Source organism: Sus scrofa, chromosome 6 (genome assembly GCF_000003025.6).
Source record: "Sus scrofa isolate TJ Tabasco breed Duroc chromosome 6, Sscrofa11.1, whole genome shotgun sequence".
Lineage (NCBI taxonomy): Eukaryota > Metazoa > Chordata > Mammalia > Artiodactyla > Suidae > Sus > Sus scrofa.
Genome location: NC_010448.4, coordinates 43,351,259 through 43,638,246, shown reverse-complemented (window position 1 = coordinate 43,638,246; position 286,988 = coordinate 43,351,259). Strand labels below are relative to the sequence as shown.

The window sequence follows — 286,988 nt, the reverse complement described above, 5'->3', positions numbered from 1 at the left end:
GGTCCACTCGGGAAGAAACAGGGTGCAACAGGTAATTTTGATGGAGACATTCTTTTGTAACAGAGGAACCCCCCCCCCCACTTCTTGGAATTGAGACTTCAGATGTATAGTGTGTCTTTTTAAAAAATCAAAAATTTAAATAATAGTTTGGCTTGGACGTGATCACAGAAGGAGTAGTGCCTTTAAGCACCACATTTGCCCCCTGTTCCAACGGGTAAAGCATTTCGGAAATTAGTTTCAGTAGCCTTCTCTCCAACTGCTTGGCGAAAATGAAGCATTACGGTTAAACAAGAACAGGAAAAGGCAGTGAACTCTCATTGGTTGAAAGTAGGTGGTAAAAGTGTAGCTTTCCCATTAAAAAAAAAAAAAAAAAAAAAAAGACAGAGGGATAGGTCTCATCTGCACCAAGTCTGGGCGTTTTTGCTGAGAAGCCTGTTCAGTAACCCCATTATCATCCTGTGTGGTTAATTAATATCTTAAATAGGTTAACTTTTCTGCTCATCCATAGCATTTGCAGTCATTGTACAGGCTCACTGGCAGAGATTTTGGCAAAAGACTTGCAAATATTTCTTTAGAATAAGGAAAGACTTTTATACCGACTCTTCCTGGGAAAGGAACTCTTCTAGGTGCTATTTTCACCATTCTCAACATCCGATTGTGTGCCCACAAGCATGCATTGAGCACCTGCTGCATGCAAGACACTGCCCCAGCTCTGAGGGAAACCCCAGGACACGGAGGTCATCCATGTCTTCGGGACCCACGTGCAGATAAAGGAACCCAAGAGGAAGCAAATCTTTGCCACTGAGTGGTGGGTGCTGGGGAGCTTGCCCGGGGGAGGGCAGATAGGACTGAGGTCGCAGAGGGAGGGACATCTCTGAGGGCTGCTGGGACCTGACAGAGCTGGCCAGGCAGAGGAGGACTTGCAGGCAGGGAGCACAATACGTGCAAAGGTGAGGAAATGCCTGGCCTGTTGCAGGGGTGAGAGTGGCAGGAAGGCTAAAGGGTGAGTGTGTCAGGAAGGCTAGACGGTGAGTGAATTGGAGGAGAGGGGGCTTCAGGGGAGAAAGGCACCAGTCAAGTTCCCAAGGTCAACATTCCACCCTGGATGTCACCTCAGGTACCTGTGCAGCATTGCTGCTGGCACTGCTATAGCCTCAGCCTGGGTTGAGGTAGGGGGCAGAGGGGTCAGTGTGTGGCCACCCCAGGCCTGGCTTCAGGCTCAGCAGGAGCCCCCATGCAGAGCTGTAGGACTTCATAGGAGGATGAAGAAATGTGCCTGGCCTCTTCAGCACATCTGCCCTTCAAACAGCTCCAGCCCTGGGTGCAGAGCCTATTGGATGTAGAGAGTAGAAGGGGTGGTGGGAGTGGGTACTAACCTGCCAGGAATCTCTGTTTCTGCACCTGTTTGACCTTGAGAATTTTACTAAGGATCCAGGTTGCATGGGCCCTCAAGCAGCACTTCCCAAACACCTAGTTCAGTTCCTCAAGTGGGATTTGAGCACTTGCCCTTTGCTGGGCTTAGTGCAAAAAGCGAGGAATACAAAAATGAAAAAGACACCATCTCCTGCCTTTAAGAGGCTACCCAGGGGGAGGAGGGAGGGAGTGGGAGGGACTGGGAGTTTGGGGTTAGTAGATACAAACTATTACATTTAGAATGAATAAACAACGAGGTCCTACTGTATGGCACAGGGAACTATATCCAGTCTTCTGGGATAGACCATGACGGAAAAGAATACATATATTATATATATATATATATATCACTTTGTTGTACAGCAGAAATTGGCACAACATTGTAAATCGATGTTTTTATGCTTTAATAAAAATAAGTAAATTAGAGGAGTTCCCACTGTGGTGCAGTGGGTTAAAGATCTGGAATTACCACAGCTGTGACATAAGTTGCAGCTACGGCTCAGATTTGATCCCTGGACCGGGAACTTCCATGTGCCATGGGTGTGACCCAAACAAACAAACAAACCAAGTAAATAAGGGGGAAAAAGAAGTAGCTCACAAGAGAGGCAGAAGTGATGTATGTTTGCAGAGATGCGGAGAATGCACTGTTATGTATCAAGCAGCAGCCTGGAGAGGGAGACATCACAGGGGAAGAGACACTGGCACTGAGTTTTATAGCATGAATAGGATTTATTAGACTGGAGTGATGGGAAAGGGTTTTCTAAACAAGAGGTGGTAAGTGCAGAGCAAGGAGATGTGAACATGCACGGTAGGTTCAGTAACTACAAGGATTCATTCAGGTTCTGACTCAGGAAATGAGTCTGGAGGGTTTGCAGTAGGGTCCCAGGGGGACAAGGATTGGAGGCTTTGGGGCAGAGTGGAAACAGGATCAGATTTAAACGTAGAAGAGAGGCTTTTGCCAGCTTCTCCCCCACCGAGCTGTATGACACCAGGGCACTTTCTCTGATGTTCTCTAAGCTGTCATGCAATACCATGGAAAGGGCTCTTTTCCCATCCAGGAAAGAGCTAACATGGACAGGAGGAGATCCTGAGATGGAACAATTAGGGCTTTGGGGATGAGAAGGCAAAGCCATCCAGAAGGAGGCTTCCAGCTTTGGGGACTGAGCATCAGAGTGAATTAATAGCCTTCTATTTGTAGAGTCTAGCAGTTGCATCTTTTCTCCATGTGAGACTTCCTGCTTCACAGCTTACTGGTTTACAGCCATGGAAATGGAAAATCCAGCCACATTTGCGCCCACCTTCCAAGTGGTGTTGGATCTGATGATGAATTCATTTCTTCCAGGACACACCACTGCTTCTAAATTGGTTGTAAGATACTGGGAAAAAAAAGAAGTAAAACTGTCACTGTTTGCAGATGACATGATGCTATACATAGAATATCCTAAAAATGCTGCTAGAAAACTATTAGAGCTCATCAATGAATTCAGTAAAGTTGCAGAATACAAAATTAATACACAGAAATCTCTTGCATTCCTGTACATGAACAATGAAATATCAGAAAGAGAAGTTAAGGAAACAATTGCATTTACCGTCACATCAAAAAGAATTAAAATACCTAGGAATAAACCTACCTAAAGAGGCAAAAGACCTGTACTCTGAAAACTGTAAGACACTCATGAAAGAAATCAAAGATGACACAAACAGATGAAAAGATATACCATGCTTTTATGTTGGAAGAATCAATATTTCAAAATGACTATACTACCCAAGGCAAACTACAGATTCAGTGCAATCCCTATCAAATTACCAATGACATTCTTCACAGAACTGGAACAAAAATTTTTAAATTTGTATGGAAACACAGAAGACCCTGACTAGTGAAAGCAATCTTGAGAAAGAAAAATGGAACTGGAAGAATCAGGCTCCCTGGCTTCAGACTATACTACAAAGCTATAGTCATCAAAAGTGTATGACACTGGCACAAAACACAGATCAATGGAGCAGGATAGAAAGCCAGAGGTAAACTCACCAATATATGGTCAACTAATCTACAACAAAGGAGGCAAGAATATACAATGGAGAAAGATAGTCTTTTCAATAAGTGGTGCTGGGAAAACTGGACAGTACATGTAAAAGAATGAAATTAGAACATTCTCTAACTCCATACACAAAAATAAACTCAAAATGTGTTAAAGACCTAAACGTAATGCCAGAGACTATGAAACTCCTAGAGGAAAACACAGGCAGAATATTCTTGGACATAAATCGTAGCAGTATCTTTTTGGATCCACCTCCTAGAGTAATAAAAATAAAAACAAAAATAAACAAATGGGAGCTAATTAAACTTAAAAGCTTTTTCATAGCAGAGGAAACCATAAAAAAAGAAAGACAATCCACGGAATGGGAGAAAATCTTTGCAAACAAAGCAACCAGCAAGGGATTAATCTCCAAATATATGAATGTCTCATGCAGCTTTATATTAAAAAATACTCCAAATAACCCAATAAAAATAGGCAGAAGATCTAAATAGACATTTCTCCAAAGAAGAAAGATGGCCAAAAAACACATGAGAAGAACATCGCTAGTTATTAGAGAAATGCAGATCAAAACTGTAATGAGCTATCACCTCACACCAGTCAAATGGCTATCATCAAAAAATCTATAAACAATAAATGCTGGAGAGGGTGTGGAGAAGAGGGAACCCTCCTGTGATGTTGGGAATGTAATTTGGTGCAACCTATAGAAAACAGTCCCTTAAAAACTAAAAATAGAACTACCATATGATCACATAGCTGGAGGAAAACCACAATTCTAAAAGATACATGCAGTCCAGTGTTCACTGCAGCATTATTTAGCCAAGACATGGAAACAGCCTAAATGTCCATAGACCGAGGAACTTATGGATAAAGAAGACATAATACATATATACAATAGAATATTACTCAGCCATGAAAAAGAATGACAATGCCATTTGCAGCAACATGGATGGACCTAGAGAATATCATACTAAGTGAAGTAAGTTAGACAGAGAAAGACAGATATCATATGATATCACTTAAATGTGGAATCTAATAAAAATGATACAAAAGAACTTACTTATAAAACAAATAATCTCTCAGATTTTGAAATCAAACTTATGGTTACCATAGGGGAAACCATGGGGGGGGGGTGGAGGGATAAATTAGGAGGATGAGAATAACATATACACAGTACTGTATTTAAAATAGGTAGTTAATAAGGATCTACTGTATAGTACAGGGAAATGTGTTCAATACTCTGTAATAACCTATAAGGGAAAAAAGAATGATATATGTATATGTATAATTGATTCACTTTGCTGTACATTTGAAACTAAAACAACATTAGAAATTAAATATACCTCAATTTTTGAAAAAGTAATTTAGGGAGTTCCCATAATAGTTCAGCGGTTAACAAGCTGGACTAGCATCCATGAGGACACGAGTTTGATTCCTGGCCTTGCACAGTGGGTTAAGGATCCAGTGTTGCTGTGACCTGTGGTATAGGTTACAGACAGGGCTCGGATTCTGTGTTGGTATGACTGTAGCATAGGCTGGCAGCTACAGCTTTCATTCGACCCCTAGCCTGGGAACTTTCATATGCTGAGAGTATGGCCCTAAAAAGACAAAAAAAAAAAAAAAAAAAAAGTAATTTAGGCATGATTCTTTCCTCAAAAGAAAAAAAAAGATGTATAACGGCTGCCCTCAGTAGTATTGATAAACTGGGCTACAGGGCCATGCAGGTGTCCCAGTTACAGAAAAGTAGGCTGATCTGCTGAGCGCTCACAGCAAACCATGCACAATTGGCGACTGGTGAATCTGCACATAAAATGCAGGCAGCATCTGTTTTTTCCTGTTGGTCCTTTGTTTGACTAAAATGATCTTTTTTTTTTTTTTTTTTTTTTTTTTTTTTTAAGTTTTACCTTTTTAGGGCCATACTCTCAGCATATGGAGGTTCCCAGGCTAGGAATCGAATCAGAGCTGCAGCTGCTGGCCTACACCACAGCCACAGCAGTGCAGGATCTGAGCCTTGTCTCTGGCCTGCACCACAGCTCACGGCAATGCTGGACCCTTAACCCACTGAACGAGGCCAGGGATCAGACCTGTGTCCTCATGGATACTAGTTGGGTTCGTTACTGCTGAGCCACGAAGGGAACTCCAAAACAATCTTGAAGTCTAAATTGAAGGGCTCATTTTGAAACAACTTTTAAGCCATGTTTATGTTTCCAACTTTGGTGATTTTTGTGACTCTGCTCTGAAAACAAAGTGTTCGATGCCTTCTTAAGGGTGAGGATGTAGTCATGATTCTGTAATTATCTGTTGAGCACTCACTCCCTCCTTGCCAGGTTCTCTAACAGACACGGGAGGATTTGATTTCACCTTTGAGGTGCTCACTTTCTGGTGGGAGACGGAGACCCTTGGGCAGGCGCCACCCCTGCAGGGAGATGTGAGCTGGGACAGGATTCTGTCCACCAGAAGGCGATCAGGGGTTAATCAGACAAGGAACATGTTGGGGCGGGGCAGGGTGGTCAGGGAGTGTTTCCAGCAAAGGGTCGGGAAGATCAAGTGATGCTGGGGCTGGAAGGGATCAGGCGATGCCCCAGGCTGGAAGGAAGCTCGTGTTGCAGCTGCTGGACGGAGATTGAAAGAAAGCCGCTTGCAGACTGCTTTGGGTGGCCTGATATATGTTACATTTTCTTTTTAAATTAGCTGCCAACGTTTATTTTTAGCTGTGTCTGTGGCATGTGGAAGTTCCCAGGCCAGGGGTGGAACCTGAGCTGCTGCAGTGACAACGCTGGGTCCTTAACCACTGCACCACAGGGGAACTCCAGCTGCCAACATTTAAATAGTGAGAGGCTTCACATTGAAAACCAAACTAAGCCAGGAGTTCCCTGGTGGCTCAGCAGGTTGGGAAAAAGGTGTTGTCTCTGCTGTGGCTCTAGTTACTGCGCTGATATGGGTTCTGTCTCTTAACAGAGAGCTTCTACATGCTGCAGGTGTGGCCAAAAACCAACCAAACAAAAAAAACCAAGCCAAGTCTGGATTGGGGGGTTTCCTTAAAAATATGGCATCTGCATTCCCACCTGACAGAGGTTCTGGCCCCCACCCAAGGCATCTGAGTCTGGGACAGTGCAGAGGGGTGGGGCCTTGGCTAGGTGGTGGGCACCGTGTCCCACGGGCAGCAGAAAGCTCTCCAAGGGCTATGAGCTGGGAGCTACCTAAGCAGGTTTGTCTTTTGGAAAAGTGTCTCTGGTTATAGCCTGGAGAATGGATTTGATGGGGCCAGACAAGTGTCCTTCATAACACTTCATGGGATGGGTGATGGGGAGACTTGCGGTAGATGAATAGTGGCCCCCCAAAGACATCAGATGCTAATTCCTGGAACCTGTGAACATTCCCTTTTAGAGAAGAAGAAGAAACGACTTTACAGGCATGAGCGAATGACGCTTTGGGGATTGGGAGATTATCCTGGATTATCCAGGTGGGCCTCAAATGCCTGTCACATGTCTCCTTCGAAGAGGGAGGCAGGGGGAGATTTGATACAGATAGAAAAGGACGCAGTGGGACCATAGAAGCAAAGGCAGGAGGGATGCGGCCACAAGCTAAGGATGGAGGGGCTCAGAACAGATTCTTTCCTGGAGCCTTGGGAAGGAGTGTCGGCCTGCTAACGCCTTGGCTTCCACCCAGGGATACTGATTTCTAACTTCCACTCCAAAACACTCAGAGAATCCATTTCTGTCCTTTTAACCTCCCCCCACCCGCACTGGGGAGGGCAATCTTCTTGACACAGTCTACCGATTCAAGTGTTAACTCCATCCAGAAATACCCTCACGGACCCACCCAGGATAATGTTCAGCCAAATAGCTGGGCACTCCACAGCCCAATCAAGCTGACACATAGAATTACCCATCACATTGGTCCTGGGGTATTACCCCTCCACCTCCTGCTGAGTAGCCTCTCCTGTGGCCTTCAGAAAGTCTGATGGGTCCTGGGGGTGCCTTCGAGGTGGGACCCAGGCTGTGTGCCTGGGAGCATTCACAACTGCTGTGTGGACATCAGGTGTGCCCGGGGATGGGGGTGGGTATGGCTAGGGCATGTCAAGCATCTGCCCCAAGGCTCCTGAGTTTATTCCTTGGGTGAGTGGGGAAGCCCAGTAAGAGGAGCAAGGGTCTCGGGTGATGCAGCGTTTAGTCAGCGTCAGGTTGGGTTTGCACATGCAGGGACAGGCAGGCAGGGTGAGCTGGGGCATGGCTTCGGCCCTGGAGCCCTGGAGTGGGAGACCAGCTGCAGAGGAGCAAAGGGACTCAGTCTAACCACAGTGGTGGGGTGGGGTCGGGGAAGGGGATTGAGGAGTCGAGGACACTCTCTTCAAGGAGAACCATAAGAGGCTGAGGGAGAGTCAGAGGAAAAGGAGCACTTAAAAAAAGATTATTCCGTCAGTCAGTCAACAAGCATTATTGAGTGCCTAAATCTATGATAGTCCCTGGGGATACAACCGTTATCAACACACACTAAGCTTCTGTCTTCCGAGAGGAAACGTAATAAGAAACATCATCATTTCAGACACTGTAAACATGTAACAAAAATAAAACAGTTTCAGGTACTGATAAGAAGCATGAAGAAATAAATCTGGGCCATGTGAGAGTGAGTGACAGGGCTATTTCAGCTGGACTAGTTAGGGAAGGTCTCTCCGAGGAGGTGAAAACTTCTGTGACCATCGGGGGGTGAGAAGGACCCCTCTGGGCAGAGAATTGGGGGAGGGTGTGACTGTGCCAAGGCCCTGGGGTGGATTTCGAGGGAGAGGGGGAAACCGTGTGCCTGCAGCAATGAGAGAGTGGGTGAGTAACAGGGTCGAGGCCGGAGGGCATGGTAAGCCGTCAGTGGGGGGTGGGGGTGGGGAGTTGGAGGGGTTAGGGGGATGGGGGGTGGGAGGGGGTCTTGAGGTGAGTCTAGTTGCCTTCTGAAGCTCTTGGAGCTACTCAAGCAGGGAATGGCACGATCTGATTTACATATTTAAAAGGTTCCTCTGGCTTTTGTGGGGAGAATGAACTTGAAGAGGGCAGAGCGAAGGCAAGGAGGCTAGTGAAGAGGCCCTGTGGTCCTTCAGGCTGGGGGTGGTAGGGGAGATCTGGGCAGAGATGGGCATTGCAGAGACGGGCCTGTCTGGAGGTTTGAGGATCACAATGATTCTCAGAAGGACGGCATTACCATTTCTAGGTCATGGTGCCACAGCAGTGATGTAATGTGTATTAAATAGAGAAGAAACTTGATAATTGCCTGGCATCAGTTCACAGGTAGTGTATTCTATGAAGTATGTGTTGTTAGCAGGTATTAGACTTGTTTAGGAGGACTCCATCACTTAATGAGCTGTTGTGATTGGCTTGTGAAAAGTGTACCTTTTTTAAAAAAATCGAAGTACTGTTGCTGTACAAATAATATGAATATAATATAATACAATACAAGTTACAGGTGTACACTATGGTGATTCGCAATTTTTTTTTTTTTTTTTTTTTTTTTTTTGTCTTTTTAGGGCCGCACCTGTGGCATGTGGAAGTTCCCTGGCTGGGGGTCAAACCGGAGCTATAGCCACTGGCCTATGCCACAGCCACAGCAACGCCAGATCCGAGCTGTGTCTGCAACCTACACCACAGCTCATGGCAATGCTAGATCCTTAACCTGCTGAGCGAGGCCAGGGATTGAACCTGTGTCCTCATGGATGCTAGTCAGATTTGTTTCTTCTGAGCCACGACAGGAACTCCACATTTTTTAAAGGTCATAATCCATTTATAGTTTATTATAAAATAATGGTTATATTCCCCATTTGTACAATATATCTTTATAGCTTATTTTACTTATTTATTTATATTTTTATTTTTTTCTTTTTACGGCTGCACCGGCAGCAAATAGAAGTCCCCAGGCTAGAGGTCGAAGCGAAGCTGCAGCTGCTGGCCTACACCACAGCCACGGCAACAGCCACATCAACACTAGATCCAAGCCGCCTCTTCAACCTATGCCAAACCTTGTGGTGACGCTGGATCCTTAACCCATTGAGCAGGGCCAGGGATAGAACCTGCATCCTCACGGATACTACATCAGGTTCTTAACCCACTGAGCCACAGCGGAAACTCCAAGTAGCTTATTTTATACCTAATAGTTTGTACCTCTTACTCTTCTACCTCTATATTGCCCCTCCCCCACCCTCTCCCCACTGGTAACCATTAGTCTGTTCCCTGTATCCATGAGTCTGCTTTTTTTTTTTGTTATATTCACTAGTTTCTTGTGTTTTTAAGATTCCACATATGTATGATCATCATGCAGGATTTGTCGTTCTCTGTCTATTTCACTTAGCATAATGAACCTCCAAGTCCATTCATGTTGCTGCAAATGCAAAATTTCATTCTTTTTTTTGGAGTTCCTGTCATGGCGGAGCCAAAACCAATCCCACTAGGAACCAAGAGATTGCAGGTTCGATCCCTGGCCTCGCTTGGTGAGTTATGGATCCGGCATTGCCGTGAGCTGTGGTGTAGGTTGCAGACATGGCTTGATTCCGAGTTGCTGTGGCTCTGGTATAGACCAGCAGCAACAGCTCCAATTCGACCCCTAGCCTGGGAACCTCCATATGCCACAGGTGCAGCCCAACAAAGACAAAAAATAAAATTCATTCTTTTTTAATGGGTGAGTAATATTCTACTGTATATATGGACCACATCTTCTTTTGCCATTCATCTGCATGGATGGGCACTTAGGTTGCTTCCATATCTTGGCTACTGTAAATAGTGCTGCTATGATGTATCTTTTCAAATTATCATTTTTGTGTTTTTTGGATATATACGCAGGAGAGGAATTGCTGGGTCACATGGTAGCTCTCTTTTTAGTTTTTTGAGAGGCATCCATAGTGGAAAAGTACCTTTAAGAGAGGTAGACTTTCCCAATCCACCCGCAACTGAAATGGAGCTTTCAGAGAGTGAGTGCTTTTCAACAACCAAAGGCCTGGGTTGGGAGAAGGCCTGTTCCTGGGGACACTTAGACCTGCTGCTCTGGCCCTTGCCACATCCCTCTTGAGGACGGATTTGGAGGGAGAATGTAAGATGGCTCTTGATGGGGCTGCACCCAGGCTCTTCCCTTGGCCTGGAGATGCTGTGGGGGAGGCAGCAGTGGGGAGAGCCATGGGCCAGCTGTGGGCAGAGGCGTCTGCTCACCCTATGTCAGTGGGTGGGGAGGAAAGCTGGAGGACCAGGGTCCAGAGCTGTGCTATAGGAAGAGTCTGGCTGGGCACCCACTGCCCAGAAAGGGTGGATTCTTGTGCCAGACCCTGGTGACCTCAAGAAAGCTTTTAGGGGGAAATGTATCTTATTTGCTGGCTTTGGTGGGGAGACGTGCTGACTTAAGTTCAGCATAGGTGAGCAACGTGAAGAGGCCAGATCACCACCACTCCCTGCCTCCTTGCCTGACTCTGGACCACTGATGGCAGGTGTCCCACTGCCTACAGCCAGTGAGGGACTTAAGCAAACCAAGGAAAAGTCCTTGCTCTACCCTTGTGAGCTTCAGTCTTCTTCAGCTGTGAAATGGGAACAACCCCGCCTGTCCTGAGTTCAATGAAAACTAAATGGAGGTAATGGCAGAGTGGGTGTGACAGTTTGGATAAAACTTGAAGATGTCATGCTAAGTGAAAGAAGCCAGACATTAAAGGACAAACTGTTGTATGATTCCATTTATATGAGGTGCCCAGAAGCGGCAAATCCATAGAGACAGAAAGTAGAATAGAGGTTCCCAGGGGCCAGGGGGCAGGGGTGGGTGAGTGGAGGGAGGAGTGGAATGTTATTGTTTAATGGGTACAGTTTCTGTTTAGGATGATAAAATAGTTCTGGAAATAGCAGTAATGGTTGCACAATGTGAATGTACCTAATGCTGCTGAATTGTACACTTAGAAATGGTTAAAATGGTACCTTTTATACTATATATATTCAACCATTAAAAAAAAAAAAAAAAAGGAAAGACAAGCACCTTCTGAAGAACCCAAATTGGTCTTCCTGGGGCTGTTGTGGACCTGGCTAGATCCTAGCCCAGACCTGGACCCCAGCTGTCAGGGATATGACACCTAAATAGAGACAATTTTGCAAAGAACTAAAGTAGGTGAAAGCAGAACCTCATCACTGGTAACCCTCGTGGTTATCTATACATTTTTCTTGCTTTCTTTTTGTCTTTTTAGGGCCACACTCACGGCATATGAAGTTCCCAGGCTAGGGGTTGAGTTGGAGCTACAGCTGCCAGCCTTCACCACAGCCACAGCAATGCCAGATCTGAGCCACATCTGCGACCTACACCACAGCTCACGGAAGTGCCGGATCCTTTAACTCACTGAGTGAGCCCAGGGATTGAACCCGTGTCCTCATGGATACTAGTCGGGTTCTTTACCTCTGAGCCACGATGGGAACTCCTATACATTAAGGTTTTCTGTATTTTTATACCTGGGTTTTTATTGTTGTGGTGTTTAGCATTATTTCATAATAAGCATTTCCCCATATCACAAGAAACTCTCTGTAAAGCATTCTAGCGGCCACATGCAATCGCCATAATTCCCTTGATGAATCACAAATGTTGCTTATTTAAGGTCTCACAATTTTGCACGCTATGTACAACCCTTTGATCCACATCTTTGTGCATAAATCTCTACCTACTCCCTGAATCTCTATTTCCCTAGGATGAGTTTTTTTAGAAGTAGAATTACTTGGGCATAAGATTGAGCCCTTACAGAAGTTCCTGTCGTGGCTCAGTGGTTAACAAATCTGACTAGGAACCATGGGGTTGTGGGTTCGATCCCTGGCCTTGCTCAGTGGGTTAAGGATCCGGCATTGCTGTGAGCTGTGGTGTAGGTTGCAGACGAGGCTCAGATCCTGCGTTGCTGTGGCTCTGGTGTAGGCCAGTGGCTACAGCTCAGATTAGACCCCTAGCCTGGGAACCTCCATATGCTGCGGGAGCGGCTCAAGAAAAGGCAGAAAGATAAAAAAATAAGATTAAGCCCTTACAGTGGTTTGTCCCACAGTGGCAGGTCTATTTCAGGAGGGAGGTACCTTTGGCATTTTCATCTGGGGGATGGGTACCCTCTCCTCAGAGCCCAGCCCACCACCTGTGTCCCAGCACTGTTGATTCCACGTGGAGAAAAGGGCATCTGGGTTTAACATGCATCACTCCTGAGAGAGGCCCTGCCCATCCCACTGGTGGCCACATGGAGCTCCTGTGCCTACTGACCTTAGAAGATGGAATTGACGAGAGGGAGCAGGTGTTAGAGGCCATCCCCAAGCAGAACCGAGCTCTCCAGACTGTGCTGCAGCCTTGCTTCTCATAAGGTAGACTTAGCTCAGAAGACAGAAGGCTTTCCAGCCCCATTTGCTGTCCAGCCAGTATGGTTTTTGCCTAGTGCCTGGTAGTGTTCTCAGGTGGCTGTCAGGTGAGAATGCTGAATTCTAACCACTTGATGTAGGTCCCCAGAACTCTGTCCCTTTGGAGAAAGAATTCGACCGAGACTGAGAGTATTGAGGCAAATAAGTTTTCATTTAAAGAGAGACTGAGAGGAGTTCCTGTTGTGGCTCAGCAGAAACGAATCTGACTAGTGTCCACGGATGCAGGTTCGATCCCTGGCCTCTCTCAGCTAGTTAAGGATCCAGCATTGCCGTGAGCTGTGGTGTAGGTCGCAGATTTGGCTCAGATATGGCATTGGTGTAGTCCAGCAGCTGCAGCTCCGATTAGATCCCTAGCCTGGGAACTGCCATATGCGGCCAAAAAAAAAAAAAAAAAGAGAGCGAGGGCGTGAGCAGAAAAAAAGAGAGAATAGGAATGGGAAAACTACAGGCACAGGCAGCGGGTTGGGGGCGGAGCAGACTGTATAAAGGGAGAGAGAGACAGACAGAGAGGAAGAGAGAAACCCTTGCTTTGAAGGTCCTTTAAATCACTCCTAAGAGGGCGGTCCTTCCAGACTTCCTCTGCCCAGTTGTTTTTCTTCATCTGGCTTTGGCCTGACTCAGGCCCTGCCCTCAGGATGGATTTTAGCACAGGGGTATCTGGGAAGTTGAGAGGAAGTGCTGTGGTCGGGCGCCCCTTCTTTCTCTGACCCCAAGGAATCTTTGTGTGAGTGTGTGGTTCCAAGGTCTCCTTCCAGAAAGGGAAAGTGATGATCTCTTTTATCCAAACAGGATGCAGCTTTTATCTTGAAGTCATCTGTCCTCAGAGAACAGATTATAGTTGCTCAGCCCGGGACCCATCCATCTCCTGCTTCAGGCTCCTAGAGAAGCAGAGGGAGAGAGAGATTCAGGGTGTGGAAGAGAGGCGGAGGCACATTTGGAGAGTGAGTGCTACCAGCCTCCACCCTCAGATCTTACAGAGGTGCCGGTGCTTGGCTGGAACAGGCCGAGGCCCCCAGACATCCTGGCCTCCACTTCTGGCTGACTCTGGACCCTGCTCTGCCACTTCCCTCCTCGTGACCTTGGCCACGTTTCCGAACGTCACTGTGCCTCCACTTCCCTGTCTGTGACAGCGGCTAATAATTCTTATTTCCCAGGGGTTGTGGTGAGGGTCAAGGTTATGGGTGTCAAAGCACCAGGCCCAGACCTGTGTGACCAAGCAGCACAGACTCTGCCAGCCACTCACCCTCCACTGCCGCTCACAGGACAAGCAGACCTTCCTCCTCCACATGGCTTTCTCCCCAGTCATCAGCAGGGTGGGCATGGAGCTGGGGTGTGCAATGCCCAGCACCTGGGGCGGGGGGTCATCTCAGACGTGAGAGCCGATGCTGGTCTCCCACTTCCCAGTCTCTCAGCGAGAGGCTCCTCCTTTGCACACAAGGCTCCTGAACCCACCCAGGGCCCCTTATGCCAGCTCTCCAGGGTCCGCACTGCTGTTTGAGGTCTTTGCTTTCTTGGTGATCATTTTTAGCAAGTAGACCCTCATCTTAATGTATTCAGCAGACATCTGACAATTGTGATAACCCTGACGGGTGGTGAGCAGGGCAAATTAGCTAAAAGATGATTGATTTTTTTTATGCGCAATTTTATCTTCAACCTTTCCCAGCAACGTGCTCTACCAGAGTAATAATTTCTTCTCCCAGGTATTTGCCAGTATCGAGATTGCACATCTATTTACGGTTGCCTGGAAGCCCCATAATTACAATACAGTCCAAGTGCCCATTTTCTTTCCTTGACTACAAATAGGGATCAATCGAATTTTAAATGACCGCTCCAGGCTGGCTCCCGATCGTGACCTTTGTAAATGATTAGAGCTCACCACTGTTGCTGTCTGCCCAGAAAGAGTGAGCGGGCAGAGCTTTCTAACTGGCATTTAATCTGGACGCAGGCCAAAGATATTCCAGTGGAAACCGGCCAGGAGCTGCCGGTGGAGAAAGGGCTTGTGGACTTTCTGTCTGCCCCAAGGACACTTCCAAGGCATCCCTCTCACCCCCTTTCCTTTATCCAGGTCCTGGGTTCTAAGGCTGTCTGTGGATGGAGCTGCACTCAGCACCCTTGTGGGCTGAATTCAGAACATCCTTGCAAGTTTTAAACCTGCAGATAAATATCATTTTTTGCCAGAAAGAAGTTTCTCTCTTCTGTATCTTCTTTAAAAAAAAAAAAAAAAAAAAAAAAAAAAAAAAAGCAGTGAGTTTGATCTCAATGGTCAGCTTTAAGTCGTGAAGCCTGAGAAGGTGTCAGGGTAAACAATTCTTACTGAAGAAGCTGGGTCCAGGCCTTGCCTTGAACTTCCATTTAACGCCCAAGCTGTCTTCAGGGCCAGGGTTCTGATTCAGGCTGGAGCCAGCAGCAGTGTGTTTGAGTAGCCTTGAGGTCCCTGATGGGCTGCCTGAAGGTACACGGCTGAAGCCCAGCTGCAGAGCCTGGAACGTGGGCCTTCTGCCTTTCAGGGGTGGGAGGTGGGGACGGCTGCTTCCCACCCACCTCCTTTGATGGCAATGAAGGGGCCACAGGGAGGTGAGAGAGCCTCAGTGTGGCTGCCAGCCCCACTTCAGTTTCTTGAACAGCAGCTGTTAGGAATGATTTGCTACCTTTGTGGGTGGTCAGGCTGTGTCACTGAAATACACTCTTGTTGGCCTTGACTTTCCAGAGTCTTATTCTAGGCAATAGCAACATGTTTCCTTCTGGGCATTGGTTCTCTGGCTGTCTGCTACTAGCGCTGTCTGCTACTAGCACTTTCTTGGGTTTCTCTGAGAATCCCTTGGCTCAGCCTTGGTGCCCACTAGCTCTCTCGACACCCTCTGTCCCTCTGCAGCCAGGCCAGCCTCCCTGGGACTGACCCTCTCCAGCACCTGCTTATCAGCTGCTACCCACACAATGCCCCAGAGCACCCTCACCATCACCCCCACACCCCCCTAGTCCACCTGCATCCAGACCCCCTGAGCGCTCCAGGCAGCAGGGCTGGCTCCTGCCCAGGACACAGACTGGTTCCCCCAGTCCCCGCCTAAGCACCAGAGTCTATTGTTACAGACCCTGCAGCTTCTTGTCGCACCAGTCCTCAGGGAATCTTGTTTCCCCTACCAGCCCACACAAGACCTCTTTGGCTCTGGGACACCTGAGGAAACCTGGGGGCTGGATAAGCTGAGATGTGTCAGCAAACAAAGCTTGATCCCGTGGTCAACCTCCTAGCATCTCTGCAGTGCAACTGCTAATGGAAATTCTTATTAAAGCACCAGTGTTCCCAGAAGTGAAAGCCATCATTAAGAATTACAATCTAAAGTCATATGAAGGAATTCCCATTCTGGCTCAGGGGAAAGAACTCAACTAGTATCCGTGAGGATGGGGGTTTGATCCCTGGCCTTGCTCAGTGGGTTAAGGATCTGGCGTTGCCGTGAGCTGTGGTATAGGTTGCAGATGCGGCTCGTATCTGGTCTTGCTGTGGCTGTGGAGTAGGCCAGCAGCTGTAGCTCTTATTCGACCCCTAGCTTGGGAACTTCCATATGCCACAAGTGCGTCCCTAAAAAGCAAATAAAATAAACTAAAATCACATGAAAAGTCTCAAACCAACCACTGTGTTATTCTGCTGCAGAAGTCTGTGGAAGGTGACTGCTGAGGCTGTGTTCCCCCATGGGTCGCAAGCATGCCTGTATTCTTAAAAACTTAGAATTTGGGAGTTCCTGCCATGGCTCAGCGGCTAGCATCCATGAGGACATGGGTTTGATCCCTGGCCTCGCTCAGTGGGTTAAGGATCCGGCATTGTCGTGAGTTGGTGTAGGTCGCAGATGTGGCTCGGATCCTGCGTTGCTGTGGCTGTGGTGTATGCTGGTGGCTACAGTTCCGATTCAACCCCTAGCCTGGGAACCTCCATATGCCCTAAAAAGACAAAAAAAGAAAAGAAAAAAGAAAGAAAGAAAAGAAAACTTAGAATTTGGAGGACAAATTTCTCCCTTTGCCACAGATGTGAAAGTGAGCTGGCTTAGCTGAACAAAGGCAAAGAGCCGCATAGCATCAGTAGACTCCAGCCCTTGAAAGGCAACAAGGTGAACTCACCTGAGCTCTTTCTCCAGGTGGGAGGTGAGCACTAGCTTCTCTGTCTCATGCCTACAGGTTTCCTTCCATTTGATCCTTGAAATGCATCAAACCCCAGCACCCTGTGTCTCCTTGGTCCCGCCCCTTTATTTATAGAGCAAGAGCGTGTAATCTTACGGGTTGGGGTTGAAGTCAGAGGGCTTTTCCAGGTGTCGTCACTGGGTTTTAATGTATACGTTCTAGCAGGCCCCAGGAATGTGAACGCAGTGTATTTCACGATATTGCTGTTATGGTACATTCAAGGATTACAGTTTGAAGCAATTGATTTAATTCTCCAGTACCGTGGCAGTCTGGAAGCGTGAGATGTGTTTTGTGTGCCATCAGGATGGGCTCTAAAACGTGTCCTTGGGCTCAGCAGCACATCTGAGCCTGGAGCCAGAAGCTGTGGAACTGCCATCCCGAAGCCCTTGACATCATCAGGCATTAGTCCCAGGTGTGGCTGGGGACGGTGGAGCGTCTTGACTGTGGAAAATGCCTCTACCTCTTTTTTTTTTTTTTTTTTTTTTTTGTGCTTACCTTTTGTTCCCTCCCTAAAGAGCGGCGACTTTGCTGATTTCAGTTTAGTTTATTTTCCCACTATTAACATGTGTACATGTAAGTGTTTTCAAAGATGCTTACATTAGTGTCATGTTTTGCAGATAATGTGTAACAGTAGGATTTAGGTGAGAATCTTTAGTGCAGACTCTATTGCTCCTGGTAACGAAGGAAGTGCATGGCAGTGAGGTATGATAATGGATCTTGCCACAGGCAAATTGTACCTCTTGAATTTCACCTTGGTCTTGGCACATATACCGTTAGGAATTATTCTGATTAGAATAATGGCCTGCATTTTAAAAGTGTCTAATTTGCACTTAAAGTCACGGTCGAACCTTTGTGGGGATGTTACTTTTGCAGTGTTCGGCAGATCCTGCAGACAACCCAAAGGCCAGAGCGAAGGGACAGGAGTCGGCTCTTGGCAGGGACGTTGATCAGTGTCTGTAGATGATGAATGTTTGATTGTGGTGGGGGGTGTGGGGGGGTCGGGGTTGGGTAGTGTTCTAAATTCTTTTCTGAATCCTTATGTTAGGAAATTCAGAAGAGGCAGTACCTAAGTGCCCCCAAGATCCTGGAATAATCTACTTGTGTAGCCAAGTAAATATAGCATAACCTCAAACCCAGACCCATTGGCAGGGGCAACACCAGCAAAGAAAATGGCTTTCGTGAATGAAAATTTAGCTGAAACGGGCAAGGTCAACAGCCGTGGTTTTTTTTTTTTTTAGGACCGCACCCACAGCATGTGGAGATTCCCAGGCGAGGGGTGGAATCAGAGCTACAGCTGCCAGCCTACACCAGAGCCACAGCAACACAGGATCCGAGCCGTGTCTGTGACCTACACCACAGCTCCTGGCAATGCTGGATCCTTAACCCACTGAGTGAGGCTAGGGATCAAAACCCACGTCCTCATGGATACTAGTCAGATTCGTTTCCACTGAGCCACAACAGGAACTCCCTAAACAGCCGTATTTTTCATCCTGTGTTCCAGGAAACACTCATGCTTCAGGAACTGGTGAAAAAGGGCTACAGGATAAAAATGTTTCATCATCGAGGCAGTTTGGGAAGTATTAGGTCAAACCATGTGAGACAGGTTTCTTTCTCTTTTTTTGGCCATGCCCGTGGTATACAGAAGTTCTCAGGCCAGGGATCAAACTCATGCCATAGCGACCTGAGCCACAGCACTAACAGCAACACAGCCAGATCCTCAACCCTCTGTGCCACCAGGGAACTCCCCAGACAAGTTTCTTTACCAGCTTGCACCATGTACCTCCCGCTGCCCCTGTGATCCTGGCTCAAGCCTCCATCCCCACTCACCTGGACAAATGCGGCAGTTTCCACCTGGTACCCTGGCATATTTTTGTCCTCCAGAACCCATTTTCCACACACAGCCAGAGGGGACTTTTTAAAGGGTGATTTGGCATGTCCCCCACCCCTACCTAAAACCTTCTAATGGTTTCCCACCTCACGCAGAATAGACCTCAGCTGTGATGGTGGCCTGAGGCCCGCCCGCCCTTGTCCTGCCTCTCCTCTCCTCTTCTCCACCTCTCCAGTTCCACTCTCCTCCCCAAAGGCTGCAGCCACTCTGGTCTCTTCAGTCCTTGGAACAGCTCAAGTCCTTTTCTGCCTCAGGGCCTTTGCAAGTGCTATTTCTCGGCCTGGAAGATCTTCCCTCTGATCTTCTCCGTTAGCTGGTTAGCTTCTCCCTGTCATTCAGGTCACAGCTCCAAACCACCTTGGGAGAGGTGCTTTTCCCATCACCAGCTCTGTCCCAATGTACTGTTCACATGTGTTATTTTCTTTAGAGCACTCATTGCTCTCTGAAGTTATCTTGGTTATTTACTGTTTTATTATTTCTCCCTGCCTGAAAGTGAATCTCATGAGGATAGATCCGTGTCTTGGTCTGCCCCATTCACACTGACCCCGGGCATCTCGAACCATGCCTGCAGCTTGAAAGTCCTTCCATGAATACCTGCTGAGTCGCAGAATGAACTGTGAGCACGTGTTTGTTAGAACGTGGAAGTAATGGGTGCCGGCCTCAGGCATGCGTTGATATGTGGTGTGAACTTAAACCACATGCAGCTCCTGGCCTGGGTGAAAACCTCACCATTTGAATGTGTTCTGTGTTTGGAAAATTGATTCGAACCCGAGGGCTCAAAGCTGGTTCTGAAAGTCTCGCCTCACATCCCCAAGTCTGGGTATCTCAGGGGTGGGTGTGCGTGTCAGGTACCCTCACCCCGTCCCCAGTCACCTGGTCCTGATTACAGATGCCCTGTGATGCTGTTTTGCTACAGGCACAGTCCTTTTCAGGTGACTCTGTGACCCCACCTCAGTTCCTATCCGTGGGATTTTTCTCCCCCTCCTTCTTCTGTCCCCACTCCTTTAGATGGGAGCTCTCTTTCCACCTAAACAGCCCAAGAGGTATAAGCATCCTTGAGAGGGAGTGCTGGTTGAGCAGGCTGCCTGGCTAGGTACCAGTTTCCACAAGCTGCTGTATCACTGTGCCTGGAAATGTCTTCCAGTTCAAGGCATCCCCCTCATCTGATACACTGTGTCAGCAGGGTTGATGTGGATGACAACAGCAGTATCGGAGCCCGAGGGTTCCCCACCTCGGAGGGGGCCAAAATGACAGCAACCTTCTGGCCAGAGCCTGGACCCCGCTTGTCCGATAATGTGACCTCAGAGGGTTGGCCTCCCACCTCATCCTGGGGACTCCAGCCTGCCTCCTGGGCTCCCACCCTGACGCTGCACACCTGCCCAGGATCTCCTTCCCATCTCTGCCCTCCCCTCCTCAGTCTTGCTGCTCTGGCCTCTCTGGAACCTTCCTCTTTCAGAATTCAGTAGTCATCCTTCCCTAATCAAGGATGGCTGGTCTTGTTCATTCTCCTTGTTTCTTGTTGCCTGTGCCAAGTTCCAGGGCTCCTGGTGGTCCTTCCCACATCCGTCTCCCTGTCATCTGTCTCTTCAGTCTTGCTTGGCTGACTCCCCCACGGCAGCCAGAGAGAGTGTGCTGCATGACGGCTGAAGCCAGACTATTCTGTGAGTCTCTGGAAGGGAAGATAAATCAGCATAGTAAAGAGATTCCCTTCTAGTCACATGCCCTAGGAGCACAATTTTCTAATTGTTTACAACTTCCAGACTATAAAACAGGAACATGGACAGTGCCAGCAAAATCCATGAGGCGGAGTTCCTGTTGTGGCTCAGCAGGTTAAGGACCCAACATAGTGTTTGTGAGGATGCCGGTTCGATCGCTGTCCTGGCTCAGTGGGTTAGGATCTGGCGTTGCTGTGAGCTGCAGGTTGCAGATGCGGCTTGGATCTGGTGTTGTCGTGACTGTGGAGTAGGCAGGCAGCTGCAGCTCTGATTTGACCCCTGGCCCGGGAACTTCCATCCACTGCAGGTGCGGCTGTAAAAACAAACAAACAAAATCCATGAAGCAACCCGTGTTTGACCCTATGGTGTGAAAGTCCTTTTGCTTTTGAGGAATGTGATGGATGAAAGTGTTGATTGGCCAAAAGCCCCTCAGAAGGCTGAAGCAGAGGAAGCAGAAGATAGGAAATGCGAATGTCCTTATTCACCTAAAGGAGCATCTTCAGGGCAGGCCCCAGTGCCCAATGCAGGGGAGATGACTTCAAAAATGCATGTGGTCACGTGTGGGTGGGGCTTTCTGCGACGCGTGCATCTGTAATGATCTCTTTACTGGACCCTGAGAGTGGCCCTGGTCAGAAATAAGAGCAGGGCTTCAGGGTCTTGGGTGGGAGTGTCACACCACTTCCACTTATGTTGCTTTCGCAACTCAAAGCACATGGGACTTCCAGACAAAGGAACCCCTGCTGAAGATGAGTTCACAATCATAAATTACAAACCACCACAAGGGAGAGTCCAACAAACGGAGGGATTGGCATTCTAAGACCTAGAAATAATAGAACCTGAGAGAGATGCTAAAATATGCTTAGAATATTTAGAGATTGTTGAATATGGATCGCTTTACTTTCCTGTAGGTTTGAAGCCAATTATAATTTAAAAGGAGAATCAAGGAGAGCAGTCAACAGTTTAAGTCAAAAAGTAACAAGAATTTTATTTTGAAGTTAGAACCACCACCAGTGTCCCCCTTCCTTCTGTTAAGCCATGCTCTAGAAAGCCAGGTTGCAATCCAGGTCAGCAACCAGAATGGTACATTATAATCTTTATTCCAAACTCCTGAAAACAATAGGGCATATGTCTCAAACAAAAATATGAGAGTTTATTTTTCATGAATAGATAGAACAGGTATGAATTTTCTTTTGCTTAATCAGAGGAAAATGAAGGGACACATATGACTTCACATGCACTTCCATTCTATAGCAGCCAGACACTTAAATTTCCCTGGGATGATGTCCATACACAGAAGTTGCTTGTTGCCATGGATTTCTGCTCTCAATTTTTTTTTCCCCCTTGCCTTTTCCAAGACTTGAGCAAAGCCAGGCTAACTAAGAAATAAGTGAATTATTTTTTGTTTTTTTTTCATGAATTCTTTCCTTCCTGTGGCCCAAGGCCCACTGAACCATCAAAGGGATTTCAATACTAAGGTTAGTAAAGGAGACGGCTCTTTGCTGGACCACGTCTCTCCACGCTTGCCCCCTCACCAGCTAGAACCCTGAGAGCAAGAAGCCCTTGCTGTCATGTATTGGAGCTTTGCAAGGGAACACATTACTTTTCAGACGTCTCCAAGGTACTTCGGACTTAGCATATTTCAACAGAGACCTCAGAAATCTCCTCCTTGGAGAGGGTCCCCTGAGCCAGAAGCCCTGCAGGTCTCCCTGACTCCTCTTCCCATTCATCCTTCCCCCTATCATTCACTCACTCACCCTTTCTTTATATTTTTTGTCTTTTTAGGGCTGCACCCACGGCACATGGAGGTTCCCAGGCTAGGGGTTGAATCGGAACTGTAGCCGCCAGCATACACCACAGCCACAGCAACGCCAGATCTGAGCCACATCTGCGACCTACACCACAGCTCAGGACAATGCCCGATCGTTAACCCACTGAGCAAGGCCAGGGATCGAACCCGTGTCCTCACTCGAACCCGTGTCCTCACAGATGCTAGTCGGGTTCGTTAACTGCTGAGCCACAATGGGAATTCCTCACTTGCCCTTTCAATTGTACTTCTTAGTATATTCCAAGTGGAGGGTGTATTTTTCCCCTGAATAGGTTCAGGGCTGCCTTGGAGGTCGGAAGACCCAGCCCCAGTCCTGGGATTCTTTGCTCAAACCGTACATACATAAAAGGAAAACATTCCTTGCAAAGCTCCAGACTCCCCTGCCAGCTTCGGCAAGCATCCCTTTCCTGGTCCCACCTCCAAGCAAAGCAGTCTGGCAGGGGTACAAAAGTGTGATCTCTCCAGGGACCCTCCTTGGAGTCCCTCCTTTTCTTGGAATCAGATGCAGAGAAACAACAGTGCAGTGGGAAAAAAAAAAAAAAGCCAAAAAATGAGTAATAATTCCAAAGACTTGTTCACTCCTTCTTTTCCCTCAGCTCCCCCTAATCTGAGCAGTCGGATGGATTTCCCTTCTCTTCTCCTACCCCTTTCTTTTGGTGTGGGAATGACACTGCGGATGGGGATAGAAGTGATTCTCAACTCACAAGCAGGAATATTTCTGTCCCCGCCTCTCTCCTGAGAAGATGAACTCCCCTCATGGCTGAAAAGGAGTCAGGAAACAGGAAGGAGAAGCAGCATATCCTTAGGGGAGAAATCACTGGCATCTCTGAAAGAAGAACTTGCATCTTTCTGGGAGGATTAGATCTTGTCTGCCACACTTGCCGTGCTCATTTTCAACTGCAACCCAGTTGAAATTATTATAGTAATAATTATTATTTTCACTTGAGGTGTCCCAAGTGTTGATAATTTGGTTCCACCTCCTTGGGATTTGCAATTAAAAATAGGTCTTCATAGACCTAAATGTAAAATATACAACTATAGAATTCTTGGAAGATAACCTAGGAAAAAATTTTGGTGCCCTCTGGGTTTGATGATGACTTTTTTTTTTTTGTCTTTTTGCCATTTCTAGGGCCGCTCCCGCCGCATGTGGAGATTCCTAGGCTAGGGGTCAAATCAGAGCTGTAGCCGCCAGCCTACGCCAGAGCCACAGCAACGTGGGATCCCAGCCGTGTCTGCGACCTACACCACAGCTCACAGCAATGCCGGATCTTTAACCCACTGAGCAAGCTCAGGGATCCAACCCTCAACCTAATGGTTCCTAGTCGGATTCATTTCCGCTGCACCACAATGGGAACTCCTTGGTGCTATATCTTAAAAAGTCATCATCGGAGTTCCTATTGTGGCTCAGTGGTTAACGAATCCGACTAGGAACCATGAGGTTTCAGGTTCAATCCCTGGCCTCGCTCAGTGGGTTAAGGATCTAGCATTGCCACAAGCTGTGCTGTAGGTTGCAAATGCAGCTTGGATCTGGCATTGCTGTGGCTGTGGCAGAGGCCGGCAGCTGTAGCTCTGATTAGACCCCTAGCCTGGAGAACCTCCGTATGCAGGGAGTTTGGCCCTAAAAAAAAAAAAAAAAAAAAAGATATAGCACCAAAAGCACGACCCATGAAAGAAAGAATTGATAAGTTGGAAATCATTAAAATTAAAACCTTCTCTGTTCTGTGAAAGACATTGTTAGGAGAATGATAAAACAAAAACAAACCACAGACTAGAAAATCTTTGCAAAACACGTAAAATATACAAGCAACTCTTTAAAATCAACAATAAAGAAATAGGAATTCCTGTTGTGGACTAGTATTCATGAGGATTCAGGTTTGATCCCTGGCCTTTCTCAGTGGGTTAAGGATCCAGAGTTGCCACAAACTGCGCCGTCTTCGTAGGCTGGCAACTGCAGCTCTGATTAGACTCCTAGCCTGGGAACTTCCATATGCCCCAGATGAATCCCCCCCCAAAAAAACCCCAAAAAACGAACAAGATAAAATAGGGAAATAAACAACCCAATTTAAAAATGGACATAAGTTCCCAGGTGGCACAGTGGGTTAAGGATCCAGCGTTGTCACTGCTGTGGTTTGGGTTGCTGCTGTGGCATGAGTTCAATCCCTGGCCTCAGAACTTCTGCATACCATGGGTGTGACCAAAAACAGAAGCAAAAAAACAGTCAAAAGATCTTACCAGACACCTCACCAAAAAATAGCAAAAGAATATCTGAAAATATGTTCACCAGGGAATTGCAAACGAAACCACTACATCTACTAAATATCTACTGTGTAGACACCACTCTACACCTATTAGAATGGCTAGGATCTAAAATGCTGACAATGCCAGATGCTGGTGAGGGTGTGGAGCAACGGGAACTCTCCTCCACTGCTGGCGGGAATGCAAAATGTACGTACAGCTTCTTACAAAACTAAACATACTCTTACATAGGATTCAGCAGTTATTCTGCTTGGTATTTATTCAAATGAATTGAAAATTTATGTCCACCCACGAATGTTTACAGCAGCTTTATTCATAATTGCCAAAACTTGGAACCAACCAAGATACTCTTCAATGGGTGGCTGGATAAACAAACTGTGGAGCATCCATGCCATGGAATTTGCACAGCTCTACAAAGAAATAAGCCAGGGAGCTGTGAAAAGACATGGAAGAAACTTAAATATCTATTTCTAAGGGAAAGACGATAATCTAAAAAGGTTACTTTATAATTCCAACGCTATGATGTTTTGGAAAAGACAAAACTAGGAAAAAGGAAAAAGACTGGTGATTTTCGGGGTTCAGGGGAAGAACAGGTGGGGAAGGAATGATTGGTTTAGAGTACAGGGGTTTTGTAGGGCAGTGGAACTGTTCTATATGATACTATAATGGTGGAGACGTGTGACAACCTGTAGAAGGAGCGAAACTTAAAGTACACGACAAGACTATTACTAGTTAATAATAACGTGGCAATCTTGGCTTCTCCGTTATAATAAATGCACCACACAAATGCCATGTGAATAGGAGAAACTTCGTGGGAGAGAGGGCATGTAACGAGAGCTCTCTATACTTTCTACTCACGTTTCCTTAAAAAAATTTTTTTTATTAAAATACAATTGATTTATAACATTGTGCTCATTTCTGCTGTATAGCAAAGTGACTCGGTCGTACATCTATATACATTCTTTTTAACATACGCTTTTCCATCATGGTCTGTGCCAGGAGATTGGATATGGTTTCCTGTGCTGTACAGTAGGACCTGGTTGTTTCTCCTTTTTAAATGTAATAGTTTATATCTATTAACCCCAAACTTCCAGTCCATCCCACTCCCTCCCCCTCCCCCTTGGCAACTGTAGATCTGTGGTTTTCTTTTTTTTTTTTTTTTTTTTTTTTGTCTTTTTGTCTTTTTGTTGTTGTTGTTGTTGTTGTTGCTATTTCTTGGGCCGCTCCCTCGGCATATGGAGGTTCCCAGGCTAGGGGTTGAATCGGAGCTGTAGCCACCGGCCTACGCCAGAGCCACAGCAACGCGGGATCCGAGCCGCGTCTGCAACCTACACCACAGCTCACGGCAACGCCGGATCGTTAACCCGCCGAGCAAGGGCAGGGACCCACCGAGCAAGGGCAGGGACCGGATCGTTAACCCACCGAGCAAGGGCAGGGACCGAACCCGCAACCTCATGGTTCCTAGTCGGATTCGTTAACCACTGCGCCACGACGGGAACTCCCAGGCTGCAAATTGAACCTACACTTCCATAGTGATCTGAGCTGCTGCAGTCGGATTCTTAACCCTCTGCACCAGTGTAAACTCCTAAATAAAAAAAAAATTTCTCTAGGTTAGTATATTATATTTCTTGTATAATCACATTATAACAAGTTGGTCTTGTTATAAAAATGGCCCTTTGATTTTTACAGCAAATGGATTACATTTCATAAATGAGTATTAGTAATTGCATAGCGATTAGTCTCACTTACCGTCTTTAAAACTGGGAGCTCAGCAATTCCTTCCTGGTACTATAAACAAATGACAAAAGGTTGGCCACTTACTCCATTTTATTTTAATTTTTTTTAGTTCAGAGATTATTTTATTACTTTGAAAGCCAACAACATTGATCCATTGTCACATTTCTGTTCTTTTATTATTTTTTTCTTTTTTCTTTTTGGCTGTGCCCACCGCATAAAGGAGTTCCCAGACTAGGGATTGAACCCATGCCACAGCTGTAACCAGAGCCATAGCAGTGACAACACTGGACTCCTTGCTTGATGAGCCACCAGCCACATTTCTTTTTTCTTTCTTTCTTTCTTTTCCTCTTTTTTTTTTTTTTTTTTTTTTTTTAGGGCCATGCCCGAGGCATGTAGAAGTTCCCAGGCTAGGGGTCCAATTGGAGCTGCAGCCACCAGCCTGTGCCACAGCCACAGCAACGCCGGATCCTTAACCCACTGAGCGAGGCCAGGGATCGAATCCATAGCCTCATGGATGCTAGACGGGTTTGTTAACCGCTGAGCCATGACGGGAACTCCCACTGCCACATTTCTTGAACCAAGTTTAAAGAACAGCCTTTTCAGAGATGATTATGTGAAGCAGCAAGTAAGTGCAAAAGTCTTGGGGAAAATATGTAAGGGGGACATCAACCTTAAAGTCTCCTTCTGAAGCATTCAGAAAGCATGTTTCCAGGCAATGCCCAGGTCTTGAGGGATTGCTTCAGGGAAACTCACCCATATTTTTGCATGGCCAATTCCTTTTTGTTTCTAAGCAGTATCCAATTGAATGGATTTACCATCGTTTATCCTTTCACTTATTGAAGAACATCTTGGTTGCTTCCAGTTTGGAGTAATTACGAATAAATTTACTATAAATATCATGGACAGGCTTTTGTATGAACATAGTTTTCAAATCAGTTGGATAAATATCTAGGAGTCTAACTGGGTCATATGGTAAGACTATATTACACTTTGTAAGGAACTTCTGGAGTTCCCGTCGTGGCTCATCAGATAAGGACTTGATGTTGTCTCTGTGAGGATACAAGTTCTATCCCTGGCCTCCATTAGTGGGTGTAGGTCACTGGTATGGCTTGGATCCGTATGGTATTTGGTGTGGCTGTGGCATAGGCTGCAGCTGCAGCTCCAATTCAACTCCTGCCCTGGGAACTTCTATATGTTGCTGGTATGACCATAAGAAAAAGAAAGAGAAAGAGAGAGAGAGAGAGAGAGAGAGAGAGAAAGAAAAAGAGAAAGAAAGAAAGGAAGAAGGAAGGAAAGAAGGAAGGAAGGAAAGAAGGAAAGAGTTCTCTTTGTGGCTCAGCGGAATTGAATCTGAGTAGCATCCATGAGGACTCAGGTTTGATCTCTGGCCTCGCTCAGTGGGTTAAGGATTTGGCATTGTCCTGAGCTGTGGTGTAGGTCACAGACATGGCTTGAATCTGGTGTTGCTGTGGCTGTGGTGTAGGCCAGTGGCTACAGCTCTGATTTGACCCCTAGCCTGGGAACCTCCATATGGTGTGGGTGCAGCCCTAAAAAGACAAAAAAGAAAAAAAAAAAGAAAGAAAAAAAGACAAAAGAAAGAAGGAAAGAAACTGCCAAACTATATCCCAAAGTGGCTGCACCATTTTGCATTCCCACCAGCAATGTAAGTTCCTGTTGCTTCACATTTTCTCACCAGAAATTGGTACTGTCAGTTTTTTGGATTTTAGCCACTCTAATATGTGTAGCGATATTGCATTGCTATTTTAATTTGCATTTCCCTAATGACAAATGATGTTAAATATCTTTTCATATGCTTATCTGCCATCTATATATCTTCTATAGATAATCCTTTTTTTTTTTTGTCTTTTGTCTTTTAAGGGCTGCACCCACAGCATATGGAGGTTCCCAGGCTAGGGTCTAATCGGAACTATAGCCACAGCAATGCGGAATGTGAGCCGCGTCTGCGACCTTTACCACAGCTCACGGCAATGCCAGATCCTTAACCCACTGAGCGAGGCCAGGAATCCAACCCTCAACCTCATGGTTACTAGTAGGGTTTGTTAACCACTGAGCCATGATGGTTACTCCAGAACTTCCCCATTCTTAAACAGTAGGAGAGTAAGTTGCTGGCTTGATGCCTTGTCACCCCCCTAAACCTAAAAACGTGTATTTCCTACAAAAACATAACTAAAATTTTGGGAAACTAACATCGATACATTACTGGGAGTTCCTGTTATGACGCAGTGGAAACGAATCTGACTAGCATCCATGAGGATGCAGGTTCGATCCCTGGCCTTGCTCAGTGGGTTAAGGATCCGGCATTGTCGTGAGCTGTGGTGTAGGTCGCAGACATGGCTTGAATCTGGTATTGCTGTGGCTCTGGCGTAGGCCGGCAGCTACGGCTCCAATTGGACCCCTAGCCTGGGAACTTCCGTGTGCCACAAGTACAGCCCTAAAAAGCAAAAAAAAAAAAAAAAAAAAAAAAAAAGAGAGAGAGAAAGAGAGAGATACATGACTAACATCTACTTCTCAGACTTCATTCGAGTTTCACCAGTTGTTTCAGTGCCATCCTTAATAGCAGAAGGAATGGGGCTAGAATCACATGATGCATTTAATTGTCACACCTGTGTGATTTCTCCTTCAATCTGGAACTGTTACTCAGTCTTTCCTTGACTTTCATGACCTTGATAGCTTTGAAGGTTCCAGGCCAGTTAGTTTGTAACTATCCCTCAGTTTGTTTTGACTGATAGCCCCTCATGTTTAGATTCAGGTTGTGTGTTTTGGGGCAGGAAGATCACAGGGGCTGCTCTTCTAGGTGCATCTTATCAGGTGGCCCTTGATTTCAGTTTGTCCTCTTATGGATAATGCTAACTTGATTAAGGTGTCTGTATCTGCCATGCCTCTTTACTACAAAATAACTCTTTATACCTTTGTAATTAATAAACATTTCGTGGGAGAGGCGCTTTGAAACCAAGTATCTTGTTCCTCATCAAACCTCCTCCTAGTAATTCTAGCATCTATTGATGATTCTTGGGTGAATTATTCTGCCGGTTGTGCAGTGACGCTTTTCTCACCCCATAGTTCCTTATACTGTTGGGATTCTGCCATAGAGAAGCAGTCTACCACTCTCCCCGTGTATTCGTGTATATCAGCATGGACTCATGGAGTTCTCTTTTATTTATTGAATCATAATTGCCCCAGATTTGGCCAGTAGAGTCTCCTTCTGTGTCTGTTTGATGTGTCCATATCACTCTTTGGGAACTTCCTTATTTTCTGGCCCAATAAGATGTCCTAGGCTCGTCTTATACTTTCCAGGCTCTGCCCTTTTAGTGAAGAGTGATATTTAGAAAGCAAGGTCTGGCCACTAGGGGAACTCATGGCTTTGGGGATGTCATTGCTCCCAAGGACACTCAGTGAACAGAGATATACATGCAAACATACACATGTGTATGTAATACACATACATTTACATCTGCATTTATTTATTTATTTATTTTGCTTTTTAGGGCCGCACCCATGGGATATTTCCCAGGCTAGGAGTCAGACCGGAGCTGTAGCTGCCAGCCTACACCACAGCCACAGTAACACAGGATCTGAGCCGAGTCTTTGACCTAAACACAGCTTACGGCAACATTGGATCCTCAGCCCACTGAGCGAGGGCAGGGATTGAACCTGCATCCTCATGGATGCAAGTCAGATTTGTTAACTACTGAGCCACGACGGGGACTCCTGCCTTTATTTTTATATCTATTATGTATATTGAAAACCATGTACACCATGAATTTGCACTGATAACTCCAGTTTTCAGCTACTCCTAAGGGGTCCTATGTTTGCTAGGGTTACCTTAGCAAAATACAACAGACTGGGTGGCTTAAACAATAGATATCTAATTTCTCACCGTTATGGAGGCATGAAGATGTACCAGTATCCTCATCGTAACATGCTTAGGTGTTTACTGTACAATTCTTTGACATTTTTTACAAATAGAATGTTGGTAAGGGAGGAAAGAGTAGGAATCACTGTGAATAATAGAAAAAGTGTTAGGTAGCATTTATCATGTATTCAACATGCTGGGCCCTGTGCCAAGGACTTTTATAATCACCTCACTTGATTTTCTCAACATATTGTTATTTTTCTGGTGCTATTATTTTCTCCTTTTTTTTTTTTTTTTTTTTTTGCCTTTTTCTTAGGACCGCACCTGTGGCATATGGAGGTTCCCAGGCTAGGAGTCAAATCAGAGCTGCAGTTGCCAGCCTACACCACAGCCACAGTAACATGGGATATGAGCCACATCTGCGACCTACACCACAGCTCAGAGCAACGCCAGATCCTTAACCCACTGAGCAAGGCCAGGGACTGAACCTGCATCCTCATGGTTATTAGATGGGTTCATTTCCGCTGAGCCACAACAGGAACTCCTATTTTCTCCACCTTACAGATAAGAAATCCAAGGCTCTGAAAGGCCTAGTCACTTATCTAAGGTAACAGCACTTGTAAATAGAGGCAGGACTCCAATTCAGGTATATGTCATTCCATAATTGATGCTCTTACCTCTCTCAGATCTAGAGCACCAGGATTCCTGTCCAATCTCCATCCATTTCTTTGATAAAAACAGAAACTTAAGACCCAATAAATGACTTCTAACGACTCTTTGATTTTTACACTTCTCTAGTATGGGACTGCATTATTATTTTTTTTGTTTGTTTTTTTAGGCCTATACCCACGGTATATGGAAGTTCCCAGCCTAGGGGTTGAATTGGAGCTGCAGCTGCTGGCCCAAGACACAGCAATGCCAGATCCGAGCTGTGTCTGCCACCTACACCACAGCTCACAGCAACACCGGATTCTTAACCCACTGAGTGAGATCAGGGATCAAACCTACAACCTCATGGATACTAATGGGGTTCGTTTCTCCTGAGCCACAACCAGAACTCCATGGGATTGCATTTTTTTATAGAAGGAAAAAATAAAGTTCCTGTATAAATTCTCTTCCTTCAGGGTTGGGATTGTCTCCCTCCCAGCAATCTTGGCGGTTGTACATTCTTTTCCAGGAGCTAAGAAAACTGGTGGCAGTTGTCATGTTTACTGTCTTCACTTGGTCTTGCTGTGCTCTGAAGGTAGGGCAGGCTCTTTTCATGCACGGGAACACTGTGAGGCTCAGAGACTTTAAATAAATTCCGGGACAAGGACAGATCTGGCGCTCAGGTCTGATGCTTCCTGTTGTGAGTCTGAGACTTTGGACTTGCTTTTTTCTTAACTTGGTCTCCAAACTGGTTACTGTCTAAGTTGAACCTGGAAATTTTTTTAAATGAAATTTATTTATTTTTGTTTGTTTTTCATTTGTAATGATTTTTATTTTTTCCATTATAGCTGATTTACAGTGTTCTGTCAATATTCTACTGTACAGAGGTGACCCAGTCACACATACATATATAAATTATTTTTCTCACATTATCATGCTCCATCATAAGTGACTAGACATAGTTCCCAGTGCTATTCAGCAGGATCTCATTGCTTATCCATTCCAAAGACAATAGTTTGCATCTACTAACCCCAAATGCCCAGTTCATCCCACTCCTTCCCCCTCCCCCTTGGCAACCACAAGTCTGTTCTCCAAGTCCCTGCATTTCTTTCCTGTGGAAAGGTTCATTTGTGCCTTATATTAGATTCCAGATATAAGTGATATCATATGGTATTTGTTTTTCTGACTTACTTCACTTAGTATGAGAGTCTCTAGTTCCATCCATGTTGCTGCACATGGCATTATTTTGTTCTTTTTATGGCTGAGTAGTATTCCATTGTGTATATATATACCACATCTTCTTAATCCATTCATCTGTCAAAGGACATTTGGGTTGCTTCCATGTCTTGGCTATTGTGAATAGTGCTGCCATGAACGTGCGGGTGAATGTGTCTTTTTCCAGGAAAGTTTTGTCTGGATATATGCCCAAGAGTGGGATCGCTGGGTCATATGGTAGTTCTATGTTTAGTTTTCTGAGTTACCTCCATACTGTTTTCCATAGTGATTGTACCAATTTACATTCCTACCAACAGTGCAGGAGGGTTCCGTTTTCTCCACACCCTCTCTAGCATTTGTTATCGGTGGACTCAAACCTGGAAATTAAGCACCACTTGCTCTCTGAGGCCTTTGGTTACATTTTCCCCATTTGCGCTTCTCGCCTAGCATAAATTTCCAAAGAGCTTTTGATCAGCGAGCAGATTTGAGCCAGTTGTGGAGTTGGGTTCTTCGTCACCGGTGCACCTTCCCAGAAAGGGCGCTTTTCTGGCTGGGTTTACGCAGAGGGCCTGTAAAACGTCTGGATGCTCCCATCCTGTGTTTCGTTGCGGCACTAGGGGTGCCCAGCAGGAAGGGGCCCATGTTCTGCACAGATGAAGTAGGCAGTGCTTGGTCTGCGCTCAGCAGGACTGCAGACTGGGCAGGGCCGGCCTCTTCTTGCCCTGACTCCACCAAGGACTGACCCGATGATCTGAGCCGCTAACCCCGGAGACCCCCGCGGGTTCCGGCAGCCTTCAGACCCGCCCTTTCTCAGCCGGGCCCTCCTTTTGGGCCTCGGGAAAAGCCTGGGTTCCTCCCTCCACACAGCTCAGCAAGAGCGCCCTATTTGGAGGCCGAGGCCCAAGGAGGTGGAGTGACTGGGCCAGCGCGCCACTCAATCCCCAGCCCTACCCGGGGATCAGAAGCACGGTGCTGGCGGCCCATGCTGGGCGGGCGGGGCTGGGGTCGTCGAGGGGCGTGCCCGCGGGCTTTCGCCGGCACAGCCGCCATCCGAAGTCGCTGTCTCCGCCTGGGGTCGTCTGAGCACTGCGGCTTAGAAGGCTGCTCTGCACAACGTGGGGGAAGGGGCAGAGGCCGCTGCGCCGCGGCTCCCCGCATCGCAGTCGGTCTCCCCTCCCCCCCATTGAAGCTCCGTCGAGTCCGAGCCCGCGGGCGGGAGGCAGAGGCCAGGTATGGCCTGGGGGTTGCGACCGGCGTGGGAGGGGATGACCCCGGGGCTGCCCAGCTGCGAGCCAGCGTTTCCTCGAATCCGGCAGGGCTGCGCGGGGGTCGGGAGACCCGGAGGGCCTGCGAGGGAGGAGGGGGGTCAAGTCTGTTTCCGTCCGGCCTCAGCCTGCTCCGGCTGAAACGAGTCTTTCCGGTGGGGCTGCCCAGCCTCCCGGAACCCGCCCAGAGACGTGCAGGACCCGCCCGGGCCGAGGGCGAGAGCAGGCTGGAGGGTGGAACCGCTGAAGAGGCGGAGAGCAGGGTCCTGAGTTCCAGCCCTGCCTGCGAGCTCCCGGGCCCCCTCTTTCCGATCCAGTGGGTCTTCAGGGGCACCCTGACCGAGGGTTTTGGAAAAGCTTCCCGGGTGATTCTGCGAATTAAGGCTCCGATCTAACCTTACTACTTTACAGCTGGGGAAACCGAGGCACAGACTGTACCAAGGCGCACCAGGTGTTAGCACACTACGAAGAAGCCAAGTGAAAGCCTATGAGGAGCGACCCGTCCGAGGCCAGGATTTTCCCCAGGGCCTGGGTCCTGGGGATCGGGGTTAGATGAAAGGGTCCTGGGATTCCGGAAGGCCTGAGCGCCCGCTGCCCCGACAGCTTCGCGGGGTGGATTCAGCTGGATCACCGCGAGGGTCCCCGATCTCACGAAATTAATCGAGGAGTAAAGATTACATTTAACCTCTGCAGACAGCAAGACAGGGACCACTCTCCCTCCCAGCCTGGCGCCAGCTTGAACCCGAGGGCATGTCAACAGGAGCCAGGAACTGGAGGCGAAGCATCTTTCATTTCCTCTGCGGCGGTGGAACAAGTGAGGTCTCTGATTGCTAGGGTCTGGTTTTTCAAAATCACAGCTTGTGGAGACCCAAAGGGGTTGGGGGGTACCCTGGAATATTCTTTTATCTGCTCAACCTTGAGTCAGACTTGCAATCAGCATTTGATCAGGAAACTTGGTCAGTTTCTCAAAATGCAAAATCAATCACAGATTTTACTTTTTTCCTTGGCATTTCCTTGGGATAGTCTCTGTTCTGGGAGTGAACGATTATAAACTATTGTCTTAAATTCTGTCCTGATTAGCATCTTTCCTCAATTCAGGATTTCCCTGGAGCCAGATCTTTGCAGCTTCAGGATTATGACTTTTTTAAAAATATAAGTTTGATGAATTTTTATCTGTTCCCTAAATTAGAAACTCCCTTAATTACAGGAGAAAACATTTTCAAAGAAAAAGGGTAGACCTTTAGAGCAAGCCCTGGAGCAATGCTTCTAAAGAAAATCTCAGGGCAGATAGGTCCTCAGAACCAAATGAGATCGTCTTTTCTGCAGCCCACCGTCTTTCAGTTAATTCTTGAAAGAATAAAAGAAAGTTGTTCATCCTCCTGCAGAGGATTCTGACTTGACAGAAAGCATGGTCTTGGTTAAATTGTTTTAAAATTGGGCTTGGGCGACCAGATGGTAGATGAGGGGAAATTTCTCTATAAAAGTATTTCCAGCTAATAAATGAAGAAAGAATGATAGCACATCACCATTTTGCATCCCTAATGAATTAATGGATCTAGGCATGATCAGGTATGGTTACTAACACCATGGAAAAAGAGAACACACGTGATGTGCTAATGGAAAAAAAAAACTCCACACCAACTTTGAAGTTGTCTTGACACTCCTTGCAGCCCAGCCTGCCCCCCTAAATCAAGCCTGCATCGGGTCAAGCCTCATCTGGATCAACACTACCATGAGAAACTATCCACATCTCATGAAACTGCAAATAACCCAGTTCTTCAAATGAATTGCAAGGAAAATCATTGCATTTAGATTCTAAATCAAATAAAATCTAAGAAAAAGAATGACATTCATAGGACACTTACGAATTTGAACACTGATGATGGAGTTCATTGGGAATTGCAGTGGTTCTGCAGTGGTTCTGGTCTCTGGCCTGGGAACTTCCACATACCACAGGCGTGGCCAAAAAAAAAAAAAATAGCACTGAAGGGGTATTTGATTTTTAAAAACTTTTATTACAGGAGTTCCCATTGTAGCTCAGCAGTTACTAGCTAAGAACCTGACTAGTATCCATGAGGACACAGGTTCGATCCCTGGCCTTGCTTAGTGAGTTAAGGATCTGCCATTGTTGCAGTGTGTGCAGTGTGTGGCATAGGTCCCAGATGCAGATTGAATCCAGCGTTGCTGTGACTGTGGCATAGACCCCTAGCTTGGGAACTTCCATGTGCCACAGATGCAGCCCTAAAAAGACAATAAAATAAAATAAAAGCTGTATTTCCTTTATAAAAAAAGTATTACAGTATTTTAGAGCGGTAATATTATGCTTACATTTTTCAGTATTTAGAAATATTTAATATATTTTTTTCCTGTATTTGAAAATAAGTGCTAAAACATACAGATGAAATGATGGGAGTTCCTGTGATGGTGCAGCAGAAACAAATCCGACTAGGAACCATGAGGTTGCAGGTTCGATCCCTGGCCTTGCTCCATGGGTTGCCGTGCACTGTGGTGTAGGTCACAAACACGGCTTGGATCTGGCATTGCTGTGGCTGTGGTGTAGGCCAGCAGCTATAGCTCTGATTAGACCCCTAGCCTGGGAACCTCCATTATGTCGTGAGTTCGGCCCTAAAAACAAAAACAAAAACAAAAAAATTATACAGATGAAATGATATCTGGAATTTATTCTAAATAGTTTTATGTTGCAATAAGGAAAGTAGAGGAAGGTATAGATGGAAACAAAGTTGGACATTAGTAATAAGTATATGGTTCATTTTATTATTCTATTATGTCTGGGGTTTTTTTGTTTTTTGTTTTTTTTCTTTCAGTCCACACCTGCAGCATATTGAAGTCCCCCAGCCAGGAACTGATTCTGAACTGCAGCTTCAGTCTATGCCACAGCTGAGGCAATGCCGGATCCTTAACCCACTGTGCCACAGCAGGAACTCCTGGATTTTTTTTTATCTTTTACTTTTTGAAGGATATTCTCAAACTTGGGGAACTGGCATTGGAACCTGACCAAATTCTATGGAGTGGAGCTCAGGATGACTAGTCCATGTCTTGCTCTGTGATTTTGCGCATGTCACTTGTCACTTGTCCATTCAAGAAACACTGTGGAGGACATTCTGTCTTCTTGAGCTTCTGAAATTATGGAGCTAACACTTTAGATTAGGAAATGACAAAGAAGGAAGCCACCAATGGAAGCATGGAAGACCTTGTAGAGGAATTGATGTTTGCTATGGATCCTGAAAAATGAAAAGGAGTTCCCTAGGTGTGTCAGTTCATCTTCTGTAAGATAAGATATTCCAAGGAGGACTTATTTAGTCCTAATAGAGTCTGTGATTATAACCTGCCCATAACCAACCTTGTCTTCCGTGTGCCCCTCCAGGGAGTTGAGAGGTACCCCCCTCCCCATGGAGCTCTGTCACCATCCTTTATTTTGGTAGCTGAAGCAATCCAACTTAAGCTCTTGGTCTTGAGTCTCTCAGTTGTGTTTGGAGGCCAAAGCATTATCATATTAGCCAGTCTATAACCTCCTTAGGGAATTGTTTCTTGTCGGGCTCACAGATTTATTCCCATCCATCTAGTTCCTAAGTCATTTCACTTAGTGACTTCAGCTATACATTTGACGGTAGTTTTGCCCAGCCTTGAGAATAAAGCCCATTTGCTCATCAAAACATGAGTGCCTATAGTCGATACTCTTAGCCTTCCCAGCTGTTCTTATCTTCCCTCTCTTCCTGTAGGACATGTGGTTCAGTATACAGCATGCAGCCTGGCCTTTGGGTTAACTAGTTTATCCCATTCTCTGCCAAAACAGGATGAACTTTGTGCTTTGATGGCCTTTTCACCCATGTGTCATGAACCATCTGTTGGGGCAAAGCTTAAAACAGCAGTTGTCCCTTGACAAGTAGTTGCAGTATCACATCTCTATTCTGTTATGGAAAATTATTTTCTATTTTCATCTTCTCAGTTTTTTTGGTCTCTATTCCTTTTCTAGGGTCGCTCCCATGGCATATGGAGGTTCCCAGGCTAGGGGTCTAGTTGGAGCTACAGCTGCCGGCCTATACCACAACTACAGCCACGCCAGATTCAAGCCACATCTGAGACCTACATCACAGCTCGTGGCAATGCCAAATCCTTAGCCCACTGAGCGAGGCCAGGGATCGAACCCGCAACCTCATGGTTCCTAGTTGGATTCGTTAACTACTGAGCCACGATGGGAACTCTTCATCTTCTCAGTTTTTGTGGATGTTTGTACTTTGAAAGAATAATTTCTGAAAATTTTGGAGACATAAGATAAGGCTCTTTAAATTTGGTTGCTGTATGTTTGTTGAATGAGTTTGCCTGGACTGTGATACTGAATCAAATATGTTGTCTTCTTAGGGACCTGGCAGCATCTAGCGGCGTGATCCAGAGCCTGGTGGAGAGCTGGGAAGCTTGCAGCTCCTCTAATTCTTACTGCTATAAACCAAAGGTATACGTCACTGTGGGAAAAATATTAGGAAATTAGCTGTGATGTATGTTTTCAGTGACTGCTCAAAAGCTTCTTATACTAATTTAATTAGAATAATTTATCTTAATAGAAAGCTGTAATTTTCTACTTTTTCCAATCAGTTGAACCAATCTGCACTTTTTAAAACCCACCCATATGGAATTTATTACACCAAAACCAATACTCTAAACCTTTATTTTTGTGCTAACCATCATTATAACCGAGGAATTATGCTATAGCAATAGTTGAGACCTCTACTTCTGACTCTGGAACACCAACCTGGATCAAACCAAGCCTCCAACCTCAAACAAGTAGAACAGCTGGATAATTTAAAAAATCTGTCTAACTTGAGAGAACTTGAGAGGGCAAGATCCTGGAGAGAACAGAAACAGAAAGGTGAATCTGACATTTGACACTTTTGTTCTGGAGGCTGGAAGTCCAAAACCAGGGTGTCAGCAGATTCGGTTCTTGATGAGGACTGGCTGGCCGATTGCCACCTTCTCTCTGTGTCCTCACAAGGCAAAGAGAGGAAGCTCTGATGTCTCTTTCTGATCTTATAAGAGCACTAATCAAATCACAGAAGCTCCACCCTTATGACCTCAACTAAACCTAATTACCTTCCCAAGGCTTCACTTCCTTATACCATCACACTGGGGGCTAAGGCTTCAATATATGAATTGGGGGGGAGCACAGATATTTAGTATATAACAGCACTATTATTCTTCTCAAGGCATTTATCTCTAAGAGCAGTGACTTCAGTGCTAAGAAGCTGAGCAAAGCTTTGGCAGTCTCAGAGAGGCCCTGGTAATAGCCTAGCCTTTTTGTTAGGACCTCAGAAAGTTTATACCAGTAGTATGGGCAAATCAAAAAAGGACCAACTTTCAAAAAGGTTTTACTCAAAGCAAACTAAGGATATGCCCCTATACCAACTGTATGACAAGAGCAAAAGAAAATCTCTGGAGAAAGATAGCCTCATCCACAGTATCACCTTAGTTCTATAATTTTTCATATACAGTATGTAGCAGTTGATCCAAATTTACTAGGCATACCAGGAGACAAAACTAAATCACCCTAAACCAAGAGAGGAAAGATAATAGAAACTGATTGACAGAGTTCCCCTTGTGGCTCAGCGGAAATGAACCCGACTAGTATCCATGAAGATGTGGGTTCAGTCCCCGGCCTTGCTCAGTGGGTTAAGGATCCAGTGTAGCTGTGAGCTGTGGTGTAGGTCGCAGATGTGGGCTCGGATCCCATGTCGCTGTGGCTGTGGCATAGCCTGGCAGCTACAGCTCTGATTCAGCCCCTATCTTGGGAAATTCCATGTGCTGTTGGTGCAGCCCCCTGAAAAAAAAAAAAAACAAGAAGAAACTGATTCACAGGGAACCAAGTTATTGGAGTTATTAGATATAGATAAAATACCCTCTGATCAATACATTCAAGGAAATGAGAGACAGAACGGATTTTTTTTTTTTTGTCTTTTTAAGGCTGCACCTGTGGCATATGGAGGTTCCCAGGCTAGGGGTTGAATCTGTGCTGTAGCCACTGGTCTATGCCACAGCCACAGCAATGTGGGATCAGAGATGCATCTGTGACCTACAAAATAATGGAAATATAACTGAAAAAGTGTAATTAAAAATAACATATTAGATGAGTTCCAAGTAGATGAGACACAAATTAGGAGAGGAATAGTGAATTGGAAGATATATCAGAAAAAAATGTCTGCAGTGAAGCACAAAAAGACAAAATGATGGAAAATACAGAATGAGTATGTCATATTTTGGACATAATGAAAAGCTTTTACCGTAATTGTAACTGAGGTCCCAGAGGAAAACAGGAAGAGGGAGAATTGAACAGAAGCAATATTTGAATAGATAATGACCAAGAATTTTCCGATGTTGGTGAAATACATAAATCCACAGAGTCAAGAAGCCCTAAGTAAATAAATACATGTAGAAAAAAATTTAACCCGTGTATATATATAAGAATTAAAATAGGGAGTTCCCATCGTGGCAAAGCAGAAACAAATCCAACCAGGAACCATGAGGTTGTGAGTTCCATCCCTGGCCTCACTCAGTGGGTTGAGGACCCGGCGTTGCCTTGAGCTGTGGTGTAGGTCGAAGATGCAGCTCGGATCTGGCGTTGCTGTGGCTGTGGTGTAGGCCGGCAGCTGTAGCTCCGATTAGACCCCTAGCCTGGGAACCTCCATATGCTGGGGATGCAGCCCTCAAAAGACAGAAGACAAAAAAAAAATATTTTCTCACAGTTCTGAAGGCTGGAAGTCAGAGATCAGGGTGCCAGCATGGTCAGATTCTAGTGAAGGCTGTCTTCCTGGCTTTTAGCTTTTTTTAGGATCGTACAGGTGGCATACGAAAGTTCCCGGGCTAGGGGTCCAATCGGAGCTGTAGCTGCTGGCCTGCATCACAGCCACAGCAACTCTGGATCTGAGCCTTGTCTGCAACCCACACCAGAGCTCACAGCAACACCATATCCTTAACCCACTGAGCAAGCCAGGGATTGAACCCGCATCCTCATGGGTACTAGTTGGGTTCATTAACTGCTGAGCCATGACAGGATCTCCCTCTTTTACCGTAATTGTAACTGAGATGGCCCTCTTCTTTCTGTATCCTCAGATGTCAGAAAGAGCAGATTCTCTGGTGTCCCTTCTTGTAAGAACCTCAGTTCTATCAGATCAGACCTTTATGACCTCACTTAACCTTAAAGGACCCGTCTTCAAATCCAGCCACATTGGGGGTTGAAGCTTCAACATATCAATTTGGTGGGGGCGGGGACACAGTTCAATTCATAACATAATTTCTTGCTATAACCTCTAAAGGAATGGTTAAAAAAAGTGTAACTCACAAGCAAATACTAGAGGGAGAAATGATATGAAAATAGTTAATCTGAAGAAAGAAAACAAAGAAGGTGATAATAGAAGAAGACATAGAAACATTGTAGATTTAAACCTAAATGGGCAACAATTAAATTACATGTGAACGAACTAAACACTGCCATCAAACTTCAAAAGTTGACTGACAGGATAAATAAATAACGGACAGCCAACTACATTCTGAGACATACCTTAGGCATGAGGATAAGAAAGGCAGAAAGTGCAAAGATGGGGAAAAATAGACCATCAAAGCAAAGATTAAAAAGATTGTTGGGAGGCAGTCAGAAAAACATTTCTAATGTGATGACACAAATTTGCCAGTTTCAATAGGAGTTAATAGAAAATGTATTTTTCTGAATTTTATTGAATCAGATGGATTGTTCTCACCTGTTTTTTTTGACACTAGCCCTTTTCTTTTCTTTTTCTTTTTCTTTTTCTTCTTTTTTAGCTTTTATTAAATCCTTACAAGACAGAATACAAAATCCCGGCATTGAAAGTTGGTGTCAAGGAAAACTTCTGAGCTGTATCAGTTCACATGGCACAGTGGAATTAAAGTGCTTGGATGTTTTTTCCCCCACTTTAAAAAAACTTTGAGTTTTTTTTTTTTTTTTTTTTTTTTTGTCTTTTTTATGCAACTTAACATTGAAACTCTGCTGTTCTCCCTTCCCCCAGTGCTAGAGAGCCTGGGACCAGGTTGCTCACTCACAGTAATTGTTCTGACCCGTCCTCTGAGCCGCGCTGTCGATATAACCGGGGGAGGAAGTGACACTAGCCGTTTTCTTAAAGCAGGATCGCACTCTGTCTTACCTACTATCCCATCTATATTCAACAAATCAGGTGCCGAGAGCCTCCTGACAGCCTGAAAGCCATGCTGTTGAGTCTGGCCAGCTGTGTATATGTGGTGCGTAGGCACTTAAAGCTTTCTTTCTGTTCATCCCAAGTTTGCAGAGCTTTGGCAAAAGTCACTTCACAGTTGGGCAGTGCATCTCCTGGAGGAGCTCACAACTCCAGAGAGAGATAGGCAAGCGTAGAGAGGACCCCCAAATCTCTGAATATGCACCGTAGCAAAGGCACCGGAGCCTGATCAGAGAGGGTCTCATTCTTCCTGGATTATTGAGCACCTACTATGTGCCAGGCTTCTCAACATGGTTTTTTTTCTCTGACCTAAGAACCGTATTTTTTCCAAAAAATTATGACATCTTAAAAAAAGTGAAGAGTTTCCTGGTGGCTCAGCATGTTGATGATCTGATGTTGTCACTGCTATGGCTCTGGTTACTGCTGTGGTGCAGGTTCGATTCCTGGCCCTGGAACTTCTGCATGGCATGGGTGTGGCAAGAAAAAGAGAGAGAAAAGTGGGGAAGATTTTTTTTCTTCCCAGTCAGTGAGTTTTGTGAAATACCTGTGAAATTAAGAGCAAATGGACACATAGAGAGGCTGAGGGAGGAAAAAAGGGTAGGGAAACCAACCTGTGTAGAGCTGCCATTGTGTGTTATCTCACTGATCACAATAACCTAATGGGGGAGGTCCGGATGCACTTTACAGATCAGAAATCGAGGTCCAAAGAGGTCAAGTCACTTTTCCTGAGTCTCCAGCCTGCAAGGTGAGGAGCCGATCTATAGACGCCACGTCTTTTGACTCTTGGTCCAGGGTCCTTGCATCAGGCAACTGCGTAGTAGGTGTCCTTGAGACCTCCTACGTTCATGGAGGCCCCGGGCTTGGAGGTGGCACTTGGGAAGCAATGGGAGGAGACGGGGGGAATTGAAATGCCTGAATGTCCCAGGTGGGATTGGAGGCCGAAGCCTCCTCCACCCACCCCTCACCCCTGAGCCTCCTATCTTTGGGACTCTGTCCCCGTCTCTTAACTGCTGGCAGGTAATGAGATAGGTCATTAGAAGATGGGCAGAAGCCTTTGTCCTTTTGGGTGAAGGGGACCTCTCATCATCAGGGTCCTAGCATTTTCTCAACAGTTTCCCACAGGTTTCACACTCGTTAAGAACTGGTATCTGTGTAGTGGTGTCTCTGGAGCAAGGTGTTCACTTAGTGCTTTGGGCCAACATGGTAGCTTCAGAACCAGACAGGAGAAAAGGGAAGAGAAGACTATTATTCATGGGTGTCTTAGTCTGCTTTAACAAACTACCGTAAGTCAGAGAGCTTAAACAACCGAAATTTATTTTCTACAAGTTCTGGAGTGTAGAAGTCTGAGGTTAAGATGCCAGGATGGTCAAGCTCTGGTGAAACTCTTTTCCTGGCTTGCAGAAGACAGCCTTCTCCCTGTGTCCTCACATGGCAGAGAGATGACAACAGGCTAATAAGGCCACTAATCCCATTGTGGGGGCACCACCCTCATGATCTCATCTAACCTAATTACCTTCAAAGGCTCCATCTCCAAACACCATCATGTTTGAGGGTAGGGCTTCAACATAGAAATTTGAGGTGGGGGGACACAATTCAGTCCATAACCATTGTTTTGGGTTTGTTTGTTTGTTTTGTTTTTTTGTTTCTTTGGGGTTTTTTTGTTTTGGTTTTTTTGTTTTGTTTTGTTTTGTTTTTTGCCTTGTAGCAAATCTCTTCATCTCTTACCGGTGTCATGGACATATTATGATTCCAAAGGGGTAGAAAGTAAGAGTCCCTGCTCTGCTGTCTGTTCTTTTCCCTTTGTCCCTTCAGGGGTCCTTTGGCAGATTTGCAGCCAGGAATCAGGAAGGACCAACCTTCTTACTGATTTAAAAAAAAAAAAAAAAAAAAAGGCCTCAAGCAGGTTACATGCCGTTTCTCCAAGTGAGTTGGGGCAGGTGGGGGTGGGTCTACCAGATGTCCTAGGTGATGTCGGGTGTATGTCTAGACACCTGGAAACCTAAGGAAGGTGGCTGCTGTCTGAAGGTCAAGTCATTAAGTGGCCTTTGTATCTTTTGTAGCTTTCCCAATTAGCTTGTTTTTAAACCTCCCAACTTGAACTTCGCAGGTTCAGCCGCTGAAAATGAAGATGCTGTATAGGTTGTCGCCCCATTTTCCCTTAGATGAACTTACTCAGTCTCCCTGCTAGCCCCACACCCTCCTGTCCTCAGGAGAACACCGCTGCTGACTGGATCTTTCTTTCTGGGACCCAGTCACCTAGTCTCTGGTAGGATCTCTCCCTGTGTCCTCCAGGGGTCCAAGTGGAGGCTCAGATGCCCAGCCTAGCCCTGCCTAGGTCTGCACCATGGGTCTGGGTTGGGGTGGGGGTGTCCAAGCCTCTGTGCTTTTAACTTAATAATTCCTGCTGCTGCAAGTGTGACAGTGTCTGACCAGCCTGGACTTAGACTTCTCCCTTGACTGAACCCTGGTCCTGGTTTCTAACTGGTGAATTCCATCTCCTGGCGCCCCGAACCATGCCAATCTTCATGCCTTCCCTAGCTACACCTCTGCACACACACCCCTCTCCCCAGGATGTGAGCAACTGTCTCCCTGGGACCTGCTCCCTCCCTCCCTGCCCTGCAGGGGTGCCCCTGTGACCACACCTGCCAGGTGGCTTGTGAGGAGGCCGGCGATGCCTCCAGGGAGAGCAGCCTGGGTGCAGCACTTCACTACAGCTTGGGTGTGGACTGCTCTGTGGTGGCCTAGAAACAAGCGTTTACACAATCGCCCTGTAATGCATGCTCTCCCAGTTCCTGAAGCTTGGTGGTAGGAGGATGGATTTGCACCCAGCTTAGTAAAGAAAACTAGCACTTCCCCCTTTGACTGCTCTCAGTTTTGACAAAGTAGCACCAAAACAGCTGGATCAAACTGGCCCGTGTGAGGAGGGCAAAACCAAAGATTACACGTGTGCTCTCTTATTAGCTCTCACAACCACCCTGGGGGTCCACAGAGTACTGTCTCTCTGAAAACCGAAGTTCAGAGAGCTTAGGTACCTTGGCCATGGTCACACAGCACATCCATGACAGGGTATGATTTAAAACCAGACCCACTAAGGCCAAAGTTCACAGGGCACAGGCTGGCACGTGCCCTTTTTGTTGCTCCATGCAGGGCAGGCTTGGGATAGGGGTGGGGAATTGACATTGGCAAAGGTATCTAGTCTTTTCTTCTTTGGAAAGATATATCACTCTGCAACGCTTCATTACGACTATATTTCACAACTTGGTAGACCTTAAAAAAATGCAGAATGTGCAGGACAAAGGGCAGCGCACAGCAGGAGTGCCCTGGCAGGGTCATCAACCAGTGAGGTTGGGAGGTGGAATTCTCACCCTGCCTCCAACCCCCATCCCAGATGCCAGGACTCCGCTTTGATGCCCACGAGTGCTGTGCCCACAGGCGCCCCTGAGTAGCTGGCAAGTAAATCTTCATCAAAGTGACCCTGTACCCCAAGGGATATTTGCTCTTAACAGCATCTTCTGAGACCCGGGGCCTTTTCCTGAAGGACTGACACCCAGTTTCAGAGAATCTAGAGGAGGGCCTCCTGGGCAGACCCCTTCTGGGACAGAGCAGAAATCTCTACTCTACAGCCCCTGGACCCAACTCACCCCTCCCTCCCTCAGCTGCCCAAATGCCCCCCCCCCCTTTTTGGAGAAAGGGCCCCACATCCCAAGCCCTCTAACAACTGGCAGCCACATTGAACCAGCCACCACTCCCAGCTTCCTGGTCACCCCTGTGTTGGGCGCTGGGCTGGGCTCTCAGACAGCAGCCAGCCTGATGCGGAGGTGGCCAGGGGGGTGGCGGCCGAGGCTGATTGAAGTCCCCATTTCCCTTGTACAAGGGCAGCATAATTAATCAGGCAATAATGAATTCAGGTACCACGGGCTCGTCACCTTGAGAGATAGGCCATCTGAAAGGGCTGGAATTCAAAAGAGGCCGGCAGGTCACCATTAGGATTTTTCAGTATAAAATGTTAACATTAAGGGGGAGATTTATTGGAATTTGAGCAAAATTTGGTCTGCTGCCTTCAGAAACCCTTGCCCCTCCCTTCCTCTCCCTCCCTCTCCCTCCTTCTCTCTCTCTGCTCCAGCTCTCTCTCCCTCCCTCTGGCTTTCAGAGCAGGCTCCCGGGGTGGGTGGGCCTCTGGCTGACTCTGGTCCTCTCTCCCAGGCTTTCTTAGCTCAGGGATGACTCTCCCCTTGTGTACCTGTTACTCAGCATCCTGTGAAGTGGAGCCATGAACATTCCCCTCACCAAGAATTTGGGCTCCCCAGCGCTCAGGCGATGGACCAGGATGTATGCACTGTGGGGTGGGCACGGGTGTGGGGAGGGGTGCTGCATGCTGTGCCTGGGCCCTGATGGTCCTGGTTTTGCACGCTCTTCAGCTTCCAGGAGTAGCCAGAACAGGAGTGCAGCAGGGGCCATCAGCAAAGCAGAGTTGCTGATCCAGGCTCAAATCCCAGTCTTCCCAGGGCCCCACTGGGAGGTTTGGAGCAAGTTGTAGAACTTGGCCTTGGCATCTGCCAATGCAATGGGATAAAACAAAGTGGTCGTAGGCCACTTTGCTTATGTTTTGCACACAGTAGGTTCTTAGCTGTGGAAGGCTTCTGCAATTGAGATCAGGCCTGGGACTAGCCCACTGGAGGCTGCACAGCTCCGGTGGAAGCCCTAGCTGACTGACGGTGGGGCCTGAGGTGCAGTGTGCACCAGGATCCCCTGACTTTAAAGGGGGACTTTAGTGCCAGCACATGTCGCTGGCAGCTTCAGGATCAGTGATACCCCCCATGCCATGGGAATGCTGAGAAAGCTTCCCAGAAGAGGTGCTGTTGGATCCCTTTTAAAGAATATGTCAGGGAGTTTCCTGATTGCCTAGCGGTTCCGGATTTGACATTGCCACTGCTGTGGCTTGAGTTTCTCAGGCCAGGAACTTATGTATGCCATGGGCAAAGTCAATACATATATAAATTAAATATGTAATAATATTATTATACATATATATGTATATTCATATATATTAAATATATATAATATATATCATACATATATAAATTTAAAAAATAAAGGAATATGTCAGAGCCACAGGGTAGCTCAAAGCAGCTGTGTCCCTGTACAGAGTGGATTAGGGGCCTGAGACCCCATGTGTCCCAGGCACCTGCTGTGTGCACAGGCAGGAGAGCAAGTGATAAGGTGAAAAGACAAACTGCCCATTTTTTCTCTAGTGGGCAAAGAAGACAAGTAGGCAATTTGCAGAAGAGGCATGGAAAATGGTTTGTAAGTTGATTAAAAAAAAAAAAAGTGCTCAATCCTGCCAGGTCTTAAGGAAAAGGCAAGTTAAGTGAGGTAGCATTTGTTACTCATCAAACGGACAAAAATTTCTTTTTTTTTTTTTTTTTTTTTGTCTTTTTGCTATTTCTTCGGGCCGCTCCTGCGGCATATGGAGGTTCCCAGGCTAGGGGTTGAATCGGAGCTGTAGCCACTGGCCTACACCAGAGCCATAGCAACGCAGAATCCGAGCCGTGTCTGCGACCTACACCGCAGCTCACGGCAACGCCGGATCATTAACCCACTGAGCAAGGGCAGGGACCGAACCCGCAACCTCATGGTTCCTAGTCGGATTCGTTAACCACTGCGCCACGATGGGAACTCCAAACAGACAAAAATTTCTAAGTCTGAGAGTATTGGGTACTAGTGAGGATGTCAGGATGCTGCTCTCAGACACTACCTATTGGTGCAGCTTCTTCAGAGGCTTAGCAGTTTCCTTTATATATTTATTTATTTATTTATTTATTTTTATTTATTTATTTATTTATTTATTTATTTTTGCTTTTTTAGGGCACACTTGTGGCATATGGAGGTTCCCAGGCTAGGGTCAAATTGGAGCTACACCTGCCAGCCTACACCACAGCCACAGCAACGTGGGATCCAAGTCGAGTCTGAGACCTACACCACAGTACATGGCAACAGCAGATCCTTAACCCATTGAGCAAGGCCAGGGATTGAACCTGCATCCTCTTGGATCCTAGTCAGGTTTGTTAACCACTGAGCCATGAAGGCAGCTCCTATTTTTATTTTTTATTTTTCTTTTTACAGCTGCATCTGCAGTATATGGAAGTTCCAAGGCTAGGTGTTGAATCAGAACTGCTGCCGGCCTATGCCACAGCCTCAGCAACACCAGATTTAAGCCGTATCTGCGACCTTTGCCACAGCTCTTGGCAATGCCAGATTCTTACCCCACTGAGTGAGGTCTGGGATTGAACCGTAGTTCTTCTGGACCTTAGCTGGGTTGTAAACCCGCCGAGCCACAGCAGGAATGCCACATCCTGGGTTTCTTAATGTTGGAGTTTCACTGTTTCAGACATCTTTATGAAGGGATGAGGCTTTAGAAGAAAGATTCCAGTGAGCCTGGATTGAGAAGGGCCAGTAAAGAAATTGCTTCCAGCTGTCCACGGAAGGGGTGTTGGGAGAAGTGGCCACTATACTGCCATGTAGGTTGGTCCACGTGGGACCCCACCCAGACAGTGGAGCATCCATCATTCCCCAGAGCAAGGCAGGACTAGGTGAGTGAGGCACTTGTCTGGGGACAAAATTTAAGGAGGTGCCAAAAAACTCAGTAATCAAGATAAATAATATTTTAATGCAATGTATTTTAAATAAGAATGAATGCAAAAAAATCTATGACAAACAAAATGTCACCACTTTACACTCTGGCTTCCAGCCCTATCTCACTGACCCCGGCAGCAGCTGTCAGGCTCTAACAGCCTCCTTTCTGGGCTCCTGGGCACTCCCAGGTCTGGGAGAGGGAGCTGGGAAGTAGGCTCTTTGCTTTCCATCAGTATGGAGAGGAGGTAGGAAACCTTTCTGAACAATTACCTTTTGAGTGTGTGTGTGTATGATTTAAAAAAAATTTTTTTTGGTAACCCTTTTGAGGGAATGAAAGATTTAAACAAATCAAAACATGATGGAATTCCTGTCATGGCTGAGAGGTAACTAACCTGACTAGTATTGGTGAGGATGGGGGTTCGATCCCTGGCCTTGCTCAGTGGGTTAAGGATCTGGCGTTGCTGTGAGCTGTGTTGTAGGTTGTGGACTCGGCTTGGATCCTGCACTGCTGTGGCTATTGCACTGGCTGGCAGCTACAGCTCCGACTCCACTCCTAGCCTGGGAACTTCCATATGCCTCCAGTGTGGCCTTAAAAAGACAAAAAACAAAACAAAAAACAGAAACAAAAAAAACCCATGGAAACATAGAGTAGGAACATGAGAGTTTACAGTTGAAAAAGCAGATTTGAAAATGGTTCTCAGGAGAAATATCACATGCTGTCACTCTTATGTGGAATCTAAAGTACAACCCAAGTGAACATATCTATGAAATGGACTCACAGACACAGAGAGCAGACTTGTGGTTGCCGGGGGGTGGGGAGGGTGGGAGAGGAAGGAACTGGGAGTTTGGGATTAGCAGATGCAAACTCGTATAGACAGTATAGACAGTATAGCATATAGTAGACATGGTCCTGCTATAAACAACAAGGTCCTACTATGTAGCACAGGGAACTATATTCAATATCTTGTGATAAAACATAATGGAAAAGAATGTGAAAAAGGATATATAGGTTTATAACAGAGCCACTTTGTGGTACAGTAGAACTTAACATTGTAAATCAACTATACTTCGATAAAATTTTTTTAAAAAGAAAGAGGAAAAGAAAACTGTTGTAGGAAGGCTTCTACTGTCTGTTTTCTGATCTTTTAGAAAGTAGTCAAGGGTTTGCAAAACAAAGAACAATTTTTCAGTTTTACGTGCCTTCGATTTCCCTCCACAATGCTGCTGCAGTAGCTACAAGTTCAAGTGTATATCCTGCCTGCCCCTCTAGGATCTGAGCGTTCTGTACACCCTGCTTGTAAGCTCAGCAGATTCATCCTTAGACACCACCCACCTCAATCATAGGCACACACATCCCTCCATCCCTGGCTGATGGGGCTGGATGCCCAGCCAGTGAGGATATCCCCACCTCCACCCCCAACGAAGAGACAGGAAACAGCTACAGTCTAGAAGATGCTGGTTTGATGAGACAATCCATTAGGTAGCTGAGCCCCCTCCCCAAAGAAATGGGATTGGCAGTGGGGGGGACCTTTTTCTGCAAGTTGGAAGTCATGTGACAAACCATTTTTGTTGGAAGTCAGGTGACAAACCATTTAAATATAATATTTAAATCAAACCATGAAGAATAATGTAATCATATGCATTTATTCTGCCATTCTTCTACACATTAAAAAAAAAAACACTAATTTGAGACTATTTAGAAATAAGGTTGGCTGTTTGAGCCCAGTTATTTGTGCTATGTGTGTCTAAACTCGCTGCTGACAGGGCTGGGGTTCTATCGAGGAGGCCGTTGGGAGGCAGGGTTGAGGGGGTGAACTGGAGGAAATCTAGTGGGGAGAAGGACCCCTCTTTCTAAAAGAAATGGTGATGGAGGTGGGCAGGTGGGTTTTGTTTTCAAGTTTTCAGAAACACTGCTTTAAAAAAAAAACATTCTATAATTTGTTAATGATATCCTTTAAATTATTACTAAAAATGCCATCCAAGGGAAGGGGAAGGTAGAATCCGTTTTGTCCTTCCCTTTATCTGTGGACCTCATTTTAAAATCACTTTATTTTCAGCACATTGGTTTTGTTGTTTTTGCCAGAAAGTAACTTTTCTGTTCTACAGTATATTAATGCAGAATAGAAATAAAGATGCTTTAAAAAAATTCTTTCAAGCACAAAAGGAGATGGTTTTCAACAGATAATTTTACATATTTACATATTTTACCTTAAGCATTTTGTAGTCTCTGCCTACTGGTGAATGGATCAGATTTTTACACTCTTTCAAAATGAACCAGTTTGGCTTCTAAGCCATTGCAAAGGACGGAAATGAATTCTAACTTTTTTTTTTTCCACTTCATTTTCGCATCTTCACATTTCCTTATTTTACATGGTTTAAAATAAAATGCCTCCAGCATTATTTTTCCTTTCTCAAGAGCAAAGTGAATGTGACTTTTCGGAGGGGTCACAGGATGCCCTGCGGGCCTGTGGGTGTTGTTGGACCGCTGCCTGCTTTCAGCTTGACTGAAGGGCTTGTCAGAGTTTTCATCTCCTAAGAAACGAGCCGCCGGCGCTGGCCAGAAGCAGGGGAAGGCAGCAGTATGAGTCCCACGCTGGTTCTTTCCCACTGACATCAAATCCTGAGGTTTTAAAATTAATCCCACACAAAGACAGCCCTTCATTGTGGAGCCTGTTTGAAATTAGACTAGCAATAATGACCTTTCTAAGATGTCTCTTTGTTAAGATAACCCCCTGGTGAAACTGAAAGGCTGCAGAGCCCCCTCCACCCCCCCACCCCCGCCAAAGTGGGGGAGATGCCCCAGCAGTGGGGTCAAGGTGACCGCTTGGCCTGGCCAGGGGGTGCTGCCGGGTGGCAGGAAGTGGCTGCTAGCCCAGATGGCCAGGCTGCCTCAGGCCCCTATGACCTGGAGCCGCTGTTGCTTCCCAGGTCTGAGCTGCTGCTGACTGTCCCCAACTGAGAACAGCTCTCACCTCCAGGTCAGACAGATTCCTGGAGTTCTAACCACTATTTTTGTTCAGGGAACTGGAGACATAAAGGGATGCAACCCGAACATTAGCAAAGAGGAGGAGAAGCCCCCAAGGGGCACAGAGTGGGGACCAGGTAGGCTTCTGCAGAATCCCTGCCAAACCCCCCTGGTCTTACTCCTTTTGCACCCATGAGTGTTCTTCCCTATAGCACGTGGCTTCCAGCAAACTGCCTTGCCTGAGACCTGGCTGGAGTCAGAGGCAGCCGCGTGGACCAGCCTGGGTCCCAGCGGCGGACTGTTTCCTCTGAATCCGGGGCAGTGCAGCCACCGCTCCATCCACCAGCTCTGCGGTACCTACCAGCTCTTCCCACGGTGGTGACGGCAAAGAAAACATTTCTCAGGGAGAACAGACTTGAATGGCAGTGTCCCCGCACACAGAGGAGTATTTAGAGCTTACGTGGTTTGAATGTGACCTTCTTACCAGACTAGACCGGAATAACAATTTAGTTATTTTCGACAACTGCTAGGCTTCTAAATAATTAGATATTGTAATCATTTCCATCAGGGACTCCATTCAGAACCCTGTTTCAGTTAACATGGTCATTGTGGCACCGTGGCCTGTATGCAGGTCTTGGTCTTTAGAAATAGAAAGTGCACGTTAAGCATCCTGCTATTTGTGCTGCCCACCACAAGCTCTGCTCTCCTTTTCCTGGTGTTCCTATTTGGAGACGGATTCTGTGGTATTGAATTTTGAGATTTCTAGTGTCCTCTGCAAAGGTTTTACCTCATTTGAGTTGCTTCTTTTAACCCTTGGCAGTGGTTTTGAACAGCAGAGGCACATGAAAACAGTCTGAGTGTCTTGTAAACAACCAAGGCTGATTTATCAAACGAACACTCTTTCTAACATCCTGGTCTCTGTCGAACTTCTTTCTTTATTCAGAGGGCTGGAGAATGTGCTGGGTCGGGTCTTTGCATTCGGAAAGTTAGAATGACGCCTCCTTCTCTGTTTTAATCTATTTCACCTCTCGGAGGCAGACGGATCAGAAGCTCACAAGGAAAACCGATGCCCTTTCCCGCAGCGAAATTAACCAGAATCACGTGGAAAACAATCCAAGCCTTGTAGGAAAGGGGAGCCATTAAAATGTGCCCTGAGCGATGGGCTGCACCCAATCTTGCAGCCTGGTTCACTCGGCGGCAACAGACAGGAGGCTGCTCCCTGGGATGGAGGGAGCCTTGTTGTAGTGCCACAATTAAAATCAGCTCCTCTGCCAAAAAATAAAAGGGAGGCGGGAAGAAGGAGAACATCAAAGACAGATTGAAATGTGTAGTTAGTAATAAGAGTGGTCTCCTCTTGAACCAAAGCCTGCAGCGATTCACGGCCCCCTTGTTAATGAGAAATTTTGACCTCTGGTTTGTAAGTTAAACTTGTAATCCCAGCTAATGAAGTAAATCACTTCCAACTTGAGTCTGTTGTTCGCCGTCTGCTTTGCACACTGGGTCTGAGAGAGAGGATCCAGGTCCACACACACACACAGATTGAGGGGAAATGTAATTATTCGGTGACCGCAGAGTTTCTTGCGTGTTGAGGACGTGCTTGAGGTCATGCTGCTGGCAGGGATGGGGGGGGCCTATCCGTTCCTTCATTGTAACCTGTGCATTGATAAGGGAGAGAGCCTATTAGATTCTGGGTTGAACAGCAGGATTGAATGACACTGCGGGGAGGTGAGCCGGGGCCCCTACCCATCCACCGAATTTCTTCATTTCTTTAGCAAATGGAAATGCATCTTAGGTCTAACGACCCGAGCCACAGTCCGATGCTCTGCATATGGTGCAAGTCGATGCATATTTGCTGAAGACATGCTGCTGAGCCAAGGGAAGACTATTTGGGCGATGTGGAGCTTGGAGGGAGGAAAGCACTGCTCAGGAATGTGAGTCCAAGAAAGGCAGGGCTGAGGGGGCTGTGAGCCGCCTGACTTCCGGCCGTGCTGAGACTTGGTGGGGAGGAGAAGAGCCATTGTGTGAAACTGGATACAGCTGGGGCGCTGAGGGGCTTTCTTCTTAGAGTGACAGATTGTAGCTGAGAGACACGGGCTAAAAAATTACCTTATTTTAATTGTGTGAGGGTAAAAGTAGGTATTAGGCAATTATTTCATCTAAAAGGGATTTCAGTCAGAGAGCTCTTGATACTCGGTTGGAGGGCCCTGTTCTTATTCGATTCCATGACTGATCAGGTTCTGTTGCTCCCGGCTAGCCTAAATTCTCAAAAAATTTCCAGATTAGGTTACAAATTACTACGCTTCTGATTGGGCAAAAATATCGTTAATTTTTATTTATTTATTTATTTATTTATTTATTTATTTATTTATTTTTGCCAGGAGATAACTCTGTCTGGTGCCCTCCTTGGCTATGACCCTGAGGCATGAGCTGTCAGAGGTGAATCTTCTGGTCTCTGGGGAATGGTATTCCTCCCCCCAAGTAGAGGACGTTCAGGCCTGCACCCCCCCAACCCAGGCTGACTAACTGGTGGTGGGGAGGTGGCAGCCCCCGGGGACCTGCTGGGACCACGAGGAATCAGTGGGAGCCCCCATGGGGCAGGGGTGGCCCTGCCCGCCCTCTGTGCAGGCAGGATCTCTGTGACAAAATCCCACAGGGGGTGAAAAAAAAAAGGCTCTTGTTCAAAAAATTCAAGGAAGCTGGCCCTTCTTTCCTTCTCTCTCGTGTTGGACATCCTTGTCCATCTCCCATCCCTTGGCAGGTATTGGCCTAAAAGGTCTCTGAAAACTTGAAGCTCTCGTAGGCATGAGGAGGGGTGCGGGAGGGGGGATGTTTTTAAACCACTGACTCTTGTTGTTTCTGTTGAAGGGCACTCAGACCTCGTCTCTGTGTGTCTCTCTGGTTTTTCATTTGACAAAGCAAAGCATTGGGGCATTTGTCCTGTTTGTGTGACTCCACAGAGAGCTCCAGGGTGAGTCCCCAGGCAGGAAAAGTCACTGACCGGTGTCTGAAATCTGAGGACGTCTGGGGCCCGAGGCTGGGCGTTTAGAGCTACTACAAACAACAGCGCGTTCTTCGTAAAGTGATTTGAATAATCTCATTTTTTTCCTCTAAATCCAAGCCTGTATGAAATATTAATTTCGTCAACAAGTGGAGAAAATGCCACCGTGGATCTGTTCTCCGATGGTGTACCTGGTATGAAGAGAGAAGCCTGTCGAGAGGGGCCATGAACATCAGCCTGGTTTATTAGCTGCACAGGCTTTTTTCCTTTGTTTCTTTTCATTTAATTCAAAGTGAAACAACTCAGCATGCAAAACTAAAATTAGCTGGGAAAAAAGGTGTAAGTGAATAAACAGGCAGATCCATTAGACTCGATGGGTTATCGGATCCCTTGCCACTCCTCAGACAGCGGCCTATTAAAAGTGGTAATGTTCGCTGCCGGCGGCGCCCCTGGCAAAGAAAGAAGGCCAAGGCAGGCCTATTTCACATGCATCAGACACAAGAATTAAATAGACCAATGTTCCCTAAAAGACTGAAGTACATCTCTTTCTGACGTTCATCTCAGGCAAAAATTCATTGATCTCAGTATGTCCCTTGGCAATTATAAAATATTAAATCCAAGTCACACTTTTCTAGTTGGCTTAATTTTTTCTCTTTTCACAGCTTTCTATTTGATCAATTTTAACAAGTTAGGAATAGCATCTAATAATAAAAAGTGCAGAGTTTAAAAGTTTGTTCTTTCGACCTTCTTGCCTTTTTAAAAATTTTGTTTGGGGTTTGCCTTAACTTTGCGCTATATAAAATGACTCGAATGCTCTCTTAACAAACAAAAGAACATGAGGGAGCCAGAAGGTTCTTTATGGAGAATGATGTTCATTAGTAAGCATCCAATGATAAGGAAAGACAGCCTGATTTAAAGTTTCGTTGTTTTGGGGTTTTTTTTAAGCACATGCCCAAATAACCTTCTTATTGTTTTGTAGTCATGAATGCTGCTCCCCCCGTCCCAAAACTACCATGTGGTTTCAGCTGGGAGTATCTGGTAGGGCTAGAGGTTTGGCTGTTCCATGGAGATTTACAAAAGATGCAAATTCCTTTCCCCATTTTTATGCATATGTAATTTTTTAGCGTTTGATGTTTGTTATTTCAGAATATAACATAAATGCTAGCATAGACACACGATAAAAATGCAGAATTTGGGGAGCCCATTTTCATTAGACTATCGGTATGGGAATTATTGGGAGGAAAAAATTGCATAATAGTAACTTTATTCTCCAATTCTCCTTTGCCATAAACTATGAGAACATTCCCCTCCAATTTATAATGTATCATATATATAATCATTTTATGTGAAATAATAAATTCTCTGAAATAAAATCTACGATGATCTCCCTGCATTTAAGTTTTTCACATGGGAAGAGTTGTTTATCGGTCATCCCCCTATACCGATTCCTTTATTAAAAGCTTATTTATATTATGTCATTTAATTCTTAAACCCATAGGTCCTTGTATTGTTTCCACTTTTCAGATGAGAAGTGCAAGGGGTCCATGATTAGCCAACAACTTCCCTCTCTGGCCAGCCAGGCCAGACCCTCTGGGGTTTTTACCCCCTGATCAGAAAGAAAGGGAGAAAGAAGGTCAGGGTAGAGAGGGAGAAGCCTGGGGGATAGTGCTGAGAAGGGTTGAAAAGAGGGAGCCACTGCTTCACGCCAGGGAGGAAGCAGGTTCAGGGGCAGTGCTGCGATCTGCGAATCTCCAGACTATTTGAAAAAGGTCAGGATGGAACTTGGCTTACTTTGCAATTACATTTAGGTTGGTGGATTGTGTTTCTTTGTCTGAGACTCTGCCCTGAGACTGGACCACATGGGTGATGGCTTTATAATTACTAAGGTGGTTTCAAAAGGCCGATTACAAACACGGTTTCAAAGAGAATTCAAAATAGAGTTGGAGCACGGGGATGAGGATGCTCTAAGCCTGGTGGCTTCTGGGCTCCTAATAGGTGTTGCCTGGGTCTCTAAAGGGGTACCAGATGCAAAATTTTCAGCACAGTCTCTGCAGCTGCCATTGTCATTCTCCTCCTATGCCTGTTTTTCCTTCATGCCCCCTCCTCTCTCTGAGATGGCAGGAAGAGACTCTTCTTCTTTTTTTGTCTTGTCTTTTTTTTTTTTTTTTCTTTTTTGGCTGTTCCTGTGGCATGCAGAAGTTCTCAGGCCAGGGGATCAAACCCATGCCACAGCAGTAATCAGAGCCACAGCGGTGGCAATGGCAGATCCCCAACCTGCTGTGCCACCAGGGAACTCCAAAAAGAGACTTCTTGAGGAGATGATTAGTGCCCTAGGGGCCCAAACTGTGCCATGAGCCATCTTTTATAGTGGTCCAAGCAGTGGCCTGCTGTGGGACCCTGAACCCTGGGCCAGCAGAGTATACGATCATGATGGGCTCACCTACTTCTGTGTCTCCTACAGTGGTGCTCCCTTTCTGGGTCACTAGTCCCCTTTCAGGTCTGCTTCCTCATCTGCATGCTGAGACCATTTTTTATCACTCTAGCACCTGGAACATGACTTGACCCAGAGCAGGTGTCCAGGAAGGATGGATGGACAGGTGGGTGGATGGATGGATGGACAGAATAGCAGATGACTGCGACTGTCTCATAAAATCATGTCAGGGAGAGTTCCCATTGTGGCTCAGTGCTTAACGAACCCAACAAACATCCATGAGGATGCGGGTTCGATCCCTGACCTCACTCAGTGGGTTAAGGATCCGGCATTGCCATGGGCTCTGGTATAGGTTGCAGACATGGCTTGGATCTGGTGGTGCTGTGGCTGTGGTATAGACCAGCAGCTACAGCTCTGATTGGCCCCCTAGCCTGGGAACCTCCATATGCTGTGGGTGCAGCCCTAAAAAGACAAAACAACACCAACAACAAAGTGATGTCAGGAATTGAATAGGCTATCCAAGGAGTATCAGTGGTTTTTGAAAGAACTAGTGTTGACAAAAGTAATCAATGGGCAATCCATAACAGGAATAGAAAAAAGTTTTATTTGAGCCAAACTGTGGACTGTAGCCTAGATAATTCTGAGATCACTGTTCCAGAGGGGCAGGGTTTTCAGCACAGGTTTATATCTTGTCAGAACAAAGAACTATAAACAAGTCAGGGATACATTCCTTCAAGGTTTAAAAAAGAACCACAGGGAGTTTCTGTTGTGCCTCGGGGTAATGAACCCAACTAGTATTCATGAGCTTTCGGGTTCAATCCCTGGTCCTGCTCAGTGGGCTAAGGATCTGGTGTTGCTATGGCTGTGGCGTAGGCCAGCAGCTGCAGCTCCTATTCGATCCCTAGCCTGGGAACCTCTATATGCCACATACGTGGCCCTAAAGATTAAAAAATAAATAAAAAATAAAAAATTAAATTAAATTTAACCCCCCCCCAACAGATCAGCATTTATAAGCCGTCAGTATGGCCTTGGCACCTGGGAGGGGAGTCTTGTCATGGAAGGAATCCCAGCATCAGTGTCCCAGGAAGGGAGGCATTTAAGCTTTACTTTTTAACATGGACGTTATTTCTGGTTCCTGCGCCTTTTTCTTAATAATCAAAGCAGATGGACAGTGTATGTTTGATAGGCCACAAGCGGGCTGTTTTAGTTAGCATCAAATTCAATTTAACCTGGGTATGAGCCAGAAGGACTTCCCTATACCTCAATATGTGACGATGCCTTTTATCACCAGGAAGGATGCTACACGCGCAATGTTACCCCAAATTGGGGTCCTCCAAGAGGTGCTCCTCTGACCACCTGTTATGCGACTTCCCCAAGCGGCCTGTTCACTGGGTCCCTGGGCCCCACTCAAGACCTACTTAATTAGAAACGGGTCTCTTCGGTAGATGCCCCAGAGGGTTCTTGTGCACTCCAGTGTTTGAGAACCTCTGCTTCTCTAAAGATAGGATGTCAGGAGTCAGAATACTGATCTGCTGGAGGTGGAGTGGAAACTCCCACCTGGTCTCAGCAGATAAAACCTCCCTTCTGCACCACCTACTATGAGCTGGGCCAGGCAGCCCGAGGATCCGGCCCAGCCTCCGGGACACGAGGTGCCCTTCCTTCCACAAGGATGGCCGTAGCCCCCCATCCCATCTCTTAGCAGCACACTTCCTCCTCATGCCCTGGCATCAGGGTGGACCTTTGCAGTTTTGCCCTGCTCCCATGCTGCCCACATTAAGCCCCTTGGGTCCCAGGGACCTGCCCTCTAGGTCAGAGTTTGCTATAAGCTTCTCCAATTCCCCCAAAGGAGGGAGCCTAGACCTTCCTTCTGGGATTCTGGAAGGAGTTTCTAGAATATAGCAGCTGTCAGTGTGGGCTAACAAATCTGATTTTTCTCTTCTTTTTGAGGTTATCTTTTTTACTTAAAAAATTTATATTTAGTTTAAAAAATGTATTTAAATATATATATATATATATTTGTGTGTGTGTGTGTCTTTTTAGAAGCCGTACTTGTGGCATATGGATGTTCCCAGGCTAGGGGTTGAATCAGAGCTGCAGCTGCTGGCCTACATCGCAGCTCATGGCAACGCTGGATCCTTAACCCACTGAGTGAGGCCAGCGATCGAACCCACATCCTCATGGATACTTGTCAGGTTTGTGAACCACAATGGGAACTCCAAAATAATTTTTTTTTGCAGGTATAGTTGATTTACAATGTGGTGTTAACTTCAGGTGTGCAGCAAAGTGATTCAGTTATACACATACATATAAACCTGTTTTTCTCAGATTCTTTCCCTTCTAGATTATTACAAAGGATTAAGAAAGCTTTTTCTTCTGCGATGGCGCCTCAGTTGTCTCATCTATAAACGGGGGGTAAAAACAACAACCTCCTTGCCTCCCTCCCTGGGCCGCTTGGTTGCTTCAGGCATCTCATGAATGTGAGCAGCCTTTGCACGTCTTAAAATGCACAAGCAAAGCCTCTGTGCCTATGTGGCCATTTTAACACTGAATCCTGAAGCCTATTTGAGGCGATTTCCTTCCTGTATTGGGGGAGCTGCGGGGAGGGTCTTCTCCCCAGATCTGAAACTCTGTACCTCTCGAAGGTCTGTGTGCAGTGAAACTTTGCACAGGCATTGAGAGTGGCAGCAGCTCCTCAAAATCCCCTTTTCCAGTTCAAAGATTTGTTATATTAGGAATTTGATCTGGTTTGTGATCATTGGCACCTGAGTATCTATAAAACACAGCAGCGGCCGGTGTCTATGAATTGGCAGTTTGGGGTGTGCGTGCATGCCACCGTGTGTGTGTATGTGTGTGTGTGTCTGTGTGTGTGTGATGTATATCTGAGTCAGGCAGAACCGTTTACATATTCCCAACCCATGTTAACAGAATGTTCTTCCCTGAACATCACGTTTCTGAAAATTCCCAAATCTTTCCCTCTGAAAGGCAACAGTATTGTTATTAAAATGGTTCTGTTTAAAGAACACTTTGGTCAACTTTATTTCCTTTTAACGACATGCTCATTTTAAAGGTCACGGTGTTGAGTGGCGAGAGCAGTGACCTAAGAATAACCTTTCCCTGCTACCTGCGTTTCTGATCCGTGGCGTTAGCATTCGGAAATGCTCTTTCCTTTCGAGTTTCAGCAGCTAAATAAGTTGCAGCCCCTTCAGCTATACTCATAAAAATTTGCTTCCAGACAACATGGTCTGTTTATTGTGTAATAATCGAAATGGCACTAAATTGCCGTGATTGCCGAACACTTAGGAATTGTGTTAACCTCTTAAGTGCTAAGCGGTTTTCTGCCGTCTCCCCACTCAGAGGTGCAGCCCCAACGTGTTCGGTCCCTGGGCTCCCCTCGGTCAGTGTCATGGGGGGAAGCAAAGCCCTCAAGGCCAAGTCCTGCCCTGGGAGCAGGCTGGACCCTGCCCGCGCCTCATTAACCGAAAGAGAGTCCTGCCTGGCCTGTGGCAGAGACACGAAGCTGTCCCTGCCTGGGATCCAAGAGGCTGGTTTGCCCAGTCTTGGTCCTCACACGGTCCCGCTTCTGTCCCCTGACTTCAACTGTGTTGTGTGTTTCCTGACAGTTGGTTTTATAGCTCAGTTTGAGAATCGATTCTCCAAAGAGCAAAGAAAAGGAAGAACGGGCTTTTCTGCTGGGGCCGCCCCCTTTGAGAAGCTGCTGCTCGTCAGCTGGGTCCCTGCTGCCCTGCAGGAAGCCAGGTGGCTGTGGCCTTGGCGTCCCTGGGCCCTGGTCGCCGCCGCCGCCAGCTCTGTCCGCACTGCTCCTCCTGCAAGCGGCAGGCCCGGGAAGGAAGAGTTAACCAGAAATGGAGCGGCGCTGCTCCGGGGCAGGCAGCCTCGCCGCAGAACAGAGCAGCGTTCGTGCAAAGGCAAGTCATTTCCCGAAACACTGCAGACACACGGCCTCAGGCAGCCTAAAACCTTTGGAGACCAAAATGGCTCGCAGGGGTTGGAAGTAATAAGGTGTTTTTCCCTTCTTTCTCCTTCACTGAAATTCTGCGAGGTTGCTCTGCATGGCTGGGGAACAATGGTGCTGTTTTTGTGTTTTCTGTGGGTATTAAGATCCATTACGCGGTGACATTTTTAAGATTGGTTAGCCTGTAGTTTGGTGTTAAATTGAAGTTGTTTGTTTTGAATTTAATTCTTTCATTTTTCAAATGGAAGAAGGCAACTCTGCGGTGCAGTGAGGCTGGCTCACTGAAGTGTGCCCGGACTCGTTCTGGGGCAGATCTTTGCCACCCCCGGACCTCGGCGGCATCCGCCACGAAAGAAGATGACCTATTTCTCTCTTGGAAGGTCTGTAAGAATCCCTGGAGACGACTTTGAAAACTAGGAACTAGGGGTCGTCTCCATTGTGTCTCGAGAGAAACACGATCTGAGCTGGTTTTTAAGAGAATGTTATACATCCAATCTGTTATGCCTAATGCAGCCTGCATATAATTATTACTATTCCCTGTTTACGACAGCAGCAAAATCAGCTTCCATCCACCAAATGACCCAGCAGCAGTGGGCCAGCCGCCTCTGAAATGACATCTGTTAACTCTTTGTCAAATGCCCTCTCGTTGTCCCTTTCTCCCAAACAGCTCTGTGGTTAATTATGACCTGAGCATATGACACAGTCTTTTGAGTGGAGAGAACTGCTTAGGGGCAAGAAGAAATCTAGCTCCAAGAAATTCCCTTCTCTCTCCCTTGGAGAAAAAAAAAAAAAAAAAAAAAAAAAACCCAAAAAAACCCATAGCAAATTGTTTTAAAATAAACATTTATTTAGAGCACCAGAAAAGGTTGTTGGACTAGGTTTTGATCAAGCCCCAAGATTATAGGGTTACTGTACAGCATTGTGTCGAGACGTCCAGCCCTCCATGGAAAAGAGAATCACATCAAATTCTTGTCAAACCATGAAAAGTTTCCATCAGAGGAACATGGGGGGCCCTGAAACGTGTGAGCGGGGAGCCGGCACCTATTTGTGATCAACTTTGTTAATGGTGAAAGGCAGGTTCTTCTCAGTTGGTGAATGGAACTTGGAAAGACTAATTCGATAAACCAAAATATAGGCTTTGCCCCCTGCTGAGGAAGCAAAGTGAGGTCCAGCTGCCCAGGGTTGCTGTGAGCAGCATTTTCTCCCTGGAGCCCATGCAGAGTGGCTGGATTACAGTACTGGATCTGGTGTTGCATCCGGGGTCCTCCTTGCCTTCATCTCCCGTGAGATGAGCTCGAGGCTGGGAGTCCTAGGCCTTCACGTTGGATCCGTGCGACAGCACAGGGCTAACCGTGGGCCCGTCTAGCTTCCTGGGTCTCTCTGCCTGCTCACAGCCCTGGCTTCTTGCTAAGTGTGTCCCACTGTGGTAGCCTGCTAGCTCCTTTGCATGGAGTTCACCCCAGGATTGGCCAGATATTGGGCTCAGCCACCCCATCTCCCCCGCCAGGGCCAGAACAGCAAGCACAAGCCTGCCCTGGACCTGAGTTGTGGAGAAATCCAGAATGGTGTCCCCAACCCTGCCCATTTTGGGATGGGTACTTGGGGGTCCCACTATGCCTCAGGAAGGTCCCTTAGGCCCTTCCTGCCTAAAGGAAGCTCCCGATAGCTGCCTCCAAGCTGCACAGTTGGACTCCTGCCTTGAGATGGAGGGGTGTCGTTGGTAGCCTGGGAGATTCCAAAGCTGTCAATGTAAGACCCCGGGGGAGCCCTGCCCTGTGTTTGGCAGATGAGACCCTGATGAGACTGATGACAGATGTGAGCAAGGACTGTCCAGCCTCACAGGCGAACAGGGACCGTTCTCCAATCTGTGGACAGTGAATGGGAACCCATCCCATGCTGACCTCCTGAGATAAGATTTTCATTTCCTTTGTCGCTTCTGATGGAAACACATTGGAGTAAATTCGAAAACCCCAAATCTGGAGTTCCCGTCATGGCTCAGTGGTAATGAACCCAGCCAGTATCCATGAGGAAGCGGGTTCGATCCCTGGCCTCGCTCAGTGGGTTAAGGATCCGGTGTTGCCATGAGCTGTGGTGTAGTCTGCAGATGCGGCTCGGATCTGGCGTTGCTGGGGCTCTGGTGTAGGCTGGCAGCTACAGCTCCGCATTGACGTCTAGCCTGGGAATTTCCACATGCCTCAGGTGTGACCCTAAAAAGACAAAAAAAACAACAAACAAACAAACAAAAAAAAACTGCCCAAATCCCTTCTTTCCAGCAATGTCCTTTGAGTTGCCACCCACCTGGGCTCTGAGGGCTGCTCCTGGCCCTTTCCAGCTAAAAAAAGGGTCTGTGGGCTCAACTCTGGGAAGTCACAGTGGGGTCATGGGGGGACCTGAAGTTCCCAGGTGTAAGTTTGTGTGAACATTCTAGTGCTGCCCCAGACATCAGTTTATTCACACGAAGGTGCTTAAAAGGGCCTTCACGTAGAAATCAAGGCCAGGGAGTTCCCCTTGTGCCTCGGGGGTTATGAACCAGACTAGTATCCATGAGGACACGGGTTCAATCCCTGGCCCCACTCAGTGGGTTAAGGATCCAGCATTGCTGTGAGCTGTGGTATAAGTCGCAGACAAGGCTCAGATCCAGTGCTGCTGTGTTTGTGGTGTAGGCCAGCAGCTGCAGCTCCGATTTGACCCCTAGCCTGGGAACTTCCATATGCCATGGAAGTTCCTAAAAAGCAGAAAAAAAAGAAACCAAAGCCAAAGCCAGGCCGAGTGAACAGCGAGCTTTGGAGAAGAGGGGGCAACTCTGGAGGAGCCGCCTTTCTGCACAGATTCATTCAGCAGGATCCCCACGTGGGAGCCACCCAAAGATCCTAGACCTTGAATCAAAGTCAGATATTTCGGCTCTATCCTTCCATGCTGTGTGTCCAGTCCTAGTTGGGAATAAACATCTGTGCGAGGAGAGGTCCTATTTCCTAATTTGTGGCAACTGCTTCCTCTAAATGATGTAATTAGATTCAAAATAAGTTCTGTGATGGGAGCAGGATTTGAAGGGAGTCTTGAAATGAGTGCTCTGGCTTTGTTCCCTGCTTGGCTTCCTGCCAGCGAGGTGGGGCTGCCAGACAAGTTTCTAAAACCACGCCCCTGTGACCCGCAGCCAGATGTTGGGAGGCAATCTCATATGTGGTCTGTTTTAAAAACTTTTTTTTAATTGAAATATAGTTGATTTACCATGTTGTGTTAGTTTCAGGTGTACAGCAAAGTGAGGCAGTTATACATACGTATGCATACATATATTTAAATCTTCAATTTTTTTTTTAATTTTTTTATTTTGGCTCTACCCGCAGCATGTGGAAGTTCCTGGACCAGGGATCGAACCCGAGCCACAGCAGATCCATTGCCAGATCACAGCCATTGCCAGATCCTTAACCCACTGCACCACCAGGGAGCTCCTATACATATATATTTTAGATTCTTTTCCACTATAGGTTATTGTAAAGACATTGAGTATAGTTCCCTATGCTATACCGTAGGTCCTTGTTGGTCCTATATTTTATATGTAGTAGTATGTGTATTTTAATTCCTAATTTATCCCTCCCCGATTCTTTCCCATAAGTTTGTTTTCTACATCTGTGAATTTGTTTTGTAAGTTCATTTGTATCTTTTTTTTTTTTTTTTTTTTTTTTTGACTCCACACTTATCTCGTATGGTCCTGTGCCACACTGCAGAGCCCTGGCCCTGCATGATCCCTGTGCCATCGAGCAGACAGCATCTCCCTGAGGTGATTGGATCAACTGCTTCGTGTCAGTGTCACCCATGCTTGCTTCGGAGTTTCAAGGCCTTGATCCTGGGAAAGGAAGTCGAGAAGGTGATGAGGAGTCCAACCGCTCATACCTGGACTCTGGGCCCATCCCATGCTACCTTGTGCATCTCCTTTGCCAAGATGCCCCTCTGCTGCCTGCCCAGGACACAAGTGGGTTACAGACTGACTTCAAGGTGGGTCCAGGTCAGGCCTCAGGCTCCAACCCTTCCCTGCCACATCCACAGGGCTGAGGCTCTGGGCCTGGGACTCAGGACCTACAGTTTCCTTTTTGACTCTGTCCCGGGGATGCACATGTGGATTAAATTAGAGCAATATGTTTTTCTAACAGCATCTTGGCTAAAAACCCAAGCAGATAAATGGAAACAAACCCAGCTTTATGTGAATGAAAAGGGGCTGAGGGGGGAGCCACTTCTGCCTGAAGCATCGCAGCCACACAGCCGGCAGGGCTGCCCCCCCGCCCCCCTCCTCCCCCGGCCCCCGTCCAGCCTTGACCCCGGAAGCCCTCACCACGGGGCACCTTCTGCCGCCCAGCCCCCTCACCAGGCCCCTGCTCTGGCTGAACCGGCTTCCTGGCTTCCTGGCCCTCTCCAAACCCGCTCTGTGCCTCCCCAGCCCTTGGTGGTGGCTGTGCCCTCTGTGCAGGATCCTCTCTCAAGTCCGCCTGGCGCTGTGGTGAAGGGTACACATTCCAGAGTCACGTGGGCAGGTGGCTTACCTGGCTTATGGTCAGTTTCCTCACCTGTGAGTGGGGATGTTCACCCCCCCCCAACCCCACAGAGCTCAGGGAAGACTGAGGAAATGATGCTCTTAGCACGGCACCTGGGACACAGCTAACATTTGCTGTGTGTCATTGTCATTATCATCATCTTATTATTGTTATTCTTCTTATTGCTACCACCTCTCCAATTCACCTGGCCTCTGTCTTTGCCCCACTGATCACCTCCTTTAGAGGGGTCCTTTCCTCCCTACAGAATTCCTTCTGCACCTCCCACTGATGGTTTCTAGAAGGCAGGGGGCCCTCAGGGCAGGGGCCTCATCAGGGTAGCAGCAGAGGTGAAGAGGGCGGGTATTTGGGTAACATTTGTTGGTAGATGGGTTTGTGATCATGGGCTTTGTTGTTGGTTTTAATGAGAGGGCAGAGTTGGCCAAGCTCTCCCACAAAGTCTGCCTGTAGCCATCACTCCTAGGCCTGCTTATAGGTCTTTCCTGGGGAGCTGGTCCCAGGGGCTCCCTGGGGAAACAGGTGGTAACTTCACACTACCTCAGGGACGGATTAGTCCCCGGATGATGCATGAGTCCAGGAGTAGTGTTTCGTATTATTTGAAGCCACTCTGTTTTGCAGATGCTTTCAGGGCCTTTCACTGAAGGAGCCCCTCTGAGCATGAGAGCATTACTAAAATCCTTGCTCCTCCACGGCCTTCTCCCCCACCCCCACTGGCTGCTTCCCCACCAGAAAGCCCCACTCACTTGGCATCCCCCAACTGAGGTCTTTAAGAGGGAAGGGAAGGGGGCACACCTGGTCCCAATGCTGAGGCACTTAGATGAGTTCCAGGTGAGGCAAGGGTTCGGTAACTCTCAAGTGCCTGATGTTACCTACAAAAGCCAACCCCTCCTCTCCTCCTGGCTCAGCGCTCTGCCTCTGCACTTCTCTTGCGGACACGCCATGCTCTCCTGGAAGGCAGAGGCTGCATCCAACTCCCCATTATCATCCTCCCAAGACCTAGAACACGGTAGGTGCTGCGTACATAGATGCTGTGAATGAATGAGAAGGAGACAGGGAGTGTGAAGTAATAGGAAATTCACACTGGTGTCTGCCTTTGGTTCCTGGTGGGGGCTCCTGAAAAATCCTGGTCATTTCCTGGATAATAAGAGGGCCTTTTGTTTGGAGTTTCTTGGTGGCTCAGTGGGTTGGGGATCCAGCATGCGTGGTCGCTGCTCTGGCTCAGGTTCGATCCCTAGCTGGGGAAATTCTGTGTGCCGCGGGTATAGCCGGGGGGGAAAAAAAAAAAGTGTCTTGTTGGAATGAGGTGACTCTGGGGGGCTCCAGGATGGTGCTGGTCCCTGGAAGGACCAAGCCATGTTTAGAAGCTTGGAATTTTCAACCCTGCTTGTGATTCTCTTGAAAAGGAAGAAGGGCTGAAAATGGAGTTAATGATCATGCCAATGTGATGACGCCTCCTTAAAAATCCCAAAAGTGCAGGGTTCAGAGACCTTTCAGGTTGGTGAACATATCCCCATACTGGGAGGGTGAACCAACCTAACTCCATGGGGACAAAAGCTCCTGAGCCTCCCAGAGCCCTACATATGCCTGTTGATCTATATCATGTCCTTTTATAACCTGGTAGATGGAGGGACCTGTTTTCCTGAGTTCTGTGAGCTGCACTAGCAAATTAATCAAACTCAAGGAGGGGCTCCTGGGCACCTCTGGTTTATCGCTGATGGGTCGGACGCGCAGGTGGCAACCAGGTCTTGTAACTAGCATCTGAAGTGGGGTGGAGGGCGAAGCCACTGGGATCTGCTGGTAGCTTCAGGTGGATGGGGCAGAACTGAGGTAAACTGTAGGCCGTCCAGCTGGTGTTGCAGAACTGCTCGGTGTGGGAACTCTTCCCCCCCATCTGGTGCCCAGAAGTGTTAGAAGTGGGGTGTGCTGTGTGAAAGGAAAGGAAAAAGACAGAAGAAGAGGAAGGAGCGAATTTTCTTCCTGATACGCACACAGAGGAGGAGGGCTAAGAAAATGGCCATGCAGAGTTCCTGTCATGGCTCAGTGGTTAACGAACCCCGCTAGTATCTCTGAGGACGCGGGTTCGATCCCTGGCCTTGCTCGGTGGGTTAAGGATCCGCTGTTGCTGTGAGCAGCTGTGGTGTAGGTTGCAGATGCGGCTCGTATCTGGCGTTGCTGGGGCTGTGGTGTAGGCGAGCAGCTGCAGCTCTGATTGGGCCCCTAGTCTGGGAACCTCCATATGCCGTGGGTGCGACCCAAAAAAGAAAGAAAGAAAATGGCAATGCAGGTTTTTTCACCTTTAGGATGTGTCACAGGAAGCTGGTTGAGTGAAAGAAAACGAGGGCCCTTGATACCCCTCTGGGCAGTGATCTTCACCAAGGGTGGCCCATAGGGAATAAACACCTTCTCTCACTCCAGTCTTGAGCTGGAGAAACCCCTGGGGGCTGGACCCGACTAGAAGCCAGAGACAAAGGAGCCCATTGATGTGGTCCTCACGGGCCAGCCTTGAGGGCAGAGAGGCAGGTGAAGAAGCATCTGGAAGGGCAGAAGGAGTGTGCGAGGCTCTCCTGGGAAGCAGGGATGTGGCCGCCGTGCCTCAGCACTGTTCTCTGATGGGGACAAAAAGGGCTTTTCCTCAGCTTTGCGCATCCTCTCCAGCTCAGATTCCCACGCTTTTTCAATTCCCCACAGAAGACGGTGCTCGAAGGTAAACCTCTGACCTCCCACCTTCCCACACCCCAGTCTGAAACAGGGGATCAGAAGTCACAAGCTTAAAATCACAGCCGGGCTTTCTCCCCAAGCTGGTTTGGGATTATCGAGGTCAGAGTGCATGGGAAGGAAAAAAAGCAGATTCCTCCCTTTTAGGAAAATAGTTTACAGTCGAAGCTACTCTTATCTGCATGCTCTTTTTGGTGACAAAGGGCGGATGGAAAATCAGGGAGTCGTTTTCTTTCTTTTCTTTTACATTTTTTTTTTCTTCTGATTTGATGCTGGTGTCTTAAGACTCTGAGTTTATATTAAACATGTGAAAGTGCCAAACCTCAAAGCGAATCCGTGGAGCCAAAGTAAGTGGAATGGTAGCGGAGAAGAAAAACGAAGGCGAGGTTGTGATGTGGCGGCGCAGGAGGCCCTGTGGGCCCGCTCATCTCAAATTCTGCAGTGCGGGCTGTGCGGGATCACAGCGCATCCCAGCACCGGCTCCGATCTTGTTGCCACGGGTGAGACGGGCCGGGCGGCAGCATCCCACACATTCAAAAGACTTGAGTGGCTGGTGGGGGGCTTGGATTGCCTTCCACCAGCCACACACGAAGTCTAGAGTCTGGGAGATGTCTTCTCCCCCAGCACGGTCTCCTTCTAGCGCCATAAAGTGGGGAGCCCCTCTGTAGCTTTCTTTTCCACTATGCCGTCTCTCTATAGAAACATAGCTAGATAGATGGATAGATGGATAAAAACTTGTCATGTTGATGTGTATAGATCCAGGTTATTCATTTTAATTACTAAATATATTTCATTATGTGACTATACTCCATTTTATTTATTCATGGCTAAATGAATGGAAATTTAGGATCGTCCCACTTAGGGGCTAATAAACAATGCTGACTCAACACGTTTTAATGGCTCCTTGTGCGCCCCCACCCCAGGACTCTGGGGTATGTAGCTCAATGAGGAACTGTCAGGTGATGGGTGCATCTTGAACTTCTCAAGCTCTTGCCAAATTCACCTCCCACTGGGAACACAAAACTGGTCCCATTTCCCGCATCCTTGCCAATGGTTGATGTTCTCAGATGATCATATTGTGCCATTCTTAATTTATATTTCCCTATTTAATAGTGAGCTTGAGGAGTTTCCAGGTGGCACATCGGATTAAGGATCCATAGTTGCTACTGCTATGGCACGGTTTGATCACTGGCCCCAGGATGTCCACGTGTCCAGGCAAAAGAAGCCCATGATTCTTCAAGGCCAAAAAAAAGAGCCCGAATATCTTTTCACATGTTTATGGACTATCTTGTTTTTTTTCACCTATGATTTGCCTGATGGTATCCTGACATTTTTCTGTTAGATTACTTATATTTTCTTACTGATTTGTAACAGTTTGTGAAATGTTCTGGCTATGACTTTTTTTCAGTTATTTGGGTTGTAATCTCCTCTCCAGTCTATGGACTGTTTTTTTTGTTTGTTTGGTTGGTTGGTTTTGTTTTTTGTCTTTTTAGAGCCGCACATGGGGCATATGGAGGTTCCCAGGTTAGGGGTAGAATCAGAGCTATTTGCTACAGCAAAGCCATATCTGAGCCAGATCTGCAACCTACACCACAGCTCATGGCAATGACAGATCCTCACCTACTGAGTGAGGCTGGGGATTGAACCTGGGTCCTCATGGATGCTAGTCAGATTCATTTCCACTGAGCCACACTGGGACTCCTGTGTGGTTTTTTTGTTTTGTTTTGTTTTTTTAGCATTGCTGGTGGTTTCTTTTGATGCACAGAATTTTTGAATTTTAATGTAGTAGAAGTCTTCTTTTGTGGCTTGTAATTTTTCTTTTCTCAAAAGTCCTTCTCTAATCTCTATGACATAAAAATATTTTCCCCATGTTTTTCTTCAAATTGGTTGAAGCATAAGGTACACACAGTAAAATGCACCCATTTGAAGTGCAGAATCTGATGCATGTTGAGAAATGTATACAATCATGTAACCATGACCCCAAAGAAGATAAAGAATGTTCCCTCACACTTGCCCAGACCAGCTGCCTTCCCACCCAGCCCCTGGCCCCAGGCAATGACTGATCTGCTTTTTGCCCCTACAAATCAGCTTTACCTTTTCCAAATTTTAAATAAATAAAATACATGGCATTTTGACTTGTGGCTTTTGCCCGGCATAATGCTTTTGAGGTTCATCCATGCCGTCACAGGTCATGGAGTGCTTCCTCTTTATTGCTGCATAGTATTCCATTGTATGGATATAACACAATTTGTTTTTCCAGTGAGTCTGTTAAATGTTTGAGTCATTTCCAGTTTATTATGAATAAAGCTGCTATGAATATTTGTGTACAAGTCTTGGTTGTCTTCAAACTTTTGCTTTTTCTTGGGTAAATATCTAGGTGTGGAATCTCTGGTTCATATGGAGAGTTCATTATGAAAGTTGTTGAGCTATTTACAAAGAAGTTAAAGCATTTCATTCTTCTGAAATGTCAGAGTATGGTTGCTTTGGTTACTCCACCAAAACTTGGTATTGTAAGTCTTGTTAATTTTAGCCCATTTTAGTGGGTATCTTATTGTGGTTTGAATTTCTCTTTCCCTAATGACTAATAATGTTGAGCAGCTGTTCATGTACATCTTAATCTGTGAAATGTCTGTTCAGATCTTTTCCCATCTTAAAATTGGGTTGTTTGTCTTATTGAGTCCTTTGTAAATATACAAGTCATTTGTAAGATAATGTGTTAAGAATATTTTTTGTTTTTGACTTGAATTTTTGTTTTGACAGGGTCTTTGAGAGAGCAGGTTTTTTCATTTTGATAAAGTCCAGTTCATCAGATTTTTCTTTTATGAATAAAAATAAGTGTCTTATCTAACACGTCTTTGCCTACCCCAAGTTCACAAAGATTTTCTCATATATTTACTACTAAAATTTTTATAATTTCATGGGTCTCTTTCAGGTTAATTTTTGTGTAAATTGTAAGAGTTGAGCTCATTTTTTAAAATGGATGTCCAGTTGTTCTGGCACCATTTGCTATAAAGACTATCATTTTCTCAAACATTTAAGTATTGGGTCTATTTTTAGATCTCTATTCTGATCTGTTTTCTTTTTCTTAATGGCTGCACTGTGGCATATGCAAGTTCCTGGGCTAGAAGTCGAATCAGAGCTGCACCTGCAGACCTACACCACAGCAACAGTGGATCTGAGCTGCAGCTTGTGGCAACACTGGACCCTTTACCTCCTGAGCAAGGACAGGGATTGAACCTGCATCCTCACAGACACTATGTCTAGTCCTTAACCCACTGAGACACAATGGGAACTCAACCTATTTCTTAGAATCTATATCTAGTCTCTATGCTGACACCAATACTACACTGTCTTGATGACTCTAGTTTTATTGAAAGTCTTGTTGTCAGTTAGTATGAGTCTTCCAACTTTTCTCTTTTCAAAATTGTTTTGGGTATCTTAGGCCTTTACATTTCCATATAAATTTTAGAGTAAGCTTGTCAATTTCAACCCAAACAAAAAAGCCTACTGACATTTTTGATTTGGATTGTTTTGAATCTATAGATCCACTTGGAAAGAATTGACGTTTTAGTAATAATGAGTCTTCAATCCATGAACACGGAATATTTCTCCACTTATTAAGGTCTTTAATTTGTTTCAACAATGCTTTGTAGTTTTAAGTTCAAAACCTTTTGTAGTTTTTAAGTACAAAAATCTTGAAAATCTTTTGTGAAATTTAGTCCTGTAAAATTTCATGGTTTTAGATGCTATCGTAAATTTTTAAAAATTTCACTTTCAATTTTTTGTTGAACAGAGGAAAAACATGGTTTTTTTTTTTTCCAATATTGATCTTGAACTCTGAGGCTTTAGTAAATTTATTTCTTATTTCTAGTAGGCTTTTGGATATTCCTTAGGATTTTTGTGTGTGATATCATGTCATCTTTGAAGAAAAAAATTCCCCTTCCTACACAAGCTGTATATTTAAAGAATTTCATTCTCTTGTCTTATTGCATTGACTAGGATATTCAGTACAATGCTGAACAGATGTGGTAAGAGTGGAAATCTTGTTATTCCTGGTCTCAGGATGAAAACATCTAATCTTTCATGATTAAGTGTGATGCGAAGTGTAGCCTCTTCAGAGATGCCCTTTGCTGGGTTGCAGAAGTTCCTTTCTAGTCCTTCTTTGCTGAGCGTTTTCTTTTTCATGAACGAATGATGAATTGTATCAAGTTTCTTTTTGCATTTATTGAGATAATCATATGGAGTTTTCACCTTTCTTCTGTAATATAGGGAATTACATTGTTTGATTTTTGAAATGTTAAACCAATCTTACGTTCCTCAGGTAAACCTCATCTATTTGTTTGAATTAATTTGCAAATATTGTGTTGAATATTTATATACTAATGTTAATGAGGTATATCAACCTGGAGAGTTCTTTTCTTGTACATGTATTTGGTTTCATTATCTGGTTAATATTGGCCTCATAAAATGAGTTGGGAAGTGTTCCTTCTCTCTGTATTTTCTGAAAGAATTTATGTATGCTTATGAATGATTTCTTCTTAAGCCACTGTTTTTATTTTATTTTTAGTCATGCTCTAGGGTTTATTTTGTGCATCTTTAACTTATTACAGTCTGCCTCCAAGTATATTACACTACTTCATGTATAATGTAAGAACTATCTATCCAGCATTACATTTACTTCCTCGTGTGCTTTGTACAATTGTTAGAGTATAGTTTACCTCTGTATATGATCTAAACCTCAAATGCATTTTTACTGTTTTGCTTTAAAAAATCAAATGTCTTTAAAGAATTCAAAACAAAACAAAACAAGGAGTTCCCATCATGGCGCAGCGGAAACGAATCTGACTAGGAGCCATGAGGTTGCGGGTTCGATCCCTGGCCTTGCTCAGTGGGTTAAGGATCCGGCGTTGCTGTGAGCTGTGGTGTAAGTCTCAGATTTGGCTCAGATCCCGAGTTGCTGTGGCTCTGGCATAGGCCGCCAATTGGACCCCTAGCCTGGGAACCTCCGTGAGTTCGGCCTTAAAAAGCAAAAAAATAAACAAGAACAGAGGGCTCATCTTTATCAACCTATTTACCATTTCTACCTCTCTTCCTTCGTGTTGAATTTCCATTTTGTGTCATATTCCTTCAGCCTGAGGAACGTCCTTTGACCGTTCTTGACATGCAGCTTTACTGGTGACATATTCTCTGAAATACTGAGAGATAAAAGGTCAACCCTGTAATTCTATATCCTGCAAAGTTATCCTTCAAAATTAAAGTAAAATAAGGACACTTTCAGACAAATATTTTTGAAGGTTGTCTTTGCTTACATTTGCTAGAATTACAAATTGATATTTCTTTCTTTTTTGGGGGGGGGGTTTGTCTTTTTGCCATTTCTTGGGCCGCTCCCGCGGCATATGGAGGTTCCCCGGCTAGGGGTCTAATCGAAGCTGTAGCCACTGGCCTACGCCAGAGCCACAGCAACGCGGGATCCGAGCCACATTTGCGACCTACGCCACAGCTCACGGCAACGCTGGATCCTTAACCCACTGAGCAGGGGCAGGGATCGAACCCGCAACCTCATGGTTCCTAGTCGGATTCGTTAACCACTGCGCCACGACAGGAACTCCTGATATTTCTTTCTTTCAGCACTTAAAGCTGTTATTCTATTTTCTGCTTCTGCTGCTTCTTTTTAAGTACTTTATGAATTTTATTACATTTATAGGTGTACTTATTTTTTTGTTTTTTTGTTTTGGTCTTTTCAGGGCCATGCCTGTGGCATATGGAAATTCCCAGGCTAGGGGTTGAATTGGAGCTGTAGCCACTGGCCTAAGCCACAGCCACAGCAATGCCAGATCCAAGTTGCATCTATAACCTACACCACAGCTTGCAGCGATGCTGGCCTTAACCCACTGAGCGAGGCCAGGGTTAGAGCCTGCATCCTCATGGATACTGCCAGTCTGGTTCTTAACCCACTGAGCCACAATGGGAATTCCTCTATTTTCTTTTTGATCGCAATGTTTCTGACAAGACGTCAGCATTAACGTTATTATCTTTGTAATCCCTATATATAATGTTGTAATGTGCCTTTAAATATATATATAGTTGTTTCATCACCTGTTTTCAACTGATTAAGTATGATTTCTTTGTGCTTATACTATGTGGGGTTTTTGGGATTCTTCTATCTATAAGTGGACATTTCTCACCAAATCTGGGAGTATTGGATCATTATTCCTTGAAAAAATTTGCCGCCAACATTCTTTGTTTTCTTTTATGAGTGCGTTACACTGCTGGATATTGTCCCATGTATCACCAGGATTCTGTTCATTTTTTAAAGTCTTTTTTTTCTTTCTGCTTCAAGTCTATCCTAAGTCTTCATGTTTGTTTATCTTCTTTGAGTGTCTATTCTGATATTAAACCCATCCAGTAAAATTTTCATTTCAAGTGTAAATTTTTCATCTCTAAAAGTTCTCTTTGGCTCTCCTCTCTCTCTCTCTCTCTTTTTAGGGCCGCACCAACAACATATAGAAATTCCCAGGCTAGAGGTCAAATCAGAGCTATAGCTGCTGGCTTACACCACAGCCACAGCAATGCCAGATCCGAGCTGCGTCTGCGACCTACATCACAGCTCATGGCAACGCCAGATCCTTAACCCACTGAGCGAGGCCAGGGGTTGAACCTGCGACCTCATGGATACTAGTCAGATTCATTTCCGCTGAGCCACGACAGGAACTCCTGGCTCTTCTCTTTATGTATTCCATTAGTCTCATTTTGTTCCCTTTATATCCTTAAAAAAAAGAAGCTATTTCAGTTTTTTGTCTGATAATTTTATCATCCCTGTTGTTTCTGATATATTGCCTCATTTTTCTCATGGTTACAGATCATATTTTCATATATTTAATAATATTTTACCGAATACAAGACATTGTTTAGTGTCTGGATTTTGTTGTCTTCCTTTAAAGAGAGTTAAGTTTTATTTTGGCAGCTTGGTTTTCTGTGACACATTTGAGGCTATATATATATATATGTCTTCTTAGGGCCATACCCATGACATATGGAGGTTCAGGCTAGGGGTTGAATCAGAGCTACAATTGCTGGCCTATGCCACAGCCACAGCCACGCTGGATCCTTAACCCACTGAGCAAGGTCAGGATAGAACCCTTGTCTTCATGGATATTAGTCAAGTTCATTAACTGCTGAGCCACAACAGGAACTCCTTGAGGCATTTTTTTTTTTTTTTTAACACTTGTTAGGGTGGGTCTAGAATAGTTTTTATGCTAGAGCTAGTTTAGCTCTAATACTACACTATGCTCCTTCTGGGGTATCTACTGAATGACCTCTGTGTTCAGTGAATTCTCTCTACTCTGCCTATTAGAATTCTAACATTGTCCAGCTCCCTGTGAGTTCTGGGAATTGTTCCACTGATTGCTTCTTTATAATTGTTCTTTTCCTGGTAGTTGCTCCTTATCTAGCCTCTTTGAGTCTGGCTCTATATATGCACAGCTTCGTTGCAACTAAAGACTCAAGGGAATGCCTTTGTATATTTCTGGAGATCATTCTGTACCTAAACTCTTTCTTCTCTACTATGTCCTGCGAATTCCAGACCCCTTAGCCTCTCCGAACTCTGCCTTCTCAGTTGAATAGGAGTGCCATGCTCTGTTTGAATCTTCTCCTTGTGGCACAATCCAGAAGATGCCTCCAAGGAGAAAGCTAAAGTGATTGTAAGAGTCCATTTCATTTATTTCCTTTCTCTCAGACATCACAGTTCTGCCCTGCTTGTTGTTTTTTCTGTTAGGAAATAGTTGATTTTCTACTTTGTTGAGTGTTCTAATTGTTTAAGTTGCGTATGATGGCCAGAAGCAGAAATTCACCTATATTTCTTAAAGTTTTCACATTTTGCTTTTCACACTTAGAATTTCAATTCTTTTTAAATGTATTTTTGCATATAATGTGAAATGGTGGGGGGAGGGGATTTTATATTTTTCTGTATGTGTAGCCAGTAGCCCCAACAATATTTATTGAATAGTTCCTTTTGTCCACTCATTTTAAAGTCACCTCAGGAGTTTCCATTGTGGCTCAGCGGGTTAATGACCTGAATTGTCTCTGTGAGGATGTGGGTTCCATCCCTGGCCTTGCTCAGTGGGTTAAGGACTCAGTGTTTCTGTGAACTATGGTGTAGGTTGCAGATGCAGCTCAGATCCTGAGTTGCTATGGCTGGCTGCTATGGTTCTGACTTGACCCCTAGCTGGGGAACTTCCATATGCTGCAGGTGTGGCTGTTAATTAAAAAAAAAAAGGTAAAGTCACTTCTCTCATATGCCAAACTTCTATATTTGCATTCATCTGTTCATTCTATTTTTTCCTTTGGGTTCTCACTGTATACTTTTTCAAATTGTTTTAGCCAAGATAGGATGTATGTCCTCCCATAAAAATTTTAGAATAAGTTTTATAAATTTTATTTTATTTTATTTATTTTATTTTATTTTTTTGTCTTTTTGCCATTTCTTTCGCCGCTCCCGCGGCATATGGAGGTTCCCAGGCTAGGGGTCGAATCGGAGCTGCAGCCACTGGCCTATGCCAGAGCCACAGCAACACGGGATCCGAGCCGCGTCTGCAACCTACACCACAGCTCACGGCAACACCGGATCGTTAACCCACTGAGCAAGGGCAGGGACCGAACCCGCAACCTCATGGTTCCTAGTCGGATTCGTTAACCACTGAGCCACGATGGGAACTCCAAGTTTTATAAATTTTAGAATAACTTTTTTCTACAAAAAAAATCTTACTGAGAGTTTGATAGGAATTGCATTAAACCTATAGATCATTTTAGGGAGACTTGTTATCTTTACTATGTTGAGTCTTCCCATCAATGAATATAGTATGTCTCTCCAAGTATTTTGGCCTTTGATTTCTTTCATCAGTATTTTGTAATTTTCATCATACAGAACTTTTATATATTTTGTTAGATTTATACCTAAGTATTAAATTTTCTTTGGAGCAATTTTAAATGGTATTGTATTTTTATTTTAGTTTCTACTTGTTCATTGTGAGTATATAGAAATATTCTGTTTTTTTTTTTTTTTTTTTTTTTTTTTTTTTTTTTTTCCTGTCTTTTGAGGGCCGCACCTGAGGCATATGGAGATTCCCAGGCTAGGGGTCTAATCAGAGCTGTTGCTGACGGCCTACACCACAGCCACAGCAACACTGGATCCTTAACCCACTGAGGGAGGCCAGGGATCGAACCCACAACTTCATGGTTCCTAGTTGGATTTGTTTCTACTGAGCCACAACAGGAACCCTGCAATTGGTTTTTGTATGTTGATTGGTTTTTGGTGAATTTCTTGGGATTTTACTCATCAACGACACATCATTTGCAATTAGAGAACATTTTATTTTTTTGGTTCCAATTTGTATGCTTTTAAGTTCATTTTCCAGGTCCTTGAGATGGAGATTAGATGATTGATTTTAGAGTTTTCCTTTTTTCTTTCTTTCTTTCTTTCCTTTTTTTTTTTTTTTTTTTTGCTTTTTTTGCTTTTTAGGGCTGCACCCATGGCATATGGAGATTCCCAGGCTAGAGGTTGAATCAGAACTACAGTCACTGGCCTACACCACAGCCACAGCAATGCCAGATCCGAGCCGCATCTTCAACTCACGCCACAGCTCATGGCAATGCCGGATCCTTAACCCACTGAGCAAGGCCAGGGATAGAATCACAACTTCATGGTTCCTAGTTGGATTCATTTCTGCTGCACCATGGTGGGATCTCCATCCTTTTTATCTAATGTAAGCATTTACTGCTATAAATTTCCCTCTTATCACTTCTTTAGCTGCATCTCACAAATTTTGACATGTTGTGTTTTCATTTTAACCCGGTGATTTATTTTTAAATTTTCTTTTGAGGCTTCTTTGATCCATGGATTATTTAGAAGTAGGTTGTTTAATTTCAAAAGTTTTCTGAGGTTTTCTTGTTTTCTTTCTGTTATTGATTTCTAGTTTGATTCCCTATGGTTAGAGAGCACATTCTATATGATTTCAATTCTTTTAAGTTTGTTAAGGTTTATTTTATACCCAGGATATGGTCTCTCTTGGTTAATGTTTCCTGGGTACTTGCAAATAATGTGTTCTGCTGTTGTTGGGTGAAATACTCTATAAATGTCAATTAGATTCTGCTGGTTCCTAGTGTTATTCAGTTCTATTCCTTTGCCATTCTTCTGCCTAATGTGTCAATAGCCGAGATTGAGATGTTAAAATCCCCAGCCTTAATTGTGAGTTTGCCTATATCCTTTCAGCTCTTATCACTTTTTGTGTCATATTTTTTATTTTTTTGTCTTTTTGCTATTTCTTGGGCCGCTTCCACGGCATATGGAGGTTCCCAGGCTAGGGGTCCAGTCGGAGCTGTAGCCACCGGCCTACGCCAGAGCCACAGCAACGCGGGATCCGAGCCGCGTCTGTGACCTACACCACACCTCACGGCAACGCCGGATCGTTAACCCACTGAGCAAGGGCAGGGATCGAACCTGCAACCTCATGGTTCCTAGTCGGATTCGTTAACCACTGCGCCACAACGGGAACTCCTGTGTCATATATTTTTGAAGCTCTGTTGTTTGGTACTCATATTAAGGGTAATGACTCATATTAAGGGTAATGAGAGCTTGGCGGATTGATCCTTTCATCATTAAGTAATATCCCTCTTTGTGCCTAATAATTTTCTTTGCTCTGACATCTACTTTATCTGATATTAACATAGTCAATCCTGTTGTCTTAAAATTAAAGCTTGCATGATGTATCTCTTCCATCCCTTTTTGTTGAGATACAATTGACATTTAACATTATATTAGTTTCAGTTGTACAATGTAACTGATAGTATTTGTATATATGGCAAAATGATCACTGTAGTAAGTCTAGTTAACATTTATCACCACAATAGTTACATAATTTCTTTTCCTGTGATGAAAACTTTCAAGATTTACTCTTTTAGCAATTTTCAAAAGTATAATACAATATTATTAATTATAATCACCACACTGTACAGTACATCTCCCAGGACTTATTTATAACTAGGAGTTTCTACCTTTTGACTGCCTCCACTCATCTTCCCACGCCCCCACCTCCTGTCTCTAGTAACCACCAATCTATTCTCTATATCTTTGAGTTTGGTGTGCTATTGTTTGGTTATTTCATTTTTGTTTTGTTTTTTAGATTCCGTGTATGAGTGAGATCATACAGTATTTCTTTCTGTCAGACTTATTTCACTTAGCAAAATGCCCCCAAGTTTCTTCCATATTGTTGCTAATGGCAAGATTTCTTGTTTGGTTTTTTTTTTGTTTTGTTTTGTTTTTCTTTTTTTTTCTTTTTAGGTTGGCACCTGTGGCATATGGACGTTCTCAGGCTAGGACAAATTGGAGCTACAGCTGCTGGCCTATACCACAGCCACAGCAATGTGGGATTCGAGCTGCATCTGTGACCTACACCACAGCTCGCAGGAACACTGGATCCTCAACCCAACGAGTAAGGCCAGGGATCGAACCCACATCCTTATGGATACTAGTCAGATTCATTTCCACTGAACCACAACAGGATCTCCAGATATCATTCTTTTATGGCCGAATAATATTCCATTGTATAAATATACCACATATTCTGTATCCATTCATTCATCAATGAACACTTAGGTTGTTTCCATGTCTTGGCTAGTGTACAGCTGCAATGAACATTGGGGATCATAAATGTTTTTGAGTTAGTGTTTTCACTTTACTCAGGTAAGCATCCAGAAATGGAATTGCTAGATCATATAGAAGTTCTATCTTTACCTTTTTAGGAGCCTCCGTACTGTTTTCCATAGTGGCTGCATCACTCTACATTCTACCAACCAGGGTTCCCTTTTTCCACATTCTCACCAACACTTATTATCTCTAGACTTTTTGATAATAGCTGGTCTAACAGGTAACGAGGTGATATTTCATTGTAGTTTTGATTTCCATTTCCCTGATGATTAGTGATGTGCAGCACCTTTTTGCATACCTGTTGGCCATCTGTAGGTCTTCTTTGGAAAAATGATTATTCAGATCCTCTGCCTTTTTTTTTTTTTTTTTCTGGCTGTGCCTGTAGTATATAGAAATTTCTAGGCCAGGAATTGAACCCACATCACAGCAGTGACCCAAGCTGCTGCAGTGACAATGCTAGATCCTTAATCTGCTGTGTGTCACAGGAGAACTCCTTTCTGTCATTTAAAAAATCAGATTGTTTTTCTGCTATTATATGAGTTCTTTATATATTTGGGGTATTAACCCCTTATCAGATATACGATTTGCAAGTATTTTCTTCCATTTTTGTAGGTTGTCTTTCCGTTTTGTTGATGTTTTCATTTGCTGTGCAGAAGCTTTTTAGTTTGATGTAGTCCTACGTGTTTATTTTTGCTTTTGTTGCCTTTGCTTTGGTGTCAAATCTAAAAAATCTTTGCCAATTTAAAAAAAAATTAATGTTTGCATGATATGTCTTTTCCTTCCTTTTATTTTTAACCTCCCTATGATGCTATGTTTGAAGTGACTTTCTTGTAGGCAGCATATCCTTGGGTTGTGTTTTTTACACACTCTGTCAATCTCTGTCTTTTAATTTGTGAATTTAGAGCATTTATTTTTAAAGTACTTATGGATGTGTTAGAGTTTAAGCCTGTCACTTTATTATTTGTTTTCTGTTTGTTGCCTCTGATTCTCATCGCTCTGTTGCTTTTTTCTTGCCTACCTGTGGGCTATTTGAGCATTTTTAGAGCTTCATTTTGAACTCCTTATGATGTGTTTGAGTACATTGCTTTGTATAGTTTTCTTGATGGTTGCTCTAGGTATTACAATTTACATACATAATTTATCGTCGTCTATTGGTGTCCACGTTTGACCACTTCAAGTGAAGGGTAGAAACCAAACTCCCATTCAGATCCTCTTACCATCCCCACATGTTAGACATTACAGTCTTAAGTGTTTCCTCTGTATACATCAGGTGGTGTGATAACTTTTGCTTCAACCACAAAATACGATTAAAGAAACTCATGAGGTGAAGGATAGTCTATTGTATTTCCATCTATTTTTACCCATTCCCCTGTTTTTCTTTCTTTTCTGAATGATCCAGTCTTCTGCTATTGTCATCGTCTTTCTGTTCGAAAAGCTTTATCTAAGTCTAGATGTGCAAGCCACAAATTCTCTTAGCGTTCCTTTACCTAAGAATGACTTTCTTTTCTCTTTATTCCTGAAAAACAGTCTCACTGGATAGAGGATTTGTAGTTAATTGTTCTTTGCTTAACACGTGAAAAATGTGCTATTCTCTTCTGACCGCTGGGGTTTCATAGGAGAAATTCATTGTCATTCAAATTGATGCTTCTTTACAGTAAGGGACTATTTCTCTCTGACTGTTTTTTAAGGTTTTCAAAAGTTGCATTTGATTTTCAGAGGTTTGATGATGATATATGTTGGTGTGGATTTCTCTTAGTATTTCTTTTCCTACCCTTCAGTCCCACCCTCTTTCTCCTCTCCTTCTAGGACTCTTGATAATATGACTGTTGCATCTTTTGTTATTGTCCCATAGAATTCTGAGGCTCTGTCATGTTTTTAAAGTCTGTTTTCTGTCTGCTACATAGCAGGACCTGCTATATAGCATAGGGAACTCTACTCCATATTCCAGAAGAACGTATATGGGGAAAGAATCTGAAAAATGGGAGTTCTCTTGTGTCACAGTAGGTTAAGGATCTAGCCTTGTCCCTGCAGAAGCTTGGGTCTGCTGTGGCACAGGTTTGATCCTTGGCCTGGGAACTTCCATATATTTCAGATGCAGCAAAAAAAAAAAAAAAAGAGAGAGAGACACACACACACACACACACCCATACATCTGAAACTAACACAGTATTGTAAAACAAGTATACTCCAAAAATTAAAAAAAACTAGAGGAATTCACTATGTTGTGGTTCCTCAAGTCCTGAAACCCCTAACTAGTCCACCTTTGGCTTTCTGGCTTTAAGAGTCTTTTAATCATTGTCTGTTAAGTAATTTCCAAAATATTGAATCATTGTCTATTAAGTAATTTCTAAAATATTTAGTTATGATTAGATGGCAGTGTTTTAATCACCTCTTCTTTACCCCATTGGTGAGGGAGGTCTTCCTGCCTTAGATTTGTGGGGATGGTTGAATACGCAGTTGCTGAGACTGTGCCCATGAGGTCACTAGCATTTTAGTAGTCAGGTATAGTTATAGCCTGACTCCTGCCATGCAGAATCACAGGATGGGTTGCACTTGGGAACAGAGTGAACAAACAGGGGCTGTAGGAGGCAGGCTACATGGTATCAAGAGGGTGGGGTGCCTCTTGGTTCCCCAAGAGAATATGATTAGCTTGTTTGAATAATTCCATGGGCTGGCCAATAATTCCATTACACCCGATACCTAAGGATAACTAGGAACTGTGCCTGGTCCCTTTGATAAGGAGGCTATTGGGCTAGGAGACCATCTGTGGGAGCAGAGGGAGGAAGGAACTTGCAGGTATGCTATTTGAGGTCCTCTGGGTTTGACCAGATTTCGAGGCAGCGCACACTGTTAAGTCTTGCAACACAGGGAGAAACAGGGAAAAGTATCATCTTTCTCTAGAACTAGAACTCAAGTTTTATTTTAAACATTCATGAGAACGTTGTATTCTGATCCAGGTTTGATGTGATATAAAACTGCTGTTCTCCAGACCTTCTATTAAAAATTGTGGGTATCTTCTTGGACCATCAGCATGAGTCCTGAGCACATTGCATGATGCTTGGGGTGATTTAGGAAGTACTACATTTTTCATGAACTATTTTAATTGCAGAGTAATGTTAACCATATGACAAACTATTTGGGAAATATGGAAAAAGAAAAAACCTTCATCATTTTAACCTACAACCACACCAATGATAATTTTAGGATAATTTCTACAGTCTTTTTTTTTTCCCCCACACCAAATTTACAGCTGTAAATGTAGAATTTATATATTTACCTACTTTTTATGCTTGATATTTTATCAGAATTTTTCTATCTCTCTTTAACAATTCAGGCCAAAATTTAGTAATTGGGGCTGAGCAAGGGAGAAAGCGGCCACGGTTCAAAGTATAGGTTGCACCCTAATGGGTGAGTAAGAGATCCGCAGAGGAAAACAGTTCAGTGCAGAACCCATGAGGGATGAGCAGAACATCTGTACAGGGGTGACCTGGCACATGTGATGAAACCCAAGGAAGATTAGGAAGGCATCTGAGAATTTGAGGGGAGGGCAGTGACTGGATACTTAAGGCCATGGAAGCCATGTTTCTCACTGTTAGAAAAGGGAGAACACTAGACTGGAATGTGGGGTGTTAGACTGGAATTGGAATTATTGGTAAGAACTCATGATTTTCTATGTATATAGAAATAATATGGGAGTTCCTGTCATGGCGCAGTGGTTAATGAATCCGACTAGGAACCATGAGGTTGCGGGTACGATCCCTGGCCTTGCTCAGTGGGTTAGGGATCTGGTGTTGCTGTGAGCTGTGGTGTAGGTCACAGATGCAGCTCAGATCCGGTGTTGCTGTGGCTCTGGTGTAGGCCGGTGGCTACAGCTCCAATTAGACCCCTAGCCTAGGAATCTCCATATGCTGCAGGTGTGGCCCTAGAAAAGGCAAAAAGACACACATACACACAAAATGAAATAATATGCATAAAAGCATGAATATATATTTACATACACACACCCCTACACACTTATGTTCCTTGGCATTGCCCACTGAGAAAGTCTGGGAAAAGTGACACCCCAATAGCAATTAGTACACCTAGCTGTATATATTGTATCCTAAACACCATTCTCCACGAAAAGAAACCAGGGTTCCTTGCAGGAAGGGCCGACTCCAGAACTGGAACAGGAAGAATACGAGATGACCGTGTTATGCCAGGAAACAAGAAAGAGCTAAAAAATTATGGGGATATGTCAGAAGAATATGTAAGCCAGCATAAAAAGTCTCCCATTGGCCAAATGTGGGGTAATTGGAGCCCCCAAATAAATAAATAACTGTTTATGACCCAATAAAACAATATAAATGAATTAGTAGGAAGTCAATGACATAAACAAATAAATGATTGGATGGAAAATTCCATGAAGAACAGGGTATTACATAGTTTCAAAGGACTATTAATTACAAAGTGGAAAGGAGTAACTTTATGAGGGAGAAACCTAATCTACTTTCTGTCTCTATGGATTTACCTGTTCCAGATATTCATATAAATGGAATCATATAATATGTGATCTTTTGTGTCTGGCTTCTTTCACCTTATATAATGCTTTTGAAGTTTATCCATGGTGTAGCATGTATCAGTTCCTCATTCATTTTCATGGCTGAATAATATTCCATTGTATGGATTTACCACATTTTGTTTATCTCTTCATCTACTTGGGGACATTTGAGTTTTTTCCACCTATTGACTATACAAGTATTTGCTTGGTCATCTGTTTGCACTTCTTTTGAGTATATACCTAAAAGCAGAATTGCTGGGTCACATATCCTGCTCTTACAATGAGAAAATATCAGCAAGCCAAAACTGAAGGACATTCCATAAAATAACTGGCTTGTCATGATCAAAAATGTTAAGGGAGTTCCTGTTGTGGCTCAGTGGGTTAAGGACCCAACATTGCCTCTGTGGGATGTAGGTTCGATCCCTGGCCCTGCTCAATGGGTTAAGGATGTGGTGTTGCCTCAAGCTGTGGCCAAGGTTAAAGACACTGTGGAATAGGCCACAGCTGCAGCTCTTGTTCGACTCCTGGCCCTAGAACCCCCATATTCCAAGATGCGGCTGTGAAAAGGAAAAAAAAAAAGTGTTAAAGATATGAAAGTTAGAGAAAGATGGGGGACATTTCTCAGCTGGAGGAAGTAAAGAGATGTGACTGCTAAAAGCAGCATGTGATTCTGGGCTGGATGCCTTGCTATCAAGGATGCTACCAGAAGAGTTGGTGAAACTGAATGGGTCAGAGAGAGTAGATGTTGATAAGGTATCGATGTACTTTCCTGCTGTTGGAGACCATTTGGTGGTTGCCTAGGAGAAAGGCCCTGTTTGTGGAAAACACACGCTAGCATTTGGGGGTAATAGGGCATCATATCAACAATATACTGTCAGGTGATTCATCCCCCCAAAAAAGTTTTCCATGGTACTTGCAACTTCTCAGTGGGTTTGGGATTGTTTTCAAATGAAACAAAATTTTAACAAGTTGATACATTTTTTCCCTCAAAGGTCATCCATATTTGTTTCCAATTTTCTCCTGTTCTCTCTTGAATATGCTTCCTTTAGATTCTTGCCTCCTCATCCCACTGCACAGAGCTCGTGTTAAAGTCACTGTGAGCTCCATGCTGCCAAATCCATCCGTCGAGCCCCAGACTGGGTCTAACTTACCTCATCATCAGTATCTGGCAGGTTGATTTTTCCCACCTTGCTGGCTGCTCCTTCTCAGACTGTTCTGCTAATCTCTTCGTCTTCGTTTTTTAGGGCCACACCTGCAGCATGTGGAAGTTCCTAGGCCAGGGGGTCAAATCAGACCTATAGCTGCCAGCCTATGCCACAGCCACTGCAACATCATCAGATCCTGAGCCATGTCTGTGACCCACACCACAGCTCATGGCAACGCCAGATCCTTAACCCACTGAGTGAGGCCAGGGATTAAACCCACATCCTCATGGATACTTGTCGGGTTCATTACCACTCAGCCACAGAGGGAACTCCCTCTGCTAATCCCTTCTTATCTCTCCTACCTTCTAGACCTCGGGTGCCCAAGGCTCAGTCCTGGGGCCTCTTCCCTACTCTTTCTACCCTCACTCCCTTGGAGACCTCATCCAGTCTTGGCTTTACCTACTACGTATCTGCTGAAGACCCTCCAACTTCTACCTGCAGCCCCAACTTCTTCCCGAGTGCCCCCCTTGTGTGCCTGACCACCTGCCTGCTTCCCAGCCCCACTCGTATGTCTAACCGGAGTCTCAGCTCAACATGCTCAAACCTGAGCTCCCAGCCTTCTGAATTTTGCTCTCCCCACAATAGTCTTCCTCATCCCAGTAAAAGGCGACTCCATCCTTCCTTTGCTTTGAAATCACCCTAGACACCTTTCTGTCTCTCAGGTCCCATAGGTGAACAAGCAGCAAATCACACTGGCTCTTCTTTCAAAGTGTATCCAGAGTCTAACCATGGCTGACTACCTCCACTGCTTCTGCCCTGCTCGAGGCCACCTTCATCGCACCTCTGAACCCTTATGATAGCCCCACACTGGTTTCTCTCCTTCTCCCTTTGCCCCCTTCTGTCCGTATCACTCCTCTGATTGACTACTTTGTGATGGATGCTCACTTCATTCTCATAACAAGCCCAAGTCCTAATCATGGCCCACAGGATATCTTAGGTCGAGATGCTCCCGAAGCTGATGCTGAGACAAAAGCTTGAGTACAATTGGTTCATTTAGGAGGTGATTCCCAGGAGCATGGGAGTGGGAGGACAACCAGGAAGTGAGACAGGAGAAGGAAGTCAAGACAAGGTGTGTTAATAAGTGAGTTTCTGCTGTGGGCATGAGGGCTCCGTGCTTCGGGGACCCTCTGAGAGGCTGCCTCGGGCCATGCCTCGCTACTGTCAAATGCAAGAGACAAGGCACCTGGGTATTTATTTTCCAACTCCACATCGGTTGTCCCAGGACACTAACCTCCTGGCCTGCCCTGCTCTACTCTTGTGGCCAGAAAAGCCCGTCAGACAGAGAGCTGCAGGGGCAGAAGGAAACCAGAGGGTCTGCATGCCTCCAATGGCCAGCGCTGAAAAGATACAGGTAGGGCGCTGGCAGCATTTTCTTTAAAGGCCCTACCTGATCTGACTTCTGTCCTACCCCAGGTTTCCCTGTGACCTCACCTCCTGCCACTCCTCACTCCTTCATTTACTCTAGCCACGTCTGCTTCCTTCTTGCTGTTTCTCAAACACATCTCACACGCTTCTACCCCAGGGCAGCCACCTTGCCCAAAGTGCTCTTCCACCAGGGATCTGCATGTCTCTCACCTTTACCTTCTTTAGGGGCTTTACCTAAATGTTACCAGCTCAGCAAGGCCTCCCTGGGGAAACAGATGGCACCCTCCAGTTAGGACAAGCTAAAGAGAGTTGAATAAAGTATGGTTTACAAAGATTGGACAGGGTAACCAGAAGGAGTCATGAGTTACCCTGGGGCTAATAGAGGCAGCCATAGTTATCATCTCTAGGCTTGAAAGGGCAAGGAAAGGGAGGTATGCTTGGGGCCAGTGGGCTACATGCAAGACTCCTGATGGGGGGTGAGGTCTTCAAAGGAGGGATGAGGGATGCTGACCTCAGTTGCATTCCGCCCTCCAGTCTCCTGAAGGGGTTTCCCATCAGCCATGACCAAAAGGAAGCTAGAGGATAAGGGAAGCCCTGCATGCTGTACAGAAATGTCAGCCACTGGGAACAGGGCAGGGAACAAGGGACAAATGGTAGATGTCTAGCACACTGGCCAAAATCACAATGCACACTTTCTGCCTATCCCCTTCTCTGCTTCATTCCCCCCACCGAGTATCATCTAACCTATGATATATTTTGCTTATCTTGTTCATTGTCCATCAAATGCTCCTAGAACATAAACTCCACAAGGATAGGGATTTTTGTCTTCTTCCTTCCCTAGTGTATCCCAGCAGCACCTAAACTAGTGCCAGACAGGTAGTAGGTGTTCAATAAATAGTTTTGGATTGTATAAGACTGCTACCTGTGGCAGACAGAATAAAGTCCCCCCCCCCCACCCCAATGTCCGCATCCTAAAGCCAGGAATCTGCAAACATGTTAGGTTATGAGGCAAAGGGGAAGTATGGTTGCAGATGGAATGAAGGCTTATCAGTTGACCTTAAAAGAGTGAGATTATCCTGGATTATCTGAGTGTGCCCACTGTGATCAGGACTCCAGGAGAGTCAGAGTCAGAGCTATTTAAGGATGCTACACTGCTGGCTTTGAAGATGGAGGAAGGGTCCATGAGACAAGGAATGTGGGCCGCCTTTCGAAGCTGGAAAAGCAAGGGAACAGATTGTGCCCTAGAGTCACCGGAAAGGAATGTCTCTCTGCGGACACCTTGACTTCAGCCTGGTAAAGCCAGGCTAAATTTCTACTCTCTAGAGCTGCCTGATGATACATTTGTGTTGTTTTAAGCCACTGAGTTTGTGGTGCTATGTCCTGGCAGCAATATGAAATTAATACGCTAGCTGTTGTTTTTCAATGGCAGGAGCCTGGGATCTGGAGCCAGTTGGGGCTCCTCTTCTGGCCCTTGCTGGCTGTGGGAATTACACTTTTCCTTTTCTCTGTAAATAAGACTATTGATTGTTCCTTCATCCCAGGTGTGGTTCAAGGAGTTGGGGAGCTCAGAGCCTGGCCTCCAGTAACCCCTCTCCTTGACCATAGGCCCTACAAGTGCCGGGCAGACTATAGACAATACATACTGATGGAAAGGTACATATATTTCGTCAGGTGGTGGTCCCTAATAGACCCCACCTTTCCTCTGTTTTTAGGACACTGGAGTTCCCAGTGTTGTCATTTTTACTATTGTAAATAAAATTTGAGAATCTTTGTACACAGCTTTTGCTGGTGGGGCGGGGAGGGGGGATTTAACCTTCTACGTCTTTACAACAAGAGTCCTGGTGGACTTCAAGGCCAGTGCTCACCACACACAAGGCAGACTGCAGCCCTGGCAGCTAAGCACCTCCCAGAACAGTGAGCCCCCAGGTGGTCAGCCCAGCTCGGGATGGAAGGTGGGGAGAAGAGAAGGCACACTGGAGGCTGTGTCTGAAAGCATTTTGATGAATTTCTTCCTGGGCTGGGCTTCCATGGGGCTCCTCCACCAGGGCCTGGGAAGTAGGGGAGGCCGAGCAGATGGAGAAGTGAGAGCATGAGTGATGGTGCTACAGTTACCTGAGCCAAGCCAGCCTCTCTGTGATTTGTGATTCGAGAGAAGTGTCAGGGCCAGTTCAGCAGCTCTGGGTGGTGACGGCCAGAGTGAGCGCATCCATAGCACCCTCCCTCCTGGTATGTGTCCAGGAGTGCACACCCACAACCCGTGCAGGGGATTGGCGGCTTCCCCTGGTGTCTGGGGAAGTGAGAGAGCCTGAGCTCCAAGCAAGGGACAGAGGAAGGCAAGAAGCGAGCTCTAGCTTTCCACAGGGCCAGACCGCTTACTACTGGCCCACCTCTGTGCTGTTCACAGCTGGTGCCCCTCAAGCCCACAGAACCTGAGTGTGCAACTCAGAGGGGAGGAAAGGGTTGTGAAGTGAAGCCAGCAGGAGAACAAAGGAAGCTTTGCCGGAGAGGGAGGCACCTTCAGCTGAAGGCCTCTGGGGCCTGGGGAAGTGACTCACAGGGCCCCAGGGATGGTCCCACCCATGGGGCCTCTGGGACAGAGAATGCAGCCCAGCTGCCCATGGGGTGGGGAAGGGGTTGTCGGTGTCCTGCTTTAGTTGGGTTGGGCCTCCCCCGTGGTGCCCCCTACTCCCCTCCCCCTGGATCTGGTATGCATCCAGCCTGGGGGCTTTGGGAGCGGTCCTGTGCTCACTGGGAGCTGCTATGCCTGAAGCTGCCCCTACTTCCCCTTCTGCCTCGGTGGCTGCAGGCGTGGTCCCCTGCCCCTAAACTTCACCCCCACTGGCCCAGTAGGGACCTGGGCTCCCTGCTCCCCTGCCAGAGAGAAGCCGTCTGTGCTACCCAAAGGTGGCAATGTTGGTGTTTGGCTCTGTCTCAGGTTCCCTGGATGCCTGCGATGAGAATTTGGGGAGCCCTGGCATCGCACCCCCAGCTCCTAGGGCCGTTGCACAACCCTCCCCCAATTATGCTTCTTACACTGTGTGGCAACCGGACGAGAATTCCAGGACCTTGTATGTACTCGTACAAATCTGCCTTCCTGCTGTTTGGCTGCAGGGACAGGCGTGTCTCTGTGGGCCCCGGGAAATGGGGGGTGTGTTCGCGTCCAAGAGGGCGTGGCCCGCGTCCGGAGTGGGAGCTGCTGCCCCGCCCGTCAGGGTGCAGACTGTTTGCCCCAAACCGCAGCTTCCGTGGGAGCCCTGGCCCCGGTCCAGGACACAGAGGAGGAAGCTTTGGTGACATTCTAGACAAGTACTTTGAGCAGCAGGCTTGGCTCTGAGCAGCTCAAGCCCCGTGCCAGGTGGCGCATCTCCGGCCCCCACCGGGCAGGGAGGTGGGGAAGGGGCGCTTGGCTTGAGCGTCCGGGTTCCTCCCCTGCTCTTTTAAGTCTTGATCGTGGTTTGTGCTGTCTGTGTGAGGAGGTCCTGGAAGTCAGGCTGTGGGTGACCCAGCTGTTGTCACCCCAGAGCCGTGACTCCGGGTCAAGGAAGCGTATTGTCTGGCTCAGCCGCCAGGTGGAGAGATGACTGTCCCGGCTGGCTGTTCTGTGTAATGGAAATACACAGAAATCCAAATGCAACTGACCTCCAGCCCTCTCCTTTGTGTACCCCCTCGGGAGTGTGCCTGCCTCTGTCCCTAGATCTCTCATTAGAATTTCAGCGTCGCCTCATCCACTATGGATGGTGCCAGCGCTGAGGCTGGAGAGGTTGTTGGCTTTACTTGCAAATCACGGAATTTGGGGGTCATCTATGTTTGATGCTATGACAAACCTGAAAACTATAAGGTGGAACGTTCTCTTCCAGATAACTTTACAAACCTCAAGGAGACAACTCTTGTGGATAAACAAATGTCTGCTCTTAGCCTTGTGGGCTGGTCTGGTCCTCCAGGCACCTGCAGGGGCTGGCATGCCGGCTGTCAATCACTGGCACTCATGGGGGAGCCAGGAAGATAAGGATTTTTGCCAGAAGCGGGAACCCTTTTGCTGACCGAGGTCCAAAGTCTGTGCAGCCACCGAAGCTGACTCTTCAAGTCCAAGTTATATGACCCCCAAAGATCACCCCTCCACTGGGGGTAGGAAGGTGGCAATGGAAACAGGAGGCCTCTTCCCTGTGAATCAACAACCACCAACAGGCAGCCTGCATCCCTCAGAGTGGCCCCCACCCTGCCTGAGGCGCTGAGATTTGAAGAGCTCCCCATGGGTCAAGCAGGTGCCTTTTTGTCCAGCTCTGGAGCTCGAGGGAAGAGAGCTGCCATCTGTTTTTTCCAAAGAGATCAGTCAGGGGCAGTGGCTGGGGTTGGGGGGCTTCCCAGGGGCTAGGCTCCCCCTTCCACGGAAAGCTGTCAGATCGATACCCTGGACTCACCAAGGACTTGAGGGCAGGGACTGAGGCGGGGGCTGTGGGGTCCAAGGAGAGCTCCTGATTCTTTTTCTGACCCTCAAGCCCCACTGGGATTGAGTTCTATTTGGGTCCCTCTGATGCTTCTGAGAGAATGTCGTCTGCTCGTCTCTCTCCTGGCAGGAAGCTGCCCTTTGCTGCCGCCCATGTGCCTTTTTCTTTCTCTGGGTCCACAAAGGGCTACCTTGGGAGCCTCAATCTCCAGGTGGGTAAGGCTTCTCTCTACATGGAGCTGCCTCCTTTGGGTGGGGTTGGGCTGAGCAGAAAGAGGGTCAGCCACAGCCTCATCACGTTTGAGACTAGCATGATGTGGCTGTCTTAAGCTTTGGGCTGAAACACACTTGCCCAACCACTGTAAAGTCCATGGAAGTCATGGCCTTCAAACTGACATCACAGCTCTGACAACACCCCTCATCAGCCCAGATGTCAGGCTCAAGGCCAGTAGCTGTGCTCTCTGGCCAATTGCTGTCCCGCCGGCTCTGTCTAGAATTCCCCGCTGGCATGAACCAAGTGTCTCGCCTTGAACTGAAAATCCTTTGGCAGCTCCCATTTTCCTATGTCCCACCTTGGAGTTTCCTGGAGAAACGCTTCTGTGCCCTACCGTGTCCTTCAGGGCCACGGCAGCTGTCTTCCTGTCTCTGGAGAGTCGGGAGGGTGGACAGGGCGCAGGGGGATGGGGCCATCTTGGCAGCAGCATTTTCCAGAGCACGCAGGTCTGCCTCCTGGATGGGAAGGAGGGTAATTCTCAACCCCATGCTCTATCGGGCTCTGCTGGCCTCAGCCAAAGTGGTTTTCCCTTGGACAGGGGCTCAGGGGAGCCATTTCTCACATCCTTGCCCCCTTTCCAAACGCATCAGAGGTTTGACTTACATGTGCACAGGTGCAAAATGAATATAGTGCAAAAGGCCGAGGGCACCCTGAACACAGGAACCCTGGGTGGGGGGCTTGGGAGAGGCGAGAAGTCTGTGCCTACATTGCCCTCCCTCCCCAGGCCACCAGGGGGGCGGGTGCTAGGGGCCCAGGAAGACGTTACCGTGGCTTACGGCCCAACCCTCCCCAGCAATCCTCATCTAGATCAGGAAGCCTCAGTATTTGGGACTTGAGCTACTCTAGGTCCTATTCAGTAGTCAAGCTACGTCTGGAGTGTGAGGAGCAGTGACTCCAGGTCATGTAAGCAGAGCACCTTCTTGCGGTTCCTTTAGTGGATTAGAAACAAAGCGTTAGAGCTGGGTGTATCATTTATAAAATATCCTTTATTTATTCTATGGAACACAGTCAAGTGGTAGCTGTAGAAAAAAAAACCCAAAACTTTAAAAAAGATATTAGTGTTCTGATCTGGCTTTGAGCCTCAAGTGAGCAGGACAGTGGCTGCAGCCACCTGCTGTGACCTGCCAAGTTCTCTCCTGCACTGGCAAGAGGTCTGGTGGGGAAGAGCTATCTGTCCAATTGCGTATAATCAAGAATCATTTATGAAGGGCAGAAGCAACCTTTATACTGCTGGTATTTGTTCGAGACATTGCTTTCAATACAGTATATTCAGGAAGTATAAAAATGTTTGCACAGGGGAGTTCCCGCTGTGGTGCAGCAGGTTAGGGATCCAGCATTGCCACAGCTTGGATTTGATCCCTGGCCTGGGAACTTCCATTTGCTGTGGGTGTGGCCAAAAAAAGTCCCCCCCAAAACAAAACAAAACAGAAAAACCCTTCTTGTTTATGGAGACTGGCTTAGATTTTTAACATTACTTTGGGAACAGTGTTTTTCTACAAATTTAGAAATTCCCTAGTTTATGTAAAATCATACTTCCTGATTTAATTAGTAAAGAGATAAAGTGTCATTCAGTATGGTAGGGTTACTTTAAGAAAAAAACCAAAAACCTCTTTTGGTGCAGTGGTTTGATTAAAAGATAGTTGGCTTGAAAATGTTAGGGAATCTCCAACCGGCAACGATACCAGAAAAATCCATAACCGTATGCGGTATGGAGCTGTTTTCACAAGACTTCCTTTCTAATAAACTCAACACTTTCTCCTCCTCTCAGATGTGAACCTCAGATGCCGAAATGCCCATGTGCCAAGTGTAGGCGTGTCGCTGAGCAAAGAAGGCTGGCAAGTCTGTCCAGCACATTTACGGTTTGCTAGGACGGTGCCTGCTTTGTGGCCTCAGACAGCAGGTGGCTGTCCATGTCCCCCAGGCAGGTCGAGGCCGTTACTGGCATGTGAAAGGGTCCTCGTCCGTTAGAACATGAGGACTTTGAGGAAAAATACCAAAAGGCTCATTACATCTGGAGGTCGATGGGAGTACGTTCAAATCCCTTCCCTGGGAATGACACGCACTGAGGTCTGGTGCTGAGCTTGGGTGACCTGCGGTCCTCATGCCACTGGCTACATGTCCCCTGGCTGGCCTGAGCCATCGACTGCCACCTTCTCCTACTGCTCTGGGAGGCTCTAAAGAGGGCATCAACCTCAACCGCAAGCCAGAGACAGGGAAAAGTCACCAACACTTCAGACCGCATTCAAAAGCGCCCCCTGACACCTTCTGTCTGCCTTCCCCAGCTTGCATCTGGTTGGGGGCTGTGAATCAGAATTCAGAATCTGTGCTGCCCAGAGGGGACAGGCACAACAGGGAGGGAACACCCAAATGCAATAAATAACAGCGAGCTCAGGACCCCTGTCCCCGCCCCTCCCCCCATCACCCCTGCTGGTGCGTCCTCATTTGAGCCGGGGGTACCGAGGCGGGGACCCCAGCCCCAAAACCTCCCTGCACAGCACGCAACGTTGGAATCCGGCTGCCGCTTCGGCACAGGATGGAGCCTCAGTCTTTCGCTTTATAGCATCATTTATGGCATGAACTAGGAACATGATGTGTTTACACAAACACACAACAATTGTACATCGGCATCTTTACAATATTAAAGGAGTCATATACAAGTCTACAGGCATCGTACAAGGGGCGGTGCCGCTGGGATGTCCCGCCCACCCAGCGGTTCTCTGTGGGCTCCCCCTCTCCACCCTTGGGGAAGTGTGACAAGGCAGGGGCTAGCCATCTTTGGGCCTGTCGTCTGAGAGACAGCAGGTCTGTGAAGACCCCTGGGTGGGTTGGGGGGGCAGTCCTTGTTGGAATCCGGGGCCAAGGGCCCAATGTATGACTGTGTCCAGGTCTTACCCACAGGCTAGCGTTACAGTTTAATTAAAATTCAGTGTGCACGTGAGTGTGGGAAAATCAGAGCTGGGTTGGCTTCCTGAGCTGGGGACCCAGAGGATGCTGCTGACTGATGAGCCCCTTCACTGTGGGGCCCATGCCTGAGGTAAGGATGCGGTGTGGCCCCTGTGGCTGGTCCCGATGGGGAGAGCCTTCTCTGGGAATCCAGATGTGAGTACACAGATAGGAATCAAAGCCCCCGGGCATCAGCAGGTCAGGTGACTCCCAAGTATAGCCTGTGCCCCAGGGGTGCAACAAAGGTAGGGTCTCAAATGGGGTTCCAGAGCCATCCATCCCTCACACCTGTACCACCCTCTTCCCAGCAGCCCCACCCATGAAGGCCCAGTTTCAGCACCCCTGGCACTGCCATTCCTGCATCTGTCCCTAGAGCTGGGACCAGAAGTTTCCAAGCCCCACTCTGTGGGCACCTGGGCCCACGTGCCCCCCAGCTCTTCCGCCCCCCCTCCCCCCATGCAGACATGCTGCGCGGCTGATTGAGCTGAGCACCAGATAAAGAAGCATTGGTCCTTGGCGGCCTCTCTGACTTGTGCCCTTACGTTACTTCTGTCTTAAATACTGTAGAAAAATAAGCCATCTCGGACGCAAGGAGACCCACTGGAGTCTGCTGTGCGTGGAGAAGGATGGACAGCTCCCTGGAGCGGGCCGGGGAGGCCTCTGCTGACCCTGCCTCGGTGAGTGCAGAGCCTCGAGGATGCTGCACTGGGCTGGGGAGCCAGGAGGCCCAGACAGTGGGCGGCAGAGTCCCCACCTCGGCATCTTTGGGTCACATCCACAGTCCTTCAGTGGGCATGCCTCCAGCATCCCACATTCTGTTGCCATGACACCGAGAGCCCTGGGGCTCCCTGGGCAGGCTTTGGACCCTCCGGCCCCACCCTCAGTCTCATACCCACCACTAAGCAGGCAGAGGCAGAACTCCCCAGCCACTGTTTCCAGGTCCCTGGGGTGTCCTCAGGGGGGCACTGAGGGAGGGCCTAGTCCAGGGGTTCCTGCTTTATTCGGACAGCGGTGGGGGTGGGCTGCGGTCGCCGCTCCTCCCGGCAAAGCACATACTCGCTGAACTGGGAGGAGTCCACGCCACCCCCGCAGGATGCGGCCACGCTGAAACCCCTCTGGAACAGCCTCTCCAGGACCTGCCGGGGGAAGAAACAGGGGTCAGCAGTGCCCAGCTGCAAGAGTCTGCCTGGCTTGCCTGTGGGGCAGGTGGGCACTAGCCTGGACAAGCTACCGTTTCCTGTGAAGACCTGTCTGGCTCACTGACAGAGGTCCTTGCAGAACTGCCAGCTGGGCAGTCACAGAAGGGAGGGGGGCAGCCAGGCCTCAGAGCTTCTCGAGTGACCCGTTCTGGACGGGCGACCACCCTGCTGCTCTGAGGGGTCCACAGCCTTGATTTAAGGAGGCAGAAAGAGCCATGGGGCCCCTTCTTTCCTCTCTGGGTATCATCTGCCCCCCCTCCAGACACGTGGTCCTAGGCCTCCCTCCTTCACTGAGGCCCCAGCAGCAGAGACCCTGCCCCCAGCCTCTGGGCAGCCACCTGCTTCCCTGAGCTGCGAGTCCCAGATGGTTTGAGGCCTGGGGGCCCATCAGCTCCAGGGAGCTTGGGGCGGAGAGGAGTCCTCCTGGTGTTTGAGTCTCAGCAGGTCTCAGTGGCCACGTGGGTGTGTGCCTCTGGGAGGTGGGGCCTAGTCACCGTGTCTGACACCTGTGTTCTGCAACTAGCAAGTTCTGATGGACAGCCTCTGGAATTTGTGGGGCGGGTTTCCCCACAAAGTCCACTCTGCCCCAAGCCCGCTCTTGGGTCTGGAAGAGCTGGTGGAAAATAGGCCCCCCCAAATCCACCTGGGACTCCCCAACTCTTAGACCCATCTGGGGCAAGAAAACAGTCTGGGCAGCTGTTTGGGGGCCTGTGGTCAGCAACCATGAGGGAGGGGGCTCCAGGCCGCCTCCACTCTCAGCCTCCGACCTGCTGCTTCTCACTGCCTGGGTTTAATTTGAATCCAAAGTCAGACTAAGGGTGTCAAATGAAACACACTTTGCTGAAAATACTCTAGGCCATTTTTATAGAACATCCTTTTGGAAAAAAAAAAAAAAAAAAGGCACAGATCAATTTTTTTAAGTCCATCCCCCAGGCGCCATCATTTAATTATGAGCGGGACATAAATTATGCATCGACACATTGTTGCCTTTTCTGTGAGACGGCACGGAGGGCCTCGACATTTCAGGGCCCCGGCCTCCCTCCCTCTTCCCCCTGCAGCCGGGGGGCTTCGGGGGAGGTCGGGCTGAGGCGGCGCGGGGGGCCGGCCCTCACCTGCACTGAGTTGAGCCGGCAGTAGCCGTTGAGCGGGAAGCGGATGACGTGCGTGGGGTCCTGGTTCCAGCCGGCATTGACCGAGTTGCACATGACGTCGCCGGTCTCGGGGAAGACCTCCTCGATGAGCGCCTTCTCGCCGCTGAGCGCGATCCGCTCCCCCAGGTCCGGCGTGACGCGCACCACCAGGCAGTCGCAGGCCCGGCTGCGGCGCCGCTGCTCCTGCTCCTGCTGCCAGCGCTCCAGCTCGCGCACCATGGGCTGCAGCTGGTAGTACCGTGCCTCCTCGTACAGCAGGCTGAAGTCCTGCGGGGCACGCGCAGACGGGTGGGGGGTGTCGGGGGGGCTGCCCTTCCAACTCCGGGCGGCGCCCCCTCACGACGCCCCTGGGGACACAGCGGGGTCGGGGATTGTTGTTCCCACCGCAAGGACTGGAAAACGGCACGGGAGAGCTCGGGGGGGCGGGGGGGGGGGCGCCTGTCAGGCGCCTTGAGCCCTTCCATCCGGCTCCAAGTGCTGGGGGTGGCTTCCTCTCCCTGAGGCAGAGAGAAGCCTCTGGAAAGACCCGGAGGATAGATGAGAGGAGCCCGAGGCTGTGCTCATGCCTGGGGAACAGCTACCTACTCAGAGAGGCGAGGCCGGGCCGGGTACCGGGCAGCCCCGTCCTCTCCCACCCTGGAGGAGGTCACAGCCCCACTGGGAGGCCAAACAGACCTGCCTGGGTTGCACTGTCAGCAGCAGCATCTAGCAGACCTTCTCAGCCTCAGTTTCCTCATCTATAAAATGGATGCAAACACCCAGCTCAAACAGGAGGTGAGGCTTAAAGGACAAGATCTGCCCCAGACAGAGGGGTCGTCTGGGGGGGAACCTATGCTTCTCACCAGTGCCCCACTCTCAAGCTGAGGGGGGCTCACACCAACAGCCCCTCAGGCCCTGATACTGGCCCCCTGCCACCTTTAGACATGTGTCCACCCACACCTACTCCAGTCCTGATTAGCCAAGGACCCATGACCCATGCCATTCAGGTCAAGTTTGGCCGGTCAGCCTGAGGACGCCAAGAGGGAGGCAAGAAGCCCAACCCCCAAAGCAAGGGCCCACCTCATGGGCCCTAAGTTCCTTCTACCTGTGGACTGACTCCAGCCTTTGGAACCACTCCAAAGGAAGCCTCCCCAGGCCTGTCATCAGTCAAGAACCCATCCTGTCCCTACGCAGGGGTTCCTCAGGGCTCCATGCTGGGCCTCTGCTCTCATCCACTAGAGGTGTTAAATGATACCTGCAAACCAACATGCCCCAGATCTTTCCTCACAGGCTCAACCCGACGCTCCGCGGGCTCTACCACACAGGAGTAGGGTGCTACACCCCCCAGCCTGTTCTACCCTGGGCCTCCACACACCATCCCGCCCAGGACCCAAGCTGCAGGCCGGAGGCACCCTCAGAGCCCCCGACCCCCATCCTCCACACTTGTGGCTTTTGCATCTTTTTCCTAAGCATGAATCTACGCTACACTCTGCTCCACCTTCGCTGCCCCCTCCCTCCTGCTCTCCCCAGCTCCCACCCTCCCCGCATCCTTCTCCACACAGCAGATCTGACGGTGATTCTCCTACACACAGCCCTTCCACTGCATTCGGGGGGAAAATGACAAATGCAGAGCCAGCCACCAAGGTCCTGACATCAAACAGCAGCCTGCCTTCCCGCTCTTCCCCTCCCAGTTCAGACGGCCCCAGGCCGACAACCCCAGCTGGGATATCTATCAAGCTCCTTGCCAACCCCTCTCCCAGCCCCCAAGGCCTGTCTGCCCCCCACTTCCTCCATCACCACCCAGAGAAACATCCTTGCCTCCAAACCCACCCGGGCCTGGTGCCCCCGTGGTTCATTCTCACAACACTCTCTGCTCCTCTGAAGTGTTGGCCCCTGTGGGATTCAAATTTTTTTTTTCTTTCTTTTTTTTTTGGTTCAACATCTATCTTCCCACTAGACGGTAACCACTCTGGGAACAGGACCCACATCTTGCCTGGTGTTTGACTGCCTTTTTAGCTGGACCTTGGTTGTTGGCCCTCAGCAACTGAAGGATAAAACAGCCCCAGGGCCATTCTCCTGGGTGCGGGAAGGAAGGAAGGGAAGGACCTTTGCTGGTCAGAGCCGGGGTAGCCCAGCTGGGATGCCTGTGCCGTGAGGGGCCCGTGCCGAGGCAGGCCTCTTGGGAGCACAGTCAGCTGCCAGGCAGGCTCTCCCGGAGACCGGGGGGGGGGGTCACCTTTCATTTAGGTGTTTGGTTTGGATCAGGGTTGTCCCTCTGCAAAGTGCCAACAAGGAAACAGATGTGGGGAACCTCCAACTCCCATCACTCCCATACACCCCAGTCCTTCAACACGGCAAACGTGAAACGGGGGTAAGCTGCCACTGCTTAAGTGTTGTTACACCCTGATAAATAAGCTCCAAATGTGAGAACACAAAATTAGTTTAGAAAAACTGATTTAGCCCTTGGCTTCATCGTTTAAGTTTTTACGGTTGCCATGACAACCGTGGGCCCATTTATTAAGTCACAGCGTCCCCTGTGTAATGCCACCGCACAAGCAGCACCGGGGAGCCGCCGGCCGCCGACGTACCTTGAAGTCATCTGGGAGCAGCAGTTTCGACGTGCGCAGGAAGCTCAGGATGTAGCGGAAAATCTCTCCATCCCGGTCGATGAAATAATGTTGCTTCAGACTGTCCAGGACGATGGGCTCAGTGCCATTGAAGAGGCGGCTTATTCTGCGAGAGAGAGAAAGAGAGAGATGGAGAGCCAGTGTGGGACCGAAGGGCCAGTCCTCCCGCCCTGACCCCACTTCCTGGGGCCTGCCCTGCTGGAGACGGGAGGGGCCTCACATGGGTGACTCTGGGATGGTGCCAGGCCCGAAGAGGGTGTCTGCAGCCAGACCAGAGTCAGGCCGGACACCAGAGCAGCCACAGGCGCATGCACAGACCCCACCTGCCCTCACCAGCCACAGCCAGAGACACACCCAGCAGTACACACCCGCCCACGGACACAGATACAGGCCTGAAGACTCCAGGGAGACAGACACAGCTGCCTCGTCCCACACACACACACACACACACAAACCCTTGCCAGACAGACCTGCCTGGAAAACTCCCACCCACCATCGGACACCCCAGCCCCTGGCCGCACGCCCGGCGGACACGTGCAGACCAGCCATGACACCCTTGGGTCACACACATCCACTATACCCAACCCACGTGAGCAAGCATCAGACACGACACACACTGGGCAACAGGCACAGGGGCACGTGGTCCCCTCCCTCACGATACACAAATCCCAGGCAGACCCAGACACATCCAGGGGAAGGACGTACCAGGCAACCTGAATCCACACCTGAGAAACTCAAACCACACACACAGCCGTGCACTCCGGGAACGCGAGGGGAGAGCAAAGGCAGGCAGAGAGGACAGCGTGTACACTGCAGCCATAGTGTGTCTATGCGTGTGTGTACACACATACCAGTATGGATGCATGCAGAACAGATGTGCACACGTGGGAAGGGACGGAGAGGGGAGGCAGGTCCCAGCACCCCGCCCTCTGAAGGACTATGGTTCTGATGAAACACAGGACCTGCAGGAAGCTCCTGGGGAGCCCTGAGGCCCATCTCGTCCCACTCCAGGGAGGAGGAGCTGGGCTTCGGAACCAGAGCTGCGCCCCCCCCCCCCCCCCCGCCCTCCACTGCCCAGGGCAACAGGCTCTGCTTTGACTAACTTCCCCTGCAGACCCCAAGGCCCCCATCGGGAGCGTTAGGATCCCCCAACAAGGGACGATAATAGCCGAGAGCTCAACTCCAGAACAGAAGGGCAGTGGACACGGTCTCCCCAGGGACAGATATCCTGGGACAGGCAGGCAGGGCCACCCATGTGTCCCCAGCTGGACTCTGCAACAGCCTGGGAGAAGGGTGGCCTTCCAGCTCAGCCTGCACAAGCTGAGGCTTAGCCCCTTCCTCTCTACCTGCGCCTGGAAGGACCCCCCAGGAATGCTCCCCTCCCCCTCAGCGGCCCAGTCCTCTGTCCACTCTTCAGGCCCTGCCCTGCCCCCACCAACGTGTGCCAGGGGCACCAAGCTGGGCAGAAGCTGAGGGGTTACAGCACTCTCTGGGGGCGGCACCGACACTGTCCACTCTGCTGGCCTTGCACACTTCAGGCATCGGCCGTGAGCATCTGCCCAGGGGTGGAGCACACCTGTTCTGTGTAACGGGCAAGACTGCCTCGTGGATGAGTGTGGGTAGGTCAGAGCCCGCAGGAGGTGTGCAGAGGCCTAAGCCTGTGGAACCAGTGCCACGGTTGCCCAGACACAGCTCAATTCGGAGCGCCAAAGGTCATGGAGCCCTATCAACACCCCCCCAGGCCTGATGACAAAGATCCTGGGGGACACCACCCTGCTGGAGAGCTCTGTGGGCTCCACGGCTCCCCAGGACCCAACCTTAGGAGAGCTTGTGCATTCACAGAATAAGGGCCACTCAGCATCCCTGGAGACAGACGGGACGGAGCAAGGCTGCTAGGTGCCATGGGCAGTGACCAGCAGACAGCTGAGGGTCCCCCTGCCCCCGCCGCACCTGCAGGAAGAAGTAAGCGCCACATCTATGGGTAAGCCAGCAAGTCTGAGGCCTTGGCCTCCCTGCAGAATTTTCTCACCCTTCCCGGTTAAGCGCAAGCCATGTTCTAGGCCTGGCTGTGCGGCAAACCCCTCTGACATCAGGCTGTGAAGCTCCATATCATCCTGTCGCTTTAGCGGACTCCTAATCCTCCGCATTCCAGGACTGCCTGGCTTCTATGTTGGCTAATTGGTCCAAGGCTGGATGGCTCTCACTTGGCTTTATTTCAGGATTGGCAGGCTCTGGGTCCTTCCATGGTTCAGGGTCTCTTCACAGACTAAGGCCTTTCACACCCTCAGGGTCTGAAGCCATCAAGGATGTGCGCAGCCTGAGGGAAGGTTACGACAATCACTTCCAAGGGACCTCCAGGGGACAAGTGTGTGGTCTTGAGAGTCAGTCCCCACTGCAGGCTACCCTCCGAGGGAGGCTGAGGTTTGGGTACCAACTTCGCAAGTCTTCCGTGGAATAAGCTGGCCAGTTCTGACCTGGGTCGCCATTTTCTTCTTTTCTAAAGCTTTGGCTCTAGAGTTCCTATTGTGGCTCAGTGGAAACAAACCCGACTGGGATCCATGAGGATATGTGTTCGATCCCTGGCCCCAAGGATCTGGTGTTGCTATGCACAGACACGGCTTGGATTTGAGTTGCTGTGGCTTGTGGGGCTGTGGTGTAGGCTGGCAGGTGCAGCTCTGATTCGACCCCCAGCCTGGGAACTTCCATATGCCACAATTATGGCCCTTTAAAAAAAAAAAAAAAAAAAAGCAAATAAATAAATAAAGCTTTGGCTCTAATTTCCTGGATGTTTCAGTAGAAGGTTTTATTAGGTCTGAAACGCCTGGACATCTTTTTTTCTTTTTTTTTTTTCTTGTTTTTAAGGCATGTGTGGGATTGAATCGGAGCTTGGGCCACAGTCACAGCCACACGGGATCCAAGCTGCCTCTGCGATCTACACCACAGCCCATGGCAATGCCGGATCCTTAAACCACTGGGCAAGGCCAGGGATTGAACCTTTGAGTCCTCATGAGTACTAGTCGGATTCATTTCCATTGTGCCACGGTGGGAACTCCCTGAAGCTCCTGGACACCTTAATTTGTTGCTTCCTACAGCCAGGATGGACGCCAGCTAGGACGTCCAGCAAGCGGGGTGGCAGACCCAGGGAGCCCACTCCCCGCCCGCGGCAGCTGGGCTAGGCTGTTCTGGGGGAGGCCCGATGGCTAGTCCTTGGCTGGCTGTCGGAGCTCCCTGCTTTGGAGCCACCCTGACCAGCCAGGATGCTGGTCAGAACCAGAAGCCCAGGAGTAGCTCAGTGGGCACAGGGACGGGGGGCGGGAGGAGGCACAAGCCTGCTAGTCTGACAGCACTGTCCAGGGCGGGACTTCGCTGACTTCCAGAAACGGCCCCGAGGGACCTTAACCCAATGTCTCCATCTCCAGGTGACTCACACATCGGGCAACACCAGGTGAGGGATTAAATCTCTGTTTTCAGATTTAGTGAAAGTCTTTTTTTTTCTTTTTTTTTTTTTTTGGTCTTTTTAGGGCCACACCGGTGGCATATGGAAGTTCCCAGCTAGGGGTCCAATCGGAGCTGCAGCTGCCGGCCTGCACCACAGCCCCAGCAATGCGGGATCTCTGACGCCAGATCCCCGACCCACTGAGCGAGGCCAGGGATCAAGCCTGAGTCCTCATGGATACTAGTCGGGTTCATTACTGCTGAGCCACAAGAACTCCGAAAACCAGTTTTTAGATGTTAATAATTCACTCAAAGAAGGACAAGAGAGATCTGAGGGGCCCTCGCTGGCACAGCTGCCCAACCCACTGCTCAGGCCTGGCCTCACCCCATGTCCTGACTGTCCTCCAGGTCACACCACCCCCCTCCTCCCCGGCTGCTGGGCCAAAGCCTCCAAGCCTGGGGAGCAGCTCTGCCGGAGCTGGAGCCGGAAGCCATCCAGGCAGAACAAGAGATTCATCCTGAGGCCCAGCCCCGGGAAAGAATGCAAACTGCCACCCCCTCTGGGCACATCCTGCAGGCGGAGGGTCTCACGCTAGGTCACGGGGCCACAGGGGCCTCAGGTCCCCCACCCCACGGCGGAGCAGGCAATGGGCTGGGATGGGCTGCGCTGTGGGTCTGGGAGGGGTGGACCAGCCCCTGCCGGCCCCGCTCCAGGCAGCAGCCTGGAGACAGAAGGAGGCCGTTCCCCGGAGGCCTGGGCCCTGATGACTCCAGAAAGGCAAACGTCTGTCTGATTGCAGGAAACACCCTTCAGAGAGGCTCTGGACAAGGGTTTTATGAATTTCACTCGCAAACGTCGTCAACCGATTAAGGGATGATCTATATCAAACAATGCGGGAATGCCGCAGAAGGCGAAATTGAAATGAAATAAGCAGAATCCATCTCCATCCTAGACAGGGATCTGCCAGCGAGCACCCAGGCCACATGGCTGACGTGGCCTCCAGGTTGCTGCCCACTCCCCCCGAGCCCCCTCCCCACCCCCAGGCCACCAGGTCACAAGTGCCCCAGGCCTGGCTTATGTTAGGCGGAGAGACAGAAGCACCAACTGCCACCTGTACCCCCCTCCCCAAACTGTGAAGCAGACACTGCATCGGCTCCAGTGGCCTCTTCTCCAGGGAGCACTCCTGCCTCCCCAGAGGGCGCCACCCTGGCCTCTGACAGCTCCCAAAGCAGCCACCTCCACAAACGAGGAATCCTCTGTGCTCTAAGCAACCACACTGGCGATGAGGCAGCCTGATCAGAAGCTTCCCAGAAATGATCCCGCGGTGTCTGGGGGATTAATTAATTCCTATTTTTATTTTAAATGTCTAAAACAGGGGTGATGCCCTGCAGCCTTTGCCCTCCCACTGCCAGCCCTCGGCGGTGGTTGCCTCACTGTACCAGGACGAAGCAGTCACAGGCTCTGCAGGCAGCACACCGCCTCCCCTTTAGAAGATGCCCCTGAGACCGTCTCCCCCACCACTTCCAGGCAGCCCCACTGCTACCCAAGGGGAGATCAGCTGGGCCCCTAGGAGGGAAACGCCCCAGACGCAGAAGCAGGAGAGTCAGCAGTGTGGGCCACCTCCTGTGGGGGAGCCCAGGAGTTAGAAGCACCAGGGTGCTTGGCAAAGCGCCCTATACGGAGGGTCCTGGTCAGAGACACTTTGCCTGCTGAGGGGCAGGAGGGGCACAGGGATATAGCTGTGGCCGCCCCCGAGCATCCTGGAAGCCCCAGGCAGTCACTGCAACCCCCGCCCCCAACTCCAACGGAGCCTGCTGCTAGCCCTCAGGGTCCAGCAGAGGCCACCCACATAGACGATGGCAAACTGCAGCTCTCCCGTCCTTCCCTTTACGCACCTTCCCAAGGGTTTAGACTGGGAAATAGAATTAACTGTTTCTCCCCAAGAAGAACACAGCAGCTTTGTTCACCTATGGTCCCCTGCAAAGGCCAAGCCTGAGTCCCACTCAAGAGGAGCCTGAAGGTCCCTGAGATGCCCCAGCCAGAGGCGGGCCAGGGTGCAGGTGGCTCTGCAAAGTGACCTCTACCAGCAGGTCAGGAGCTCCACCTAGCACTACCAATGCCACCAGCTCAGGGTTACCAGTCTCCTTCGACAGCAGATTCGCCCTCCGAATCCTTAGTTCTCCAGATCTGGGAGCAGGGGTGCCCTGGAGAGTCCTGCCTGTTGGCTGGGAGCAGGCTGTAGGTGCAGCCTGTCACCACCACATACCCCGGTGCTCCGACAGGCTCGGCTCTTACCTGGAGTCAGGGTACTTGGTGAGCGTGGCCAGGCTGCTGGTGTACATGTGGCCCCCCACGTCGATATGCACAGGCGCATTGGACTTAGTGAGCTGGGCGGGCAGTGGGATCCCCTGGGCGGCCAGGGGAGATACAGGCGACCGGGTGAGAGACAACCGGGACATGCTTCCTCCCTCCTGGAGACGGAAACGAGGCAAAAACAAAAGGTTCCTCCGCGACCGAGCTGTGTACTCCCTTTATTGCCAATGTGATCACAGATCTAATCAGATCACTTCTGCCTGTGCCTGATCACATATTCAGCTGACAAATTATGGCCACCACTGTAATTAAGTGTATTTGCATCATTTTCTTCAAAGTACCAGAGGGGAAAAAAGAAAGATGCTTATTAGCAATAAGAAATCAAGAAAAAAAAATTTTCAAGGTGTCAGCCTCCAGGGGCATAAAACAAACTGCAAAATTCTAATTAAAGGTCGCGGGCTTATGTGTTAGATGTGAAATATCCCCTGACAAACGAATCACCAATTTGTGAATTGGGATTCAGGGGTTTTTGCAAGTTTGTCTCAGTAACGAGACACCTCTAAATTAGTGACTTCCTCAGCACCTAAGGCGTTGAGTTTCATACATGTAGTAAATTTCACATCAAATTAAGAGCAGTTTTGTTTCAAAAAATACATAATCCTACAGTCAACAGCCATCTCTTGAATGCCAGGGCTGTGGCTGCGAGGAAGGGCAGCCAATGTGCAGGTGCCTGGGAAGAAGGCAAAGTGGGGGTCCCCAGCCCACCCCGCTGGCTCTCACCGCGGTGCCGGTGCTGCCGTGGGCGTGATGCGAGGACCCGCTCGGCCGCTCCTTGCGGTGAGGCATCTAGGCTTCCATCGCTGCCCAGAGTATCTGCGAGAAGCACCAGACAAAACCAGACAGGACTTACTCCTCAGTAGCTGCGGGTGCCGTGTGTCTCCCCAAGTCAAGATGCTTATAATGGTCCTTGTGGCACATGCTTCCCGGGACCCCATGTCCTACCACACAGCCCGATCTGGATCGCATTCCCCCTGCCCCCAGCCCATAATAACGCCACTAACCTGTCCCCATGCCCCAGAGCAAGCCTCTAGGCCAGAGGAAATCTCAGTCTCTCTCTCTCTCTCTCTCTCTCTCTCTCTCTCTCACACACACACACACACACACACACACACACACACACACACACACACGTGTTTTCAGGGCAGCTCCATGTCTGCTAATTCAGCTAATGACAGTACTGAAACATATGCTCACCATTATTGCCCCAAAATGTTTCAGAACAAATCTGATTTTCCTGGTATTTTGGTTTCGAGCCACATTACCAAGCGTGTCTCCTCTTGCTTCAGCAGAGAACCCTGGGGACCACCGCTCAGAAAGGATCCCCCACCCTCCACGGGCTGGGGGGCCCCAGGACCTCTTTGAACGGGGTCTCCGCTGTGTTAGGATGTAGCTCGCCACGGGCTGGACACAGAGGGGCCTCTTCCAGCAGAAGCCAGGGAAGGGCGAAAGTCACTTAGGAAGCCACCGCTCCCCTGTGGCTCCTTAGAGAGGAAAACTCTTTGTTTGCCCAGCCTGCACCTCTGCAGTTTGTCCCCAGACCCCCAGAATGGTCTTGTCTGTGCCTAATTTATTCTAGATCCCTTCCGGATCACAGCCCCCAAGGCATTAGAGAGGAGACAGCAGCTCGGTTAATGAACCCTCTCTCCTGCCCCCTCCCCACAGTCACTCAGCTACTCTCCTCTGTGCCAAAACCACCTGAAATAAAATTGTCCCACGGTCTCTAGAAGCTGCCAGAAGACACTTTGCAGGCCCTATGCAAGAGGGCTGGATGACAGCAGATTTAAGCAGCCCCTTCCCCTGCCTTGGGGCATCTCATGGGCAGGGGGAGCTTTGCATAGTGAATATGGTGTTTCCCCCCCCCCCCCCCCCCCCGCCCCTTACTGGCCTCCACACACCTAAACCTGAACTTCTCAGAGGTTTCACCCCAGCCTCCCTCAAGGACTGCCTCTGTGCCTTGATATTCAACATTCAGTTTTAAGACATGGACCAAAGTCCAATGAGAATCAAATCCTGCAAATTCAAGTCAGGTCACTCTCCTAGGATTCGTTCTGCCCTTGGTGTCCTGGCAAGTTCTCTGACAGGAAACTGGGGTGGGAGTTGCTCTTAGCAGGCAGTGATGTTTCATTTATAGCTCCCAGGGTCTGCAGCTTTTGGCATTCCTGAGCTCCCCCTGAAAGCTTTCAAAAGAAAACCAGGTCACTTATCTCAAGGAAGTTCTGAGAAACCAAAACATATCTCAGGAATGGGTTCTCCTGCCCTGGGAGGCTCTGCTGGGGGAGGAGTCAGAAGGAAAGCCACACTGAGGATAAACTGTGCTGGAAGGAATTCGGATGGAAATTCTATCAGAGCGGACTGCCCAGTGTTCTCCCTCCTACTACCAGGACACTGCTCAGAAGTGACATTTAACACCTAGTACCCATCGCAAAAGCTGCTCCAGCCTGTTCTCACCCAGCCTCTTTCCCATCGCAAGCACAACCTGATGTTCGTGGCAAACCAGAAACTCACTCACCATTGGAAGCCCCAGGCTGTACGCCTTGACTCGAACCTCCACTGCTCCCTCCGACAAACGCATCTGTGCTGGACCACGACCCTTTCCCCGAGACCACTGCTGAGGTCAGAAGCATAAAGTGGGTACACGAAGAGACACAAGTTCATTCCTCCAGCACCAGCATCAAACCCCACGACCCAGCCCCAGCGCGCCACGGCCCTCCCGAGGATCAGCCAAACCGCCTGTTGCAGGAGCTTCGGCGGTAGAGTGCTCCACGGCCCCGCAGGTTTCCAAACTAGCTGGGTATTGACCCGCTTCTCCAAGCTGCAGCGGGAGCCCCGGGTCCCGCGCCCGCCCCACCGCCGCCGCCGAGCCCCGCCCGCCCGAGCAGAGGGAAGCGAGCAGAATGCCACGCTCATTTACACACAAAATGATTTTGTGTCCCATTGTGCTCGCAGTTGTTCAGCTCTCTGGGGGTGATTAAACTGGCTGAGCTGCGGCAGCTTGAGACGATTTCACTAAATCGCTTCTTCGTGAAGTCGCTTCTTTGCTAAGCTGTTATTTTAACCATAAAAGGTAAACAGAAGGCGCCTCGAGAGCTCCCTTCGGCTCTGCGCCCAGGGCGCCAGCCCGGGGCTAGAGGGCCAGGGGCCTGCAGAATTGCCCAGGAGGTGGGCTAGAAGGGAGGCAGGCGGGCCACCTGGCGCGCGCCAGCCCCTCCACGGAGCCCGCCGGCCGCTGTGAACTTCGGGGCGGCCGGAGCCGGCTGGGCCCAGGCCCGCGGCGCCGCGGGGCGGGGGTGGCCGCGGAACCCAGAGCGCCTGGCAGGACCGGGAGGGGTGTGCGGCAGGGGCGGGGCGGAAGACAAAGTTAAATCAAGAGGCAGACACTTAAGAGACCACAGATGGGAAGCTCGCCTAATTAAGGACGTAAAAGCGCTTTTGTTCTCAAAGTTTATTGTTGCCGGGATTAAAAAAAATTAATTGAAACTAATGCTGTTATTCACTCGTGCAGTTAAATTCCTTCATGCACATTTGAGACACCGAGTGAAAACTTGAAGCTTATCTTTCTGCAGCCGGGGGTGGGGGGCGCGGAGGACGGAAACGCGCTCCAGCTAAGGGGGAGGGGGGGCTGTTTGAGAGTGTGTGCCGGTGCGCGCGTCCAGGTCTGGGGGTACCGGCGGGGTGCAGGGCTCCGGCGGCGACGACCGCGTCTCCGCGCGGCCCGCCTGGGGTTCCAGACCCGCGCTTGGGATGACCCACCGGCGCGCCAGCCCCTTCCGCTCCGTTTGGGACTCGCGGGTGGGCGTCTGAGGACGCACATCTGTCCCGTTGGAGACTTTTTCTCTCCCTGATTTGGACACCAAGCCCGGCCCAATCAGCCCGAAGCCCCAGCTGCGTGAGCCCGGTTCTGACCCCGGAAACTCGCTGGCTCTGCAGGGCGCTCGGCCCTGCACTGAGGCCCAAGTGCCCGGACCTGAACGCCACCCTCCCCCCCACCCCGCCCCGCGCGGCAGGAAGCTCGGTGCCCGCCCGCGTGGGGAGGGTCCACCCGGGGCCAGGGCCGGCCCACGTGGGCAATCCCCCCTTCCCGCGCCAGGCCTTTGTGCTGGGTGCCCCCGCGCCGCCAGTCCCCGCCGCCTTGCACCGGGACAAAGCAGCCGCCCCCGCCCAGGTCCGAATCCCGGCCGGGCGACTTTCTGGGTATCACAGCCACTTTAGGGACAGGGGTGCGCGTCGCTGAGCGGTGGCCGCCCGCGCGGGGCTTACCTCGGAGCCGGAGCGGCGGATCCGGCTCGGGCGCAGCCCCCGCCCCCCGCAGCCGCCGGTCTCGGGCGCCGGGCACAGCCTCGCCGCCTATGCTCGCCGCGCGGGTCGCTCCGGTCTCGTCCTGGAGTTACTTTCTCTCTCGCCCCCAACCCTCCCCCACCCACCCCTCCCGCCCCGGCCCCCGCTTCGCGCGGCCCCTCGCGGCGCGGCGCGCCGGGGCCTCCCCTCCCCGCCCTCCCCTCGCCTCCTCCCCTCCTCGCGGCCGCCGCCGCCGCCTCCTCTTCGCGCCGCTCTCCGGCTGCCCTCCCGCCGCTCCCACCTCCTCTCCTCCCTCCTCTCTCTCCAGCGGCCTTCCCCGGTTGCTGGCGAGAAAACCAGCCCCCCACCTCAGCCCTCAGCCCGCGCCCCGTCGCGGCCGAGCCCGGACGCCAAGGGCAGCGATCCGGCTCCAAATTACCCAGCGCGGCGAGGCGAGCGGGAGCGCGCGGCGACTCCTGGCTCGGGGCTTGGCTGCGCCGCGGGGCAGAGGATTAGAGTCGCAATTAGCTCCGCGCGCCCGCGCCTACCGCGCTCGGCGACAAAAATGCGCCGTTTCCCTTCCTTTAGCCGGGCGAGCACCACCCGCCTCCCCCGAAGCCTGCGCCTTCCCGCCGTGGCCTCCGCCAGGACCCTCCCGGGAGCGGTGCGCCCAGGCCCCGCGCCCTCCGCCGCCCAGCCCCCGCCCCCCGCCGGCCAGCCACGCGGCGCCCGGGCCTCCTCCGGGCTCGGGAGGGGGCGGGGGAGAAGCTGATTTTAATCATTGTCATTTCATCTGATGTAATATTTCCCCGGGCGCTTTCAGCTGGGCATAAATTTTCGGCTCCCAAATAAGTAACACAGGGCACGTTTCTCACATTTCTTGACTCCTCGGTTACAAAGAGGAGAGCAGCCGCCGCCGCGGCGCCCGGGGCCAGGGGCGGGACTTGGGAAGAAACTGGGCTGCGAGTCGGCCGGGGCTGGAGCGGAGCCGGGGGCCAGAGCCGCCCCTCCCCCTCCCCGGCCTTCCTCCCCGGGTCTCTGCCCCGACCGCCCCTCTACCGGGGAGCAGCGCCGCCCGTGACGTCTGCGGACACGCGGTCGGCTACCGCGGGGGAGGGGGGCGCCCGGCCGGCCCCCCGCGGCCAGACGCGCCATTTCCTTGACTCGCGCGGCGCGATGGAGACGTCTAACGCCAAGACTCCTCGCGGCGCCGAGGCCTGCGCCCAGGGCGTCCCCCCTGGTCCCCGAGGCGGCTGCCGCTTCCTCCTCCTGTCCTACCTCCTCCTCCCCTTCCTCTTTCTCTCGCTCCCCGCCCGTCCCCCACCTCCGCCTGCTCCTGGACCACTTCCCGGCTCCTAGGAAACGGAGCACGGAGCCTCCAGTGCCGCGCGCCCGGCCTGCACTGCGCCCCCGTCCGGCTTCGGGGACGCCCTGGCTCGAGCCAGGCTCGAGCTGGAGGACGGGTGCGCTCCAGCCCAGAGCCGCGCCGGGGCCCCCACCCCGAACTCCAGCCGGACCTGGGCGCCCTCTAGCGGCCCCACTCTCAGGGGCCGCCAGGGGCCGGCCCGGAGCGGGGGCACGAGCGGGGGTGGGCGGGGGCACGAGCGGGGGTGGGCGGGGGCACCGGCGGGAGGAGAAAGAGCTGTGGGCCTTCTTCTCCTTGGCCAGGGGACCTCGCGCGTGGAAAGAGCTCCCAGACCGCGCTTCTGGAACTTCTCCACGCGGGAATAAGCAGAAACTTTCCTCCTAAGGGAAGGTTTCATTTATTTATTTATTTTAGACCTTGAACTACAGGAGAAGGGGGAAATTTTCTCATTAAAGTTACATCCCTGCAGTTAGTTCAATTACTTGATATATGCAGAAGATGTTGTAAATTTATAGATTTAAATAGCTTACAAAGATGCCGCAGGCCCCATCAGTTAATTTCCTTAATTTATGGATTTTTGGCTGCTCCTAGAACAGAAAGGGGCCCTGGAAGTAGGTCAAGGAGCTGTACAGCGGTTCTAGCACAGCCCATGGGCTGCCCACTCTGCTCCCCACGCCCTGGCACCCCCCGGGCTTCTGGCTCCCAGCTCAGGCCTGACAGCACTACTCTCTGCTCTCTATATTTTGGCCAAGCCAGGCCTGGGAGGTCTGCTTTCGTCCGTGGTGACTCCGTCTCCCCAGGGCTGCACTGCCATGCCAAGAAGAGCAAAGCCTCCATCTCCACCCGCCCCTCCCAGCACTGAGGGAATGGAGCCAGAAGCAAGGGTCCCAACTACTCTGACCTCCTGTGTCCCCCCTAAAATGGTAGCTGGGATCCCAAGTGGAGAAGGCCATGTCTGGATGCCTCAGGCTTCTTCGGGGTAAGAACCTTCCCCCTTCTCAAGCCTTTGAGCGCTGGGGGGAAGCGGTGAGCATGAGGAAGAATGCTCCAGGCTCCTGTCTGAGGAGCCCAGACCCACTGAGAACCCCAACCCTCATGGCCTCATCGCCTCTCACCCCTCTCATCCCACCGGGTAGGTGCCTGATAGAGCTTCTTTGCTTCGTGTTCAATATGGACGAATATATACATATAAATTAATACTTAGAAGATGGGTATAAACTAAACTGTTTTAGGAGGCCACATGGCGATGTGATTAGTATTGGTATTCATGATTTAACATTTCTTTTCCCACTAGATGAAGTTTCTAAGATTTGCAAGGTACATGTCAAGGACGGGTGTATAAATGGATTTTTATTTATTCACAACTCCAAGACTAATTGCTTCTCTTTGCCTCAAGGCCACGAGATGGGTTTTAATATGACACTTCAAAAGTATTCATGGAACTACAGAGATACGAAGTGTCATTGTTTAAGAGACAAATCTCGCTGTGGTACTGGTGACCCTGCAAATAGGATGTTCCATTTCATTTTCAAATCCTCGATGTTTTTCTAAGAGTTTCACTCTATACCAACTGTATTAAAAATGCACAATTTCATTGAAACAAGACCTGACCATTCTCAAAGACCTTTTATTTCCTGAATATTGCTGGAAACTTTGTTTTCCTATTCCTGAAACCTTTTATTAAAGAGCTGAACTTTATACATGTCATTAAGAAGAGTAAGTTTGGGCCATAATTTATCCTCAAGTGTTTTAAAAGTTCCCGGCTAAATGTCAACCATCTTTTACACTGAGGGACTCGGATATGAGCTGTGATAGGCATGTAATGATCGGTGGTATATATTGCAGTGCTGAGGCTTTTTGTTTTTTAATTGAAAGTGGATAATTAGGACTGAAGACATACTGAAACATCCTGTGAAAATACATCTTGTTTCATTACTATAGTCCAAGAGACGAAATTGGATGTGGGTCTAATCAGAATGGCACTTGCTTTATCAGTAGATGTGAATGGCACTGGAGCTATTCCAGTCCGCCTATCTTATTTTTTAAGTTTTATTGAGGTTTCATTGACTTACAAGGTTGTGATCATTGCTGCTGTACGACAGAGTGATTCAGTCAGAGCTGGACACATCCGTTCTCTTTCGTTCCGCACATGTTAAAAAGCAGGTTCAAACCTGAGGTGGCTTGAGGGGTGCTCTGTGTGAACGCACCTGAAGCGAGTGACGGGTCAGGCCCTGCATCCAGGTGCTGCGGGCAAGCGCTCAGTCTCTGGATGTTTCAAAGGGATTTCCAGTGCGACTTGGTACCTTGTTGTTGTGGCTGTTTGCAGACAGTATTTCAAGATGAAGACCTTAATGAGAAAAGTAAAATGAGCTCAAAAGGAGGGCCCAGAATCTGCTGAACTCAACCTTCTCAGAAAGTCTGTGACCAGAGAGCAGGTGAGGAGTTCTCGCTGTGGCTCAGTGGATGAAGAACCCGACTTGTCTTCGTGAGGACGTGGGTTGGATCCTCAGCCTTGCTCAGTGGGTTAAGGATCTGATATTGCCACAAGCTGTGGCACAGATCGCAGATGCGGCTCAGATCTTTCATCGCTGTGGCTGTGGTGTAGGCCTGCAGCTGCCGCTCTGATTCAACCCCTAGCGCCTGTGAACTTCCATATGCCGCACGTGTGGTTCTAAAAATTAAAATTAAAAATTAAAATTAAAAAAAAAATAGATAGCAGACACACAGGCTGAGAGACAGCTGCCGGCCTCTGAGAGTGGGGAGTGTGGGGGGAGGGAGGCTGGGGTGTTAAGGCAGGGCCATCTGCTCCCCGACCCCCCAGGCTCCCTGGGGTGAAAGCCAGACCCAGAGGTCTGAGCCCACCTCTAGACCCAGAGATGCCCCTGATCAGGCCAGGATGGAGCCAGCCTGGCCCAGAGATCAGTGTCTGACATCTACTTGCCCTCTGCCTCCACACCAGGAATCCCCCCCATTCTTCCCGCTAGGACCTCAGTGAACCTGGTGAAATGGGAGACTGGCAGAGCCGGCCCCTGCAAACGGGCCTCCTCTGGCCTGTCAGTCAGGTGACATGCTCCCTGGAGAGCAGAGGTCCAAACCTGAGGGATAGGAGGTGGGGCGGATCGCCCCTGCCGGTCCTTGAAGAGAATAAAATAAGACCAGCCAGCTCTCACGAGCTCTGCCCAGTCCCTAGCACTATGTTCAGTGGGCACTTCTGGATTCTTTCTCTCTTCCTTTTTTCCTTCCTTCTCTTTTTTTTTTTTTTTGCTTTTTAGGGTCACACTCATGGGATATGATGGAAGTTCCCAAGCTAGGGGTCAAATCCGAGCTACAGCTGCCAGTCTACACCACAGCCACGGTAACGCAGGATCCGAGTTGTGGCTGGGATCTACACCACAGCTCATGGCAATGCCGGATCCTGGCCAGGGATGGAACCCGCCTCCTCATGGATACTAGCCCAGTTCGTTTCTACTGCACCACAATGGGAACTCCGGCACTTCTGGTTTCTGATGGGAGAGAGAGCAGGGCCTGTCTCCGGGTGCTACCGACCACCCCCCCCTCCTCACCTTCCACCTGCAGCCCAGGGATGCTGCTCAGAACCAAACCAACCTGCCCTCCCTCCCTGGGAGCCAGCATCAGGGTGACAGCAATGAGACAAGGCTGAAATCTTCTGGCCAGGAATCCTAACATGGCGGTGGCTTGTGGGCCTCAGGGGGATCAGGAGCCCTCCTCAATTGATCAATACCCTGCATTTGAGCCTTCGTCCCAAGAGAAGTTTCAGCATTTGTGCCAGATTCTCAAGGAGTCCGTGTGAATTTGGGTGCAACAAGCACAACTGACCTCGTGATGGCTTCAGGATGAGGCAAGTGGATTCTCTCACTAAATGGCCAGTGGGAGGCAGAGCGGCCCTGGGGTCCATCCAGTGACTCGACAGGGTATTCAAGGACTCAAGCTCTCTCCACTTTCCCCTGCTGTCCACTGCATGGTCACCTGTCCTTGCGCCAGGTCCTCTCTGGTCTCAAGATGATGGAGCGCAAAGCTTCATCTCTCCCTGGACATGCTTGGGGAACAGGGAAAGGATGCAGTGGCCCTCCCAGACCTCTTTGGCACATCCCATGGGCCAGTGTGCAAGCCAGGGAAGCGTGGACTAATCAGGTTTAGCCCTGGCCTGCTTGGGGCTGGGGCTGCTGCCCTGGGCGGTGAGAAAGAAGGTGGACCCCAGGCACAGTCAGGATCTGTCTAGGGGAAGGAAGAGAAGATGGGCTTTGTGTCAAGACCCCCCAGAGATGAAAGCTGTTGACCAGAACCCTGAGCTGGAAGGAAGGTAGAAGCTAAAACAAGAAGAGGACCTAAACCCCACAGAGCACCTTCAGGAGGGTTGCAACAGAGATGATGCTCCAGATCCTTCTGGGGTCCCAGGAGGTACCTGACCTGGAAGAGCATGGCTCCCCCCAAGCAACAAACCCAGGCCACTGGCCCCAGGCGTTCTGCCCTCCTCACCTCTGGCTTCTTCTCAGGGCTCCTTCTCTCAGCTCATCGGTGAAGTCCCTCAAGATGTGAGCACGAGGAGTCCCTGTCATGGCACAGCAGAAACAGATCAGACTAGCTTCCATGAGGATGCATGTTCAATCCGTGGCCTCGCTCAGTGAGTTAAGGATTCAGTGTTGCCATGAGCTGTGGTGTAGGTCATAGACGAAGCTCAGCTCCTGCATTGCTGTGGCTGTGGTGTAGGCCGGCCGCTGTAGCTCCAATTCTGTCTCTAGCCCAGGAACTTCCATATCCCATGGGTGTAGACCTAAAAAGACAAAAAAAAAAAAAAAAAAAAAAAAAAAAAAAAAAAAGATTTGAGGATGAGGCTGGTCCCTGTCAACAGCACCTGGGGATCGACCTGTGTTGCCCTCCCCCTGCAACCTACAGATTTCTTTCCAGAAAAAAGGAGTCTATTGCAGTCACTGGAGGACCCTCTCTAGAGTCCTCCGGGTCTCTCAATCCATGTCAGGCTAGCCTGGATCCTTGGGAGAAGAGACTTAAACACCAGGTCCTGCCTCTGTATGACTTGGTGTGGCTACCCCTCTGGCTCCAGGTGACCACCAAAGTGGCCCTGGGATCACAAGACCAGGGGCCCTGCAGATGCATCAGCAGGAGCCTGAGGGGGGGAAAAATGAGTAGAGACAGGGAGGCAACCTTTGGTCAGTCGGAAACCTTGCCCAGGGCTCCTTCCTCCAGCCACCGCTCAGGACGCTGACCTCTTCCTTGTCACAGGCAGTTCATTCTCCGTGGGCCTGTCCTGCGGGAAGAGTCTGCATAGGGCAGGAACTTGAAGTCTGAGTACAGTGGGTGACCTTGGGCTTACGCTTGCAGAGTCACAGTGTCCTCCCGTGCAACGTGAGGACAGTAACAGCACAGAGCCCATGGCCTTCCAGGGAGAATTCTGTGTCAAGGGAGACGCAGAGAACTTGGCACAGCCCAGTTAAGTACCCTTGAAAGTGTGTTGGTTGCTTCTTCCTCCTACTGACCTTCCAAGAGCCTCTGGTGGGGTTGGAGTTACACACATACACCCCGAACCCTGCTCCATATGCTGCTGGCCTAGCAGCCACCCATAGGAGGCACACGGGAGCCAGGCAGGGTGAGCAAGGAGGCCCTTTGACTCCAAGATGTGGGGGTTAAAACCTCGGGATTGTGTAATTCAGATAAACATGTCTGCATTAAAGGGGAGAATGTAATAAAAGTTGCCTAACATTGAAAGATAAAACAAAACTGCAGAGAAATTTGGTGCTTGCTTTGGGCCATGCCCCCAAGCTGGGGCTAGGACGTGTCCTCAGGCTCCTCGGAGCTCAGGGTGCTTGGGGGCGGATGGAATCACAGGTTGGGACCCAGGAGGCAAAGAGGAGCCCTGGAGGGCATCAAGGGTCTGCTGATAAATTCCTTTCATTTTTTAAACTGTGAAACTCTTGACTATGTTTTTAAAAGTATGTTTAAATTTTAGGATATGCGCTGCCAAAGCGAGCACAAGTATTTTTAAATTTTAATAGAGATTTAATTTAAAAAAATAATTGTAGGAAGTTCCCATTGCGGCTCAGCAGTAATGAGCTCAACTAGTATCCATGAGGATGCGGGTTTGATCCCTGGCCTCACTCAGTGGATTAAGGATCCGGCATTGCCATGAGCTGTGGTGTGGGTTGCAGACGTGGCTCGGATCCCATGTTGCTGTGGCTGTGGTGTAGGCTGGCAGCTGCAGCTCTGATTCAACCCCTAGCCTGGGAATCTCCATATGCCTGGGTGCAGCGCTAAAAACAAAAAACAAACAAACATAAATCATTGGAAAACACACACACACATACACACACACAGTGAAATGTACAAAGGGAAATTGGTTTCTCCTTCCCAGATGAGTCAGTGATCTGGTAAGTTTATCCAGCCAGACGTCTTCCTGTTCACGTACACACACACACACACACACACACACACAGAGTTGCATAGACTCACACAGATATGAGACACAAACACAATCACAGATGGACAGTTGCACAGACACATCACATAGATATGCAGATGTCATGCTCACATGCAAATGGCAGACACAAAGGGACATGCAGCACTCACACTTGTGCACACACACTTAATGTTGTATAGACACAGACACACACACACTGAACCAAAGACACATGTGCACACATGTCCAAGCAGATACACAAGCTTGCACATATGCACATGATTTTTAAACTATGGCATCAAACTATTCCTACTAATCCACAGTCTGTCTGCCTTCAAAATATAGAAGATCATCTAACAGATTTCTAGATACCCACCACCCAGACATAACAAATATTAATAGCTGGAATATTTGCTTCAGATCCCTTCTCAAAAATCAAACGAAATGGTACAGACCAGTTTAAACCCCCCCTCTACTCCCGCATAATTGCTATCCAGAAGTTGCCACAACCCTGTGCATATTTTTATACTTTTGCAACACATGAATGTATTTATAAACAATGATGACATCTGTGTATGTTTCAAACTTACATAAATGGTATCCCATGGGTGCCTCCTGGCATTTCCTTTTGACCATTTGCTCTTCTCACATCCCTGGGCCTGGTAGGTACCCTCCCTTGTCACTCCTTTGATCCATGTGGCGGGGGGGGGGGGGGTGCCTCCTGCCCCATCCCCTGCTCCCTCTGTCCCCTCAGCCAGCATTTCTGTGCATTTTATGCCAAGAGCCCCCAAAGGCCTCTTCTGGTGGAACTGGGTCTTTGATGCCTTTGCTAAAAACAGTAGTCTCTGGCCATGGGGGTGTCAGAGGGAAGGACCAAACAGCTCCCTGCTCCCCCAACCCCCCCCCCCCCACAGTGCCAGCCAGCTGCTTAGGAAGAGGTATTTGGGTGGGTGTGGTCCACTCCTCCTCTGCTCTGCTCCCTCCTCCTTCCTGCCCTCCCTCCTCCCCTCCTCCTTCCCTGCTCCCCCTCCCCCCTCCTCTCTCTCCTTCCTTCTCCCTCCACCTCGAGGCGATGCAAGCCTCTGGCTGAAAAGCTGGAAGGTCACCCAAGGAAGCACAAGAAGAAAAGGCATCTTGATATTTTTCAAAATATTATCTCCCTACGAATTTTTACAGTTCTGTTTTGCATTTAGGTCCCTTATTCTTTCAGAATTAACTTTTGTTTGTCGTTTGAGGTCAGCGTCTAAAAAAAGAATTTGTTCTTCAAAATGGCTAGCCTGTCTTTCAGGTGCATCAACTAGGAAAAGTGTTAGGTTAGGATTTTGATTGCGACTGGGGAGAATCGAGGTCATCTTATTTTTGCTTTCTTACAGAGGAATGTGGGAATACAGGTAAATGGTAAAAAAATGAAAATATCTGTTATTTTGGTAATTTGAATTAGCTATAAATAAGCCCTCCCCCCTTCCACTCTGGCCAGCTCCTATTCCTCTTCCTAGGGAACCTCGGTTTGGTTGTGTGACAGGTTTAATTATTGATACCAATTCTTCCCTGCCCTTTGGTGGCTTTAGATATCTATGCCCATTTGCACAGCATCATGCTTGGCAGAATATACCCCTCATGCACCAATACTGGCCTTCACCAAGGCGAGGTTAGCAGATGCAGCAGAGCAGAGGCTTGAAGTATGAGCTGAGTTTGCCTCCAGAGCCTTTGCCATTGCTGTAGGAAGAAAATGCCCCAGGCGGCCGCTGACCCTCCAGGCAGAGCCTCAGAATGAGACACGAGGGGTGGGGCTGCACCAGCAACCATGGATGCAAGAGAAAGAAATGCTTACTGCTATGCACCACTGAAATTGCATTTGTTACACAGCAAAAGCTGACTAATACAAACTATATGCTTGTGTGTGTGTGTGTGTGTGTACAATCCCAATCCTATCTGAGTGAGAATGTGTATATGCTCTCTGACACATTTTACTCTATGATTTATAATCATATCTATTTATTATAGATTATGGATGATTAGATGGCATATCAAATTACATGTGTGTGTTGGTTGTGTTTGTTTATGACATAACTTGGCCCACCCCCAACATCTGCAGGGCCCAGAGCAAGACGATAAATAGAGACCCACATATCATACGTCTAACTACTTAAAAGGGATATACCAAACTCAAAACTGTTAAACCAAATACATTATCTGTTCCAACCTTGACAAATTTGCCTTTACAGTGACCTGGAAGGCAGGATTCCCTTTGGTGTAGTGAACTGGAATGTGGCGGCTGGGAAGAGATGGTCCAGGCCGACCTCCTTCTCTCACTGCACCTGCCTGCATCACACCTACTTGGCACCTCCAGGCTGTCCACATGGCTCATGGATGGCTTTCCCTTGCCCACCCCTCGGACCTTGGGGTGCACACATTGGTGAACACTGTTCACCCTCAGGACAGTGTAGCTCAGGAAGAGGCTCACTCAGCCCCTAAGAGTGGGCTGGAGGCTGTCGGGGCAGGAAATTCCAGGGGCCCAAGTGCAGTGGTACATGTAGGTCTCTATGGCCTCTTACCCTGTGGACCAACCCATCTTCCTCTTGCATAACGAATCCTTTCTTTCCTTTTTCTTTTCTTTTTTTTTTTTTTTAGGGCCACACTCACAGCACCTGGATGTTCCCAGGCTAGGGGTCGAATCAGAGCTGCAGCAGCCAGCCTACACCACAGCTTATGACCACGCTGGATCCTTAACCCACTGAACGAGGCCTCATGGATACTAGTCGGGTTCATTTCTGCTGAGCCACAGTGGGAACACTGTGAATCCTTTCAGTGGATCCTTTCTGTTGATCTTCACCCATGTGCAGCATCTCCCACTAAAAAACTAAACTTTTCATGTTCCGGCATCCTCTTCCAGCCCCGTCCCGGCCTCGTTCCACCCTCCCAGTGGACGTGATGGAAAGAATGGGCTCCTACTCACCTTCCAGTCCCTCCTTAATCAATTCCAGTCACCTTTTGGCCTTTAATTCCTTAAAGCCACCAAACAGCTCTTCCTTAGGTTACCAGAGACCCATGTCCTCGTCATTTGAAGGGCTTTTCTCAGCCACCCCTCCCCCTTCCTCACATGATGGCCATCTGTGCCGCCCAAGAGCTCCCAGCTCTCTTCCTCTGCAGGCTCCGTGGCAGCGTTGTCCCTCCCTGCCTCCTCCACAGTTAGGCAAGACCCCCTCCTCAAATGGGAGACGAGCCTGAGGGGCTGGTGTGCCAAGCCCCCCTGGCTTCCCAGCCCCGGAAGTTATGGAAGCTGGTTTCACGATGGAACGTCCACCCACCCAGTTCCCAAGTGACCCCGATGAGTCCCTGCTGACCTGCGTGGGCCTCACAGAGTGAGGGAGAAATTAACTTGAGTCTTTTTCAGCCTTGGAGATGTTAGGAGAGTTCCTGCTGTGGTGCAGCGGATTCAGGGTCTGCTGGTGTTGCCTCGGGTTGCTGCTGAAGCTCCGGTTCCATTGCTTCTCGGCCTTTTGGCTAAGATCACGTGTAGTACCTGAAGCTCTGGTTCCTTCCCTGGCCTGGGAACATGTGGATGGGAGCAGACAGACAGATACACACACACAGGAAAAAATAAAAGGAGAGAGATGTTAGAGTTTAGTAAGTTTCTGCCACATAACTGCACCTGTACTTGACACCTGCAGAACCCAACGTGCCCCTATTTCTTCTCCCTCTTGCTCAGCCCTCTGCTTCTCAATTTTGTTTGCTGGCCCATCCCCCCATCTGGCCACGCCCAGGCCTCCTCTCCTCCTCTCACACTTGCTCCCTCCACAATCTCACACAGCTCCGTGGGGTCAATGACTCACAGATGCAAAGCTCCCCTACTTGATGCTTCCCGCCCCACCTGTTACAGGTCCGGCCCACGTGATGCTTCCGCTGGGGATGTCTCTGAGCTTCCCCAGACTCAACCTATCCTGACTCAGACTCATGATCCTGCCCCCGCCCCCAAACCTGGCCTCCTCCCAGTGTTCCCATCTCGCTCTGCCACTCAGCTGTGCAAGTGAGACCCTGGCACGGCTGGGGGAACCCCTTCTCCTTGTCCCTCTTCTCCATCTCCCCTCTCCACCCTTCACCAGGGGCTGTCCAGTTACTCCTCACACCCACCCACGGGTCTCATCGGATCGCTCACCTGGCTGCTTGCGGCTCGATGCTTCCGGTCTCGTGTCAACCTCGACCTCACAATTTATTGTCCTCATGACAGCAAAAGGGATCTTTGCAAAAGAGCATAGAACTGCTTGCTTAAACCTTGCCGAGTCGTCCCTTTGCTCTAAGAGAAGGGGAAGAACACCACCCTCGCCAGCGTCTGAGCGAACATGACATGTGCGGACTGGCCCCCTCTCCTCCAACCCTATTTCCGTGCTTCCCCTCGTGCTCTGCTGCGGGGTGTGCACCTTGGGAAGTCCCCTCTAAAGTGGAGATTATTGCAGGAGGTCTGAGGCAAGCATGCTGGGCATCCAGGCCACCATATTGGCGCTTGGACGAGGGGTGCAACCTTGGACGAGGCGCCTCTCTTCCCCGAGGCATTGTCTGATGGGAGCTGATGGCTACAGGCTTTCTGCAGGCAACACTCCCAGAGGCTGGGGGAATAAGTGCTTTCTTACAGAAGGGGGATCTGGTGGTGCAGGAACTATCTGACACAACCATTCCTGCCATGACTGGGCTCCATTTTTTCATAGATGTCCAGGGAGCCATTCCTCCAGGATTCTGGCGTGCCCCTCCTGGGGGGATATAGAAGAGGAAGGCGAGTGGGATTAATTACAGCCCCCACTGCTGCAGCAGGTCTGGAGGCTACAATGGATACTTACTTGCCTTCCTTTTCTTAATTTTTTTTTTTTCTTTTTAGGACTGCACCCGTGGCATGTGGAGGTTCCCAAGCTAGGGGTCGAATCAGAGCTACAGCTGCTGGCCTGCACCACAGCAACACAGGATCTGAGCCACATCTGGGACCTACACCACAGCTCACGGCAACGCCGGATCCTTAACCCACTAAGGCCAGGGATCAAACTTCATGGTTCCCAGCCAGATTCGTTTCTGCTGCGCCATGATAGGAACTCCTGGCTTCCTTTTTTGATTCTGGATTTCCCCCACCCTCAGCTAGTGACTCTTCTGGTCTCAGGGGTTTACCTGGTAAAGTAACCAGGCCCTCATTCCTGAGGGGCCTGCAACTGGCCATCATGACCTTCTCAGAGTTCTTGCACTTGCCCGCTTACTGTCCAAGTTGGGCTGGGGAATACCAACCAGCAAATGAATTCACCAGGCACCAAATCTATTTCTCCATGCTCCCACTGTGTAACCAAAATGCTACCTCTTTCTGGTGACCAGGGTCTGTTACCCCTGCCAAGATGGGGACTCTTCTTGCTTGCTGGCCCCTCGGCTCGGGAGGCATCTCTAGCCATAATTCATGGAACCCTTGCTGTGTTCCTTGACAGAAGCCTTCTTCATGGTGCTAGGCTTTAAACCCAGGGTTGTGGGAAGCATGAATTCCCCAAGTGGGTGGCTAGGAGTGATGGTAAGCAGGACGCTCTTACTTCCACTTCTGGGCTCCCAGACTCCTCTTACCTATGACACAGTGTATCCGTTTCCAATTGCTGCTATAACAAACTACCCCAAACTTGGCAAGTTAGAACATCCTCAATTTATTACCTATTCTAGTGCAGGAGGTCAGAAGTCTGAAATGGATCTCACTGGGTTAAAAGTCCCCTTGTGGCTCAGTGGGTTACGAATGCAACTAGTATCCACAAGGATTCGGGTTCATATCCTGGCCTCACTCAGTGGGTTAAGGATCCGGTGTTGCTGTGAGCTGTGGTGTAGGGTGCAGACTTGGCTCAGATCCTGCTCTGCTGTGGCTGTGGCATAGGCTGGCAGCTGTAGCTCCAATTCGACCCCTCGCCTGGGAACTTCCATATGCTGCAGGTGCAGCCCTCAAAAGCAAAAACAAAAACAAAAATAAAAACACGCACCAGGAGTTCCCGTCGTGACTCAGTGGTTAACGAATCCATGAGATGGCAGGTTCCATCCCTGGTCTTGCTCAGTGGGTTGAGGATCGGGTGTTGCCGAGAGCTATGGTACAGGTTGCAGACGCAGCTCAGATCCCACATTGCTGTGGCTGGGGTATAGGCCAGCTGCTACAGCTCGGTTTGGACCCCTAGCCTGGGAAACCTCCATATGCTGTGGGAGCGGCCCAAGAAAAGGCAAAAAGACAAAACAAAACAAACAAACCACGAACCAAAAACCAAACACACAAACAGGGAACCCCCCAAGGCCTGCATTCCTTGTGGAGGTTCTAGGAAAGAATCCATCTCTGCCTTTTTCAGTCCCTGGAGCCTGGCTCCTTCCTAGTCTCATGGCTCCTGCCATTGCCAAGCCAGCAATGACTGGTTGAGGCTTTCTCACAAGCCATCACTCTGACACTCTCTTGCTTCCCTGTCACTAGAAAGACATTGTCCCCACCCAGATAATTGAAGATAATCTCCCCACCTCAAGACCCTGTCTTAATGACACCTGCAAAGTCCCTTTTGCCAAGGAAAAGGAACATGGTCACAGGTTCTAGAATCAGGACATGGACATCTTTGGGGGGAGGGGTTGTTATTCTGCCGACCACACAGGTAGACCCGTGTCAACCTAAGTTGATTTGAAGTGTACCCTTTGCTCTGGAGAATGGCACCCCATCTTTGCAAAATATTATCTCTGAACTGGCACTTTAGCTGTGCTTGTAACAGGCTCCTCCATTGCTTTATCAGACTGGCAGATTCAGGATGATATGGGAAGTGACATGACCACTGCATTTTTAAAACTTTATTTTTAAATTTTATTTTATTTTTTGGCTGTGCCTATGGCATGCAGAAGTTCCAAGCCCAGGAACCAGAGCCATGGCAGTGACAACGCCAGATCTCAACCTGCTAAGCCACCAGGGAACTCTGATCAGGGTATCTTATGGTCATGTGCCAACCCTCACACCTCCATTCACTGACACAAGGTTTTGTGGGACCCTGTGTGGGTGTATCAAATATTCTGGAAGCCCTTGGAGAGTTGTCTGGCTTAGCTTGTGGGCAGAAAAAGCAAATTTGTATCCAGAATATGTGTTTACTCCTCACATAATGAATCATTGCTCTTTTCTCTCCTTTTTTTTTTTTAGGGCTGCACCCATGGCATATGAAGGTTCTCAGGCTAGGGGTCGAATCGGAGCTATAGCTGCCAGCCTACACCACAGCCAACAGCAACATGGAATCCGAGCTTTATCTGCATCCTATACCACAGCTCACGGCGATGTCATATCCTTAACCCACTGAGCAAGGCCAGGGATCGAGCATACACCCTCATGGACAGTATGTCAGGTTCTTAACTTGCTGAGCCACAGTGGGAACTCCCAGTGGCCGTTTCTTTTCCCTGGCTAGGGGTCGAATCAGAGCTACACTTGCTGGCCTATACCTCAGCCATAGCAATGCTGGATCCAAGACATGTCTGCGACCTACACCACAGCTCACAGCAACACCACATCCTTAACTCACTGTACAAGGCCAGGGATTGAACCCACAACCTCGTGGATCCTAGTCGGGTTTGTTACCACTAAGCCATGATGGGAACTCCTGATCCTTTTTTCTGATAGGGATGGAAAGTAATACATTTGCCAGCTCAGTTGCCAAATACCATGTACCGAGGCCATGAAAATTTGTGCTGTAATTTTGACTACTACTGTGCTGGGTTTGCCCTATCATCCTCTAGGACCTGTCTTGTTTCTGCAGGGGCCAAAACTGGTCAGTTCAATTGAGCTATAATGAGGACTACTACCCTTAGCTTTTGTGTGTGTCTTTTTTTTTTTAGGCCACATCCACGGCATACAGAAGTTCCTAGGCTAGGGGTCAAATGGGAGCTCTAGCCTCCAGCCTACACCACAGCCACAGCAATGCCAGATCCGAACCACGTCTGCGACCTATACCACAGCTCATGGCAACGCTGGATCCTTAACCCACTGAGAGAGGCCAGGGATCGAACCTGCATCCTCATGGATACTAGTTAGATTCGCTTCCGCTGAGCCATGATGGGAACTCCCTCCTTTAGCTTTTAAAAGGTAGCTCCAGGAGTTCCTGCCACAGCACAGTGGGTTAAGGATATGGGGTTGCTGCAGCTGTGCCATAGGTTGCAGCTGTGGCTGGAATTTCAATCCTCGGCCCTGGAACACCAATACGCTGCAGGTGCGGACAATATAAATAAATACATACATACACACCAAAAGCAGCTCCAGTATCTGCTAGCACGTTACCCCTCCCCCAGTTTGGATAAGATATTGTGGGTTTTTTTGTTTGTTTTGATGTTTTTTTCAGCCAAGCCCACATGTGGGAGTTCCCAGGCCAGGAAGCACGCTGGCCACAGCAGCCACAACACTGGATCCCAAACTGCTGAGCCACCAAGGAACTCCAAGACATATATATATATATTTTTTTTAGTTTTCTGTTTTGGAAGGGGGCAGAAGGCAATTTCAGAGGCTTTCTTACCCTCCAGGCCAAGGAGTCAAAGTAGGAGTTGTGACCACGACTAAGTATCTAATTACACTTTGGGGAGGGGGAAAAGGTGGACTGGGGGAATCTATGGATCCAGTGGGTCTGATGTGAGCCAGACCTGGACCAGCCTTCAACCAGTTACCTGGCATGTCTGCCCCCCTCTAAGGGAGGGCCCCCATGGTGCACCAGAGCTCAGCCTATGGTTACCAAGTCGGACCAAATCCTCGATGGGCTTGAGCCACTCTTTCCCCAGTGTTACCTTTTGGAGAAGGGCTAGGGGACTGCTTACCAGATAGACTTGCTTTGCTGTTACAGGCTTCTCCCCGGGGGCTTGATTTCTCCCTTAGTCACTGGGTTCCTGGTCTGAAAACAGGCGCTCCTCCAGAAACCGGGCAAGGAAGCACGGCATTTTTTTTTTTGGTTGGGACGATTGCCCTCAGGCTCCCGATTATCCCTTCTTGATTTCTTTGATTGTCCAGAACATCTGTTGGATGCCCATCTCCCTTGCCCCCAGGGATTACCTTGTCCTCCAAGACGCGCTGTAGGCCAGGCCACTTGGGGCCACCCTGACCTGACCGACCGCTCATGCTAGTAATGGCATCCACCTCCCTTTGGACGTGTAACTATCACCACCTGCCCTCCATGGTTTGGGGTTCTCTTGCCCTCGCTGCTGTTAGGGACCCTGGTGCCCTGACAGACCCTCCTACCTGCAGCTGGACCCACGGGCGGTCTGTCGCCCGCCGTCTCGGCGACGCATGCGCACTCTCAGCGCTCCGTCCCTACCGGAACAGAGGCCTCCACCGGCTTCCGGTTTCCTCTGCCTGGGGGCTTTAGGACAGTCAGCCCAGCACGCCCACTTCACAGAGCCCTTTAATTCCTCTTTCCACCACCCTACTCCAAAATGCTGGCATTTCTACAAGTCTGAGCCATGACTCCTTCCGTGCTTCCAGGAGCCATCCTAGAAGCTTTTTGGCACCGTCTCCTGTGGTCCTTGCTGGGATGTTGAATCTTGCATCCAGGGAGGAACGTGCTGTCACATTAAGTTCATCAATCATTCCAACCTGATGCATCTCTCATCAGGCTCCCCCATCAGACCCCAGTCCACCTGTGCTCTCCTGACTCCTGCCAGTACCTGTGGGCTAGAGTCCCTTCCCTTCCTTATCAAGCCCAGTCCTGGTGTGACCTGACTCCTCATGATAGGTCTAGTGGCTGGAGGGGAAGGTGGGGGCAGATCCTGAGGGGCTGCATAATGTCTATGGCAGCAGAAACCTCCACATTTCTTCTAGGAATAGGGTCTTATTAGCCTTTATTAGGGAAGAATGGGCTGCTTCTGTAGGCTCAGAGGGTTCAAGGCAATCTAGGGATTTCAGCTGTGGCGTTTATCGACTCAGAGGTCCCGTCTGAAATGTCAGGACATGCTCTCCCAGAGCATGGCCTTGATCCCAAGCCACCTAGGTTGAAGGAACTTCGCTGCTCTGAGCTCCTCCACTTTGTCTGCTCTCTTTCTGCAGGACTCAGGAATCTCCTTGTGTGCCACGACAGGACCTCCAGCTTTCACACTTAGCCCTTGATTGCTCTCAGCCTTTGGTTATCTTTTTTTTCTTCTTTTTACGGCTGCACCTGCAGCATGTGGAAGTTCCCGGGCTAGGGGTCGAAACAGAGCTGCAGCTGCTGACCCAACAGCCACAGCAATGCTATATCCTTAACCCACTGAGCAGGGCCAGGGATCGAACCCTCATCGTCATGGATACTAGTCGGGTTTTTAACCTGATGAGCCACAATGGGAACTCCTGGTTATCATTTTTCAAAGTGTTAGTCAAATTTAGCAATAACCACCTAGTTTCATCCACCAATTTGGCCTTTCCCTGATCTTTCTCAGGTGTCATTGTGCTTCCTTCTACAAGTAAACCATCCCAATTCACCAAAGGTGAAAGTTTTAACAATTGCATTGTTACCTTGTAACTGGAGCACCCTACCTACCACTGTTGCCAAGCAAGTGAGGTGGGTGAATCGCCCCAAGAATCCCACCACAGCATCTGCTCTCTCAGACGACTCAGCTCTCGGTGGAGCTGTAGGTGGGATCTCTGGGAAGCAGAACTCACCAGCATGCAAGAGGTTAATTAAGGATCCTTCCTGGGATGGGATCAGCACTTGCAGGATGAAGGGGAAGAAGGTAGGATTAGATGGAGGGAGAAGCTGGGCTCCGATGCTGGGTCAGTTTCCCCTTGCTCTTTTTTTTTTTTTTCCCTTTTCTAAGGCCGCTTCCCGCAGCATATGGAGGTTCCCAGGCTAGGGGTCGAATTGGAGCTACAGCCACTGGCCTACGCCAGAGCCACAGCAACGCCAGATCCAAGTTGTGTCTGTGACCAACACCACAGCTCACGGCAGTGCCGGATCCTCAACCCACTAAGCAAGGCCAGGGATCGAACCTGCAACCTCATGGTTCCTAGTCAGATTCGTTTCCACTGTGCCACGATGGGATTTCCCAAATTTGTTATCTTTACAGTTCTGGAGTTCAGAAGTTTAAAATGGGTCCGTAGGGATAAAATGAAGAAAAGAATGTACATTTCTATGTGTATGTATATATAGCTGGGTCACTTAGCTGTACAGCAAAAATTTGACACAGAATTGTAAATCAATGATAATAAAATTTTGTTTAAAAAAAGCAAAATAAAAGTAAAAAATTAGGAGTTCCCACTGAACTTCACTCCTGAAGGGGGTCTGGGTGGCTCCACATGGCACCACCCCCAGCCCCTTGGCTCCAGCCCCAGCAATCTTCATCCATGCATCACCCGGCCACATCATCTTTCTCCCTAGGACATTTGCATGTGCTCTTTCCTTCCTCTCCCACTTGATGGTGGTTCCACCGCCACTTCCTCCAGGAAGCCTTCCCTGACTTTTTTTTTTGGTCTTTTTCAGGGCCGCTTCCCACGGCATATGGATGTTCCCAGGCTAGGGGTCCAATCGGAGCTACAGCCGCCGGCCTACACAACGCAGCCACAGCAACGCAGGATCCGAGCCATGTCTGCAGCCTACACCACAGCTCACGGCAACTCCGGATTCTTGACCCCCTGAGCAAGGCCAGGGATCGAACCCGCAACCTCATGCTTCCTAGTCAGATTCGTTAACCACTGAGCCACAACAAGAACTCTTGACTGCCCTGACTTCTCTGAGTTGTCTCCACCATAGCCCTCTGGAGGGCTACACCTGCGGCATTGCCGATTCCTCAGTCAAACTCCCCAGGCAGACCAAGCTCTGCAAGGCCAGGATGGGGTTTGTGTTCATGCACTATTGTGTCCCCTTCGCCGAGCATAGCGGGCCTCATGTAACAAGGACTCAGAAGGAATTTGTTGAATAAATAAACGCGAGGACCTGCACGTTCTTCATGAAGTGGGTACATTGTAGTTGGCAGTGCGAGTGGGCAGAATCACATCTTGTCCATCCAGTTCTCTGCTGATGACCATTTAGGCTGTTTCCAGTCCTTTGATAGTTCACATCAGGCTGCAATGGATGTTTTCCACGCGTGTCTGGAGTGTCTGCAGGACGGACTGCCAGCAATAGAACCACTGGGCCATCCGAGTGTCCCTGAGGCTGAGATTGGGAGTTAAAGGGCCAGTCCCTCCTTCCCTGGGCAGCAGGGCTGATGGCGAGTCCCCTGCCTGAGTTCCTGCTGTGGGCACAGAAAGAGCAAGGGAAGTGAGTCTGCAATGGGGCAGAGAAGCAGGAAATAGCTTAGTGCAGCACTAAGCCAGAGAGAGAGAGTTGGGGGGCCTCGGTGGCATTCAGGGTTTCAGGCCCTGGGCTCCTGCAGTCCCACTGTGTGTGTGTCCCCATCTTGCTAGACCCCTCATAAGGTCCTCCTTCACCTGAAATTGGTGCCACCAGATTTCTTATACCTGTGACCAAAAGTTCCCAGCTGATATAAATTCCAATTCTTGTCATTGTCTGAATATGCGGCTTAAAAAAAATTTTTTTTCCCCTTTTTTCTGTACTTGCAGCATGTGGAAGTTCCTGGGCCAGGGATTGAAACTGTGCCACAGCAGCGACCCAAGCGGCTGCAGGGACGCTGAATCCTTAACCCACTGTACCACAAGGAAACTCCATAAATTTTTTTTTTCTGTTTTTCTAGGCATGTGAGGTTCCCAGGCTAGGGGTCCAATCGGGGCTGTAGCCACTGGCCTACGCCACAGCCACAGCAATGCCAGATCCAGTTGTGTCTGCAAACTACACCATAGCTCACAGCAACACTGGATCATTAACTTGCTGAGCAAGGCCAGGGATCGAACCCACAACCTCATGGTTTCTAGCTGGATTTGTTTCCGCTGCACAACAGGAATTCCAAAATTTTGTATTGAAGTATAGTTGATTGAATATGTGGCTGTGACATTCCTTCCTTGGGAATTGAGTGTGTGTGTGTATCTGTGATAAACTTTTGCATATACCTCAGAGGTCTCTGAAAAGCCCACACCTTCTCTGCAGGTCACAATGTTATGTTTATGCTGACCCTGAACATATCAGCGCTTTCTCAGCTGTGGCTCTGGTCAGGGGTGGGGAGAGGGTGACAGGGATAAATCCGTGGAGCAGCTCAGACATTGGGCCAAGTGCTGTGGGCAGGGCCTGTGATGTCCGTGGACCCAGCAGGGTGGGCTGGGGGGTGCTGGGGTTTGGGGCTAAGGGTTTGTGGTGGGGGCTGTCAGCAGCCTGGTCCAGGAGACCCTTCTGTGTCCCCTGCCCCTCCCAGCGTTGGTGCAGGGGCAGCAAAAGCTCCAGTGATGCGTCTGAGTCGCCAAGGGCCATGCGGGGGATCTCCAGCCTCACCATCATCCCACATGCTGGGCCCTGGTCACAGATGGGGCACACAGTTGCCTCCACAGTGCCTGGCAAGTGAGACCACTTGGGAAACAGGGAGTTGATGCATACTGATGACTCTCACCTCACTAATTATTTTTTTGGCCACACGCACAGCATACAGAAGTTTCCGAGCAAAGGAGTGAACCTATGCCACAGCAGTGACAATGCTAGGTCCTTAACCACTAAGCCACCAGGGAACTCAGTCTTTTTTGACCTGGAAAAGCAATGATCGAGTCTCCCAGTCTCCAAGCCCTTCAGCGGCTTCCCATTGTTTCCGGCACAAAAATCCAATCTCCTCAACACGGGGGTGAGAGGTTCTGCCCTCCCCACCCCTCGCACGTGCTCTGCTCCGCCTGAGGGGTGATTGTCTCAATTCCTGTCCTTGGAGCCAGCCAGCCTTCAGGCTCCAGAGGGCCTGTGGTCACTGAGCCCCCCAGGTCAGGGCCCTCGGCCACACCCTGGGCCTCATGCATCTCAGCTCACTCGGCACCCTGGCTGCAATTCCATGGAGAGCCCAACCCCTGACAAATGATGGCACGCTTTGTCCCTGTGCCATTAATTCTCCTGTGACATGAGGCACCTCCCCCGGGGGAGGGGGGTGACGGTGAGGGGCTGGGGGACCCATCGCACCCGCTCAGCCTGCCAGGACTTTGCCTGTGGGAGGTGATGATGGCATTTCCCCAGTGAAATGCCACGCGGAGATGAATGACCCCGAGCTGTGGGCTCTGGGTGTGCAAGGCCTGGGCAGAGCTGGGCTGGGCCGAGGGGGGCCTGGACCCCCCACCTGGTCCCCCTCCCCTCTACAAGGAGCAGGGCTGCAGGCTCCTCACCTTCACCCAGGTTCCCAGGATCTCCCAGAAATGGTTGCCTCGGCTTCATGCCTGAAACCTCAAACACAAATAATTTTCAATTTGCCTGGGAGTTTCAATCGCACAATCCAATGTTAAATAATAGATTAGACGCCTCGGGGAAAGAAACAGGATTTAAGCAGAAGAAATAAATAAAAGGCAAAGTAAAATTCAGCATATCGGCTGGCAGAGTAAGAATGCTGCCTTCCCTCCTTGCCTACCTTTGCTGCCCCAGCCTGTCCCGCCCGGCCGGTCTTTGTCCCTGCATTGGCTACAAAGTCCCGCCTCACACCTGGGTCTCCCTGCAAGCAGATGGCAGGTGTCAGCCGCTCTGGGCTCAGCCCTGGCTGGTGCTGCCTCCACCCTTCCCTCCCACCTCACTCCCAGGCTTTGCACCCCAAAGAGAGGCCCGACTTGCAGCCCAGGCAACTGCCACCTCGCTCGCAGTCAGGCTGACCTGGACAGTCACAGGGCCGCAGCCAGGCAGACACAGAGTGTCCCAAGGGAAGGGCAGGTGAGCAGGCAGGTGACTTGCATGATGTAATGGGGTTGGTGCAGAGTGGGGTGTGGGGTGATGGCATCTTTGGACCCAAGAGGAGGCTGAAGAAGGGATGTCTATGAGACACGACTTATCCCAGAGAGCTGAGGTCGCCTCTGTCCAGTGACCTTTCCTTCTGCCTTCCCAGTCTGTCCTTGTCACCCCAGGAAGCCACACCAGCTCCACAGCCACAGATTCCCAACTCCCACCTTACTTCCTCCAAAGACCCTCCCGCCTTCCCTCCATCCATCAGCCCTTCCTGGCCTATGCCTCTCCTTGTCTGGCCCAGATCCCTTGGGCTACTATTCCTCTGTCCCCTCCCCTCCTTCCACCCCCATGCCTGGGAAGAGCCCAGCTCTGACCTCTGACCTTCTCTGGGCTGCATGAAAAGCAGAGAGCACACTGGGGGCAGGGGGCAAATGTCGGGGTTTGAATCTTAAAACATCCTCTTGAAACATAGCTGTGTGAGCTTGGGTGAATTACTTAACCTCTCTGTGCATGTTACCTCTTCTGTAAAATAGGGGAGGATAATGAGTGCATCTACCTTACAGGGTTGTGGTGAGGACAATATAAGCTAATGTATATGAAATGCTAAGAGCAGTCTCTGGTGTAGCAGTAAAATGAATTCTTTTTTTCTTTTTTGCTTTTTAGGGCTGCATCTGCAGCATATGGAGGTTCCCAGGCTAGGGGTCCAATCAGAGCCACGGCCACAGCAATGCAGGATCCAAGGCACGTCTGCAACCTACACCATAGCTCCTGGCAGCACAGGATCCTTAACCCACTGAGCAAGGCCAGGGATCAAACCCGCAACCTCATGGTTCCTAGTCAGATTCGTCTCTGCTGCACTGCAACAGGAACTCCTAAAACTGTAATTCTTAATATTGCTCCAGAGGTTTAGGAGGGCCAGAAAAGTGGCTTGAGTTAAGATGAAGGCAGTGGACAGGGAGAGAAGTACATGGATTCAGGATACACTTAGGGGACAGAGACAATGAGTCCAGGGCAGATCTGGGGAGGGAGGGCAGAGGTGGGAGAGAAGGGAGGCTTGGCTGGGACGTGAGATGTGAGGTGCCCTGTGAGGCGCCCACAGAGGCGTGGGGCGGGGTCTGAGGTCAGGGCTGGAGTCGTGGACCAGGGAGTCAGCAGCACAGCAGTGTGAAGCTGGCTGAGCTGGTCCAGGGGCCTTAGATGGAGAGGCGTCCGTCAGAGGGTGGGCTAGCAGGAGACAAGGAAGCAAGCCGTTTGTGGGTGGGGGGACTGGGAGGTAGATGGGTGGGTTCAAGAGTAAAAGGCTGGTGCAGGCAAGAGGCAGCGGGCCAAATTTTGCTGGGAAGGAGGGGACAGAAATGGGGCGAGGGCTGGAGCGGGTGTGGGGCTAAGGCTTTTTTGGTGTTGAAGATGAGGCACTGATGAAGCCTGATGAGCCAGCAGAGAGAGGACAATGTCTCTGAGGAAGAGACCAAGGGCCAGGATGGAAGAGGGACTGGGGGGCTGATGCTGGGAGGGCAGGAGGAGCGGAGGAACCAGGATGTGCATGGGGCGCATCCATGGGATGTGAGATAGGGAGGCCCTTTCTGTTCTCCCTTTATCCTTTCACTGGGGTGAGAAGCACTATGCACATCGGCTGTGCACATATCTCTGTGTGTCTGTGTAAGCGTGTGGCTGTGCATCTCTGTGTCTATACACACCTGAGTCTCTGTGCGTGCTTATATGTGTATATGCTGTGTGTTTGTGTGTGTGTTTGTATCTTCGTCTTTGGGTCTGGATGTGTATGTATTCCTGAGAATGGGCATGTGTGTGTCTGTGGTAGGCACGTCTACCTACGTCTGTGCCCATGTGCATGTGTGGGTATGTGTTGTGGCTGAGGTCCCAGAAGGCCTGTGTCACCCTGATGGAGCGTGGAGGACAAAGGCCGGCAGGTTGTGGGCGGCCCTGAGAGGTGTGTGAGACGTTTGTGTAAGGAAAGCTCAGTGAGTCCTCTCCTCCTGCAGCAGAGGGGTGGGTTGGAGGAGGTCGGGTTTGCCGGGGGCGGGAGACAGAAGGAGCAATGGCCAGGGTCATAAGGTGGTTCAGGATGCACCCCAAAACTAACCTTGCCAAAGAGGGGAGAGCAGTCATCAGGGGTGAAGGCAGCCAGCTCCCACCCCCAGCCCCCCGCCCAATACCTGGCTCTTCCTCACTCTGTGTCCTTTGAGCTGACCACGCGTGCTTTCCAGGGCTTCCGGGAACCATCTGGCTCCGTTAGGCCCATGAAGGGTAACAGGCACTGGGGATGTTTGGGGGTTTGGTGTTAGGGCAGGTGTATCCTCTGCAGCTGGTGGGCTTGAAACTGACCTCCAGGATCCGTCCAGAGTCAGAGCTGGAGAGGCAGGTCCCCGTAACCCCACGGCTACAAGAGACAGAGGGCCAAAGCCCGACCACCGCAGTCTCCGTGGGTCTAGTGGATGCTCCGCCCCGGATGGGCTGCACACAATCAGAGTATTGCTGCCACCTTGTGGGTCAGCCGGGGAAGCTCAGGCCGCTGCTTGGGGCGGGGACTTAGCGCCCTCTAGTGGCCAAATACTGTCTCTGCCATTGGAAACGTGCGCCTTCCCGCTCTCCCTCCTTCTCCCCCGGTCTACGGTCCTCCTGTACTGGGAGGGAGCGGGGCCGGGGTGGGGGTGGGGGCACAAAAGGGGGTCCAAGCCCGACTGCACCGATGGGATTCCAGCTCTAGGTCGTGTGGCTGTGCCTCAGTTCCTCACCTGCAAAATAGGGCGAGGCGAGGTCTGGGCTGCAGGGAGAGGCCATCAGGGCACTGGCTTATCAGAAGTGCTTGATTCATTCTGGCACATTCTAGGCCCCCCGCAGTTTGGAATTCCTCGCTTCTGATTTCTGACCTCTGACTCCTGACCCTTGCCCTAGGCTTCTAGTACTCTCTGGAGCAGTTCTCCAGCCTACTCTCTCCACCTCCCCCAGAGACAGGAGAGGGAGCAGGAATTCCCAGGTGGCCCCAGCTACCCCAGATCTTCCGCCACCCTCTGTTGCCATCTTACAGCTGAGGCTCCTGTGCCAAGGGCCCTTCTGGGCCGTGTGAGAGTCAGGGAGCAGCTCAGGCCTCACCACCAGGCCAGACCGCCCTGAGGAACCAAAGCTCAGGGCTCCCACAAGCCCTCCCCTGAGCCTGGGCCAGGGGACGGTGGAGCCCACTCCCTCCAGCCAGAGCAGCCAGGGCTAACACATTCCCCATGCCACTGGCAGCTCCCCTGGCCTCATCCAGGGTCACTGACCCCATCAGCATGGAGGCCCAGAGATGGGGTCAGGATCATTTCAGCCCTGCTCAGCCCCGGCTGCCTGCCCCCCGCTCCAAGAGCCCATCCTGGTCCATTCCTGGGCCTATGGGTCAACACTAGGCCTGTGCCCAGCTCTGGCTCCCCTGGCACTTGGGTGAGGTGGGGAGTGCCAGGAAGAAATTCTCTGGACTATCCATGGGCACCCCCAGAGTGGAGAGGGCTAAGGAGGCAAGGGGAGTGAGCAGAGACCACCTCATGGGTCAGGGTCACCTGGGGCTCCCATCCCCCACTGGGGGTTCAATCTTGAGGATGAAATTGGTAAACAGGCCCTGCCTGGGTGGAGAAGGGGGTGCTGGCAACTGTCCCTCCATCCACAGCCTGACCATCTCTGTCCTGGGCCCCTGTGTGGGTGGCCAGGCCCATGGGGACAGCAGATAGGATAGTTTGGTCATGTCTGAGGGGCCAGAGGTGCCTGAATCTCACTTTTTTTTTTTTTTTTTTTTGGCCACACCTGTGGCATATGGAAGTTCCCAGGCTAGGGGTCAAATCAGAGCTGTAGCTGCTGGCCTACACCACAGCCACAGCAACACGGGATCTGAGCCTTGTCTGTGACCTACACCACAGCTCACAGCAACATGGGATCCTTAACCTGCTGAGCGAGGCCAGGGATTGAACCTGCGCCCTCATGGACACTATGTCAGGTTCTTAACCCACTGAGCCACAACCTGGACTCTCATGTTTGACCCCCTGGCTGGACCTTACATCTCACCTCTGCAGGAGACTCTAGGGCTTTGGGGCTCACAGGCTCATGGGGACCCTAGGTTTGGGGATATCTATCCTCTTGACCACTCAGTGAGCAGGGTTCCTATCTGGAGAGGCCCAGGCCTCTCTCATGGCAAAGGCCTGGTGGGTACCTCACAGTGGGCTGCCCCAGAAAAGCCGCATTTGGAGGGCCACGCTGGCACTGGGACATTCGTTGACTATTTCCCCAAACTGATTGACCCACGTGTCCCCTGGGAGGAGCCTGTGGCCTCTTCTTGGGTTCCTAACCCAGACAACCCCCTATAGACTATATCCACAAAGTGGGGAGCAGATGAAGTGGGGCAGGGATAGAAAGTGGGGAGCAGCCCAAGATGGTTCCAGGGGGGAGGGAGGACCATCCACAGTCCACCCTCCACATGTACAAGTTCACACACCTGTACCCATCCCTCACCCCAGACACAGATGCCCATCAGACACCTGCCACACTTCTTACACACACATACACAGATACATAGACTCACATGCTCACCATCCTCCCCCCAGACACACACACACACACACACACACACACACACACACACACACACACACACATTCCTGACTCCCTTAAGCCCTGACCACAGCCTCCTCCCTGACCCTCTGGTTCTGTCCGATGGCCAAGGCCACTTTCAGCTGGAATGGGAGGGGAAGCCTCACTCCTCAGGGTTCTTGGATGCATGTGGCCCCAAGTAGGCAGGTGGCAGCCTCAATCCCCTTGTACTGCTTTTAAAAGTTTCCAGAGCCCAGAAAGAAAGATGAAGCAGCTGGGATCCAGAAACCTGTCCCACCTCGGGGACCAGCAGCGTCATCTCAGGGTCTAGCAGCCTCACCCCTAGCAAGTGGCAACAGGCTGAGAGAAAGCCTCTGGGAGAGAGCCACAGAGAGACCACAGACAGAGAGACCACAGAAAGATTCAGGAGGGCATGTAGACAGGATGACAGACAGATGAGACCCTGAAGTGGCAGACAGACAGATAGACAGGCCTCTAGAGAGAGCCAGGCAGCATTTCCCATGATGAACAAGACCCCCAAACATCCACAGTCACACCCACACTCAAAGCTCCAACAAACACTTTCTCTGAGACCTTTCAAGAATTACCCTGGGAGTTCCCTGGTGACACAGTGGGTTAAGGATCTGGCATTGTCACTGCAGTGGCTTGGGTTGCTGCTGTGGCACGGGCTCCATCTCTGGCCCAGGACTTCTGCATGCTGTGGGTGTGGCCAAAAAAAGAGGGGGGCAGAGGGATAAATTAGGGGGTTGGGATTGATATATATACACTACTGTATATGAACTAGAGAGGTGATAATGACCACTGCATAGCACAGGGAAATTTACTCAATACTGTGTAATAACCTGTGTGGGAAAATAATCTGAAAAGGAATGGATATAGGTAAATGTATAACTGACTTACTTTGCTATATTCCAATAACAATTTTTAAAAATAGGAGTTCCTGTTGTGGCTCAGTGGAAACGAACCTGACTAGCATTTGTGAGGATGCAGGTTCGATCCCTGACCTTGCTCAGTGGGTTAAGGATCCGGCATTGCTGAGAGCTGTGGTGTAGGTCACAGACCAGATCTAGTGTTGCTGTGGCTGTGGTGGAGGCCGGTGGCTACAGTTCTGAATTGACCCCTAGCCTGGGAACCTCCATATGCTGTGGGTGTGGCCCTAAAAAACAAAAATAAATAAATAAATAAATAAATAAATAAATAAATAAATAAATAAATAAAAATAAAGAATCAAGAGATGGGATTAAGATGACAGAATAGAAGGACTGGAGCTCAACTTCTCTCCAAAAAACAACAAAATTCACAACTAAAGGCTGAGCAATCTTCACCCAAAGGGACTGGAAACCTTAAAAAAGATACTCTACTCCAGAAGAAAAAGAGGAGGACACATCAAGAGGTAGGAGGGGTGATTATGTGATATAAACAACCCCATACCTCCTGGGTGGGAAGCCCCACAGACTGGAAACTAACTGGGTCACAGAGACTCACCTACAGGAGTGAGAGTTCTGAGCCCCACATCAAACTCTCACATGTGGGGATCTGGCACTGGGAGAAAGAGCCCCTGGAGCATCTGGCATTGAAGGCCAGTGGGGCTTGTGCTCAGGAGCTCCACGGGACTGGGGGAAACGGAGACCCCATTCTTAAAAGGCACACACAGACTTTCACGTACACAGGGTCCAAGGGCAAAGCAGAGTCTCCATAGGAATCTGGGTCAAACCTGACTGCAGTTCTTGGAGGACATCCTGGGAAAACAGGGGTGAATGTGGCTTGTTGTGAAGGAAGGACATTGAAAGCAAAGCTCTCGGGAATATTCAGCAGCTGCCTTTCTCTGGAGGGGGCCATTCTGGGAAAATCTGGCCCCACCCATCAGTCAGTGCTGAGAAGCTCCAGGACAAACAACAATCCAGGTCAGATCACAGCCCTGCCCCTCAGTAAACAGGCTGCCTAAAGACCCCTCAGACACACAGCACCTCTAATCCCATCCAGAGACTAAGCCCCACCCACCAGAGGGATTAGAATCAGCTCCACCTACCAGTGGGCAGGCATCAGCCCCTCCCATCAGGAAGCCTACAGCAAGCCCCCATACTGACTTCAGCCACAAGGGGGGCAGACACCAGAAGTAAAAGAGGCTACAACTCTATTATCTGTAAAAAGATCACTACACCAAAAACCTATAAAAATGAAAAGACAGAGGATATAACTCAGATGAGGGAGAAAGGAAAAACCCCAGAAAATCAGCTAAGTGATGAGGAGATTCTCAGATTGTTGATGCTGAAGATGATGCAAGACATTGGAAATAAACTGGAGGCAAAGATGGATAACTTACAGGAAACACTGAGCAAAGAGATACAAGATATAAAACTTAAACAGGAAGAGATGCAAAATACAACAACTGAAATTAAAAATTCACTAGAAGCAGCCAACAGCAGAATACAGGGGGCAGAAGAACAAATAAGCGAGGTGGAGGACAGATTAGTGGAAATTACGGATGCAGAACAGAAAAGAGAAAAAAGATTGAAAAGAAGTGAAGAGAGTCTCAGAGAATCTGGGACAACGTTAAATGCTCCAACATCTGTATTATAGGGGTGCCAGAAGGAGAAGATAGAGAGAGAAGTGGACAGAAAAAATATTCAAAGAGATAATAGCTGAAAACTTCCCTAACATGGGAAATAACCACTCACTCAAATCCAGGAAGCACAACGAGTACCATATAAAATAAACCCAAGGAGGAATACAATGAGACACATATTAATCAAACTGACCAAAATTAAAGACAAAGAAAATCTTGAAAGCGGCTAGAGAAAAGAAACAAATAACATACAAGGGAACCCTGATAAGGTTATTGGCAGATTTTTCAGCAGAAACGCTGCAGGCCAGAAGGGAGTGGCATGATATACTTAATGTGATGAAAGGAAAAAACCTCCAATCAAGATTACTTTACCCAGCAAGGCTCTCATTCAGATTTGAAGGAGAAATCAAAAGCCTTCACAGATAAGCAAAAGCTAAGAGAATTCAGCAACGCTAAACCAGCCTTACAACAAATCCTAAAGGAACTTCTCTAGGCAGGAAAGAAAAGACAGCAACAGGAAACAAAAATTCCACAAATGACAAGGCTCACCAGTATAGGTATATATACGGTAAAGATACGAAATCATCCATGCACAATTATACCATCAAAATCAGAAATCATGAGAAGAGGTGGATCCAAATGCAGGACACTGGAGATGAACTTGCAGTTAAGAGAACAACAACTTAAAACAATCTCTTATACCTATAGACTTTTATATCAAAACTTCAGAATAACTGCAAACCAAAAATCTACAATTGATACACAAAGAAAAATCAACTCAAATACAACACTAAAGATAGTCATCAAACCAGAAGAGAAGAGAACAAGAGAAGAAGGAAAGAAAAAAGAGCAACAAAAACAAATCCAAAGCAATTAATAAAATGGCAATAAGAACATACATATCAATAATTACCTTAAATGTTAATGGACTAAATGCCCTAATCAAAAGACATAGACTGGCTGAATGGATACAAAAACAAGATCCATATATATGCTGTCTTCAAGAGACCCACTTCACTTCTAGGGACACATACAAATTGAAAGTGAGAGGATGGAAGAAAATATTTCATGCAAATGGGAATCAAAAGAAAGCTTGAGTAGCAATATTTATATCAGACAAAATAGACTTTATTTATTTTTATTTTTTATTTTTTGTCTTTTTTTTTGCCATTTCTTGGGCCATTCCCATGGCATATGGAGGTTCCCAGGCTAGGGGTCAAATTGGAGCTGTAACCACTGGCGTACACCAGAGCCACAGCAATGCGGGATCTGAGCCGCATCTGTGACCTACACCACAGCTCACGGCAATGCCAGATCCTTAACCCACTGAGCAAGGCCAGGGATCGAACCTGCAACCTCATGGTTCCTAGTCGGATTCGTTAACCATTGAGCCATGATGGGAACTCCAAAATAGACTTTAAAATGAATATTTTAAGAGACAAAGAAGGTCATTACATAATGATCAAAGGATCAATCCAAGAAGAAGATATAACAATTGTAAATATCTACACACCCAACATAGGTTCACCACAATATATAAGGCAACTGCTAACAACCTTAACAGGACAAATCAACAATAACACAATAATAGTGGGGGACTTTAACATCCCACTTACAGCAATGGACAGATCAACCAGACAGAAAATCAATAAGGAAACACAGGCCCTGAATGATGCATTAAACCAGATGGACTTGATAGATATTTATAGGACATTCCATCCAAAAGCAACAGAATACACATTCTCCTTAAGTGGACATGGAACATTCTCTAAGATTGATCATATCCTGGGCTACAAATCCAACCTTGGTAACTTTAAGAAAATTGAAATCATATCAAGCATCTTTTTCGACCACAACACTATACGACTGGAAATCAACAACAAGAAAAAATCTGCAAAAAAACGCAAACACGTGGAGACCAAACAACATGCTACTAAACAACCAATGGATCATTGAAGAAATCAAAGAGGAAATTAAAAAATACCTAGAAGCAAATGACAATGAAGATATGACACTCTAAAACCTATGGGGTGCAACAAAAGCAGTTCTGAGGAAAGTTTCTAGCAATACAAGCCCAATTCAGGAAACAACAAAAAGCTCAAATAAACAAGCTAACATTACATCTAAAGCAGCTAGAGAGAGAAGAACAGACAAGACCTAAAGTTAGTAGAAGGAAAGAAATCATAAAGATCAGAGCAGAAATCAATGAAATAGAAACAAAGAGAACCATTGAAAAGATCAATGAAACGAAAAGCTGGTTCTTTGAAAAGATAAAAAAAATTGATAAACCCTTAGCCAGACTTATCAATTAAAAAAAAGAGAGAGGACTCAAATCAATAAAATTAGAAATGAAAAAGGAGAAGTACCAATGGACATCACAGAAACACAAAGGATCATAAGAGACTGCTATATGCAACTATATGCCAATAAAACAGAAAACCTAGAAGAAATGGACAAATTCTTAGAAAAGTACAATCTTCCAAGACTAAACTAAGATGAAATAGAAAAGATGAATGGACCAATCACAAGACATGAAATTGAAACTGTGATTAAAAAACTTTCAACAAACAAAAGTCCAGGACCAGATGGCTTCACAGGCAAATTCTATCAAACATTTAGAGAAGAAATAACACCTATCATTCTGAAACTATTTCAAAAAATTGCAGAGGAAGGGATACTCCCAAACTCATTCTATGAGGCCACCATCACCCTGATACCAAAACCAGACAAAGATGCCACAAAAAAAGAAAACAACAGGCCAATTTCACTGATGAACATTGATGCAAAAATCCTCAACAAAATACTAGCAAACTGCATCCAACAATACATTAAAAGGATTGTACATCATGATCAAGTGGGATTTATCCCAGGGATGCAAGGGTTCTTCAATATCCACAAATCCATCAGTGTGATACACCACATTAACAAGCTGAAGAATAAAAACCATATGATCCTCTCAATAGACTCAGAAAAAGCCTTTGACAAAATCCAACATCCATTTCTGATAAAAACCCTTCAGAAAGTGGGCATAGTGGGAACCTACCTCAACATAATAAAGGCCATTTATGACAAACCCACAGCAAACATCATTCTCAATGGTGAAAAGCTGAAAGAATTCCCATTGAGATGAGGAACAAGACAAGGATGTCCGCTCTTGCCACGACTCTTCAACATAGTTTTGGAAGTCCTAGCCACAGCAATCAGAGAAGTAAAAGAAATAAAAGGAATCCAAATTGGAAAGGAAGAAGTAAAACTATCACTATTTGCAGGTGACATGATACTCTAACTAGAGAATCCTAAAGACTCTACCAGAAAACTGTTAGAGCTCATCCATGAATTTGGCAAAGTTGCAGGATACAAAATTAATACACAGAAAGATGGCATTTCTAACATTGAAAGAACAGAAAGAGAAATTAGGGAAGCAATCCCATTTACCATCGCATCCAAAAGAATAAAATACCTAGGAGTAAATGTACCTAAAGAGACAAAAGACCTGTACTCTGAAAATTATGAGACACTGATGAAAGAAATCAAAGATGACACAAATAGATGGAAAGATATACCATGCTCATGGATTGGAAGAGTTAATATTATCAAAATGACTATACTACCTAAGGCAATATACAGATTCAATGCAATCCCTATCAAACTACCAAGGACATTTTTCACAGAACTTGAACAAAATATTTTAAAGTTTGGAAGCACAAAAGACCCCGAATAGCCAAAGATATCCTTAAAAAGAAAAATGGAGCTGGAGGAATCAGGCTCCTGGACTTCAGACTATACTACAAAGCAACAATCATCAAAACCTGGCACAAAGACAGAAATATAGATCAGTGGAACAGGATAGAAAGCCCAGAATTAAACCCACACACCTACAGCCAACTCATCTATGACAAAGGAGGCAAGAATATACAATGGAGAAAGGACAGCTTGTTCAATAAGTGGTGCTGGGAAAACTGGACAGCCACATGGAAAAGAATGAAATTAGATCACTCCCCAACACCATACACAAAAATAAACTCAAAATGGATTAAAGACTTAGATATAAGACCAGACACTATACAATTCTTAGAGGAAAACATAGGCCAAACACTCTCTGACATAAACCACATCAACATCATCTCAGATCCACCTCTGAGAGTATTGACAATAAAAACAAAAATAAACATATGGGACCTAATCAAACTTCAAAGTTTCTGCACAGCAAAGGAAACCCTAAACAAAATGAAAAGACAACCCACAGAATGGGAGAAAATCTTTGCAAGTGAATCAACTGACAAGGGATTCATCTCCAAAATTTATAAACACCTTCTGCAGCTCCATACCAAAAAAACAAACAACCCCATCAAAAAATGGGCAGAAGATCTAAACAGACAGTTCTCCAAAGAAGACATGCAGATGGCCAAAAAACACATGAAAAGATGTTCAACATTACTCATTATTAGAGAAATGCAAATCAAAAAAACTATGAGGTACCACCTTACGCCAGCCAGAATGGCCATCATCAAAACGTCTACAAACAATAAATGCTGGAGAGAGTGTGGAGAAAAAGGAACCCTATTACACTGTTGGTGGGAATGTAAATTGGTGCAACCACTGTGGAAAGCAGTATGGAGATTCCTCAGAAAACTACAAATAGCATTACCTTTTGATCCAGCAATCCCACTCCTGGGAATCCATCCAGAGAAAACCATGACATGCAAAGACACATGTACTCCGATATTCATTGCAGCACTCTTTTCAATAGCCAAGATATGGAAACAACCTAAATGTCCATCAACAGAGGAGTGGATCAAGAAGATGTGGTACAAATACACAATGGAATATTACTCAGCCATTAAAATGAACGAAATTCCAGCATTTTTAGCAACATGGATGGACCTAGAAACTATCATGCTAAGTGAAGTCAGCCATACAATGAAATACCAACATCAAATGTTTTCACTGACATGTGGAATCTGAAAAAAGACAGACTGAACTTCTTTGCAGAACAGATGCTGACTCACAGACATTGAAAAACTTATGATCTCTGGAGAGACAGTTTGGGGGGGTGGGAGGATATGCTTGGGTTATGGGATGGAAATCCTGTGAAATTGGATTGTTATGATCATTATACAACTACAGATGTGATAAATTCATTTGAATAATTTAAAAAAAGTTTTTTTTTTTCTAAAAGAATCAACCTGGCTTTTGATGATTTCAGAACCATTTCTGAGTGTGAATGAAAATATATGCTTTGGAGAAGTTTCCTCTACAGCTCACCCCACCCCCCGGCTGGTTCACATGGGGGCAGGTAATCCTGGCAACTTAGAGGTGGTTCTGTGAGGTGAACAGAATCAAGCATCAAGGCCAGGGGCAGAGGTCTGCAGGTGATTTCTCTGAGCCAAAGCCCTGCTTATCCCAAGGTTCAGAAAGCCAGGGATGGCATTATGGCCCGTCTGGAAATGCCACTCCCCCCAGACCCGTGTGCAGGGTCCCATTGACCCCAGGGGCAGCCCCAAATAGCAGCTTGCCCAGAGAGCATGTCCCTGCTCTGGCAGCCCCCAGGGGGCCCCCCACATAGTGCACTGACAGGAAGGGACCTTGATGGTCCTCCACCGAGACAGGTCTGGCTTCTCTTGGGATGAATGCGCTGGTAGTGAGGTGGGAGGGCCTGGCTGATGGAATCCTGGCCTTGGAGCCTGAGGTGAGATGCTGCTGCCGGCCCTGGATGGGAGTTGCAAACTCCTCTGGTCAGGCACAGGCTGCTCCTGCCTGGGTTTCCCTGGGTGGGGCCTGCAGGTGCCTGAAAGGAGGGAGAAAGGCCCAGAGAGCATGGAGAAGGGTCCACGTGTTCCCACACCAACACACAGTATAGACACGGCTGCTCTGGAAACCATGTGCTTTATTTGGAACCTCATTCCAAGGGAACCTCCTCCCGGGTCATAGAAAAGCTGCAAACCATGTGGTTTGGTACAAGGCAATGGCTAAGGAACTGCAGGAAGTCCCTTACCGCTGGGACCCTCATCCTCTGGGCCTCAGACTCCCCTGGTCATCCTGACTCCTGGCTGAGCTGACTATGGGCAGCTGGGACTCCGGGGGTGTCCAGCTCACCCCCAGTATCTTTCTTATTTGAGGAGTAAGGAAGTGGCTATGGGACAAGGGCCAGGGTCCCCATCCAAGGCCTGGGCCTGTGTCCCCCCCAAAGGGTCTGTGCCACCCAGCAGCCATGGCTCCTCACCTCCTCAGAGCCCTGCTGCTCTGGCTACCTCTCGGTTCCCAGGTGAGGACCCAGGGAGGGTGGGATGCACCTGCAGGACAGGTGAGTGGGTGGGACGGGACCGCCCACCGCCAGCTGGCCCCGCCCCTCAGTACAGGTCTGCAAAGGGCTTGGAGTAGTTGAACATCAGGTAGTCCATGTAGTAGAAGTCGTAGGTACGCTGCCGCTGCAGGGTGGAGAGCTGGGCGAAGTACTGGTGGGTGATGCGCGCGGTGGTCCGCGCCTCCTGCGAGTGCCGGTCCTTGAACCGGGGGAAGGTCAGATTCCTTGGCGCCTGGATGAGGCTCAGGAAGAAGTTGGCATCGTCCTCCATGCTCTCAAACTTGCCCACAAAGTCGTAGTCGATGAGGCAGGGGCTGCAGAGCCGGCTGACGTGGTCCCAGTGGATGTCCATGCCCACGGGCCGGTGCACATCCAGCAGGTACTGGACGAACTCGGGGAATCGCACGCCAGAGCCGGTCCGCAGGGCCTCCCGAGAGGCGTTGGCCCGGTACCGGGCCAGGATGGCCTTGCCGAAGACCGGGTGATAGTAGCTATTGGGGTGCTCAAACTTGTCGCGGAAGGCGGAGACCAGCCTCTCGAAGGGCTCGCGGACAAAGAGCATCTTGGTGTAGGTGCTGAGGCGGTGAAGGATGCCCTGGCGATCGAAGGTGTCCAGCCGCTTGAGGGCGCTGCCGTAGTGGACGGTGTTGTGCTGGATGTCGGTGGTGGACGAAGCCAGCCCCGCCAGCACCATGAGCACCCGCTTCCAGTTGGAACAGCCTGCCTTGGGCACCTCGCAGTACAGCACGCGGTGGCGGTCCTCCACGAAGATGCGGGACACGTGGCGGGGCGTGACCGCCCTGCGGCTGCTGCTCGCCCTGTACTTGGCGCACGCCTCCCGCATCACCCGCTTGCGCTCCTGCTGGCTCTGGTGCAGGCTGACCCAGCGGCCGTCCAGGGCCCGGTGTGCCGGCAGGACCAAAGTAGCAGCCGAGTTGTTGGCGGCGAGGGACGCCGCAGCTGGCATTTTCTTGATAAGCAGCCTTCGGCGCCGCTGCCTGGGTCGCAGACGGGCCCCCACGTTGAGGTGGGCTGGAGGCTGTTCCGGCACCTGCGGGTTCAGTCCCCTCGAGGTCTGGCTGGACCAGTCTCGGATGACCCTCTCTGTCGGTGCCTTAAGGTCACCATCCTGGGAACTGCCTGGTGGGAGGTCCTGGGGCAAGAAGGGAAGTGGTTAGCAGGATGGTCAGGACAGCTGGGCACTAAGAGTCACACAAGCCAGCCCCATGCCGTGGCCGGGCTCCCTGCCCCCCTCTGTGGACTGAGTTTCTTCCTGGGTCATGGAGAGCGGGACAAGCTGACCCTGCAGGATTCAGACCCTTTTGGTCTGAGGCCCTGTCCAGCCCCCATAAGCCTCCTCTCCCCTCAGCGGCCGTGGTGTCAGGCGCAAGTGTCATTTTGGCCACAAGGTGGCGCGGGCCTCCCAGGACCCTCCTCCAGGCGAGGAGGGGCAGCGGGAGCTGGTGGCCTGAAGGAGCCAGGCTCAGATTTAATGCTTCTATTAACACAGGCCAAAGCCACCATCCAACAGGAAAGGGAAATTCATGGGTCCAAGGTCCCAGGTTTTGTTCCTAAGGCTCCCGGGAAAGACAGGACACATTTTTCTTTCCAAGAATGGATTTAATGTGAGCTCCAAATTTTCTTTCCTGCCCTCCCCAACTTTCCCCAGACTGCCCAGGCTGAGATTTATCAGACGCTCAGAACTCACGTTGTGGGGCTGCTGTGGCCTGATGTTGAACTTTATTCCTGGAAAGCAAACAGAGAGAACAGTATTAGCACTGGAAGGACCATGTGGTCTCCAGCGACCTGCTTCCAGGCTCCTGAATGTGGGTGCTCTGGACTGGAGGGCACTTGGGGTGAGCTCCGTGAGAAGGCTGTTCAGGGGAGCGGGAAAAGAGGCATGGCTCCGTACAATACCCACTTGCCAAGTAGGGGTGCAGCAAATCCTGGGTCCCCCTGGCTCCCAGCTGATGCTCATTTCTAGGTGTCCCACCTCCTGATGTGACCTTGAGAGGCAGGAAGGCACCCTGCCCAGCTCTGCCCACATACCTGCCCAGTGAAGCAGCTGGGGACCTCATAGCCTGCCCCTACCTCACGCTGTCATTAATTCACGGGGACAGGGACCCCAGGAAGATCTGTCTGTCTCGTCTCTACGCCTGGCCCCGGCCCTCATCCCTCTGTAGTGGACTGTGACACACCTGCACCCAAACCTCGGCACACTCCAGGCCTTCGAGGGGAACACACTCCTTCCTCTTGGACTGGGGCCTCCCCACTAGTTCCAGGAAGTTCCCTTACCTTGGCATCTGCTCTGTGATTGGCCCTGTCTGCTAGTCCTGGGGCTCTGGGGTGAGCTGGTTTCATTCTGCTCACCCTGGTCTCCTCCAAAGGGCTGAGGGGAGGCCAGCACAATGACTGACTGCCTGGCGAGCCCCTACTGGAGACTGGGGGGAGGAGAGAAATCAGTGCATCACTGGCCACACTCCAGACCTTCCTCTCTGAGGCCTGCCAAGGATGTGCTTTGCCTGCGCTGGAGCCGGGGTCCCTCAGGATAAGCCTCAGGAAGGCAAACCTTTGGCCAGAGGAGAGCTTTCTGCTTTCTACTCAGTTTGATTCATTTCGGAGGAGGGCCTGGGGGGATGAGAAGATTTCCTTTGGGGGAGCCTATTCAGGACTCTCGACTTCCCTCCCTGTTCCTGGCTGGCCACTGAGGCATCAGCGCTCTTCCTGCCCCTTGTGCCATGTGAGTGGATATTTCTGCTCTGAGTCTTTGCCAAAAGCCACAGTCAGGTCAGAACCAGCCATTCTTAAACAAGTGGAGAGTTCCAGCTTCCAGCTGGCACAGTGGGCCTCTGTGTTGAGCACACCTGACCAATTCTGGCTGCTGCTGCGGGGGGCGGGCGGGGGGTGGCTCTGGAGGGCCGGCACTTCCCCTGCTGTCTCTGTGTACTCAGCAGAGGTCCAGTGGCTGGAACCCAGCTGGCAAGGGGACATCCACATCCTCTGTTCCTGACCCAGGGACTCTGCTGATTTCTCATGAGGTCCAGTTTTACAGGTTCAGCCACTGCTATGACGCTGGCCTTGTTCTGGCCAGTCTGAGAAGGTGCTCACAATTCTCCTTCATTCATCAGCAAGCAAGGATGAGGTCACCCCTGGGCTGGAAAGCTGAAGTTCCCTGAGCCTGCCAGGACCTTCCCCAAGTCCCAAGAGAGGTGGAGCTGAAGGTGCACAGCTACGGTGTGATGCACCTTTCTTCTGCTGCAATACTATTCCTTGATTTCTCTTTCTCTTGCCCTCCCTTCCCCTCTTTTTTTTTTTTTTTCCTTCTTTCCTTTTTAGGGCCTTACTTGCGGCATACGGAGGTTCCCAGACTAGGAATCCAATCAGAGCTACAGCTGCCAGCCTACACCACAGCCACAGCAACGTGGGATCCAAGCCATGTCTGCGACCTACACCACAGCTCACGGCAAGGCTGGATCCTTAACCCACTGAGCAAGGCCAGGGATTGACCCTCAACCTCATGGTTCCTAGTTGGATTTGTTTCCACTGCACCATGACAGGACCTCCCCCTTCCCTTTTTTTTTTTTATGGCTACACCCAGGCTGCATGGAAGTTCCCGGGCCAGGGATTGAATCAGAGCCACAGCTGTGACCTACACCATCCGAAACGCCAGATCCCTTAGCCCACTGTGCCGGGCCAGAGATCGAACCTGAGCCTCTGCGACGACCCGAACTGCTGCAGTTGGATTCTTAACCCACTGTGCCATGGTGGGAACTCCTATTCTTTGATCTCTTTGGACTGAGAACAGGAGCCGACCCTTCCCTGGGCAAAGGGCAGAGTGTCCACACCTTCCTGGGTCTTCCAAAGCTTCTGTACTTGTGTGTGTGTTCATATGGGGGAGCTCTGAAATAAGCCTTCCAGATGCTTCCATGGAAGCTGAGGGAAAGCTCCACATAGAAATGGCTGCACCCCTCAGGGGATGGGGGTGTGAGCAGCAGGTGCCTGACCTTGAGGCAAAAGCCTCTTAGAATGAAGACCCTCACCAGGGTCCCCCCCCTCAGCCCAGAGCCTCCTTCCTCTGCTGGCCACCCCGGCCACCGCCTGCCCCTCCTCATCTCTTCAGGCGGCCATCCCCAGCAGGAGCTTCCTGAGCTCATTGCCTTCCAGTAAGTGCCTCCTGCTGCCAATGATCACAGGTCCCTTCACCAGAGGTACCCTCCACACACTCCGTTTTCCTCCACACTGCCGGCTTTCCTTAATTATTTTCTTCTGGTGTTGGCAGCTGGCTCTGCTAAATCACTTCTCCTCCTCCGAGTCTCAGATAAGGGAATTTACCCTGCTTGTCAAGCCTGTCAACTTGTCAAGGTGCGATGGCGCTTATTTATATTCCTTTTCTGGAGCAAATGAGTCATGCCAGATTTGGCCAAGGGTTGGGGCTGAGGAGCCACTTACAAAAGGCAGGTGAATTTGGAGAAGGATGTGCTTACAGAAGTCACAGCCCCTACAGCTGTGACCTTCCGCTGGCGCCGTCCCCACAGCCTGGAAGGTGGTGAGCTGTGGGGCCTGATCATGATTTTTTTGGTTCATTTGTTTTTGTTTTTTAAGGGCCACACACACAGCACACGGAAGTTCCCAGGCTAGGGGTTGAATTGGAGCTACAGTTGCTGGTCTACACCACAGCCACAGCAACGCAGGATCCAAGCCATGTATGTGACCTAAATCACAGCTTATAGCAATGCTGGATGCCTTAACCCACTGGGGGAGGCCAGAGTTTGAACGTGCATCCCCATGCATACTAGTCGGATTTGTTTCCACTGAGCCACAATGGGAACACCCAGCCTGACTCATTTTATTTGTGCAGACTGTTAAGGAGGGCCCAAGGGGTTTCTGAGGTTGATCCACTGGAAGGCTGGCTGGGCTGGAGCTCTGAGCACGGGTTGGAGAGAAAGCCCCTGCTGGACAGAGCCAGGGCTGGGTGAATCTCCTGACCTGTTGGCCACTTTTCCCAACAAAGCCAGTCTGCAATGGTCCCCTTTGAAAAAAAGAATTATCCTCAGGAAAACCCAACAACAGATCTTATGTGGAGCCTGAAAAACCCAAAAACAGATATTATGTGGAGGCCGAGTTTGCCACAGGCTGCATGTTCCTGACCCTTAAACTTATGGCAGCTTGTTTGCAAAGACTGAACCTGTCCCACGTGGCCACGTTGGGATAAAGAAAGAAACTTAAGGGAGGAAATGCATGAGCTGGCCTGCTGGCCAGGGGCCCGGTGGCCCTACTTTTCCTGTAGAGGAAGCTGCTCTTTCAGGCACTTCTCAGAGAAAGGTTGAAGCATAGACCACCCCGCAGCGCTGAGCACATGAAAACCAAGAGCCTTGGGCATCTTGAGGCTGGAGGTCTGCGCAGTCCCCAGAGTCAGGACCTTGGACAGCTCCAGGGAGCACCCAGGGAAGGACCTTGCCTCCACAGTGCTGCAAAGTAGGTACTGCCACTAGAAGCAGAACCCGTGCCGTGGGGGACCCGGAGGGGAGCCTGGTCTCAGTATAACACATCTGCCCCCTCAAGCTCCCAAGTAGGTGTACAAGGCAGATAAAAGCCACGCCCCCAGCCCCCCTTCCCTTTAATGTCATCATGCCGCATCGTACCTCCCCTGCCTCCCCCACCCCCACCCAGCAATAAGAACCCCCAAAGCCAGTCATGTACATGTCCCACCTTCAGTGTCTGAGTCACCTGTCCTCTCCCTTCAGCCTAATATTAACAACTTGTAAGGGAGCCCTAACCCCTGTAGGGGAAGAAATAAACAACCACTTTCTCTTTCTGGACAGAGGACATTCACAGAGCGGTTGAAACACATGCTGTCCGATAAGAATGAGCAGTGGTGAGAATAAACAAGGCATGAGTTATGGGGGCTGCCAAGTGTGCTCCATGCTGTGAGCTCTTCATTGGCTGAAGGGTTTCTTTTGAGCCTTTGGCTGAAAAAGCTTCCTGGTTACCTGCCAAGGGGAGGCAGAGGCTGATGTACGGGTGTGCGAGGCCAGTCTCCTGTAATTAGGCTGTCCGCCTTGAGTCTGGGGGGCAGAGCTGGGGAGGGGGTTTCACCAGCACATAGGCTGTTGGGGAGGAGGGCCCCCTGCCCCCTCCTCTCTGAGTCACTGGGGGAGACCTGCCAGCTGATTCAATTCAAAAGCCCCAATCCTGGAATTCCCCTTGTGGCTCAGTGGCAATGAACCCAACTGGTATCCACGAGAATGCGGGTTCAACCCCTGGCCCTGCTCAGCGGGTTAAGGATCCCACATTGCTGTGAGCTGTTGTGTAGGCTGCAGACATGGGTTGGATCTGGTGTTGCTGTGGCTGTGGTGTAGGCTGGCAGCTGCAGCTCCCAATTCAGCCCCTAGCCTGGGAACTTCTGTATGCTGCAACTGTGACCCTAAAAAAAAAAAGTCCCAATCCTGGATGCCCAGGACCCATTGGGGGTGGGGGCTAAGGATCAACCTTTCAGTCAAGCTGTGTATACAGGCAACATAGACATGAGTTAAAACAGAACCCCAGTGCCTAGAAAGGGCTGTCTCATGTGCCCTTGACCCCCTAGCCCTAGGTGGGTCATGTCTAAGGAGAGTGACCAACATGTCTGCTTTAGATAACAGTCATGCCTGCTATTCTGGCTGCTCAAACCCCAGCACAGGGCCTGATGGATAGAGGGGAGGGGTCCTGCCACTCTGAACACTGCAGCCTTGGGGAAGGAATGGTCATCCCGAAGGAGTCAGACCCTCAGTGAGGGACAGAGATGGGAGACAACTGAAGGGGCCAGGAGGGCCCATGGGGATAGGAGTGTCAGTTCAAAGTCCCTGCCCTGTGCAGAGTTTCAGGCTAGGGTTCTTAATTTCCTGGAGTTTCCTGCACCTACTGTGTGTGCTGGGAGAAAGACCACATGCCCTGGGGCAGCCCTGCCTGGCTGGTCAGTGTGCAGGACCTCACATGAACGGTGTTGAGCCGTGGGTATGAAGCCGTGGGTATGAAGCAGAGATGCTGGCAGGAAAAGATGCCACCAGGGTACATGTACCGCCTGCTAGGGTCATGGGAGAAACCCTGAGGGAGCAGCCAGACTCCACTCTGCAGGAAGTCTAGAAGGTTTCTGGGTGAGAATCTTCCAGAGAAACAACCAATAAGATAGACATGTGGAAGGGGGGTTATTTTTAGGAATCAGTTCATGCATTTTGGGGGCTGGGAAAAGTCTGCAGAGCAAGCCAGCAGGCTGGAGACCCAAGGAAGAACTGATGGTGTAACTTGAGTCTGAGGGCTCTCTGGAGGCACAATTCTGTTCTTCTTTTCTCCTGAGGCCTTCAACTGATCAGATGAGGCCCACCCATATCATGGAGGGTTATCTGCTTTACTCAAAGTTTACTGATATTTCTTTTTTCTTTTTTGAAAGGCTGCACCTTTGGCATATGGAAGTTTCTGGGCTAGGGGTCGAATTGAAGCTGCAGCTGCTGGCCTATCCCACTGCCACAGCAACACCAGATCTGAGGTGCATTTGCAACTCATGCCATAGTTTGTGGCAATGCCAGATCCTTAAACCAATGAGCAAAACCAGGGATTAAACCCGCATTCTCACAGACACTATGTTGGTTGGGTTTTTTTGTTTGTTTGTTTTTGTTTTTGTTTTTTTGCTTTTTAGGGCCACACCTGCTACATATGAAGGTTTCCAGGCTAGGGGTCGAATGGGAGCTACAGCTGCTGGCCGACGCCACAGCCACAGCAACACGAGATCTGAGCCGTGTCTGCAACCTACACCTCAGTTCATGGGAACACCGGATCCTTAATCCACTCACTGATCGAGGTCAGGGATCAAACATGCAACATCATGGTTACTAGTTAGATTCATTTCCCTGCATGACAGTGGGAGCTCCATATGGCAGGTTCTCAACCCGCTGAGCTGCAATGGGAACGCCATCAAAGTCTACTGATTTAAAGGTAATCATATCGGAAAAATACCTTCACAGTAACATCTAGGCTGGTGTTTGACCAAACATTTGAGCATCATAGCCTAGTCAAGTGGATGCATCAACTTCACCATCACAGGGGTGTATCCATTTTCTAGGGCTGCTGTAACACAGGGCCACAAAACTGGCTGGGTCAAAAATAACAAAAGGTCTTGGAGGCCCGATGTCTGAAATGAAGGGGTCAGTGGGGTCACGCTCCCTCTGAAGCCTCCAGGGGAGCATCCCTCCTTGCCTCTTCCAGCTTCTGGCTGCTGTAGCTGTTCCCCGGCTGTAGCAATTTAAATCCAATCTCTGTCTCCATCTTCACAAGGCTGTCTTGTGTCCCCGTTTCTCCTCTGGTCATTTTGAATTAGGACCTACCCTAATGACCTCATCTTGATGACCTCTGCAATAGACCCTATGATATGGTCACATTCACAGATTCTAGAGGTTGAGACTTCGACCTATTTGGGAGGTGAGGGGGACACACAATCCAGCTCATACCAAGGGCAGTGTGACTTCAGGAAGCTTTAAGAGCACTGTGAACGCAGGGCAGGAACAGCCTGGAGGGGGTGAGAAAACACTTCCCCTGCTGGGTTGAGCTGTCCAATCCATAGCAAAGGATTGTGTTAGTTCTCTGTGTTCCTGGGGCAGGGACTGTGTCAGACAGAGTCTGGCACAAGGCCTGGCACACAGCAGGAGCTCAATAAATGCTTGTGGAAAATCCAAGGCTGTCTGGACTGAGAGCTGGCCCTGAAGGTAGGGGATGGATGGTTGGGCTTCTCTCCACAGCCCAGGGTTCTGGCTGGAATCCACCTACCCCCCGGCCAGGCTTCTCCAGCACAGCCTGGCAGCCTGGGAAGGGCCTGTGGGTCTGGGTGGCAGCTGCTAGCTGTGTGGCCAGTTGCAGACAGGAGCTGCCCTGAGGGTCTATCCACCACAACCAGGCTGTGTGGGGTCTGTGTTCAGAACTTGGACACACCCGGCTGGCTGCCTCGAGTTGCCATCTGCAGGGCACGGGGCCAGGGCCTGCTCTGGGGTCCTCACGGGGGCTGCACCTCTTCCTCTGGCTCTTCTCCCACCAGCTCAGGTTCTGCTCTTTGGAGGGGCAAGCCTTCTCGCCTCCACCCCACCCCACATTGGCCTCTGCCTGCCCCATTCTGAGCTGCTCCCTTCATCCGGGTAGCTTATTAATTTATGCAGATCAGAAGCAAAACTGAAGTTTAAACACACTCAGCAATTGGAGGGCAGCCTGGACTCAAGGCACAGAATTCAGATGCAAGAAGCCTCACCAAAGGGCCTTAAATTCTCACTCTGTGCACTGGAAAATTCAACTCATTCAATTCTCTGCAAGGGCCTCAGTGCACAGCCAGGCCATCTCTGCTGCCCCCAGGGCCCAGAGCCAGGAAATGGTCTCCAGGCAGCAAGGTGTCCCAGACAAAGGTACAGGCTGCTCCTGGAACCCAAAGAAGGCTCTGTGGTCATAGTGTGGACCTTAGGGAAAGGTGGGAGTCAGGCCATGCATGCTCCTGGGCAGGGCAGCAAGTAGCCCTGCAGGGCCCTGTCCTCTTGCCTCAGCCTCCAGGACAGGGTGGGTGGGTGTTTAAGTTACTCCAAGACAACCAAATTCATAGTGGGGTCACACAGTGACCCCTAACCTTTGGCCCAGACCAGAGCAAGGGCTTCCTCTCCCTTCACCTAGAGAGTCTACTCTGAGTCACAGCTTTTAACAAGCAGTGTATTTTAAAAGGAGTTCCCTGGTGACTCAGTGGGTTAAGGATCCAGGGTTGTCACTGCTTTGACTCCGGTAGCTGCTGTGGTGTGGGTTTAACCCCTGGCCTGGGGACTTCTGCCTGCCACGGGTATGGCCAAAAATAAATAAAACGATGAAAAGAAGGAAAAAAGAGAGAATACTGCTGTGTGACCTTGATCTCACTGAACTGTAGCTTCCTCATCTGGAAAATGGGTTTAATGATACCCATCTTGCAGGTCTGCAAATGTGCAAAGGAAACCATGCATGGTACTGGGCACAGGGAGAGTGCAAGGGATGGAAGCCACTGGCTCCTGGTGGTCCCCTCACCTGGATGCCTTTGCAGCAGCTGAGTGTCCCTGAGCCCTGTCTGCGGGAGAGGCGAGTGGGAATCTTCTCTTCTTGAGCTGACAGGGATCTGATGGCTCTGACTGCCACTTGTTTTGTTTAGCGATTCCACTCCCTCGCCTCCATGATTAGGATCCACGATTCAACTGGGTAGTTCCCTGTCAGCCCAGCCTTGGCTGTGAATTCCCTTGGAGCTGTCAGAGTGGCGCATCAGAGCTGCTTGTCCGTCAACCAGCCAGCCAGTTAGCCGGGTGGTAAAGCCAACAGCTGTCCTGTCACTCCATTCCCACCCACCTGCCCATCACTTGGTGTGCGGGGCAGGGGGGGTCCCCCTGAGCATCCTCTGAGTGCCCGCCTGTGCACTAAGAGGGGTCCTCAGCCCCCGCTTCAAAGCTCTCCTCTGTCAGAGCCTGGGGGTGACTCCACCATGTTTGGGGGTATGTTTGGCCATGCACTGTGCTGTGCCTCCCCATGTGTGCCTGCTGCATGGAACGGGATGTGATGGGTCTTGAGCTATGTTACACCATGTGTGCCGAGGAGATGCTCACACTACATTTCTGGGGCGCACACGTGCGTGCTTCCCGCTGTGTGTGTGCCGGGTTGGGGGGGTGGTTCATGTCCGCGTACAGTTTCTGAGAGCACACAGCACGTGGTTTAGATCAGGTCAGGCCTTTTCTTCCCTTTATGTATTCCTTCCACACACCTGGGCCTGGAAGGGGAGGCAGGGGCTATGAAGGCTGCTGCACATGAGGAAGAACAAGTTCGTGACACTCACCCACAAAGCCTCGGTGCCCCCGGGGGGCTCCCCCCGTCTCTGCTTCCCCTGCAGTATGAGATCTGGCAGCAGAACCCAGTCACCCGGGCCACCACCATCTGTCTGTTGACTCCACACTGACAGAGCCCCGCATGTGCCAGGCAGTGCCTTAGGCACCAAAGACGGTGTATTGGTCAGGAACAGTCATGGCCTCACCATCTAGCCAGGAGGGGAGGCAGTGGTCACCAGTGTGATGGCAGCAACGGGGGACGTGGCAGGTACTGTGTGGTGGGGGACATCAGCAAGCCCAGGGCATCAGGTGCGGTCTCCCTAAGCGTGTGACAACTCATTGGCACCTGATGGTAATGAGGGCATTCTTGGCAGAGGTTGGTGGCCTTGCCACCATGACAGCAGGGCTCACGGGCTGAAAAGATACCGAGACTGAAAAGTGCCAAGAAATAGCAAGATTCAAAAAAAAGAAAAAAGAAAAAAAAAAGGTGTTCCCATTGTGGTGCAGCAGAACTGAATCCGACTCGTAACCATGAGGTCGTGGGTTTGATCCCTGGCCTCGCTCAGTGAGTTAAGGATCTGGCGCTGCCATGAGCTGTGGTGTAGGTTGCAGATGTGGCTTGGATCCTGCATTGCTGTGGCTGTGGCTGTGGCTGTAGGGGAGGCCAGTGGCTGCAGCTCCAAATGGAGCCCTAGCCTGGGAACCTCCATATGTTGTGGGTGTGGCCCTAAAAAGCAAAAAAAAAAAAAAAAAAAAGGCAAGACCATGATGGCTGCAGGAGCTGCTGGCAAGCAAGGGGGCTAACGGTCCCCACAAAGACAGTAGATCCTTATCTTCTCTCTTAAGGCCCCGAGGAAGCCTAGAAAGGCCTTAAGCTAGAGCTTTTTGAGTTTAAGGGTCATTCTGAGATGAAGAGCTAAAAACAGAAGCAGGAAACCTGGTCAGTGGATGTTGCCACTGTCACGCAAGAAAACGTCTGGGGACTGGATCCTGGTGATGATGGCAGAAAGTGAAGAGAGGTGTGCAGAATATTTCAGGAAGAATGGCAGCAGGGTGGCATGCTGGTAAAACAATGGGCTCCGTGGGGGTGGAGGAGCCTAATTTGTAGTGTTGGCCGATTCCCGTGGTGTCAATACTTCTACCATGGCAGACGTTTTTTGTTTTTCTTTCTGCAGCCGCACCTGCAGCATATGGAAGTTCCCAGGCTAGGGGTTGAATTGGAGCTGCTGCTGCTGGTCTACGCTGCATCCTGTGGCAACACTGGATCCTTAACCCACTGAGCAAGGCCACAGATTGAATCTGCTCACAGACACTATGTTGGGTTCTTAACCCCATGAGCAACAGTGGGAACTCCCCGTGGCAGATTTCAAGCCACTGATGTGAACGTGGACTTGGGCCCTTATGGGCTGGTACCAGCCGGCTCCTGTGGGCCCTGCAACAGCAGGACCTGGGGACTGACTGGGAGCAGAGTCAGGGATCCTGGCTTTTAGTTTGAGTAGTGGGGTGGATGCTGGGGCCATTTCCTATGAAGAGGGACAGGTCTTTATTGAATCTGAGATGTCTGTGGGTCTCCCAAGTGTAGACAGACAGAGGGCAGCTGAAGGAGGGGGAAAGGGGGTTGACGGGGTGGAGTTGGGGGGGCATACTGCACAGCCTGTGGCTCTCTGGGGTTGGTGATGGGGTGGGGGCAGCACTTGCCAGAGGACAGAAAGCAGGGCTGAGGCAGCCAATCACCTGAAGCACTGGTAATGGGCCTGGCCTGTGAGACCTGCCTTTGTCCAGAGCCCGCGGGGTGCTGCAGCTCGGCTCTGCATGGCCGCAGTGGCCAGGTTAAATGGGGTCTCCTGTTTGGCTGTCAGGGCCCCTGGTGACTGCCCTCCAGCCAGCTCTGCAGGAAGGGGCCTAAATTGGCTTAAATATTGGTGAGTTCCTGCTGCCGGGAGTGGGGGCGGTTACCAGAAAGTAAAAAACGAGTGAGTCACACTGAAGCCTGAGTCTTGAGGTAGCCCCACTGAGGGGCTGCCTGTTTGCAGGAAAATACCAACAATGCTGACTGGCCCAGGCCTGTGACAGACGCTTCTTCCCTGGAGCTGAGTCAGGCCATCAGAGGCCGCTGATGGGGCAGCCTCATTACCGTGGTGGCCTGGCTGCAAGGTCTGTCCGGCTCTAGCCAGCTTCAGGATGTGATGGTCCCACTGTGGCATCAATTACTGAGCTGGCCTGTGGCTGTCAGACATGTCACAGCTGTTGCCTGTGACACCCTGAGGAGCCACCACCCTAGCTGGTGCTCCTGGAAGCGCTCTGCTGCAGGGGGCGCTCGGTGAGGGAGGCGCTCCAGGACCCCCAGGGAGTGGGTGGGCTCCTACAAGTAAGACAGCAAAGGGCTGCCCAGAGGCTCTGGGACAGATGTGCTGATCCCCAACAAGGGCAGCTAGACGGCCATGGACCGGTGGTCACTGCCATCCACTGACTATCCAGAGGGGCCCTGGCCCCAACTCCAGCACCACCCAGGCCCACCCTGTCCCTGGCATCTCCTCTATCACCACCAGGACCTCCGAGGGGTGATGGCATATTGGGGACCAACCTGTGTGCCCCTGGGCAGAACAGAGTCCCTGGTGGCTCACAGCTGACGAAGACAAGGCTGGAGGTGCCTGGAGCTCTGGGGGGCCTGGCAGTCAATTCAGCTGCTCTCTGCATAGGTCTGGAGAGCTGCAGTTTACATGCGACAGGAGAGGTGACTCTCCCAGGGCAGGGCCTTGAAAGTGGAGTCAGGTCCAGCCAAGGACCAGTCCACCAGCAGTATAGGAAGGCCCTGGCCTGCGGATGTGGCTGGCTCTCCTAAGAGGTAGGGCATGAACCCTGGCCTTGGCAGTGGCTGGGTGTGGGCACATCACCTTCCCTGGACAGCTGCCCTAGACCTTCCTCCTCTCCCTTCTGGCTGGCCAGCCCTTGACTCTGCCCAGCTTGGCACCCTGGGGCCCAGCCAGCAGTGGAGCCCCCTGGGCTGGCTGTGGGCTGACCATGGCAGCACTGGGCCATCCTGGGGAGCACAGAGGTCCTATTCTCCCCCAGCCCCATCACAGCACGTGTGGCTGGCCTCCACGCCCACATGGCACACTCCTGCAAAGACCCACAGGCTCTGAGCCCTCAGCCCCGTGGCTCATGAAAGGTGACCCGTCCTGGGTCTGAAAAAAGGGGTGGTGGGGAGTGCCTGTCATGGCACAGCAGTAATGAGCCCAACCAGTATCCATGAGGATGTGGGTTCAATCCCTGGACTCGCTCAGTGAGTTAAGGATCTGGCACTGCCCTGAGCTGTGGTGTAGGTCACAGATGCAGCTTAGATCTGGCGTTGCTGTGGCTGTGGTGTAGCCCAGTGGCTACAGCTCAGATTGACCCCTAGCCTGGGAACCTCCATATGCTGCATGTGCAGCCCTAAAAGGACAAAAAAAGAAAGAAAAGAAAATGGGGAAGGGCCCAGTGGGCTAAATGTTCAAAGGTCTTTCTGGAGGCAGGACTAGGAAATGGCCTGTAGAACAGTAAGGCCGAAAGGAAGAGGAAAAACAGATCAGGATTCTTTTCTTTCTGTCTTTTCTAGGGCCACACCTGTGGCATATGGAAGTTCCCAGGCTAGGGGTCTAATCTGAGCTGTAGCTGCCGGCCTACACCACAGCCATAGATAGCAACACTGGGTCTTTAACCTACTGAGCGAGGCCAGGGATTGAACCTGCAACCTCACGGTTCCTAGTCGGATTTGTTAACCACTGCGCCATGACAAGAACTTCCTGGTCAGGATTCTTACATCCTAATGTAGATGAGAGATGCTGGGCCTGAACTCAGGCGGGGCAGGGAGATGAAAGGCGAGGGCAGGTTCTGGAGAACAGTCAGATCGGGCGGGCTAGAGGGCTTGTGAGTCAGGGGAATAAGGGGTGAGGGTGAGGGAACTGTCTAGAGGGCCCCTGAACATGCACTCTGAGGGAGGGAGGGCCAGGGGAAGAGAGGAACCAATGGGGAAAGACCCCACACTGGGGTTGGCCATCATGAACTGGAGACCCAAGACTTGAGTAAAGCCTGCAGAGAGAAGCTCTCAGGTGCAAACAGCGCCTCGACCCAAACCAGGCAACCCAGCCCAATTTCCAACATCCCTGAAACACGAGCCAACATGACGCCGCATGACAATACACTTTTAGCTCTGAGCACAAGAATATTAAGTAGAACGACACATGGGAAATGCTGAACAGCATTTGCATGATTGTCACATGACCTTCGAATCTGCCAAAGTCTTTAAGGCAGTCCCTCAGCAGGGACCCCCAGTCCCCTCCCCTGGCCAACATTTTAGGGGTGTCTCCTTAACTCTGAGAGGCACCCTTTGCAGAGAACCTGATGTGGGCATTGGCCTGGGTGGGGCTGGGGCTACTGGGTTCCTGGGAGGCCCTGTCTGAGGTTCCTGCCGGTTCCCATCGAGGCTCAGTGAGGTCCCCTTCTTAGCCTTGGCCTGCACATCGGCAGCAGAGCCCTGAGTATTAAACCTGTCCGTTTTGCAAACAGAACACCAGCCCCAGATAATGGCTGCCGGAAGGTTCACGGCAAGGGTCACCGTGAACAGAGAGCTGAAGAAGACGAGACGGTCTGCGCGGTTTTCCTGCTGCCTTTGAAGTCCAACCAGCGGCTGCTCTCAGGACGCTGAGAACAGATCACAGGCACAGACGCGGCCCCTCCCGGCTGTGTGCATTTCCTTCGGAATTAAGGCTCCCGTCTGGATTACAGGGCACGTGTTTGGGGCATCTCTTTGCAGTCATGAATGTGCGATTCCACAAGACAAAAGCAGCCTGGCTCGTGCCTTCGTCTCTCCACGCCTGTGTGCGGTGAAGATGAGGGGCTGTCCATGTTGGGGTGTGCGTGTGCGTGTGGGGGTGGGGGGATGCTGCCTCTCCAGAATTAATGATTCGTTGGCTGGGTGAGAGCGGCTCAGCCCACCGAGGCTTCTTCTGCAGGATTAAACGTCGTTCCTTCTAATGGCTTGATTTATGTCTGGAGGTTTATAGCTCCAAACAAAATATTGTGATGATGGCTATAAATCACCCCAGGGTTGCTTACAACGGCGACTAGTATGTTTTCTGTTTGTTAGGGAGGCGATTAGAGAATGAGGGGCTGTTGGGGAACAGCTCAAGGGGGAGCAGGAAGTGCTCAGGACACGCTCAGCCTCAGGCAGAGGGGCACTTGAACAGAGGGTATCAGGCTTTGAATGCCTGAGGTTTTTGTGAGACGTTGTGGTTGGAGATGGCGGGTATTTTGGAAGAGCTGGAAATTCATGGAAAGGCACTCTTCTGGGCACTGGGGGAGGCTCACAGGTGGTGGATGTCCTGAGAAGGTCGTTTCTAGCTTTCATCGGCTGTCTGACCTGCTGCAGCTCCACTCACAGCACCCAGCCAGCTGAGGTTGGGCTCCAGAAACCACTTGTGCCTTCAGAGGTTACACCCTTCCTCTGGGCCCTGCCCAGCTTCCAGAACACACCGGGGCCATTTCCAGTCTGCACCTTGTCTTGGGTGGAGGGAAGACCTGGATGGGCCAGGCTAGGATGGCTCTGTGGGCTGAGCTCCTGAGAAGAATGAGGACCATTTGGGCTGCCGACGGATGGCCCCTGGCCAGCATCGCTCACTCAGATGATTGCTTTACCCTGAGACCTCACCTTGCAGAGAAGAGCTCAGAGGAACTGAGGTCAACCTCAAGGTTCACCTCCATACGAATTTAGGGAGGACCCCACCATGGGCTCAGGAAGACACCCACAGCCCTGCCTCCCCAGGTCCCATACTTGGCTGAAATCTTCTGCTAGAGATGCTGTCACTTATGCCCCCAATGTCTGGGGATGGCCACCCCATCAGGCAGGGACTGCAGATGGCATGCAAGGAGGGCCAACACTCGAGAGGCTGTCGCAGTGCAACCTGGACCGTTCCCACAAACTCGGTGGAGGCTCTGTTCTGGCTAGAAGTCTGTGAGCGTATGAGCCTCTTTATTGGTAAGCTGAATCCCGCCCCTTGCATCAAAGTGGTGGGGACAGCCATGGGAGGAAGCAGGGTGGAGGGTCAAGTTTGGGGTGAGTCCTGCTCATCTCACGGAAATACAGCAGCTCCGCTGGCCTATGAGGTCTCTTCCTAGGCAAAGAGATGTGTTCTCCGAGGAGCCCCGCGGTCTAGAATGCCTCATGGGAGACAGGGTGACTCAGGGATGCAGGCACGGGGTAAAGTGGTCCATGACCAGGTATTGGCCCCAGCTGCTACTCAGGGCACACATACCTGGGAGGTGGGGGTGGGAAATCAGGCTGGGGGAGGCTCCTGTGGTGCAGAGAGGGTGTCTTCCACGTCAGACGCGATGCAGCGCAGATGGGGGGAGACAGCATGTGAGTGGCACGAGGACAGCGCAGAGGGTAGTGGGTGGGATGGGAAGAGGGTGGCTTGTGGGTGGTGGAGGATTGGTGGGTAGCAGGTTGGTGGATGGGGGATGGGTAACGGATGAATGGGTTGAGGTCCAGGGAAGGCATTTGAGGTGGAGGCGTAGTGAGGACTGGGGCTGGACAGGTGGGTAGCTGGCAGGGAGATGGAGGGACGTGGAAGGGACACAGCTACAGGCAGGCTGGTCCAGCCCCACTGGCCAAAGATGCAGCCTCTGATTGCACCTCCCCTGTAGGCAAGATGGATGGATGCTCCAGCCTCCCTGACTGTCTTTGGCTACCGTGATGTTTAAGGGAGCAGTGGCAGTGGCAGGTTCAGATCAAAGATTAGCTGGGGTCCCCTCTGACCCCTAGAGCCCTGAGCATCCACCCCGGCTGCTTCAAAGGGTGGCACTTTCATTTCTACCAAATGCCACAAGCCATCTCTGGTATGTCAGAAAACATAGCTTCTGTCCATCTTCAATTAACACACAAAAAAAGGTGTTTGTTTTATAATGTCTGGTGAATTTTGATAATGAAACCTTTAGAATATCTACTACCGAAACCTTTCTAATTCCAGGCAGATAAGGAATAATGGTAACGTATTTCAACTTCAGAAGCAAGAAATAACCTTTTATCACTTAATTTAACAATGTTACTGGGAAAATATGTTAGGAGAATGTAAAAATGCTATTTAAATGATAAAATATGCTGTCTTGGATGGCAAGGATTTTAATTGCCACACTTAGAGTCCAAACACACTTCCGTGCCAGCTCCGACAGACACCGCTAACGACATGGTGTCCATAACGAGGCGCGGCGGAGAGGGTCAAGCATTGACTTCTGCCGTCTCCCCTGAGATCTGCCAAAACCCGACAGCTGTCTGGGCTGCACGGCGCTCATCAACATCCCTGCCTTGTGAAGTATGAACCGGTTCGGTATTAATATTAATCGGCCAACACATTAATATTAATCAGTTAATATATACTTCCCATGACAACAAGAGATAAAGGAATCTTATTATGCGGAGGATCAGGGAACACGGAATAGCTAAGTGGATTTCCTTAGGACGCACGGCATGAAGGAGCCTAAGCTTCTTAGGCATGTCATCTCTGCAGAGAATGGAAATGGGGTACACGCGTGGGCAGCGTTACACACAGGAAAGGCCCCCGGGGAGGGTAAATCCTCTCCAGGGGCAGGGAGATGTTTAACTAGTGGGCAAGCAGCTTGGTGGGACCGGGGGTGGGGGGGCTGCCTCCACAGCACTTCCTCTCAGAGGAAGAGCCATTCCTGAGGAAGCAGGCTGCACAGCCCACAAGGAAAGAACATGATGACTCTGCCCTTGACACTGGACCCTCCTGGTCCTATGGAGGGGGAACATTGCTTCTAGAATTCCTCATCTGGGACCTGGCCCATGCTGAGAACACAAGGGTGTCTCTTGCCCATCAGCAGAAGAGGTCTGGCTCGAGTTCCACACGAGGGCATGAGCCTCGAAGAGGTCACGTGTGTTGCCCGTGTCCACACTGCTGGTCCTGTGGGTGGCAGAGCTGGGATCCAGGCCAGACTTGTCTGCCTCCATGCCCTTGTTCTAACCACTATGCCACAGGGCCTGACAGTGCCTGGGGACAGGGTGCCAGCTAGGCAGGGGGTCACGGCCCATCTCACAGAGCCATCATTCTGGCCATCAGGGTGTTGCATGGACAGAATGGGCACCAGGGCCTTGGCACTCTGAGGTCTCAGGTAAGGCCGGCCTGCTGGGTGGCGGCAGGGGGTGTGGGGAGCCCACCTCTCTCCACCGAGGACTGCCTTCCTGGATGCTCGCTTGCAGACAGCTTCCAGAGGCAAAGAGAAGCTCTGAGCACAATTAACATTTTAAGCACTAATTATTTTACTTGGGTGTCTACGTCTGAGGATCCTTCAATTTCAGTTTAATTGGAGAAAAATGGTCATCAGTTATTGAGCAGCGGGAGGGCGGGCTCCACGCTTCCCCAACACCGAACCAAGCCAAGCAGCATCGGAACATATGCGTCCCCTTGGCAGTAGCCGGGCAGCCGTGCCAGGCGAGGGAGGGTGCAGTGGGCGGGCCTTGGGCACTCTGCCCCGCCGTCCCTGACATCTGTTGGGAAGGTTTTGGGGCTGAGTTAATTACTCGCCTTTTTGTCTTTTCCATTTTGCTCCATTTTCTGCAAGAGCATCTGTTGCAAAAAAACCAACTGCAAGAGGAGATGGGATTCATTATTAAAAGGAAAGCTTATAACGTCCCCTTCACTCCCCCTTATACTTGATGATAATGAAAACCTCACAATGAAACCTCAGGCCCTCCCTGGCATGGCTGGGAGGGCTGGGGACCGGCAGGGGGTGCACTTGCTGGTAGCTGAGGGTCACTGGGGCTGTGTTGGATAGGAAGCTCAGTCCGAGGGGCTCAGGCTGGTGTCCACAGCTGCCTCTTCCCTCCTCTGGGGGTGGGTATCAGGTGTCCAGGGTCTCAAGGGAGAACCATGAGGAACTTGTGGAAAACTGAAAGGCAAGTTTTACTTTGCTTTGCCTTTGGTTCTCTATGAGCAACCATTAAGAGAATCAATATTTCTGGACCTCTTGGAGTTCCCATTGTGGCTCCGTGGTCATAAACCCGACCAGGATCCATGCAGACTTGGGCTCAATCCCTGGACCTGCTCAGTGGGTTAAGGATCTGTCACTGCTGTGAGCTGTGGTGTAGTTCGCAGACTCGGCTTGGATGCCACATTGCTGTGGCTGTGGTGTATGCTGAAAGCTGTAGCTCTGATTTGACCCCTAGCCTGGGAACCTCCATATGCTGCAGGAGTGGCCCTATAAAAACAAGAAAAAAATAGTTCTGGACCCCTGACAGGGGCCTGGGGAAGCTGGGTCCTAGGAACCTGGCTGCTGGCAGAGTGGGGTGTGACACTCTCTTTGGGGACACTCTCTGCAGACTGGAAGGCCTGGCCCAAAGCTGGAGAAGGGGCTCGTGGAGGGAGGGGTGGCCCAGGACACAGGGAGGCCCTAATTTTGTGGCTTCTCCTCAGGGACAGGCCCTTAGACCCAGGTAGCCCCCGAGGGGAAGGTGCAAGAGTTTCTAAGAAGAAAGGGTCTATCCTAATGTGTGCCCTTGGGGGGACCAGAGGCATCTCATTCTGTGTGCAGTTGGAAAAGCTGAGTTCAGCTGGGACCATCCGTGGATGTGTGACAAGCCCTTGCCTGAGAACCTATCCTCCCGACCCCATGGACCCCATTTGGTAAACTCCCCAAGTCACACTCTGTGATCCTACTCACTGACCACATCAGGGTCTCCTAAGGGACCCCATGCTGTTACCACCCTGCTCAGGACACCTGTCTCGGGCCCTATCTCTCTCTCAGCTTCCAGACTCCCCAGCTTCTCCTCCCCAGGGAGGGAACCCCACTTCCCAAGCAGGCCTGACTCACAGCACCCTGATGGTCTGGGTCCTTCCAGCCCTGACCTCTCTGGCCTGACTCTGGGTGCCTTGGATCCACCTTAACCCAGGCTGCAGCTTCACAGAGCGCTTGGGCCCTGCAGGACTCAGGTGATGACACCTGTGCACAAGTGAACGGCAGGAGCTACCCAGAGATCTGAGGGCCTGGCACTACCCTCCTTTGCCTGATGTGTGCAACGACCCTGGAACTGCGTGAGGGGTCACTGTGCATGCAATGCCTCCTCTGCAAGGGGCCCCTGCCTCCCTTGCCCAAGGAGTTTGATCCTACAAGTCTGGGTCCCTCATCTCAGCAGCCCACTTATTGTACCCAGAGGCCACCTGGTGGGTTGGGGATCCAGCGTTGCTGTGAGCTGTGGTATAGGTCACAGACAAGGCTTGGATCCCGCATTGCTGTGGCAGTGGCTGGCTGGTGCAGCTCCAATTTGACCCCTAGCCTGAGAACTTCCATGTGCAGCAGGTGCAGCCATAAAAAGCAAAAAAAAAAAAAAAAAAAAAAAAAAAGCCATGTCCCACGTGAGTAGGTGAAAACCAGTTCAAAGCTTAAAAGGCTTCCTTTTGGTCAGAAAACATTTCATTCACGCAAGAGAAAACATATAACTCATAATATACACAGTATAAAGAAAAAGAACACAAACATCCAGGTATTCACCACCCAGCTTAAGAAACTGAGCTTTAGTAATAGTATCAATATCAGCCAGAGCCCCTCTTCCCTCTCAGACGTTCCCATCCCATCTGGCCAGGAGAACCATGACACTGAACTCTGTGTTTATCACGCCCTTGCCTTTGAAATGCCATTTTTTCTTTCCGCACATGCTTATTATCCACCTAAGCAACTTATTTATTTTTGCAGGATAGCTTGAAATTAGCCACAGTGGGAGTATTTACACCACAGACATTGGAAAATGCCACAAATCAGGGCTTTGTTTGTCTGTCCCCTGTCCCATTTAGCAGCATGTGTCTGGTTGCAGACCACCTCCAAGAGGAAGGCATCACCTTCCAGAAGAGGCTCCTGTCAGCTGAGGTCAAATCGCTGAAATAAGGGTGCAGCTGAGAGCCATTAGCAGCCCACACTGCTGGTGGGTGATGGGCACATCCATCGGGAAAGGCCATCTGGGCGGGGCACCTACAGCATCTATTGCTACGAGTTATAGCACGATCCAGACTAGAAGTGACCCCACAAATCTAACTCCTCATTTTTTACTCTATGGCTCACAATATTTACAGGCCACTCGCTGGAGTCAAGCACATGCTTGCCAGAGCTCATCCCAACCCAAAATTATTTATGACTTGGCATTCAGGGAGGAAAAGCAATTTTCTCGAAATGTCTGATGTCATGATATATGGTCCGTTTGACATGCATGTGCCCAAACCGATTGCTCTGCCAGTTTGCCCCTCAATTACTATTACCCTGAATTAAAAAGGAAGAGTTAATATTGCTTGGCAGGCTGCTAACTCAAGGCGCATCCAAAGAAAATGGCTGGAGCACCTTCTAGAAAAATACATGCCTTGGAAGAAATTACAAAATGCACCAGTTGTTTGGCCAGAGCCTTGTTTCCTAGGGATTTTTGGTTAAGTGATGCTGGAGTGAAGTCCAGCTTCCCAGCTCATGGAGCGCTTCCCCCCACTCCCCACCCCCACCCCCACCCCCCACCAACTACTCATGGCTGCATAGCTGTGTACAGGTCACACTGTATGGGTCATACATGAACTTCATTAAGGACCACCTTCCTGTGTCCAAGGATGCCATCACAGTAAACTCTAAGAACTTGCCTTTCACCAAATGAACGGATAAACAAATTATGGCATATCCGTACAATGGAATGCTACTCTCTGTAAAACAAACAAACAAACAAACAAAACCAACTACTGATACACATGACAACATGGATGGGGCTCATAGATGTCACGCTGAACAAAAGAAGCCACACTGTATGTACTGCAGGATCTCATGTACATGAAATTCTACAACAAGCAAAACTAATCTCTAGGGATGGAATAAGACCGATATCTGGGGGATGGCAGGTGGAGGGGGTTTAGTGAGCAGAGGTAGAAAAGAATGTTCTGGAGTGAGGGAAATATTCTATATCTGAATTGGGGTGATGGTATTATAGCTACAATACATTTGTCAGAACTCACTTAGAATGAATGTGTTTTCCTGGGTATAAATTAGACTTCAATTGAATTGATAAAAAATTGTGTGAGCATATTTTAGAACCCTGAAGTACCAGGTGAAAAAAAAATGTTATTTCCATTTTGCTGAGATCGTGCTTGTATCTATACAATACCTATAAGGGAAAGGTGTTTATAATACTGAAAAGAAAGTGAATTCCATAACATTAGCTCCAATTAATTTTCAATGATGTTTGAGTAAGCAAAGCAATTTGGAAAAACTGCTCCCCCATGACTTAAGCCTTAGGCACCTGTGGTATGGAGGGGCTAGAAGAGTGAAGGCTGGACATGTGGGGAGGCTGGGATCAAATAAGATTTGGAGGATGATGGGGTACAGTGGCCACTGTGGAATGATAATGTCTCCCTCTACAGATCACTCTGGGTTACAGAAAGTCACCTCACCCAAGGTCACATCTTCCCTGGGGCTGCCTGCATCTAGTGACCGGTTGATGGAGACCATAAAGGCTCCAACTCCTTGCATCAATTCAGGGCATCCCAGCTCTAAAGCTCCATGTGGGAATGACCGACTCAATCAGTTTGACTTCTCCCTCTGCCACTCTTGCTTCCTTCCCTTCCCTCATAGCTGATGATCCAAGAGAACATCCTCCCCTCACACACCCACAAGTCTGCCCCGCAGGAATCTGACAGTGCCAGGGTCTGAGAAAGCAGGTGCTAAGATGATGTGTTAGAATTGAATCACCCGATGACCAGCCAACAATGAGGACCCCAAACCTGATGGTAGATGGAGCAACAGATGGCCCCTGGCAAGACACGGTAATGCAATTGTTAAAATCTTCACTGGTGGTGAACTAGGATGGCATACCAGTGGAAGGAAAGGCACCATTGTGTACAAAAATGTATTAGGAGTTTGACAGCTATGGGGCAAAGAGTAATTTAGGGACAATGGGATTGCTGGCTATTGCTGCTTCAGCAGCCTATTAAGAGACTTTCATCTTCTGCAGTGAGAGTCCCAAGACTTCACTGTAAGAGTTGCAGGGCTGCAGAGAAGGTTAATTTTCAGCACTGTCAGGCACCTGATAAAGAAGAAATGAGACCCCGAGAAACGGGATGGGGACCTCTGGATAGCTGTATGTGAAGAAGAAAGGGATCATACTCCTGAGAGAGGTAAAGGACCCATAAAACAGGTACCAGCAGGCGCCAGGAGCCAGCCATATTACTTGATTCTGAGGGTGTTCAATAAGAAAGTAGGACATCAGAGTTCCCATTGTGGCACAGTGGAAATGAATCCGGACTAGTAACTGTGAGCATGCGGGTTTGATCCCTGGCCTTGCTCAGTGGGTTAAGGATCCGGCATTGCCATGAGCTATGGTGTAGGTCACAGATTCGGCTCAGATCCTACAGTTGCCGTGGCTGCGGTGTAGGCCGGCAGCTGTGGCTCTGATTCGACCCCTAGCCTGGGAACTTCCATATGCCGCGGGCGTGGCCCCAGAAAGCAAACTAAATAAATAAGTAAATAAATAAAAGTAGAACATCAAGTTGGGTCAGGAGAAACAACTTATAGGGAGCATTCTCGTGGGATACGGGATTGAGAGTATGATGAGGACCCCAGATGATGATGCTAACATGCTGCTAGGATAGTTCTTACAAACACAGGGAAGGCTGTGGCCCCACACACAAAGTAAAAATGATAAAGTTGCTGTGGTAGATCATGGAGGAAGAGATCAAAAAGCTCACAAAGGTGATGATGCCAGGGTGATCTATGAAAGGCTGGAGAACTCACCACATGACGGTGTTTTGCAGGAGGGCCTGGAGGGTACTCCCTTGTCTAAAGCAATAGAGATTGCACTAGGGAGAGGGGTACCAGCATCAATGAGAAGCTCAGCGGTGGCTCGTCTGTGTAGGACAGGGCTGAATAAAGAGATGCCATTACAGATCAGGACTCCTTCATATCAGTGGGAGACGATAGGATTTTGAAATAATAAAAACCGCATGGCGGTGCTTAGCCACCCTAAATGAATCCTACTGAGCAGCAGCGTCAGAGCGGCAGCATGAGGAGCTGACCTGCAGAGAGGTGTGAAGAAGGTTAATAGAACATGGCAAACCAAGGGCAAGAAAGATGGGCAGCTGGCAAGGGTACTGGCCAATATATACCAAGGGAAACCAGGGATGGATGATCAGGAAGCTGAGGGCGGCTGCTGCAATAAAACGGCACAATTGCCGAACCAGTCTTCAAATCCAGAACTCAATAACTGGGGAGAGGTTGGGTCCCCAAGAGAAAGAGCCTTATATTGTTATGGCAAATGTGCCTACTAGTGCTTCCTCAAAGTGATCTGTAGCCATTTATTTGGATAAATGAATACCACAGGGGTCAGGGGGAATGATACCTAAACACTTGTAGATTCTTGTGAAGTTGACATTTACACCTAATGACCTGGCTCTTGAGAACCTGACGTGTCACTGTAGCCTTTCTGATAAAGGGAGCATACATAGAGGCTAAGTAATAAATGGCCCACATATGGCTCAAGTCAAGTTCATACCCCCCGTCCTGTGATCATTTTCCCCATCTCTGGACATACAGCTGAAGTAGACATTGTAATATTTGGCAGAACCCCCCTGTCCTTGACCCATGGGGCAAGAGCTATCATAGTAAGGACTGCCTCGGAAGCATCTGAAAGTTACCATATCCCCTGAGTCAAGGTATTAAACCAAAGGTAATGTTTGACTTGCCATTTTGCCATTCCTGGGGAAATGGCACAGATGAGTGCCATCTTTAAAGACCTAGAAGGTGCAGGAGGAGTCAAACCATCAAATCTCCACGTAACTCACTGGTCTAGTCCCTACAAATGATAAATGGGCCCTGGAGGATGACAGTAGATTGCTGCAAACTCCATCGAGTTGTAGCACCAGTTGTAACCACTGTGTCAGGTGTGGTATCTTTGCTAGATTTACGTGGTCTCAGGTACATGGCATACGACCAGGATCTGACAAATAGGTTCCTTTCCATCCCTGTCAAAAAGGAGTATCAGAAGCAGTTCACAATGACTCAGGACAGACAAGACTAGACATTTTGTTTGCTTCAAAGCTATTTTTACCCTCCTCTTCTCTGTCATAACATAATCCCAATAAACTTCTGCACATAATTCTCTGTCTCACAGTCTGCTTTCCCAAGGAACCCAACATGCAATAGGCTGAAGTGGAAATATGGCTTTGCAGCCACAGCCAACCCTGGTTCAGGGCCTGGCAGGACTGAGGGTACAGGCAGAGCTGATTCAGAGAGGATCGTGTCAACAACTGCAAGGACCAGGGGCATGACTGAAGCAAAAGGCCAGATTCTGGCCGGGATCTAAGCTGGATAAAGAAGCATAGCAACTAGCAATTATGTGACTAAAACCAGGCTGAGGTCTGGCACCACAATTGGCCTGAAAATGGGACCCTGTGGTGGTAACCCAGCCAACTGGAAGAAAGGAGGCTGGTTTTCAGGACCATGGACAGTTCCCAGTGAGGTTGGTTTTTTTTTTTTTTTTTTTTTTTTTTTTTTTTTTTTTCCCCCTTCTTCTTCTCCTCTCCTCCCCTTCCAGGGTTTGGCCCCAGGTTCTGTTCTCCCCATCTCTCATTCCAGGAGTCCCTGGAAATGTATGGCATGAAGCCTGTCAACACCGTCTCCGTGGATAAACAGGTGAGGTCCTGGCATGATCAAATGAAATGATCGCAACTGAGTCTCAACACCACGGACGGCTCCTCAAGCTCAGAGGCCAAGATTTGCTTGTGCACATGATATTCATTCTGGGGGCTGATAGAAAAATAAATCCTTTTTCTCTAGTGGAGTTCACTGTCCAGTGGGGAAGACAGGTAGGTACATGTGTAATGGCGTTTATGGGTTCTTAAACCTCATGAGATGGTGAGCAGTGTGTAGTGTGGGGGGAGAGAGGGAGAGGGAGACAGAGGCAGAAAGGGAGAAGCAGGAGGGGAGGGGAGAGGAAGGCAGGGGAGGGGAGAGGAGAGTGGGGGAGAGGAGAGAGAAGGGGAGGGCAGGGGAGGGGGGAGAAGAGAGAGAAGGGGAGGGGAGGGGAGAGGGAAGGGGAGAGGATGGGAGGGGAGAGAAGAGGAGAGGACAGGAGGGGGAGGAGAGGTGGGGAGGAGGAGAGAGGAGAGGGCAGGGGAGGGGGGGACAAGAGAGAGAAGGGGAGGGGATGGGAGGGGAGAGGAGAGGAAGATAAAGGCCCCAAAATGTGACTATCCACCCCTCTGGATGGAACTCCATGCTGGTTTAACTGTGGGAGTCTGAGAGTATGTCTTAAACTGCACTTAACTAAGCCTGTCTCAGCAAGACTCTCCTCTCCCTGGGAAGGGTGTGTCCACGAATTCTCTGAAGTGACCCAGCCTGACAGATTCGCCTTCCAGTGGCACATGGCCACACAGACCGCAAGGCCAAAGGGAAATCCCACATCACGTGGTAGGTGCTCAGACTCTGAACTTAGTAGGGTGCCTGGTTTTCGTGACACAGTTCTGCAAATGTCCCCACAGCCTTGGTGAGGGGCGGGGGTGGGGGACAATGGAGAGGTCCCCCGCTCTTCAGGGACTGGAACTTTCCACCAAGGAATCTGACAACCCACTGTGAGGCACTCTTAGAGGGAGCTGCCTGAGGTCTGCTCCAGGACCTGGCTTGATTTTCTCTACTCATGGCTCCTGGGGTTGCTGGATGGTTTCAGCACAACCTCATATTTGCATCTAATCCCAGGACAAGCTGTAAGCATCTACTACAAATTGATTTAGAAAAAATAAAATAAAATAGGAGTTCCTGTTGTGGCTCAGTGGATAACGAATCTGACTAGGAACCATGAGGTTGCAGGTTTGACCCCTGGCCTCGCTCGGTGGGTTAAGGATCTGGCATTGCCCTGAGAAGGGCCACACCCAATGCATATGGAGGTTCCCAGGCTAGGGGTCTAATCGGAGCTGTAGCCGCTGGCCTACGCCAGAGCCACAGCAACATGGGATCTGAGGCGGATGTGCGACCTACACCACAGCTCATTGCAATGCCGGATCATTAACCCACTGAGCGAGGCCAGGGATCGAACCCGCAACCTCATGGTTCCTAGTCGGATTTGTTAACCACTGCACCACGATGGGAACTCCACAGATTTCTTTTTTAAAAAGTACTATGGAAGGACTTATAAGGAAAGTGACAGGGTCCCTGTCCTCATTCCTTCTTCTTCTTGAGAGTTAATCTCCTCTAACCAGGCTGTGCTGGACCTGAGTGTGTGGCACCACTTGCCAGGATATAGGTGTGTCTGGTTCTCTCTGGCCCCTTGGTTGCCAGCCCCAAACCCCATCAGATCCCTTGATCTTCTCTTTCTGAGAGGTGTCCAGAGCCTGGATGTTCAGAGAAGAGAAATTTCATTTTCAACTCTTACCTAAGCATTCAGGGACCATTCGAAGAGACAAATGTGTTTTTGTAAAAATACATAATACATGTGAACTCTTGGGAACAATGTTTCAGGGCTGATGGAATGAGTCTTGAATTCCATTTAACACACAAGCCGAGACACGGTTTCAGATGCATGCATTCACAAATGTAGGTACCATTTGAGTCTCACGCTGTGATTTGCAGCAAAAAGTAAATGGATGACTTAATGTCTATTTATTAACTGGCCCTGAGCACACAAGATAAAAGAGTGTAATTTGGGATGAACCAGAACAGACACTGTGTGAGGTGTGTGAGGGTGATTGGAGGCTTGGGGAGGAGGACAACTGGTCCCTTGGCGCTGAAGGAAGGGGAGGGAAGGTTTTCTGCTTCCATGACTTCTGGAGGACAAGTGAAGTCAGGGGTGGGGGTGACCTTCCTCTCTTTGTTAACAGTGCATCTTGTAGGAGTGGGAGGAGAGTCCCATTGGACTGGTGCTCACTATGGCGGGGAGTGGGCTGGGAGAGAGATTAGGTGGCTGGAACCTAGTTAAAATGAGACTCTAAATCTCCACGAACTTACATTTTCCTTGCCCTCTCCCTCTCTCTCTGCAGATGGAAATGGAGGAGCGTGGAGACACACACGTCCTGTAACTTTAAGCGGTAAATGGATTTCTGGAGGGGGCTGTGCCTGAGGTCCTTGGACACAGCCCGTACTAGGGAGAGGAGGTAAGATTCTCCCAGCCCTAATTAACCCTGGCAATTTCTTCTCCACCCACTGTCTCCACCCCCCCAGCCCCCCCAGCCAGGGAACTGTCTGGGCACTAGCTCAGGAACTTTCACCCCACCTCTCCAGCGGTCCAAGAGAACTAACATTCACATCTGAGTAACAGCCCATGGTCTGTCCTGGCTTTCTGACTCACCTGGAGTCTGTGACTCCTTGCATCTGACAGAACCGAAGTTTTGAAGAACTGTGGGAATGCACTGAGTAAATCCCGCTCTGCTGCAGCCGACTGGGTGGCAGCGGGTTGCCGAACGCCCAGGGAGGGCAAGCTCAGAATGCCTGCAGAGTCTTTACAAAGGTTGACATGAATCCTCCCGCCTCTTCCATCATTCCATTCCAGAGAAGGGCAGAGGACATGTGCCACGTTCACTGGCCAAACTTATATTTTTCAGGGCCTTTCAAAGTGACTAGTCCATGACCGCATCCTCTCACCTAGGCTGATGGCAGCCGGGGCTGAGGGTTGGGGGAGGGATCAGCCCTGGGAAGTTTGGAGCAGTCAGAGAATATGATATATTTATCTAGCCGAGTGTTCTCTAGCTGCATGTCATATCCTCATCAAGAATGGGAAAAGGGTAATTGGATTTAAATGTCAAGATGTTCCCACTGCAAGGTGGAAGGCACATATCCATTTTCTCAGCTACAGTTGTTGGGTTTTTTGTTTTTTTGTTTTTTTTTTGTTTTTTTTTTTTTTGGTTTTTATGATAATGAAAACTGCAACCACTTGTTGCTGAGGATGAGAAGGGAAAGACTTTCCAGGACGTGGGGATAAATGGTAAGTCAGCCCGGGGCCGGGGGGGTGGGGGGCTCCAGGGGCGTGGCTAGCCAAGGCAGAGGTCATGTGACAGGTGGTCAGCAGAAGAGGGAGAACCCAGAGTTGGGCCCGGGGACGAGCCTGGGCAGAGAAGACACTGGAGAATCCCCAGGGGAAGAGATGGCTAGGATGCCTGTCCTGGGAGGAGAGTGCGACAAGCCCAGGCAGTCCCTGGGGAGAGTTCTTCCTTGTTCTGTGGCCTATTTCTGGATTTGGAAAAGCCGACCGTAAGAACCTAAGAGCATGGGGAGATGAACCATCTCCCTCACGTGTCTCAGCCCTAATCAAGGCCACCTTTATCCACCATCACCCAGCAGAGGACAGCTCTGAATGCCCGTCCCACTGGCCCTGCACTTGGATGCAGAAGGACAAGGACACACCACACATTCTTTCCTTGACCTGTGTTGGGGACAGGGCTGTAGGCTGTATCCTCCATGGCCACAGAGCTCCAGCTTCTGTGATGTGGGGCAGGGAGGTGGGGTGGGGCTGTGTGTCTGCTGGCCACTCTCTTTGGGAACAGAAGGGAGCCTGGACAGGACACTTCCCCAGCCCCAAGGACTCAGACATCCACAGGGCCCCAGCCCCCAAACTGCCCCCACATACTCATCTGCCAAGTAAGGGGTCACCTGGGCTGGCCCCCAGGTACCTGGGCTATGCGTCTCATCTGAGTGCAAGTGGACCCCTTAGAGGGCCCCAGAAGGGTCTCCAGAGGGACCCCTTCTCTGTAAAAGTGAGGCTCCATGCTCTGGAGATGGCAGGGCCCGCCAAAGAAACATCGGGGTGTGAACCAGAGGTAGGGGAAGGGAAGCAGGTTAGCCCGGGACCAGGTGGGGAGCCTCTAAATCCCCTTAGGGAGCGTCACCCGCCCCACCCCTTTATTCTGAATAGCAGGCTCTAGAGAGCCCCGTGTGATCGGGACATGCATGCGTCCATGGGTGAGAGACCCTGGTTAGACAACACCTCCTCCCCCGACCCCATCCTTGCTCAGAACTGACAAAGAAAGGAGATTTCCTCAGGAGTTGGGAGTGGAGTCCCGGAGGACACTGGGTCAGGGCTAAGTCTGGCTTAATCAGCTCCTGGCTGGTTCTTCACTGCTGGTTTCCAAAAAGCCCCTGGCCCTGGAAACACTCTCTACTCCACCCTCCAGTCTCCTTTCCTGCCCTTCAGGGAGCCCAGGCTCAGTTCAGTCTGCACAGCCAACAGGAACAGGAAGCAGAGCGAAGCATCCAGCCGGAGGGCAGAGTTTGGGGTGCTGCTAGGAACTCAGTGGAGCACAGGTTTAGGAAGGGAATCGGGGGCTGCCTCCACCCAGAAGGCCTCCAAGACTGTCCCCAGGCTGAGAGTCCATGCAGGGGACTGAAGCAAGAGGCCCTGGTGTCTGTCTTGGTCAGAAGTTCTCGGCTTGGTTGGGCTGAGGTCATTTGTGGTCCCTAAGAGAGAACTGTCCTCCTAGCCAGTGGCAAGCGATCCTTCTGGTGGAAGGCAGAGAATCTGACTTTCCATGGCTGGTGTAGACAGAGAAGAGTGTGTATGCATGTGTGGGTGTGTGGGTGTGTGGGTGTGAGAGAGAGAAAACAAGAGGGAGAGAGAGAGAGAGGGAGAGGGAGAGATGGGGGTTCTCTCTCCAGGGGCCAGGGAACCAGGAGGCAGGCACTGCCCCCTCCCACATCCACATTCCCATGCTGTCAGGGGTGCACCTGGGGTCCTTCTCCATCTGTCTGTAAGTTCTCTTCTCCAGCCTACTCTCTGTGTGAAGCGTTTGAAGCCTCCTTTGGATGTGCCCCCTCACCCCCTGCTAAGAAGCGAGGCGGCCTCTGTGGCGGGAAGCTAAGGGAATGCCAGTTGGGGGAGGGGACCTGAAGCTGTCCCTGCCTCTCTTCCATCTCTCCCCAGCCAGGCTGTGTCCAAGGACTGTCTTTGTCTCTGCCAAAAGCTGGGATTTTTCTAATGGGAAGCCAGGTCTGGCACTGCTGCCTGCCAGCAAGCACATGCCTTTGAAGGCTGCCTCCTCCTCCCACCGGAGGCATGGACTTCCCTATCTAAAATTTACTCCTGGAGTGCCCATCGTGGCACAGTAGAAACGAATCCGACTAGGAATTACGAGGTTGCAGGTTTGATCCCTGGCCTCACTCAGTGGGTTAAGGATCTGGTGTTGCTGTGGCTGTGGTGTGTGTAGGTCACAGATGCGGCTTGGATCTGGTATTGCTGTGGCTGTGTTGTTGGCCAGCAGCTACAGTTCCGATTTGACCCCTAGCCTGGGACCCTCCATATGCCACGGTTGCGACCCTAAAAAGACAAAAAAAAAAAAAAATTTACTACTGCCTCTAGCCTTGCTTGGAGGCACAGAGGGCACTTGGGCAGAACCCCTCCCCCCCAGCACTTTCCTCTCAGCTTGATGTGGGGGGAGGGGGAGATGTCTGGGGGATCAGCTGGGGAGGATTCATGGTTGTCACTGGGACCCCCAACTCACTGAGCAGAGTCTTTACCCATCCCCCACCCCCTGGGCAGTAAAGTACTCAGGGTAAGTCAGAGTTCCCAGGGAGGGATGCTGGGCATAGTGGGAGGGGGCAGGAGAATCCCCACTGGGGGCAGCTTGGGAGCAGGAAGCTGGGTCCCCTTCCCAATGGACTCTGCTGCTGGCACCCCTCCCCCCTGGACCCTGAGTGCCCTCGCTCCTTCTTTGCCCATCACCAAGCTCCTGCAATTGCGGTGGCAATGGAAGGGCGTGCTCTTTGGAGTTAGGAGCTTGGGGTCTGGCCTGGTTAGCGCCACCACCACCCCTTCCTCTCCACCCAATCAAGGGCAGCACCCTGTGTCACACCGCAAGGGCACACCCACAGACACACCCCACTCCAAGAGAAAGGAGCCTTGACCTGGGGCGTCCACAAGATCATCAACTGAGGTCTCTGCAGCAGGTGGTGGGTGTGGCGTCCACCCCCAACCCAGAATGATGCTCCTAGAGGCCAGGTGGGACCTACATAGGAAGTCTCCATTCTTGGGTCACATGTTCTTTTGGAGCTGAAGTCAGAGCCAGTCTTATGCACAGAGAGGGTTGGGGATGGCATACAAGAAATGACAGCATAAATTAATAGTGGGACCGACAAAGGAAAAACAAGCAAGTGGCTATAAATGGATCCAGAAACAAGGCTGAAAGTTGTGCTTCACAATGAAGTATTCACTGGAGACTGAGCTGTGATCTAACAAAGAATATAACCAGTCTTAGTCCTCAGGTTCCTGGCACAGACCTTCAAAAACCCTTGGAATTTCCTGAGGGATCGGTGTCTTTGTTATGGTAATGAGGTAGCTCTTGGGGCGGGGGGGGGGGGGCTGCCTAGAGAGCTTCAGGAATGGGAGCTGGTCACCGGAAAGGTCAACCACCTGATGGAGGAGGGGTGGGGGCCTGGAGAGCGAGTTCCCTCACTCGGTCAATGACTAACCGACTGCGCCTCCGTTCTGAAACCTTGATAAAAACTCTGGCCACCGAGGCTCAGGGAAGCTCCTGGTTAAACATGCTGATGTACCAGGAGGGTGATGTGCCCTGATTCCACGCGGAAGGACCTGGAAGCTCTGGGTTCGGGACCCTCCTGGACCTGCTCTATGCGTATCCTTTATAATGAAACTGTAATTGTAAATATAGCGCTTTCCTGGGTTCTGTGCGTCTTTCTAACTCATTATCAAACTTGAGGGGATCATGGAACTGCTGCAGGAAGGGGGGACCTGAGAATGGACTCTCGTCTAACACTCAGAAATGAATCTTCTGAGGAGACCCACGTGGGACAAAGCAAGAGACTATTGGGAAGGGGCTCCGGGCGGAGAGCAGCGGGGTGAGGGAACCCAGGAGAACTGCTCTGCCACGTGGCTCGCAGTCTCCGGTTTTATGGGAATGGGGTTAGTTTCTGGGTTGTCTCTGGCTGATCACCTTGCTCAGCCTGTAGTTGGTCTGGCTCAGGGTCCTTCTTGGTGGCAGATGCACCTCTCAGCCAAGATGGATTCCAGGGCCAAGGACCTTGGGAGGTTGGTTGTTCCCTCCCTCCTACTGGCCCCTCCAAAATCCTCCGGGTTAGTCATAAGGACAGGGCCTCTTGTTGTAAGACAACTCAGGCAGGCAGCTCTTATCGTGCCTGGCCAAGGTGGGCAGTTTCAGCCAGTGGTCCCCTAACAGAACCCCTGGATTTGTAGCCCACTGATGGGAAGTGTGGGTGGCATGGGGATTCCATGTGTGGCCAGTGTTTGCAGTAAGCTCAGTCTTGTGGAGATCTGATGCCAACTCCAGGTGTTAGAGTCACAACTGCACTCTGTATTGTAGTACCTACCCCACCCCTGGGGGCGGGAGAAACAGTGTGGGCATGAGCTTCCCCAGAGCCAAAGCAGAACAAGGATTCTTGGTGCAAGGATTAGACAGGAGGATCACAGGTGAACGTGCTGACCTCGTCTGTGAAGTAAGAGCAATCATGAGCCTTAGGGGGCTGTTTTCCAGACCTTCCAAAGAAAGAGGCAATGTCACATCCTGCTCTTGGCTAGACTCAGGGCCACGCTCAGTGTGGTGGCAGACCTGGCTGGGCTGAAATGAGGCTCTGCGGCTCCAGCATGTGGATGATGCCCCCCATCACATCTGCACCCCAATCTCTGCCATGGGATCAAGGGGCTGAGCTGCCTCTCCTGTTTCCCTGGGGCTGTGAGCAGCTCCAAGCGGAAATGGGCTCTGACACAACTATCCAGGACAGCGAGTATCCTCACCCGCCTCTCCCCTACCCAGGCTCTTTGGCAAACTAGAGAAAGGGGCTGCAATAGGCCACACAGGGCCCAGAGCTCCATGGGAAGAACTTGAACCTATTTCCAGCCATAGTTTGCACACATGCAGACACATCCAGTGAGCGGAAAGTGAAATCAAGTCTCTCCGAAATGGAGTTCCCCTGCTGAGTTTATGATGAACCTCTCTATCCAGAACAGGATGCCCTTTCTTGTCCTACACCTGGTTCCCCTCAGGATGAGGAGGATCAAAGAAAAGGCAGGCCGAAGCCAAGCAAGGCCCTTCCCGGGTACAGAAGCTTTTTCGTGGCTCCTGTTTCTTGTTTATAGAAAAAGACTTTAGTCTCCTAGGCCCTCCCTGAGCTCCAAAGGGCAGATTCAAGCAGTTACTAATTAGGGAAGTGAGAGAATGCAGAAACAAAGGAAAAGCAGTCAAGAATCAACAGTTCAGCAAGAAAACAATCCTCGCTCCTCTTCAAGGGATAGACAGTTGCTTGCAGGAACTAAGACACCCACCCAAGGATGGTGACTTTGTGCTGAGCACAGGCACAGAAACCCCAGACTGGATGGAGCCTGAAAACTGATGCTTAAGATCCCTGAAGTGGAGTTCTCATGGTGGCTCAGTGGTAACAAACCCTCCTAGTATCCATGAGGACTCGGGTTCAATCCCTAGCCCTGCTCAGTGGGTTAAGGATCCAGCATTGTGTGAGCTGTGTTGTAGGTTGAAGATGTGGCTTGGATCCTGAATTGCTGTGGCTGTGGTGTAGGCTGGCAGCTGCAGCTCCGATTCAACCCCTCTCCTGGAAACCTCCATATGCTGTGGGGGTGGCTGTAGGAAAAAAAAAAAAAAAGATTCCTGAAGCACTAACAACCCATCAGAAGAAAGTCATGCCCCCTGCAGCCCTCACCCCGAATGTTGCTTTTAAAAACCTGACATGCCGGCCAGCCCACAGGATGGATTCAAGACATGCCTGTTTGCCATTGTCTCAGTCTGTGTCCTCTTGATCAATAAATCTTTCTCTGCTCCATACTCTGATGGCTCAGTTCGTTTGGGTTCACTGTGTGTCACGCATGTCAACGTGGGTTCAACAACAAAGGGGGCAGCAGCAAATTCCAAACCCTGAGAGAGGTGGGGGCAAAACCATGTCCGAAAGAAAAAGGTTACACATCTGCATAGCCCCAGGCTGAACTCGGACCCCATCTGGTCTCATTTAATTCTCACAACAACCCATGAGGAAGGCTCTGTTGGTAACCTTACGCCCGATTTACAGATAGGAAACTAATCTCAGAGAAGTCAAGTTTCTCCCAAGTGGTTCCCCAGCTTCATCCCTGCCCCACGCCAATCTCCACACAGCAGCCAGATCCTTTACACTGTAAATCAGAACATGCCAATTCCCTATGGAAGCACCTTAACCATACCCCACCTATGATGGGCAGCCCCCAAGGTGGTACCTGAGGACACCCTGCCTGGTAACTTGCCCTTGGGATCCCCTTCTCCATGCATGTGGGAGACCAGCCTTTAACACACAACACACAGGAGATGGCTAATGCGATGGATGTCACTTTTGTTTTTTAAAAGCCGCACCCATGGCATATGGAAGTTCCTGGGCCAGGGACTGAATCTGAGCCACACTTGCAACCTATGCTGCAGCTGTGGCAAATCATTTACCCCCTGCACCACCAGGCTGGGGATTGAACCCATGCCTCCCCAGCACCCCAAGCTGCCGCAGTCTGATTTTTAACCCCCTGAGCCACAGTGGGAACTCCCATGGATGTCATTTCTGAGGGTAAGTTACAGAGACGTCTGTGGGTCTGCCTTGGTCTGCTTACTTGCTCTGAAAGAAGCCAGCTCCCACATTGGGAGCTGTCCTATGAAGAGACCCACATGGCAAGGGACTGAGGGAGTTCTCTGGTCGGAGAGGCATGGCTTCTACCAACAGCCAGCTCTACCCTCAGTCAAACCTTCAGATGAAACTGCCACCCCAGCTGCACCTCGACTGTGGCCTGTTTCCCTATGAGGTTCCACCGGACTTCCCTCTAAGTTCCAATGGCAACTGAGGCCTCTTGGGGTGTCCACAGGGCAGGGCATTTTGGTACAAAACAGGAGTGGGCCCGTCTCCCCTCTGTCCCACTCCTGCTTGATACCAACAGAGCAGCGCCCTGGGTCAGAATGCTTTGTCAGCATCTGGTCAGATGCTTTTCCATTCTTTTTTTTTTTTCTTTTTCTTCTTCTTTCCTTTTTGTGGCCTCACTTGCCACATATGTAAGTTCCCAGGCTAGGGGTCAAATCAGAGCTGCAGCTGCCGGTCGACACCACAGTCACAGCAATGCAGGATCTGAGTTGCATCTTTGACCTACACCACAGCTCATGGCGATGCCAGATCTTTAACCCACTGAGTGAGGCCAGGGGTCAAATGACCCCTAGCCTGGGAACTTCCATATGCTACAGGTGCAGCCCTAAAAATAAAAGGAAAGTTCTGTCTGTTATGTCAGAATTTCTGTGGACTGCCATGAGGCTAAGGCTGGCTGGAACCCCTGGGCTCTGATCCCAGCAGGCCCACACTGGTGCCCAGCTGCCCACAGCCCGGCCCTTGGTCCCCTGGGGAAAGGACCCACCCATCCCCATCCACGACCAGCCACAGGTGGTAGGGCCTGGCTGGCTTTGGGGCTCAGCAAGGCAGTGGGGCCATAGCACTGGGACTCTGGGAGGGAAGACACAGAGGTTTGTGCAAACAGCACGCAGAGGCTGGCCTGGAATGCAGCCACCAGCCCGCTACAGCGGGAGGCGTCCCCAGGGAGCGGATTCACTTGGCACCTGGTCACAGTAATTACTGCTGAACTTTAAAACCTAACGCAGCAAAACCGCAAATATTTAACATGTGCTCCTCCTCCCGGGGGGCACAGAGGAAACAGGAGCAAATGGCCAGATTCACAACATGAACTCCGAGTCTGCTCACAGAACGGATTAATAAAGAAGCCAGCCGAGACAAGATGCTCGGCCCCCAGCATGCAGCAGCCGCCCCGCCCCGCCGCCTCCAGTTTGGCTCCTCAGGCTGCGAGCTACAGACTCAGGTCCCCTGAGGGCCACGCTGGGACTACATGACACACAGGTGCATAGACACTTGGGTGTATATATGCACCTGATCACAGGCTTAGAAGAGCCGACCCCCTGCCTTCGCCCCCCCTCCTCGGGCTCCATAGAAAAGCCTCCTTGGGTGCTGCTAAGAGCTGCCATGGGATCCGGTCCAGCCTCCTGGGTTAGAGACTGTGGTCCAGCCCTGCCTGTCCAGCCCACGCTCTGCAGAGGGAGGACTTCCAGGAGGGGCTGCCCAGAGGTTTCCCCCTGGCAGGAACAAAGGCTCAGCCTCAGAGCAAGGAAACACACAGTTCTGAAGAAAGGGAGGAGGTGCGGGAGTGTCATGACTTGGGTGCATCTGCGGAGCCAGACCCATGGCTGACGGCAGCTCCCAAGAGATTCTGGACAAAGTGCTTCGTCCCAGCAGGTGCATATGCTGGGAGGGGGACCCTTCAGGTAATGGGCAATCAGGGGGCGTGGCGGGACCGGGTGCCAGTGTGTGGTGGGAGCAGCACTGAAGCTGGGCGCTGGGGAGGTCCAAATGTGGGGCCTGCTGTCAGCTTTTCCTCCTACTCCCTTTGCTCACAACCCTCAGCCACATCTCCCTCACCCTTTGCCAGGTGGCCCTCCTTCATAGCAGTCGGGATAAAGATGCTGACCCTCAGCCGTCCTTGCCAAGTGTGGGACTCGGTGCTGTTGTGGAGAGGCAGGTATTTGGCGGGTCTCTCTGTTCTGGGGAAAGGGAGCCAGCTCCCCCTCATTTCCCACCAGTAGAGAGATCTAGGTTCTGAGACCACACCACCAGCCCTAAGCTGATGCCTAACATTTAAGTGGCCCAATGCCCAGTGTAGCCAGGTCCAGGTGGCTTAGCTCTGTCCCCAGCCCTACCCACAGCCTCACTTTGTATTCCCAGGGGACAGCATGGTCCTCTCAATTGATCGGTGGCTCCAGGGCCCGCTGTCCAGGTCCACAAAGACTTCAGGATAGAGCTGGATCAACTCCAGCCCCCAGACAACTACCACCCAGTTCCAGGTTCAAGGTGGGGGAAGCGGCGGCTGGGGGCGGGGGTGGATTGTGCAGGATGCTCCCATCCCCGTGTGCAGTGACCTTCCTGCCCTATCCTGGCCGCTTCTCTTGGGGCTGGTGGGGGCAGGGCCACCTGAAGGCAAGAGCCCCAAGGGCCCCCCATTCCAAGTGTCCCAAGGGGCAAGTTCAGCTGAGCCCAGGCCTCTGCCTGGGTCATCCTCACCTAAGCTCCCCACAAGGCATCTACCTTGACCAGATAAGGGGACACAAGGGGACAGCGAATGGTGGGGCCAAAGGTGAGAGGTCACTCCCATCGGAATGCCCCAGCCTGGCTTCCCCTCCCCCAGCCCTTTGCTCTGCTCTCGCCTCTCCACTGAGACCTCAGAGTCCCAGGTGAGGACCAGGCGGAGGTGGAAGGAAGAGTCACAGGAGAAAATCCTACCTCTCACTTGTGTGGCGTTTGGAGCAGATGAGGAAGGGAAGGCGGAAACAGTCACTCCTTTCTACTAACAGGGATGCCAGAAGGGCAGGCACTGCCTCCAAGACCCCATCCAGGGCCCAGCAGGGGCGCCCCCAGGCTGGCACGGTGACCAAAGGATGTGGCCGCTCGTTTTTAATTTTCACCTCTCACAAATTTCATTACTGAACAATTTCCAGTTAGAAGAAGGAGGGCTTCGGGCTGGCTCCAGGACCTGATGCCCTCAGGGTGCCTCTGGGGCTGTGCGGGGTCAGCCTGGAGCCAAGAGGAGCCACCCTCCCAGGCTCGGGACCTCCTGGGCCTGATCAGGTCTCAGTGACATGCAGAGCCAGAGGCCTGGAGACCCAGTTGTGACCCCTTCAGTCACAAACAGCCACTCAGCTCCTGATGTACCCACACGGAATGACGCACATGCACACACACGCTCCTGGCCCTGTGACATCTGCCCCGCTCCCAACACATCACATGTCACACGCACAGCTGAGCTGGATGGCTCCCCAAACCTCGGGGTAATGACTACAGGCCCCCTGTCCCCATCACCTGTCGGGTCCCTCCTCCGTGGATCTGCCTTGGAGCAGGTGCAGGCTGGCTCTGCTCCAGCCTGGCCCCTAGTGGGGTATGTGTATGTGTGTGTGTGTGTGTGGCCCCTGCCTCTGGGCTCCCTGGAACAGCTGCCCAGAGGAGGAGCTACTGGGGGTGGTCCAAGCCCCTCCCCCCATCCCCACCCCAAAGCAGCCTCCCTGTGCAGGCCGCCTCTCCAGCCTTTCCCAGCTTGCTGTGCCTGCCACAGGCCCTCAGCAGACCCCCTCCGGCCCTGAGGGCTCCGGGGTGGGAGGTGGGGCAGGAGACCAGGCCTGGTCCTGGACAACCCCGGCAGATGGGGCCCACCCAGCAGCAGCATCTGGGCCTGCTCCTGTGCACAGCGGGGGAGGCGCGGCCTCCAAGCTGCAGGCGCACATTTTAAGGTGTCTTCAATTATTCATCAAGACTGGGAAGAGCTGCCCGCCCGCTGCGAGCAATCCAGCAGCCACTCGGGGAATGCTGCTTGCGGCTCTTCTGGCTATAACCTAGAGGGGCCTTGGGGGGGGTCTCCATCCAATGTGAGCCCCCACCAACAGACTGAACCTGACATGGGGCGGGGGGCCAGCCCAGCACCTTCCCCTTCTTCTGAGAGGTTGCATGTGGTTGTGGGCCCCACACTCGGGGTGCAGATACCACCTCAGGGTGCAGGTCTGGGTCGTTGGGGAAGGAGGTGGGCAGCAACAGGAGACAGACAGGGCCTGGCCAGGGAGTCTGGGGTAGGGTTTGGGTTTCATGGGCCAGAGCCAGTTTAGGGTCTGGGTGTCTGGTAACCCATGGAGCCTGGTCACAGGCACATGACCAGAGGCCAGGGTCACCAAAAGCCTGGAGCCAGAGCAGCTGGTCTTCCCCAGGGCCTGCGTAGTGGCTGTTAGGAGCCCCCATGAGGGGCTGGGGACACTGAGAAGGAAAGCCCAGGGCCCTTTAGACTGTACCTGTTCATGCCTGGGACATGAGACTTATGCCAGGAAGAAAAGTGCCCACATACTGCTCCCGCCCAACCAATATCCCCCTTCCCATCCCATTAGCACCTGTGCACTGCCCCTCCCCACTCTCAGCCCCTGCAGTTTGGACGGGATGACACAATGCACACTAGGAGGGACATGTGATCCAGCTGGTCCAGCCAGCCCGCAGCCACAGGAATTGGCTCAAGGAGGTGACAAAGCTAGGGTAATAATGAAGGCCTGGAGATCCCAGGACCACCCCCACTGGGGAAAGGCTGCCTGGAAGTGAAGCCCATAAAGGAAAGAGGTGAGGAATGGAGAAGCTGAGTTCTGGTGACTGAGATATCACCTGACTACAGCCCTACCTGATGCTGTTTCTTTCACCTGAAATGTTCCTGTCAATTCAAGACCCTTCTTCCTACCCCTCTCTCTGGCACCGGCTTTCTCCTAACAGCCACTACACAGGCCCTGGGGTGAAAACAGAGCTCCAGCCACCACTCCTCCCTTCCAGGCACCAGCTAAGGGGAGAAGCGACAGTGAGATGGCCCAGGGCTGGGCATCCTACAGGTACCCCCCCTCCCAGAAAGAGGGGTACTCAAGAGGGCTGCAGTCTCTGGCATGTACGGCAGCACCCTGATGATGTCAGGGTCAGGATTAGGGTTTAAAACCTGCTGACAGGCACCTGACACACACCTTCATGTAGCCACACAGGCTAGACATACAGTCTGACATGGGCCTCTATACACCTGTGCGTACACCCTCACAAGGACACTCAGAGACATGCACGCAGACACACACACATGCAGACATGCACATTCTCAAACACATGTTCATAGTCACATGCACACACTTACAGATGAGCCCCCAGGCACACCCCAGAGACTGGGCATCTACCCTCCGGGTCTCCAGCAGGCCATGGAGCAGAGTCGGGGACCTTTGGAAGGGTGAACACCAGGTGAAAAGTGATTAGCTGTCACTCAGCACTTGATGGATGCAGCTTGCTCTTGGCAAAGGGCTGACATGTTATTGATCCACTTAGTGCACTCATACCAGCAGCCCCAGAGCCTGAGCCTGGATGAGCTACTGAACACAAGGAGCAGAGGAGGAAAGGGCAGCAGAGAAGTGAGGGGCAGTCTTGCCAGGGGTGGGGTGGGTGGGAAACAGTTGTTTCTCTCCAGAAACCTCCTCTCAGCAGTCACACCCCTTCCATGTTTGCAACTGAGTCATGATGTCTGGCCCAGGTTGGAGAGAGGAAGGGGTGTAACCAGAGACCAGAGGGAAACTTGATGACAGGACCACAGGGACACTGGGTGTGAGGAAATATCAGCATCTGGGCCTTTCCCCTGGAGACGTTTTTAGTCTTTCTCCCCTGTCTCCTGAGAGAATTTAGTCCACAGCAGGGACTATGGCTTCAGTCTATAATAAGCCTTTACTAACTTCCTTGTTACTTCCTTATAGTGCCTTTACCTATCCATCCATCCATCCATCCATCCATTGATCTGTCCATCCATCCATCCACCCATCCATCCATTGATCTGTCCATCCACCCATCCATCTATCCATCCATTGATCTGTCCATCCACCCATCCATCTATCCACCCATCGATCTGCCCATCTGTCCTTCTATCCATCCATTTGTTCATTCACTCACCTACCCATCTGACCACCCACACATCCACCCATCTGTCCATCCACCTACCTATTCACCCACCCAACCACCAATCTACCCACCTATCCACCTATCCACCCACCCATCTATCCATCCATCCATCCTTCCATCTTCCCTCCTTCTCTCCCTCCCTCCCTCACTTCCTCCCATCCTTCATCTGTCCATCCTTCCTTCCATCCAATCAACAGACGTCTGTTAAGCACCTAGCATGTACTAGGTCCTGCATCTATTACTGTGAAAGACAAAGTGGCTGGAGATAGACAGAGTCAGGGACAGACCTGGGTCCTGTCCTGTGGGTGCCCAGTCTGGGAAGACTGAAAAGGAAAGAGGACTGAGGGTAAACAAGACTGTCGTGAGCTGGCTCAGGACACCCTCTGCTGGTGACAAGGCAAATGCACACCTCTAAAGCCAATGTGGGCTCTAGGGAACTTGGAACTGGGCTTCCGGGGGTGGCCATGGGATTCCCAGAAAGGGTTCTGAAGGACCACCAGTCTTCCTTCCTGCTGGGCCCTATCACCTCCCACAAAGGTTTCATTCATGGATATGTAGATTTGGGGGTTTCCTGTTGCTACAGACCAGTCACATCTGGGACAAACGGCCTTGAACCTGGGGATGGCCACAGGTGCAGGCCAAGAACAGGCAGACTATATCTGGTCAAACCAAGCTTTGGCCACCCTGGCTTGAGCCAGGTGCCAACCTCCCCGTGTCCCGGTTGAGCCAGAGCCCAGCAATGACGGGTATGGCCATCCCATTGTGGGCTCCCCCTCCCCTAGCCCGGGCTTCCAGGCTAGGCTGACCCAGCAGGGGGAAATGAAGCTGGGAGTGGCATTTAGCACAGGTGGGCAGGGTCCAGCCCCCAGTAGCTCCTGCACTGCACACCTGTGCCTGCCCAGCTCCCTGCCTGCTGTATCCTTGTGGCGTTGGAGTGGAGATGTTACCCAGCTCTCAGAGGGAGCTGGTGTCCTTGAGAGTCCCAGAGGGTTAAAGGAGGGGAGAGGGCTGCCTCCTTGCTGTGAGCAGATGCCAGGCTTGGCAGCAGAGCTGTGGCTGCGCATGACTGTGGCAGCCTAAGGGATGGAGTGTGGTGCATATGTGATGTGCGTGCTCACATGTGTGGGCGTGTGGATCACAGGACCCAGACAGCCCCTCTCTGCCCTTCCAAGGAAACTCAGGCCCATTCCCTCCTCTGTCAGGCTGGTTCCCTAGCCAGGAGGGTCTGGCTGGGAGTTTCTGCCACTCAGAGGGGTAACTCCCAGGCTCTGCAGGACACAGCCACACGGCTAAGGCAGGGAGCAGGGCTGCCCTGCCTTCCAAATGCTACCCATGGAGAAGGCAGTGCTGATGCTGCTACTGGGGAAGCCAGAGCCCAAGTGTCTCCTCGTGGCCCTAAGCCTTCCCATTGTGGCCGCAGTGGTGGCACTCATGATGCAGCCTGGCCTGCCTCCCTGGCTGGCTGGAGAGATGCTCGCGGAAGATGATCACACCCCGTGTAAAATCCAGGCTTCCTGGGAATGGTTCTGGCCCCACTGCACCCGTTTCTTTATTTCTTGTAACTCAAAATAAGTTGCTCCGGGCCCCACTCTGCTGAGGGCAGGGTCAGGCTCAGCCATGTCTGGCCCCCTCTCTTCCTCTCTAGGGGCCTGAGAAGCCCCCAGCCCTAGGCAGTCTGGGGTGTCGGTAAAGGCCCTCTGCTCTCAGTTCTCCTTGGTCATTGCAGGCAGGTGGAGGTCCAACCCTCAGGCACTGTCCAGTCTCCCCAGAAGTCCCCCTGCCACCTGCCTGGGCCTGTCAGACCCTAACCAGGGAACCCTGAACACCCCTCTCTTCATAACCCTGGGCAAACACCCATTCCTCTCAGCTTCAAACACCAAATCTGCCTTTTTTCCCTGCCTCCTTTCTTTCTGCTATGCCCACGGCATGTAGAACTTCCCGGGCCAAGGATTGAACCTGTGCGACAGCAGCAACCCAAGCTGCAGTAGTGACAATGTCAGGTCCTTAACCCCTGAGCCACCAGGGAACTCCTGCCTTGGGTCTTTCAAAGACTCCTCCTGTCTCCTTTCCCTACAACAATTCCTCAATGAGCTCGGGCTTTTCAAAAGAGAAGCTGTGGCAGGGGCGGGGGTGACCTCAGATACAAACCCACTCCCCCCCAAGCACACAGAGAGACCTTGCAAGGAAAACTTAACAGATGACTATCACCAAGGCTTATCTGGCAACATAGCACAGCCCCTTCTAGCCTGCCTTGCAGGTCCCCCTCCCTCACAGACACAGGGCTCCCCACCCCAGGCCTGGGTCTCTCCACAAGCCTGTCCTTATCCCCTGGGGAGGGGCCTTGTTCTGATCTGGCTTCTCCAGTCTAAGCGCCCCCTGCCTCCCGACCCACGCCCAGTGACAGAAGGTATTTGCCTGATATCAGGGAAGTGTAAATGGTTTTTAAAAACATTTTAGCAGCTACAGCAACAGTTTGGAAAACATGTATTATTTTGGAGGTGTCAGACACCCGCCCTGTCTCTGGCTCTAAAGTGACACACCTATGACATCACCAGGAGGAGAGAGCGCTGGCAGGCAAGGAGGTTTCAGGCCCTGGGGACCAAGCCTGGGTCCAGAGCCCACTATCAGGCAGAGCGAGAGCTGGGAACCTCCTTCCTTCTCTTCCAGCAGGGACAGGGAATGCAGGATTCAAAGGGTGGTTCCTGGGATTCACCCCCTTCCCCACCGCTCCCAGACCCCAGGTGGCTGGAGCCCCTCCCACCAGATCGACAGGAGGAGCTGAGTCTGCGCAGCTTCTGCGCCCTCCCCTGCAGACCGGGAGGCTTCCGTGTGGACACCGTGGAGCTCACCTTCCTCCCGAGATCCCGGTGTAATGACAGCCAGGGAATAAAACAGATAGAGAACCACGGGAGCAGAGATCTGGAGGGGCCAGCGGCAGATGACCGATTCCCAACAAATGCTTGGAAGTTGGGAACTGGATGGAAGGGGCAACAGCTCCCACGGGAGTTAGGAGACGCATAGCTGTGCTTGCAGAGGTGCCGGCGGAGGGCTGACCTGCCTTGCTGACTCCGGAGGGACCCGGAGCAGCACAACTGCTAGGGCTGATGTGGGGGCTTGAAACCTGTCCCCTGACTATCCCCCTTCCCCCAGCCCTGTACCTGGACCTCAGCCTGCAGGAGAAGGAAGACTTCCCTCTGATGAAACTGCAAAGGGCCCGAGGACTTCAGGTTGGGAGAGGAGCAGGGCACCTCTGAAACACCAGCATTAACTGCACACACCAGGGGTCTCCCCCTCAGATTGGAGTTTACAGATCTCTCCCTTATGGCTGGGTTGTGTCCTCCCGGGATTCGTATGTTGAAGTCCTGGCCCCCTGTACTTGACAGTGTGACTGAAGATAGGGTCATGAAGTTACAATGAGGCCATGAGGGTGGGAGGTTTAATCCAACATGACTGGTATCCTAAGAAGAAATTCAGTCACAGATAAAGACAGACCGTGTAAAGACAGGGAGAAGATGGCCATCTGTAAGCCAAGGAGAGAGGCTGCAGAGGAAAGCAATCCTGCCAACACCTTGATCTTGGACTTCTAGCCTCCAAAACTGTGATAAATTTCTGTTGGTTAAGCCCTCCCAGTCTGTGGTAGTTCCTGGCAGCCCTAGCAGATAAGAGACTCTAGAGAGTTCTCTTGTGGAGCGGTGGGTTAAGGACCTGATGATGTCACTGCAAGGGCTCAGGTTGCTGCTGTAGTGCAGGTTCAATCCTTGGCCAGGGAACTTCTGGGACTCACTGGAAGCCTGGGCCTCACCCCCTCCCCCACCTCCCCCAAGCCCCAGGTGGCTGGAGCCCCTCGCACCACCCACCACCGGATCGACAGGAGGAGCTGAGTCCATAGGCCAAAACAAACAACAAAACAAAACAACCGCAAAAAAGACACTCTCCCTTGGAAGACTTGAGCTAGACAACTAAGTCTACCCCACACACCCTGCCCCCAACCTTACACCAAACAATCAGGTGTTTGGTGACCTGCTTGCAACTATGAAGCAGTATCTGAGGCTCATCAAGCATCTGAGGGTAGCCTCCAATGGAGAGAACACCAAAAGAAGGCAAGAGATAAAGATGACTCCAGAGGAAAGAGAAATAATTCACGAAGTAGCCAAAAACTGCAAACATCTTAAACATAAATCAACAGGGAGCTGATTAAATAAACCAGTGGCCCATTTATTTTGAACCAAACGGCAAGGCAATTCGATGGAGAAAGGATAGCCTTCGATAAGCAGTGCTGGGAAAACTGAATATTCACACGCAAAAAATTATCTTACACAAAAACACAGAAATTAACTCAAAATGGATCACGGACATAGATATAAGAACTAAAACTATAAAACTTTTAAAGGAAACATAGGAGAAAAACTTTGTGACTTTAAATTAGGCACAGATTTCTTAGATACAACACCAAAAACATGATGCATAAAAGAAAAAGAATGATGAATTGTACTTCTTCAAAGTGAAAAACTTTTGCATTTCAAAAGACGCTATTAAGAAAATGAAAAGACAAACCACAGATGGGAGAAATTATTTGCAAATCTAATATGTACTTATAGCTACAAAATAAAAATAACAACTCAGTAAAAAGACAACTCAATGTAAAAGATGGGCAAAAGATTTGAATTGATATTTCACTAAAGATCATATTCAAATGGATAATAACATGAAAGTATGCGCAATATCATTAGTCATTAGAGAATGCAAATTAAAACCACAATGAGATATCACTTCGTACTCACTAGATGGCTATAATTAAAAAGCCAGATAATAACAAGTGTTGATGAGAAATTGGAGAAATTGGAACCCTCATACACTGTTGACGGGAATGTAAACAATATAGTGACAGTTTCTTTAAAAATTCAACATAGGCGTTCCCATCATGGTTCAGTGATTAACAAACCTGACTAGTATCCATGAGGACGTGGGTTCAATCCCTGGCCTCGATCAGTCAGTGGGTTAAGGACCTGGGGTTGCCATGAGCTGTGTGTGGTGTAGGTTGGCAGCTACAGCTCTGATTCGACCCCTAGCCTGGGAACTTCCATATGCCGTGGGTGTGACCCTAAAAAGACCAAATAAAATAAAATAAAATAAAAATTCAACAAAAAGGTCCTAAACAACCTAACAATTCCACTTCTAAATATATACCCAGGAGAAATTAAAACATCTGTTCATACAATGACTTGCAAGTGAATGTTCACAGCACTGTTATTCCTAAGAGCCAAAATGTATAAACCATCCAAATGTCCATCAGCAGGTGAATGGATAAAGCAGGAATCCGTGGAATGGAATACGACTCAGCAATAAAGAAGGATGAACTGCTGACGCAGGCTACATGATGACAAGTGATCACAAACATGAGGCTATGTTAAAGATGCACATAGTGTATGATTATGTTTTTCGGGAAATGTTTGGAGAAGACCAATCTATAAAGACAGAGAGTAGATTAGTGGTTGCCTGGGGCAACGGGAAATGACAGCCAAAGGGCCTGAGGGATTCAGGGTGGGAGGGGGAGCAATGGAAATAGCCTCTAATTGGATTGCAGTGATTACACAGCTCTGTAAATGTATTAAAAATCATTGAAGTATAAGCTTAAAATAGGTGAATTTTATGGCAGGTAAATTATACTTGAATAAAGTTGTTTTGTTAAAAAAAAAAAGGCGCCCCAGGCATGCCCTGGCACCCACTGCTTCTCTCTAATCCCACTCATTTTCTGACTCCTGGGATTTCTCTATCCTTCTGGAGTTTTAAGGAAGTTGTAGATTCTATTTTACCCAGGGCTGGCGGGCACATCAGCTCCATCAGCCACACTGCTGGTATTTGCTTTCTTGGGATTCTGGCATTTTTGTCTCCCTGAAGAGGGCTGTTTGTTCGCCTCAGTGAAGCACATGGAAAAAATAAAAAACCGGGAGTTCCCGTCATGGCTCAGTGGTTAACAAAGCCGACTAGCATCCATGAGGAAGCAGGTTTGATCCCTGGCCTCGCTCATTGGGTTAAAGATCCGGCGTTGCCGTGAGCTGTGGTGTAGGTCGCAGACACAGCTCGGATCCCGAGTTGCTGTGGCTCTGGCATAGGCCAGTGGCTACAGGTCTGATTTGACCCCTAGCCTGGGAATCTCCATATGCTGTGGGTGCGGCCCTAAAAAGACCAAAAAAAAAAAAAAAAAAAAAAAAAAAGAAAGAAAGAAAGAAAAAGAAAAAAAAGAGAAAAGAGAAAGAGAAACCGGCTTCAGGGAGAGATGTTCAGCCAGGGTGTGAGCTCCAATGGACCCCAGCTCTTGGGCCTGACTCCCTTCGCCTTCTTCCTCTGAGACATAAGACAGGTCGACGAGGTGCAAGGGGCAGGGGGTTACGCCATCCTAATGCCCTTCCTTTTTCTTTCTCTGGTCAGTGGGACGTCCCAGTGCCTTCTCAGCCTCAAGCCCCAACGTGGAAGGAAGAGGCACTCCTAGACCTCCTAGTGCTCCTGGGACCAGCCTGCTGGGGAGGGAGTTGGCCAGACACCAGGAATTCGCCAGTGCCCATTCGCCGTGGAGTTCCACGAGAGCAGGGACCTCCCAGACCACTCACTGCAGAATCCCAGTGCCTGGCCATGTGGGGACTCCACAAATATATCATTTTTTTCTTTAAAAAAATGTTATTGAAGTATCATTGATTCACAAGGTTCTATTAATTTCTGTTGTACAGCACAATGACTCAGTTATACATAGATGTTCTTATCTGTTTGTTTTTGTTTTTTAGGGCTGCACCCATGACATATGGAAGTTCCCAGGACAGGGGTTGAATTGGAGCTACAGCTGCTGGCCTACACCACAGCCCCACCAATGCAGGATCCAAGCCGTGTCTGTGACCTACACCACAGCTCATGACAATGCTGGATCCCCAACCCATGAGAGAGGCCAGGGATCAAAGCCGCGTCCTCATGGATACTAGTTGGGTTCGTTTCCACTGCGCCACAATGAGAACTCCTATGTATATATTCTTTTTCATATTCTTTTCCATTAAGGTTTATTCTGGGATATTGATTATAGTTCCTTATGATACACAGTGGGACCTCGTAATAAATATTCTCTCTTTTTTCTGGTCATGCCTGTGGCATGTAAAAGTTCCCAGGCCAAGGATCGAACCCATGCCAGAGCAGCGACCCAAGTGGCTGCAGTGACAATGCCAGATCCTTAACCTGCTGCACCACAAGGGAACTCTGTAATAAATATTTCTAATACAAATGAACGGAAGTGGAAAAGGGCCCCCGGCAGTAAGAATCCACCTCCTTCCGGCCTCTGGCCTTCCTGCTCTCACTGACTGTCCTCCATCCCAGTCCCCAGGAAGGGACAAGGCCCACACACACTTTGCAAGCCCTGTAGATTGTACATGCTTGACGAGCAGACTTGGTTTAAGCTCAGAAAATCCTTTAATTACTGCCGCTACTTCTGGCTGGGTTCTGGGAAGGAACTAATTTGAGCAGCAATCACTCGACCTGAAATATTATGAATGTAATTTCATTATTTGGTCTGCCCCGGTCGCGGGCAGGGGGTTACAATAACTGGTTTTGCCGAGTTCCTGCTGGAATGGCAATTAATTCCTCACCCACATCTGGCGTGACAGACAACCCACAGACAACTTCCACCCTGGTGCCCCAGGGATCTGCCCCAGTCGGGGCCCTAACTGTGTGTGTCCCGCACCTGCTCATGGCTGATGTGACCATCAGTGTATGCTCAGAGCAGCCAGCCCCAGGCTTCAGTGGGAAGTGCTTTCCATGTGAGCTGCAAGCCCAAGGCATACATCATGGCTGTGTACAGGCTCTTACAGGCCAGGGCAGATCACACACACACACATACACACACACACACACACACAGGTCCTTGCCCTTCACCAGCACACATATGCACACATCAGAATGTGTCTGCAATGCACAGGAATGAAACACGCCCAACATATCTGTGTGGCAGTGTGTGCAGGTCCTCAGGCTGGCCCTCCAACATAATGTCTCAGCTCTGAGTAACTGCCAGAGCCGCCCGTAAGACCTTATGTCTTGGGGATCCAAAGACCCAGGTTGGAGTTTAGGCACTGCCACTTCCTGGTGGTGTGACCTTGGACAAGTGACTCAGCCTCTCTGTGCCTCAGTTTCCCCACATGTAAAATGGAGACGGGTTGCTGCGAGGTTTCAGGGCAGGGATATGTATAAAGCACGTAAAGTGTCGTACGTGGCACCAGGCACTCATACCACCATCACTGTTCATACAGTGCCACCTCCATGGATACTACTGGGACTTCTCACAGCCCCAGGGGCATTGCTCCATATGTGGAGGCCACCCCCTGGTAGTTGTCTCCCTGACACCTCACTGACCAGTCACTTTCCCAGCCCCCAGCTCCCAAGCCTGAATGGTAAATGGTGATCTGGCAGGACTCCTGGCCCCTCAAACTGGGCAGGGGCCCTTGGGCTCTGGGAGGCCATTGTTGGTACCCAGGCAGCTGGAGAAGCTCTGCCTATGACTCACTCGTGGACTGGCTTAAAGAGAGTCCTACGGGCTGGAAGGAGTTAATGGTGCCCACCAGGGAGACCCACCACCTCTGCATCCTGGGGGCAGGGGTGGGGGTTGCCTAGGGAGGGGGCAGATCTCGGCCTGAGGGAGGGTGGGATAGTGGACAGACCCTCTCCTTCTGCCCATCCAACCAACAGAAGGTGCCAAGCATGACCAACCAACTCTGGAAACACCTTCTCAAATTTGAGCTGCCACTTAAACATTAGAAGAAATGATAAAAAACTATATGTTAAAGAGTCTTAGCTTCTTCGAAAAAAGAAAAAAATTAAAAGGAGGATCTGGCCACCTTGGGCCTGCCTTCCACACAGAACTCTTGGCTGGAGCTGAGTGGCAGCCCAAGAAGCCAGGAACCATCTGTCCCCACCCCCTCCCCCACCCCATTCCCTACGTCCCTCTCCCCCCAGTAGCTCTGTGCTGTCACTTTCTGATGGACCTGGTGACCCATGGGTTTTTAATGACACCCCCCATCCCTTCCTCTTCTCTATCTCCCTTCCTCTAGGAAAGCCCAGACCCCAAAGGCAAAGGTGGAGAATAATCAGAAATGCTTGCAGCCTTTGGGGAGGTGGGGTGGGGCTCTGTGACTCCTTCCATGCAGCCTTTTCTTCCTAGGATGAAGAAGCACCTTCAGAAACACAACCAGAATGTGCGGGGTTCACAGATCACCTCCTCGGTCCATCCCAGGTTGGAGTCACCTGGGCTGAGACCCACTGATCGGACACTAGACACTTGACCTGCTTTGGGGACAACCAAGCTGGCCAAGCGGGGAGCTTGGACAGAGGCCAGCCTCCTCTATAGGTGGCTGGTCTTTAGGACTTCTGAGGAGGGCCAGGAAAGGCCATGGCTAGGCTGCAGGGCTTGGTGAGAAGCAGACCCCAGCTTCCTGCCTGACGGCATCCCAGGGCTCCTTAGCCTTCCATCAGGAGCCAGGTGAGCAGTAGCTGTTTGGGGGCAGCGGCGGCCATTTAAGTTTGGCTATTTTTCCCATATAAAGTAAAAAAATTTTTTTTTGTTTTAATTTTTTATGGCTGCACCCGAGGCATAAGGCATATGGAAGTCCCCAAGCTAAGGGCTGAATTGGAGCTACAGCTGCCAGCCTACGCCACAGCCACAGCAACACGGGATCTGAGCCGCATCTGCAACCTATACCACAGCTCATGGCAACACCAGATCCTTAACCTACTGATCAAGGCCAGGGATCAAACCCGCATCCTCAGAGAGACAATGTAAGGTCCTTAACCCACTGAGCCACATGGGAACTCCTAAATAAAGAAAAAAATTTTTTTTTAAATTTTTACCTTTTTAGGGCTGCACCCGTGGCATATGGAGGTTCCTAGGCTAGGGGTTGAATCGGAGCTGTTGCCACCAGCCTACACCACAGCCTCAGCAACGCCAGATCAAAGCCGAGTCTGGGACCTGTATACTACAGCTCATGGCAGCGCTGGATCCTTAATCCACTGAGTGAGGCCAGGGATTGAACCCGCAACCTCGTGGTTCCTAATTGGATTCGTTTCCACTGCGCCATGATGGGAACTCCAGAGAAAAAAATTTTTAAGTGAGAGAACTGTCTACTGGGTTCCACCATGATTTGAGTGAAAACTTCAGAGCCACAGATCCACGGGAGAAAGGCTTTAGAATGAAAACATCAGCAGATACATAACGATGAGCTTCTGGCTTAGATGGGATCAGCCTGAGCCCCCAGCTTCCTTCAAAGACTTCAGGAAGGAGACCCGCACTGACCCTGAATCACAGGAAAGATGTTGCCATAAACAGGAGGGGCCGGCATTCCCATCCAGCAGGCATTTGCCGCTCGGGTGACAGCACCACAGGGCCTGGCCCGAGGGGTATAGGCCTCAGCCCACACCCAGGGCGTCCCTGACAGGCCCACTGCACCGTGGACCCTCACTGGCTTTCAGAAGCAGCCTCCAGCGCTTCCGTTGTCATAACTACCACCATGACCTTTTCAGGGTTTAAAAACACAAGAACCACCCAGTGGCCATGGAGAAGGACAACAACCGTAGCAACAGCCCTGTCCTTGGACCTGGTTCTGGCAGGGAACCACTCCCTGCTGCCTAGGACTTCTGGAACATTAGCAGAGCCTGGATAGCGCATCTCAGGACCCGATGAGACCCTTTCTCACACTGGCAGTGGGATTCAGTGTCCTGAGCCCCTCTCCCCACGTCCCCTCCCACAGCCCTGAGACCGCAGGCCAAGTGGGGCTGAGTGGGGTGGCAGGTCCGGCAGAAGGGGCCACCCCTGGGTGCCCCGTGCCACGTTGGGGTTGGAGTGTGGCCCCACCCTCCTGTGCTGGCCGGCAGAGCTCCTGGCTGAGTTGGGGCTTTGTCTCTGATGTCAGGAGGACTCCTGCCACCATCAGCCACTGAGGATGCCTGGTTGGTGAATAGTACAGAGGTGGGGGGGTGCATGTTGACAGGGTAAGAAGAGCCCCACTAATGCTAACCCAGGTGCACTTGCCAGGGCGGCCCAGACCAGGTATGCTTCCAGGGCATCTCACGCAGATCCCAAGCGCTCCTCCTCCTCCCTGCTCCCTCCTATTCATTCTGTGCCAGGTGGATGGGGGAGGGGTCACCCCACACCTGAGCCCTGCTCCGGGCCCGCAGAGTAAGGATTCATGCCATTCATACCGCAGGTGAACAGAGTCCAATTCATTCCCCCAGAGTGGGGGCCTGGGGTGGGGAGAACAACCAGCTGCTGTGGGGACACGACCTGAACCCGGGGCTTCCGGGGGTGGTGTGAGCCTCGGCACCGCCAGCTCCGCTTAACCCCGGACACAATGGGAGACCCAGTTTCTCAGCTGCACTGTAATTTCAGAAGGTGTCTTTGTGTGGGCTTTATTAACCAAGACGCCAGAGGAGCCCTGGGGCTGGGGCAGGGAGCCTGGCTGCCAAAGACATCTGCCAGGTGTTGGCAAGAAATGCCCTTTGAGGAGCCAATGGAAAACATCAGAAAATACAAGAACCGCAGACCTTGACATTAACTAGCAGCAGCTGGCGGGGAGGGCAAAGTGAGGCCAGGAAGGGCTTTGCAAGCAGGCACATCTGTGTTTTGAATCCCGGCTCCGGCCACTCCGGCTGTGGGACTTTGGGCAATTGACCTAACCTCTCTGAATATAAGTCGAGAACAATAAGGCGTCTCACAAGGTGAAGGAACATAAAACAAAGGCACCTGGGACAGTGCCTGGCACCAATAAATGATACCTATTACTAGGTTTCATGCACACTGAAGCTTAAATACATTTGTCTCATTTGAAAAATTATCATCGTACACACGCGTGGAGCGCTGTGGTTTTCAAAGCCATCTTTGTCCATTACTTCATTAGAGCCACCCTGATCCTGTCTTCTATTTTTAGCATCTTTCGTTCTTTGAGAACATAAGTCTCGCTCTTATTGGGTACGATCGTCCCAATTTTCCGTTCTGCTCCCTTTTTAATTTCCCCACCCCTAGGAACCTTTAGCATAACAATGCTGGGACCATTTTCTATTAATATCAATTTTCAGATTAGAGTGATATGATGTCTGTTTCCTAATTTAATTAGGTGATTCCTGTTATTAGTTCCTACATGCTCATTATTTTTCATTTAGCAGATTTTAACGCACCAAAGGAAAAGTGGGGCTCCGGCTGGAGACCTCCACAGCGTCTTCTGCAGCAGGGAGCAAAATGGTACCCTCTGCCTGCAGAGGGCTGGGGGAACCTGGACAAGGGGACCACCTCAGGGAAGCAGATGCTAGGGAGCTGCAGTCTCAGGTGAGAGAGGGCGGGGGCAGAGAACCTCCCACTGCCGAGCACCCCTGAGGGCAGGGCCTCCCAAGGAGGGCTGTAGGGAGGGTCCTTCATGAAGCCCTCCCTCAAAAGCAGACTCCAGAGAAGCTTCCAAAATCGGCACCCTCAGAGCCCATCAAACCCCAAGACTAGTGCCCACACCTGAGGACTGTGTGTTCTGATGCCCCGCCCCCTTTCTGGCACTAATTGTCCAGACTGCCATATGGAGGTCCCAGGTCTGCCCCTTTGTCAGTATCATCCTTTGCACAACTCCAGTGGGCATCCTCCACACCAGTTTCGATCAACACTACCTTAGAATTAGCCCAGAACACAGCGTGACTGGCACCCCTAATCTGCAGGCCCTGCCTCAGTGCTCCCACCCCATCGAGGCAGGGCTCAGCCATCCTGGTCCCCAACCCTCCAACTGTCCACACTGACCCTACCAGTTTCCTTCCCTAGGATGGCACAGGGATGGCTGGGCTGGCCCAGCTCACTGTCCAGCCTGTGGCACCAGAAAGAATCCCCACAAAGGCACTCCGGTTGAGGAAAGGGAGGTAGGAAGCCTCACGGCCATGCTTGGAAGAAGCGCTCCTACAAGCCCCCCAGCCTGACTTTGAGAGCTGGGTGTGCTCTGTGATGAAGAGTGGGCACTCCAGAGAACTAAAAACTCAGTGAGCAGTTTCACCCAGGGTCAGATTTTCTTGGCTGTGGCCACAGACAGGCGAGGCGAGGGAGGTGAGGCGGGCTTTGTGAGCCCTGGGTGGGTGTTTGGGGAAGAGCATTTGCAGGTGCATTGTTTAGACACACCGGTTCTGAGAATCCCAGCTCTGCTGATTTTGCAATGATATATTGCCAGCTACTTAACAGGATGGATCACTACAATTACATGTCACTTCTGATATTCACAGTCACAACAAGGAGGTGTCAGCCTTGCAAGGTTTGCAGGAAATATATATGATGTTCGGCGATGCCTTTAGAAAATGGTTTCAGGAGATAGACTTGAGAGGATTCCAATAAAACCCACCTGCCCAGGCAAAGCAGACAGCTCCATGGAAACTGGAGGGGCTGGCCCCTCCCTGGTCCCAGGAAGAGCATAGGCTTAGGCACCCTGGTTCCAGCAGGCTGCCCCTGCCCCAGGGCCAGCCTTGTTCAACTCTAGAGAGGAGGTTAGGAGGGACGGCCACCGTGCTTCCGTTTATTCCATTACCACCTGCATGTGGGTGAGCTGTCAAGAGCCTTTTGGCAGTTATTCCTACGGCCCTTGCATGCCTAGGACTTTTAGCTGGGTGGTGCATCTCGGGGTGACAAGGGGTCACACCTGGACAAAGACAGTTGCTATGGAACAAGACAAACCTTCTGACATTGTCCTGTAGCCTTCAGCATTGGCACAGGCAAGGCCAAGTGTTCCCAGTAACAGAACTGAGAGCGAGGGCCACACTTTCTCCAGGCAACACAGGAGCCCTCGCCTCGTGGGAGCCCTTAAGTGGGTCAGACCCATGGGCATGGGAATTCTGGCTCTGTCCATTTCATTTTTTTTCTTTTTTATGGCTGCACCAGTGGCATATGGAAGTTCCCAGGCCAGAGACCGAATCCCACGCTGCAGCTGCGGCAATACTGGATCCTTAACCCACTGCGTGGGGCTGGGGGTCAAACAGCACCTCTGCAGTGACCCAAGACACTACAGTTGGATTCTTAATTCACTATGCCATGGCGGGAGCTCCTGTCCTATTTCTTTTCTTTCTTTTTTTCCTTTTTCTTTTTAGGGCTGCCCCTGCAGGATATGGAAGTTCCCCGGGCTAGGGATCGAATCAGAGCTGAAGTTTCTGGTCTACACCACAGCCACATCCACGCCAGATCCGCACCACATCCATGACCTATACCACAGCTTGCAGCAACGCTGGATCCTTAACCCACTGATCAAGGCCAGGTATCGACCTGCATCCTCATGGATCCTAGTCAGGTTCTCAACCCGCTGAGCCACAGCAGGAACTCCCTCCTGCCCATTTCTAACTGTGAGGTACTGGGCATGATACTTAGCATCGTGCACTCTGTAGATACATGATGCATGATCCAGGCTCCAACAGAGTCTCACCTGGGTCCACTTCATCGCTTCCACTGGAGGTCAGCATCCTGTCACCTCTTGTGCACTAGAGAAGGCAAACAAGCAACCCACAGCTCCCCGCTTCCAGGAAGACCTCCTGACCCTTCCAGGCAGGACCCTGCCCTTGGGTGCATGAGAGGGAAGGAGCGAATGCACAACCTGTGAATGGAAATGCAGGTGGAAGATGGGTTGGCAGAGTGGGAGCTTCCTGCTCCTGCCACTTGTTCCTGTAGTCTGTGAGTCTGGAACCCTGGGTGGAGGAATCATAGGCCAACCCCACACACGCTGTCCAGCATCTCAGATGCCACCTGCCCCAAAGAGACCACGTGGTCTCCAGCACCCCCACCCCCAGATCCCTACTCCCTGAAGTGTCTGCCTCGGTGGGCGGCACCCCTAACTTCATCTGCCAGAGCCAGAAACCCTGAGCCAGAGTCACCCTGAACCTGGACGGCTGCCCTAACCCTTAACCCTAACCCTCCTTATCCTCCCATGCACGTGGTCTCCACCCTTGCCTCCCCCCACGATGCCCCCGAACCACCCTCTCCCATCTCCACCTGCCCTGGGCCTTGCCATGTCTTCCGGCCTTGCTCAGCCCCTCCCAGCCATGCTTTTTGTGGTTTCCTCCTCTGCTCCTGCCCACAGCTCCACGACATGCAGCCACTGCCCTCTCAGAATCTCTAGAGCTTCCCCTCTGAGCCTGCGACAAAGGCTCCAAGGACTTAGGGTGCCCCAAGCCTGCCTGTGTCTTCAGCCCCAAGTCTCACTCCAGCCCCTAACGCATGGGGAGCTCTTCCAACGTACCTTCTCTCACACCCCCGAACCTTGGCCCACACTCCCCTCTGCAAGGCTCTGCTCCAGGCCCAGGCAGGCTGCACCAAGCATCACTGCTGTTGGGAAGGCCACAGGTACAGTGGACGACAGCCAGCGGCCTCAGGATAAATCTTGACTCTGAAGCCCAAAGCTGTGTGGCCATAGGCATGGCTTTTAACCTCTCTTAACTCAGGTTAATTGTCAAATGGTGTGCCAGTACTTAACTCAGGGGTGGGGGATGCTTCTGAAAGTATTATAGGAGCGCTAAACACCTGTGCACAGTGAGTGGCTGGGAGTGTTAGCCAGCAGTAGTGTTGTCTGTGCGTCCCCCTTATAAGTCTTGGTACCTCTTTTATTACAAAAATTATATGCATTAAAACATGCAAAGGAGTTCCCATTGTGGCACAGTGGGTTAAGAACCCAACTGTAGCAGCTCAGGTCACTGTGGAGGCAAGGGTTCGATCTCCAGCCCAGGACGGTAGGTTAAAGGCTCTAGTATTGCTGCACCTGTGGCATAGGTCCTTAGATTCAGTTCCTGGCCTGGGAACTTCCATGTGTCACAGGTGTGGCCAAAAAACAAAAACTAAAAAACATGCAAAGGGCTTAGCACAAGACCTGGCACACGGTAAACATTCGTTATTATTATTATTATTGTTATTATTATTATTATTATTCCTGGATGCCCTGGAAGGAATGCCCCAGGGCCAGCTATGGACTAGAGGCTGTCCAGTCCTTAATCTGCACTTGGGGCCCCTGAGCTGTCACCATGGCTGCCCTCCCCCCTTGGCACCCCATCATTGGCACCCTGTCCCCAGTACTCCCACCCACAACTCCACAGCTTTGGGAAAGCAAAGAGCTAATTCACTAAAACGCAGAGTGGCCCGCTTTAAGAAAATTCACTGCAAAAACCAAACATTAAAAAAAAACAAACGACCATTTGTCATGTGCTAACAACAGAATCTGTATCATAAGATCACCTTTTAAAAATTTATCAATGAATAAGCTGATCAATCCACTGCTCATTTTGGCTTCATGGGTCACTAACAATGCCTCACCTCATCCCATGGAAACAAAATCCATTCCACTTAGAGGAATGAAGAAGGAAGGATATGGTTAGAATATCACATTGTATAGCTGCAAATGAGAGGCTGGTCAGAGACTGACTGACATGCCAAATGAAAGCTGGGCAGATGAGTGCCTTCTGATGGAAGAACACAGGACTGCACATGAATTCTTGACAAAGATGAAAATACAAACCTGTATCTGATCAAGCTGCTAAATTTCCTTAATTTATAGGGAATACCAAAGAGCAGCAGACAGTTCTGAGCTATACCAAATGGGCACCATGAGCAAAAGTCCCAGTGGTGGGAAACTTATAGGACTTGAGACCCAATTTCCTTGAATAAATAGCAAGAGAAAAATAAAGATGCGTGGGAATGGGGGTGGGGGAGGGGGAGGGGAGGATTGGGAGCTTGGAATTAGCAGATGCAAACTATCTTACATAGGATGGATAAACAAGATCCGACTGTATAGCACAGGGAACAATATTCAATATCCTGGGATAAACTATCATGGAAAAGGGGATGAAAAAGAATATATACAACATATATATAACTGAATCACTTAGCTGTACAGCAGAAATTAACACAACATTGTAAATTGACTCTACTTCAATAAATTTTTTTTTTGGTCTTTTTTAGGGCCACACCTGAAGCATATGGAGGTTCCCAGGCTAGGGGTCAAATTGGAGCTACGGCTGCCGGCCTACACCACACCCACAGCCACTCAGGATCCAAGCTGAGTCTGAACCCACAACACAGCTCACAGCAACGCCGGATCCTTAACCCACTGAGCAAGACCAGGGATCGAACCTGCGTCCTTCCACGATAGTCAGATTTGTTTCCAATGAGCCAGGATGAGAACTCCAATAAATTTATTTTTAAAATTAAAAAAAAAAAAGATGTGCAGAGACTCAGACTGAGAGCAAGTTCAACAACTCATCCACCAACTGCAACATGTGGGCCTTATCTAGATAACGTGATACTGGAAATAAAGATAATTATGACATTTGTGGGACAACCAGAAATTTGAACACTGGATGTTTGATGATATCAAAGAAATGTTGCATATTTAAAAAGAGTTCTTATCTTTTAAACTGAAAAATATATTGAAATGCTTATGGCTGAATTAATAGGCCATTTGGTATATGTTTCGAAATGAGAGAAATGGATGGGGCTGTGGATGGGGCCATTGGGGGTGGTGGGGTTCATTGCACTTTTCCAATCTACTTGGGGAGGGGGGCATGACTGCAGCATGCAGGAGTTCCCAGGCCAGGGATCAAACCCACGCCATAACAGTGGCAATGCCGAATCTTGAATCTGCCAGGCCACCAGGGAACTCCCCTAAATTACTTTTGTGTGTGTTCCAATCTCTCTAGTATAGAAAGTTTATAAAGAAAGGCAGCTTATAAAAAGTCAGGCTGCCCAAACACACGCGTGGAGGGTGCCTCCTGCACTCCCAGGGCCAACACCTTGGGATGTGCCATTTCCCGTCTGGCTTGCTCTCCGAGTCTTCCACTTAGGGAAGAGGCAAGTGGAGTCTCCTGGGGCAAGAAGTGAGTTTCCTGAGGCCTCAGGGCCTGGCAATCTTGGAGACTTGGAAAAGAGCTGGGTAGGTGACTTCTCCACTACTCAAGAAAATCTAATCTTAGAATGAAGGTAGGTTAACTGACAGCAATTTGTTTTCAAAAGATCTGATTGAAAATAGGGTAAACATTTTGGGAAATATTGCTAGGTTTACAAAAGTTGGCAGCCCCATAGGATGGTATCTAATGCATAAAACCAGGTGAGATTTGCTGACATCTCTGAGAAGTTCAGGTGCTGCTAACACCTGATTGCTGCACGGGAGAAATCTGAAGGACAGCTCAACCCCAAGGAACCACAAATAACTCAAGGCTCTGCCTGCCCTCTCAAGCTCGTTTCTGGATTTTCACCTGCCCACCCGCGCCCCTCCCACCTTGGTCAGTGCCACCAGTGGAGGTCCCAGATGCTCCATTCCCAAAGAAGTTTCTGCCGCTGCGAAAGTCAGAGTAGCCCCTCCCCCCCATCAGCCTTGCCGGATCCAGAGAGCAGGGCAGCCTCCCTCGTCTACACCTCCCATCCACAGGTAGAAATCTCGGCTTGTCCGGGACCCTTGGGGCCACCCACCCATGCAACTGGATACATACACTTTGTAAGCACCGGTTTCCAACAGATAAATGTAATCAAGGTTTATGTGCTCAGAGAAGCCAACAGGATGGGATTGTTTCACTTGAAAGATCAGAAGAAAATTGTAACTAATGTTGTGGAAAATTACTTTGATATTGCTTTCTTGGTACCGAATCACAATTAGGCTGCTGTGAGAAGTACAGGGAAAGAATAAATGAATAGTAACAAATCAACACAAACAGCCTGTGTCAGGAACACTTTGCTCAGGGAAAGTAACGTAAGCATTACTTAAAGTTTTATGACTGTGTTTGATGTGATTTCCATAGAACGTCCAGGTTGCCCCTCACCTGGCACGTGGCGAGGGTGGTCCAGCTCCACTTATGGCCAGAAGGAGGCAGCTCCAGATCCCAGTGTGCTCCTCACCTGGGTCTGCAGGGGGAGGCTCACCGCAGCTTCGTGCCATCCTACACCCAACTGCAGAGATCAACTCTCAGTGCCCCCTGACAGCACTGCCCGTGGAGCCCAGTTCTGTGGACCCTGGGTCATCGGCCACTCTGGGGCTCACAGGAGGCTGCAAAGTCTCAGTAAAGGAGTCAGCTTGGTCACGGGTCCTTGCTTCGTCAGAAGCCAGGAAGCAGCCAGACCCAGCTCTGACAGCCAGCCCTAGGAGGGTCCAGTCCAGGCGTGAGTCAGCACCAGTGACTCACCTGCCATCTCCTGGCTGCTTCTCTGGGACGGAAGAATCAACTCATCGGCCTCTCCCACCAGGGCCTCTGATGGCAAGCTGCCAGGCCTGTGGCCTCAGCTCTGGCCTCCTCGTGCTCCTTCTGCCTTTCCATGTGGTGCCTATGAGCCCTCAATCTGAGCTCAGGGTGGGTGCAGGCTGCCTGCAGAGTGTGAGCCATGGCTGAGGGTGGGGCTGGGAGGGCCAGGTGCCCCATGCCCTGCCCAGCACTCCTGTGCCACAGGCTGTGGGCAGGGATGGTGCAGGAATCCCTCCGCCCATCCCCCAAGCCTCCATGCCTCTTTCATACAGTTTGGTTCGTATCCTGAAGCTCTGGAGCATCTTCATGGCCCCTCCCCTAACATGGCCCCCAGGACCACTGCTGGGACACACCGGTGCTCTGGCCCAGCAATGATGCCTTCCTTCACCCCAAAACAGCGCGCTCCATGGTCTCAGCCATACACCTGCCGCCCTCCAGCCCTGCTGTGCTCTCCCAGCCAGAGGGGCCTTGCCAAGTTCCCCTCTCCACATCCAGGCCAGCCTGAGGCTCCAGAACCATCCTTCCTGCTCTCCCCATCACTGCCATCCCACCTCTGCATGTCAGGGAGGGTGCTTCCCTCCAATGGGATAGGAGGCAGCAGGTCAGGGGCTGGCAGGAGCTGCCTCAGCTTCCCAAAGCCAGGAATTACCTCAACCTGCCTGCCCGGGCTAGAGGGGCTGGATTTGAGGGGGGTCCCTGGGGCTGGACAGAGAATCAGAGTCCCATTTTGGAGGCCTGGGCTCAGGGAGAAGTTATTTGTCCTCTGATGTCCCAGATAATCTGACAGAATCCTCCTTAAATCTGAGTTTCACCAAGGGCAACCACCAGCTAAGAGACGGGCAGGTGATCATTATTCCCAAGAGGAGTGTGTGGGCCAGAGGTCAGAGGTCAAAGGCCAGATCCCTGGGGCTAGTGGTCTGACAACAGACAGTGTTCCCACATTGAGGCTGATGACCGCCAGGAGGAGGCCAGGACCCCTCCACCTGCTGGGAGGCAGGGCACCAGGACCCCTGCCTTGGCGCCAGCGTTGGAGGCCTGCACCTCGGGCAGGAAAGCAGGGGCAAGCAGGCGGTGGTGCCGAGTGCGAGGGCTCACCTGGCACCTGCTGGGGGGCGAGCTCCGTGGGGTCCTGCAGGCTGATGAAGAGGAGGAGGCCTGCGGCTCCAAACAGCAGGATGGACGAGAACATGCAGGCCAGCCGCATCGTTCCTGGTCGCTGGGGCATCCCGGGCTTGCTCCGGGGTCACCTCTCGGGTGTGGGAGGCACGTTCTTCCCTCATCATCCACACCAGGCATCCATCAGGCCATGGTCTACGGAGCAGGGGGGGAGAAAGACGGTCCATCACTGAGGCATAGGGCCCCAGTCGGTGCCCAAGACCAAGTGTAACCCCTGGATCCCTCCACCTTTTCTTTTTTTCCCTTTTTTTAAGGGCTGCACCTGCGGCATAGGGAAGTTCCCAGGCTAGGGGGTTGAAATGGAGCTGCAGCTGCCACCTATGCTATAGCCACATCCATGCCAGATCCGAGCTACATCTGCTACTTACACTGCAGCTGTTGGCAATGCTGGGTCCTTAACCCACTGAGTGGGGCCAGGGATTGAACCTGCATCCTCATGGATACTAGTCAGGTTCTTAACACACTGAGCCACAATGGGAACTCCCCTCCACCCTTTCTTAGATGTGTCCCTTTCAAGCCCAAGGGATGAAGGGACATTTGGTCACCACCTGTGGCCGAGATACCAGCTTCCTGTTAGGGTCTCCTGTATCTGTGACCCTTAGAAAAACCATGGAGGGAAACACTTTCTAGCCCAGGGTGGAGCCCCAACACCCAGAGCCGGGACAGTGGCCACACCCCTGGGTTGCCCAGGCAGGAATCTGAGCTCTTATCCCTCCCAACCAGCCCCGTGGACAGAGAAGCCCCTGGGTCTCTCTGTCCTGGTGCCTCTCTACAGCAAGCTGGGGAAAAGGATGTCAGAACAGGAGGCTCTAAGAAGGCGCCTCCCGGGTCCAGAGGACGCCAAGGACTGATCCCCACCTGCACAGCCAGCACTGCCCCTCTTGGACAGGCTGAGGGATCGGGATCCCATTGGATAACTGCACCAGCAGGAGCTGAAGCTCTGGCCAGGTCATGGTTGTCCCTTAGAGCTCATCTGATGGATCCCAGGCTCAAAGGCTGTGCCCCCATGGATACTGCAGACCCAGAGCTTACCCCCGAGACTTGCCCTCACCCTTGCTCTTCCTGAAGGGGAAGAAATTCCAAATACCCCAGGGCCCATCAGTGACCCCAGCTGGGTCAAGATGAGGGCGCCCCAAGGCCATCTGCCTGGAGGAAGGAGGTAAGCTCCTGCCGCGGGGCGGGGCGTGGTGGAGTGGGACAGGTGTGGAAGGGGAGACTCACCCAGCGAGCTGTGCTAGACGGGCAAGGGTTCCAACAGGCCTCCCCTGTGGAGGAGGAGGGTCACTCTGTCCCCTTACCGACACCGGGCCCTGGGACACCACCCTCTTTTCACCCAGGGAGCCCTCTGGGAACTTGCCCTTCCCTGGCAGAGGGCGGTGCCCAAGGGAAGCTGAGGCCAGGTGGGCAGCTCCCAGCAGCCTCTGAGACCACCGCTGGGCGGCCAATGGGCCCCAGAGCAGATGACACAAGGACAGTCCCCGCCCGGGGTCTTCTTGGTGTGGTACTTTGGCCAGGGAACCCATCCCTGACCTGGTACCCCATGCGGGAGATGATCCCTCTACACCCAGCCTGGGGCGGGGACAAGGCAGGAAGTGGTAATAAGAGAAGCCCCTCCCTCCCCTGCCCAGACAGATCCCCAAGGATGAGACGGTTCTCAGCAAAGCTCTGAGGCTGAGGAGAGTTAAATTGCAGGTTTGGGTTTCTCCCCTCTGCAGTCGCTGTAATTATTTTTTCACTCAGTTAACTTTAATTAACCTGCCCCAGGCCTCCACGCACAGAACGTGCCTGAGAGCCAGGCTCTCTGGGCTGTGCCGAGCAGGAGTTTCCCACGACCTCCCAGCTTTTATGTTCAGGAGGCAGTGTTCAGCTGGGCTGGGTTTGCCTCTGGAGCTGGTTCTGGGGTTTCCAGCCAGCCCTGACCTTACTGTAATGGCCCCTGACTGCTGAGAAAGACGGCCGCTTCCTGCCATCACCAGGGACACTCCCACCCCAGGCCTGCCAGTGGATGAAAAGGGGCAGCCACTGTCCCCAAAGGCTCAGACCCTAAAGCCCCTCATGAGGAGCTGAGGTCTTCCCCTCTGTGGCTGCCCCAGATGAGACTCTCCTGGGGACCTGGCTCATCACCCTGCAAGACACAGATGCAGGAGTGCAGGCCCCAGGCTCGGGGGAAGAGCAATGCCACTCTTTTTTTTTCTTTCTTTCTTTCTTTCTTTCTGCTTTTTAGGGCCACACCCATGGCATACGGAAGTTCCCAGACTAGGGGTCCGGTGGGAGCTACAGTTGCCAGCCTACACCACAGCCACAGGAATGCAGGATCCAAGGCATATCTGTGACCTACACCACAGCTCACAGCAATGCCAGATCCTTAACCCACTGAGTGAGGCCAGGGATCGAACCCACATCCTCAGGGATACTAGTCAGGTTCCTTACCACCGAGCCACGATGGGAGCTCCAGAATCAGGCCACTCTTGATGTTGCCCATTAAATTCAGTTTCCCAGGCCCTTCCCCTAGTGATGACAGGCCTGTGTGCAAGGCCCATGGGGGTCAGCCTATAAGTCAGGCCCCAGCTTTAAGGAAACCCTGCTTATGCTGGCCGTGGTGTTGGCACACTTCCTGCCAGGAGGCTGATCTAGGGTGAACTCTGATGTCAGGACATTCCGTAAGGAGCGGGAGAAGGGAAGGGCAGCAAGCTGATGAACAGCACACACAGCTGCCCAGTCAAGCAGCGAATAAAGTGCCACTCAAAGACTCTATTTGACCAAAAAAGGGGACTCAGATGCATGTGTGATCACCAGTGAATTGCTGGTATATTACCTGGCACTGCAGAAGTGACTACACAAGAGCTGGTCTGTCCCCTCTTCTCTCCAACCTCTCACTCTGTCCCCATTCAAGCTAGTACAGATTGCCCTTGTCCTGCAGCCATGACCTGTCCTCACCTGTTTCTGAACCTTCCCAAACCAAGCCGATGAAGTGGAGCCAGGCCCCACCAGCCCATGTGCCCGGCCCCTGGGTGGGCACCACATGCCCGCCCTCAAATCTGGGGGAGGGGACGAGAGCACAGCCCCAGGCTCTGAGCCTTCACTGTGGCAGGAACATCAACCGTCCAAGCATCTCATGTCAGAGACTCTCTCCTTTGTTGGCCCCCAAGAGGACACACGCCCCCTCACCATGTCCCGGGAAGCTGGTGCTAGAGTCATGGTTTCCCCCGCCCAGACCCAGCCCCTAAGCCTCAGACCCCAGCCTTCTCTCTGCCCCCAGCACCCTCTGCCCAGTGCTGGCTCTCACTGGAGACCATCTGATCCAAGCACTCCCTGCTCCCTGCAAACAGGAATCAAAGGTTAGTGAGCCTCCCCTCCTGGGTCACTGGTTTGCAGTCTGGCTGGGTCTTCAATGCCCCAGGAGGGGGCCAAGATCACAGAGTCTGCAGGAACCTCCTTCCTTGAAAGGGAGGCAGTTGGGAGGTCACCTCCGGACCACCAGGCACTCCAAAGGGGGTGCCCGCCTGCCCCCCTATTGTTCCCGTAAGGGTCCTTGTCTTCAAAGTCACGTGCTATTTTCAAGACAACGGGGAAATGCTGGCCAAAGGCTGTCTCCCTCTCCCAGGAGTTAAGCTGCTGCCTGGAGAGGGGACACTGCACTGTCACTGGCTGGGGCCGGGCTGCCCAGGGCCCCGTCAACACATCCACAGGCCTCCGTGCCCGCCTGGGTCTGGTGCATCCTCAGTACACACTGCATCACACTCGGCTCTGCTGACAAGGGGAGAACCCTCCCTGATTTCCCTGCTTCCCTTCAGACCAACAGACAATAAGAAAAGCCAAACAACTGGGGGCCGAAGGCAGAGGGTTAAGGCAAGAAAAAGAAACAGCCCACTGAGTTTTCAGAAGGTCCTGCCCGCCTCTCAATTCCGAGTGCTCCCAGCGGCTTCTCTCCCAGAGGCCTGAATGGCGTCACCAATTTTTACAGTAAGAAAAAGAAATCCAATTAATCTTGTAAACACCTCCTGGGACACAGGGCAAGGCCATGGATTGCTCCTACTTCCTTATTTATCTGATTTAAAAATTGGTCTCTTTAGAAAATTCACTTCAGGGCACAAGCAAGGACTTGGGAATTCAGCCAAAACACACGCACCTCCAGTGGCGACGGGCCGGCAGGCAGACGGACAGACGGCTCCAAGGACAGACTTGGCTAAGGCTGCTCCAAAGCCTGGACACTCCCCCCCCACAACCTCCCCGTCACCCAGTCACCCAGAGGATGCCCTCTGGCTGTGGGGACCTGCCCCCGTGCCCCACTGGAGGCAGCAGGAAGCGTCCAGCCACGTGCCTATGGGTGCACCCACTTGGTATGCGAACCCTGGGCCTGGGAAAGTTCTCCGTCCAGTCAGTCTCCTCCTCGAACCGGCAGGAGCGAACAATGACGTCCCTCCCGGCTGAGGGCTCCAGGAGAAGCCGCTCAACGGGAGAGAGGCTGCTATGGCAACTTGAGGAGAAAGGAGCCAGGCACTGCCGTCACCTTGAATCTGGCACCGAGCATTCCGCCAGGGCCGCAGAGGGGGCAGGGCCTCCAGCACTGCCCCCGCCGAGGCCGGGGCTGGAGCTGACCTCCCGGCTCCCCTCGTCGGCCTCCTGGCCTCAGTAACTCATCTGCTCTTTGCGGAAACAAAGCACACCGCCCGGTCCCCTGAGAACCACCACCTCCATCTGTTTTGTCAGACGAGTTCTTCCTTGTGTTGGGGTGGGGGTGGAGGGGCTCCTGCGTACTTCTGAGATGGGGTTCTTCTTGATTTCAGCTCATTAAAATCCTGCAGCTAATTAAAACTGCTCTAACGGCAGCGGTGGTGGTGGCAGCGGCAAACTCTGGGACGAGTCCTTCCAGTTTTTATGCGTAGGCATAAAGTTGCAGGGCTCTGCGAGGATGACGAATGGCTGCAAGGGCTCAGACTCTGAGGCGGGGCTGCAGACGCCTGCCCCACCACGGTCACGGCGGGGGCGCTGACCTGGGTCCTGAAACGGCCAGGGCCCCGCCTTGGCACACACAGGCGGGCAAGACTGCACTCCACTCCTGGGGGAACTAACTCACTTGCTATCCACTCCCCTGCTACAAGGCAGGGATTCTTTCCAATCTCCCATGCTCTCTGCAGGGGGAGAGAAAGGGGACCCAAAGACAAGGCTGAGGCATAAATCAGGCTCAAACAGGCCAAACCTTGTCCCCATGACCTCAGTAGGAACGCCACCATCCAGCTTCCACCACTGCTCCTACGGAGAGGATGAGGGGAAGTCTACAAACACACAGCTGCAGCAAGGGGGTCCTGAGAGCCCGGGCAAGGTGTCACAGGCTGCAGTGCCCTCCATAGCTACTCAGGGGTAAACCACACTGCAAGTACCATCTCTGCCCAGACCTCTTACATTTTCAGCGTGTTCTGTGACAACAAGGCAAGGGTAAGGAGCAGTAATTCTGCAGGAAGAAAAACCGAGAACCTCCCCACCCCCACTGCCACCCTGGCAGTACCTCCAATCTTGTGAGTGTGTGTACCTTAGTTACAGCCCTTCCCCCACTGTGTGGAGAGGATGCACACGCTTGTTTCAGACTCTTGGAGCCTCTGCTCCTCTTTGTATTCCCAGCACTTAGCACAGTGCCTGGCACAGGTGATCGATAACCACGGCTGCACGTTGAATGAGCATGAGTTAATAGACAGAGGTGATCGGGCCATCTGGAGAGAGGCACTCCATGAACCTGGAATTTTAAAAAGGTCATTTATGTTTCTGGGAGCTGTGCATTCATTTTGATCAGGCCTGGGTTGGAATCAGGTCCAACGAGTAGTCCAATACTGCGAACCAACAAGAGGCAAGGAATTGAGCTCCCCTGGGGAGCCCAATGGAATCTGACGGCTCCCTAAGATCTGAGGCACACTCCTCACAGCATGTTACTTTTTTTTTTCTTTTTTCTTTCTTTTTTTTCTTTTTACAGCTGCACTTGAGGCATATGGACATTCCCAGGTTAGGGGTTGAATTGGAGCGGCAGCTGCAGGCCTACGCCACAGCCACAGCAAAACCAGATCCAAGCCGCATCTGTGATCTATGCTTGTGGCAACACCGGATCCTTAACCCACTGATCAAGCCAAGGAGCGAACCCACATCCTCAAAGAGTCTATGTCAGGTTCTTAACCCACTGAGCCACAATGGGAACTCCCAGGGTGCCACTCTGTATCTTTTTTTTTTTTTTTTTTTTTTTTTGTCTTTTTGCCTTTTCCAGGGCCGCTTCCGTGGCATATGGAGGTTCCCAGGCTAGGGGTTGAATCGGAGCTATAGCCGCCAGCCTACACCACAGCCATAGCAACATGGGATCTGAGCTGCATCTGCGACCTACACCATAGTTCACAGCAACGCCGGATCCCCAACCCACTGAGTGAGGCCAGGAACCTGCAACCTCATGGTTCCTAGTCGGATTCGTTAACCACTGTGCCACGATGGGAACTCCAGCCACGTTGTATCTTAATGTTGATAGGGCAGATTTCAAATCATGGGGCTCAAAGATTCAAATATGTGTGGGAGATAAATGATGACTCTGTTTCTATATATACATGTATATTAACACAGGAAACACATGCACAAATACACAAGTCATTTAGATGTCACAACATGGATGATTCCCAAACCTTTAAAATACAGTATGCTACGAAACTCTCAAAGAAAACTGCAGTTTGAATGTGTTGATCAAAAAGCAATGAAAGCAGCACATGGCATAATACAGGTCAACCTTGAGAACATTATGCTATGTGAAAGAAGCCAGTCACAACAGGACAGATACTGTACAGTTCCATGTAGTCAAACTCAGAGACAGGACATAGAAAAGTGGCTACCAGGGGCTGCAGGGGAGGGAGGAATGGAGAGTTAGCAACTAATTCAGATAGACTTCCAGCTGGGGAGGGAAGACTGAAAAAAAGTTCTGGAGATGCATAGCAGTGAAGGCTGCACAAAAATGGGAATGTACTTAATGCCACTGGCCTTACAAGTGGTTAAAATGGTAAACTGTATATTCTGTATATTTTACTGCAATAAAAGGGGCAATGAAAGTCAACTGAGCAGGAATCACTCTCTGATAGTTTCACTCATTCTACAGGTGACTGGGTGTGGGCCCAGGAGATGAGGAGGACCAGAGAGTCAAGTTCATTCCTGAGTGAAACATAACCATGACACAGAGGAACAGGGTGTGTGAACCCAGGCAGCCCTGCCCAAGTGGCCAGGAGTTCCCTTCCTGGCTCAACGGTTAACAAACCTGACTAGGATTCATGAGGATTTGGGTTTGATTCCTGGCCTCTCTCAGTGGGTTAAGGATCCAGTGTTGCCATGAGCTGTGGTGTGGGTTGCAGATGCAGCTCAGATCTGGCGTTGCTGTGGCTATGGCTTAGGCCAGCAGCTGTAGCTCTGATTTGACCCTTAGCCTGGGACCCTCCATATGCTGTGGGTGTGGCCCTAAAAAGCAAAAGAAAAAAGAAAAAAAAGGGGCCAGATGTCATGGAATGGACATAAGGCTCAGAGAGGTGATCCAGGCTCTGAGCCTGGCTGCCCCTTCAATTAACTCTTGACCTTCAGAAATTAATTTTCCTAATCTTTTTTTTTTTTTGGTCTTTTTAGGGCTGCACCATGGCATATGGAGGTTCCCAGGCAAGGGATCAAATTGGAGCTGTAGCCACCAGCCTACACCATAGTCACAGCAACACCAGATCCAAGCCGCGTCTGCAACCTATACCACAGCTCATGGCAACGCCGGATCCTTAACCCACTGAGGGAGGCCAGGGATCGAACCTACGTCCTCATGGATACTAGTCATACTTGTTTCCACTGAGCCATGATGGGGAAATCCCAGTTTTCCTAATCTTGGAATCAATCTGCATCCAAAATATGCACTATAGGTGAGTTTCCAAGTTCCTTGACGCTCTGGCGTGAGACAAAGGCCAATCTTGGAGAACAGAAAGGCACCTTGTGAATTTCATTTGCATGTGGCCACTTTCAGGCAGAGCGGAGAGCCCTCTGGTGAGATGCCTCTCGCTCACACCTGCTGACTATCCCTCGCCACAAATCTGGGCTATTGTCGTGTCCCTAGAGCACAAAACTGCCAAGCTGTTTCTCTTCGAGACAACCTCATCCTTATTCGAGGAAGCAAAGGCCCCTGATGCAAGCGTCTGTCTGGAAAACGTGGTCTCAGGTTCTTTCTGATCCACAAAGTCATGGTCCCCAGAGGCATCACTGGTTTAGAGGAGCCTCTCCTGGGCCCACGCTCTACCTAGGCGACCAGGGTTCTATATTTGAACCTTTACACTGAGCTCATTTCCTCATTTAATGATAGAAATCATTTCAAAGCAGAAATCCAAACAAGCCTAATGATTTGGATCCCATTATATCCATGGTCACCTTTGTCATTTAAAAATCTTTAATTTTTAAAGAACCAAAAGGGCAACATGAGGCATCCTTGTGGTGATGGAAATGTCCTTTATCTTGCCTGCATCAGTGTCAACATTCTTATTATGATATTGGACTACAGTTTTACAAGCTGTTACTATTGGGGGAAACAGGATAAATGGTACACAGTATTCCTCTGTATTCCTCTATACAAATGCATGTAAATCCGCAACTATTGCAAAATAAAAAGTTTAATTAAAAAAACACAAGAACTTAAAAATAAAAGTTACGGGTCTTTCCGCTCATGCATAATGGAAGCAAATTCTAATGTTGTGCACGTAAATAATAGATAGCCACTTTCATGGATCAGCGCCATCCTCTGTTGTATAAGAAACATTTTAAAGTTAAGGGACTATGCCTTTAACAGGAAAATTTGATGTGTTAGCAACTACTGGTTGATCTTTGTGCATTTTTCAATTGCAAATTGCACTTTAAAAATGCAAACAATTATTAATATTGATTTGGACTAAAACAATATTGAATTTCAATATATTTCCAGCTCTTTTATGAATTACCCTGTGGATACGCGGTGATTATGATAAAAGAGTATTTGCATGCTCGATTTCTTTTCAGTGAGGAACCTTGAAGAGGGCTGATGCGATCCATGGATAATGAATTTCACAGGGACGAGGCTGGCTCCAGAGTCCACTGCCAGCCCTCAAACTTAGTAGCTGGGACAAACTTTCAGGGCCACTTTCCCCTCTGACTTTATCCAAATATATTACAGAGGACAGGCCATGAACAACGGCTCAAGGCCTGGAAGAAGGGGACTTGGTGTCACACTTTTCAGGGGAAGAAAAGGAAAAAGAATAGACACCTGTCATACTTGAGCATTCCAGGCTCTTCACTGGATACGACATCAACATCCTATTTAGCTTTCACACAACAACCCCTTTGAAGTGAAACTCTTTATCTCTATTTGTCACCGGTTTAGTTCTTCACACGGAGATGCTGAGATGGGGTGTGGGGTGCAAGATGCTTATCAAGGATCAATATCTATGAAGAGAAAACCGAGGGAAGGGGAAATGGGAAGAAGGAGAAGTCGGTCGGGGATGCGGGTCTAACAAAGCCTGGATGGGAACTCTGGAGTGGGTATCAGCTGTCACAGCATGGGCAGAAACGGCTGCACCTTCCATGTAAGTAATGGCTTCCACCTTTTCAATAGCTGGATGTGGGGTGCCCAGGGGAGGGCTGACCTGGGGGGGGCAGTTTGCTGCAGATCCTGAAGAAGCTGACATCGGACCCCCTATTCCATAGGTGGCCAGCAAGTCCTCCCTGAAAGAGCATCAAGGCAGCCTCTCTCCAAGTCCACAGGTCTGATTACCAACGATAAAATTAAGACTCGGAGAGACTAAGTATTGTCAAGGTTACACAGTAAATAAGCCTTTTCAGCTGCGTTTCACTCGCTTCTTGCAGACAAAAGCGTAGATCAGACTATCCTGACCTTCAGTTACCGAGACACGAAGGTTTGAAAGTCCCCAGAGGAACATGCAGCAAGTTTGACTGTGTAAGCAGATACCTTTGCTTCACCTCTGCTAACATCCCTGCAACACTCACGCATGTGTCTGCGTGCACACACGCACATGCTTGCTTTCTCGGCAATTATCTCATCGCTAATGGTAGGCGGGGACATGGATTACTTGGGTTAAAAGTTCCCCTGACAGTACAGCCTGGAGAGCATCACCCCCCCTGCCCTCCCCCGGCAGAGCTGCTGGATATTGCCAAGAGCAGCAGACAGTGTACGAAACTGCGCAGCTTCCTTTTACTTTTAGAAAGCACTGAGCTACTCACATTTTCCAGCTGCTCTGACATCCACAGCCACAGCAGGGAAAATTACAGGGAGGGAAAAAATTGCATATTTACTTCTCAAAATTGAAAGTTGGGGTATAATATGGACAGAAAGGAGGACATGAGTAAACCTAGAATGCCCTGGCCCCTGGCAGGGTGCAGCTGCCTCCAAGTTGCAAATAGTAATTTACAGCCTTCAGAGGAGGAGAGAATGGCGGGGAAGTTTGGCTTCCTTCCAGGGAATCCCTCTTCCTGTGGCTGGCTCAAGGAGGCCCCAGAGGACTTGCTTTTGTGTTCCAAGCTGCCAAAAGTGCCTGGCGCAGAGTAGGTATTCGGGCAAAGTGTGGTGAGTGATGAGCGAGCTAGTAAGAGGAGGGAGGAGGGGAAGGGATGCTGGCACACAAGGGCCAACTGGGCTCTTTGAGTTGAGAGCACGTGGAGTCCAGCAGGTGTATGTGGATGTCCTGTGGGAGCAGGCTGGCCTCCCAAGGCTAGCTCTGGGGCTGACCACTGCATTCTTTGTGTGTCTTTTTGGGGCCGACCCTGCGGCATAGGGAAGTTCCCAGGTTAGGGGTTGAATCAGAGCTGCAGCTGCCAGCCAACACCACAGCCACAGCAATGTGAGATCCTTAACCCACTGAGAGGGGCTGGGGATCGAACCTGCATCCTCACAGGTACGAGTCAGGTTCATTATCACTGAGCCACGATGGGAACTCCATGACCACCACATTCTTGACCCCTAGTAGTGAAGCATGACTTTCCCCAGAGTTCTCCTCAGAACAGGCTGGTGTCTGCAGAGGGCACAAAGGCTAAAAATATGGCAAAACAATGAAGTCTATTGGTTCTGTCCTGACTGTTCTATGGAGAACCAGGTCTCGGGCTATCAGCGTGGGGCCAAGGCTCTGAGTGACCTGGACGTTCTAATGAGTGGCTATATTTCAGGTAGGAGCCTGCCATCTCCATGAGTCTGTCACCTGTCTCCTTCCACTCGACTTCTCATATTTCAAGTCTCCTCCAATCCACTGACGCTCAATGCCTTCCCCTTCTTCCGCCACAGTGTTGGAAAGACAGAGATTTGGGACCATCCTACCCTCCCTCCTTTCTGCCCCCACATTCAACAGTAGACTCGGTCCCCTGCATGTGTCCTGTCTTGTCCAGCTCCTCAGTTTGGATGATTCAGCACTGGCTGTCATGGACAGCTCCCAACCTCCACACCAGTCCCTGCAGTGCATTTGCTGTTCCTCCCTGTTCAAAATTGTCATTGGAGAGTTCCCAGTTGCCCAGTGCTCCAAGTTTAAGTGTCTTGGCATGTTCCACAGGGTCCGTGAGTATCTAGTCTCATTGCTCACCATTCCCTGACAGCCCCCAGGCCGGGTGAGGCACCCGCCTGTATGTTCCAAAGAGCCCCTGGGCTTTCCTCCGACACAGGTAACTGTGAGAGGCTAGTGTAGAGAAAAGACCACTGGGCTCTGAGTGTCTGCTACTCAGCATTAAATTTTCTCCCTGAGAGACCTTCATCATTTTACATTTCTGAGCTTCAGTTTTCCCAACCAGTAAATCAGTGGACTGATACTACAGGGCTAAAAGATTCCTACTATGGTGGGATGCTCTCTTAGGGTAGAGGAAAGAGGCTCCAGGCAGGTGGACTGGGCTTCTGGGTCCAAGTCCCTTCTCCACAGGGCAAGGCTCCCCATGCTTGGTCTCGCCCCTCTCTCCAAATGGTTCTGCTGACTTCCTTGCTTACCTTGAACAATATACAAAGGTGAGGGGGTGAGGGGAGCTTGGTTTTTCTCTCCCTGAGCCTGTAGCCTCTTTTCTGTTATCCTGAGTCCTGGATGTCTTCATCTCTCAGCCCTAAGAACACAGGCAGAAAAGGGGCTAAACCTTCATAATCCCTGGACATGGCACTCACTCTATGGCATGTTTGCCAAGCTGGAGTGGTGGGCCATGGATGTAGGCAACACCCAGTGAACTGGGAGCATCTGACAGCAGAATGGCATCCACTCAGGCCACTCTGCATGAGCCCTGATTTCTTACATGGTTGCTAAAAAGGAGAAGACAAAGGTGCAAATACACATTTTTTATGATGAGACTCAGATTGGCCAATCGCTGTTCTTCAGTGATCACCTGTTTGAAGTAGCCTATTTCCAGTAATAACCATATGACAGTTGTACACAAAAATTCTTTTTAAGTGGTCCTTGCTAGCAGATCTAAACCTTCAGAGTTTCCAGTTTGGAAACCTGGATTTTTAACATGAAATTTCCCGATTCTCAAATTGGCAAACAATGTATACTTTTAGAACCAACTTGAGCCAATAAATACTCATGTCCAAGTTAGATTTGGCCCAAGGTTCACCCATTGCTACCCCTGCCATGAAAAGCATAGCCTGGATTAGGGAAAAGCACCTGGCCTCTGGATAAAGATGAGGCCTAACAGTTCAACGAATTTTGTGCAAAATCAGCTGAGGGGAAAAAAAAGCTTGTGTGCCGGCTGCAGTAGAGGGAAGCTGCAGCAGCCCCACTGATCAGAAGTTGCTTCCTGCAGCTCTGTAAGGGGATGGTACTCACACAGAAGCAGGGGCTCCCAGCCCATGGCATCTGTCTCTGCCTGAAGGTCAATCACTGTGGTAGGACAAGGGAGTAGTGACTCAGGATACCCACCCAGTAGTGGTACACACACACACACACACACACACACACACACACACACACACACAGGCTCACACCATATGCACCTGTTAGGGGTTGAACTGTGCACCCCCTCAAAAGTCATATGTTGAAGTCCTAATCTCCAGTACCTCAAAATGTGACCTGCTTTGGAAATAGAGTCATTGTAGAGGTAATTAATTAAGATGAGGCCAGACTGGAATAGGGTGAACCCCTAACAGGACTGGTGTTCTTAGAAAAAAGGGAACTCTTGGAGTTCCCACTATGGCTTAGAGGAAATGAACTCAACTAGTGTCCATGAGGATGCAGGTTCGATCCCTGGCCTCGCTCAGTGGGTTAAAGATCTTGCATTGCCATGAGCTGTGGTGTAGGTGGCAGATGCGGCTCAGGTCTGGCGTGGCTGTGGCTGTGGTGTAGGCTGGAAGCTATAGCTCTGACTCAGTCCCTAGCCTAGGAACCTCCATATGCTGCACCTGCAGCCCTTAAAAAAAAAAAAAAAGAATAAAGACAAAGAGGAACTCTGGACCCAGACATGCACACAGGGAGACTGCCCTAGGAGGCTGAGATCTACAAGCTAAGGAAGGCCAAAGACAGCCAGCAGTCCTCTGGAAGCTCGAGGAGAGGCTTGGAGCAGATTCTCCTTCACCCCCTGCAAAAGGACCCAACCCTGCTGACACCTTGATCTCAGACTTCCAGCCTCCAGAACTATGAGACCATAATTTTTGGTTATTGAAGCCACCACCCACCCCAGTCTATGGCATTTTGTTATGGCAGCCCCCACAAAGGAAGATAGCTCCTCTGGCAGAAAGTTCAGCCTTGACCTACAGGGCAGCATCCTTAGTGGGATGGGAAGGAGCTACAATGTGACCAGGGGACCAGCTTTTGGCTGGTTCAGTGGCTGCCATCAGCTGTGTGAGGTGTTGGGCCAAGCCTCTGAGATGAGCTCCCGTGATAACCAGAAGGCGAGTAAGAGAAAACCCAGCTTGGCGGGAATTCCGAGGTTACATGGTGTCACCAGGACCCAGATCCTTCCTGTGGCTCCACTCCCCTGTCCTTGGGCAGGTTTTATTCTCAGATGGCCCCTCCATGGTTGTACGGTGGCTGAGCCGCAGTCCAGCATATGGGCGTCCTTGTTAAGTCCAGCAGGAGAAGAGGGGCCTGTCCTCAACCATGGAACAAAACTCCTGGACCCTGAGCTGATGGCCCCTCCAGAGCTGGGGGAGTGCAGGCCTGGGTTAATGGAACCAGTGAGATGGAACTATCCTTCCTGGAGCTGGGGGTAGGGTCAGCCTCTCCCAAATGCAAAGACTAGGGGACAAGGGTGGGGGGCGGCAACATAGAGGTGGCCACAGAGGCCACTGCACAATTCTCTCCTTTGCTCTGTACAAAAGCTGTGGGAACAAGTATCATCCCCATTTTAATGATGAGGAAACAGACTCAGAGAGGCTGGGTAACTCACCCAAGGCCACACAGCTAGGAAGCAGTGGAGCCAGATTTGAATTCAGTCTAAATCCAAAGGATGCGCTCTTCACCACACCCCCTGTGGAGTCCTGACCTTATGTGACTGAGGAAGCCACGTCCCAGACACAAGCCTGTGTCAATCAGTGGGGAGGGGGTCAGGGCTGCACTGCTGCTCTCAGAAGCCTAAGCCACAAGCTGCCTGCAGCCCTGGTCCACGGGCTCCCAAGCAGATGCTGGCCTCGGTGAGAGCTTGAGGGACAAGGAGAGCAAGGATGGGCCTGGGAGAGCCCTTGGCTCATGTGCGAACGTGTCTGTGACTGCGTGTGTGCACATGAGTGGGTGTGAGCACGCAGGCATGTCTCTGTGATGCTGTCCTGTGGCTAGAGTGGGTGAAGGCCCACCTACGTGTGCCTGGGTGAGCAGGTGTGTGAGTGGACACATGCGTGTGCGTGCACGTGTGTGGGGGCTCCAGAACCTCCCATCCCTCTGCCCTATGGCCACCAGCTAGGAGCAGTCCAGCTGCCACTCAGGCCAGTCCCAGCTCCTGGCCACCAGGACGAAGACCACAGCAGCCCTCACTCTCAGCTCAGAGATGCTCCTCAACCCCCTGCCTGGGGTCAGGCCTCCTTCCTCGCAGAGAGCAAGGCTCCCTTTTCTGCAGGGCCTGGAGGGAAGTCAGCGCGAGGGAAATGGGCTTGGGAGGGAGGGCTGGCGGGGGCAGCTCAGCAGGGCCATCTGCCATCTGTGCCTCCCGCACTCCCCACCTCCGTCCCCTCTCCGCCTCAGGGTGCATCACTCTGGCGACCCCTGGGAATTGGAAGCTAATTTTCCACGATCATTAGTGATGGAAAGACCTCAGGTTCTGCCTTTAATTAAAGTCAAACGTGGGGCTGAGGAGAAGCGCTGCACGCAGGCGTCCTCTTCTCACTTGTAAAAGCCATATGCAAATAATTAAGCCAGGCATGGAAGCCATAATTAAAAATTTCACAAACCCCCTCATTAGCTGAGCAGTCTGCACAGAGAAGCAGGACTGAATCCCTCCCCCATGCCGGTGGCAGCTCCTACAGATGGCTAATTGGGACTGGGGCGGTGGGGGGGAGAGGCAGGCTGCACCTAGGTGACCGTGCACCTGGCAATGAGCCGGCAGGGCTCAGGCCTCGCAGGGCAGCAATGGTGACCTCTCACCTCTGTCTAGGAAGCTTCTAGCCACCACCAAGGCCCCAAGAGTCAAGTGAGTGAATCCAAACACCTACCCACCCATCCCAGGGGAAGGATGACCACCACACAGGACCCTGATCCCACATCCCACAGCCTCCCTGACCTGAGCCCCGATTTGTGCAGAGCAGGGATGCAGGGATAGAACGGGAGACGGGGCTCAGCTAGAGACTACAGATGGCTCCAGCTGGACCATCTCGAAGCCCCTGTCCCACTATGCCCAAAAAGGAAGCAGGACCTTGAGACAGAGGCAGGCTCAGCAGACCCCTTCTCCCCTTCCAGGCACACAGATGCCCCCAGGCCATGGCCGCAGTGCAGAGAATAACCCACCTGAAGACCAAGGCCTTGGGCAGGATACCCTGCACACCCCAGAGACACTCTGTCAGCCCCAGCTTCTGTCAGTATCCAGAGAGCTGTGGGATGGGTGGGATGGCAACTTAGCTCTTCCAGACATTCTCTGGCCCCTTCTCCCTGGCCCTAACCAGACCCCCACCCGAGCTGTGGGTCCTATAGACCTCATATCCTGAATTGATCCTGCCGCGCCGGTCACCACAGGCACAATCTCCACATGCTCTCTGACACTTCCAAATGAATATTCACTCGTCTCGATCATGGCCACTTGTTTTCTGTCTGGCCCGATCAATGGCACTCCTCTCAAGGAATTGCGCTTGCCAGAGGTGTTGACTGGTGTCTGGGAAACTGCCCGGCGTGTGCAGGGACAAGGCGTGTCCTCCAGCTGCAAGTCTGGACCCCAACCAGTTCGCTCAGCCGTAGACCATGGGCCCTGGGCTGGACCAGAGGGTGCACACAGCCAAAACAGGCTCTCCTTTTGCAGATCTGGGGATCTGATGGGGCCAGAGGCGCTGAGTTCTGAGTTCTGTCCTGCCCAGGTCAGTCCCGACCCAGAGAAGCCCTCACCTGACATCTTCCCCCAGGTCCCTGACTCAGCCCTTTCCTCCTTCCTGGTGGCTCAAGAGGCACTCCTCTTTCAGTCTCTCCTCTGGTAAACTGGGGGGATGCAAGCCCTTCACCAAGGTCATGAGACACCCCTTAACCCCAGCATCCTGCTCTCAGCAGCTGTCCTGCTCCTGTTTCTCAGCTGTCCCCAACATGCTTGGATGGTCACTTCTGCAAGTCAGCCTGGGCTCCCTTCATCTCATTCACCCTTTAAGCCAAGCTGCCCTGATGGTCAGAGCCCCTGGCCCTCTCCACCCTGTTACAAATGCATCTCCTTAAGAATCTGCATTTTCAGCCACTGACATAAGAGAATATACAAAAATGAGCCAATATGTTTTGTTTTTGTTTTGGGGGTTTCTTTTTTCTTGGCCACATGCAGAAGTTCTTGGGCCAGGGATCAAACCCACGCTATAGTGGTGACACAAGCCATAGCAGTAACAATGCCAGATCCTTAACCCACTGCACCACCAGGGAACTCCTCAGCCACTTTGTTTGGATGGAGAAGGGGACTATCCCACTGACACAAACCATACATAAATTTTACTTTTTGACTCAATTCAAGTCTTAAAAGTTCATTTAGAACATTTCAGATAGACCAAAAAAAAAAAATTAAAATTATATAAAGAACAACCAGTGCACTTACCCTCAGCTTCAATAATAAAACAACTACCAATATGTGGAATTTACCAATGCCCCATCCTATTACTCAGCCTCTCCCTCCCCTGTAGAGGTAACCACAAGTGTCATAAATATTTAATGAGCTATGACATGCCTGGCACTGTTCTAGGCAACTGGGATCTGCTGGTGAACAAAACAAAGATCCTGCCCTTGTAGAATTACATTCCAACCAGAAGAGAGACTGACAGGGCCACAAACATAATAAATAAGTAAATTATAAATAACATGAGAGGGTGATAAATGCTATGGAGAAAAGGAAAACAGCAAGCTGAAAAGGATGGGAGGGCTGGAGACTAGCGATGGTCTCAAGACCTAAGCATGTGGGAGGAAACCTCATTGAGAAGTGACATTTGAACCATGTGGATATCTAGGAACAGCCTGTGCAAAGGCCCTGGGGTGGGACCATTCCTGACACCTGTGTGTCTGTGAAGAAGTGAACATAAGGAAGATGAAACAAGACAAGGTAAGAGAAATGATGGGAGGGGGCAGTCATGTGGGACATTGAAAGGACGTTTGGCTTTGACTTTGAGTGAGATGGGGGCAGAGGAAGGCCATTATCTGACTCAGTTTCCAGTGGGACCCCTCTGCCCACATAGGTAGGGAAGGGTGGGCCGAAGCAGGGAGGCCAAGGAACAGGCAACCCATCATAGTCCAGGTGAGAAATTTCAGCTACAACATGAAATCTGTGCCTTCCATTCTCATGAGAATTGGCACTTTTAGAAGAGAGCTTTATGATGATGTTGAAAATTATACGTTTTTACTTTGATGCTCTGATATCAATGTGTATCTCAGGTCCACTTGCTGAGCTTTTCTCAGGTGCGTACTGTGAATCCTGAGGAAAAACTGTAAGTCACTCATCACATCAAGCCAGCTGGTTTTCATACCCAGAAGTGCAGGAAACTCAGCTGCCCTGGAAATGAGATAATGAGACATAGAGTGAGGGTTAGGAGGACAGCCCTGGGGTGACCAGGCTGCTTCGGTCCAAATCCCAGCTCCATCACTTACCAATCGTAACACCCTGAGCAAGTGAACTTAAGTTCTCTGGGCTGCAGTTTTCTCATCTGCAAAAGGGGGCTTACCTCCCAAAGTTATTGGTTACCTCCCAAAATTATTATAAGGACTCAATGGGCAATAAGGGTGATGTTAGCGGCTGCTTTGGGGAAGATGAACAAGGCTCCCCGCAGTGCTTTCTCTCTCAGGAAAATCCATCAACCTGGACCCAGAGAGACAACCCCTTCCAGCAAAGCCTGAATGCCAGCAAGAGATGGGAGCTGTGGAAGCTTCCAGGAGGAAAAGTCTCAGGGGCTCGGGCCACAGGCAGACCCACAGAAAAATGTGATGGTCCTGGAAAGGGCTTCCGTGAAACTGGCCCTGGAGTACTTTACCAGGAAGGGAAAATGAGCAGCTGCTCTGGACACTGGGCCTCTGCAGCCAGCGCTGGCCTTGGGCTACCTCTACTGGTGTGTGTCACGAAGAGCAATGGGGCTGGTATTTATTTTGACGTTCTGTGTTTGCAAAACTATTTTGATCACGTGGGCTGAGTGTACCAAGCACTTCAGCATGATCAATTTTGAAAGTTTAATGCAGTTGGTCTTTCCCCCAATGATCACAAATATGGTAGCATCTACCTGTGGCCCAAGTACTCACCAAGCACTTTTGACAATTTCAGTTCAGGCCCGGAGAATCCAGTGTGCAATCTGATTTCTCTGGCATGCAGTCTTCCCAGAATTAAGAAAACAGCACAGCATCCGATGCACTGGGTTTGGGTGGGTGTTTTGGGTTGTTGTGCAGTTTGGCGTGATTTTTTTTTTAACATAATTATTTTACTAGCAAGGTTGAAGTCTTCTTAAATAAATTGGCAACTGTTAGGAGCTGAAGCTTGGCAGGGAATGATGGAGTATATTCCGAAAATATTTGTGAAGTTTTCCCCTTGTATTCACACACACAGACACAGACACACAGTCTTTGTCTTAAATTTGGCATTGCGAGAACACCCTTAATGGAAATCTAATATTATTTTCCAATTCGGCTCATTTCCTTCAAAGAAGTTTGACTCCAGTTTAGAGGCATTAATCGAGTCTGTCGGTCGTCTCCAAGGCTTAGGAAAATAGCATTTTCTCTCCGGTGGCCTCTGGAGCCACGGATCACACACACCTAGGTAGCTACACATGGTTTCCTTTATCATCCATTCATCACAACTAAGAGCTAAATAATAGATCTGACCTTTTGCAAAACTTTTAGGCTGCCCCCCTCGTAATTCCTCTGGGTTGTGTTCTCAGTTTCTTCACTAAGGCAAGGACTGGCTGCCCTCAATGTAGATTTCATGGGAGTTTCCAATAAAGTAAGCATCTGTATTCTTTAGGATTGCAAGAGTTTTGTATGTACTGGTGACGGGCATTTCAGATCCTATGACCTGTTCCTAGTATCTTTCATGTGACGTGGACAATGATGTTTTGCAAGAAGGAAAAAAAAAAAAAAAGACCCATAGGTTTTAGAACAAATCTCAAGTGATCCTGGTGGAATATTACTTAAGATATGAGAGTGGTCTGGCATGACTGCCCAGAATTTGCCAATGCCTCAAGGAAGGTGCACCCCATCTTTGCAACAGACGTGAATCTACCCTTGAAATGAGCCTTGGTCATCATCATCATCGTCAGCTACCCCAAAAGGGATAAAGAAAGCAAAATCAGAGTCCTGATGCTCAAGGTTGACTTGCAGATGGCAGTGTGACCTCTATGGCCAGCAGCCAGAGGGTGGTGGGGCAGGGCGGGCACCCACTCATGTCCAGACTCCAAGAAGCAGGAATGTGACTGTGAGTTTGTTTAGCATAAACAGTCATGAGCACAGTGCACTGGCGCCTGTGGTGATGGAAACGATCTTACTTTGATTTCCAGCTCCTGTAGTGTTAGGACCAACCTCCACTCTTGGAAAGGATAAAACTGAAGATGCAACAAGCTCACAGTCCCTTTTTTTGTGCCACTCTATAGTGAATTACAAAAAAAAAAAAAAATCAAACTTTTCCTCCAAGCACATCCTCACTTTAAAACAGAAAACGTTATGTTTGCGCTGTGTACTAAGAACCACAGTATACAAGGCGACATAAACACTCGGTGACAGTGCATGATGTATCTAATAAGGGTCACAGAGCAAAATCTCAAAATCTCTTTTGCTTGAAATTCTGCAGATGCCCCACCCACCAGGAAAACTGTGTGCAAAGCTGTACTTCCTATTGCTTGATGATGAAAATATAATTTTATACATTGAACCCTCCCCCCCAAAACACCTCTCCAAATATTCTTTTCCAAGCCTTTCAAATCCTCTTCTCCCTCCCCTGCTTGTCCTTCTTCCCCCTAAACTCCCTGGAGAAGTGATGCTGTTGACGACCCCCTCTGGGGAAGGTGGTGAAAGGATGCCACTTGTTTATCCAAACCCCAGTTTCCCAGAGTCTTTCCTTCCCTCCCCACAAAGCCACAGCACCTCTTCCCATCTCAGACATCTTGGCTGGAACCAAGCCCCAACATCCAACGCGGTGAAAGGCAGAGGTCCCAGAGGTTGTGTGTTCTCCCAGCCCGGTGATGAAGGAGGCCAGTGAAGGCTCGCAAAAGGAAGGCAAGGTTTTAAGCAGCGTGCCTAGCACAGAAAACCCAGGGTCCCCAAGCTCTAAACCTTCATCCCCCAGGCAACAATCACTCAGAATGCAATTTAGTTAATTCCTTTCCACACCATCTCAGCATTCATGGCAGCCTTCCCGCACACAATAGCAGAGAGGGCAGAGTCGAGTGCATGAAGGGACCTCTGAATCATCCTTTCTCAAGCAGAGACAATTAAAAACCAAGCATCAGATTTGCTCTCTGACACATGCAGTGTATGGCCACTCTCCTTCTTCCCCTCAGGCCCTGTTGTTTTAGCATGATATGAAGTGACTCTAAAAATGGGCAATATCTCTCCCCCAACACAAAGGCATAAATCACTACATCTTCGGTGCTTTCTTTGAGGTATCGATTCTTCTGAGAATGAAGGCCGATGGTTCCGATATGGCATCATCTAATATTCCCCCAGCTTGATGTATAGATTTCTTTGTGCATTACCTGAACATAAACCAGTCTTGCATTATTTCTTGCACACTTGTCAAATTAAGGTAAGATATTCTTGTTGACCTTTAAACCTAAAAAAATTAAATGTGTCTGAGACATTTTCCAGCAAGCATTAAAATGAGCTGGGTCCTCAGATGCCAATTAAGAGGATGTAATTATGAAAGGGATTGTCGTCTGTGCTTCGGGTAATGATTTAATTTTAGTTCTAATGCATTCACTCAATGGAGGAAAAGAAAATAAGTTGGTTACGAATAATCTCATGAAAGAGATGAGAACAATTTGGCACCATTTGTCCCTTAATTTACCCAAATGGGAAGGAGCTGGGGGAGCTTGGCACCCCAGCCTTCCAGAAGGAAAGAACGCTTCTTGAAAGGTGCAGAGAGAAGCAGCAGTGGCAAGAACCAAAATAGAGACAAAGCAGCCGTTTGCTGTGATGTTACCAAACAGAGCCAGCACCAGCCTTAAAGCTGTGTGAGGGTGTGAATTGGATCTGACTTTGAGCAGGGGAGGAAATCCCATTTGGGTGTTGCATTACGGCTTTCTCCTACATTGCATCTCTCTCTGCCCTTCCCATAGCCAAGCCCAGACCCAGGAAAAAGATCTCTGGGCAACACTGGCACAGGGCTGACTACTGTCTGCCAGGACACAGTTACAATGAATGCATCATTCACCCTCTTATAAACCTCACTCTTCAAGGCTAAATGATGCTGACTGCACCTATTTGGATAAACCCAAGACTGCAGGCACATGCAAACACACGTACCCGTGACCACACAGGGCCTAGACCATGAGGTTGGCTTTAGCATGCTTGAGGTCCCCTTCAGAAAAATACCCACTTAATCCACTTTAGTCACTTATAAAGCTAGTATAAAGATTAAAAGACAAATGTAGTAAAAAAAAAAAACCCACTATGATTACAATAAGGGATACAGCAGATAAAAAGATGTAAAATGTGACATCAAAAACATAAAACATGGGGGGAAGGGGAAGGAAGGATGTTGAGATCTACAATGGGGTCAAACTCAAGTTGTCATCAATTTAAAATAGACTGTTATTGATATAAGTTGTTGTATGTAAGCCTCATGGTAACCACAAAGCAAAAACCCATAGTAAATACACAAAAGATAGAGAGGAATATAAGCACACCCCTAAGGAAAGTCATCAAATCACAAAGGAAGAAAGCAAGAGAAGAAATGAGCAGAGAGGAGCTATAAAAAACAGTGAGAGAACAATTAACAAAATGGCAACAAGCATATAGCTACTTTATATGTGTTACCAATTACTTTATATGTAAATGGACTAAATTCAAAGACATAGAAAGGTGATAGATTAAAAAAACAAGACTCATCTATATGCTACCTATAAGAGACTCCCTTGGATGTAAGAGCACACACAGACTGAACGTGAAGGGATGGAAAAAGATACTCCATGCAAAGAAACCAAAGAAAGCTGGAGTAGCTATACTTGTATCAGACAAAATAGACTTTTAAAAAAGACTGTAATGAGGAGTTCCCGTCGTGGCGCAGTGGTTAACGAATCCGACTTGGAGCCATGAGGTTGCGGGTTTGGTCCCTGCCCTTGCTCAGTGGGTTAATGATCCGGCGTTGCCGTGAGCTGTGGTGTAGGTTGCAGACGCGGCTCGGATCCCGAGTTGCTGTGGCTCTGGCGTAGGCCAGTGGCTACAGCTCCGATTCAACCCCTAGCCTGGGAACCTCCATATGCCGCGGGAGTGGCCCAAGAAATAGCAACAACAACAACAACAACAACAAAAAGACAAAAGACAAAAAATAAAATAAAATAAAATAAAAATAAAAAAATAAAAAATAAAAAAGACTGTAATGAGAGACAAAGAAGGGCATTACAGATAAAGGAGTCAATCAAGCAAGAAGATATAACACTTGTAAACATTTATGCATCCAACATAGGTGCAGCTGAATATATAAAGCAAATATTAACAGCCCAAAGAGAAATAAACAGCAATACCCACCCTTGCTACTTTTATTCAACATGGCATTATAAGTTCTAGCCACAGCATTTAGGCAAGAAAGATAAATAAATAAAAGGTGTTCAAATTGGAAAAGAAGAAGTAAAACTGTCGATATTTACATATGACATAATTTATACAGAAAACCCCAAAGACTCCATCAAAAACCTGTTGGAACTAATAAACAAATTTAGTAAAGTTGCAGGATAAAAAATAAATACACACAAATCAGTTGCATTTCTATATACCAATAAAGAACTATCAGAAAGAGAAATTAAGAAAAACAATTTCAGACAATTACATAAAAAATAAAATAAGAATAAATTTAGCCAAAGAGGTGAAATACCAGTATATTGAAAACGCACAAGACATTAATGAAAGAAATTGAAAAATACACAAATAAATGGAAAGATATTCCATGTTCATGGATTGGAGGAAGTAATATTGTTAAAATACTGCCCAAAGCAATCTATAGCTTCAAGGCAACCTCTATCAAAATTCCAATGACATTTTTCACAGAAATAGAACAAATAATTCTACAATTTGTACAGCACCATAAAGGACAACTAATAGCAAAACAATCTTAAGAAAGAAGAAGAAAGCTAGAGGTGTCATGAACTCTGATTCCAAGCTATGTTACAAAGCTATAGTAATTAAAACAGTATGGTGTTGGCATAAAAACAGACACATGGATCAATAAAACAGAATAGAAAGCCCAGAAATAAACCCATGTGTGCATAGTCAATTAATTTCTGACAAAAGAGCCAATAATACATAATGGAGAAAGGGCAGTCTCTTCAATAAAGGATGTTGAGAAAATTGAACAGCCAGTCAAAAAATGAAACTGGGCCACTATCTTATATCATACACAAAAATTAACTCAAAATGGATTAAAGACCATAAGATCTAAAACCATAAAACTAGAAGAAAACATAGGGGATAAGCTGTTTGATATAGGTCTTGGCAATGATTTTTCAAATCTGACACCCAAAGCAAATGCAGCAAAAGCCAACTCAGAAATAATGGATAAAAGACTGGTGACTGCCAGAGGCAGGAGGTGGGGGTGGGTTGGGGAAACAGTGAACTATTTTGTGGGTTTGTGTTTTTTTAGCTTTAATATATTGACTTTAAAAAATACCCACTTAGAGCTCTTGCTGCGGCAAAACAGGGCTAGCAGTATCTTGGGAGCACTGAGATGCAGGTTTGATCCCCGGCCCAGCACAGTGGGTTAAGGATCCAGTGTTTAGGCAGCTGAGGCTTAGTTTGCAGCTGTGGCTCAGATCTGATTCCTGGCCAGGGAAGAATCTGATTCCATATGCCATGGGGTGGCAAAAAAATTAAATAAATAGATAAATAATAAAAATACCCACTTAGCAACCAACCTCTAAATCTATTCCCGGAGTTCCCGTCGTGGCGCAGTGGTTAACGAATCCGACTAGGAACCATGAGGTTGCGGGTTCGGTCCCTGGCCTTGCTCAGTGGGTTAACGATCCGGCGTTGCCGTGAGCTGTGGTGTAGGTTGCAGACTCGGCTCGGATCCTGCGTTGCTGTGGCTCTGGTGTAGGCTGGTGGCTACAGCTCCGATTCGACCCCTAGCCTGGGAACCTCCATATGCTGCGGGAGCAGCCCAAGAAATAGCAAAAAAAAAAAAAAAAAAAAAAAAAAAAAAAAAAAAAAAAAGACAAAAAAAAAAATCTATTCCCCAAGCTTACTAAGATTACAAAAGGATCCCCAGTAGTAATGCCCAGTTGCCTGTTAAAGCCCTCTGTCCCCGTCCCATCTCACTGTCTTGCATGCACACACAGCAGATGCCCCCCATCATCCAGGTCCTCCCTCCCCTCAAATGCCCCAAACCTCTTCTCCCCTCACATCAGGCTCCAAGCTCCATGGCTCGCCCAGCCCCTCTCACCTTCCACTCCCTTCTCTTCTCTGCTATGATAACTGCACTTTGCTGGATAACCCTGTCCCTGTTTCCTTCTGGGACCAATGGGGATCTGTCTTCTTCTCATTACTCCGACTACACAGAGGCCTGGGAAACACCAGGCAGACAGAAATCTCCTTATGAGGCTGGGAGGAGGGATGCTAGAATGCTTGCCTGTTAGCGATTGTTTCCCAGCTGGACTCATCTGCAGGCATCTGCATGTGCATGTGCATGTATGCGCATGCACACACACACACACACACACGCACACACACACGTGCTCGTTCAGCGTGAAGGAGAGGAAACGCACACTCCCTAAGAGTCCCTGGACCCTCCTGGTCACATGGGATGTGAGGCCCTCAGTCTAGGCACAAATGCTCCATCTCAAGCCATGTGTCTAATTCACGTGGCCTACATAGCTGGGCACTAGTGGGTCCTTCCGGTCCTGCAGCCCGCGACACTTAACCTCAGCCCTCTGATCCAGGAGAAAGCTGGGTGAGGTAGAGGGGTTCTGATGCCCCAGCCAGGCAGGCCAAGGCTGGTCCTGGGAAAGGCCTGGCTTTCAGTATCCAGGTGTAGGCACACCACTAGTCTCTTCCCAAACCTGAGGGTGTCACTCATCTGTGCCAATCTGACCCTGACCACCGCCTCCCCAGGGCTGTGCAGGACACTCGGAGCCCTGTTCTCACTACCAAGGCTTATTGAGTGCAGCCCTGTGCAAGCTCAGGCCCCTCCCAGAGCTGCACGCGGTCAGGAAGCACTTCCCAGAGGGCCTGCTTCCCCAGAGGTCCAGGGGAGCAGCCTCACCCTCCTTCCTGGCCCTGACAGCCCAGCCTCAGGATTGTCCAGCTGGAAGAGGCTGCAGCACAGTGCTTAAGAAAAGCAATGTTTTCCTTCAGTTTTGCAAATCCCCAAACAATTCTTTGAAATGCCATTTGCCATTTTTCTCTATTTTCCTACCCATCTGTGTTTTAAGGATCAAAGAGATCCCTAGGGGACAGCCAAACTGAGCCCCACGGGCCAAAACCCACCAGCTACCTGTTTCTGTAAATAAAGTTTTATTGAGACACAGCCATACCCTTGGGTTTTCATATCATCTATGGCTGCTGCTTGTTACGATGGCAGAGTTAAGCAGTTTCAGCAGAGATCTTTTGGGCCACAGAGCCTAAAACATTTCCTATCTATCCTTTTAAGAAAAAGTTTGCTGACCTCTGGCCTGAACTATGAATATAATTCACTTACAAATCATCAAATAAACTTTGGGGATGTCCAATTAGCTTTGAGTAAGCCATTCAATACTATCACTCGAAGAAATAAAAATGAAAATCCCAGAAGCTCAGGGTAAACCACATAAATTCCCAAATCTGAGTCCATACATCTCTTAAAATTACACATAGACACAAGAATATATTCTCATAGGAAAGAACCTCAAACAATACAATTAATGCAAAGATCCCTCTGAAAGCCACCCCAACCCAGTCCACTCCACACTGGGATTTGGCATAATTCCTTCTAGACTTTCTAGCTGTGTACTTACAACTATGTAAACAGAGATTATATAGTTGTGGGTTTTTTTTTTTTTTTTGCATTATATACTTTTTAGCCATAAATGGTAGGTATATAAGTACATACTGTTCACAGCTTGCTTTTTAACATAACAATACATTTTGGGACATGTTTCCCAGGCTGTACACATATGCTTCTTATTTTTTTATCCAGAACATGCGAAGGTTGGGTGTTGCAAAGTCTAATCTCCAGCACATCTGGAGTGGCTGCTGAGCTTAGCATAACCAGTGCTCCTTCTTCCCAGGAGAGAGGAGCCAAAGTCCACAGGTCACCTTGGAAAGTGACTTTCAGCTGGATGCACTGTGGGCCCCCAGCACATACCCCACCTATTTGAAAGCTCTCCCCACCTTCGGAGTCCCTGGTGCTCGTCTACAATTTGGGCTCTGTCAAGGAGTCTTTGCATGACCCTCAGCCCTTCCTGGTAGAGTCCATAAGATCCATAACTCCAAAATCCCCGCTCAAAGGAGCTATTTGAAAGGAGAATCATTGTGAATTTAAATGACTTTCTCAGAAGCTTGACTTTTAAAAAAGGAAGATGAATCTGGCCCTTGCAAATAAAAAACAGATTGAGATGCTGAGCTTCGTGGAGTGACTTAAACAGGCATTCAGAGCTGGCACCCACTAGGAACAGTGTGGCAAAGGCGGGTGTTCGGAACAGGCAGAGCCTGGAGCTTGGTTCAAGCACACCCGCCCTCTACCATTTTATCTCCTGTCTCCCCACCCCACCCAGGCCCCGCCTTCACCATCACCCCCACTTTCCCCTCCTCCTTTTTGTTTCACAAACCCTCACTGAGCACTGCACCTGCTATATGCCAGCTTGTATGTGCCACCCTCGAAGAGTTCCCAGTGATGCCATGTCAGTCCCAAAGCAAGGGACCATGATATGTTGCTCTGGCCTGGACAAAGGAAGAGCCCTGTGCCTAGGATGGGCAAGTGAGAACTGCAGGAAGGTGGGGCAGGTAAGGGATGGAGGAGCGGTACGAACCTCTCCCACCAGACTATGCAATTTTCCCTTTAAAAAAAACTCACTCTGGCTGCTGGTGGAGGATAGGTCTGTGGGAGGGAGCGGCCATCCACTCCACTCAGACGGGGGAGCCTGGGTGGTGCTGGAAAAACATCAGCCAGAGGAGCAGAGGTTCCCTACATGTGGCTGGACAGGGGCTATGCAGGCTGCAGGGAAGAACATGGCTGGACGGTGGGTACCACTTCTCTCCTGATGGGTTCATTGTAATGGTCCACTATTGGGGGGGGGGGTCCAGACTGCCCCTCTGCTGGGGAAGGAGAGAGGGGCTCCAGGGGTGAAGTGCCCAGGAAGAGAGGACCTAGGCAAAAACCCCAGGGGACCACTGACAGACCGGATGACCAAACACATGGGCTCAACCTCAGTCCCTCTGCATTCATTGATGGGAATCAGGACCAGGCTGCCAGCTCCGTGTAGTTTTATGCCCTCACGTGGGGCTGGGGGTACCAGAAACCAACCTTCCTGCCAGACAGCACTCACCTGGAGCCGGGGTGGGGGTGGGGTGGAGAGGCTGGGGCTAAGGAAGGAGATGAAGCTGAGTAAGGAAAGAATATCCATGCTTGGAAAGGCAGCCGTCGGAAAGAGAGGGGCTTCTGTGTTAAGGATGGCAGCAAATGCTATTTGTCTAACTTCTTCCCCCCCACACCTTCCATTGAAAGGATCACATAAATATAGAAATGGGTAGGGCAGAGGATGGAGACTGCATGCATGGAGGAAAGCTGGTCAGACTGCTGCAGGAAACCAGGCACAGCCAGGAATTCCAGCAAGTCCAGTGCAGCAGGCACAGGACGGGTAACAGGGCAGCCTCTGGGAAGTCAGGGCACCTGGCAGAGTCCAAAGGCCACAAAGTCTTCAGGGGGGCACGGCAAGGGTCAGCAGTACATCTCACAACATAGCTTCAGAGACTATAAAGCAAACGATTAGGGCCGAAGAAGACTTAACAAATCCCCAGGCATAAAGGTTTTAACACTTTTTTAGATTAAAAAAAAGTTTTGGTATTTTTTTTTTTTTTTTTTTTTTTTTTGCTTTTTAGGACCACATGTGCAGAATGGGAAAGACGTGTGATTTTTTGGTACTGAAAATGTACACACAGTGCCAAAATCTGAGTAAAAATTTCAGTTTTCACCTCTCTTGGTAAAAGGCCAGAATATCAAACACAGAAAGGAACATCTTAAAATTTACCAGAAAGACAAGGCAGATTATCTATCAATAGTTAGACCAACAGTAGACATCTTAGCATCAAGAGATGCAGAAGCCAGAGGAGGAATATCACTTTTTTTGGAGGTACCGTAGGAAGATAAAGGTCATTCTATTCAATTATTCAAGAATGAAGGCAAAGTGAAGACACTTTCAGATACCCAAAGCGGAGGGTATATATATACCACCTAAAATGAACTAAAGGATAACTTTCTGCAAGAAAAATGAACCCAGAGAAAACAAGAGGAATTTAACAAACATGAACGCTGGTAAAATTTGTAAGAAAATTTACTTAACTATCAACTCTACATAGTAGACCTACTATTTTCGCACTAGGTAGAAAAAAATTTCCCAGCTGCTGGAAGAAGATGGACGGCGAGAGTGTTTGGTGTGCAGCTCCCAGGTGTGAAGATCTTTGATTGTTTGGGAGAATGAAAGAGATAATAACTTTTATTTATTTATTTATTTTGCTTTTTCAGGGCAGCACATAAAAGTTCCCAGGCTTGGAGTCTGCAGCTGCCAGCTTACACCACAGCCACGGCCACGAAGGATCCAAGCCATGTCAGTGACCTATGCCACAGCTCACGGCAATGCCGGATCCTTAACCCACTGAGCGAGGCCAGGGATTGAACCCACATCTTCACCAATACTGGTCGGGTTCATTACCGCCAAGCCACAATGGGAACTCCCCAGAGATAACTTTAGACTTGCTAAAAAAAAATGTATGGTTAAATAGGTATGTTAACATTTTGAGGATACTCAATTAAATGATAGAAAAAAATCTATAGTTGCAAGTCAATAAGGGAAAAAAATAAACTGTATCGATTGAACTAAGTACAAGAAAGGAAAGAGAAGCCACAAGTAAGACGAGAGAAGTAAATCCAAAATATTAATGACGACAATAAATACGAAGGGATTAAGCCCTTCTAACAATGATGTTCACTCTAGCCAAGCTGGGGTCTATGCATTTTACATGCATGGGCTTATTCAACCCTCCAAACAAGGGCATGAGCTAGTTACTGTTATGATTACATTTTACAGATGGGGTAACTAAGGTCCCAGGAGGTTTACGGAATGCGTGCAAGGGCCTGCTGCTGGTAGAGACAGAACCAGGATACGTAGGATCTCCAGTTCATACACTTCCTCATGTTCTCTGCTGCTTTCAGAAACAGGTGCTGATACACATACAGAGCCTATGCCCGCCAGATGAAAACCATCAGTCTTAGTGGTAAAACCCTTTAAAAAGTAACACGGAGAGGCTGGAAGTAAGTGGCTGGAATGTGGAATGCTAGGAAGTACTAACCAAAGAAAAACTGACACTGTGATATTATTATCCAATAAAAGTGAATTCGAAGCAAAAAAGGAATCAATAGGAGTAAGGAGTGGCACAACATAATGCAAGAAAGAACAAGCTGAAAAAGAAGATCTAATAATTAGGAACTTGTAGGCATCTAACAACAGAACCTCAAAATGCATAAAGCAGAAAGTGGTCATCACAAGGAAAATGAATTAATCCACCATCAGACTGGAAGATTTTAAGAGGTTGCATAAATGGAAAGATTAAACCGATAAAAAATATTAGCAAGGGCATAGAAAATTTGAAAAGCACAGTCTCAAGACTGATGTTACATATTGCTTGTATGTGTGTGTATATGTGGAATGTACAGGTGTGTGTGTGTGTGTGTGTGTGTGTGTGTGTGCAAGCACATACAGTGCACATGCATGTGCTTGGGTATTTGTTTGGGTATTCCTACAACCAGAAAATAGAGAAGACACATTATTTTCAAGAACATGTAAAACATTTATAAAAACTGACTATAACCACAAAACAAGTTACAATGTAATGCAAGGAATTCATATACTACAGATCACATTCTCTGACCACAATACACTTAAAATGAAAATGATAGGAGTTCCCGTCATGGCTCAGAGGTTATCAAACCCAGCTAGTATCCATGAGGACAAGAGTTCGATCCCTGGCCTTGCTCAGTGGGTCAAGGATCCGGCATTGCCGTGGGCTGTGGTGTACTGTAGGTTTGAAGATGTGGCTCGGATCCTGCCTTGCTGTGGCTGTGGCTGTGGCTGAGGCCGGCAGCTACATCTCTGATTTGACCCCTAGCCTGGTAAACTCCATATGCTACTGGTGCAGCCCTCAAAAGACTTTAAAAAAAAAAAAAAAAAGAGTTCCCGTCGTGGCGCAGTGGTTAATGAATACAACTAGGAACCATGAGGTTGCGGGTTCGGTCCCTGCCCTTGCTCAGTGGGTTAACGATCCGGCGTTGTCGTGAGCTGTGGTGTAGGTTGCAGAAGCGGCTCGGATCCCGCATTGCTGTGGCTCTGGTGTAGACTGGCAGCTACAGCTCCGATTCGACCCCTAGCCTGGGAACCTCTATATGCCGTGGGAGCGGCCCAAGAAATAGCAAAAAGACAAAAAAAAAAAAAAAAAATCCATGAAAAAAATAAAAGAAAGGAAAATATAAACTCCATATTTTATGCATTCTAAGATTTATTTTTTCACATCATCTCTGAAACCAAGATGTATCTTACAACTGATGGGATGTTAAGAGTTTAACTAGCAGTGTTTTTTTCCCTTTCTTCCTGGCATATAACATGATGGTGCGCACTACAATCAGCCCCAATTTAAATTTCCTGTAAATACGGTGGTGTAAAAAAAATGTACTGGATGCAATACTATCTAACTAGAAATTAATAACAAAAGAAAAATAAAAAGCTTTAAAATACTCTCCTGAATACCTCTCTCATATCAAAGAGGAAGTAAAAATAGTAATTTTAGACTATGAAAAATTACAGTAATGGCAATTTATGCACACCAAAACTTATGGAATGTGGCCAGAACTGTACCCAGAAGAAATTTTATTGCTTTAAGTGTTTCATTCTTTTTAAAAAGTTTATTAATTTATTTATTGGAAGCATCTGCAGCATGTGGAAGTTCCTGGGCCAGGGATGGAAACTTTGCCAGTGACAACACTGGATTCTTAACCTGCTGTGCCACAAGGGGACTCCTGTTTTATTTATTTATTTATTTATTTTGTCTTTTTTTGTCTTTTTGTTGTTGTTGTTGCTATTTCTTGGGCCGTTCCCAAGCTAGGAGTTGAATCGGAGCTGTAGCCACCGGCCTACGCCAGAGGCACAGCAACTCGGGATCCGAGCCGCTTCTGCAACCTACACCACAGCTCACGACAACGCCGGATCGTTAACCCACTGAGCAAGGGCAGGGACCGAACCCGCAACCTCATGGTTCCTAGTCGGATTCGTTAACCACTGCGCCATGACGGGAACTCCTCCTGTTTTATTCTTTTTTTTTTTTTTTTGTCTTTTTGCCATTTCTTGGGCCACTCCTGCGGCATATGGAGGTTCCCGGGCTAGGGGTCGAATCGGAGCTGTAGCTGCCAGCCTACGCCAGAGCCACAGCAACGCAGGATCCGAGCCGCGTCTGTGACCTACACCACAGCTCATGGCAACGCCGGAACCTTGACCCACTGAGCAAGGGCAGGGACCGAACCCGCAACCTCATGGTTCCTAGTCGGATTCGTTAACCACTGCGCCATGACGGAAACTCCCTCCTGTTTTATTCTTAAAGAAAAAAGATAATAAATAAACTGGACATTCAACTTAAAATTAGAAAAAGAATGAGATAATAGACCTTAAAGGGGGATTAAAGATGAAAGAAGAATTATAGATTTTCAAGAGTTCAATAGCAAGATGAATAAATTCAAAGCTCTTTCTTAGAAGAGGTCAATAAAATTACAAATCTCTGGTATGTCTAGTCAGGAAAAGAAAGAGAGAAAAACCTTCAAGAGAAAGAGTTATAACCAGAGATGCAAAAAGTTATTAAAATATGAGGATACCACGTGGAATTCTATGCTAATAAATTTTAAAATCTTGATTAAATGTATGATAGTCTAGGGAAGCAGAAGTTACACAAACTGATTTAAGAAGCAGAAAAGCTGAATAGAAAATAAGTATGGAAAACAATCATCCCCACCCCTAGAGGCATTGTCCTCAGACAGATTTCACTGGAAAACTACAAACCTTCAAGGAACAGAAATTTTCTATGCTATTTAAAATGTTCCAGAGGATAAAGAAAGGAGAGAAACTTCCTAATTAATTTTATGAATAACGCATAACCCTGGCACCAAAACCTGCCAAAGATGAAACAAAAATAAAATCATAGACTAATCTCGCTTGTCACTCTAGATGGAAAAACCCTAAATAAAAGATCACGGCAGGCACACAGCCCCCACCATCACCACCCCCTGCTCCAACTGCATGGCCATGATGGATAAAATACAAAATAATTAAAAACATAATTGAACTTAAAGGAAAAAAAGGAAATTCTCAGGTGCAATAGATGAAGAGATGTGAGAGCTGGGGCAATAAACTGACAGAAGGTGCCCCCAGAGACCTGTGGATCGCAGACCCCAGAGGCCAAGGCTGGGGTGTTAGGGTCCTCAAAGGGGAAGAGATGCAGCCTGGTTCTCACCTCTCACAAGAGGAGCTGGAACTGCGCTCTGGCTCTAGAGGGTTCCTCTGAGAAATGGGGGCTGAAACACACAACCTTTGTCTGGGGAAAGACGAGAGTAGTTTCTAGAAAGAGGGGAAATCGCAAGTTGCACCGTGGCCATGAAGTATGTATGCAGCATTAGAACTCCTGCATGTAGAAATAACAGGGGCAACGAGTCCCAACTGATGCATCTACGGAACTCCTGGCAGAAAAAATTTTTGAAATGTTCCAAAGCAACACTTTTACACCCCAGGAAGCACAAGGCTATCATTAAAAAACAAAAACAAAAACAAAAACAAAAACAAAAACAAACAAACAAAAAAACCACCAATGTTAAATTAGCTTGAATCATTTTCTTCTCCCCAGAATATCCTATCAAAATTATAATCTGCTGAAGGAAATGATGCCCCATGAGAGAAAATCGGCTGCTAAAGAAACAGAAGGACTAGCACTCCATGAACAGAATAAGGAAAAAGCTCCAAAAGAGAACATAATTTTGCTGTAAGTTATTGAGTAACAGAAAGACTAAAAATAATGAAAGAACGAAGTCTACAAGACAAGCACGTAGATATAAAAGGTCTTCATAGACTTTCTAGAAATAAAAAAAATAATAATAATTGAAATTAAAAATGCAGGACAAAAGTTTAGTAATAGATTAATAGTAAACCAGGAGATATAGTGGTCCAGGAAATAAACCTGACATAATATGCATACCTAGAAAATAGGAGGCTGAGGTTACAAAGAAGACAACAGAATGAGCGGGTCCTAAACAATAATCACCTTCATGGAGACCCTGGCTGAACCGCATCTCCGGAGACTGAAATCAAGTCAGATCCTTCTAGAAAGCTGACCATAAGGATCTTGAAGCAAACAAGTTAGTGTCAATGTAGGGTCTCAGGAACATTCCACAGAACACGAATAACCAAGACCCACACAGAAATGATCAGGGACCAGGCGCTATTTTAAACATTTTATATACATTAACTCATTTATTATCACAACCACCTAAGAGCTTGGTAATATTCTTACGCCTAATTTACAGATGAGAAAACTGAGAGTTTACATAATTCTCCTCAACTTTTAAGCACTGAAGTAGAATTCAGATCCAAGTTCTTAACCATCGTGCTCTACTGTGCTCTACTGTCCCTGTACATGTACATGTACATGTCCCTGTACATGTACATGTACTGTCCCTGTACATGTGGTTGGCATGTCTTTTCTTTTCTTTTCTTTTTTTCTTTTTTGTCTTTTTAGGGATGCACCTGTGGCATATGGAGATTCCCGGACTAGGGGTTGAATCAGAGCTGTAGCCACCAGCCTACGCCACAGCCATAGCAGCTTGGAATCCGAGCCGTGTCTGTGACCTACACAACAGCTCACAGCAACGCTAGATCCTTAACCTACCGAGCGAGGCCAGGGATCGAACCTGTGTCCTCATGGATGCTAGTCAGATTCGTTTCCACTGAGCCACGACAGGAACTCCATGGTTGGCATTTCAAAGGCTAACACTGAGAATAAAGGAAAAGAACTATTCGAAGAGATGTTGACTGAAAAAGTTCAGAACTCAAGAAAGCCATCAGATTGAATAAGTAAGTGCTTTAATTTCCAAGCAGGAGAAGTAAAATTATACACCTAGATAGAATTGAGTGAGGCTGAGGAATATCAAAACAAGGAGAAAAATCAGGGAGTTCCTATTGTGGCTCTGAGGTAATGAAACTGACAACCATGAGGATACAGGTTCGATCCCTGGCCCTGTTCAGTGGGTTAAGGACCTGGCGTTGCCATGAGCTGTGGTGTAGGCTGCAGATGCAGTTCAGATCTGGCATTGCTGTGGCTCTGGGGTAGGCCAGCAGCTGCAACTCCAATTTGACCCCTGGCCTGGGAACCTCCATATGCTGTGGTGTGGCCCTAAAAAAAGACAAAAAAAAAAAAAAAAAAAAAAGAAACAGAGAGAGAGAGAGAAAATCACAAAAACAACCAGAGATAAAGATATTATCCACAAAAGACAGATGGACTAACTCCAGGCTTCTCTGAGGAATACTGGAGGCCAGAAAACAAGAGGCTAAGTCTTCAAAGAGCTAAAGAAATATAACTCTCATCCCCTAAACCCATACCCAATTTAGCCCTTCAGGGCAGAATCATATTTAGATGAACAAAGTCCCAAAGAATCTTTGCTTGTCCTCACAGGACTTCCCTAAAAGAACTGCCAAAGGTTACAAGGGGCAGTTAGAAATGGAACACACTGAGAAGGAGTAAGATGCAATGAGCAAAGAGGAGCAAAAAGTTGGGAAAGAGCTGTAAATCTAAATAAGTGTTAACTGTAAATAATAATAACAGAAATAATTATTTAAAAATTGGGGAATTTAGTAAGCAGATGGTGCTGCAATTAGACAAAAGATATGAGACGGGAATATAATCAAAGTGTTCTACAATCATTGCTTTGGAAAACGGTTGGTAGAAACTTTTATTTAATTCATACTGTGTTAAGGCAAGTATGTATATTAAAAAATTTGAATGTAACCACTGAAAGAATAAAAAAATAGCATGTATAACTTTCAAATCAATAGAGGGAGCCAAAAAAGGAATAAAGAAAATACAATCAATCTTTTAGAAAGCAGAAAAAAGAAGCAAAGAAAAAGCAAGGCAAGTAGAAAACATGAAATAGGACAGAAGGCCAATATACCAGTAACCACACACATGCAGGTGGACACACACACACACACACACACACAGATTAATTTCCTATGGGAAACTCTTCCAAAACATGATTCAGAAATGTTCAAAATCGGCAAAGCCTCCCTGCCTACCTGCTTTGGTCTCTCACAAGGGTCCTATCTTAATAAATCTATTTCTTGCCTATCAAAAAATGTTGAAAATCAAGAGATACTCTAAAGCTATACCATATAAAAAGCAAGGACAAAGTTGTGTTTACAATATTAATATAAGGTAAAATAAAATTTAAGGCAAAAAAGCATCAATGGGGATTAAAATAGTTCTCACATGGAGAAAAAAAGGAATAATTCACTAGGAAACTATACCAATCTTGAACCTGTATGCAACTAATAATATAACTTTTTAAAAATATGGAATAAAAGTTGGTAAGACTACAAAGGAAAATCAACAAATTAATAAGCATATGAGGAGATTTTAATATATCTTACTCCAAAATTGATAAATTAAGCAACTAAAAATTTAAAAATATAGAAGATTCACACAATACAATTAACAAGAGTGAGCTAAATAATGTATATAAATGTAGAATTCTACACCCAACATTTAGAGGGTACATAATGGAACAAAAAAAATGACTATATAACCAGGAAACAAAGCAATTCTCAACTAAACGCATCCATAGCATACAGATCACAATCTCTGGCTACAGGGTAGTGAAACTGGAAAGCAGAAAAGAAAAACACGCCCTTGAAATGCTTAATAATTTAAATAATTCATGAGTCACAGAATCACAAAGGAAATTATAAAACTTCTGGCTATTGAAAAAGCAGGATAATAAAATAATTATATAAGCCTAATAAATTAAGGTTAATTCAGAAATGCATTACAGAATGGCTAAATATTAGAATATCCATTAATATAATTTATTGAACCAATAGGTCAAAGGACAAAAATTATGTTTTTCTCCATGCATGGATGAAATACATTTGAAGGGGAGGGGGGAGCCCTTGATTATATATAAACACTAGTAATCTGGGAAACTGTGGGGGGTTTTTTGGTTTGTTTGGGTTTTTTTTTTTTTCTTTTTAGGGCCACACCTATGGTGTATGGAAGTTCCCAGGCTAGGGGTCGAAATGGAGCTGCAGCTGCCAGCCTACACCACAGCCACAGCAACACAGGATCCGAGCTGTATCTGTAATCTACACCACAGTTCATGGCAATGCCAGATCCTTAACCCCCTGAGCGAGGCCAGGGATCGAACCTGCAGCCTCATAGATACCAGTCTGATTTGTTTCCACTGAGCCACAATGGGAATTCTGAAAGTGTTTTTTTTTTTTAAGTTCTGAAAATCTTATTCCATAGATAGCACCATGATTAACAATGAAACATTAGGAGTACTCGTCGTGGCGCAGTGGTTAACGAATCCGACTAGGAACCATGATGTTGTGGGTTTGATCCCTGCCTTGTTCAGTGGGTTAATGATCCGGCATTGCCGTGAGCTGTGGTGTAGCCTGCAGACGTGGCTCGGATCCCGCGTTACTGTGGCCGTGGTGCAGGCCGGCGGCTACAGCTCCGATTGGACGCCTAGCCTGGGAACCTCCATAAGCTGCAGGAGCGGCCCAAGAAATGGCAAAAAGACAAAAAAACAAAAAACAAAAAACAAAAAAACCCAACAATGAAACACTGAAGTCAGGAAAAAAACAAGGGAAGCCAGCTACTATTTAATATTGTCCTAGGAAGACTTGCCAATTCAATTAGAAAGGAAAATTAAATTTAAAACATACATAAATAAAAAGCAGAAAGGAGTAAATCCTCATGACCTTGAGTTTGGCCATTTTAGATACAGTACCAAGGCACAGCAACAAAAGAAAAAAAGAGATAAACTGGACTTCATAAAAATTTAAAACTTTTGTGCTGCAAATAACACTATCAAGAAAGTGATGACAACTCAGGAAGTAAGAAAATATTTGCAAATCATATATCTGATAAGGAACTTGTAAACAGAATATAAAAGCAACTCATAATTCAATAATTCTGAAAAATTAATTTATGGGCAAAGGATCTGATTAGATAGTTTCCAGGGATGTACAAATGACCAGTAAGCACAGGAAAAGATGCTCCACATCATTAAAGAAATGCAAATCAAAACTATAATGAAATCAAATACTACTTCACACCATTAGGATGGCTAAAATTGAAAGGACAGATAGTAAGAAATTGGCATAGAGGTGGGAAAATTAAAACACCCATACATTGCTGGTGGGAATGTGAAACAGTACAGCCACTTTGGAAAACAGTCTGGCAGTTCCTTAAAAGGTGAAGCATAGAGTTACCAAATGACCCAGGATTTGCACTCCTCTGTATATGCCCCCAAAGAAATGAAAACACGCATTCACCAAAAAACTCATCCCATGATATATACATAGCAACTTCATTAATCATAGCCAAAAGATGGAAACAACCCACAGGCCTACTGATTGATAAAAAGATAAAATAATGAACATAGTATGTACATTAAGACGGACTATTATTCAGCCATAAAAAGAATGAAGTACCACAATACGGACAAACCTTGAAATCATTATGCTTAGTGAATAAAAGCCAAACAACAAAAAAAGACCACAAATTATATGATTCAACTTCTATGCAGGATCTAGAATAGGCGAACTTACAGAGACAGAAAGTAGATGAGTGGTTGTGTAGGACTGAGGAGGTATAGCTGAGGAATGATTGCTAACACGTACAGAGTTTCTTTTGGAGGGGGTGTGATGAGAATGTTCTAGAATTGACTGTGCTGATGGCTATGAAACTATGCAACCTGAAAACTATTAATTGCACACTTTAAATGGGTGAATGGTAGAGTATGTAACTATACCTCCACAAAGTTGTTTGTGGGGAAGGTGGACAGAGACAGAGAGGGAGGACTTCCAGATTCTAGTCGCCTAGAATTGGCACCCACTCTTCTGCCTTCTTAGCCAGTTCTACCTTTTCCAGAAGTTATGGGGCTGTGCCCCGAGGGTCAATCCCTCCACTTCTACAGGCTCCAATGCTCTCTTTCCTTCTCAGGGACTTTGCTCCAGCAGCTCTCTCCTCTCCTGCCTATAGAATTTTCCACCTTCTATAGAATCATTCCCATCAACGTAAAAATATCCTGTGATTTCTCCTATGGGAAAAACCAAACAGGAGTTCCCATGGTGGCACAGTGGAAACAAATCTGACTAGGAACCATGAGGTCACAGGTTCCATCCCTGGCCTCAATCAGTGGGTTAAGGATCGGGCATTGCCGTGAGCTGTGGCTGGGATCTGGTGTTGCTGTGGCTGTGGTGTAGGCCAGCAGCTGTAGCTCCAATTAGACCCCTAGCCTGGGAACCTCCATATGCCTCGGTGAGGCCCTAGAAAAGACAAAAAAAAAAAAAAATGAACAACAACAAAATCCTCTCAACTCCTCTTCCCTCAGCAGCTGCCTTTCCATTTCTTTGCTCTTCTTCACAGCCAAACACATGACCCATCTTCACAGTCTCATCTCTTGCCATTCCCTCCTAGCCCCACTTAAATCAGCACATTGTTCCTTCCACACCACCAAAGCCACTCTTGCCAGGGCCCCAGTGGATCCACTGCTCAATCCTTGGTCCTCATCTTACTGACCTGCCACCCGCATTTGACACAGGGGACCACATGGTCCTCCATGAGGTCTCTTCTTTACTTGGCTTCTAGGACATGACACTCTCCTGCTTTCTCCCCACCTCACTAGTCCCTCCGTGGTCCTTCCTCATCTCCCTGACTTCTTCGTGTTAGAATACCCTAGGTCCATTGGTCATCTTTTTTTTTTTTTTAATCTATCTGCACCTCACTCCTTTACTGACCTCATCAGTCTTTTTGTTTTTGTCTTTTTAGGGTTGAACCTGCAACACATGGAGGTTCCTAGGATAGGGGTCACATCCAAGCTGCAGCTGCCAGCCTACACCACAGTCACAGCAATGCCAGATCCAAGCCACATCTGAGATCACAGCTCATGGCAATGCCGGATCCTTAACCCACTGACTGAGGCCAGGGATTGAACCTGCATCCTCATGGATACTAGTCAGATGCGTTTCCACTGAGCCATGATGGGAACTCGAAGACCTCATCAGTCTTTTAGCTTCAAAAACCATGTGTTGTTGACTCTCAAATTCATATCTCCAAATTACCTCTCTCTGTAAATGTAAGTTCATCTATCCAACCAAATAGTCAACAGCTGCAGCAAGATGTGTGTTGGGCATCTCAAGCACAGTGTGTCCTTAACTGAACCCTCTCCAATACCTGTTCTGCCCACTGCCTTCCCCACCTCGGTTGCAGATAACTCCATCCTTCTAGTTGCTCAGACGAAAGCATTCTTTTCCCCACACCCCATCTAAGCCATAAGGAAATCCTGTTGGCTCTGCCTTCAAATTATAGCATGTCACTGCCACCACCTCGGCCCAGATCATCATCTCTTATGAAACAGCCCACCAGCTCTCTTTGCCCTTCATCACGGCAGTAAGAAAAGAGGGATCCTCTCAAACCCTAATTCAATCATGGCACTCCTCTGTTCAAAATCCCGCAGGTGTGCCCCACCTCAGATGGAGTGAAGTCAAATCCCTTATCCTGTTCCTGCCCAACCTAAACTGTCTGCCCTCTCTCCATCCACCCTCCCACCCGCAGCCTCATTCCCAGCTGTCCTCCCCCGCCATCTCTCCACCTCTTTGCTGTCCCTCACTCCTGCCCTAAGACTTTGCCTAAGTGCTCCTCTGCCTGGAAGGTCTTCACCTGGATCAGGATTTCTCAACTTCAGCACCATCAACATTTGAGGCCAGACAATTCTTTGTCGCAGGGGCTGTTCTGTGCATTGTGGGATGTATAACAGAGTCCCTGGCCTCTACCTACTAAATACCAATAGCACCTCCCAGATGTTGCCAAGTTCCCCTGAGGGGCACAACTGCCCCAGGTTGAGGACCATTGGCCTTGATCGTCTGCATGGCCCACGCCCTCACTTCCCTCAAATCTCACCTTCACAAGGAGACCTGGTCTGACCCACCCATTCTCTCCTCCCCCACCCCCACCCCCCGCTTCCAATCCCCTTTATCCTGCTGGCTTTTCAAAACAACTATCATGTTGGCTTCACATAGGGCTGGGATCTTCCTCTGCTTTGCTTCCTGGGGTATCCCCAGTGCCTTGAACAGGGCCTGGCACACAACTGGTTCTCAACAAATATTTGTGGAATAAATGAATCAGAGGACTCAATATGATAAAACAGAATACATAACTAAAAGGTCAATGCATCTGCACATTTATCCTGAATTTATCTATAAGTAAAATACAATCCCCATGCAAATTTCTACTGCATGTGATTCAAAATTGAACCCAATTTTGCTAAGAGTGTACCTGAAAGAATAAAAATGGGATAGCACATAAGAACAATGGGAGGAGACTTGCCCTCTAAGATATTACAAATGTGTTCAGAAGCTATAATCATTAAAATTGTAGGTTCTGGTATTAGAATAAACAGGCTAAAACAGAAGAGTCCCCAAACAGCCCCAGTAAATACAAAAATGAAGCAAATGATGAAGCTGGCAAGTTAAAAAAAAAAAAAATAAGCAAAGAGTACTCAAGAAATGATGCTGAGACAGTTGGCTGGCCATTTTACACCTGCAGTCTCTGCATGTGATGTGGAAATAAATATAGAAGTAGTAATCCATGCCAGGGAAATTGCTTGAAGAGTCCTAGGGGCCTGCCTCCAGGGAGCAGGACTGGGAGAGGTAGTGAGAGATGCAGCAGGGGACTGCTGGGTTTATTACACATTTTTATTATCTATGCCTTTTTAACTACACATGTGTATCACCTTGATGAAAATAAAAGTTATTTTGAAAAAAGCAATAAGCAGGCCCCTCTTTAACCTGTCAAATTGACCAAGATTTAAAAAAATGAAGATTTGCCGAATGCAAAAAGGTACACTCATGCACCGCTGGGTCTTTCTGTAAGGTGATTTGTCAGGAAGTATTAAAAGTCTTAAAACCAAGCATACCCTTTGAGCCAACAATTCCACTTCCAGGAATTTCTTCTGAAATGACACAAAGGACTACAGCAAGAACATTCACTTCAACTTCTTTAAAATTGAAAAACAGAAATGAAAATCCCCCAAATGTCCAGCAGGGAACAGTTTATATAAATTATGATAAATTCATAGGAAGGAATGCCGTGCAGGTGTCAAAAGCAGGATGGAAAGAGATCCGTTACCAGGGAAGGGCATTCATGATGTATAAAGTGATTAAACAGGTTATGTGCAGTAAACACAGAAATTATTGCATTTTTATAAAACAAATATGACTTATGCATTTATGAACATATGGCAATTTTGACATAAGATCCTCCCACCCTGTGACAATGCATGGGAACCCCAGATCCAGAGGGTAGAGGGGAGATAAGACTTTTATTTTCTTCTTTTCGCTCTTGTTAAGGCCTCTCTTCCTTCTTTTTTTTTTTTTTTTTTTTTTTGGTCTTTTTGTCTTTTGGGGGCTGCACCTGTAGCATATGGAGTTTGCCAGGCTAGGGGGCCAATCAGAGCTGCAGCTGCCAGCCTGCACCAGAGCCACACCAACACCAGATTTGAGCCATGTCTGCAACTTACGCCACCCCTCAAGGCACCGCCAGATCTTTAACCCACTGAGCAAGGCCAGGGATCGAACCCATGTCCTCATGGATGCTAGTCAGGTTCGTTAACCACTGAGCCACGACGGGAATTCCTCCCTCCCTCCATCCTTCCTTCCTTCCTCCCTCTCTTCCTTCCCTACCGCAGCATATGGAGTTCTCTGGCCAGAGATCAGATCTGAGCCACAGCTGCAAACCTAAGTGCAGCTGTGACAATGCTGGATCCTGTAACCCACTGCACCAGGCTGGGGATCGAACCTCCATCCTGGCACTGCAGAGAGGCTCCTGATCCCACTGTGCCACAGTGGGAACTCCATTGTTAAGGCATTTCTACAGGGCATTGCTAAAATTTGTGAAGGTGAAGGCAGAAATGCTGAGGTGAGGCTTCTCAGATAAGGGACAGGGGTCTGCCCAGGCCCCTCTGCTCCCCGTTCATCTACCAAACCCCAAGCTGAGTGGCCCAACTGGCCAGGGCTGGACTAGCCAGGATCCAGTGGCTCTCAGGGTCCAGCCAGTGGCCCAGTGTTCGAGGTCCCAGTGACAAGGACCCCCTTCCAGCAGATGGAGGGGGGAGTCCCGGACAGAGGATCCATCTGGGCAGGCCACAGCTGCCTGCAGCCCGACAGTTCCTCAGCATGGCCCACAGTCTTAGTTACTGTCTCTTTCCAGGGCTCTGGCCCTCACCCTCCAGGTGGGGAATCAACTGATCACCTTGCCAGTGAAGCTCTGGGCTCCAAATTCCCCCAGCCCCAAAGCCGAATGCAGTTCACAGGCATATTGTTTGGTCAGTGCAGGACTTTGATTTTAAATTCGGAATTAGCCTTCAGAATTGTCCTTTTTGCTTTTTCCCTTTTCAGGCACACTTGCGGCCTATGGAAGTTTCTGGGCCAGGGATGGAATTCGAGCCACACCTGTGACCTATGCCACAGCTACAGCAACGCTGGATCCTTAGCCCACTGCCGGGCCGGGGATTGAACCAGCCACGCCACAGAGACAAGGCACATCATTAACCCACTGTGCCACAGCAGGAACTCCAGCCTTTAGATTTTAGAAGGGGAGAGAATTCATATAAAAATCTACTCATTCTTTGAATATTCAAGTGCCTGGCTACCCTGAACACCGACCCATTCCTGCGATGACAGCTGAAGCTGAGTTCCCCTCCCTGTTGCTGAAGCGGCAAGTGTTCCCAGGTACCCCAAGCTTTCTATGAGGCCAGGCTGCACTGGGGGCTAAATTTTCTACCTGGGCTGTTCCATGTCTGGGCGACTCTCCTCACTTTACCTGGCCCGGCTCCTCTTCCCTCCCACTGTCAGCTGTGGGAACCAGTGCCCACACCTCAGTGCCCTCAGCTCCTGTTCTGACCTGCCCCACGGGGCATGAGGGTTTCATAACAGAAAATTCCTCCAAGTCTGCCCTCCACCCAAGGCTGGGTGGTGTGGTGGCCCGGGTCCTGGGGAGCCCTTTGGCCCTACTGCTGTCCAAACCCTCCCCAGAGGGACCTGGACTGAGGCCAAGGCCTGAGCAGTCACCCCTGGGCTCAAGAAGCAGACACAGGGAGTTCCCATTGTGGCTCAGAGGGTTAAGAACCTGACTAGTATCCATGAGGACGCGGGTTCGACCCCTGGCCTCACTGAATGGGTTAAGTATCTGGCATTGCCATGAGCTGTGGTGTAGGGTGTAGGCCGGCAACTAAAGCTCTGATTTGACCCCTAGTCTGGGAACTTCCATATTCTGAACATGTGGCCCTCAAAAAAAAAAAAAAGATCGACACAGCAGAAAGAATGACCCTGGTCTTTTTTTTTTCTCTGTCTTTTTAGGCCTGTACCTGCAGCATGTGGAGGTTCCCAGGCTAGGGGTCCAAGCAGATGTACAGCTGCCGGCCTACGCCAGAGCCACAGCAGCACCAGATCCAAGATGTGTCTGCGACCTACACCACAGCTCACAGCAACGCTGGATCCTTAACCCACTGATTGAGGCCAGGGATTGGACCCTCAACCTCATGGTTCCCAGTTGGGTTCGTTTCCGCTGTACCACGACGGGAACTCCTGATCCCGGTCTTTGGAAATGCTGATCCCAGCTGAAGAGACTCACCTGGCAGGCAGCTGGTTTAGGAAAATCGAAATCCCTAATCGCCAGTGTTGTGGGCCTCATTCCCTGGAAACTCTGGGGGTTTATTGCGAAGGGCGCTCAGAAGAGACAGCCAGGGGATGTAGATGGGGTGTAACCTTGGGCAAAGAGCCCCCAGAGGCCAAGGGCAATTCTTATTTGCTAAGGAGGGGGGCGTTGGGAGCTGCTAATGCAGATTTTCCCAGCAGCCCCCATGGGAGCATGTGGGCAGAGTACCACCTGGTGGTGGTCAGGGAAGGGTCCTAGAAGGACGCTGCCAGCCTTAGTGCTGGTGGCAGCCTCACTGGAAGGGGGCAGGTGGTCCCCCAGAGAGACTCCTCTTTCTCAGGCTAAGCCTTCTAGGAAGGGCTAGAGACATGAGAGGATGAGAATGCCCTGAAAATTCAGTCACATCCCGGCATTTATTTGAAACAGAACATTAATTCTGACTGTCATTAGAGTCCATTTCAATTTTGTAATAACATAAAAAGTTAAGAGTCTAATTTATTCATACAAATCTTGTTAGCATCCAATTTCCACATAATGTAACATATTCCTTAAAAAGCTGACAAAGCAGGAGAAATTAAAAAAACCTTTAAAAAAGACATTCATGGGTGCTGACTGCCCACAAAGCCAAAGGTGAGGAGGAGGAGAGCAGGATGGCTCCAGAAAGGGCTGGGAGATTGGAACAGGAACCAGCAGATGCTGGAAAGGCAGGCTGCGCCACCTGAAGGAGCTATGGTCCCATCACACCCCAGACTGTCCCCCAGATGCAGCGGGCGGGTTGGGGGGGCCGCTCCTCTTCACCACCTGCACGGGCTCCCACGCTGTCCCCCGGTGCGTGTCCCTGCCCCCTCCAGCTCCACAGACAGCTCTCGAGCGCTTTCCCCAGCAAATCCATCCTCGAGAGCCCGTAACTTCTCTTAATTACACGTCTGCGGTGTTTGCATTAGATAGCTGTCACCCTGTAATTTACCCCTACACGGGTTTTAATTGTACATTCATCTTTCCGACACGCCACTCGTCTGCTAGACTCTGTAACGGCAGCAGTTTGGACCATCTTGTTTATTCTTCAGCCCAAAGGAGCTGATGAATGTAACTGCACGTTGTCCCGCCCCTTCTTTTCCAGGATTACCTGCCAGGTGCTGGAGAGCGGCTCCTGTCACCTGCGGGCTGCCTTTAAACATAACATTGGACTGTTCCGTGGCTGACATAAATTTCAGAGGGAAGGTCAGTAGCAACAAGCAATCTTCCAATCACCCGCCACGCGTTCCATGGAGCGCCCCCCTCACATCCTTTCTCTGAAGCTCCAGCCTGATGGGTGCGGGAGCGCTCGCCTGGGGACCTTTCTCATAAGAGAGGACGACAGGAAGAGGGCTGCGTGTGAACCTAAGGAATCCATCCGCGCGCGGAGGTTCCAAGGTCACTCCAAGAATCAGGAAGGAGAACTATAAATTACAAAGCCCTGGATGGCTGCCAGGGCCCCAGGAAGCTACATTTAGCTTCCAATTCTCCCAGCAGCAGGGAAAAGCTTTAACTCCCTTTCCAACAGAATTTGAATGGAATTTGTTATAAGAACATTGTGATTAAAATATTACCCATTGGCTTGTCATAACTCTGCACTAGTGATGCAATTGTGATGGGGTGTGTGTGTATGTGTGTGTGTGTGAATGTGTGTGCATGCGTGGGGGGGGGGGGAGTGGCTGTGGTGTTCTCCAGCTGGCTGAGTGGCAGGAAGAGAGCCCCATACAATATTTATGAAATCCAGATGAAGCCCTACACTGGCGATGAGCTGCTATCATAACAGAGATTTCAAAACCGCCTTGACATTTGCCCAAGATCAAATTTCCCCTTACAAAACCCCACGAGGCTTTGTGCTGACAGCGGTCTGTGCACTTGCCCACCTCCAGCAGCAACCTTCTCCATTTAAGCTCAGGTGATTAACACGGGATAGAAGGAACCCGGGGTCTGGAGTGGTGTAGACTGGGCTAATACCACGGAAGCCCACTTTTTCCTTTGTGGAGAGGAGAAGCGGTGGTTTTCAGAGAACGACAGGAGTTTTGATAATTTTTATCATTAAACACTTTCCAATATGCAAAACAAAAAGCAGCGATTTCCTTCCTGAAGAGGCTCTGACAGCAAATTTAGATGAAGACAGACAGGCAGCGATGATCCATCACACGTCAGCCCAGGAAACAAACAAGAAAGCAAGAAATGTATTTTCTTGGGGCCACAGACCTCATTGAGATGCAACCCTTGATTTGTTTTAGGAGACTCCATTAGGTAGAGTGTCACCAGCCCTCCCAGGACCTGGACAGCAAGTCATTTCTGAAGTGGCCCCTTAGGGCCTCTTCCACTCCAAAGGGCTCCCTTTCCAACCACAACCCAGAACCCACAGTTTTTGGAGAAAGAGGCTATCCATGTTCCAGGATCCAGAGTGGTGAAATACTGCATGAAATATTGCATGGGATACAGGCCTTAAGTTCCCAGAGATTGTTTATGAGGAAAAGGCAAGGGCGATTTAGTTTGGTTTTGATAAACACTTCATATTGCACATCCTAAGAGAAGCCGAATCCTTGTCAAGTATGCATCTTTATGAGCTGCCCGCCTATAAACCTTGCACGAAAGGTCCGTGCTTAATGTTGGTTTGGCAGTAAATTGGCGAGATGCATGGGTTTGCTGCATCAAATTAGCATCAACCCATAAAACGTTACTGAATGATTCCTCAAATCTGCCAAGACTTCAAATCAATTTGGAGAAAGCGCCAAAAGGTTTTTTTTAACGTTGATAAACTTTTCATATTAGTTATCACGGAAGAGCATAAACCTTTCTAATCTTTCTACCAAAAAAAAAAAAAAGGTGTTGTTTTTCCCAAACTGCTTTTAGCTCTTCCATCTTTGCACACCCGCCTCCACATCGCATAAACAATGTGTGTGTGTGTCATGGAGTCTTTGTTGCCCTATTTTAAAGCCACTGGTATTTGGTTCACACTGTCCCTGCCTCATGATCCCGCAGCTTGGAGAAAAATTTTCCCTGGCACCAGGATAAAGTTATCACCCCTGGCTGTTGACATGCAGTCCCAAGCACACCTCCTCCAGGAAGTCTTCCATAACTCACCAGTGAACTCTGATTGTTGCTCTATGCCCTTGGGTGTCATGTCAACTAGACCATGGTCTCCTGGGGGCTCCAAGGACTTCTTTCCCTGAGGACTTCTGTTTCAAATCCTCAAGGCTCACACTGAGTGATCTGTAAGGTGTCAACTCCCCCTTTCCCTTCATTGAAGACCAGCCCAGGCCTCCCTCCTCCATGAAGCCCCCAGGGATGCTCCAGCCTAAATCCATTGCCCTCATTCCCCAACATCAGAGATCTCACCCTTCCCCCTAGTCATCCCCAAAATTGTATGTGAATTTCTCCTCTGGAGGCAACAGCTGGATCTCAAAATACCAAGAACAGAATCTGGATTTGAACCGGGGTCTGACCCAGAGCTCTCATCCCCCAGGCCATGCTGCCTTCCAGATAATAATGTCCCACTTGAGGAGAAAGGGATCAAGACATACCCAGAGAAAGGAGGCGCTATCTCAATCCCATTGAAATGAGATGGGACAGGAGTGGATGATGGCGCAGGAGTGGCTGAGGTGGCAATAGCCATGACCCTTTCGTCTTTACTTGACTGGAGGGCACGTCATCTCTGCCCATATAATGGCATTTAGGAAAAGGCAGTGGCGAAAAGCTCGGGAGGCTGCATAGAGTGGGAAGGGAGTACGTGTTCTGTAGCGGGACCCAATGACAGATAAGCCCATCAGGGTTAAGGACCCCCAGGGGGTGCCTGGAATGTTGGGGGTGGGTGGCAGGCAGCATGGAGCCTGGGCCCTGGAACCACAGGCCTCTGGCAGAAGCCGACTCTTTAGAGAAACAGAGCACCCGGAGGGGGAGCCCTCCAGGGTCTGAGAGCCTGACTTCCAGAGCCCTCCCCAAGGCAGCCCAGGCTTCTGTCAAGTCAGCTGGGGTGGGAGGGGACAGAGGCCAGCAGGCAGCACTCCATCCTCTGGCCCTTGGTTCTAGGGGTATTTATGGGCCCCATTCTTTACCAGGACGGTCCTAGGCCCTGGGATACAGAAGTGCACATGCGGTCTCAGCACTCCTGGAAATTGTGAGGGGAAAGACAGCCCCAGAGACGGATGGACCACGAGAATCCGTCTGGTGACTCTAGGGAGGCAGCCAGGTCCCCAGCTTCATCCTGAGAAACACCTGTCTACTCCACCCACTGCATAAAAACTTGGGGGGAATGGATTCAAACCCGCCCGGCAGAGGGAATCACCAGCACCCCAGACTCTAAGACACTTATGATTTGGATATGGAAGTAAATTTTCTTTTTTTGTCCTTTTTTTTTTTTCTTTTTATGGCCACACCTGTGGCATATGGAAGTTCCCAGGCTAGAGGTCGAATGGTACCTGCAGCCACCAGCCTACACCACAGCCACGTGGGATCCAAGTCTCATCTGTGACCTACAGCACAGCTCACAGCAACGCTGGATCCTTAACCCACTGAGTGAAGCCAGGGATCCAACCCACATCCTCATGGATATGAGTCAGGTTCTTAACCTCATGAGCCCCAATGGGAACTCAGGAGATAGAAGTGCATTTTCAAATTTGTTGAATTATGTTTTCAACTTCAACATATCCTTGGCCAGAAAAAAACAGATTATATAAGTCATCAGGGAAATAAAATTAAAACCACAATGTGCTACCTCTACAGACTCATGGAAGAACTAAAATGAAAAAGACTGACACCACGAAGTGTTGGAAAGGATGTGGAACAGCTAGCACTCTCTTATATACCTGGTAGAGGTTGGGGGACTTAGTACGACCACTTTAGAAAACTGACCTCACCGACAAAAGCTGAACATACACATGTTCTAAGACTCACCAATTCTCTTCTAGGTTCATGCTTAGTAAAATGTGTACCTCTGTGCAAGAGATACATGCAAGAATGCTTGCAGCAGCCCTGTTCCTAGAGCCTGAAATGCTGCACAAGTTAAATGTCAATGAACAGGAGAATGGATAAATAAATCAGGGTGTCTTCACATACGGGAATCCTACACAGTAACGAAAACAAACTGTAACGACTCACAGCCATGTGGGTGACTCTCACAAACATGATGGGAAGCCAGACGCAAAGGGACACAGACTTACAACTCCACTTACAGATCAAGTTGAAAAACAGAGAAAACTATGGGAGTTCCCTGGTGGTGCAGCAGGTTAAAGATCAGCCTTGTCACTGCTGTGCTGTGGGTTCTATCCCCGGACCAGGAACTTCCAATGGCTGCTGGTGTGGCCAAAAGCAAAAACAAAATAAAACAAATGAACAAAAAACCCAGAGAAAACCAATTCAAGCCATTGCAGGTAAGGAGAGCAGATGCCCGTGCTGGAGGGGAGGATCACAGGGAGGCTGGCCATGTTCTGATTCTTGCACGGGCACTGGGCACACAGCTCTGCTCGGCTCACAGACATTCTTTTCATTATACACACACAGTCGGCACGCTTTTCAGTATGTAGACTTTACTTGGAATAAAAAGTTTTCAAATGTGCAGAATGCAAGACAGGGAAAAGGCACCCATGAGAAGCTGCTAAGAAAGGGGATACCAATCAGTGGGGACACATGCCACCTAAGCCTCTGTCACATCACCAGAAAAGGCCCTTGATTAACATGCTTCTTTGCACCCTGGAGGAAGAAGGACTGAGACTGGTGACCAGAGCAAATGATGACAATGATGATAACGGCAGTTGCCATTTATTGTGGGCTGACTATCTGTTAGGCACCTCGGCTCCAGGAGGTGTATTCTATTGTCATTCCCATTTTACAGGTGAGGACCCTGAGTCCCTAGTCCTCAGAGTGGCCACATGGTGAAACTGGGATTTGAACCCAGGCAGTCTGACTCCAGGTGCTGGCTTCAGTCAGAACCCTGAGGCAGCTGCATCGACAGGTGGAGTGAGCGAGGGGTGGAGCTGGTTGCCATGGCTGACCATGGACACTTTAATTCATTGGCAGAGGGAATTGAGGAACGTTAAATAATGGGCAGAGATTATGGTTTTGCAGGGATGAATGGTCATGAAATTAAATTTGCAGATGAGGCCAGCCCTTAGGAGGTGAAATAACATCGGCGGAGAAGGAGGCCCCAAATCTCAGCAGGCCATGGCAAGACGGATCCAGTCTGGAGATATGTGGTTCACCATGCACTCTGAGGCAGTAATCCCACGCCGAAGTGACTTTGATGAGAAAGACGTGTGTGAGTGCCTGCTGTGGGGGATGTCAAGGTGGCTGTGACCACTAATGACAGGCAGCCCCAAGCACAGTGACGGGCTGGGGGTGCCCGAGTGAGATCTCCATGTGGCACCAGGTCACCAGGCTGCACCTGCACACCACCCCAGTCCTGTGCTGGCCTTCGCCAAAGAGACCCGAATAAGATGTGGGAAAGCCGAGGGAACCATCAAGAAGTCTACCTTGGAGGGAAGACTCAAACTGGACCCAGGTGTGTATAAGGGAAGGGCTAGAAAAGCATATTCCTGGGAGTTCCCATTGTGGCTCAGTGGTAGTGAACCTGACTAGTACCCATGAGGATGCAGGTTCGCTCCCTGGCCTCACTCAGTGGGTTAAAGGATCCAGCGTTGCCATGAGCTGTGGTGTAGGTCGCAGATGCAGCTTGGATCCCATGTGGCTGTGGCTGTGGCTGTGGTGTAGGCCAGCAGCTGCAGCTCTGATTCGACCCCTAGCTTGGGAACTTCCATATGCCCAGAGGGCAGTCCTAAAAAGACCAAAAAAAAAAAAAAAAAAAAAAAAGAGTATTCCTAATGAAAGTGCCAGAAGGAGCCCCAAACAGGCTAGCTGCATCACCCACTGGCTCCACCCGTGTAGACAGATGGCCTCTATCATAAACTGGGCTCAGTTAGTGTAGACAGACTGCACTGTACTTTGTGCTCCACCACGCCACTTCTGGGAGACAGAGCATGATAGGCTGGACCACGTCTGAGAGGAAGTGGGGGCCTGAGCGAAGCTCAGAGACAGGGAAGCCCCTGAAACAAGAGAGAATTTCAGAGCTTGGGCAAAGACTCCACAGAAAGTAGGGCAGACACAGACTCAATCAAAAGTTCCAGTACGCCCAATCTTGACTCTACCAGTATAGACAGACTACCTGTACCATGTACTGGCTCAGCCGGTGTAGACAGAGTATCAGCACCACGCATTGGCCCCACCAGTGCAAACAGTTAAGCTCCTGCTGCCTGCCAGCAGCCACCCTTGGAAACCATCTCCACGCCAAGCTTTCATGGCCAAGATGCCAGAGAGAGCAGTATTTGCACCAGCATCATGGCCCACTGCATTTGCTCAACTTCCCCCAGACCTGGCAGGAGGTACTACACGTGGAAGGCCCACCGTCAGCATTAGCTGGATGCCTGGACGCTTCCCTCAGGAGCACAGGAAGCAAAGCCCCCACATCTCAGGGCTGGAGGAGGGTCTCCGTGCCCACAGGCTTGGACAGATGGGTCTTGTCCAGGGAGATGAGTCAGCCCCCAAGAAGAGGCAGCCTTGAAGGTGGGGACAACTAGTCTGCCAAGTATGAGTCAACCTGAGCCTGGGGCTAGGGGCTGCTGGCAGGGGGCCCTTCTGTATTGCCTTCCCACTGCTGAGCATGAGGGCATGCCCAGTGGTCCAAGGAGGCCAAGGCAGCAGTCAGAATAGAAGGGAGGGCCAATGTGGTGAGGCAGCCCTCCAGGCAAAGAGCCCAAGGGCTGGACGAATCAGCCCCAGAGAGGCCCGGGGTCTGTGGAGTAGATCTGTACCTTCTAGCATCCTCTCTTTGGCTCACATCCCCTCCAGGCCCGGAGTCTGGCCCAAGCAGGGTGGAGCTGGCTCAGGTCCAGGCAGAGTGAGGACAAGGTGACAGCGACCTGGGCTGTTGCCTGCAGCTCAGCGGTCGCTTGGCTCAGGGCCCGAAGCCAGCAGCGTGGGCACAAGGGGAAGTGGGGTGACTCACAGACCTGCTCCCCAGTTCTGGAAGACAGAGCCAGAGGGGACCCAGCCGATGTCTGCGGGGCAGCCAGGGCCTGCACTGAGCTCAGACAGCCATGGGGACTCACTGGCAATGGAGGGGTTTGGGGAGTTCAGGGCCGTGGGCAGAGCGCCCCCCCCACACACACACACAGGGTGGGAGCAGGCAGAGTCTGACTCCATAGCGAGGACAGAAAGGGGGAGAGGACTGAGAATGGTGGGGGGGTGGCGCAAGAGAGGAGTTCTTTCTAGGGCAGGTGCCCACCAGCAACCAGGTCAGGTACAAGTGGGTGGCAGGTTAAGGACCTTCCAGGGAACAGGGAAGCCAAAGAGGATAAACACAGGTTGAGGCCACCTCTGGCCAGCAAATGGTCATGAAGGTGGGTGTCCGAGCAGCCTATCTTCCGAGAAAGCACTGGCACCAGGCTGTCACTTACTGAGTGCCAGGGCTAAATGGTGAACACATGGGGGATGGCAGCAGAAGGCCCAAGGGCTTAGGGGACACTGGAAGGTGGGCCAGGTAGGCAGGAGCACAAAGGCAGGGCCACATAAGTGGTTGCCTGAGCCCTGGGATCTGGAGGATATAACCCAACCAGAGTGGATGGGTACTCGGAACATTCTGGCCCGAGGGGCCCTGCCTCAGGGCACAAACAGCTCCCAGTTGTGATCCAGAAGTCATGGTCCCAGCCGCCGTCATCATCTCCCCTCTGCACCTAACCAAGCCCTGAGAGATTCGGGTCCACCCAGCCCTCTTTAGGACCACAGCCGTCTTCCTCCAGATGGCTGCAGCCCCCTTCTCCCTGGGCTGCCTGCTCTGCAGCAGCAGCAGCATCAAGTCCCAGGTCCCCCACCACCACCACAAAGCCAGTGTCTCCCCCTCCTTCACTGTGCCGGCCACCTGGGCCTTCCCCACAGTCTCTCACACTCATTAGCATTCTGTGCCAAGAAGTTCCAGCTCTTCCTTCAGAGCTGAGCTGAAGAGTCACCTCCTCGGGGAGGGCCTCCCGAGCCCGCGATCTAGGTCAGATTACTCCATTGTGCACAACCACCCGGATCTTTCCTTTATATGTTTATTGTGGCTGAGAATCCCACGGTCTTGGGGGAGATCGTGATGGGGAGAACTCACACTGGCACAGGGTGAATCTGTGTGTGATGAGGGGCTGGTGAGGGAGTGTCTGTCCCACTCGGCTACAGACCCTGCCAGGGCAGAAGCCACTCTTGCTTTTGCTTTCACTAGAGCCTGACCCAGCAACAGACACCTAAGGCACGCTCAGAAACGTCACTGACGGCAGAACGGAGGGCGACAAAGAGTCTGATGCTGGGAGTGTGGGACGAAGCTTCATTTGGCTTTAGGTTTCCATGTTGACAGCTCTATATAGTTCAAATAAACGTCACTCACCTTGGGCTGGCAGGGACAAGGTGTCGCCCCCTCAGTCATCAGTAGGAAGAAGGCCTGATTTCCCAGACATGCATGACCCACAAGGTGGGGAGTGGGAATGCTGAGTCCCAGGCCCCTTGCCTACAGACACTCTCTGACTTCCCAAAGGGTGGCTTTCAAGACAGAATTCTGCTCCTTGGTGTCAACCAACCTGGTCTCACACAGGCTTCCCCATTCTGCCAGTGGCCAAGGTGTCATTTGTGGCCAGCAGGTGCAGGCTATAGCACCAGATCACAAATGACAGGTAGTTTTATCCAGGGTAAAAGTCACAACTTTTTCCCACGACTAATTTGTAGGTCTCATCTTGAGTTACAGTGATTTACCGACCGTGGGTCACACATCCTCCAGCCGGAAAAAAATGAGACGGTGTCTCCTGTGTCCTCTGCCACCTGAGCTAATGCAGCTCTGTCCCCAAGCTGTCTGAACCCAAGGGTTTCCTCTGCCTTTGGGCAGCCTTTTCCCAGAAGGGAGGGAACACAGCTGCTCTGGAGTCAGATGAGTCTTGGCAACGGCTCCAAAGACAGTGCCAGGGAGCCTACTGTCACCACACTGTCGCCTCGCAGGCTGCCTCCCCGCTGCCCCAATGTCCTGAGGCTCCCAGACACCGTGGCCACATACACATCCAGACAACCATTCTCAATTGCTTTTTTATTTCTCACTGTCCCATGTCAGAGCCACATTGATCTCCATGGGCCAGCACTACATAAATCTCCGGTTTATAACTCATTACCTTCTGATTAGCTAAAAGGCTGGGTTCTTGTTTCACAGTGTTTACTGATGCTAATTGCCATAGTTATCATGAAAGAGCTGGCATGATCCTTTGTCCACTTTCCTGCCCATAGGCTCCCTCCCAGCTCCATCTTTCTCTGATGCTGCTGCCACATATGGGTAAATTAGGGAGGTGTGGCAGCTGCAGCTAAGACAGGTATCTCAGACTCCAGCTCAGTCAGCGGGTAGGAGATGGGGCACTACAGCTTCCCCCACCAGCCTCCAGGAGACTTCAATGCCCACCGCAGATGCCTTCAACCAGATGCATTAGCAACCAATGCTAAAACCTCTAAGCTCCCATCTCTTCAATCAGCGAAACCACAAAAAGCCTATCAGGCCACCATTGTCACGAACTAGAATGAAGAGTAGAGAAGCAGCCTGCAAGATGTTTGCAATCAGGAGAATCTGAGGTTCCTCCTTTGGAAGGTGAATTCTGAGAAGAGCCCACAAGGCACACTTTCCCAACCACCACACGGCAAAAAAGTAGTTACCGAACTTTCCCAGACTTATTAGCTTACATAAACAGAGATTTGAATAAATGTTTAAAAAATGAAATTCCCTTGATACTCTGTAATCAGTAAATGTTCATTACGGAAACACAGCAAATATGCATGAAATTTCCCAAGTGGTATTCTGGCTACAAGATTAAAAAGGCATCTCAAACAGCAGGCTGAGTTACAAAGCATCCTCCCCAGTTACAGTCCAGGAAAGCTCTGCCAAGCCCAGGAGGTCAGACAAGGCTGTTCCTCTCCCAGCCGGAGCCAGGGAAAAATCAGAAGATGCTTCCTTTGCCCGCTCAGGCAATTTGGAAGTGAGCCCCGATACTGGTGGATTGATGTCTCTCTATAAATAATTAATCCTTGACCTTGCATTAAGAAAGCCCTGACTTTTTAATTTGGGGTCTTTTTAAAAATCAATACTGGGGGAACATAATTCACTCTTGCAGAGTCTGATTCCAGGTAAATAAATAAATAAGCTATGCTTTCCCTGTGTCCCAGGGTGAATGGGCCAGCAATGGATGGGGTCAGACTTTGAGGTTTTTTTCTATTCAACTGCTATTGGATTATCGATCATTCTATGGGGTTCAATTCTCTTCAGGGTCTGACTTTTATCCCTCCTGTGAGTCACTTCACAGAGATACGTCTGATGAAATCTCTGGAATGTGCTTCCACCTGCCCAGGGCTCCCCAGAAACTGTCCTGCCATATGTAGTGGGCTGTCTGGATTAAATCAGGGTCTCCTCCAGGCACCAGAGTGTCACCCCCTCCTGGTGGCCTGTCTGCCTTTCCTTTGGGAAGGGGCAGAGTGTGGGAAGGAGAGGCTAAGACAGTTAAGAAATTTTAAAGAGGGCTCTCTTACTCTTTTTTTTTTTTTTTTGGTAGGGCCATGCATCATGGAAGTTCCCTGGCTAGGGGTTGAATCAGAGCCGCAGTTACCAGCCTACCTACCCCACAGCCACAGCAAGGCAGGATCTGAGCCTCATCTGCAACCTACACCACAGCTCACGGCAACCCCAGATCCTGAGTGAGGCCAGGGATGGAACCTGAATCTTCATGGATACTAGTAGGGTTCATTACCGCTGACCCATGAATGGAACTTGCAGCTCTCTCACTCTTGCCCCAGAGGCTGCACACTGTTCTAGGGCAGGACTTAGGAAAAGTTCTCCACCCTGTGAGCAAGGGTCAAGGTGAACTCAGATGTGAGAGGTTAGCCAAAGAAAGTGATCTTAGTAGTGCAGTTTATAAGCAGCCTAGGGATGGGGAAGGGGCTAGTCTGCCCTTACTCCTCTGCAGCCCCCTCCCCCACCCACCCATACACATGTCCTTTCACTCACCTGCCTCTCAGGCTCTGCTGCCAGGCCAGATCCCTGCCAAGCAGATAGAGAGGGCTCAGCCCATTCCCCTTAGCACAGCTAATCACAGTCAGGCTCCAGCTGGTAGGGGGCCCAAGGACCCCCGGGGCCACTGCGATGTTGGAGATGGCTGAGGGACAGGGAGTGCCAGGGCTCTCATTTCTCAGCTAGGACAGACAGCTGGGCAACGAGTGCCCACAGCCGGGGCGGTGCGTGGCTGCTGAGCAAGCTCCAGGTCGGGGGCCTGGAGCCCACAGGTACGCAAAAGTTAGGGTGGGGAGAGGGGTCACCTCCGACCCAAGTGCCAGCACTGCACTACTAAGTCCCTCGGATGCGCCTTTGCCTGGCCAGACGGGCCTCCGGCGAGGCCGGAGCTGATGTGCAGAACTAGAAGCCAGCAGCTGGAGCTGCAGCCGCCGCCGGAGCTCGGCTGGGTCCGGTGGCAAAGCGGATCCTTTCGACTCGAGGCTCCGACTCCTACACTCCTGGACACACACCTTCACGCGATCACCAACACACACACTCTCTCCTCGAGTACGAAACAGGCCAGTGCCCAGAAGAGTCGTGAGGTGGGAGTGCGCTCCAGGGGATGCGAGGGCACCTTCCCCACTTCGGTAGGAAGCCAAGAAGGCAGCCTCTCTTCCTTCCTCGCCCCTGCTCGCCACAACCGGTCTCGGAGTCTCAGTCCTGAGCGCGCGGGAAAGCTCTGGACGCTCCGGGGGCTCCAGCCCCGCTCTCTCGGGGCCCGACGCTGCCTTCCCGTGTCCAGGATCCGGGACGGGAAAAGGAGCGGAGGATCCGCAGGGACCGAAGGAGCCCGAGGGGTGGCAGCTCACAGACGCGCCGCGACGAGTGAAAGCCGAGGAGCAAAAGTCTAATTAAAGTTCCCGCTACTGCAGCCAGTCCCCAAAGTGCAGCCGGACCGGAACCCCGCGCGCTCTATCTCCTCCCGCGGCTTCAGACTCTTACGCGCGTCGGTTCGCGGGGCTGGGGCGCAGGGTGGTCCCGGGCCCTCCTGGGACCCCTCGGGACGCAGCTCTCGGCGGGAGCCGGCACAGGGTGGGGACAGGGGTGGGGCGGGGGCGCAGCGCACTTACCTGGCGCAGCCGGCGCTCGCGGAGCCGCGGACGCCTCCCTCCCGGGCGCGGTCCTCCACAGCGAATCTTCCGTGCTGGGGCGCCCGGGCTGCAGCGAGGACCTCCGCCTCAGCTCGGGCCCGGTGCCTCCTCCTGCTCGTCCGTGAGGTCAGCGAGGCGAGAGGCGTGGGGCGGGCGACCGGAGCGCGCAGGAGAGGGCGAGGGCGAGGTGGCGTGTTCCTCCTCAGTCCCGGGGTCCGTCCCCCTCCCGCCTCTCGCCGCCCGCCGCCGTCTCCTTTCTCCTCACAGCGCCCGGGATCCGGCTCTCGCGCGGGGAAGGCTCCCAGCGAAGTGCGAGCGGAGCCTCCGGCGAAGCTGGAAATAGCGCCGCGCCCGCCCGGCGCCCCGCCCCCGGCCTGGGCCCCGCCCCGCGTGGTGGCGGCAACTGCGGTGGCCCGGCCGGGAGGGGATCACTCCTCCGGCCGACTCGTCCCTCCCGGGAGCTCACGGACGCCGCGCCCACGCGCGCTCTGCGACTCCAGCCGCCCCGCGGGCGGCGTGTTCCGAGGGAAACGCCGCTGGGCGCGGTCCGGCGGCCGCGGGGGTGGGGGTGGGGCTGGAGGCGGCGCCGGCCTCCCGGTTCCCTGAGCGCGCGGCTCCCGGCTGCCACTTGGCTCCAGACCGCGGCACGAGAGCTGCCCCTGCCTTGGTGGGTCGCACTCCAGTGTCGACCGGGGAAAAGGACGAGGCATCGCCAGAGCGAGCTGTGGCCACTGCTGGGCAGGAGGACGCATCTAGGATCCGAGCTGCGGGGGGCGCGGGGCCAGAGAAACGCAGAGGGTTGATTCAAGAAAGACTGAGAGGTCCCTGGGCTGCAGTCTCGGTGGAACTCAGTCAAGGTCTTGGGCGGCTGGTGCCTGCATCGATCCCCCAGTTCCTGGGATTCTGCAGAAAGTATCTCATGACCCAGGCTTTCCTTTGAGGGCTATCCCCTTGCAGTCCCTGTTGGGTCACCGGCCTGAGAGCTGGGAGGGGTCATGAGCGAGGTCAACCTGGGTCAACCAGCCCCTCTATATACATACCCCCAGCAACAGAGTGGGCACATAACTGATCTACAGCCACACAGGGCCTGGGAGGAGCTGGGTGTGGAGGGGACTGGGGGGTCGAGGGCTCGGATTCCTGTCCTCTTTCTTCCTGAGAAGAGGCAGCCCCCACCTGCAGGGGGCAAGCAGGTGCCCGGTAGGAGGGTGGGCTGGCTTCTCACAGGATCTATGTGAAACTGTAAATCAGACATCTCTCCAGTCTTGAAGGGACACCCAGTACTTTCAAAAACCTGTAGAGAAAAGATAATCTTGGACATGGAGAATAGACTTGTTGTTGCCAAGGGGGAGGGGGAGGGAGTGGGATGGACTGGGAATCTGGGGTTCATAGATGCAAACTATTGCCTTTGGAATGGATAAGCAATGCGATCCTGCTGTATAGCACTGGGAACTATATCTAGTCACTTATGATGGAGCCAGATAATATGAGAAAAAAGAATGTATACATGTATGTGTGACTGGGTCACCCTGCTGTACAGTAGAAAACTGACAGAACACTATAAACCAGCTATAATGGAAAAAAATAAAAATCATTATAAGATAAAAAAAAAACTATAGAAAAACTTTTAGTAAAATAAAGCAAAGGATGTTCACCCTCCTCTCATTTTATCTGCTGATAACTCTTTCTCCCTTAGCTCTTGCAACAGCAAAGCAGGCATTATTATTCCTGTTTTATAGATGAGGAAACTGAGACACAAGCTTACCCCAAGCATACAAGTTACAAGCTACCAAGTTGCTGGTGCCCACACATCTGGAGGACAGCAGAACCAGGACTGAGCTGCCTATTCCAAAGTAGAATAGGTTCCCTCTCTAAGACTTGGAGCTCAGAGACTGTCAGAGCCAAAGCCCTAGACCCAGGCATGCAACACTGGCTATGTGTCACTTCTGTGTGTGGCATTGAGCCCAGGCAGAGGGGGGTGGGAGGGAGGATGTGAATACGGCTGAAATCTTCCTCTGCCACCTCAATCAGGGGCAGATCAAACAAGCTGAAGGTAAGGGACACTCTTCAAGTGTCCAGAAGAGCAAGTCTGTGGTGTCTTTATCCATCCCAGGACCGAAAGCTGTCAGAGCAGAGTGGGAGGTAAGAAGACGGGGAAGAAAAGAGTGTGTGTTGAGGGGGAGGTGTTGATGGTGAACAGAAAGCTACTTGCCCGAGGAGCCCAAAGTGCGCTGCCCCTGTACCTGCCCCTGCGCCCCCTCATCCCTACACCTCCAGCCCCCTTTCATCACCTGGGGTCCTGGCCGGTTGGCTGGGCACCTGGGCTGGTTGCTGAAGAAGCCTGGTGGGTGGTCAAAGGAACCTCTTCAATACCACACTCACTTGGGCAAACATACATGCGTGGGTGTGCGCACACACACCCTGGGCAGTGGGGCTGGGAGAGGAGTTCCCATCCCCTCACCCCAGCCAGGAGGAGGCTCTGAACCACAAGCGCATCCACAGAAGTAGTCTACACAAGCTCTCCTTCCACAGGACGAGTCTACACAGGCTTCACCCAGGGCCAGGCTAGCAGTGAGCACGGGAGGTCAAGCCATCTCAGCTGCCCTGTGCATCTGCGTGCAGTGATCCTACTGGGAAGGATGGTTTTTCTATTAGCTCTTCCAACTGTACTTATTAGCACTTATTTGCATCTAATATTCAGGCAGACCCGCTAGGAATCAACAATGCTGCATTCCTTTGACATTCGCTGTGCGTTCAGTTTTTCACTTAGACTTGCTTCTTGTTTCTAGAGGGCCCCTGGGGAAATCCCCAAAGGGGGCCTGAGGTCCCTGACGTCAACAGACACTGAGTTTTCCTCCTCGGGATGTGCCCAGGGCTGCGTGCCCTTTTTTGAAAGTCAGGCTCAGCCTCTGCAGCAAGGAAGGCAGAGAAACGCTGCAAATCTCAGGCATGAAGCCCTGTGCTCGCTTATGGGTTTTGATATGTGTGTCTCCACTGAAAGATTAGTGGCAAACTGGTCCCTTTGCATGCCAACTGAGGTAAAAAGATACTTGCTTTCGATGGCCCCCTGAATCCACATCCCTAGGAGAGGGAACAGAGGTGCAGAAGCCATTCCGTGGCTGCCAAAGGCATGGGTGCGGGAGGAGCCCTAATCTGGTTTGACTGAGGGCGGCAGGCAAACCACCTCTCCCCCGCTGCCCCCCTCCACCATTCCCTGGAGCTGAGATTCTTGCTGCCCTTGGGCAGGGAGCTGGAGGCTGCACAGTGGGGAAAGCTCCTTGTGTTCGTTGAAGGGCATAGAAGCCCCGTGGCAGGACTGACTCCTAAGCCTAAACCTTCCATTCTGTTGCAATGTGCAAAACCAGGGCCCTGTTCTCAGGAGGGGGATGGGCGTGATCTGGAGAGGCAGGGCCGGGAACACTGGCCTCCCTTAACCCGTGGGAGAAAGAAGAAAACGATGGGATAGACCAGGGGGTCTGTCTTGGCTCTCTAAGGGTGGCCTTGAGTGGGTCTCCTAGCCCTTCCCAGGCTGCTTCCTCATTTGCAAAATGGGAGCAATGGACGCTGTCCGGCTGCTCTGCTTGGGCAGCAGGGATTCACAGAGGAGGTGAAGGGCAGGAAAGCATTTTTGGAAAGTGGAGTCTGTGGCTGTCCTGCTCTAAAGTCACCCTCCGATCAGACACCTCAGAGGCTTGGGTGTCCAGCCTCTGGACCTAAACTGGCCTCTAAAGTATCAGGACCCCAGGATTACCCAAAGTCAGTCTGATACACCATGATGTGCTGATCTGAGCATCATTCAGGTGAAAGACCCTTCCCCAGGGAACCTAGAAGCTTTCCAGCTGCTTCTGCTGTGGCCCTGCTGAGGCATGTTGGCCAAGCCTCCCCGCTGTTTGAACAGTGAAGGGAGTGCAGCCCAAGCTCCTGAGGCCCCTCCGGGGCTGAGCTGTGATCCCATGATTCCTAAAATTTCCTCACCTGGAAAGGAGGTGCAGAGATGCCCTTCGCTACTTGGGAGCTTATCAGATAACGGTCCCTTCCCTGCCCTTTTCCTTCACTTCCCGTGAACTTTCTCTCTCCTTGTCTGTCCCCTCTTGGGTTTCTGAGGAGCTGGAGGGAATGGGTCACCTTTGCTTCCTTTCAGGTTGAGTTGCTTGAAATTTCCTGAATGTCAGCATGCCTGTGTAAGAGTCGGCTGCAAAAGCAATGCTGCTGGGGTTCCAGGCCCCCACGCAGCCCAGATACCTGTTAGAATTTCTCGAATCCTAAAAACAAAACTGTTCCCTTTTAAAGAGTGGGTTTCTGAGCAAGCTAAGGTGAAACCAGTGTCCATCCTTAACACAGCAAGAGTTGGGGAACAGATAAGGTTTTCTTGGGTCAAAAAGGGCAGGCCTCTTTTTTTGTTTGTTTGTTTGTCTTTTAGGGCTGCATCTGCAGCATATGGAAGTTCCCAGGCTAGGGGTCAAATCAGAGCTGCCGCTGCTGGCTTACACTGTGCCAGATCTGACCTACATCTGCAAACTACGCCACAGCTCACAGCAACCCCAGATCCTTAACCCACTGAGGAAGGCCAGGGATCAACCCCATGTCCTTGTGGATACTACTCAGGTTCACTAACACTGAGCCACAGTGGAAACGCCAAGGGTAGGCTTCTTGAAAGGATACTGGGGATCTCAGAGCAGCAGAAGAGCCTAGCACCCCGGATGGAGGAGGGCAGCAACCAGAGGGCTAGAGGACTCTGGGTCTCCAGAAAGGGACACCCTGCTTCCAATCTAAGAGCCAAGGTCTTCAGATGGGCTTTTGTTGACACCAGAAACCAAGAAGGAGCCAGATCCAAGTCCAAGTCCAGTCCATCCATGCAAACTGGGCTCAGAGCCAACCTGGTTTCTCTGTTGCCAATTTCAAGTTCATTTTGGTGCTTCTTAATTTAAAAACCAAAACCAAAACCAAAACACTATTGAGCTAATCTGCTGCCAGTCACTCCTTTAATTTCCATGAATCCGTATGCGCCAGTCTTCCTTGGTGGTCTGGCTACGATGAGGCTTGACTGCAGGAGGGGGTCCAATAAACCTTGAACATAAACAGTAGAGATTTTTCTTTTTACTTCTAGATACAGAGTTTAAAATTCTAGACTATATGTCACAATTCAGTAAATGCTGTTTAATTTGGACCGCACGAACTCAGCATTCATGTCATGAAGGGCCGGACTGAAGTTTACTTGGTCGCAGTCAGTCAAAGACAGGGGGACTAGGCTGGCAGGGAGTACGTCTCCCCTACCTTGGAGAGTAAACGGGTTTTGCCTTCTCTTGCCGGGGTAGTATTTCTGGGCATCTGTCTGCACCCAGATACAAATGAGCTCATTACGAAGAGTTCTCTCTATTCAATCAAGTTCATGAGGCTGACCTTCTTTTTGGGCTATGTGTTGTTAGTCATTAACTGAGGTGACTATTAAAATGAGGAAATTACTGTATGGCATAAATAAATGGCACTTCTTTTGAAACACTCCCTAATTGGAAGAGCTGGCTGATTCTCGAGGACTCCCTCTGGCTTAGCTGGATCGGCACGACTCCGCCTCCTTTTGTGTGCCTGCTGGCTGCTCCACAGAGTAGAGGGGCTGCAGCTTCCAGGGTTCGGTGGGGTCTGAGAGAGGCAATGAGGTCTCTGAGAACAGAATCTCCTCATTAGCATATTCAGCCCACATGCCCTTACCAAGGATCCTGCATCGCTTCATCTCTTTCCATCTTGTGGTAAGAAAGTGGGGCTTAAGCATCTTCTGAGTTCGTGAGATCGCTAAAAGCATTAAAAAAAAAAAATACAAACTTGAATGCTATTCTAAATTTAATGCTTAGTATTAAGAATCAGGTTTGGAGATTTTTTTCACAAAAAGAAAGGATTGCTTTGAACGGAATAAAATATTTTCACAGGAATACTCCAGAAACATTTATCAGCGGCCACGGGGAGCATGCCATTGGGTAAGGAGATACACCCCGAGACTTCCCTGATGGGGGAGGTTTATCATCAGATGAGCCTAGACATGTGATGCAGAGATGGAGGACACACAGTGGCAATTGCACAGCCAGGCTAGGAAAACTGCGTTCTGAAGGAGCCCCCAGAGCTGGAAAGCTACACGGTCACTCAGCTCAGTTGCCATGAGTGATTTCCTGAAGCCAGATGCTCGAAAAATCTCTCAGAGGCAGTAGGTTAGTCTCAAGGTTTTCTCAGACCCTTCTAGCACAGACGAGCGGTGCCATAAACCACGTGGGCGGCCACAGCGGAGATGGGAAAACAGCCGCAGGTACTGCCCTTCTTCTCCAGGCGGTCCTGAGCAAGTGGCATTTTCACAGGATGCCAGGAGCCCACACAACGCCTGGCGGTATGCATCCTTCCACTGGGACTGAAAACAAAAGCCGGGTGGATGATGCATCCAAGGAAACAGATCAAGAGAAGCCATCAATCAGGCAGCACACCCCCAGAGGGATGTTCAAGGGCAGCAGATCAGGCATGCCTGTCCTCGTTCCAGACCCCAAACTGGGCCACTGATCTGCAGCCTCTGCCTCCCACCCCTCTGCGGGAAGATGCCTCCACAGGCCAACACCCGCATCAGCTTTGGAGGGGCGTACCCTTTTCCGGCAGATTTCCTATGAAGGAGAAACTGCAAAAGCCCGAAAAGGTTTGGTTCCTCAGACCCTCCAAAGGTTTCCTGAGTTGGAAGCAGGTCATGCCAAAACTCACTGTCAGCCCATCTGATTCCATGTCCCGCACATCACTGAGGGCCAGCCAGCCATCCGGGAAACTCCCCTCCCAGCCTTGAGAAGCCGTCCCCCAGTGCAGAGAGTGTGCCAAGGTCACACGGCTTTGGAAGTGGATGACACAACCTGTGGAAGGTTTGTATGGAGGGAGGGACATCTCCAGCCTCCCAGAATTCCTAGTGTTCTGCTGGGAAACCCTTGGATACCTGGAGAAATTAAACCCTGTCACTGAAAACAGAAGGCAGTGGCGGCAGAAACTGAGATAAGCAACTGCCACTTCATTGCCGAATTCTCTCAGAGCCCAGGAAACTTCATCCTGTAGGCAGAGCCTGAGATGCTCTGGAGTTCAGAGCGATGCCCAGTGGCGTCCTGTCAGTAGCTATGGAAACGGTGAGCCGGTTGCCTCCCTGTCGGCTTTTGTGCCAGAGACATCTTGCTGTCAGTAGTGTTTAAAGTTAGCTTAAAAAAACAAGACAACCCAAATGTCCTCTTTTGACACCACACAAAGGGCCCTGTGGCATGGAGGCAGCCCTGCCGGTCCCAGCATGGAGCCTGTCACACTCTATCCCCCATCCCTGTCCTCAGAGCTTCCTGGCTGCCTGCTCTTAGCAGTGATGTTGGGCTCTAACGAGCCCACGCCTTGTTCCTGTTCTAGCCTTGGTGCCTTGTCCCAAGATTCAGCGTGGGGGAGACATGAGCCCAGCTCAGTCCTGGTGAGGCAAGTGCAAGGGGGAGTCCCACCCGCTTCTACAGGTGTCTGGCCACCTGCCTTTAGGCATAGACCACCCGCCTAGCCCTCACTGAAGGACTGCTAGGAACATGATGGGGCGAGGCAAAGGGGAGAGCAGCTAACAGTCAAGGAGGAAGGCAGACGGATGGACTAGAATGTAAGGCAAATTATGATGGAGCCATGGGAGTGGTGGCTGAGTCGCCTTCCCTTGGGAATCAGGGAGGGCTTCCTGGAGGAGGTGGCGTTGGACCTGACCTGTTTTCACTCATAAGACTCACAGGGGCCTGTTCTCACTCATAAGACTCACAGCCACAGAGAGTCAGGGGGACAAGAATGCAATTTATATTTGGTTAAACGTCAAGAATACGCAGACACCTACAGGGAAAGGACTTGATGACCAGAAAATGGGTAGAAGTAGAAGGTAGAATCAATGAATTCTGGAAAACAAGTATAGCATTTAGGAAAAGCAATGTCTAGGAGAAACTAATCAACCAGAGCCATTTGATGGAGTAAAGGGGAATATAGACAAGGGGAGGCAAGTATTTCATTTGTGTAGAATAAAAGATGTCTCAGCAAAGGCTATTAAAAGTATTAAGCCAACATCATTCCCTTTGTGAAGATCATAAGTGGGTTATACAGCACGAGAGATGTTTGAAACAGGCAAAGCTGCTGGAACACAGCTTAGTCTCTGTCTTGGTTCTGCCCCCCACCCAATGCAGACCCAAGACAAGCATTTGGGTTCAGGTACTTTACTTGAGAGGAAGGAAGCCCAGGGCAGACCAACAAGCTTTGGTGGCATCAGGGGAAGCTCTCGAAAGAAAAGAGAGATGCGGGAGGTTAAGGTTGGAGCCATCTCCTGGGTTGAGTGCAGATGGACTGAGGGAATCAGTAGGGTCCAGGGCGATGTCATTATCAGCACAAGACACTCTACACAAATTACTGTTTCCGTAGCTTTTCTCCTCTGGTGCAGTCCTCATAAAAGCATGCTTTGGTGGTGTTAAAGAGTCAATGCTAAAAGTTCTCCCTGTGGAGTTCCCCGTTGTGGCGCAACGGAAACGAATCCGACTAGGAACCACAAGGTTGCAGGTTAAATCCCTGGCCTTGCTCCATGGGTTAAAGGTTCCGGCATTGTTGTGAGCTGTGGTGTAGGTCGCAGACGTGGCTTGAATTCTGCGTTGCCATGGCTGTGGTGTAGGCCACCAGCTGTAGCTTCCATTAGACCCCTAGCCTGGGAACCTCCATATGTCGTGGGTGCATCCCTAAAAAGCAAAAAAAAAAAAAAAAAAAAAAAAATGGAAGTTCTCCCTGCGGTATTCTTGAGAAGATGGCAGAAGTGCTAGAGGTATAATTTGGAATCCCATAATGGAAACTGGCAGATCAACTAGACAGCCAGACCAAAACCCCATGGGAAACATTCGCAATAAAACTAGCGGGCACTGTAATCGTCCAAACATTGGAATATTAGCAAAGGGAAGAAACAGGGTGTTTGCCCTGCCTCAGAACAAGAGCACCCCCAGAACAGCCAATAGATTTTCACCACGAAGGACAGAGGTCCCGTTTTAAACAGCAGCTGAAGCTGGGAGGAATTTTGCCCCCTTCCAACAGCGTGGAAGTGCAAAAGGCATCGGGTAAGATGATTTCAAGGGGATACAGCAGCCTGGACTCTGCAAACTCCTGAAACTGACCGGCCAGGTCTTCCTTCTAGGAGGAGATGCTGCTGAAAGAGGAATCAGAATTGAACAGGGCAGGAACAAAAGAGGGGAAGGAAACGGAAGATTGAGATAAAGGTGGAGACATGTTTATACGAGCCAGAACCTTGGAAATCAAACTGCCAGATCTTTTAACTGCATGAAACCAAACAGGGAGCTTTGTGTAGTTAGAAAGCTCTCTTGAACTAAACCTCTTCCTAAAAGTTCAGAAAAAACTAATTTTGGCTTTACAGAAATGAGCAAAAGAAAAGGATCAAGGTCTTATCCCACACAAAGAGAATCAATGGAATACCATCTCTGCAGAGAGTGAGAAGCTTACAGAAAGACATGTCTACAAAACAAATAAGAGCTATAGCTTACTGTTTCCCCCAAAAGAAGCTATAAGAAATTAGGGAAATGTTATCACAAACCACATAAATCAGAAATTAAAAAACTCAGAAAGGAATTTGTTTTAAAAGAAAAAATATTTCAGAAATTAAGACTAAACTAGACAGAATACAAGAGGGAGTAAACATGACAGATAACATACTAGAGGAAATAGCAGATGAGAAAAAATGGAAAATATTAAAAATCCAAGAGAAATGAACATGATACAAAGGATTCAAGGGAAAGTGACAAATGTTGAAGCTAGGCAAAGATGACTCAACAGACAGAGACTAGGAGTCCCTGAAGAAAAAAAAAAAAAATGAAAGTAGGGATCAGAACAAATATGAAAAGCTCTAATTCAAGAAAACCCTTCGGAAATAGGAAAGGATTGAAATTACATATTGAAAGGTCACACCACGTTCTTGAGAATACTGACCCAGCAGGACCAACATCAAGGTATAATTTTAGTAAAATAATGAGACTTTAAAGAAAAATAAAATTCCTTTGAGTAAGCAAAAATAGCATATGATTTGTAAAGGATAGAAACTTGGATTATCATCAGCTTTTTGACTGTAACACTTATGTCACAAGAAAATAGAGTGCCATACAGAAGATGCTCAAAAAAATAAAATGTGAACCAAGGATCTAGGGAAACTGACTTTCAGATGTAACGGGTATAAACTCGTAATCGATACGCAAAAAATCAGGAAATATTGAACCCTTCCTGGAGAATCTACCAGAGAACCAAAGTGACTAGAGAAACATCAACATAAGGATGTGAACATGAGCTCCACAGATGTGGTTGTTTATGGAATTAAGACTCAATGAGGGTTTAAAAGGGAAGAGTAGGGTATGCAATAACTATATGCTCTGAAAATATATATACAGCCATTTATTAGTGGGAGGAATAAGAGGATGAGGAAAGCATATAAAAAAATTTAAGTGTAATACTTTGTACCTAGGTTTAATAGAAGTCAAATAAGATCTTCTTATATCTGTTACAAATTTGTTAGCAAGAAAAATATCTTGGTATGATAAAATTTTTAAATTCTTTTTTTTTGTTGAAGTATAGTTAATTTACAAAATTGTGTTAGTTTCAATTGTACAGCAAAGTGATTCAATCATACATATATATGTGCATATATACGTGTATTGAATTATAAGTATATTCTTTTGTTTTATATATGTATATATGTTCTTTTCCAGATTCTTTTCCATTACAGGTTATTACAAGATACTGACTGTAGTTCCCTTTGATGTACAATATGTCCTTATTGTTTACCGAGTTTATATACAGAAGTGTTTATATGATAATCTCAAATTCCTAATTTACCTTCCTCCACCCCCTGCTCTCCCCTTTGGTAACCACAGGTTTGTTTTCTATGTCTGTGAGTCTATTTCTATTTTGTAAATAAGTTCATTTGTTATCTTTTTTTAGATTTCACATAAAAGTGATATTACATGATATTTGACTTACTTCACTTAATATGATCATCTCTAGGTCCATCCATGTTGCTGCAAATGGCATTATTTCATTCTTTTTTATGACTGAGTAATATTCCATTGCATGTATTTACCATATCTTAACCATTCATCTGTTGATGGACATTTAGTTTGCTTCTATGTCTTGGCTATTGTGAATAGTGCTGCTCTGAACACTGGAGTGCGTGTATCTTTTCAAATTAGAGTTTTCTCCAGATATATGGCCAGGTGTGGTATTGCTGGGTCATATGCCAACTCTATTCTTAGTTTTTTGGGAACCTACACACTGTTCATGGTGGCTGCAATTTACATTTCTACCAACAGTGTAGGAAGGTTCCCTTTTCTCCACACCCTCTGCTGCATTTATTATTTGTGTGTGTATATATATATATATATATATATATATATATATATATATATACATATTTTGCCATTTCTCGGGCCACTCCTGCAGCATATGGAGGTTCCCAGTCTAGGGGTCTAATCGGAGCTGTAGCTGCCAGCCTACGCCAGAGCCACAGCAACACGGGATCCAAGCCACATCTGCAACCTACACCACAGCTCACAGCAACCCCAGATCCTTAACCCACTGAGCAAGGCAGGGATCGAACCTGCAACCTCATGGTTCCTAGTCGGATTCATTACCCGCTGTGCCACGACGGGAACTCCCCTATTTGTAGATTTTTAATGATGACCATCTGACTGGGGCGAGGTGATACCTCATTGTTTCATTAATTACTTTCAATAATGATGTTGATTGGAGTTTCTGTTGTGGCTCGGAGGTAACAAACCTGATAGTATCCACGGGGATGCAGGTTCAATCCTTGGCCTTGCTCAGTGTGTTAAGGATCGGTGTTGCCATGAGCTGCAATATAGGTCGCAGACAAAGCTCAAATCTGGTGTTGCTGTGGCTGTGGCTGTGGCTCTGGCTCTGGTTGGCAGCTGCAGCTCTGATTCACCCCTAGCCTTGGAAGTTCCATATGCTGCGGGTGCAGCCCTAAAAAGCAAAAAAGGGGGGGAGGGTTGATTGAAGTTGTATTAGTATTTTACACTGAGACTGTTTTGTGTGTAATATGGGATACAGTAAATAAGTAACTGTTGAATATTCTAATTCTGTCATCCTCTGTGCTCTTGAAAACTATGATTCTGGTGTGAGAAAAAGGAATTAAGAAAGAAGAGTTTAAGTAAACACTTGACAGTTCTCAGATTGAATTGGAAGAATCCGTAAACATTCATGAAGCGTTTTCTTTTTTTGTAATTAGTAGAATTAATTTTTAAAAGAACTGTTTTAGGTTCACAGCATAATTGAGTGGAAAGTACACACTCCCATCCCCCAAGCATGGTTTCCTCTGCCATCAACATCCAGTGTCAGTGTGGTACCTGACCCTAACCATTGATCTACCAACATTGACCAAGATCAACCAAAGTCCACTGCTTCCATTAGGGCTCAGTCTCAGTGTTGCACATTCCACGGATTTTGACAAATGGATAATGACATGTATCCATCAATGTAGAATCATACAGAATATGCTCTAAAAATCCGCTGAGCTCCACCCATTCATCCTTCCCTCCCTCCTTCCCTTTTCTGAAACCTCTGGCAAATACTGATCCCTTTTTACCATCTCCATAGTTTTGCCTCTTCCAGAATGTTACATAGTTAGAACCATACAGGTGTAGTCTTTCCAAATCAGCTTCCCTTGCTTAGTCATATGTGTTTCATGTCTTCTTTCATGTCTTTTTGTGGCTTCATAGCTCATTCTTTTTATTTCTTTGTAGATTTTGGATAACAGTCCTTTATCAGATATGCAGTTGTTTGTTTGTTTGTTTGTTTTTGCTTTTTAGGGTTGTACCCGAAGCATATGGAAGTTCCCAGGCAAGGGGTTGAATTGGAGTTGTAGCTGCTGGCCACAGCCACAGCCACAGCAATGCCAGATCCGAGCCATGTTTGTGATCTACACCACAGCTCACAGCACCGCTGGATCCTTAATCCACTGAGCAAGGCCAGGAATCGAACCCGCAATCTCATGGTTCCTAGTTGGATTCATTTCTGCTGCGCCACAACAGGAACTCCAGTCTTTTCATTTTCTTGCTATTTTATTTTAATTTTTTTAAAGATAGATAGACAGATGGATATGTGGATAGATAGATACGTAGACAGATAGTTGATTGACTCCCCTATCTAGAGATAACATTGGGGCTAGCAGTACTAAAAGATCATGTCAAAAGGACATAAAAATCATCTGTCAGAGGCTCCTGGTGGCCAAATATGGAACTATCTGAGCTTCAATAAATATTATAATTGTAATGAATTCAAACACATCAAATGGGAATTCCCGTCTTGGTGGATTAAGGATCCGGCTTTGCCGTGAGTTGTGGTGTAGGTCCCAGATGTGGCTTGGATCCCGCGTTGCTGTGGCTGTGGTGTACGCCGGCAGCTACAGCTCCGATTAGACCCCTAGCCTGAGAACCTCTATATGCCACGGGAGCAGCCCTAGAAAAGGCAAAAAGACAAACAAACAAACAAACAAACAAACAAAAACTGGTAAATAGAGGGAAAGAATCAAACATGTATCCTGCCTTTAATCTGTGAACCATACCACCAGGTAGCCAAACAGTGTATGAGTGGAAGCATCTCTTTATAAGAAGTACTCAAGTTAGTATATGAAAGAGAAATGATAGAATTAGAACATCCCCCTTTTAAAGCCCTGGTGAATGAACAAGAGCTAGCTTTTGTGCAGCAACCACTGTCGACCTCACAAAAAGGAGAGACAAACAGACATTGTGTGTCTCCTGATGAAAGACCACAACCCCACCTGCAGTCTTGCCGAAAGGACTGGGCCCGAGTCCCATCCAAGCTCTGATTCAGCTGCCAATTTGCAGGAAATACAGAGGAACACCTTGAACTCCACCAAGAGTATCAATCAGCAGAATCCAGACAGTGGGAAACTGTGGGTCAAAAGGCTCAGATTCTTCAACAGATAAAATTGGAAAGAAAAGAAAGGGATGCAGGGGGAAAACCTGTAGATTAAAAGAGGCTCACAAGACAGATCAGATTTTGAAAAATGGCAAGACCACAGCACATGTCGAGGAAGGCACTCGGGTGATAAATCTGTAAAGAAAGACAGAGACCAGATTCCTATCAGAGTCCGGAGCGGGGTCATTTCTGCAGAGAGGGAGGCTGTTGAGATTGAGATTGAAAGCAGACACCTGGGGGGCATCTGGGGATGCCGGTGAAGTGTGATTCCTTGATCTGGTTGGTGGTTGGTATAATAACTCCTTAAGCTATACATTTCTTGGGCTTATTTTTTTTTCTGTCTGTTTTATTTCACAGTGAAAATACATCTTAAAAAATTCTCCCAATCTCCAGTTTCCTCTCCAGTTTCCTCCCCATTCTCCACATGCCCAGAGGCAACGGTTGTGGCTGTGACTGATTTTCTCAATATGATGCCTTCGGGCTCTGGCTCCAGAGTAAGGATGCTGAGCGTCTAATTAGAAAGACCCACCAACCCACCAGAATGTATGCTCCAGAAGGCCAGAGACCGCGCCATCCGTGTTCATTACCGGATGCACCTGGCATGTAGTAGGTGCTCAATAAATATTCATTGACTGAATGGATGGCAGAAGCTGGACTCAGAGGTTTCAATTTGTCTTGGTGAGATGCCTAGTGTCATTAGTCATATAAGATACTGTGACCCCACCACAGAAAAGCCTGGCTTCTCCCTGTTTCTGAATTGGCCACATCTGCATCTCTGAGGTCATTTCCTGGCCCACCTTTGGTGTCCCATCACCTGGTGGAGATGAACCTCCTTGGTGAACCACAGCAACAAAAAATGCCCTGCTGTTTCCAGAGGAAGACCAGAGCGGGATGGGCTGGGCCAGGGGTCGACCATTCTTCTGCCTTCAGGAACAAAAGTTTGGTGATGCAACGCCCACTCCACCCCTGCCCCTGCCACCTGGAGAAGCATTCTCTGGGCTGATTGTTCAGGAGAAGCAGCAATACCTGTGGGCTCCGGGGTTCAAGAGGGTTCCTCCTGAAAACATCAGCGAAGAGACAGCATGGGCTGGCAGTGGCGTATGCCAGCCCGTGGAAGTCCCCTGGGGATTCCAGGTGCACCCACATACAAACATGAGGTACCACCTTTTATCCTTGGAGACTCAAATTTAGGAAATGTTTGGAAGGTAGCATCATTTAAGGTGACTTAGATGAATTTCATTTTACCCCAAATTGTGAGAATTACTTGCTTCCCCTAGTCCCTTTATCCTGGCTTATACCCATTTAACAGCAGGGACAGTAGAGGCCAGAGAGTTAGTCATTGCTCCAGCTGGAAAGGATGAAGGGCTCTTGAGGGTGCTGCCTCTGTTTTCCATCTAACACATGGGGCAGGGGTAGCCCCACTCATGACCGGTGCCTCTAGAACTTGACTTTGGAAAGGATGAGCAGGAGCTTCATGGGGCAGGAGGCAGTTTTCCCTCACCTGGCATTTGTTTGCAGTTCTCTTCCCAGACCATGGATGCTGCCTGCTCCTCCACACACATCTCCACCCCCGTCCCAAGGGGCGAGTTTTAGAAATCCTGGGGACTCTGTTTCCCTACAGTCAGATCTCAGGGCCACCTATTCCAGAGCGTCACTTGCGGTGACTCATCCCAGGGCAGGAAATTCATGATTCCTTGGGTGCCATCATTGTAGTAAGTGTCAAGCACAGAGTGAGCAAGACAAGCCTGGACCTCCCCTCAGAGAGCTCAGCGCCCGACCCGCGGACAGGAAAACGTCTGCGCCTTGCAATTTCCTTGTTTAATAAAAAGCAGAAGAAAAAGATGGATTAAATCATATTTCGTTCATGTAACCCTCTTCTCCGCCAGTTAAGTACTGTAAACCTATTTTAAGAGCATCGCTCAGGAAGCATAAACTTTATGTCTCTGCGTCATATAATCCCCTGTAATAGAAAACCAGTAATGAGGATGCCAGCAGCAGGTGCAAAAGGCGGTTTTACATCAATAGAAAATTCAATTCTAATTAATCTCTTCACAGCCGACATAATTGAGCCTTCATGGGGACCACTGGGATCACCTCCATCCCCACCCCACTGTTCCCTTTGCCGGGCCTGTCTTGCTCACCGCGGTGCTGGAATTTGTCTGGAAACAAAGGGAAAAACAGAGCTGATACCATCTCGGGTGATGTGGGTTTGCAGCGGAGTCTCTTTATTTCCATCACCGAGTTATTACTGACATCCTAGGCTCTGAGCGCAGTCTCAAAGGCCTTGCCTGGGTATGTAAATAGCATCCTGCTTTGTTATTTATTTCTTAGCTCTCCTCTTGCTTCCCCTGCCCCGAGGGTTGTTTTCTGTTTTCTGGGTTTTTTTTTTTTTCCTCCAAAGACATCACAAGGGTCACATCTCTCTTTGCTATCACAGCACTCTCCACTTTTGCAGCAGGAGAAAGAATTATGAGCCGGGTGAGTGCCCGTGTCCTACGAGCGGGTGTATGTCTTGTCAGCCTCCCCATCCTCCCAGGTTGAGGCCGTAATTCACGCATGGGTGACAGCCAGTTTAAAAGCCATCACTGTGAAGCTACAAGAAAATGCGCAGGATTCATAAACTTCCAATATTGCCTCATCCGATCCATTTCCTTCATTGCTTTCTTCTCCTGATGTTAAACTGTGATCATCCTTAACCAGGGAGCAAAAGTTACATCAGCCTAGTGTTTCAGACCAGCTATGTTAATTAAAATGCTCCCTCTCTGCTGATCTCCCAGCAAATGTGAGCACACACACACAAAAAAGTGGAAACCAGACTTGGATTGGTTCTTCATGCCCACTGAGAGCAACAAGCCGATCAGAGATGGGGTAGGGGCACTGCCCACGAGCCAAGGTCTAGCAGAGATAGAGGATGCTGCAACTTCCTTAAAGCAGGGCTCTGAACCCTGAAATCAGAATGAGCAGCTTGCGAAAGATCCTGTCATAGCTCAATGGTAACAAACCCGACTAGAATCTGTGAGGACGTGGGTTCCATCCCTGGCCTCGTTTAGTGGGTTAAGGATCCGGCATTGCCATGAGCTGTGGTATAGGTCACAGACACGGCTGGGATCTGGCGTTGTGGCTGTGGCACAGACTGGCAGATGTAGCTCTGATTCGAATGCTAACCTGAGAACTTCCATATGCCGCAGGTGCAGCCCTAAAAAGAAAAAAAAAAAAGAATGAATAGCTTTCCTATGCCTTCCATTGCCAAGATATATCTAGGATTCTGTCCTTCACATGGGATGTGTTGGCACCGCCAGATGAAGCTGTGAGCATCAGCAGGGGCGGGTGGCACAGCACTGCCCCTTCAGCAGCCCATCACCTGCTGCATCACCACCAGATACCCATCTGCCAGCTACCAAATCAAAGTCCACAGACAGGAATCCAAGGCTGGGCTTGGGCAGAAAATCGGGGTCCATCTCCTGTTCACTGTCATTCTTGGACCTTGGAGTCCCAGAAGCCAGGGACACTTGCATGGCTTTCATCCTTGTGCCAGCGAAGAGCAGGGGTGGCTGAAAGCTCAGCAGCACCAGAGTGAGGTTTGGGAATGGGGTCCAGGTAGGCTCCTCACCCCTAGGGCTCGGGCTCCTTAGTGGTGTTTGGGATCAAAGAACCAAAGTGCTCTCTGCCTGCACTTGGCCTTCCCCATGTTGATTTTCCTTGAGGACTCTGAGTTCTTGCTTCTCTGGTCAAATCCTTGTTTTTAAACACACACCCCACGTCCCAAGGCCTCCATCTGCCTGCTCCCCTCTCTGTTCCCCAAGGGCCCTCCCTCTCCCCTTAGGCCTGAGTGCTGCCCACCTCTTCCCCGTTGCTCATGCTGCTGTGAGTGCTGAGCTGGCTTCTCATCTCTAGTCTCAGGAGCTGGGCTCATTGTCTGGCTGCCTCTTGCTCTTCTGCTGCTATAATGGCTGGATAGGGAAGGTAGGAAAGAAAGCTGAATGGCTAGGGGGAGTAGGGCAGTGTTGGCACACAGGGAGTTGCTCTCTCCCAGACCTGCACCCTATTCTTACACCACATTCTTGCAATCTAGTCATCCCCATTAACCTAGACATGCTCACTGAGGTCTCAGACTTTTTTTTTTGTTTGTTTGTTTTTAGAGCGGCACCCATGGCATATGGAAGTTCCCAGGCTAGGGGTTGAATCGGAGGTGTAGCCACCGGCCTGCACCACAGCCACAGCAACACAGGATCCAACCCATGTCTGCAACCTACACCACAGCTCACAGCAACCCCAAATCCTTAACCCACTGAGCAAGACCAGGGATCGAACCTGAGTCCTCATGGATGCTAGTCAGATTTGTTAACTGCTGAGCCACAATGGGAACTCCCCAGACTTTTTTAAGGCTGAACTAACCAAGGTAAGATAATGGAGGAGGGAGGTGGGGAAGCCTTGACCACAAAAAGAGAAAATTACCACCATTTTCTGATGTTTCAGATATTACACTGAAAGCTGGGGCCACAGCCCTTAGAGGTCTGAAACCTTGAGTTTTTATTACATTTTGTTTTGCTATTTTTGTTACATTCAGCAACCAATAACACAACAAAAACAAATCCCACAAAACTGAGAGAGTTCCCATCATGGCTCTGTGAAAACAAATCTGACTAGGATACATGAGGATGCAGGTTCAATCCCTGGCTCTCACTCAGTGGGTTAAAGACAGCGTTGCCATGAGCTATGGTGTAGGTCACAGATGCAGCTCAGATCTCACAGTGCTGTGGCTGTGGTGTAGACCAGTGGCTATAGCTCTGATTTGACCCCTAGCCTGGGAACTACCATATGCCGCAGGTGTGGCCCTAAAAGGACAAAAAGAAAAAAAAAATCCCACAAAATCCCATCCCCACTTGGAAGTATAACTGAAGGGGTGGACATTCTTCTGGAGGGTGAGACATGGAGGGCACAGAGGCTGCCCTCGGGGTGGAACAGCAGCTTGGTCCTGCCACACTTGAACCTCTTTGGGGGGAAACACAAATCTCCCCACACTGCACAGGACCAAACCCTAATCTCAGTAGAAGACCTGGTGTTGGCTCACCACACAGGGACAGCAGGGCAGCCCACAGGGCTCTTGTCCTCAACCGCATCCACTTTGATGATTCGGGAGGACTCAACAGGGCACCCTCTCTGAGTCTCACATCTTTGTGCTCCATCATCAAAGCCATGCTTCTAAAATACAACGTGGCCACACCATTCTGATGTCCACCACTTGCCAAGTCAAGTCCACAATCCCCACCCTGGGAACTTAAGACCAACCTCTCCTTTCTTTGCACCAATCTCTAGATACATCACCACTTTCCTCCTGCCTAATTCTGCTTGTGCTGTTCTGCTGGACCACCTACCCTGCCACCCACTGCCCTCCTTAGCACCTTCTAGCCCCAGCTACCACCTCCTATCCAATATTGTTCTGAGAGTCTTAGCCTGTGCAATAAGTCAAGAAAAAAATATAGATATGTATAAAGATGCAAAAAAGAGAAAAGAAGGTAATTACTTGAAGATTTTGTGCCTTTCCAAAAAAAAAAAAAAACCTGTTAGAACATCAACAAAAAAAGAACTGGGATCCATAGTTTCCCTATATACAAATAGTAACTCGTTAAATATAATGAAAAAAATCCAATTTACCATAGCAACGAAGCATATAAAATATCCAGGGATAAACCAAAAGAAATATGCAATAATTTTACCTCCCAAATCTATAAAACTGTACTGTGAGATTTAAAATAAGAGCTTAATAAATGAAGAGCCATGTTATGGCATGGGAAGACTTGGTAATAAAAATACTTCAATTCTCCTTAAATTAATCTATAAATGCAACTCCAGTTTAAAAAAAAAAAAATCCCAGCAGGATTTAGGAAGAAGAACATGATAAAATTCAGTTGGAAGAATTCCAAACGACTAAGATGAGCTAAGAACTTTTTTTTAAAAAAAGAGGAACAATGAAGGAAGACTTGGTTTACTGGCTATTGAAACAGAATATAAAGGGATGCTCCTTAAAAATAGAAATAGGCAAATAAAACAACAGAACAGAAAAGAGCCCCCCAGTGCATCCTTGCATATGTAGAAATTGGGGATAACTAAGAGTAAAAATGGATACCGGCAGAGTACTTTCCATGTGCTGGGCCATGTTCTAAGCATTTTACATCTATTAATTCATTTAATCCTGACAACAACCCGGTGAGTTTGCCTACTCTTACTGTCCCAAGATACAGATGAGAAAACTAAGGCACAAAGAGTATAAATAACTTGCCCAAGGGCACATGTCAAGACATGATAAGAGTGACAGATAAAGCGGGGGCAAGAAGAATAATCTATAACTACGTGTCAGGGGGATGAAAGGAAGAACATAGAATTAGATTTCCTACCCCAAACCATGTACAAATTAGATTCCAGATATGGGAAAGATTTCCCTGTAAGAAGAATTAAGGATGCCAGATGCATCATTATTCATTATTCATCATTATTCACAGTCTCCAAAGGGTGGAAACAACCCAAATGTCCACCAACTGATGAATGGATAAACCAAATGTGGCATGTCCATGCCATGGAAT

At 49.5% G+C, this 286,988-nt stretch overlaps 3 protein-coding genes and 2 long non-coding RNA genes across 30 annotated transcripts in view; 1 reads left to right on the top strand and 4 right to left on the bottom strand.

Moving 5' to 3' along the window:
* LOC100623157 overlaps window positions 1-90,361 on the top strand; it is a 267,694-nt gene extending 177,333 nt beyond the window's left edge. For 3 of the 15 annotated variants that reach the window (XM_021094304.1, XM_021094301.1, XM_021094305.1), the window contains 3 exons: window positions 37,803-37,893; window positions 60,301-60,606; window positions 64,379-70,244. In XM_021094304.1, the coding sequence (XP_020949963.1) occupies window positions 64,393-65,307 (915 nt within the window). In that variant the 5' untranslated portion in view covers window positions 37,803-37,893; window positions 60,301-60,606; window positions 64,379-64,392 and the 3' untranslated portion in view covers window positions 65,308-70,244. The other 12 variants (XR_002344634.1, XR_002344635.1, XR_002344636.1 and 9 more) reach the window with 12 other exon arrangements.
* Window positions 92,413-109,570, bottom strand: KCTD15 (potassium channel tetramerization domain containing 15). 5 transcript variants are annotated; one of them, XM_021094315.1, is made up of 7 exons: window positions 109,407-109,570; window positions 107,659-107,757; window positions 105,870-105,962; window positions 105,072-105,247; window positions 99,302-99,446; window positions 96,696-97,001; window positions 92,413-95,520 (listed from the first exon to the last, which is right to left on the bottom strand). In XM_021094315.1, exons 3-7 carry the CDS (start codon window positions 105,933-105,935, stop codon window positions 95,362-95,364), a joined length of 852 nt encoding a protein of 283 aa, XP_020949974.1. In that variant the 5' UTR covers window positions 105,936-105,962; window positions 107,659-107,757; window positions 109,407-109,570; the 3' UTR covers window positions 92,413-95,361. The 5 variants fall into 5 exon arrangements, with proteins under 5 accessions (XP_020949974.1, XP_020949975.1, XP_020949976.1 ...); XM_021094316.1 differs by having other exon boundaries at window positions 107,659-107,754; XM_021094317.1 differs by lacking the exon at window positions 109,407-109,570 and adding an exon at window positions 108,065-108,436.
* LOC102158826 lies at window positions 112,120-127,997 on the bottom strand. Of its 5 annotated transcripts, none has more exons than XR_002344632.1 (7): window positions 126,453-127,997; window positions 126,035-126,108; window positions 121,377-121,965; window positions 120,565-120,768; window positions 115,972-116,087; window positions 115,288-115,582; window positions 112,120-113,137 (listed from the first exon to the last, which is right to left on the bottom strand). It is a non-coding gene; the product is annotated as an uncharacterized LOC102158826 (long non-coding RNA). The 5 variants fall into 5 exon arrangements; XR_002344633.1 differs by having other exon boundaries at window positions 121,377-121,458; XR_002344629.1 differs by having other exon boundaries at window positions 126,035-127,997.
* LOC106508476 lies at window positions 128,135-134,436 on the bottom strand. Of its 2 annotated transcripts, none has more exons than XR_002344627.1 (3): window positions 134,145-134,436; window positions 131,427-131,484; window positions 128,135-129,415 (listed from the first exon to the last, which is right to left on the bottom strand). It is a non-coding gene; the product is annotated as an uncharacterized LOC106508476 (long non-coding RNA). The 2 variants fall into 2 exon arrangements; XR_002344628.1 differs by having other exon boundaries at window positions 131,427-131,477.
* Window positions 144,997-266,811, bottom strand: CHST8 (carbohydrate sulfotransferase 8). Of its 3 annotated transcripts, none has more exons than XM_021094299.1 (4): window positions 266,383-266,811; window positions 208,133-208,348; window positions 147,142-147,179; window positions 144,997-146,586 (listed from the first exon to the last, which is right to left on the bottom strand). In XM_021094299.1, exons 2-4 carry the CDS (start codon window positions 208,260-208,262, stop codon window positions 145,480-145,482), a joined length of 1,275 nt encoding a protein of 424 aa, XP_020949958.1. In that variant the 5' UTR covers window positions 208,263-208,348; window positions 266,383-266,811; the 3' UTR covers window positions 144,997-145,479. The 3 variants fall into 3 exon arrangements, with proteins under 3 accessions (XP_020949958.1, XP_020949957.1, XP_020949959.1); XM_021094298.1 differs by lacking the exon at window positions 266,383-266,811 and adding an exon at window positions 212,343-213,237; XM_021094300.1 differs by lacking the exons at window positions 208,133-208,348; window positions 266,383-266,811 and adding exons at window positions 202,249-202,416; window positions 203,059-203,858.

Excerpts from the sequence above, each read along its gene's own strand:
- KCTD15 (XM_021094315.1), bottom strand. The coding sequence starts at position 105,935 with ATGCCTCACCGCAAGGAGCGGCCGAGCGGGTCCTCGCATCACGCCCAC. Across the intron at positions 105,248-105,869 it reads ACGGCAGCACCGGCACCGCG|GAGGGAGGAAGCATGTCCCG; the intron begins GTGAGAGCCAGC and ends TTCCGTCTCCAG. Across the intron at positions 95,521-96,695 it reads GCCGGCTCAACTCAGTGCAG|GTCCTGGAGAGGCTGTTCCA; the intron begins GTGAGGGCCGGC and ends TTCCCCCGGCAG.
- CHST8 (XM_021094299.1), bottom strand. The coding sequence starts at position 208,262 with ATGCCCCAGCGACCAGGAACGATGCGGCTGGCCTGCATGTTCTCGTCC. Across the intron at positions 147,180-208,132 it reads CGCCCCCCAGCAGGTGCCAG|GAATAAAGTTCAACATCAGG; the intron begins GTGAGCCCTCGC and ends TTTGCTTTCCAG. Across the intron at positions 146,587-147,141 it reads GGCCACAGCAGCCCCACAAC|GACCTCCCACCAGGCAGTTC; the intron begins GTGAGTTCTGAG and ends TTCTTGCCCCAG.